Raw genomic sequence first — 277,323 nt, forward strand, 5'->3', positions numbered from 1 at the left:
TTGCTTCCACTGATAGCTTCGACCACAGACATAATTGGCTTTGCAAGAAGAATGCTCTTCAACCCATCTCATTTTTCAAGCTAGTAACCTTGCTCCCTTTAAGTTCCAGCATCTGACTGCCTGTTAAGTGATTCTGCCAGTATTTTGTTTTAATAGTGTGAGATTATGAAATGATTATGGTGAGAGTGACCTGTTTGTCGTTGTACAGGAAACACTAAGATAGCATGTAAGTGTAGCAAGTAATTAGAGCGTTAAATGGAAATATAGGAGGGGCTGGAGTACAGAAGTGGGGAGTTCTTGCTGCAACTGTACAGGATGGTGGTAAGACCACACCTGGAGCTCTACAGAGTTTAGATCTCTATTTAAGGAGGGATATATTTACATTGCAGGCACTGGTTTGCTAGATAGATTAAATTGATACGTTGATTCCTGGGACGGCGCTTCCTGTATCACAGCATTCCCCCGCATCGGACTGGAGGATCAGGCTGGTTTTTTTTAAGCACGAGTCTCTGGACATCTTCAGATTTCCCACAGAGCCACAGCTGGTACCAGTACTGGGCTACTTTTTTGCACATCTGTTCCAAGCATAGTAAGACATATGCTGGCCCAGCATGACCAATATTTGTTCAGTTATGATGGACTTCCCAGCTCTCCCTTTGCACTCCATGTGCAGTACTCTATGCACTCATTTGTGGCGAGAGATATCACTGTATGGACCAATTGGAACTGTCTGTTTTTTCCCCCCAGTTTAAGTAATTGTTTGCAGGTTACAGTTTGCCTCAAGAGAAAGAGAGAGAAAAAACTTGCTATTGAGTTTAAATACTCGCAGCATGCCGTCATCATTTGTTCTTTGAAAACCCAATTTGATTGATAGGCGTGTTATGAAATTAGAAGTGCAGCCCCGATGAGCGCAGTTGAAGTTTTATAGCCAGTGCCCGAATCCTGGATGAGACTGGCTCCCTGAGTACACTGTTGACACCTGTTTGTGGGACAGGGAACGGCAACATCTGCACCCACCCACCCACCTCTCCTTTCCCTCTCTCTCTCTTACCCCCCAGCCACATCTGCCAAGCCCGCTTCTACTGCGGTGGTGATCAACGCGGAGGCGGTGCTTACACTGAAATCAACTGGGCTCGGTCTCTTTTAGTGAGAGGGGGCGGATAAGCCGTCTCTCCCCGGGAGCCCGCAGGATAGCTGCATGGGCTGTTCTATAAGCCTCGATTGTTGCGGGACGGAGCTTTGCGGAACCCCAGATGAACCTACGAAGAAGAAAGAAGAGAAAATGAGGCTCACGAAGGTACTTCAAACCATCCTCCGGCCGTGTGTATGTGCGCGCACATTGAAAGAGTTTGGGGGCTGCCGTGTATATCGTGTGACATGGCTATTGTAAGCGGTGGGCCAGTCCAGATACATAGCGTGCTGGACACAACAGTGAGCTTTTTTGATTCTGTTGACTATGTCAGACTTGTTTTTGTTTCAGTTCTTACCGAGAATGTTCACATTTTTTTCCTGCTTTTACTCCATGCAAAGAGTGTGGGGCCAAAGTTCAAGTAACTGAAATTGTTTTTTTTCTCTGAAAAGCACATGAGTTGCTCATGTTTTATTTCTGAGAATTTGCAACGCACAATTTAAAGAAAATACATCGTGGAACAGAAAGTGACAGGAAAAGAATTAGAGCCAGTTTGGGAGTAGTCTGGGACAGTTTTAAAAGGGGCATTACTCTGGTTAAACAAATCAAAAATGTCCTGCCGTTTATTTGGATGAAGCTGGGTGTGTTGCAATCATTGTCACATGCAAGCGACGGCGGACGTCCAGTGTCATTGTGTTCAGAGCTTGGCAAAACTTTGTGTTTTGGCTTGCGGATGGGCGAGCCAGGGGAGGCGCCCATTTGTAAAGGACCAGCAGAACGGTTCGACTTGGGACAGTTCAGCATGGCTGTGAAGTAGAATGACAGGAGCGGAGGGAGCTCTCAGTTCTATAATACCAACCCAAGGAAATATTGCACCTAAAAAAAATACCTTCTGCTTTCTTGCCGCCTGTGCAACTGAGGGAGCACAAAAGCACCAACGTCTGTGTGTGTCATTCGCAGACTGAGATCTGATTATATGCAAAGAAGCTTTTCCAGTTGCGGTTACTGAGCTCCTCAAATCTTCCTGGAATGCGCTGCCTCCGATGTCAGGGAAGAGGCCGCATACTTGGAAAGTGCCCTGCCTACTAATGTACTGCCCAATCGGCCCATCGTTCAGGGAGCTGCTGGCTTTAGGCACACGGTGGAGGACGGGCCCGATGCAGCTCCAGTCCTGTTGGGGTTGGAGAGCGGTCGCGACCCTGGAGAGGCGCAGCTGAACGGCCATTCGACCTTCACCTGGGAAGATGCCAACCCGCACAAACAATGTCGCTGGCGCCGTTTTCCTTCAGTGCAGTCTTTTGGGGAGATCTTTAGCTCTTCCCGGACGTTCCAACCCTCTCACTGCAAGTGAAGTCCTTTTCGCAGCGTAGTTAACTGTTGCCATGTGGGAAACAAGACAGCCAATTTTCGCACAGCAAAATCCCACATATAGCACTGGGATCATTCTATTCAGTGACACTGATTGAGGGAAGAATATGGGTCAGGATTCCCCAGAGAACCCCCCACCCCGCCCTTTTTCAAAACAGTGGAGTGGATTTTTTTTACCACCATGGAAGAGGGCAGACTGGTTCACGATTTAATGTGAAATAAAAACTAATGCTGGAGATACTCAGCAGGTCAGGCAGCATCTGTGGAGAGAGGAACAGAGTTAACGTTTCATTAGAACTTGACTTAATGTCTTTGGACATCACATCTGACAGTGTGGCACCCCCCAGTCAGCCTAGATTTTTGCACTGGGGTTGCTGGCGTGGGACTTGAACCCACAACCTTCTGACTGGAAGGCAGCGATCTGCAGAGCTGCTTAAAAATTCAGGGACCATAAAATATGTTGCTGGCTGCTGCTTTGCCTCTTGTCTTTGGTGTGGCTGCTTCAGGCCTTGGGGATGATGCCTCTGCCTCCTCAGATCATTGGCATACCACTGCCCCCAATGGGGTGTCACTGGGCAGCCACTCAGTGTGATGGACTTGGGAGCGCTTGTGCATGAATCGCAAAAGGTTGGTTTGCAGGTGCAACAGGTTATCAAGAAGGCAAATGGAATGTTGTCCGTCATTGCTGGAGGGATTGAATTTAAGAGCAGGGAGGTTATGCTGCAACTGTACAAGGCACTGGTGAGGCCGCACCTGGAGTACTGCGTGCAGTTCTGGTCTCCGTACTTGAGAAAAGATATACTGGCTTTGGAGGTGGTGCAGAGGAGGTTCACCAGGTTGATTCCGGAGATGAGGGGGTTAGCCTTTGAGGAGAGATTGAGTTGCCTGGGACTATACTCGCTGGAACTCAGAAGAATGAGAGGGGATCTTATAGAAACATATAAAATTATGAAAGGGATAGATAAGATAGAGGCAGGAAAGTTTTTTTCCACTGGTAGGTGAGACTAGAACTAGGGGATGTAGCCTCAAGATTCGGGGGAGTAGATTTAGGACGGAGATGAGGAGGAACTGCTTTTCCCAGAGAGTAGTGAATCTGTGGAATTCTCTGCCCAGGGAAGCAGTGGAGACTACCTCATTAAGTATATTTAAGACACAGATAGATTTTTGCATAGTCGGGGAATTAAGGGTTGTGGGGAAAAGGCAGGTAGGTGGATCTGATTCCACGGCCAGATCAGCCATGATCTTATTGAATGGCGGAGCAGGCTGTGTGTGCATGTCTGTACTTGTGCCACAAGGTGTAATCGGTGCAAGTAGGAACATTCTGTGGTCAAGCTTTGGCTAATCTTTGCCTATCTGCAGATTAGGGGCTCTCTAGAGATAAAATCCTCCTGGAAATCAGAATACTAAAAAGTATTGGAAATCCTCGGCATGTCGGGCAGCATCTGTGCAGAGAGAAAGACAAGGCTAATGTTTCAGGCTGATGACCTTTCCTCGGAAGTGGTGAAAGAAACAAACTCTGATGGAAGATCATCAATCTGAAATGTTAACCCTGTCCTCCTCTCCCTCCCTCTCAAGGAGCTGCCTGACTTATTGAGGATTTGCACCAGCATCCCTCAATCAGTATTACTAAAACCAAATTATTTGGTCATTGTCACACTGCATTTTGATCTTGCTGTGCCCATATTGGCTGCCACACTTTCTATATGACAACTGCATTTCATCGACTATAAAGAGCTTTTATGTATTTTGAAAGCGACGTGAAAAATGCTATAGAAATGCAAGTCTGTCCAGCTTTTTCCTTTCTCTTTATATAACCCCTGCTCTGTGTTGGCAGATGCCAGCAGGAAATGACTGGTTTCCCTCTTTTTAAAAACTTTTTTTAACCATATTGCCAAACTTTGCTGATGTAATGCCTGAAGCTGGGATAGACATCCTGTATTCCAGCCTGTCTGCCATGGCAGAATGCCAAGTGTAGAACTCCAGGTGGACCAGGGCCACAGATGTAATTCAATCTGTCTTAAGTTCAACTGTGCTTTTTTTCTGTATTTCCATTCTAAACCTCTGTTCTCATTTATGATGGGGACACTCCATCTAAATTTATCACATCACAGTGGCACCCCTTTTCCACCAGTGGCACTGCAGCTCCTCCTCTGGCAGAAGGGTTTCATTACAGTGTGACAGACTTGTACAGCCAGTTTCTATAAGTACATTCATCAGTTGTAATGAACAATCCTGATGGAAAGTGCATAAAACTTTTGTATATTGCTATAAAGCAGCAGTTCCCAACCTGGCAGATGCCAAAGATCACAAGGGGGCTGTGGGTTTAATATTATTGAGGTAATTTAGTTAGAAAGTTCACGACAAGTAAAAATAAATAAAAATGTACCACTGTATGTTCTTGGGTCCCCAAGAATCCCCGGGACAGCCCCAACTCCTTAATAGGAAAGGCCCATGACGTTATCAGGCACTTATGGGGGTGGGGAGGGGGTGCATAATATTTTAATGAGTGTGAACAAGTGGGCCTTTCATTCAGAAAGGTTGGGAGCTACTGCTGTAGAGTGCGAGCAATCATTTTACTTGGAACAGATAGTGTGTGTTTATTTGCTGTTATCCCAAGCTGATTTCACACTTTTACAAGGGCATAGTTTATTTGAAACGGTTGTCACTAGCCATGCTAATCATTAGTATTGATTCCTTGTGTTGACCTGATTCAAGCTTTGCTCCCACTATGCCTGATGGGAATTCTGCAGACTATACAAAATCTTTTCCCAACCTCTTGCACTTCCAGGGAGTGGAAGAGGTTGGGAAAACCTCCAGGGAGTCTGCACTACTCGTAAGATTGTAGAATGACTGGACTGCCCCTGAAAAAGGGAGGTTGTTTCCAAATGACACTCTGAAGGGAGGGTTTATGTGGCTTCTGTCCAACCTCATCCAGACACGGGGATACAGATACAGTTTGGGAAGCAGCGTGAGGTTGAGAGTGTGGTCTGCGCCATACAGGGAGTGTTAATGACCAGCATTGGTGTACACCCGTGTTACAATCCAGCTTTTCCTTTTATGGTCGAGTGGAACTTGGTGATAAAGCATTGGGCAGAACTGCACACAGACGATTAGCTGCTAACCTGTATTTTGAGACTTTAAGTACCGTGTGCACTGTGCAAACATACTGAGTTATCCAGTACCACACACAGCAAATCAATGCGGGTTCCCAAGGCTTTATCAAATATGTGCACAATCAACTTTCCACATCAGCCATATAAATGTATTACTGACTTTGGGGGCGTGCACCTATAGTTCGTCACAGGTCTGGGACTTGCAAGGCTGCACTCACAGCACCTCCCAAACCCGTGACCTCTACCAGCAATGAGAGGGGCTTCAGGTGCATGGGAGCATCACCCTTAGATGTTCCCCTCCAAGTCTCTCACTATCCTGACTTATCACCGTTTCTTCATCGTCTCTGGGTCCAAGTTCTGAAACTTCCTCCCCCAACAGCACTGTGGCAACACCTTTACCAGAAGGACTGTAGCAGTTCAAGGAGGCAGCTCAACACCTTTCCAAGGGCAATAAATGGTGGGCTTGCCAGCGACGCACAGATTCTGTGAATTAATTGGTAAGTAATACTCTGGCTGAAAACCTTGGCAGTTCCAGGATTCTAGCTGTTATTTTGACTGGTGTCTCTGCTGTTTTAATCACGGCAGGTAAAAGGACGGTTAGCCAGCTCTGTGGCCCTCTCACAATCATTTCCTATTTGGTGTAATCATTTAAATGGGAACATAGGCCCCCATGGTAAATGTCCTATTCATTATGGAGTGAACCCCTTCTCTCTCCAGGATTCTCTCTGGGACAGGTATTGGTCATCCTTTGTGTGCGTCCAATTAGTGTCAGCAAGCTATTTGCAGCGAGTGGGTCTTTTCACTCAGTCCAGTCTTGACTCCTCCTAAGTTTGCACGTATATGCTTAACAAGTAAATGCAGAAACCCAAGCTGTGATCCACTCCCTGCCTCACCCCGCCACCTTCCCTAACTGTGGTGGGTGCTGAGCCCCATTGTAGTTCTTCGCCCACCACCCCCCCAGTGACATCAGCCCCCTTTGGGTGGACCAGGCCAAAAGGCTAGGGTTCTCCACTTGCACTGTGGGTGCTGGCTTTATGTAGTGAGGGGCCTGGACTGGTACAGTTAGGCTAGCCCTCTGGGGACAGTAGAACTCGCTTCACTCAACGTCCAATCCATGGCACAAAAGAACATGAGAAACCGGAGCAGGGAATTCAGCCCCTCTGGCATTCAGTCGGATCATGGCTGTTCTTTTACCTCAGTGCCGTTTTCCCGTGAGAGCCCCAACTCCCTTCCATCAGTCTCTCTCTTGGATATACTCAGTGACTGAGACTCCGCAGCCCTCTTGGGTTAAGAATTCCAAAGATTCGCCACTCTCTGGGTGAAGAAATTTCTTCTCATCCCAGCCCTAAATAGCCGACCCTTCACCCTGAGACTCTGCTCCCTGGCTCCAGACTGTCCTGTCTGAGGAAATAGCCTCTCGGCATTTTTCCAGCTGATCCCTCTCTGAACCTTTATGTCTCATTGAGGTCGCCTCTCACTGCTGAGCTCCAGTGAGTGCAGGCCAGGCTTCAACCACTTTTTTCATGGAATATGAAGAGATCAATTTTCTGAATCTATCCCACACCACCTTCCAAGGCTGGCTGGTGTATAGGGAGACTGAGAGTGCATATTGCTTTATGCTAAAATGGAAGTGCAGCCCTAATGAACCTTTCCATTGAAACTATTGTTAAGTAAAAACAATGGCTAGCAAACCATTTTTTAGTATAGCGTTGTAGAATGATTCCCACACAGATGGGGGCCATAGATAGGATAGATAGTCAGAATCTTGTTTCCCAGGGCAGGGGAGTCTAGAACTAGAGGGCACAGGTTTATGGTGAAAGGGGATCTGAGGGGTAAGTTGTTCCACAGAGGGTGGTGGCTATATGGAACAAGCTGCCAGAGGAAGTGGTGGAAATGGATACAAATACAATGTTTAAAAGGCATTTGGACAGGTTCTTGGATAGGAAAGGAGTGAAGAGATACAGGCCTAATGCAGGCAAATGGCATCAGCGTAGATAGGCATCACGGGTTGGGTCAAAGGACCAGTTTCAGTGCTGTACAGCTCTATGACTCTATTTGATAGAGCGATCCAGTTAGCCCCACTTCATCTGCTCTTTCCCCATTGCTCTGCAAAGCTTTCACCTTCTGAGTGTTGATCCAATTCCCCTTTTGGAAGTTCCGATTGAATCTTTTTCTGCTGCCCTTTTAGGCAGCATGATGAGGATCTTTGCAACTCGTCCTCCCTACCGACGTGTCAGTAAATCTCCGATCAAAGTACTGCGTGAGATCAATTCTATGATACCAGCAGATCAAATAGTTTGGCCAGCACCTTTTGTTTTCAAGAACTCTGGTGGCTTTTCAAATTGCTCTGTTGTAAAAATCAAACTTTTCCAAATAAATCTCTTTAATTCCCTTCACCGCAGCGTGCTGTCCAGCTCTTCCGTGTGGGAGCCAGGCTAGATTTTTTTATATACAAAAAGCCTGCAGAAAATCTGCTCCACACTTGAGAGAAGAGTTCATGCTAATAGAGACCTGAACATGTGTGACCTAATGTCCTGTCAAAAGGCCGACACACTCTCCTTCCTAACGAGTCACATATGGACCACACGTGTTCAATAAAATCAAAATTTAACAGAGCTCTTGAGCTTTCGTAAAAGTGTATCTGTAAAGTAATGCCTCCTGGGCAACAGGGCTTAACGGTTTTAATTGTCAGAAGAATTACTGTATGCTCCTCTGCCAAGGTGAAAGTGGAGCTAAAATTTCCAATGGAAATTTGAAAAAAAATGTAAATCAGAAAGGATTAAAATTAACTTGATTTTGAGGACTTAAACCATGCCTGCTTGGTGACTGGAAATCCTCATTAGCTGCTTGTTGCTGTCTCAAAGCAATAGACAGGATAGAAGTTGCTCCTGATAATTTCCATCTTGTCCCATAGGGCTGGGACCTGGATTGTTTTGAAACTTTGAATGATATTTGCTGAGCTGCCCCTCCAAGGGAGAGGTCAGCCTTTATGTTCCAAGTTATCTATTTCCCAGTTTACTGCAGGCCGGATGTGGTGCTCCAGGGGTCAGCTGAGACTGTGGTAATCTGGTAACCAGGCCCACTTCAGCACTTAACTCTGCATGGTCATTTTAAGTGGTGTTTCCAGAAAGGCCAATGTACCCAAGCAAAGCTCAACTTTAGAACTGCTTGAAAGATTAATATTTTTGCTCACAACTGATGTTGGTCACCAGAATGAGGCTAAATCCTTTTTTAAACATATGAAGTACTCGGCTAAAACATCCAGGGATGGAAGGCATGCTTGGGGAGTGCTGTGGGAGTGCTGTATTGGGGTTGATGCTGTGTTACCTCGGAAGGTTATTGGGCAGCTCAGATGAATGTGAAGCATCGCATGGTACTTTTTTCTGTAGGAGGGCAGAGTGTTTGCTTCAAGTTCTGATCAATGTTCCTTCCCAAATCTATACTGGGGTTGAAATTCACACTCTGCTGAGTGTGCTAAGGGTAACATATGCTGAACTCTGCCATTTGGGAGTTGAGTTCAATGTGTACATGTATGAACAGGGGACACCTTTCACTGGGGAATTGAGATTAAGGGGTCAGGTAGAAAATCAGCCATGATTTTATTGAAAGGCAGAGCAGGCATGAGGGACTAAAGTGCAAGGGGGAGCTAGATAAACACATAAGGGAGGTTCGAACAGAGGGATAATGGGGATGAAGAGAGGTGGAGGGGGGTTCATGTGCAACTTAACAACAAAAGCAGCTTGTATTTACATAGCACCTTTTGAGTGAAAAACATAGCCATGAGTAATAATCAAACCAAATCTGACACTGATGAGGGGATATTGGGGTGGGTGACCAGAGTGATGGAGGTTTTAAGGAGCGGAGAGATGTGGAGAAGAGTAGGAAGGGGATTTCGGAGCTTGGGCCCATGGCTGTCAGTGGCATGGTGGCAGTTCGTTGAGTTGCTGCTTCACACCTCCAGTGACCTGGGTTCAATTCCGGCCTCTGGCGCTGTCTGTGTGGAGTTTGCACGTTCTCCCTGTGACCGTGTGGGTTTCCCCCGGGTGCTCCAGTTTTCGGCCACATCCCAAAGACGTGCGGGTTGGTGGGTTAATTGGCTGCTGTAAATTGTCCCTGGTATGCAAGTGTGGGGTAGAATCTGAGGGGAGTTTATGAGAATGTGGGGAGAATAAAATGGGATTAACGTAGGATTGGTGTAAATGGGTGGTTGATGGCTGGCAGAGACTCGGTGGGCCGAAGGGCCTGTTTCTATGCTGTCAGGAAGTTGTGATGTAGCAGTGTGGGCGGTACCCCTGATGTGATGGGTATGTGAAATGGGAGCTGGTCCTCTCGCCCAGCTCTGTGTTAATGGAAAAGGACGTCACCTCCACTCGAAAATATTTCCTCCAAAGGCCTCCTGTCGGTAATGGGACTTGAAGGCCAGTGTTCTCCTAATGCTTATTGGACTTCAGCTTGGAGGTGACGTGAAGCATCTGGTAACAGACCCCGCTGTTCTGGAACAGAAGAGGACTTCTGCCCAGTTTGGGTCAGCAGTTCGAGCCAAAGGAGTTTAACGCCCAGCCCAGTGAGCTCATGCGCTTTGTGTGGACTCCCCAGTGTAACTTCTAACCTGCCAGCAGTTGGCACACAGGCAGAGCCTTTTGCAGCTCTGCTGGCGTCAACCCACTGGCTCAAGGATGTGCTGTGCCCCAAGAGTGCAGTGTCCTCTGCCCAATGAGCTGTTGGGAGTGCTTTTGACAGATGCAACAATCGCCATTCTCACCTTGATCCACGTCAGATAAAGCAGTTGTTATTGAAAGCTCCAAGAGGCACCAGTCCAATTGCTGTTCCAACTCCAGGAAAGACACTCAACCCTCTCTGAATGGTTCTGTTCTTTTTTAAAAAAAGGGAAAAAACTATAAACATGAGTTTGACAGAAGAGAACTTCTATTTGCATAGCACCTTCAACATTGTAAAACATGCTTCTCAGGAGCAAATATAATCTGACACCAAGTCACATGGGGAAATAGTGAGGCAAGTGAATAAAAGTCATCCAAATTAGGAGTAGGTGGTAGACCACTCAGCCTCGGGAGCTGCCACTTAATAAGATCTGATTGTACCCCAACACTACCTAGTAAGCTTTCAGCTTCTGTGACCCTTTGAGGAAGTGAGTTCCAAAGACTCACAACCCTCAAAGAAAAAAAATTACCTCATCTCTGTTTTAAGTAGGTGGTGCCTTACTTGTAGATTCTCCCACAAAAAGAAACGTCCTCTCTGCAGCCACCTGTCAAGATGCCCGAGGCTATTTTATGTTTCAATCAAGTGGTTAGATTCAGGGATTCCCAAGAGGTTGGAATTGGGGGGAGTGCAGAGATGGCTGAGAGTTGTGGGGCTGGAGGGTGAAAGTTTTAACACTGAGATGTTACTTGACGAGGAGCCAGTGTTGATTAGTCAGCTCAGTGGATGACGACTGTACAGGACTTGGTGCCAGTTTGGACACGGGGCAGCAGAGTTTTGGATGAGCTGGAGTTCAGAGGGTGGAACGTGGAGTTCAGAGGCTGGCCAGGAGATTGTTGGAATTGTCATGCCCAGAGGTCACAAAGGCATCAGCTACTCAGATGTAACTGAATCATGTAATTGTCTCTGTTAGCCCTAGCCGTACTGTAAATTAGTGGATTTGTTTGGCACTCAGGTTTGTTTTACTGATTGAAATGGGCTATAACAACTGAGGTGTAACTGGGTCTTCAAACCCGACTAGCCTGGAAGAGATTAAAATGGTTTGCCTGTCAAACGGGGCAGAGGTTGCCTCTCACCAGGCTTCAAACATGTGCTGAACAGGCAACTTAAATTTCTGAGATGAAAAATCTGTTTTATTTATGTGAGGCAACTGATTGTGGTTCCCAGAGCATTTGAGGTCTGTCAGGGCTGCTGATGAATTGGAATGAGAGATTAGCCTTCAGTGTTATTGGAACAGCAGGATGCTTGTCTGCATCTGTTACATTTGAAGAACAGTGTCTGACTTGAATTGAATATGCTGGTGTAATGGCGATAGGGAGCAGACTACAGAGTGAGAAGACAGTCTGGTCTTGCCAAACTGCTAACTCTACTGCTGACAGCATCACTACAGCAGTTCATTCAAACGATCTGGTAATCTGTTGGGTTGATGGTTGGTGAAGTCCCAAATTGGGAACAGATTTCTGTAGCACCTTTCACAAGCATGGGAGGTCCAAGGTGTCTCGTAGCCAATTGAGTAGTTGTTGTAACGAAGGGGAGAAGGCAGCGACATAACACACAGCAAAAAAGATACAGGTGCTGGAAACCTGAAATAAAAACAGAAAATGCTGGAAACACTCAGCAGGTTAGGCAGCATCTATGGAAGGAGAAACAAGAGACCATAAATACCGTACCGGCAGCACGGTAGCGTAGCGGTTAGCGCGATGCTATTACAGCGCCAGCGATCGGGGTTCGATTCCCGTCGCTGTCTGTAAGGAGTTTGTACGTTCTCCCTGTGTCTGCGTGGGTTTCCTCCGGGTGCTCCGGTTTCCTCCCACATTGCAAAGACGTACAGGTAGGTTAATTGGGTTTAAAATGGGCGGCGCGGACTTGTTGGGCCAGAAGGGCCTGTTACCACGCTGTAACTAAAATTTAAAAAAACATTTAAAATATAGGAGCAGAATTAGGCCATTCGGCCCAGAAAGTCTGCTCCACCATTCAATCATGGCTGACTTTTTAACCCCATTCTCCCTGTAACCCTTAACCCCTTTACCAATCAAGAACCTATCAACCTCTGCCTCAAGAATCTATCAATCTCTGACTTGGCCTCCACAGCCGTATGTAGTAACAAATTCCACAGATTCACCACCCTTTGGCTAAAGAAATTCCTCCTCATCTCAGTTCCAGAAGGTCGTCCCTTTTATTCTGAGGCTGTGCCCTTTAATCCTACACTCTTCTATTAATGGAAACATCTTCTCCACAACAGTTAATGTTTCAGGTCAAAGTTGTTCTGTTTCACCTTCCACAATTTCGGTTATGTGCTTGTGATGTCATTCATTACAATACTGTGGTATTTTGTATTTTCTGACTTATGACAAAACCGACTTGTGGACATGAGTAAAAACAGAACCTATTCGTTACCCAGGGATGGCCTGTATGTGGGAAGTGAAGTGCTCCAATGGAGCAAACAGGGCTCATTACTGATGAGAATGTTGCTGGGAGCAGCTTGGCAGGTCCTGATGAAGCCAGCTACTCCAGCATCAGATATATGGGAGCTCACGCCTTCTGGTAAAGTCAGAATCTCTGATGCGCAGGCATGTCATGTGATGGGAGTCTGAACCAAAGACTTTTTTTAATCACAGAAGGTGAGATGCTAAAACTCGAAGAAAACAACTTTCAAGGTTAATGCCACAAGAACAAAACCTTTGTTTTGCTTGGAATTTCCACCTGAGTAGATTGGTAGGGTCCAACGACAAGTTGGCCTTGTGTTCCCAGAAGAGGTGGGTGGAGTTGATGGGAATGTTGGGAGAATAAAATGGGATTAGTGGAAATGGGTACTTGTTGGTTGGTGCGGACTTGATGAGCTAAAGGGCCTGGTTCCCTGCTGTATGTCTCTGTGACTCTGAGGAGGCACAGTAGCACAGCCAGTAGAGCTGCTGCCTCACTTCCAACAACCCAGATTTGATCCTGACCTCCGGTGCCAACTAAATAACCCCTAGTGTGTAGCGACAGGCGAGGTTGACGTTAGTCTCCAGTGAAGTCTGAGCTCTCCAGCAGTTGGGAGTGATCAGGGTCTGCAGATGAGGGTGCTCACTGTGAGGTCTCCCCACTGGAACATTGGCATACAGGTGGGGGATTTGATGTGTTGAAACACAGCTGGATTCTTGTGCAGAAATAACCTGCGTGGGGGGGGGGGGGGGTGTGGAATTGGAGATGTGAAAAAACCAAGGTAAAGCAACAGTCTAAGGTTCTTCTCCACACCATTGTTGAGGCTTGGTTTAAAAGGGTAGTGAGCCATTGGCAAACCTGCTTTATATAAAGTGTATTGTGTTAAAAATTATGTTATTTTCAAAATGGTTTATTTATTCACAGAATGTGGACGTTGCTGGCAATGCTGGCACTTATTGCCCATCCCTAATTGGTCCTGAATTAAGGCAGTTAAGGGAACCACATTGATAGGTCACATACAGGTCTGACTGGTTAAGGACAACAGATTTCCTTCCCTGAAGAGCATTAATGTACCAGATGGCTTTTAACAACAATGGTTGCCATTACTGAGGCTAGCTTTTTATTCCAGATTTATTTAATTGCGTTTAACTTCCAACATCACCATAATGGAAATTCCAACACACATCTCTGGATCAGAGGTCCAGAAATCTGGCTGCCAGTCCAGTAACTTATCCATTGAGCTCATTGTCTCAAATTTGGATTATCCCAACCACAGAATCCAATGGGAGTGTGTGTGGACTTTGGAACCTACTCGCCACGTGTCCATGACCTTGTTGTATTTCCTATTCTGAGCTTCTGTCAGATCAGAGTGCTTCCATTGTCAGAGGGCATGTTGCTTATTGTGCAGAGTGTGGGAGCACTCAAAGCCTGCCATAGTAATTCTTCAATGCACAAAACTGATCGCTCAAATGACACTGACCATGTCAGGGCCAACGTCAACAAGTGGAATGAAGCCACTGGTCTTAGGAAGAGCTCCAAGTTTGGCCGAAGGAGGTTCCTAAAAGACCATCTGTGATGAGGTGCACGAGCCAGACTGAAACAGATGCGTTCAGTATAGGGAAGTGGACAAACTGAAGCATATATTGTGAGGTTGTCCTAAACGTTGCTGGGACCAGGGGAAAATAGTGGCATGGAGCTTCTGAAGGTGAAAGTCCCAGATCTCCATGGGACAAGAATTGTGTTACATTGGCAGGACAGATTTGATAGAAATGGGCGGGGACTGCTCAGGCTGACCTCCACCAACGGCACTCACGGGAACTACTCCATCCCCTTGACACAAGCATTTCCTTCTCAAGAAACTAGGGCACATAGAATGAAGGTGATTGGCAAAAGAACAAAGGGTGACACAAGGAAAAACATTTCTCTCACAGCTAGTGTTTGTGGTCTGGAGTGCACTGCCAGGGAAGTAATGGAGACAGATTCAATTGTAGTGTTCACAAGGGAGCTGGACGAGTAGCTAAAATGAAATTTGGTGCATGGTAGCTCTGGTCAAAATTGCAACCAGCGAAGGGAGCTGTGACTGGTCTGACCTAGAAGTCACTCCAGTTCCAGTTGGTTCTTTGTGCCCTCTATAGTGGGTCAGCAACTTGCTGTCACCATGGAAGGTCCATTGGTCAGGGCCTTGAGAGTGTTGTTGCATCTTAAGAACGTGTTTAGAAAAATAGCTATAATCCACAAAATGAGGCTGGTAAGCTCGAGCTTCACTGCATCAATGTAATTCTGTGATTAAATTTGCTGCTTAAATTAGGTTAACTTAATGTTCCTCATGCTGGATTGAGATTGGTGTGTAATCAGCTCAAAGTGGTATTGTCGAACATAACACTCTTTGATGTTGTTTATCTGGATTTGGGATGTTGAAATAAATATCATTTCTTGGATTTATTAAATCTGATTTTAGTCACTTTTCATCCCAAAAATCCTTTAATAATTCTAAATTCCAGCTGGCAATTCTCTGACTTCTGTGTAGTATGCATCCTGATTTAACTTTACACAATTCTGAAAACAAATTGTGAACTTTCATCAAACCCTGGTTTAATTTTCTTCAAAGGTTTATTTAATAATGTCATCTGGAGGAATGGGTGCTTTTGAATCACCCCTATCCTTTTGTTCTTTGGATGTGGCATGTTGTCAGCATTTATTGTCCATCCCTAATTGCTCCAGAATTGAGGCAGTTAAGAACCAATCACATATAGGTAAGGAAGGCAGATTTTCTTCCCCAAAAGACATTAATGAACCAGGTGGGGTTTAATGTCAATCTGGTAATTTTATTACTGAGATTAGCTTTCTTTTTTTTAAAGAAAAATCAGATTAATTTAAGTTCCTCAGTTGCCATGGTGGGATTTGAACTTCTCTCTGGATCAATGAGGCTCAGGCTAGATTAGTAACTTAACCACTACACCGCCACACCAATGTGAGTTGAAGACGTTGACTGAAGCTCCTAAATATGTCAAAATTCCTCTGCTGCACGTATGTTGACCGAAGCATCTAAGAACCAAAGTCTTCACTACTACAATTGGAGACTCATTCTCTTACCTCGCTCCCAGGACCTGCACTCTCCACCCCCCTCACTGCACTCCTCTTCCAAAAAAAAATGTTCATGTAGACTTGCCATCCCCTCTCCTTCATCTTGTAGCCCATTAGCTGAGCTCCACAATGAATTTTTTTTCTACCTCGTGCAGGGCCATGGGTATGGTTCCCACAGGTACCAGTCACCACCACCTCTTCCCCAGCACCTGGATGCTGATTCAACCACAGCAGGCATTGCAGCTGTGCTCACTCCTCCCCTTGCCTGAGCCCCATGCATACCACCACCTTCATCTGGATGATGCTCATGAGCAGGAACCTCTGCTCAGTAGGTCAGGGAGGTTCAAGTCCCACTCAAGAGACTTGAATGTGAAAAGCCGGGCTGATATTTCAATGCAGTACCAAGAGAGTGCTACACTGTTGGAGGAGTATCTTTGGAGAGCTGTTCATCCTAGGTCCTAGTCCACTTGGTTGACTTGCTCCAAATAAGCACATCTCACATCCTGGGTACAATTTTAAGGGCTGTTCTTCCCCTGTAGATTATCAGTTGCTTGTAAATTCCTGACTCTTCTCCAAATCAGCAAATGGCAGCTCGGTGATGTATCCAGCTGGTATTAGGTTGAGCTTTGATGTAGATTGCCAATGAATAGTCCACCTGACATCTAACACAAAGTCTAAACATTGACAATTCATTGGTCTTGCTTTCCAGCAACACAGTAATCATTACTGTATTCACAAGCTAGAAAGACCTAAGGGCAGGACAATATGTCTCTGCTGCGCAGGCTCCTTTAACCCAAAGTGTGGCCTCTGACATTGAGGCTGGCAGGCTAGTGTGCTGCTCGCTCAGGCTTTGTCTAAACCCCTAGAGTGTGCAAATTTGCTTTTAAGTTGTGTTGTACCCTCTGCAAAGTGCAAGCTGCAAGTCATGAGCTTGGATTGTATCTACTGTGTAATTCTGCGGTGTTGGGACTGGACAGGCACAAATTTTGTCTGGCTAAAGCCAGGGCCTTGTATCCCTGTCACTGACTCTGACTGCTGGGCACTGACTCCACCTGTCTCCCTGATGATCACCTGAAACCAAACCAAATTGTTTCGCAGCCTAGGTGTCATCTTTGTGACTTTCCAACCTGCTATCCACGCCACCTCTAAGATCAACTATTCCTGACTGTCACTGCCTCGGTTTATCGGCTGCTGAATCCCTCATCCAGCCCTTTGTCACCACCAGACTTGGTCTTTGTAAACTTGGGATCACCCAAAACACTAGTGCCTATGATCGGACCAGCACACACTCCTAGTTGCCCATCACCCCCTGAGCTTGCTGACCCACATCAGCTCCTGGTTAAGCAACCTCTTGATTGTAATTATATATTTTTTTAAAGTTCTCATCCTTCTTTTCAAGTCCCTCCTGGTCTCTTGTGCCCTCATTCAGCCCCGCAACCGTCTGCTCTCCTCCAACTCTGACCTTTAGATCATTCTGGATTTTGATCTCTCCATCAAGCCTGTGCCTCCAGCTGGGAAGGGGAGCTACAAGCCCAATGAAACAAGCACCAGTGTACAATTTACCTTGCCACATAAATACGATGATCACTAATTAATCCAATAGGGAATTGGGGAGAAATCTGCTACCCAGAGAGTGGAGAGGATGTGTGACTATTTCCCACAGGGAGATGGACAGCCTGGATAGGTTCCAAAGGGAAGATGGAAAAACACGGGAGGGAGGAACGAGTAGAAGGAATGAGATTAGTTGAAGAGGAGTGGGAGGAGGCTGGTGTGGATGACTTTGGTTAAATGGCTATAAGTACTTTTCATTGCTGGATTGCAATGTAGGAGTCACTTCGATCTCAACCAGCAACATTGCAAAAGATGGTGCAACTGAAGGGAAATGAGTTCCCGATCGGTACAGCAAGGAGGGAAAACTGACCGTCCTGTGGGTCATCAAATTTTGTACAGGATGTGGGCAGCTTGCCCTAAGGTTCTCTTGCGCAATGCTGTGTCCAGTTTCACACGAGCCCTTCTGCATGGATAGCTTTTATTAAAACTGTTTGTCCATTGAAGTTGCTGGCAGGGGCTCAAGCTCGATATTTGAGAACCTGAGAGGATTAACTCGCAACTCAAGCATTTAATCTGTCCACTAATTAATGTCGATTTGAAGCGGTTCCAAGAATGTAGGAGTGCATTACAAGCAAGCAGCAGAGCAGCTAAACAGCTCCCCACTGTTCACTGTCATGACCATATACAGTGCTCTCTGCATACTATCTCAAGGCAAGTGAGAAGCTCGTCCTCAATGTTCAAAGGTTGCTTGGCCCCACATACGTATATCAGTGAAAGGTATTAGGTGGGCAGGTCGCTTCTGAGGGTCAGGTGTGAGGGGTGCTAGTGGTAGTACTTGGTGCTACACCACAGCGCCTCATCCCGGTGTCTCTCCTCCATCTGGATACCCAATCGACAAGTTAATAAGGGTGGAGCACCCAAACCTAATCTTCACATGTACTGTTTGCAGTAAGAGTCACTGCAACTCATCTCCTTCCTACTTAACCCAGTTGTACTGAGGCCAGTCGGGGGTTGGAGGAGGCTTACTCTGCCTGTAAAGTCATTTTAAGTGTTGGACTTGCTGAAAGTGTAGTGTTGAAATTCATCACAGGAGGGCAGTCCTATGCAGTGTCTGCCTGTAAATTGATTGAAGTGCAAGGGTCTTTAAAAGTGCTAGCCAGCTGCCGAATCCTTTTGAGCAATGGAGGCAATTTAGCCACATACTCAACAAATATTCCAATATTAATCAGTGCACAACAATCAGTGTTTGTTTGGTGAAACTGACAGCACCTTAAGGAATTCTCTGTTATGTGGTTTAGTCTGGACATTGGTGTCAGTGATTCAGCCCCTTGCATTCTGTAGCCTTCTCCACTACAATTAAGAGAAATTAGTTGAATTGATGTGAATTTTGAGCATTTAACTAAACCCACTGTAAAATACTCTGAAAATCTTGCACTTTTTTTACTCAAGGTCTAAGTGAGTTTTTAAATGGAAAATTAAGCCATAATTACAGTTTAGCCTAAAAATTTGTTTGTTAGTTCTGATTCCTCACATAACTATGTCTAAATATAAAGGACATTTAAAATATTATTTAATTTTTTAAAATATATTGTATATTTATATTTCAGCTTCTACTTTAACAATATATGTAGGATGCAATCTTTATTTAGTGGCCTGTAGATTATTTTAAAAGTTAATTAAAAGCTCTGTTGTCCGACTGTGAGAAACCTTTAATTTGATTGGCTGTTCAGCCAACTTTGTGTCAGGGATCCTTTGAACTGATGCCTGACAGCAGCAGGTATTGATGGACTTCAGTAAGGGATTTGATGAGGTCCTGCATAGTAGGCTGGTTCAGAAGGTTAGGGCATATGGCATCCAAGGCGAGCTGTTCAATTGGATCCAAAACTGGCTTGGCGATAAGAGGCAGAGGATAGTGGTGAAGGAAGCTTTTCTGATTGGAAGTCTGTGATCAGTGGTGGACCGCAGGGATTGGTGTTGGGACCCTGTTTGTGATAAATATTAAAGACTTGGATGTGAAAGTAGGAGGAACAATTAATAAATTTGCAGATTACGCGAAAGTTGGTGGTATTGTGGATAGCGAGGAAGGTTGTCTAAGGATACAGATCTGTTGCAAAGTTGGGCAGAGCATTGGCAGATAGAATTTAATCCTGACAAGTACAAGGTGATGCACTCTGGGAAGTAAGATAGGGTTAGGACATGTACAGTAAGTGGTGGGGCGCTAAGGAATCTTGATGAACAGAGAGACCTAGGGGTCCAAGTCCACAGTTCCCTGAAAGTGGCAACACAAGTCAGTAGGGTGGTGAAGAAGGCATGTGGCATGAGCCTTCATAGGTCAGGACATAGAATATAAAATTTGGGATGTTATGTTGCAAGTTTACAAACCACTGGTTAGACCGCACTGTGTGCAGTTCTGGTCCCCACACTATGGGAAGGATGTGGCTGTGCTGGAGAGAGTGTAGTGGAGATTCACAGGGATGGTGCCTGAATTGGAGGACTTTAGTTATGGGGACAGATTGGACAGGCTGAGTTTGTTCTTCCTGGAGTGAAAGAGGCTGAGGGGGTGACCTGATAGAGGTATATAAAATTATGTGGCATAGATAGCATAGGTGGTCAGAATCTTTTGTTTTCCCATGGTAGGAGTATCAAAAACAAGAGGGCATAGGTTTAAGGTGAGAGGAAGCAGTTTTAAAGGGGATCTGAGGGGAAATTTTTTTACATGGAGAGTGGGTGATATCTGGAACTCACTGCCAGAGGAGGTGGTGGAGTCAGATACAATCGCTACATTTAAGGGACATTTATACAGGCACTCAAATAGGCACGGCATAGGAAGATAAGTACTAACGCAGATAAATGCGATTAGTGGATATAGAAAAGAGATTGGCATGTATATGGTGGGCTGAAGGGCCTGCTTCAATGCTGTACAACTCCATGACTTCACTGTAACACCAATGACATGTGAATGATATTCACAGTGAACTAATTATAATGTCCAGCTGCAGATGACTCCACAGCACATGGGCATTTATTGAAATAGTGAATTATTTATTTTGATGCATGTGGTGTATGTGCATTTGTTGATTTGGTTTAATAAGTGTGTGTGTGTGTTTAACATAGCCCTCCAAAAGCAGTCAGTATTAAATTCCTGTGCATTCCACTGGCATCATCTTAAACACAGCACCTTCAACAGTGCAGCACTCCCTCCGCTACGCTGGAGTGCTGGCCCAGGTTTTGTGTTCGAGTGTCTAAATTGAGACTTGAACCCAAAATCTTCTGATCCGAAGGCAAAAATGCTATCCACTGAGCTAATGACAAACCATGTTTCAAAAATATAGTAACACTGTCTTCTACAGTTTGCTGTGATGAACCAGCCAGGAATTGAATCCAAAACTTACTGCATTCAACCGACTTACAGATCCTGTATCATTTCATAGGCCAAGTATTGTATCCAATCTAATTTTCTTAATTATCTGCAGTACTGTGTGCCGTTAATTTATTCTGTGTGATTATTTTCCAGCGATGAAGGAAAACCCACGAGCCTGGAAAACAGAGGATCCAGATTTTTAATCAATTGCAAGTTTAATCAGAAATTCTTTCTGCACTAGATGTTCTGGCATTTCCACTAGGTTTTTAAACAGTTTAAATCTGGGTTTTATGTAGTACAGATGAAGGGTCTTGACTCGAACCGTTGACTGTCCATTTTCCTCCATAGATGCTGCCTGACCCACTCAGTTCCTCCAGCATTTGGTGTTTTTCTCCATATTCCAGCATTTGCAATCTCTTGTGTCTCCGTCTGGGTTTTACGTATGTTGATTGTGACACATCCTGTGAAATATAGCAGCATTTGGCAAGTAAAAGGGGCAAGTTTTAAACTTTGAACTTTGATCAACTCCGGCTGAAGGCTGCATGATTCCATAAATCATTGCTTTAACTATTTTCCAAGCCTTTTCCTGTCAGGGAAAATAAATTAAAGTCTCTCTTTTTTTGAAAAAAAAATCTGCTTCTATTTTTATTTTTGCCTTGTTAGTTTAAGGCAGCAATTGACATGGTTTATATGTTTGGCAGTTTTATCCAATATTGCGAACATAATTCCTATTACTTAGATTTAACATTGTTGTCCTTGTAAGGGTAAGTGGGTCATGCTTAGCAGAGCGACAACCTCCAGCCTATTTTGTAATTGCCATTTCTGGGTTTCAAAGATATGGAGCATTTTTATAAAAATCGAAACAATGAGCTATTTTGTACAACTATCTCAACTGATATTTACAGTGAGGTGAATGAATATCTTGCTTTCTGGAGTATGAATCTACTAGTGTAAGGTCTGCAGAACTAATGTTGCAGTTCAATGGAAAGTGTGAAACAGTGGTCATCAACTGCAGAATGAGGAGATTTTGCTTCTCAATCCTCTGTGTGGCCAAGAGGTGGCGTTCGAGTCTGGCAAACCCTTGCCTTTCTCAAAGTCCACCACGCAATGTTTCTGTCTCCAGAGGAAAGCCTTGGGCCCAGATATTTGCGATGTTAACAATGGCTGAAGTATGGTTGTTGTTCTCTGTGAAACTAACAGCAACTTTGGACAGCACAGTGGCGCAGCTGGTGGAGCTGTTGCCTCACAGCTCCAGTGATCCAGGTTCAATTCTGAGCTTGGGTGCTGTCTTTGTGAATTTGCATGTTCTCCCTGTGATTACTTGGGCTTCCTCCAGGTGCTCTGCTTTCCTCCAACATCCCAAAGACGTGTGGTTTGGTAGATTAGTAGATATAAAGGGAAGCCTGATGTCGAGGTGAGTATGGTTAGGCACAGGGACCAAGTTGGGGAAAGATTTCCAAGCATAGACCAGATGGGTCCAATGGCCTGTTTCTCTGCTTTAGACTAGCTGTAAATTACCATATTGTCCAACTAACAGATAAAAGTACATACAAGGAATGGGCAGCAGCCATGCCAAAAATAGATCTAAACCAAATGGATCCTGGGCCTTGCCAAATCTGGCTGGCTTTCCAGCCAAATCATTAATGGATGATTTACTTTCTTTCATTCTCTCCTGCAGGGTTGACCTTGCTAGAGTGGGGAGAGGGGTGGTGGAGGAGGGCGCAAACCCAAGGGTGGCGGTCAACTGCCATACCTTGCCCGGAGGAGCTCTTATCACTTGCGACTGTCTCCTGTCAGGTATCATCAAGAAAGCTGAAACTGGCATTGTTCGTCTTGTACTGGATCTGGCACTTGGTTGTGGAGGTGGGGGTAGAGTTGGCAAGGTGAGGGTGGGTGTGGGGAAGCAAGGCAACTTGACACACTGGGTGAAATTAATTGAGGCCCCAGCCAGCTGTTCTCAGTTTGCACTCCCCCAACCTGCCAGATCGTGCCGGAGGTTAACAGATCTTCTGAGGTTGCAGAAGGTCAAAGGAAGACTGAACTGGACACTTTACTCCTTCCTTGCTGGATGAAGAGATGGACAAACTTTCTGGCCAACGATAGTCCAATTTGGCTCCTTACCTTGGAAGGAAATGTTTTACTTGGATCAAGATCTGGACAGGTTTGTAAAATGAAATGAGCAAAATACAATTGTTGACTCGAGGCCCAGTGAATCATATGAGAGGCATTTGATTTTAAAACTGTGCTGCTATCTATGGGAGGAATTACCCTATGGATCTGACTGTGTGATGTACTGAGCAGTAAATACTGGATAGTTAGAACACTTTGTGCTTGGATTGGGATTCTAATCTCTGCTGTGTTATCCTTGGAATTTTACACAGTGCCAGTGAAAGGGGAAGTGATTTGAAGATGAGAGAATATGGACTGGTTTGGTACAATTTGACCTTGATTGGGGTTCTTTGTGGTGGGTATGATATGAAATGGCTGAAGTGCCACTGACAGTGAATGTGAAGAGTTTTGGAGCATTTGACACCATATATGATACAAGAGAACACAAGGGCTTTGGTAGAATGAACCCATTTGACTCAAGACAGGTCTGTCCAGAACCCATTCTGCTGCCCTCTGACCCCTCAAACGGAGCAAATGATTTAGCTTTGGACATCATTTTTGTGGTTGGGTATTACATGTTAACTTGTGTGCAAACAATTCTTTATCATCTCCATTTTTACTTGTCCTGGTACAGAAATTTGTAGCGTGGAAGGCCATTCAGCCTATTGTGACGGTGCTGGTTCTTTGAGAGACCTGTGGTCATTAGCCCCACTTTTTTTCTGTAATCCTGAAGCCCCTTGTCTTCCATTACCCATCCAACATTTTAAAATTGGGAAGTTTTCATTACTTTTTCAGGGAGAGCATTTCCGGTCCTGACAGATCTTCTGAGTGCAAAGATTTTCCTCACCTCTCACCAGCTGCTAATCTTACATTTGTTTCTGTGTGAAATAGGAAAGGTCCCAAGGCAAATCTCTGTCCATCTGCACAGTCATTTCCTTGAGGAACTTGATTCAATTAGTCAAACCTGACCTGCCCTTTACAGTTCCATGCTGAATACTCCTGATTAATTAGTCGCTACGTTTCTACACAGCCACTACTTTATTTATTTCCTCCTTGGTGTTGCTGGTGAGACCAATATCTCCTAACCACCTTCTTGAACCACAGCAGTCCTTCTGGTGAAGGTGCTCCCACAGTGTTGTTGGGGTGGGAGTTCCAGAATTTAGACCCAGTGACGATGAAGGATCAAGATGGTGTGCTATGCGATTTGGAGGAAAATCTGCAAGTGGTGGGATTCCAATGTGCTTGAAGCCCTTGTACTTTTTGGTGGTAGTTGTTTTGGGAGGTTCTGTCAGAGTAGCCTAAGTGAATAACTGCAGTGTACTTTGTGGGTGGTACACATTACAGCCACTGTGCGCCAGTGGTGAAGGAATGACTGTTTAGGGTGGTGGATGGGGTACGATCGAATGAGCTGATTTACTCTTAATGGTTTCAAGCTTCAAGAATGCTGTTGGAGTTGCACTCATCGAGGCAAGTGGAGAATATTCCTTCGTATTCCTGATTTGTGCCTTGTAGATTGTGGAAATGCTTTGAGAAATCAGGAGGTGAGTTGTTTGCTGCAGAATATTCATTATTCCTTACTATAGTCTTCAGTGGATTCCCTTCTAGTGATGTAAGGCTAATTTGCCCAGACCTTCCCAGCTGATCTCTTCTCATTTTTTTTAAACATGGATCCTCTTTACCAGTTCCTTCCATGTAATTCTCATTTGTGCAAACAGTTTGGAAAATTATGGCTAGTATTGCCCTACCTTTGGTATTCTGGAGTGCAGGCTTTCTAGACCTGAGAATGGGAAGAGGTTTCTGAAATTCCAGCGTTTCAGCTCTGAGTTTAGACAGGAGACGCCTGGATTATTCTCCTAAGGGGCAGAGAAGGTTGAGAGAGATTTGATAAAGGTGGATGAGACCATGATGGGTTTGAAGTAAACAGAAGGAAATTATTTCCATCAGCAGAAAGTTCATAGACTAGGGGACATGGATTAGGGCAGGCACGGTAGTGTAGTGGTTAGCATAACGCTATTACAGCGCCAGCGACCCTGGTTCCATTCCGGCCACTGTCTGTAAGGAGTTTGTACATTCTCCCCGTGTCTGCGTGGGTTTCCTCCGGGTGCTCCGGTTTCCTCCCACATTCCAAAGACATACGGGTTAGGAAGTTGTGGGCATGCTATGTAGGTGCTGAAGTGTGGCGACACTTGCAGACTGCCCCCAGAACACTCTACGCAAAAGATGCATTTCACTGTGTGTTTCGATGTACATGTGACTAATAAAGGTATCTTATCTTATGGAATTAAAATGATCGGCTAAAAGCAGAAGATGCACGGGGCAATGGGCTGTCTGAGGAAAATCTATTTTATGCAGAGAGTGGGAATGATCTGGAATTCACTGCTTGCCAGAGTGATGGAAATGATGTCAATCTGGGCTCCGGACAAGCATGAGGGAAAATAATTTGCAGAGCTGTAGAGAAAGAGTAGGAGAATGGGACTGAAGAGATTGCTCTGTAAGGAGCTGATGTGGACTCAATGGGCTAAATGCCTGCTTCTGTGCCATTATTTTTTCATATATATTTTAATTTGATAACTGGGTCAGAAGCATTTTTATCTGGAATCAGTTGTATGGCAAATGTCATAAAGTTCTGAATGTTCCAAACCAAAATGACTTTCAATAAGAACTTAACACAAAATTAGGAAAAGGGTGGGCCTCAGTTGCACTGAACAATTTGGATTTCCTCCAGCAGATAGCGACTTCCGACAATATATCTGAAGGTTTTGAGGGCAGTGGTTCTCTTCCAAGGCAAGAAACTACAATATTGTGGATTTCAAGTGTCTTTAGTTTCTGAAATTAAAGGAGAAGGCAAATGCAGACTCTGCTCAAAAAGTGCTCTCCATGCCACAGTAGGTAGCACTCTTGCCTCTTCTGTAGAGGGTTGTAGGTTCAAGTCCAATTCAGAGACTGGAGTTGCAAAAATTTAGGTTGCTTCAATGTATTGCTGAGGGAGTGTCTCCAACAGTGCAGCACTCTGTTCTTTCAGTTGGATGTAAAAGATTCTATGGCCCTATTTTGAAAAGGGGCATTAGAGTTCTCCCTGCTGTCCAGAACAATATTACTTAAACAAGTGACTTAAACAGATAATCCAGTTGTCATCGCATTTGCCATTTATGGGAGCTTACTGTGCACGAATCGGCTGCTACTTTTCATGCGTTACAGAAGTCACCACTCTTTAATTGGCTGTAAAGCTTCCCAGAAATGCCATTTTTTTTTAAGAGGAGGTAAACCTGTCATGTTTCATCTCAAATACCCAAGATCCTGGCTGGAATTTGGGTGCTGGTCTCATTGCTGCTTGAGCATTGTACTCATTTCTACTGAGCCTGCCTATTCGTGGAAAATGAGGATGAACTTGGTGATGTAGCAGGCTCGAGGGGCCAAATGCCTTTCTCCTGATCCTATTTCTTATGCTCTTAAGAAGCATGTTGAATGATCTCAGTGCTGAACAGATGGTGATATGAAGGTGTTTCTGACCTGGGCCATCCCTTCTGTGTAATAGTGCATGGATTAACTGGTGGGCTGTGACTGATTAATTCCGCTGGTTATATAAAGACAGATTATTCCCCTTTGGTCCTGAACTGTGGCATTATCTGTGAACTTAGACCTCTCTTTCTGCATAGTCTTGACGACTTTGGTATTAATTCCTTTTTAAAAGTAATGGGATGTCTTGCTACAATTGTACAATGCTTTGCTGAGACCACAGCTTGAGTATTGTGTGCAGTTTTGGTCTCCTTGTCTGAGGAAGGATGCTCTTGCTATGGGAGGAGTTCAGCAAGTGTTGACCAGAATGATTCCTGGGTTGGCAGAACTGGTGTATGGAGAGAGATTGGGAAGATTAGGCTAATATTCACTAGAGTCTAGAAGAATGAGGATTTTGGAGAATGCTACAAAATTTTAATGGAACTGGACAGATTAGATGAAGGAAGGATGGCTAGAGAGTTGTGAACCAAAGGTCACAGTCTGAGGATTAGGAGATGAGATGAGAAGAAATTTCTTCTCCCAGTGTGGTGAACCTGTGGAAGTCTCTACCACAGAAAGCAGTTGAAGACAAATCATTAAATATACTCAATGAGTTAGATATGGTTCTTGGGGCTAGAGGAATCAAGGGATACGGGGAGAAAGCTTGAACAAGGTTATAAAGGATAATCAGCCATGATCACGTTGAATGTTGGAGCAGTCTCAAAGGGCTGTATGGTAGGCAAACCCTCTGGAATATCTAAGCTTTATCCTATCATCTTCCTTTTTAATCGTTCCACTACTGGCAACTATGTCTCTAAGCTCTGGAACTCCCTCACCGAACCTTTCTGCTTCCCTCTCCTTCTTTAAGACGCTCTTCGAAAGTTGTCTCCCTAACTGGACGTTTTTGCCCTGGTATATTCTTGTGTGGCACAGGATCAATTTTTCTTGGAAGCACCTGAGGATGTTTTACTATGTTAAATGTGCTGGAAGAATGAAAGCTGCTGTTGTTATATTCTTCCCACTCAGGAGAGGAAAGTTCAGAGCTGTTCCAATCATATTGACAGAAGTGTTTCTGATCTGATCATTTTTTTCCAAAAGGTAAAGTAATTCAAGTGGGCAGATCCTGATGCTGGGTTTGGTGACATTGAGGAAAATACTTTGCAGGGCACCCGGGCATCTTCCAGCCTTGGGTTGCCACTCATCCTGGCATCTTCCAGCTGTGAGCATTCCCTGGGTGTCGAAAATACTTGTGGAAGTAGGGTGAATACCGTTTGGATGTCATTTTTACACCCCCTGGTGTATAAAGTGCAGCCCAGTGGTTTTAATAAAAAAGTTAGATTTTCAGAGACATCATGACCATCGGTGGCTCCCGTGTACTTTGGCCCAGACATTTATTATTGGTGATTAGTGTAAAAATTACACCCAATAACATTTGCAGAGATTGATGGATTTTTATAGTCATGTGGTTAGTGCAGGGAAAATAGCGCTAAGGTAAGAAGAGAAAATCAGCCCCGATCTTTAATAGCAGAGCAAGTTTGAGGGGTTGAATGGCATACACCTGCTTCTCTTTCATGTCCTGATGTAGTATAGTACACGCTTAGCACTCAGGATGCACTTTCCAGGAATGAGAGCACTCGTGGGATCAACTAAAACAAGTCATTTTATAGATGCGTTACTGACGGTACCGGTGAGCTGGGAACCGGGCGTGAACGTCTGCTCTCGCTGGTACTCCCGCAGCAATGAAACGGTGATCTGATTACCATGTGGCTGCACTGAGCTGTGGGGCTCAGGACTGCACCCTGAGTGCGGCCAGTGCTGGCGACCGGCAGCACCTGCTCTGGGTGTTGACAGACCGCCTGGATCTTCCAGTCTCCCTCATCACCTCCTGTTGGATGTAATAGAAGCTGCTGACTCGCCCTGTCTTTGGCCCAGACATTTCAAGCCGGCAGCAGGGAGGACGATGGTTTGCTCCAGGTTGTCGGCACAGCCCGAGCGGGTGTCTGCTCTGAGGGCACGTACCTGTGAGCCTTGGACTCCAGGACCAAGAGCGCTAAAACGACTCAGCACCAAGCAGGGCACGGGTGTACATTTAGTATGTCACCATTTGCAGCACGATTCCATTTACTCACAAGATTTACACCGCATTAACATGACGTCATTCCCGCTTCTAAATCCACGCGCGGGCGTTAACCAGGCGCGCTTTACGACGTCGCACACGGACAGACGCGGCGGGTTGGCGCCTTTCCAGCTTGTCCTCCGCCGTTGGATCAGAGCCTTGCTGTGCGCGCCGGAGGAGCCTGAGGGGAAGAACAAACGCTCTTCAGTCAAACGCATACGTTTTTATTCCAACCCCGCACGCACTTTGCCTGACATGTGTCGGGGAATTTGTTTTTATGTGCAGAATTTTCAGTCACACTTGCTGAAATGTTATGCTTGCAGAACAGCAACGGGTCTGAGTGAAAAAGACCGGCATTGTGCACGCAGCAGAGGCAGCTGGATAAACAACCAACGAAAAACTGCGAAGAATGTACGAAAACATCGATCCACAGTGACTGGACATTCACCATTTGCTGACGGCAAAGGAAAAGCACATTGATGATATCGCTCCAGAACTATGTGCTGAAAACCCTTTTTGCTGCCGTCTTTATTTCTCACGAAGGTGAGGAGCTTAATGCTGGAAACACTGTTAGTTTTAAACAAAAGGACAAAACTTTCCAAGCAAGTCTTTCCACTGTGTTACAACCAAACATTTTAATCTGAAGCCTGATACTCCGATCGGCTTGAGTTCAAGGTAGCAGATCATAGCCCCCTCACACCAGTGTGTTCCTATGGGGGTCTCTATTATCTTTAGAACATCCTGAAATGCCAATGAAGTATTTTCCATGTTGTAATGGAGGAAACACAGTGTGCACAGCAAGCTCCCTCAAATAGCAATGTGATAACGACCAAATAATCTATTTTATGTTGAGTGAGGGGCAAATATTTCCCAGGACACACCTTCTCTTATAGGATCATTACAATATAGGGCACAGAGAGTAGCTATTCAGCTCATTGCCATAGCTGTTTCACTTCCCGGCTCTTGTCCTGCAGTCTAGTAGGTTATGACTCTTCAAATGCTCATCCAGGCTGCTTTGAAATCTGGGAAGGATTTTGCAACCTTTCCAGACCCCCAACACTTGTTGAGTGAAAACATTTCTTCTCAACTCCCCTCTAAACCTTTCAATTAACATAAATCTATGCCACTGGCCCCTGACTTCCCTGCTAAGTTAATTAGATACTTTACCCTGTCAAGCCCTCTCAGAGTTTTATTTAGATATCGATTTACCTATTTATTAGTCACGTACATCAAAACACAGTGAAATGCGTCTTTTTGCGTTACTGAGAATGTGCTGGGGGCAGCTCATTTATGCATCTCAATTAAATCTCCCTGCAATCTCTTTGTTCCAAAGAAAACCTCAGCCTGGACAATCTCTCCTTGTAACTATAATTCTCCAGCCTTGGCAACATCCTCGTAACTCTCCTCTGCACCCTCTCTAGTGCAGTCACATTGTTGAAAATAGTGATGCCTGCGTGGATTGCAGTATAGCAATCTCATCTGAAAGGCAGCACCACCACCAACCACCTCCCCCCCCCCCCCCCTACCGCCCCAACCCTCCAACAGTGTAGCACTAAGTATTGCTATGAGGCATCAGCCTGGATTTCTATGCTATAGTCTCAGGAGTGGGACCTGAACCCACAACTTTCTGGGTTGAGAACCAACTGTCAGTGGTGAGAGTGCCACCCACTCAGTCATTTTTCCCTCACTTGATGCTTGGCCCGCTCTGGGAAGTTGAGGGATGACTTGCAGCAACACCCATCCTGTTAGCCGGGGAGCCTTGGCATTATTGAAAACTATTTCCCACCATCATCATTGGCAAATCTGATATTCCAGTTGTTCAGTTGAATTTGCTCCCACCCCTCTCCACCCTTCTGAATCTCCCTGCCCACTGATGGGGATTTACAGCTGGACAGGGTGTTTCTTGAAGATTTTGCTCCTCAAAACACATTCATGATATAATTTCATCATTTAAAGCATGGAGTTTCCAGTGCTTTGTGAGGTAACTTTGGAGAACATGTACATCAAGGGTTGTTTTTACATGTGTTATCATCATCCTGTGAACCAGAGACATGGGTTAAAGCTTCCAATAACATTCTGATTCTTTTTTTGGCATCTATTTGATTGTAAAGTGTGATTTGTTTTTGGCTGCCCAAGTGAGGAGGTCTTGAATCAATTGCAAAAAAATGCATTTTTGAGCGATTTACATAACATGGTTCCCAGAGGATTAGTCGATTCCCTTCCAAATCTTCCACAATATTTGAAAATACTCCATCGCTGAGGTAAGTATCTGAACAGAAACAGCTGTACACAAATTATTACAACAAAACCTTGGACTTATAAGCTTCTATACCCTTGTCACTCACCATCATCCAGGACAAAGCAGCCCACATGATTGACACCCCCTCCACCTCCCTAAACATTTATTCCCTCCACCACTGGTAAACAGTGGCTACAGGGTGTTCCATCTACAAAATGCATTGCAGCTACTCCGATAGCCCCTTTCAAGCCATGAACTCTACCACTGGGGACAAGGGCAGTAGGTGCAGGGGAATACCACCACCTGCAGATTTCCCTCTGTTGCCCACCAACTTGACTTGGAAATGCATCTCTGGTCCTTCATCTCCTTCATCAGCACTGGGTCTAAATCATAGAGCTCCCTCCCCAGCAGCACTTCACCAGAAGGATAGCTGTGGTTCAAGAAGGCGGCTCACCACAAACCTCTCAGGGATAGTGAGGGATGGGCAATAAATGCTGGTCTAGCCAGTGACACTCAGATCCTATAAATGAATAAAACAAAATACGCTTTTCTCTCAGAACTAAAATCTTTACTTTTAATTCTCCCTAGGCCTACCAATACAAGAATACTTTTCTTTGTTTTAACCTTTTGCTTTGCACATCTTATTAAAGAGGTAGACATAGTTTAGAATGAAATGTAGCAGTAACTGATTTTGAGTAACTGGTAGACATAATTCAGGTTATTTTAATCAGATTACTTTGGATTCCGTGCCAAGTTTAGTTCTTATCTGTTCCCCTACTCATCCATTACTCTTTACCCAGTTCTTGCCCTGTCATTTCCCTTCTCCTCTTGCCTCAAAGGTGCTTGTTAGTGTGAGGTTCTGATTGCCCACATGCTGGGTGGATTTTGCCCAGTTGGCCTTGCTTTGTGTGTGAGCTTACACCATGATATAAAGTCAATTTGCTCACAAAACGGAATCTGCTTGAAAAGCAAAGGAAGCAGAAACTATACCCAAAACAGGGTTATTTCTCCAGCAAGATCCAGTGAGTGGAGGACAATCACATATAAATTATGCACATAAAATTAATCAGTCACTTACATCATTGTTATAACTAAGCTTGATTGACAGGGGATTTACCCAATCATTTCCACTCTGGCAATAGTGATATCATAATAAAGTTGGTAAGTGAAGAGGAAGTAAACATATTAATGATGTGGCCTGAAACCAGTATCTATCTGAGGATAGGATGCCTTCCACCTGTGAACGTAGGGGAAGGGGCGGTGTTGAACCAAGCTGAGTCACAAAGCTTTCTCCCCATCTGCTCACTTTCTAACATGGATCATAGGAGTACAATTACTGATCAGGAGGTGACCGCCCCAATACCAACATTGCTGCCAGGAAGCCAGTGCTACACAAGCCATCTGTAACACTGGCTTTAGATCTAGGTGGTTCAATGCTGTGCCAATCTTAATCCACCAAGCCAAGAGAAAAGCCACCCATCCACTATTCTTTATGCTGTGATAACTCAGTTGGAGTCATTCTATGTGTTAATGAAGGCTGTCTTATAAAGCCTTATGTATTTACTTGAAAGGAGCCTGAAAATACCATATAAACAGGCATTTCTGTACTAAATAATTTCTCAATCTACACTGAAACCCTATAAGGAAACCCTAGACTTGTACCTCTGAAGAATTTGAGACATCGTACATCAATAGAAATACCACTTGAAAAGGCCCACTATTTCTTAAAAAGCCATTTAGTGTGGCCCACAGGAATTGTGTGGCTTATGTTGGATTTGTAACTCTAGTCCGAAACTTTGAATGTAACCGCCTAATAGAATTCAGGATCTTATTCATGTGTGTTTTTAACTCTTCATCTCATACATCAATTATGTTACATTGCATGTGCCTGCTCATTTCCAGTATGCTTGCATGCGTGAGTATCTGTGCATAAGTTAAGACAACTACTTAGAATTTTATAGTGGTCATGAAGACAGTTGTTGAAAAAGACTGGGATTCATATTGGCATTCTACCAGAGTGCTGGCTGGCCACCAGGAGGAATATTCTGTGTATACATCGCCACATAATTATTGCTGCTCCACACAATAAATGGCAGTGATCTAACCATAAAGAATATATTGAAAAGATTTAGGATTAGTTATGCGAACAACACAAGCAGAAAACACCTCTATAAATGGCAGGTAAACCACTCCGTGGTCACTTTGGGTCTCTAGGTAAGTGCAGTGTGATATGTAAAACATCAATATTTAGCTCACCATTCTTTACATGGCATTTAGCCTGGTGTGACTGTGTAAACTTTTATACTCTGAGGCTGTGTACAGTGGGTTGTTTTGTGTGTACAATGATCTGTAGGTCTTGTCCGGTGGGTCTGTGTTCTGTGTGCTGGATACATTGGGTATAGTGAACTGTGGGTCTGCATACAGTGAGCTTGTGTATTGTATACAATGACCTGCAGGTCTGTGTACATTGAGCTGTATACAGTGACTGGGATTGTGTATAGTAAGCTATGTACAGTAAGGCACAAGTGTACAGTGAGCTGTGGGTTTGTATATTGAATTCTGTATGGCAGGTACAGTGATCTGTGGGTCCGTGTACAATGGCCTGTGTAGAGTGATCTATGGATCTTTGCACATTGAACTGCATCCAGTTAGGCATAGGTCTGTACAAAGAGCTGTGTACAGTGACCTGTGGGTCTGTATAATAAGCTGTGTACAGAGCATGCAGTGAAGTATGGGTCCCTGTACACCCAGTCATGTACAATGATTGCAGGTCTATGTAAAGTGAGCTGTGTACAGTGAAGTGCTGGTCTGTGTGCAGTGAACACTGGCGGGTGGGAGAGCAACGTAGATCTTTTTCCCACTCTTCCCTTCAATTCTGTGCCTCTTCTTCCAGAGCTGATGATTGCTGGTACATCAACCTGAGTGAGTTGACAGTGCCAGTCCTTCCCCACTTCTTCCCCTTTGCCTTTCTTATTGCTCACTCCTTCACTGTGACGCTGCAGAGCCTGGGAAGCTGTCTGCACTCCTTACTAATGATGTGAAGACAAATTTAACAAATTAGAATAGCTTTTTGTTGACTTTTCACCAATCATAGTTTACCCATTTGGAATGTAAAGAAATCATCCAAGCTATGCTAGCCATAGGAACAGCAGGAGTTTGTTCAGCCAATCTCTCGCACTCCATTCTATCAGAAGGTTGTGGGTTTAAGTCCTACCCCAGATATTGGAGCACAGAAATCAGGGTAATGTTCTATTTTGGTGCTGGGGTAGTGCTGCACTGTCAGAAATGCTGTATTTTGGAGGAGTTGTTAAACATAATTGCCTGCGTTCTCAGTTTAAAGATGCCACTGCCTTATTTTGATGAGAAGAAGTGGAGTTCTCCCTGATGTCTTGGAACAATATTTATCCCTCAATCAACAAAACAGATGATCTGGTTGTTATCTCTGCTGTTTGTGGGAAGTTGCTACATTTAAATTGGCTGCTGGATTTTCTATATTACAGCATTAAGTGCATGTATCAGTTGTTTATTTTGGGGGTTACGGTGGGTTGAGATGGGAGAAGGAGGAAATATTTTCATGGATCCTCATTAATCAGGATTCATTCATGTACTGCACATCATGAGCTTTTAAACTGGGTCTCTGACTCTTAGGAGGTCTGTGGGAGTCTTAAATTAAGACGGCAGTAAATTGCATTTGAAAAGATGAGGAATGAGTGAATCAGGAAAAGGGCTGGAGAAATTGGCTGTGCTGTTGATACACTGCATGTTAACAGGCAGAGCAAAATACCATCCCACTCTCTGTGAGTGTCCCGGGACTCAGCTTGTGCTGTGATACAAGTGCTGGCTGGCAGCGGGTTCAGAGTGTTCCTCCCTAATAGTTGCTTGTAAGGACACGGCCACAGTGGATCTGCTCTGGTGATACGGAACCGAGACTAATGAGGTAAGTTTAGCTGGGTCAGGGCTGTTGCCACATTTGATTTCAAAAGCTGAAAGTGTTAGATGTTTTCCCAGTGACCATGTTGGCTCCTCAATCCATATTGCTTTTCAATTCCACCCCTGATGTGGCTGGATGTTGTCAGTTTGGTGTGGGCCTGGGCTTCCTGGGGGTTGGCCATTCAAAGCTTTTCATTTGGTGTTTGTCATCTGTACAAAATACTTGCCGTCAGTCGATTGGGGGAGTTACTTGGGAGAGGAAATAGTTGCCGGGAACTGGAAAAGAAAAAGTCACAAGTGAGTTTAATTCTGTCCAGAGCCTGTCACAGATTCAACTCCAATTCCTGGAGCACAGGCTACTTCAGTTGTCATGGAACCTTGTTACCATTAGGTCACTGTAAGAAGGTTTAGGCCGACTTGAACATTCTTCACACTAGTAATTGATCTTATTGTGGTAATTACTCCACCCAAAGCTTGAGCCAAAACCATTCCCATCTGTTATTCATTGCATTCCAACTTTTACCCATAAATATCTTGAGGCCAATTATTTGTCATAGGTGGTCCCTTGGGATTGAGAGAGAGAGAGAGAGAGAGACACACACACACACACACACACACACACACACACACACACACACACACACAGTTCCCCCTTCCTCAGTCTCTTTATGGTCTCCTAACTGCCTCCCTCAGTCACACCCTCTTCCGATTCCTTTCCCTTCCTTCCCTCTTAGCCCCTTGCCGCCGCCTCCTGATTGCATTGTTGTTCTCTGCATGTTATGTGTTTTTTTTTGCAGCTTTATTCTAGGAACTCATGACTGAAGTCAGCCAGTACAAGAGTTAATGTTTCTCCCCCCTCCCCACCCCCACTTCACAAAACTCCAATCACGGTATGCCCATTAGAAAAATAACTTCAAGAAAACAACTTCACTTAACAAGAACACATTCCTGTTGGTTATTCAACTGCAAGTGATGTGGAATTGCTTCAAAGTAATTGGAGAAATTCCACTTTCACTGATAAGGGGATTGTGTTTAACCTCCCTGCCAAATCCCAAATGATGCTCCTTTCCCCCATGTGGAAGTGTCTGAATAGACGCAAGGGGTAAGGGAGCATTTTGTGAGGCTTCTTCTCCAGAGCTGAGTCCTGCTGGTAGATAAGGCTAACCACTGTCTGTGGCTTCTCAAGGTGCACTTGGTACTGGTGATGCTCTGGTTCAAAAATGGAATCTGGCATAATGAAGCCTACTGTCCCCTCATGGAAATTTCAATCAAAAGGGAACAAGTATGGTGGTGGTTAGTTTATGGGACAAGTAATCCAGAGACCCGAGTTCAAAGTATGGAAGTTAAATTCAGGCAATAGTCTGGAATTTAAAAAAAACAAGTCAGTAATAATGATGACAACAAAACTACTGTATTGTAAAAATTCATTTGATTCGCTAGTGCCACTAAGAAATCTGCTGTCCTTAGTTGGTCTGGCACATGTATCTCTAGTTCCACCAATGTGCTTTAATTAAGGGCAACTATGAGGGCATGAAAGCAGACCTTGTTAAAGTGAACTGGCAAATTAGATTAAAGGATCAGTCAACTGAAATGCAATGGCAGACATTTAAGGGGATCTTTCAAAACAGACACAATCCAACAAGAAAGAAAAATTCCAAGGAGAGCACTCATCGTCTGTTGACTGTTAACTGAAAAGAATTAAAGGTAGCATCAAGCATAAAAAAACATATAATAGCACGAAGACAGGTCAGAAGATTGGACAGCATATAAAGAAGAGCATAAAACAACTAAAATTGTAATACTGAAGGGGAAAAAATAGAGTGTGAGATAAAATGAGTCAGAAATGTAAAAGCAGATAGTAAGAATTTTAGGGAAGATTCTGTTAAATTGGAAAATATCAAATGTAGCTTCTTTATTCAAAAAGGAGGCAGACAGAAAGTAGGAAACTACAGGCGAGTTAGCTTAACATATGTCAATGGGAAAATGTTAGGAAGTATTATTAAAGATATTCTAACGAGGCACTTTTATTACATAGGATCTGAGTGAGTGTTCACTGGTGTACCAAGCCATAGATACCGCTGAGCAAACTCCTTAAGAAAACACATTTTGTGTATGTTAATCACTGTTCTATAATTTTTATTTATTTGTGATATTTCAGCTTCTCTTTAAATTACATGTCCCAATCTTTATTTAGTGTCATGTGTGATGGTAAGAAGTTAACTTAAAAAATGCTTTCTTGTTAGCTGTCTGAAAATTCTTTGATTATAACATTTGTTGGGTGCCAGAGACCCCATTTGAACTGACCCCTGACGGTCATGGGTGTCAGAAAAGGGTCACCCCAGAGATTGCAAGATCTTTGCAGGGAGCTTTGGTTTAGATCAGCACTGAGTATCCGAGACTGATACAGGACAGAAGGAGGCCACTCTACCTATCGTACCTATGCCAGCTCTTTGAAGAAGCTTTAATCCCACCCTTCAGCTCCTTCCCCACAGTCCTGCTAATCTTTCCTCTTCAAGTATCAGGATGCTGGCACATTCATTCAGATACTGCTACCAATGGTCCCACTGATCAAGCACTCCATCGTGGACGTGGGTCTGGCTATTTGCTGTTGAAAGCAATGCTGTTGAATCTGATCACATGCTAGGCCGAAACTGTCATTTCTCGCAAAGGCCCTCTGGCCAGGAGCTCGACGTGCTTTGCTGCAGAGCGCAATGCTTCAAGGCAGCCAAGTGTTAGAGCAAAATTAATTAACGTTATGTTTGTCTGTGCAGTTGAAAGAGCAGTGGAGGATCACACTTCAGCTGAGGCTTTGCAACAGCCAAACAAAGTAAATTTGAGCCTTATCAAAGTCATGGAATTTTTCTTCAAGGAATTTTTGTTTAAGGAATTTTTGCCTTGTCCATACCATTGGGAGTGCTTGTGGGGAACTTGGGCACACTTCCTAACTGCTCGGGTACCAGGGAGCTGGGAGTTGGTTAATGGCGCACTTGTTTCAGTGTAATTTGTTGTTGGCTCGAAGGTTTAAAGAAATAGGCTTCGAGTCTCACGGCATAAGGCAAGTTTTGAAAGGAAACATGTTGATGATTGACCACAACGTGAGTGAACCTGTTTCATCCTGTGTTTTCAGGGAGCTGTCTAAACATTTTCAACCAGTAAATGTTTTGCTGTGTATGACAGGGATAACATTCTTGCTGCATATTATCATACATCGTTTATTCAGTGAGAAAGAAGTTCACGTACACCACGGGGAGGCTGGCTTAACCTTCTTAGTGGAACAGCAGTCTTCAATTGCCAACAGCATGAAACTGTAGCCACGATCAGCCCAAATTTATCCGGATGCAAATTTACCTGCTGAGGTGCTGGCTATGTGGTGGCGAAGACCTTGAGAGCAGGCAAGGATTTCTTTTTCAAATAGATCCCACCCACTGTCCACACGTGCAGGAGAGCCGCCATTAGCCGTGGGCAGGAAGCCCAAAACATACAAGCAGATCAATGTGTTGTAAATCTGCAGCATGCTGGTACAGTGTACTTGTGGACTATCAAGCTGACAGTCTTCACGCTATGGTAAGTGTGATAGAGGCGCTTAACATCATGAATAGTTCTGGAAAATTCAACAAGCTGTTTACCCAATCTATTGCAGTAGGTGGTGATTTTTGTTTTTGACTTTTGATGTATTTATCTGCTGCTAACCATGTGTCAGGGGGAGAACGGAACTGATTTGCATTTCTACAGAGCCTCTCACAACCTCAGGACATCCCAAAGTCTCTTACAGCCAATGAGGACATTGAAGTAATGTAGGAAATGCATCAGTCAGTCTGTACATAGCAAGATCCCACATGGTTACAGAGGGTGTTAAAGGTACCATGGCACTATTGGAAGAGGATGGGAGATTCTTGGTGTGCTGGTCAACATTCTTCTCTCTTGTCTACGTGTTAGGCACTTCCCAGTCAATCCCTGTCAGACTCTGTCTCGATGTGATGGTCCGCTCATTCTTCTGAACTCCAGTGAACGTTGGCTGGTCTTCCTCGGTCTCTCCTGATAACACACTCTCCCTCAGCCCAGCAGCAGTCATTCAGGCCATTATAGATTTGAACCCTCTGGGGAAAATAGGATTAATAGGAATGCCCCTGAGCAGTGAAGCTGGATCAATTGTCTCCATCAATCAACTTCACCCAATCAGATAAGATCTCCTAACGAACAATATCAATCAAGAAAAAGATTAATTATTAAACTACATTAATAAACCTTTGCACTACAGAGCATATTTATCTTTACAGGGCTTTCCTTGTGGAGAGATTTTAATGGACAGACGGCTCACATGTTACGGGGGGGGGGAAGAGGGGTGGTGGTGGGGGTTTTTAATGAGAATCCAAGAGTTTTATGGTTACTGCCAAAGAGCTAGCATTTTTTTTTGTATTTCTGGATTTTTTTTATTATTTAATTACTTGAATTTAAATTCCCTCATCTGTCACATTGGGGTTTTGAACTCGTGTCCCTGGATCAAAGGACCAAACCTCTTGCTGCCAGTTAAGTAACTTACCCACTCTGCCATCGTATCCATCTGTAGGCTCCACCCCACTGCTCCCACGAGCAGCTCAGTCTCTCCTCCCCCCGTAATCCATTGGGAGTCAAACACTTCAGAAAGAAGTCCGTCTTTCTTGCTCTGAATGGTGTCACCAACAGGCCCCTGGGCCTGTACTGGACTTTCATGACAGGACAGAACGAAACTCATGGGCTGGGACATCAGGAGCTGATCTGGGTGGTGCAGAAATTGAACAGATGTGCTTGGAAATTGTAGACTTCCATTTTGGGCTGTTGGCAATAGAGACACAATGGAAGCAGCAGAGGCTGTGCTCTCTTTAAAAAGGGAATTCCTGTTTAATAAACTTCATTTATGAGCTCCAGCGATTCCTTTGTGTATCAGTGCAGATACATTGAATGCAGCCTCTGTGCCCCAACACCCTGCCCACAACAAGCATCCCAGTGGCTCCTGGTCTCTCTGTGTTCTCTCACCATGCAGCCTTCTTGCTGAGCTGAACAGGCCATTGTCCAAACACTGTAGCCTTTGCAAAACATCACACGCATTAGCTGTTTATACTTGGGGTAAGTCAGGTCCTCCTTGGGCCAAGGCCCTTCAGCTTGAATGCATCCCAGATTAACTGCTTGCATTGAGCAGACATCTGGGCACAAGATCTCTTCTAATGTCTGAGAGTCTCACAGCTGAGCCTCAGTAAGAGGCAGAATTTAAAATTCAAAATTTGAAAGGCTGCCCTTTTTCCTTTGTGATTTTAAAGCAATAAATATGAAACCTCAGAAATTCAATAATGTAAATCGTTTTGAACGTGTTACATTATTGAAAATTGATTTTCTTTTTTGCACCCCCCCCCGGAATAAAACATGAGAATCACTCATTCTGGGGTCATTCCCAAAATTCAACCAGGAATATTGTGGAGTGGGTTGCACTTGAGGTGATTTCTGTAGCAATCACACACAGAGTGATGCTGTTCCCTGTGCATGCTCCTTTTAAAGCACTGTGGGACAAATGGGAGCAAGTTGCCCTGGGAGCGAGTGTCACTGGGTATGCCCAGTAAAAACATATTTAATTAACAACACTGGATTGGGCCTTCTGCAAGGGAGCCCCAGACTTATTGTTTATCCTTTTGGGTCCCCTGCATGGTTTCCCCAACCCTGGCCTTTATCTCACTCTTGATATCCTGACCACGCTACCCACACCAACCCTGTGATTCCCCAGTGTTAAAGGCCACTGTTCCTCCCCTCCTCCCCCCCCCCCCCACCCCCCAATGATCCCAAGGCCCAGGCCACAACTCTGTTCTACCAACCATTCTTCCTCTCACTCAGCCATCTGATCTAGCTGACCCCTGACCCAGTAATCTCCCCCAAGCTAGCTATCCCTCCAGTCTTTGACCCAGTGATCTCAAAAGCTCTGCAACCCAACTTCACTACTTTAAAGCAAAACAGGTTTGTTAATATATTGAGCCAATCTACTGGTGGCAGAACTATTGCTTGCAAATCACTATTGAGAGCTAACATTGGCTGTAGTGCTTGCACTGGGTTAGGAGAGTGTTAGGGTCAGTTGCTGCAAAATCCAGCAGCATGTTTCCCAGCAAACAAAGGTGAGTCCTGTTAATTGGTCGCAACTTTGAGAGGAGGGCAGTGTAGGGGTGCTGACACAGCCGTCCTGTATTTTTAAAAAGCAAATTGGTGGCTCTCTATCCAAGGGAATGCCAATCAAATGTGTTTCCTGGAGGGGAAGATCCTGGCTGACCCATCCCAAGCAAATATTGGCAGAGGACAGCAGAACCAAAGCTCCAGAGTCATCCAAAAGTCTTTCTATGATGGGGCAGGGCAGATTCAATCTCTCCAGAAAAATGAGAGCAATGGACTGAATGGCCTTCCTCATCTTTCCTATGCTATGGCCTGTGAGAGCAAAGGTGTCTGCCAACATGCCTGCTCCCAAAATGATCCCAATTTAAACTTTGAAAGGATGAATATTAAAGAAAAACCAAAGAGCGCCAATGAAGAACAACCTTTGGATAATTCCCCTTTTAACTGGATGCAAAATTTATTCTCCTGCCTGTGTTTTTTGTAACAAACTGTATGGATTGCCAGACAACAAGTTCCTTTTATATTGCATCTTCACTGCAGCAAAAACGTCCCAATGGAATCACATGAGAGATACTAGGGCAGGTGATCCAAAGCTCAGTTAAAGGGGTAGTCTCAAGGAGAATTTTAAAGAGGAGAGAGGGAAGGAGGTTTAGGAAGGGAATTCTAGAGCTCAAGCCCCAGGCAGCTGAAGGCACAGCCGCCAGTGGGAGAGCAATTAAATGTGTGGATAGCGAAGGGACCAGAATTGGTGGAGATCTTGGAGGGCTGCACACCTAGAGGAGGATTGAGACTGTGGAGGGATTTGAAAACAAGGATGAGAATTTAAAAATCAAAGTAATTGCTTCAATATATATTTAGTTTTCCAAGTAAAGTACTGTACTTTCAACAGCAAATGAAAGGTTGACTCATTATAAAGGATTATTATATTATTGTGGTTAACCAGACCCTACAGCTTGGATTGGGAAATAGGCACTCTGAATCGGAACGTGACGCAAACTGTAATTCCTGTGACTCTTTTCTAAATAAAACTGGAATTACCAGGAATTTGCAGCAAAAACTCCTGCAGTTAAATAGTGTGGGTGTAGACAGGAAACGGGTCGGAGTTTTGAAATGTCTGTTTTGGTTGAAAGATTAATCTGCCAAGTGTTTGCGTCAGTGGAGCTGTCCGTTTCACACAGGGCTGTCAGTCTGCAACACCCTACTCCGGTGGAAGGGGGTGGGGGGGGTGTTGGGAGAAAGCAGGGGGATGCGGGACGCTCTCAGGGAAGCAGGGATGTGTCTCAGGAAGCCGTCGATCATCCCTTCTCATTCTCTTGTTGCTTTTGTGCTGTGATCCTCCTTATTGTTCCCTCTTCCTTATCCTGCTGCTTGTCTGGAGTGCTTTAGTCAGGATGAAGCCTAAAAGTGCTACAGAGTGCCGTGGAAATGCTGGGCGAAGCAGGGTGAGTCGCTCAGCTTTCTATGTGTTTTCTGCTGTCATGCGCACTTGATTCTTATACTCCAAGAGGCAGCCTTCGGTAAATGAGGCAATAAATGACTTGGATTATTTAGAGTTCTGCTGGGTCCTCTCCACCCACTGCAGGCACTGACTACTCACTGGGGTTTCAGGGGCTCTGCTTGCCTTACAGTCCTTCATCCAGCAATTGACGTTTGGTGTGTTTTTTGGCTGGATGGGGCATCACGCTTAATCCCAAGGTCCTGTTCCCTATCTGCCACTCCCACAGGTGTACCTTCCAGCAGATGCGACTGGGAACCCAGGCTGTTTGAGGCTGCCACCTCAGAACAGCACAGATGGAGTACTGCATCAGCAGAGCTGCTGACTTGCAGATGTTAAACCAGGGACCTGTCAGTCTGTGCAAGTGGCTCTGGAAAAATTTGAAGGAGAGCAAGGAATTATTCTGGTGTCTTGACAAATATTTCTTCCTCAACTGATAGATTCATCTCGTTCACGGTTTGTAGGATCTTCCTGTTTGCTCGTTGGCTACCAGGTTTACCTACAAGCCAACGTAAACTACACCAATGAAGCAATTCAATGGCTGTCAAGCATTTCGAGTGTCCTCAGGTTGTGAAAGGTTTTGCTGAAAGATAAGGGCGTTTTTTTAAATTCTTCTCCACAACCCAGGGGTAGTGAGGCAAATTGCAGCTGTCCTGACTCAGGACAGCTGGGGATTCAGGCTGCCACCTCCTGGTGGCTACAGCACACTTCATCATTCAACCTGGATGGTGACTGAGGACTGGGGCTATTTCCTACTGGGCGTGCAGGTACTAAAGTCAGGCACAACAGAAAACCCAAGAGTTGTGCATGATTCCTTCAAGCCTGTTTAAAAGGTGATCATTCACTCGGGCCCTGGTAACAAGTCTGTCTTTGTCTCAGTTAATGTGATGGAGTCTCCTCTCCCACTGTAGGAGAGGTGGTTCTGTGTGACTGGAAGCTTGAAGCCAGCATGAACAGGACGACTCTTCTATTCCAATGGCTTAGCAATAACTAATCAGCTGACACAGAGTGGCAGATGGTCAGTACACTTCTGTTTGGTTATATTTAAGATTACATGGACCTAGACTGAAAATGACTTTGCTTCCCATTGGCTCATTGGACAGCACTCTTGCCTCTGATTCAGAAGGTTGTGATTTGAGCCCCCCTCCAGAAATCCAGGCTGCTGGCACTCAGTGTGGTGCTGTTAGAGTCGTGTTCTTTTTAGATGGGATGTTAAAATAAGGCCTTGCTTGCTCCCTCAGATAGATGTAAAGAATGGCACAGTCCCTATCACGTTGTTAGTGGGATCTTGTGTGCAGCATGACTGCTGTGGGGCTACATTAATTCAGAAAGCACATTTGCAAAAAGTACCCCATTAGCTTCAGAATGTATTGGGATTGTTTGAGGTTGTAAAAAGCCCCAAGGAGCGTCTTCTCTTTTCAGCCATCTTCTGCCCCTTACTGTGTCAAATTTTACCCCCACAGATCCTGGCTCTCTGGCTGTGGGTATTTGTGTGATCAAGTTCACACCACCTGTTCCCTTGTGTTTGCTTTGACATTGAACGGAAGCAGAAATAGCCCCATTAAGAACAGGCTAAATATTGCTCTGAATGCAGTGCACTTCCTGCCATCTGGTAGCACAAAGCCACATAGGACAATTAAAGGGCAACAGGCAGCTTTTCCAGCATCGCTCTGAATTGTTTTAAGCTCAGTTTGAGAATAGCCTTTGTTTCTCGGAGGAGTCCGGTTACAACTTTGCTCCCAAACTTTGAGCCAGCTTTCTGCTTCGTGGGCCCTTCACGGGCTGTGATGAGGTGTGGTGCTGTGCAACAGAGCACAAGGCAGATCTGGAGCCCAATCCACTTGTCCTTGAACATCAGAGACAAAGTTCAAGGTGAGAGCTTTTCTGTGAGGGTGACCATGCCTGTCCAGAATAGAAAATAAAGGAACACGGTGTGAGCAAGCGTGCAGAATATACGTCGATGTGCGCCTGTGTGTGAGAGTGTGTGTTTGTAAGTCTGTGAGCCCTTGAACATCAGTGTGAGCAGGAGCCAAGTGTGCTTGCATGAGCACATGTGATCATGAGCACGAGATGAGTGAGCCAGTGAGTGTGAACATGAGTCTGCCTGCTAAGGTGAGCATGAAGTGAGTGTCAGCACACAAGTGTGAACATGAGGTGGATATCAGCATGCATGTGAGTGTAAGCATTTTGGGAAGACTATACACACAATGAATGACAGGATCCAAGGAAGTATTGAGGAACAGAGGGACCTTGGCATACAAGTCCAAGGATCTCTGAAGGTGGCAGCGCAGGTTGATAAAGTGGTGAAGAGGGTGTATAAGATACTTGCCTTCAGTAACCAGAGCAGGGAAGTTATGGTGCAATGTTATAAAACATTGGTTTGGCCACAGCTGGAGTATGTGTGCAGTTCTGGTCGCCACACTATAGGAAGGACGTGAAAATTTTAAAAATCTGCAGATCCTGGAAATCTGAAACAAAAACAGAAAATGTTGGAAACAGTCAGAAGATCAGGTAGTATCTGTAAAAACAAACATAGAGTTAACATTTCAGGTCCAAGATGCTTCATCAGAAAAGGAAGGATGTGATTGCACTGGAGAAGGTGCAGGATTTTAAATCTTAATGGATTTAAAATTATGAGGGACATGGATAGGATAGATAGTAAGACACTTTTTTCCCATTGCAGACATGTCTAAAACTAGAGGACATTGGTTTAGGGGACAGGAAATTTAAAGGGGGTCTGAGGAAGAATTTTTACCCCCAGAGGGTGGTTGGAATCTGGAACACACTTCCTGAGGGGGTGGTGGAGGCAGAGACTCATACCACATTTAAGAAACATCTGGAGAAGCACTTGAATCGCCAAGGGATAGAAGGCTACAGATCAAATGCTAGTAAATGGGATTAGTATAGATGGGTACTTGATGTTAAGCATAGACATGGTGGGCCAAAGGACCCAATTCTGTGCTGTATGACTCAATGACTGTAAGCATGTATGTGTGAGTGTGAGGCATGTGACAGCACACAGATATGAATGTAAGTGCCCCTAAGTGTGAGCATGTGGTAAGCATGAGGGCAAGATGGTCCTGAATGTGAGGCAGGTGTGAGTGTGCAGGAGGTGAGTATGAGCATGAGGTAAGTGTGAGTGCAGGCATGTGTAAGCATGTGACAAATGTGAGCATGAAGGAAATGTGAGTGCATATGAGGTAAGCATGAGTATGAGGTGATTGTGAGCGCTCACATGTGAGGATGAGGTGGGTGTGAGTGCATGCAAGTGTGAGCGTGTTCTTACCAACCCCCATTTTTTTATTGTTCGTTTATGAAGATGCTGGGACCAATTTTGCACTGGAGTTTTCCCAATGCAGGGAAGGAGTCAAACATTTCCTGCTGGAGTGACTGCAGGTCTTTGGCTGAACCCACCCAAAATTGGGCCGGTTTGTTATAATACCATTCAAATGATACGTGCAATACTGGACATTTCTTATTGGTTGTGCCAGTGTGACACTGCCCTTTGGGGCTATGTTACGTTAGTGTGTGTCATTTGGGGTTGCAGGGGTCAATTTGGGGAGGGAATGCCAAGCCTTGGGTCCTAGACAGTTGAAGGGAGACAGTGGCAGACAGATTAAAATCTGGGGTGGTCAGGAGGCCAGAATCTATCAGTCTGAATACAAATTAACAATTGAGCCAGCATCAATTGTCATTTGTGGTAGGGAGTTTCAAATATCTCCCCTTGTGCATGCCACAATCAGCAGTTAGAAGTGTTTCCTAAATTCTCTCCTGGCTCTCATTTTCAGATTCTGCTCTCTTGTTGCAGACTCCCTGAGCAGTGGAAATAGTTATTGGAAAGCAAAACAATGCAGATGTTGGAATCTGAAATATAAAAAAAAACTGCTGGAAAAACTCAGCAGGTCGGGCAGCATCTGTGGACAGAAAAACAGGGGTACCATTTTAGGTTAATAACCTTTCATGAGAGCTCAGAAAAGTTAGAAAGCCTAGTTCTGATGAAAGCTCATTGGCCTGGAACAGTAACTATTTCTCTCTCCACCAATGCTGTCTGAGCTGCTGAGTGTTTCCAATATTTTCTGTTTTATTTCAGTAAAATCAGTTTTCTTCCATCAATCTATTAAATCCCCCTTCAGACTTTGCAAACAGAATCAACTTTTCACCCCTCTTCCATGGAATACAATCCTTGTTTGTGTAGAATCGAAACTTTGGAGTTCAGATATCATTCTGGGAAACATGCATTTCTCTTCCTCCAAGGCTTTGGTGAGAATGTCTAGCCCTGAGGAAGTGGAAAGCTGAGATTCTGCTGACAAGTGGCACAAGTTACAAGCTGGGAAATTACTTCCCCCAAGTGGCTCATGCTCCTTATTCAGTGAGCAGTATGACTACTCCTGCTCCTGTATTTTTACAGGTTACTCCTTGCTCTGGCCTTCAATGGGGCAGCCATATAGTCAGGCTCCATGCTGCTGTGTTAGGAATAAGGATGTCAGACTCGTGTTTGCTGTGCCTGAATATTGAGTTTTGACAGCTGCAATGCCCTCGGAGTCGAATAGTTCAACTGGCAACATCATTGATTTCCACTAGACGTTTCTGCAGGAACCTGAGCTAGAGAAACCCCAGAGAACTGCTAAACAGAGATAGGAAGGTGTTTGGGGCTGTGGGGAGTGGTGTAGGTGCCGGTGAGGGTTACAGGGAAGGGTGTAGGAATTTGAGAAGGTTACAGAGGTAGGGAAGTCTGGAGGGGATGACAGAACAGGGAGAGGTGAAGGGACTGGAGGAGATATGGAACAGTGAAGGAGCTGGAGAGGGTTACAGAGATAGGGAGGCGTAAAGGAGCTGGAGGGGGTCACAGAGACGGGGAGCGGTGTAGGGGCCGGAGGATCTTTCGGATGGGGAGGTGTATAGTGGCTGGAGGGATTTACAGGGCTAGAGAAAATGAGCGGACTGGAGAAACGGAGACATTATGAAGGGATTTGATACCAGAGATGAGGATTTTAATGTTGGATGTGTTGTTGAAGTGGGTGTCGGTGAAAGGAACGTAGGATGGTGCGGATTTGGACATGGGCAGCAGGTCAGAATAAGGTTAGGCTTATGGGTGTTGGAACAAGAAATAGAATCATTTTGGAGCTGGGAGGGCGGGTCCATTTTCGCCTACCACCTTTGAGCTGCGCTCTGTTCTTTTTTAAAATCTCGCTTTACCATCATCTGCAGTGTTTGTGTGGAAAGTCTTGTGTTTTTGCTGTGAGTTGCTGTAGTTGCCAGCCAGCGCAGTAGGTGGTGCCATTTCCCCTTACGGCCGGCCATCGTCCTGTTCCCGGGCCGCCTCCTCACCCGCAGCCATCCTCATCTGGCGGTTTTCTCGTTCGCGCATTTCCTCGGAAAAATGGAGCGTGTGCGATCAGGTTGTGGGAAATCATCCCAGCTTTTAATGGCTTGTGGGGATTCGTGTTAATGAGAAATGCACGTGGTGTTCGGCGTGAATCGGGAAACCTCTGCTGGCAGTTCTTGTCTCAAGAAGTGAGGTGGTCACACCACCAACACCTTGCATTTACGTGGCACTTTTAAAGTTGCAAAACATGCTAAGACCCTTCACATTCTTCGATCACATAATAGCATTGGTGCCAATTTTGATCGGAGAATGCGAAGGGGTACCCAATAGCTTGGTTTGGACAGGTCATTTTTAAGGAGCGGCTTAAAGGAGGCGAGAGAATTGGAGGGCTTCGGGGAGCACAGGGTGATGGGGCCTTCACCAGGAGCCCAAGCTTCGATGCAGGGACCTTGAGGGAGTGTATGGGGCAGAAACGGCAAGGCGAGGTCAGAGGGACGGGGGCCTGTAGTTGTAAGATTTAGAATTATGACACATTCGTTGGTTGCTGTAAGAAGAAATCAACAACAACCTTTACCATGACAACATGTCTTACGACGTCTCACGGGAGTGTTACAAAAAGACATGCTGATTATCATGGAGTGCTAACTGCCCATTACTCAAAGCAGTCACAGAATCATAGATATTTACAGCACAGAAGGAGGCCCTTCAACCCATTGTGTCTGTGCAGGTCAGAGCTACCCATCTTAATCCCAGTTCTCAGTGGTAACCCAACAGGTTACAATGCTTCAAGTAGTCATCCAGGTTACTTTTTAAATTGCTGAGACTTGCTGCCTTCACCCGCTTTCGTGAAGTGAGTTGTAGACCCTAGCACTTGTAGAGTTAAACATTTTTTCAACCTCGTCTCACCACCCCACTTTCCTTCTACTCAATTACCTTTAATCTATGCCTCCAGTTACTGATCTCTCTGCTAAGGGAAATTGGTCCTTTCTGTTTACCCAGTTGAGGCCTCCCATAATTTTATACACCTCAGTTAAATCTCCCCTCACCCTCCTCTGTTCCAATGAAAACAAACCCAACCTGGCCAAACTCCTCATCCAATATTTTGGAGACATTCATCTGTTTATTTTTAATATGGTAACCAATTATTTCAAAGTTAGTCATTGTTAGTACTGTTGTGTGGTATAAAAATAGCATTACAGCCTCACAGCAGGTGCCCATGTGCTGACGACTTGGTATCACTTATCAATTTGGTTAGAGCCAGCGTTTGATTTATTTCTTGCATCCTAGAAGGGAAGAGATCATCCTTTTCAAGTTCCTCATGCAGGATAACTAGCTGTTTTCACTCAGTCTGTTCACTAATATATTGCTTACATGTTACTTTAATGACTGTGCATTCGAATTGCCCATGTGGATATTTCAAAATATAAGCAAATTTAAGATTAAAAAAAATGTTAATGAAATTTCAGCTTTGTGTATGTTTGGGTCTTTATTTAGTGCTCTCATAGTATTTAAAAAGTGAATTTGAAAGCTCTGCTTTTTGCTCTCTGGTTTGCTGGCTGTGAGAATGTTTTAATGTGATTGGCTGTTCAATCAGCTTGATGGGTGCCAGGAATCCCATTGAACTGACATGCAACAGCAGGAAGTGTGGGAACAAGGAAGTTTTGGCCATAGAGGAAGCAAGATCATTACAGGGAATTTTATTTGAGGTCGGCATTGGGGGTTGTTGCTTCACTTTTGACCACAAGTTCTGGGCTGGTAACTTTCTAATCTGTTTTCTGTCAGGCAAAAGTGCAACACAGCCCCTAATGGCTATCAGAAGGAGAATATAGCATGATTGTGATGAATCCCAAGCCTAAAGCTCAGATTAGACCATCCTTGGACAAGGTAGCAATCGTCCAGCAAACAAACTGGGGTCACTCCTTGCAGTGAGTTAAAAGTCCGTGGGAAGTTATTGATAGAGCTGGGCCACACAGCATATCACTGACAAGCTCAACATTTATTGCCAATCCTTAATTGCCCTCCAGACAGAGTGGGTTGCTAAACCATATCAGAGTCGACCACTTTAGTGTGTCTGGAGTCACATATTGGCCAGACCAGGTTAGGCATTAATGAACTGGATGGGTTTTATGATGAGTCAGCACTAAGACAGGCTTTTTTAAAAATTCCAGATTATTTAATTTCCACAACTGCTCTGGTGGGATTTGAACTTGGGTCTGTAGATTGTTGGTCTAGGTCTCTGGATTACTCATCCAGTAATTTAGCCATTGTGCCACCACTGTAACCAAGTTGAGTGCCTGCACTGAGTTTAGTTCAGTGGGTGCCAGCAAGTCTCCCAGGATACCTGTGGAAAAGATTTAGTCCTAAAACATCAGACACCTGGAAGTAATGCAACTCTAAATGAGGAACCGGCAGCTAGGGAATGCAGGCTAACAGAGCAAAGCACAAATAAACCTTCCAGAGGCAATAGCTTTTCTCAAATAGCCTAAAAGAGGAAAAGAAAAATAAGGAGCCACGTCACATACAAGTATTGAGGCTTAATGAACCTTGTTCTAGAAATCCTAACAGTGGCGCCTTTGACCGATTTAGCCCCATATGGCATCCTTTCACTCTACCCAATTTCATCCCAACATTCTTGAAGGTGAAACACTGCACACAAGGCCTGCCAGTGATGGCTTGGCCTGTTGTTTTTGGCTCCACAATCTTCTGCTGCTGCTTGGCCCCGGCCCTATTGCCGATGAATGCTCTTTCTGTTTCCTCTCGGTCTGGGTGTGGCTGCGTCTTTTCCCGTAGTGAGCAATGTGCAGCAGGGATACAAGGCCACTTTGTTGCCCTGTGGGTGGAGGTGCGCCTGCAGAGAGGCTAGGCCCAGGCTATAAAAAGGTGCTTGTTTGTATGTTTGTACAGGCTCTGCTGCGCTTGTGAACCGTAAAAGAGACTGAGGGAAGGAGGGCTGCAGAGGGACAAACTGTTAACATTTTGGTTTTGGAACATTCCAGTTTCCTGTGCGCAATACAGCCATAGATTCCAACCATAGAGTCCGCTGCTCAATTTGGGAAATTAACAGCAGAAGCTTTAACCAGAGAGACCCTTAGCCCACAGACATGAGTGCTGCTGCTTCAAAGATCTTGTCTGCGCACATTACAAAGCAGATCCCTGCAGATAATGTAGTTGTCATCAGTACCAGAGAGCCCTTCTGCTACCAGGAAGTCTGGCTGACTGCCACTGAAATAATATTCAGCGGGTGACCTCAGTTCTCAGAAAGCATGGCCTGTTTCTGGCTCTTGCAGGATTATCAGAGCTTTTGTGAGCTGGCTGCTGGGCCAGGTGAAGGCTGTTTAATCAGGCGGCAAAGCACTACTGGCTCCAGACGACTTGTAATGGGGCACAGGGCAGACGAGTGAGACATGGCTTGATAGTCTCTGTGTCCGTCATTCAGGCTGTTACAGCCCCACAAATGTTCCTGTTCAGAGAGGAAGACTACAGTGACCTTCTAGAAAAAGGGACCCTTCTGTAGTACAGCCCCAGCCTTCTACCTGCACCCCGCATCTTTCCCCTGCCATGAGGAACTTTGTGCCAAAAGCCCCTCCAGTACAAATTAACCTAATGACAAAGGGATCCTGTAATACAAATCATTTCAAAAAAATGAATGGCCCCATTTACAATAAAGTGTGCCATCTAACAGGAACTGTATTATAATCATCACCAATCTCAAACTTCAAATTAACAATCAACCCAGCATCAATTGCTGTTTGCAGAAGAGAATTCCCAATTTCCCCCTCTGTTATGTATAAGTGCTTCCCAACTTCACTCCTGAATGAATTGGCTCCGATTTTTAGACTCTGCCCCTCTAACCACACAAAACATGAAGGACCCAGGCTTGATCCTCATCATGTGCTGAGTTAGCTTGTTTAGATGACAATAAGGTGACAACAACAGAGCCTCTGTGCTCTCAGGATTAATGAGGGAAGATTGTGGGTAGTCTCCTGCTAGAACTTCCATAAAATAACTCCACCAACTTGAGCGACTCAACCATGCCTTTATTGTCTGGGCCCCAAGGTTCGGAATCTCCTCTTTAACCCTCTCTGCCTTCCTTTTCCCTTCTTAAATCCCATCTTCTTGTGCTGGTCCAAATACCTATGTATATGGCTCAACATTGCTTTTTGTGTTTGATGATCAGTCCTGTGAAGTTTGCAGGGACATTTTTGTTACATTAAAGGAATTTCCTAAATACAAGCTATTACTGGTGTAAAAATTGATTCCTCAGCTGTGAAAATGCAACAAGAACATGTATGAGCCTTTGCATTACATCTGCAGCATTTTACCATTCTGCTTGGGACTTTGCAGCAGGGAAGTCCAGCTTCTTTTAGACAATCTCCTATTTCTTATTTCCTTAAACAAAAGCAATTTTAACTCTAAAACTCCAGCTGTCCCCGGGGAATCCCGGGCTCCTAAACTCCTTCCTCAGGTTAATCGGAGACCTCGAGGTTAATGCAGAGCGGGTTCTAAGCTTCTGCATCACAAGCTGCGTGCATTTTACAGCCTGTCAGTGCCACATCAGTGCAATTATTACCCACTTAAAATTTCTTTGGCTTTTTATTCATTTCTAGGATTTGGACATTGCTGGCAAGGCCGGTGTTTATTGCCCATCTCTAATTGCTCTCTTGAACTCCTGCAGTCTTTCTGGCAAAGATGCCCCTGCAGACCTGTTGGACAGGGAGTTCCAGGATTTAGATCCAGCAATAATGAAGCAATGGTGATATATTTCTGAGTCAGGGTGGTGTATGACTTGAAGGGGATCCTGCAAGGAGTGGTGTTCCCTTGCGCCTGCTGCCCTTTTCACTCTAAGTGACAGAGGCCATGCGTTTGCGAGGTGCTGTTGAAGAAGCCTCGGCAAGTAGCTACAGTGCATTTCATAGATGGTACATACTGCAGTCACTGTGTGCTCGTCGTGGAGGGAATGAATGCCCTACTGACCTGCACATCTTTGGGATGTGGGAGGAAACTAGAGCACCTGGGAGAAACCCACAGGTCACAGGGAGAACGTGCAAATTCTGATTGTTATAAGCCAGTGGTAGTCTTTAGCAGGGCTCCTGAGCTGAGAAGACTGCTGAAATGGGAAAGGGGCCAAATAGGGATGGATGTAGAATGAATGTTTGGCCAGTTATTCCAGGCATTCACTCACCCCTGCTGTGGCATTTGGGCTATTCAATAAGCAGCTTGGAAGTACCCGGTAGGCCTGGCATACGGCAATCCACTTAATGACTCGGCCTCCAAACCCGTGCCCAATGATCAGTCAAGCCAGTCAATGCCCAGCACCTCTGCTGTGGTCTGCCTTGCAGAGGAAACCAGATATTGGTGTCAAGTTGGCCGAGCACACAATTCCCATCGGTAACGGGACAATTCCCATAAAATGTTAGACATTCTTCTATGACGTGTCCTTCAGTGCAAGCAGCATTTCCAGCAAGCTGTGCTGAAAGGGAACGACCATTGAAGCCAGTTGTGATTAACACTTTTTGATCAGTACTTTTATGAAAGGAAATCCAAATCTTTAATTTCAAACACTTGTCCAAAGGGCATGAGGCGTCTGGAGCTTTCCATAAGATTTCACTCTCCTTGTGTTATCCTGGTATGAATTGGTTTGGAAATGGTGAAGAGGCTTCAGGGCCTTGGTGGTGGGGGGGCTGCCACTGGGTTAACTACCAGCCCAAAGCATCTTAGTTATTGAGGTTAGGTTGCCAGAGTCCGGACACTGCTCTTTAAGGGATTTGATCGAGGTTAGCAAGATGCTGATTGTGATCAAGGAGGGCTGGAGTGTCACAGTACTGAGTTGTAGAAAGCCAGTTGAGGTTCAGTGTTGAGAGTTGGTGCTTTTCCTAGAGCAATGATCTTGGGAATGGCCTCCCTCTCCAACATTTTTTAAGTGAAATCAGTTTGAGGCTGGTCTGGACATCACCTTGCACCAGGGATGCTACTGGAAAATAGCAGAATCTTTCAAAGCAACCTTCAGCTCGATTGAAGTCAAACCATAGGTTATGACCATGGTTTGTGAAAAGGCCATTCAGTCCCTCATCTAGCACAGAAACTGAAGCCACCCTGCCCTGTTGTGAAGTGTCACTACCTTCCAGTTGAGGCGAGAAAATGGGTTGGATGTAAAGTCATGGCACACTTTAGAAAGAACAGCAGGGGAGTTCTCCCCAGTGCTGTAGGACCATTATATATTGCTCAACCAACATCACAAGAACAGGCCATCAGGTCACGATCACATTGCTGTGTGGGATCTTGCTGTGCACAAACTGGCTGTTGCATTTCCTAAAGTAAAACAGTTACCACACTTCAAACAGTATTTCATTGGCTGTAAAGTGTTATGGGACATCCTGAAAGGATGCTAAAGGCACTATAGAAATGGAAAATGCTGGAGACAATCGGCAAGTCTGTGGCAGGAGAAACAGATTTAATGTTTCACATCAGTGACCTTTCTTTAAAACAAATGATAGTCATTGACCTGTGCCATTAACCCTGTTTATCTCTCCACAGATGCTGCTGAGTGTTTCTAGCTCATTTTTTTAATTTCAGATTTCCAACATCTGCAATGTTTCATTTCTGGATCTTTCTTTTAAATGTTCAGCTCGTTGCTTTGCTACCTGGTGCCTGCTGTCATGGGGAATGCATTGCAATGACACACATGGCTTAAGGTGACCCTTGGCAGTGGTGTTGTTTTGCTTCAGCCTGGCACAATGCCCAGTCAGCACAGGCAATGAATCTGCGTAGGGTTAGCTCAAATGAGCTCAAACTCAGTGAGCTGCGTTTCCAAGGAAGCAGGAGGCATTGACCTTGGATTGTTTGAGTTCATGGAAAAGTCCTTTCTCACCTCACACTTCTGTGGGTTGTAAACTGTTGAGTCAAAAGAGGAAGAATTTGAGACTTAATTGGAGCAGTGTTAAGATGCCAAAAATGACTGCGGGCAGGTGCTAACAATCATCTTGCTCTTGTGTGGCTGGGTAAACTAGCAGAGCTGTCACTGGGTACTAAGATGCCTGTAGTAATTTTGACCAGGAGTCAGTCATGGGCTTAGGCTGTGGGGCCATTTTCTTCTCCAGACTTTCAATGTCTTGGGGGTGCTGTTTGCTTCTCTGCCTTTTAACTTGTGGGGATGGGAAAGGTAGATGAACTGATCAGAATAAACCCACATTTCCATTTCCTCAGGAGCAATTCACCCCCTCATCTCATCAGCTTGTCTGGACTACAACATTCATTCCTCCTGCATGCAGGTGAAGGTTAATTTTGTATAAACTTTGATAACATTGACCTCCTTGTATTCTTTACCATGCTCTGAAAAACCTTAAAAAGCATAGCCCCCATTGAATGTATCTACTCAAAATCTAATTCCCTGAGTTTTTTGTGCTGAGAAGGGTGCAGTACATGACAAGGTATCTGAAATGAACATTTGAATGAGTATTTTTATCCATACTTAGTGCAGAGATAGTTTCTGGAGCGCAAAGAGTTGCCGTTGAGCGCCAACCTCTGGTTTAAGTTACTCAAAGCTATTTAAATTGTCTTGATTTCCAGCTGTGCACTCTCCTGGGCATGCCTCCCAGAATTAGAAATAAGAGTTGGCCATTTGTCCTTTCAGCCTCATTCACCATTCAATATGATCACGGCTGATTGTCTGCCTCGTCCACTTCTCACACATCTTCCCCCCCCCCCCCCACCCCTCCCTACCCTCACATCAACAGCAAATCTCCTGTTTTCCTTTGTTTCCAAAAATGCGTCAGTCTCAGCCTCTCAGTCCATAGCCCTCTGGAGTAAAGAATTCGAAGGAGTGTAAAGAAATTTCTCTATCCCTCTTCCTGACCTCTGGTATCTAGAATACCACAGCAGGAGAAACATCCTTTCGGTTTCTGTTCTGTCAAGCTTCTGAAGAATTTTACATGTTTCAAGAAGATCACATCTTGTACTTGTAAAGTCCAGGCAATGTAGACCTAGTCTACTTGATCTCTTCTCATAGTTCTAAACCCCTATCCCAGAAATCTGTCCAGAGAACCTTTGTGCACTCACTTGAAGGCAAGTGTATCTGCCCTCAGGCAAAAGGGCAAACAAACTGAGCACATTCCACAGACATGGTCAAACTAAGGCCCTACATAACTGCAATAAAGCTTCTTTAGCCTTCTGCTTGTGATGAGGGGGATGATGCTCTTCCTCATGGAGTCTGACATATTGCCAGCCAGGAGTTTTGTGAAATACAGTTTTTCTTTTCATTAATCAACATTGGTTCTGCCCAATAATGTGATATGCTAAGTGCTCTCTTATCTTATCCCCAGAAGAGATTCCAGCATTTTTTCAAGTACTGATGTCAGGCCAGTTGGCCGGTTTTCCCTGTTTGCTCTTGCTCCAGTTGTGAGCTATGAGGAGTATATACCAGTTTATGTTCTTTCCATGCCAATGTTTTCTACTTTTAAGTCTTTCTGTGTTAAAACTGATTTGGAAAGAGGTAGAAGTGAAGAGAGGCAGTTTAATGAAAAAAAAATAGAATAAGAGGTGATCTGATTGAAACATTTATAATTCTGAGGGGGTTTCACAGTTTAGATACAGAGAGGACGTCTCCCCTCATGGCGAATCTTGAACTATGGTACACAATCCCAGGATAAGAGTGTGCCTGGATGAGGAGGAATTTCTTCTCTCGGAGGGCATGAATCTTTGGAATCCTGTCCCCCAGAGGCTGGTAAGAGATTGTTCTTGTGGGTCAATGTGGTCAAAAACACAAAGTTAAGATAATTATACAGAGAATGAAAGGGTTGATTAAATACTATACACAGGGCTGGTGAGGAATGTCAATGCTCTTTCCCTGCACCATCGCTGAAACTGAGCAAGCAGGGAAGTGGAATTAGAAGAGACAACTTGTGGAGAACAAAACAGTCATGATGGGTTACATGTTTCAGTGCTAGAATGATGTTTGGTTGCAAATTCTTGGGGACAAGGGGGTGGGGAGGAAGGTTTACAGTGCACACATCCAGACCTGCCACTTGTGAACTTGTCAGTTGCAGTGGATTCTGAGAGGGCTTTCCCACATCCCAGGAATCCTTCATGATGTGCAGCAGGAGTACTTGAACTTCAGAGCAGGGTTGGGACCGGTAGGTTTGCAATGTTGACACCCTTGAACCCTGACCTAAAGATTCCCATCGGGCCAGATTGGTCACCAAACACAACCAGTGCTCAGAACCTGCACAGCAAGGAGGAGCATTAACTTTTAAAGTTGTACGTAGTTAAAATTTCACAGCAACACACACACCGATGGTCTGGGTTGTTGTTTAATATCTCGAGACGTCTCTTGCTAGGGATGATGGGTGTTTCATTTATGTAACCAAATCAATGCAGAGCAATTTCCTTGGCATTTTGTCCACACCAAGAAGCTGATTGCCATTCTTGCAAGTTGTCACGTGCGCAGCTTATAGTTTGTTTGCTTGGCAGTGCCGCTGAATGTGGTTGATGAGTCACCTCTATAATGAGTGATAAGGAAATACTCCTTGTATTTTTTTTTGGTTCCAGTTTCAGTCTGGGTGCAGGAGCCTTCTGGTTATTGCAACTTGCTGGTTGTGAAGTCCATTCAACCTCTTGAGTCTCCTCTGCCATTCAATGTCAGGGCTGATCCTCAAGATCAAGTCCATTCCTCATTCCTTGATTCCCTTAGTTTCCAAAAATCTATTGATCTCAGCGTTGGATATATGCAACAACGGAGCATCCTCTGTGGTAGAGAATTCCAAAGAAGCATCTCCTCATTTCAGTCATGGATGGCTATCCCCTTATGCTGAGACCATGACCCCAATTCTAAACACTCCCACTGGGGGAAATATCCTCTCGTCATCCAGTCTTTGAAGCTCCCCCTGTTTTAAAGAGCTCACCTCTCATTCTGCTGAACTATGGCAAGTATAGGTCAGCTTTTCTCAGTCTCTCCTCATATGACAACCCAGGAATAAAAACAGAAAATTCTGCATATACTCAGCAGGTCAGGCAGCATCTGTAGAGAGAGAAACAGAGTTAGGCATTCACGGATCTGAGCCATTAACACTATTTCTCTCTCCACAGACACTGCCTGATGTGAGTGTTTCCAGCATTTTCTATTTTTATTTCAGATTTCTGGTGTCTGCAGTTTTTTTGCTTTTCCTCATTCCAGGAATCTTATCAAATGAAGCTACATCTCCCCTCCCTTCTCTTCCCTCTTCCTTCGCTTCCATCACATTGGTGGCACAGTGGTGCAGCTGGAGCTGCTGCCACAATTCCAGTGAGCCGAGTTCAATCCTGACCTCCAGTGCTGTCTGTGTGGAGTTTGCATGTTCTCCCTGTGACTATGTGGGTTTCCCCTCAGTGCTCCAGTCTCCTCCCACATGCCAAAGGTGAGTGGTAGAATGTTGGGGGAGTTGATGGGAGTATAGGGAGAATAAAATGGGTGAGGACAGCATTAGTGTAAAAATGGGTGCTTGATGGTCGGCACAGACTCTGTGGACTGAATGGTCTGTTTTCCTGTTGTATCTGTGACTCTATGCTACACTGACTATAGACAGTCAATTCCTCCTTCGGGTACAGAGGGCAAGACTGCACTCAAAATGCCAGGTATAGTCCTACCAAAGTGCTCTACAATCACAGCAAGATCTTCCTACAGTTGTACTCCAAGTGATTAAGTCTCTCCCTCTGTAACCTCTTTTCCAGTCTTACGACCTTCTGGGATCTCTGAGCTGCTCCATTTCTGGTCTCTGACTTTAATTGCTCAGCTGCATGGCCTCCCTGAGCTCTAAGGTTCCCTCTCTAAACACTTAACACCAGTTTTCTCCTTTAAGACACTGCTTATGTGGCTTGGCATCATCTCGTTAAAATGAGGGTGCTACTCAACACCAGAGATGGTAGATCTTCCATCCACACTGTGTGGGCAAGATTCATAGATGTACTTGGTCCTTCACCTGCTCCAACAGCCCCGAACCTGACAGTCATCAAGCTGTGTTGCTGTTCCGTTGTGACAGCAGGCTCCCTCTGACAGCCTCCTTGCTAAAAAATACAAGCCTTTCTGTTCTGCGGTCGTGCCCGTTGATGGATGCAGGCTGACCATGTTTGTGTATCTGTGCAGCCAACAGGGAGCAGTGACTTTTAACTCTTTAGTTTGCCTTGGATTTGAACCCAGGTCACAGAGGTGAAAGGGCAGTGTCCTAATCTATTGCCCTTGCCTTTCCCAACATTCTCTTCATTTTTGGTCTTGGCTAATGACCCTCATCCAAATCTGGTAAGTTAGGGGATATAATGCAGTGCAGAAAGTTATCCCAAACCAAGGGGGAAAGTAATGATCTAACATGTACCCTTTTTCTATTCTGCAGATAATGTGTCAGGTGCAAAGATACCCTGTGTAAATGGGCATCACAAGAGACTTTAAACAAAACTTTACAAAGTAAAATTGATTCTTTAAAAATACAATACTCATTGTAAAAGTTATAAAGCCACCTTGTGTCAACTTTTAACTTTGCAATTTAACCAGGACCTCAGAATTATGGAACATCCACTTCTGTTTCTGTCTCCCCTTCCAGCTCCCTCCCTCCCTCTTCCTTACCCTCCCAGCTGCCTCCTCTCTTCCTTCATTTCCAACACAGTGATGGTACAGTGGTGCAATCAGTAGAGCTGCTGCCTCACATCTCCAGAGACCTGGGTTCAATCCTGATGGGTGCTTTCTGTGTGCAGTTTGCACGTTCTCCCTGTGACCCCATGGATTTCTCCTGGGCGCTTCAGTTTCCTGCCACATCCCAAAGATGTGGGAATTGGTAGGTTAATTGGCCACTGTAAATTACACATAGTGTGTAGGTGAGTGGCCGAATCTGGAGGGAGGTCGATGGGAATGTGTGGAGATTAGTATAATATTAGTGTAAATGGTTGCTTGATGGTCATTGTGGATTTAGTGGACCGAAGAGCCTCTTTCTGGCTGTATGACTCTGTGACACCTCCCCTTCCATGTCCCCTCCTTCTTTCGTTCCTTCCATTCCTCATCCAATCCTTATGGCTTAATTCCCAAGTCTGGTGCAGCCCTTGTGATTTTGCTCACCGTCTGCTCTGCTCTTCTCAACCTCGGTGCTGGAATACGTAATTGGACTTCACTTACAAATCACAATCAAGAGAGCAGTTACAGTGATTGAAAGTTGACTGGTTATTCATGGAATAAAGTACAGGTCAGGGGAGAGGTGCAGGGTTGAGGGTGGCATTGAGCAATTGGAATCACCTGGAGAATGTCAGATATGAAATGGCCTTTACACAACAGCATGTGTCTTGGAATATAACTGTGAGTGAGATGAGAAGCACTATGTTCCATGACCTGACTGCAGTATTTGGATGCTTACTTTGAGCAGTGTTGCAAAACCAATTCATTTTTACATTTAACTTCCGAGTATTTTAACGCAACTATTAGTTGAACAATGCACGAGAAATGGAGAGCAAGCAGCTTTGAAGCAGAGCCCAGGTAGACAGAGAGGAAAGTTGAAAAGAATCCTTGCTCTTTCAGTGTGGACTGGTTTGGTGACGTTCTGCAATACTTCTGCTAAAAATATTTCATATCCATAAACACATGGCACTGGCTTCACTCAGTGCGTTGGCAGCTGCTGCTTCTGACAGGAGCTTGTGTAAACTGTGTGCTGGTTATTAACTCAAGACATTCTGCAGAGACATGTCAGACGAGTGGTTTTAATGGTCAACAGGCCACAAGGGAAGTACTTGCTCAGTGATGGATGCTGCTTCCTTCCCTCTGGTTCGCTGTCCGCCGATGGACCTGCTCCCAATCCTCTGCCAACATCTGGCCAATCAGAATGTTTCTCCAACTGAGTCGCTGTTCTGCTGCAACTAATATTTTCAGCACACCAAGGGTCGCCGGATGGTCAGTGCTGCCCGCCTTCGGGCTATCCAAGACCAACTGCTTTCTCGGTAAACGCAATCCCATTCCAGTTCAGTCTCCAGCTCCTTTCCTCTCTATTGCTCACCTCAGCATCCGTTTAAGTACAGTTACTGAACAAAAGCCAGCGCTCCAACATTTGTACACTCATCCATGACTAAAACCATACAAGCACCAACTATAGTTATTCCTCAATTTACGAAAGGGCTGTTTTCCAGGAAAACGTTTTGCTAAGTGAAATTTTGTAAATCAAAAAGGCTGGGCTAAGTATTCCGATGGGCAGAGGATGACTCACTCACCATTATAGGAAAATTTAAATCCGTAAATCAAAGTCACAAACCACAAAGAATTAATGACATCATAGCAAAAATTCATAAATCAGACTTCTGTAAATTGAAGAATCCCATGTGCCTGGTCCCCATCTCCCTGTGCCAGTCCCATTGCTCCAACTGGTGGAAGTGCAGAGGAGGAGGCTGCAGGTGGCCTTGGAAGATGAGTGCGAGGAGCCGTGGGCTCAGGAAGTCTAGGCTTCAGATTCTTTTTCCGGACTGAAGAGCAGACTGGCGCAGGTGGAGTTGTGGATCACAAATGCCATCATTCTGGGGTGGGGGTGGGTGGGGGGTGGGTGGGCGGGTGTGGTAGGTTTATGATCCATGGATCTACTGGCACTTCCAGCAGCAATGCCCAGCTAGTCCCTGAGCTGCAGTGGATGTTAAAAATGATGAGGGACAGTCTGCCTGGGTCAAAATTAAACTTGCTGACGACATTGAATCATGAGTGGGGAGGTGATTGGCTATTTTGAAGAAAGATGCGACAGATTTCATTGGTGGGCTGACTGACTGGGTAGACTTTCAATTGGGTTACTCTTAGGGGAACATACTTAAGGGCTTACAGTAAATTTATTGCAGGTGTGACTAACAGTTGACAGAGGCCAGAAAGGAAAGTGACCATTAATGGGAGTGACCATTAATCCTGATCTGACAGCATCGGGCCGATGTGCAGGAGTTATTAATAACTACTCAGTAGGGGCCTGAGGATTTGATTAGAGCAGTTGTCCAGAAGTCAGAAGGTGAGGTTCTGGTGATCAGCAGTGACCCCAGCTCTGGACTGTCAGAAGCCCCTGTGTGTATTCATTATGGAGACAACATTGGCTCATTGGACAGGGCTGTCAAAAGAGAGACCAGGATGATCATAGTCCTTGGTGTATGTTACATAAATGAGTCCAGTGGGTGGGATGCCCTATCACTGAGGGGTTGAGGGTGGGGGCAAGGTGGTGGGGGTGTGTTGTGGCAGGAGGAGGATGTAGATCTTTAAAGAAGGTGGCACCAATAAAGTTGAAATAAAAAGCTTCCATCCAAAATGTCAGTGTGTCATAAGAGTCATTCAGCGCAGAAACAGGTTCTTTGGCCCCCAAGGCCATGCTGACCTCAAGGACCCATCTATACCAATATCATTTGCCAGCACTTGGTTTGTAGCCTTGTAGTTGGCAGCCTGACATGCCAGCTGCCCAAAGCTAGCATCACCCAGAGTGAACCATGTTCAGGATCAGTCAGTGCCAGTGGAACACTGATGGAGTGTCGGGGAGTCTGGCAGGTCTAGGGGGTGTAACGGGAAACATGAATGTACTTTTATCACAATCTCCGCCTGGCAAAGCCCACCCCTCAACAAATTTGTAAGGCCTTTTCTGGGGGCAATTCCATAATTTGGGATCACCCACTTTCCAGTAAAGTAGAGGGACAGCGCATACCACGTGCTTGTGGTGATGGTACTCCTTCAGTGGCACAATGTTGAGAATTCCACTGTACTGCCCCGTGATGAAGAAATGACAGCTTGTACCCATCGGGATGATGCCTGTCTTGGGGGCAACCATGTTGCAATGACATCACTGCCCTTGCCCTTCTTGGGATGGTTCACAAATGATGTCAAAGTAACCGTGAGGACCCATGCACCCAGGAGATGGTTCCTGCTGCCGGAGGGTGTAGGCATGAAGTCATGTGAATGATGTACTTTGCCCTCAGTTTTACAGGTGAGCAGGGAGAATGTCACAAGAGCCTAACTTGAAGCTTGTGGTTGGAGGAGATGGACACTGCCTCGCCCAGTGTCCAGCATCTGACCTGCTCTTGAAACCACAAGGGGGTGATAGGTCAATGTGAGAACTCTCAGGATTTGATCCTGAGTCCCAGTAACATATGAAAATCTACTGGGGGAGGCGACAGTGACGTGCAGGCGAGGTCTGGGTTCGGGCTCGTCCTGTTACCTGCCATTTCCCTTCAACAACATTTCTGTGGCTGGTAAACAAACCACTACTGGCCAGGCACCTTTTACTAAAGAGCCTAAATACCTGGGCAGGAGAAGTGGAGGAGATCTCCCTCGTCTTGCTCCCAGGCATTCAATAAATAGAGAAGAATGTACATTTTAGTGTCTGTGTAACAGTACATGCATTTTCCTTCAAAGTCTCAGCTAAATATTTAAATTTAACTTATAGATGTTCCACCTATGTTAATAATAGATGTATATGGACTGACTCCACTATTGTTTTCGTGATGGAAATTTAATCTAGTAATTAGGGTGAAGATATGATTAGAGTGTCCGACTAATATGTTGCTGGCATAACTATTGAATTATTAATTCAACTCCACAAAAAGTAAGAATTATTTCTGGAGCATGCATTCATTAGTTTTTTTTTAATTTCTGGATTTCTCTTGTTGTCATGCCTTGAGAAGGGGCACCTTATCAGCTAATTTCCTCAGCTTCCTTATGTGCCAGGGTAATGGTTGTGTGGACAGAAGTGTTTTCTTGGCAGGGTGCAAGCACCGAAGCAGAGAGGCCAAGCCTGCCACTACTCTCCAGTGCTGGAGCAGCACAGCCGCCTTACAAACGCACTTTGTGCTGTTCCACAGACAGACCTTCAGTGTTCCACTTTGCTTCTTGGTGGGGTGTGAGGAGGAAGGGAAAGAGGGAGGAAAAAAAATCCACCGAGCCTTGCAGACTGTAGAATGTCGTCCCTGCAGCAAGTCCCAGGAACAGAGGTTGTGCCTCAGGTAAATGGTCTGTGGGAGGCGTGGGGGTGGGTGGGGGGTTGGGGTGGGGTTGTTATTTTTAATCCAAAAAAAATAAACCCAGGGCTCTGCTGCTGTGAGCTCGCGTCAGGAGATTGAGGAATTCTTGAAAGCTCTGTGACTTGTAAATGTGGCCCAAGAGAGCGAGTGCTTGGGAGTGTTTAACTCTTTTGGACTGTTTTGTGAAGGGGAGCAAGGTTTATGTACTGACATGCTCACATTCTGGAAGTGCAGGCTTGCTGTTAATAGCAGTGCCTGACAGGATGCTTTGGAAGTACTTCTGCATGGCAAAAGCAGTGTCCTGGTGAAACCGACTCTCATGGTAATTGCACAGATTTAAGGTCGACTCTGTTGCATTTGAGCTGTTTGTTTGTAAAATTGCTGCTTTCTCTGCTCGATAGGAAATCTCAGTGAGTTTGGTGAGTTGGGTCTGTGAAGAGGGACAGCAGCCTTAAGGGCTACAAGGGATTAATTATTAAACTTAGGTGAGAGAGGTAGGTGTGTTTGTTTGTTTTATTGTGCTTTCAGCCAGCATGCCAGTGGCAGATAGAACATAAGGCACGTAGGAATTTACATCAGATTTCCACGTGGCCTGCTGAGGACATGTCCCTCTGACTCGAGAGTTACCAACCAAACATGGGTTGACCTGACAGAAGTAGGGTCCTTGTGTAGAAGCAAGTGCAAATGTGTGCAAGTGAAAAGTTTTTCAGCAAGCTGTGGGCAAGAGGACAAAAGAGGTTTCCTTTTCTGGGGGTGGCAGCATTGGGGACATGAGAATGCTTCCAACATGTAAATGTCACCTTCCTTGCCAGAGTGCCAGCAGGAAACTACGTGGTGAAATTTGTTGCGCCAATGTGTATTGCTGAAGATGCCAACATGGTGGCACATGTCTTCCGTGGGCACTACTGGCCCTCTGCCAACATGCCACTGTTTGTATGTCTATACTGAGATGATGGAACAGTATATTGACTTCCCAGGCAGCCAAAACAGCCACGGAGCCCTTGGTGAGGAGCCATGAGAGCAGGGGGTGGGGTTGGCTACTAGCAGTGATTTTGGCCCCCTCTGGATTAAAAATGATTGTCCCTGGTCTGATGAAATCCATTTGAAACCCTCCTGGCTATTATAGTTTTTTTTTGTTGAGGGGCAGTACTGTTGTCTTAGTTATAAAAGGGCCTCTCTCACTCTGAATGGGCGAGGTCCCCTTTAAGCCACTACAGTGCCTTCATTATATCACTGGGATGGAAACTGTTACTGTAGCCTTGACATGAGACCTCTGTTACACAATGTGGGCATTTTTTTCCTGAAATTCCCTCTGATTTATTGCCGCAGGGCACCTTTGTAAAGAATGGGCGGATTTTTTAGTACATTAGATGCATTAGTCATAAATGTATGACATACTGCCAAAAATCACGTAATAGGCTCTATTGAAATTTAAGCTTGGATGATTTCTTCTTCTTTCATGGAAAAAGAAATCCTTCTCATTAACCCCTTCCTTGGCACAGACTTCTGTTGAATGGGCTGATGCTCCATGCACTTCCCAGATGGCAGTCGAGACCAGTGAAGGCCCAGGTTCCATCTCTCGAGGCTGTGATGGGTCCAGCGATTTCTTTCTCGGGATAGCTTGGATAAAGTTCTGACCCAGCTGAGTACTCGGGAAGAGAGGAGGCCAGTGGGGTGTGTGTGTTTGATTGCCCTTTGCAAAAAGCTTGTTCGGAGGTGGGAGCACAAAGCACTGGGTTGTGGCTGACAGTTTCCCTTTGTCACGCCTCAAGGTTTCTAGATGTAGCCCATGCACTCTCCCTGTTCCCTGTATTTCACTGTATCAAGACCAGTTGTGCTATCTGCCAAGTGCTTTTTTGTTAGGTTTATTGAGATATCTGCAAAGGAAGGGAACAAAGATGTTATATTGAACCCTTATAAAACACTAGTTCAACCACTGGAGTATTGTCTCCAGTTCTGGGCACTACAGTTTGGGAAAGATGTTAAGGCTTTGGAGGGGGTACAGAAGAGATGATTTTAGTTATGTGGATAGATTGGAGAAGCTGGGGTTGTTCTGTTTAGAACAGAAGAAGTTGCAAGGAGATCTGATGGCGATATTTAAAATTATGAAGGGTATAGTAAGACTGAGACAAACAGTTCTCATTGGTAGAAGGGTCAAAAATCAGGGGACAGAGAATGCAGGTGATTGGCAAAAGAACCAAAAGTGACATGAGGAAAAATTTTTGTTTTCATGTAGTGAGTGCTTATGCTCTGGAACGGTCTGATGGGGTGGTAGTGGAGGCCAATTCAATCGTGATGTTCAAAAGAGAGCTGCAAAATGGAAAAAAAAACTTGCAGGGCAATGGGGAGAGGGCAGAGGAATGGGACTGGCCGGTTCTTGCACAGAGTGGCATCGACTCTTTGGGCTGAATGGCCACCTTGCGTTCTGTAACCATTCGGTGATTGTGTACCACTGGCTCTCCTTGTGCAGGCAGCAATCCCTGGGCAGTTGGGTTGGATTTCGGCCATTCCTGGAATGAACTGCAGCCTCTCCAGTGAACAACACCAAGTGGTCTGTTGATTAGTGGGAGAGGCAAGGTTTGGGCGGTCTTATTTGTGCTAAAGTTACACAAGTGAAAGCAGGAACCCCCATTTCTATAGCAGCTTGTGTGATTAGGGAGGTTCCAAAGTATTCTGCAGTGTGAGGTTGTTGGGATGTCCTCCTGGAGTTCTGAAACAATGCTTCTCGCCTGCCTTCAATATTTCCAGACTTCTTTATGACATAGGAGGAGACCATTTGGCCTATCAAGTCCATGCCAGCTCACAGAGCAATATCATTCCCCACTAATTTTCCCTGCAATCGATTCTCCCCTCATTCCCAGCGACTCCCACCAGATTCTTCCATTCACCTACACACTAGAGTTGATTTACTGCAGACAATTAACCTAACAACCCGTATGTCTTTGGAATGTGGGAGGAAACTGGAGCACCCAGGGGAAACCCACATGGTCACAGGGAGAACGTGCAAACTCCTCACAGACAGCACTGTAGGTCAGGATCGAACCTGGGTTGCTGGTGCTGTGAGGCAGCGGCTCTACTAGCTGACCCACTGTGCTGAGGGTTGTGACAGCTTACTATCCCCTGGGTTAATGAGAGAGAGAGAGACTGGTAAAAGGGGAGGCTCAGCATGATAGTTTTACACTGGCACTTTCAAAGTGTAATGAGTCTTGATGCGAGTCAGGGACAGGGAGAGTGTGTTGCCAGAGCAAGAACTAATGCAAGACTTCATACTGATGCAGCAGGCACTTTGGATGCATTACTGGCGGAAGGAATGAGGCAGATTTAGTCTGCATCTGGTCTCTGTTTTAGCCGAGGGGACAGTCTCTTTCTCAGGTTATGCTCAAATTACCAAAGCAGCTTAAAGTTGCCTGCTGTTGTCTATCTATTGCGGACTAGGACCCCTGTCGGTTAAAGATGTTCTGCACCAGTCTCTACTTGCCCCAAAGTGACAGCAATTTTGGAGGGGTGAACTTGGCAGGAAAGAGGCCTTCTGGGCCAACGATTGGCCTCAATGACTTGTGCCAGAGCTGCCCCTCTTCTACTGCTGTGCATGGAGGGACAGGCGATGAGTGTGTTAATGCAGCTTCAGCATCTGCCAGTAACATCTGGCTGCTAAAACCCCATGGGTGATCTGAAATAACGGCCACTGACAGCATTCTCTCTGATAGGTCAAAGGAGGACCAGGTGGTTGAGGCCCTTTGCACCAGAGGAAGCCTTAAAGGGAAAGGAAAAGTGTAGGAACTGAGCTCTTCCCACATAAATTTGGACTTGGAAACAAAAGCAGTCACAATATCGAAGTGAGTGCATTTTATAACATTAAGGCTGGGCTGCTGAGTGCACCTTGTGATTTGATGCTGCCTTATGAGTAGGATGTTGCCAGTGGCACTTGCTCTTGAGACCCAAATAGCTTTTATTTAACTTGCGATTGATCCATGTTTCTAATTGTTTCATGCCTTTAATGGGTGAAGGGATGTTCAGATCAGAGCCAGGTGTGACACAGATTGCAAACACAGTGCACTGTGGCTGTCTCTCCAGACGGTTTGAAAATGGAGAGTGATTTTCAGCCCCCCCCCCCCCCCCCCCTTAACACTGTGCAGTCCTGTTTCCTCTATTGACTGTGAACGGTGGAAGGGCTCCAGAGCAGAGAAGCCACGTACTGTTCTGAATTTGAAATGTGAATTGATATTGTGTAGAACATTGAGGCAAATTTCTACTGAGCACAACATAACAGCTGGAATGGAAGGGATGCCCTGCTCAAAGGTCTAGAGTGAGGCTCTGCTTGTGCTCAGGGTATTACATTTCGTTATATGTTACATGATGCCCACTCTCCATTATGTGCCAGGGTTTTCTAAGTTAACAGTTTTTGAACAGGAATTTTGTGGTGAGGAGCATGAGGGGGGGGGGGGGGGGGGGGGGCTCTTCTAGAGAGACTGAATTCTTTCCCAATCGCTTGGCCGCATTATGTTCTTACATCTCAGTGATGGCATAGCCCACTTGCAGAGTGAAGTCCCCAGTGTGCACCACCCCCAGCTGCACAAGCCAGGCACTTCCAATCCCTAAACTAGTCTCTTAAAGAGGACTCCTGATTGGCATCTCAGTGCCAAGGTGATCTCAGGAAGCTGAGCCATGAGGTGGGAAAATATGAGTTGGCGGTATTCATCATTTGCCAGTATCTCTGGTCTCTCACACACCAACGTCCATCTTGTGTTAGTGCTCTTTCTTTGCCATATGTCAGTGCCCAGTGTCCTGGTGTGCCCATCGTGCTATTGTGTCAGTGCCCAATGCCCAAAGTGCTGGTGTCACAGTTTATCAATATCCTGGTATGCCAGTATCCCATCTCCTTGTGTACTTGTGTTTTGTGTCTCAGTGTACCAGTGCCCAGTGTTTGTGTTTTCCAGTGTCTTGTTGTGCCAATGGCTGCCATCCTCAGTGAGCTGACCAAATCCTGGCAATATGTCTGGAGGGGTCCCCTGACAGTTTCTACTCAGGAACTGAAGGGAAAGTGGAGCCAGCAGGTTTCTAGTGGGAAAACAAAAGTTTCACAACTAATCTCCTAAACACAAGGCATGTTTCATCTACAGTTTTTTTGGCTTGAAGGATGGGTTATAGAATCTGACTCAGGGAGCTGAAGGCTCTTTGCCAGGGTGCTGGCTCTTGTTTCCGTGGGCTGGCTAAGGTAGCGCAGTTTCCCAGAGAATCCAGTCCTCACGCCCCGAAGGCTCGCACTCACCTTGTTCAAGTGAGCTTGATTGGGGGTGGGAGAAGTGTATTGGAAGGTCGCTGGAACACTGGGGGTGACATGACGAGATTAGTCTGACCCTGTTCATTCCTGGCCTTCACAAGCTTACATGTTCCAGCAGATCGAATTCAAGAGCAGCAGCCATGTTTTTGTTTGCTCCCCTCACTCCTTTGCCCAGAGACCCACTAACTCTCACTTGATGCAGAGCGATAATTTACCCTGGCTCTCTGCTGTTCTGTGCATCCTGTACTGCAGAAGGACTGCACTGGTTCAAGTTTGCAACTTACCACCGCCTTCTCAAGGGGAGTTGGGGTTGGGCAATAAATGCTGGCTTTGTCAGTTGTGAACACGTCCTGAAAAATGAATAAATAAAAAACGGTCTCCGAAGAATAGCATTGAAACAACAGCATAAAACCCACTTTTCACACAATGTCAAGCCTTCAATCTGAAAAACTCACTCTTTAAATGATTTTAAGACAGGCATTCTGGAACCAAAGTGGCAGTGGCAGACTGGCCTTTGGCAGCCTGCCTGTCATTTTCCAGTGTGGGCGAGGATCTTGCCACCAATCTGTGCTTGCCAAGTTTAGGCTGGGACATGTTCAAGTAATTTCACAAAATGTTAGTCCTCAAGTCTGTACAATAACAGACAGGCAAGCAGACCCTTTCCTGTTGTACATCTGCTTTCTGTCCATTTAGTCATGATCTGCAAGCAACTTCCTATTCAGGAGGTGCTCAGCAAACCAAATTAACTGACTGCTCCCAAGAGGTAATATCCTATCTTGGACATCACAGCATCAATGTGCTAAACAGTGCTTTCTAAGGCAACATCTATCCTGAACATCCCAGTATCATTGCGCTAAACAGTGTCTTCCATGGTGGCATCTCTCCTGTACATCACCACATCAGTGCACTAAACAGTGTCTTCCAAAACTTTGCTAAAACATTGTGCAGCATCTATAAACCTGTTGAATTATTAAGTGTTAAAAGTGAAATAGGATTAGTATATATTAATCTGGAGCAAGGCTCCATTATTAGTATCTGCTGCAATGCCGACTGGTTTTCCTGAAGTTCCCTTCCTGTTTATTCTGGACATAACTATGAGGCTGGGCTGTACAGGAAAATGACAGTAAATGAGAATTGTTGACAAAATCTTCCTGTTTGGCAATAATTATTATGTTTCTCAACTTAATGAACCAAGAATTCAATCAGACCAGTTTTGTTCTGTGAGCAATAACTTGTTTTCCTGTTTCTCATCAGTGTTTTCTGCAGCTTGTGCTGGATGTATCCAGGGTTAGATTATGGGCACTCCGTCTCTAGGCAGTAATTGAATGAAGAGCCTCTGGGGTCATGGGCTGTGAACAGGATGCAAAAAGTGATCTGTGCTGTCAAGATCTGCAAATTGCATTGCTGCCTATTATCTGCCACCATTTTCAATCATTACTAGCTTTCAAACCATATCCACACTTACAAGTCTGTAGAATGTTATCTTCCTAATTTATTTTTTCCCTCTGAAAAGCTTCATGACTTGTTAAGTGCTAGAAGGTTAAAGCACATATGCTTCAGGATGTTCTTTTAACCCTGACCCTGTTCCATTGTGGATTAAACTGAATGGGCAGCACACTCGTGGACTGACCTACGAATCAGCCATGCATGCTGTAGGATGGAACAACCAGCATAGCAAAACATTTGAAGGGACAACTTGGAAATGGGGAACAAGAACTTGTCTAAGTTTTGCCATAGTATCTTGTATTCCAATGTATAATTATGCAAGTCAGCATTTCACATGCCTTTCACAACCTCAGATGTCCCAAAATGCCACCAAAGTACTTTTGAAGGGTATAGCAAACTCCAAGAAACAGCAATGCAAAAGTGACCAGGTAATCTGTTTTTATTGTGATGTTGGTTGAGGGTTAGATATTGGACAGGAGCCCAGGGTGAACTCCCCAGTTCGGAATGATTACCATAGGACTTTTTTCACATCGATCAGATAGGCCTTGGTTTAACATTTCATCTGAAAGGCAACATTCTTTTGCAAGATCCCATCAACAACTCTACATCTGGTCAATTTTCCTTAACGATGTTGGTTGAGGGAAGAATGTTGCCTGGGATACCTAGCGAATGACCCTGCCTCCAAGATCAGTATCTCCTCCTGAAGGTGTGTGGTGCTCACAGTTCTCCCTGTGTGATGTAGCCAGGCCTTTTTTTTCATCTGTAATTGTACAACAAAGCAGAGCCCAGTCACATGATGCCACCTTATACATCTTATACACCTTATAGTTCTGTCACGTTACAAGCAGACATGATGGTGACCACGCTCTGCATTTAAGGGAGGGGTTCCCAACAGCCAAGAGAGTGTAAATATGGAAACACAAATCGACCTCCTTGTGACTCCGAGCTGTTTTAATGTAGGAAACAGGGATGGTTAAAACATGATAGTCAATAGTGCAATCTTTAAAACATTGCGCTGAGGCATTAGAATTGGTATTAGGCCTGTGGAATCCCGAAGGGAATTCAGGACCAAAGGAATTCCTGGACTTGTTTTGATTGCCAATATGGGTCAAAGAGGAATTTCTCAAGATTTTTTTTCCGCCTACCCAAATTGGTCTGGGCTTTTTACCTAGATTTGTCTCTCCCAGGAGGTTGCATGATCTGACCTGCTGAGTTTCCAGCATTTTCTGTATTATGCCTAATAAATGACCTTTGAATTGGCCATGTTGGAGCAGATTAGATTGTCTTTAAGTAACAATGTGGTAGTTTTAAGGTCACTGTTATTGATTTTTATTCCAGGTTTATTTAATTACTTAGCAGGATTTGAACTTGTGTTTGCAAGGTCACTAGGCCAGGCCTCTGGATGCTTACCCAGTAATCTAATCACTGTGCTCCCATACCCAGCTAAAAGAGACCTTTGGTATATTAACAGATGAATGCATTTGTCTGACCTCCCACCCAGCTGTATTTTAACTGAGGCTTTGAACTGTTTCATTTTATTTTACTTGTCTCTTACTCACTCACTCGTGGGGGTTGTGTGGAGAGATCTTTTCCCAAGCATGATGGTGCCAAATCAACAGTTGTGAGCCAGCAATCCATGACATCTCTCTCCCCAACTCCAGTACCCTTGAGTAATGGATGAATCGGTGCCAGCATTAGCCCCAGTACTTTTACTCCTTAGGTTGAAAGGCTGTCAAATTGAAACTCTGTTTCTCTCTCTCTCTCTCCTTTAAGGAGAGAGATACTTAACCTGGAGGCAGTTCAGAGAAGGTTCGCTCAGTTGATTGCTGGGATGAAGGAGTTATGTTATGATGGACAATTGAGCAGGTTGGATCAATACTCATTGAGGTTAGAAGAATGAGACTTGATATGGATCATGTGCAGGGAGAAGAGATTTTGTTTAATTTGGCATTGTGTTCAGCACAGCCATTGTGGGCCGAAAGGCCTGTTCCTGTTCTATGTAATGAGAGTTGATCTTATTGAGGGGGATTCACAGGGTGGATACTGAGAAACTTTTTCCCTAGTGGGGGTATCTAGAACTAGGGGGACATCGTTTCTGGAATAGGAGTTGTCCATTTAAGACAGATGAGGAGGAATTTCTTCTCTCAGATCATGAATCTTTGGAACTCTCTACCCTGAGAGACACGAGAGATTCTGCAGATGCTGGAATCTGGAGCAACACACACAAGATGCTGGAGGAACTCAGCAGGTCAGGCAACATCTATGGAGGGAAATAAACACTCGACATTTCAGGTTGAGACCCTTCGTTAGGACTGTCGTCCTGTCATCTTACATCCAGTCCTGATGAAGGGTCTCAACCCGAAACGTCGACTGTTTATTTCCGTCTGTAGATGCTGCCTAACCTGTTAAGTTCCTCCAGCATCTTGTGTGTGTTACCCCTGAGAGCTGTGGGGGGTAGAGTCATTGAATGCTTTCATGGGAGATTTTTGGACTAAAAGGGGTGCCCAGGGTTATGGGCATACAGGCAGAATAGTGAAGCTGAGGCCAAAATCAGACAAGCTGTGATCTATCGAATGGTAGAGCAGGCTCGAGGGGAGGTATAGTCAACCCCCACTCTTGTTATGTTCTCTGAATTGCTGAGTATTTCCAACATTTTCCGTTTTAATTTCAGATTGCCAGTGTCTATATTATTTTGCTTTAGTATTAGCTGTGCGTAGAGGTAATACAGAGCAGCAGGCAGTATTGCTGTCATTGCTGTATTTATCTGTTGCTCAGTGAGTCACAATCTTTCCCACACCTGGAGTTGAACACAGAAACTCAAGCCAATCTAACCAGAGTTTAACGTTCACCCTCTTGTACTCCAGTTGTGTTTCTTGTGCTCTCTTTGTACCTGTCCCTTGCTGTCTTTCTGTACATGTCTTAGGAGCATTCTACTCGTTTGTCAGGGGACCACTGTGCTTTTTTGGATTTTAGGGTAAGGGATTGCTTGGTGCATGGGAGGTGGGAAGGGGAAAGAAAAGTAGAACAAGCAATAAACTCGTGTGTTGATGCCTTGAGGGAGATGTTAGTTGTGGGAGGCCAAGTGAGCTGGGACTCGCATGAGCTGAGTTCTGATGCTGCAGTGATTATTGTGAAATACAGAAATAGGCACAAGATATCTTAGTTTATCCAATAAAATGAGTGAAAGTATGTTTTTAATGTCAAGAGATGCTCTACTGTTCAATGACTGTTGACCTCATGCCAATAACATTCATTGAATAAGAGGCTGGTGCTAATGCATGTCTCTTTTCTGTTGTACAGCCTGGTAAGGTCGATCCCCCAACTACTCACAGCTTCAAGGAGAAGACATTTAAGAAGAAGAAGCACTGTGTGGTATGCAAGCAGCCAATCACGTCACAGGGGATCTTATGTCGCAGTAAGTGAAGTCCTGGCAACACAGCGCAGAGTTCCTGCCAAATCGTGAAACTTCAAACTGTTTTTCCGAGGGGAAAGAGTCAGTCAGTGTCAGACTCTGGATCAGTTTTCTCACCGGCATCAGTTGTCTTTTGGGTGAGACATTAAACTGAGGCCCCATCTGTCCTCTCAGGTGGATGTGATGCTATCTTAAAAAAGAGCAGGGGAGTTCTCCTGGTTGTCCTGAGACTAGTGTTTATCCCTTAGCCAACATCATTATGAGTTTGTTTCTGTTTGCGGGAGCTTGATGTGCACAAATTGGCACCTGTGTATCCTACATTGCAGCAGTGACCTGATTTCATTTGCGGTAAAGAGCTTTGAGGCATTCTGAAAAGGGAGGTGAAAGGCCCTCTGGAAAAGAGAGTGTTAAAAATATGACACCCCTTCCCCTATTCTGTAATTGCCCTTCCTCCTTCCCTCCTGGCCAGGCATCAACTATGATAGATGTGGACCATGGGTCACGTGCCTTCCTGTTGGGCCTGTGCTGGCTCAGAGGTGAACAATTCTTGAAGTGATTTGCTTTTTGAACTTTGTTCACTTTTGGCCCTGGACTTGCCAGCGACAGCCTGGCTGGGGTTATGAAAATCGTAAGGCAGTGAAGGATAGGAATAAAGCTTGGAACCATCACTTACTGCCATCTTGGGGAAGCTAGAACAAGAAGGCATAGTTTCAGAATATGGAGTCACCCATTTAAAGCAGAGATGAGAAGGGATTTTCTTCTCTGAGGACTGTGACTCTTTAATTCCCTACCCCAGAGAGTTGTGAAGGCAGATTTATTGAGTATATTGAAGGGTGAGACTGCACCTGGCGTATTGCGTACACTTTTGGTCTCCATGTTTAAGGAAGGATACACTTGCACTGGAGGTGGTGCAGGTTCATTGGGTTGATTCCCAGGATGAAGGATTGATGTCTGAAGTGAGGTTGAGCAGGCTTGGTCTATACTCATTGCAGTTTAGGAGAATGAGGGAGTATCTCATTAAACCATATAAGATTTTGAGGGGGGTTGACAGGGTGGATGCTGTGAGGATGTTTCCCTGGTGGGGGTATCTAGATCCAGGGAACAGAGTTTCAGAATAAGGGGTTGCCCATTTCAGACACAGATGAGGAGGAATTCCTCTCTCAGAGGGAGGTGCAGCTGAAGGCATGGCTGCCAATGGTGGAGTGATTAAATTTGGAGATGGTCAAGAACAACTTCTTGTTGGAGGAGCGCGAAGGTTTGTGGGGCTGTAGGAGGGTTGAGACCATGGAGGGATTTAAAAACAAAGATGTGAATTTGATAATGGCACTATGCCACCATTAAACTCCACCCTCCCTTAGTTACACGCCCCTTCAAATCCAGGGTCAATTGTCTTTGGCTGACACTAAGTTTCAATAGGCAGAAACAGACAACATTTTTTCATCCTGATTTGTTAATTTTGGAAAGTAATTGCTAGGAGGCACATAAATCATTAAACAAGATAACTATTAGGTCTCAAAACAGAAAATGTTGGAAACACTCAGTAGGCAGGGTCTGTAGGCACTCAGTTAGGCAGCGTCTGTGGAAAGAGAAACAGAGTTAATATTTCAGGTCAAAGAGACTTCATCAGACCTGGCAAAGAGAGTAAACAAATTAGTTTTAAATTGCAGAGAAGATGGAGGGAAGCATGGATAGGATAAGGGGAATATCTGTGATAGGGTGAGTCCAGGGTTATTGAGGCCATCCAGTCAAAGGTTAATGGGGACAGTGGTGAGTGAGAATACAGACAAAGGAACGTGAAAAGGTGAGAAATACCAGGGCTGTGGGACATGCCTAGCAGGTCAGGCTGTAATAATGAGAGAAAAACTGAGCCAATACACAGATGGATGACTGACAGCAGAAATCGGCCAGTTCTGATACAGATAGAGAAAGCAAGTTACCTGAAGTTGGAGAATTCAGTATTGAATCTGGAAGGCTGCAGCATGCCCACACAGAAGATGAGATGACGTTCCTCAAGCTTGCTTTGGGCTTCATAATAACAGTGCGGGAGGCCACTGGTAGACAGCTGAGAGAGGGAGTGGGACAGAGAATTAAACTGGCAGGTAACAGGAAGTTCAGGGTCACCCCGTGTGGACTGAACACAGGTGCTCTGCAAGCGGTCATTCAATCTGAGTTTGGCTTCTCCAGTGTAGAAGAGACCAAATTGTGAGCACTAAATGCAGTAGGCATAAGACGCTAGTTGACCTCCTTCCCATCATTCTGTGGTCTACTGTCCTCTCCTATCACAGTCCATCTTGTTCAGCCCTTAGCCTCTTCCACCTACCACCTCCCATCTTCTCACATCATTCTCACTTTCCCCCCCTCACCTGGATTCACCTGTCACCTGCCAGCTTGTGCTCCTCCCACTCCCCCCACCCTTTTATTCTGGCTTCTGCCCTCTTCCTTTCCAGTCCAGATGAAGGGTCTCGGCCCAAAACATTGACGGTTCATTTCCTTCCATAGATGCTACCTGACCTGCTGAGTTCCTCCAGCATTTTGTGTGTTGCATTAAATGCAGTACACGAGACTGGAAGACATGCAAGTGAATTGTTGCCTTACTTGGATGGATTGTTGGGACCCTGGATGGTGGAAGGGAAGAGGTGGAAGGGAAAAAGTGAAAGGGCAGGTGTTACAACTCCCGTGGTTGCATTGGGAATATCCCATAATAGGGGAGTGGTTAATGGGGACAGAAGAGTGGACTGGAGAGTCACAAAAGGAATGGTCTCTTTGAAATTGTGAAAGGAGAGGGGAGGAGAAGCTGTGTTTAGTATAGTTGTGTTGGAGCTCCCTCATACACACAAGCCTTCAGTACCTTCTCTCAGCCAGCACAACTACCACTTGTGTTACTCACTCTCCTGGTCTCAACCCTGTCACAGATAACCCCCTGTTCTCTCCACCTCTCCTTCTAGCACCCCCACCCCTCCTCCCCCACCACCCCTGCACCCCACCCAAAATTAAAGTCTTTAACTTTAAACTTGTTTCATTTCTAACTTTTCTTAGCTCTGATGAAATGTTAACCGTGTTTCCAGCTTCACAGATTCTGCGTAACCTCCTGAGTATTTACAGCATTCTCTATTTGTATATCAGAGAGCACTACACTAGTTCCAGCAAAACTAACATCTGATAACGCTTGCTTACAATGGAAAACACCTGAGGTTTATTGAATAGCTGTCATGGGTGTGAAAACAGACAAAGAGAGTTTCACAGAAAGTACCATACAAGATGGACTTGATACCACTGGGGAGATCACGCCAGCAGGAGTCTGAAGCCAACTCAAAATAATACATTTTTTAACTGATTCCCCCCTCTCCCTCTCCTTCCCCCTCTCCCCCCACCCCACCCCCTTTCCCTCCCTCTCTCTTTCTCTCTGAAGGTGACTGGTGCACTGTGCATTATCTGTTTACATCTCATGTTTGCAACAGACAATGTTTTCTCCAATTTCTGGGCTGCTAAATGGGCCCTGGATCCTGTCAAAATGGAATTAATCAAAGTGGATGGTCATTAACTGGGCTGTTTTTTCAAAGACAGGAAAGTCCCTGGCTGGAACTTGCTGAGTGAAATATCCTGCCTTCCAGTAAATACTCTTTGCTCCCACCCTTGAGTTGTGATAATCAGTCATGTAGCGAATGGAGGTTGAAGTTGGCAGCAAGCTCTCAGTGGAAGCAGGCACAGGATTGATTTCCAGTGTGCCTAATATTGTCTCTCTCAAGCCCCACTGGCATGGTCTTTTCAGTGCTATGGTCCCTGCAGCATCACTGCAGCTCATCCAGTGTGTGGCCTGCTTGCCATGGAAATAGTGACATAACCAAGGGAGTCTTTTAAATCTTAGATGTCTACTGAACTGGATGGTTTAGTGGGCCATTTCTGTGCAGTTGAGTCAACCACATGGATGTGGGTTTAGGTCACTTGTAGACCAAGACTGGGTAAGGACAGCAGAATTCTGTCCCTGAAAGACATTTGTGAACTGGATGGGTTTTTATGGCAATTCAATGGTTTTATGGTCACTCTTCCTAATATAAGCTTTATATTCCAGAATCACTTCATTAGTTGAATTTAAATTCACCAACTACAGGATACAAATCCATGTCTCTCAATCAGCAGTCCTGGTCTTTAGATACCAGGCCACTATGGTACAATATTCTTGATTATTTAAGTTCTCAGTACTTCTGTAAGCTGTTGGAAGAGCTTGGATGGTGGAGGTGGGGGATTAAACCCTTAGTTTTCCTCTTTGTTTACACTTGTTACAAGGCTTTGAGAAGTCAGTAGTGTTGCTCAACAAACGGAGAAAGCAAGTTACCTTAAAAACAAATGTCCCAGCTTTGATGTGAAAGAGATGATCATAGAAGCTGACATTGACCACTTGCTTAGCTGGTTCACAGATTGGGGCTTTATATCAATAGGTTGAATGTGGAGAAACTGTTTCTATTTCTGGTTGAGTCCAGAAAAAAGAGGCTTCAATCTGAAAAAACTACTAGCACATCATTTTGAGACTTTAGAAGGAATTTTTTGATACAGTGTTCAGATTACAGACCTGGATGTTTTGTAGAGTGGTTGGAGCTGGGAGTGTTGATAAATAGAAAAGGCTTTTTCTATCCAGTCTTCCATGATTTCTGGACTAACCAAAGTACTTGGTAACCAATGAAAAACTTTTGAATATTCAGCGAATCAGTCAGCATCACTGGAGAGACATTATTAACCTTTTGGGCCAATGACCTTTCATAGAACTGGAGAAATTAGAAATCAATTGTGTTTTAAATTGCAGAAAATGGCTGGAGGGTCAGAGAGAATGAAATGGAAGATTTGTGATAGGATTCTGGGTTAACAGAGATAATTTAAATTCAATTAATGAAATAAATCTGGAATAAAAATTTTATATCAGTAATGGGGACCACAAAATCATTGAATTATTGTAAAAACCACAGATGATTTGGAGAAGCTTGATTGACACAAGTGGAAGCTCAGAAGGGAAGAGGAACGAGAGACAGACCAACTGGAGGTTGAAGGGAGAGGAAAGGAAGAGCTACTGGAGACTGCCAATTTCACTGGCCCATCGTCAGCAACTTCCATTTCAATAGCACCTTTAATGTAGTAAAATGTCCCCAGGTACTCTCCGGGAGTGTCTATCAAACAAAATCTGATGCCACACCACATGAGAAGGTGTTGGGGTGGGTGACCAGAAACTCGATCAGTGAGGGAGATTTTAAGGAGGAGGAGAGAAAGGTGGAGAAATTTTAGGAGGGGATTCCAGAGCTGCCAATGGAGGAGCAATTAAAATCAGGGATTAATGTGGCCTTCTTAAGATAAGATATCTTTATTAGTCACATGTACATCGAAACACACAGTGAAATACATCTTCTGGGGCAGCCTGCAAATGTCGCCACGTTTCTGGCGCCAACATAGCATGCCCACAACTTCCTAACCCGTACGTCTTTTGGAATGTGGGAGGAAACCAGAGCACCAGGAGGAAACCCACGCAGACACAGGAGAACGTACAAACTCCTTACAGACAGCGGCGGGAATTGAACCTGGGTCGCTGGCGCTGTAAAGCGTTACGCTAACCGCTACACTACCGTGCCTTCTTGGAGGCTTAATGCGATCTTGGAGGCTTGTAAGAATGATTAGAAAGAGAGAGGGAGAGAAGAGACACGAGGGATTTGAAAGCTAGGATTAGAGTTTTTTAAATGGAGAATTTGCTTAATCAGGAGCTGGGGTGGGGTGTGAGATCAGTGTGAGCTGCAGCACACACAGCGAGGTTCTGGATGTGCTCAGGAGGAAAGTGGGAAGGTGGTCAGGGGTGCCTTGGGTGAAATGAATCGGAGGATAGTTGTGGAAGAGGATTTCAGCAGCGGAGGCAAGGAGGAGCGGAGTCATGCTACTCTACAGAGGTAAGAATGGTTGGTCTTAGTGATGGCGTGGATAGGCAGCCCTGTGCCTCACTAGGTTTGCCAATACTCTGGTTCAGCCTCAGACAGTGGCCTGGGAGAGATAAGGAGGCACTCGCAGGGATTTTGCTGTGAGGAGCTGAAGAACTTCCAGCTCACATGCCAGAGGCTGAAGGAAGGCCTGGCACACACACAGCAGAGCAGAATTCTAATTAACAACACAAAGAAAGGAAATGACATATAATGACCTTTAATAGAGTATGAACTCACTCACCACATTTACAGAGTGCTAGCTGAGGGGGAATGTCAGAAATAATCAGCAGCTCCTCCCACTGACAATTTATGGTCTGCCACAGAACAAATGACTAATCCAGACCACATTTCCATACTGCAAATGGTGCATAGAGTCTACTCTAGCTGGGTTTTGAAGGCCAGTTTTACTTGGATTGAATCTGACCAGATACTGCTGTTTGCCAGAATGAAAACAGTCCCCATCTTGTACTGCCACTATGAAAACAACAGTTCCGAGGTCCCTGCCACTGCCTCTTCAGAATCCAAATGGGTTTTGCACTCTTGGCCTTTTTAGAGAGGCTTTGGGGGTGTCAACACGGTGAGTGTGTCTATTCCCTCCCATTGCTGTTGTTCCCCCACAGCCGAATGTCACTCTGATGTAGCTGAGCTTGGGAGCTCAGAAGATTTGAATCCGCTCCTCTTATTTTGCAAGGCAGCTCTTCTGGGCTTTAGGGCTGGCATGTTCTCAGGCCACTGAACCTTGTCTCCATCTTTCTTGGCTTGACTGTGATGTCTCCACAGAGCCCCCTGAGCCTGCTCACTTGCACACAAGGTACGGCCCACCAGAGAGCTTTGAGTACATTTGGTTTGTCAGTTCTGATGGTCTTGGATCAAATAACCATGAGTATGGTCATGAGTCATTCTCCTTATGGCCGTCTAGGTACTGCTTCAGTCTGTTGGTAAACCACAGGTGTTGAATTGCCTGGGCTCCTCCCACTTTCTCTGTCTCCCTCTCTGTCTCTCTCCCGCCCCCCACTCTGTCTCTCTCCCCCCCGTCTCTCTCCCGCCCCCCCACTCTGTCTCTCTCCCCCCGTCTCTCTCCCGCCCCCCCACTCTGTCTCTCTCCCCCCCGTCTCTCTCCCGCCCCCCACTCTCTCTCTCCCCCCCGTCTCTCTCCCGCCCCCCCACTCTGTCTCTCTCCCCCCCGTCTCTCTCCCGCCCCCCACTCTGTCTCTCTCCCCCCGTCTCTCTCCCGCCCCCCTACTCTGTCTCTCTCCCCCCCGTCTCTCTCCCGCCCCCCCACTCTGTCTCTCTCCCCCCGTCTCTCTCCCGCCCCCCCACTCTGTCTCTCTCCCCCCCGTCTCTCTCCCGCCCCCCCATTCTGTCTCTCTCCCCCCGTCTCTCTCCCGCCCCCCACTCTGTCTCTCTCCCCCCCGTCTCTCCCCCGCCCCCCCACTCTGTCTCTCTCCCCCCCTCTGTCTCTCCCCCCCGTCTCTCTCCCCCCCTCTGTCTCTCTCTCCCCGTCTCTCTCTCCCCCCTCTCTGTCTCTCCCCCCTCTCTGTCTCTCTCCCCCCATCTCTCTCCCGCCCCCCCACTCTGTCTCTCTCCCCCCCGTCTCTCTCCCGCCCCCCCACTCTGTCTCTCTCCCCCCATCTCTCTCCCGCCCCCCACTCTCTCTCTCCCCCCGTCTCTCTCCCGCCCCCCCACTCTGTCTCTCTCCCCCCCGTCTCTCTCCCGCCCCCCACTCTGTCTCTCTCCCCCCGTCTCTCTCCCGCACCCCAATCTGTCTCTCTCCCCCCCGTCTCTCTCCCGCCCCCCCACTCTGTCTCTCTCCCCCCCGTCTCTCTCCCGCCCCCCCACTCTGTCTCTCTCCCCCCGTCTCTCTCCCGCCCCCCACTCTGTCTCTCTCCCCCTGTCTCTCTCCCGCCCCCCCCACTCTGTCTCTCTCCCCCCGTCTCTCTCCCGCCCCCCCACTCTGTCTCTCTCCCCCCCTCTGTCTCTCCCCCCCCGTCTCTCTCCCCCCTCTGTCTCTCTCTCCCCGTCTCTCTCTCCCCCTCTCTGTCTCTCCCCCCTCTCTGTCTCTCTCCCCCCATCTCTCTCCCCCCCGTCTCTCTCCCCCACCCCTCTCCCCCACCCCCCTCTCTCCTCCCCCTCTCTCCTCCCCCTCCCCTCCCCCACCCCCCTCTCTCCCACCCACTCACATTCATCTCTCACATCTCTCCCTCTTTGGCAGTAAGCTCTGGACCACGACTGTTTGTTTTGCCATGACCTATTTCACTCTTTGTGGCCCTCTGCATCATGTAATTCACAAGCTTGCGAGTGGCTCATCCCCGGTACTCTCCCCAATCTTTTATACTGTTAATCACAAAATAGAAACTGTGTTATTAATTGTTTCAATAGAAATATATCAACAGCAGAAGACCACTGAGATAACACCAACTATTATAGGATATCCGAGAAATTCTGTCAAGTTTTGCTAATCTCTCCCCAGTCCCCAGAAAATCTAAAGCTCAGCCACACTCTGCTGATGGGTCACTAATGTGGTGCAGGATTCAATTTTTGCATCCAAACTGGTGGGAATTGTGATTGCTCCTGTCTGCCAGAGACTTGCTGGTCTTCCACTGTGAGGACATGTTCCCCATAGAATGCTGCCGACTGGCACATTCCAGAGTGCAGGAGTATGTGCCGAGGGACGCACTGAAGCTTGGTGCAGCCCCTGAAAAGTCTAGGGTCCTGCTGCCGCTGCACACTGAAAGGCTAGGTCCTGTGTAACTGCCTCTTAAACACTTTATGGGTACACTGTTTAAAGAGGAAACATGAGTGGCATTAATGCATTAAATTGATGGTATGATGAACGGGTTCCAATTGTATTTACTATGTATATTATGAATAAATTACATTTTTGAAATAAAATAAATGTAATGTCAGGACATCAGAAACGATTGAGAAAGTGGCCAAAGATTACAGTATCTACAATCTTAATGAGAACCTCACTGGATTTCCTCAACAATTGACTTTATTTTTTTTCTTTCTCCTCCAGTCTGCAAGTTAGCAAGTCACAAGAAATGTGAAACCAAGGTAAGATGATGCTTTATTTAATATGCTCACCTGGTTGGCTGTTTGAATGGGTGAATTGTCTGAAGTTTGCCTTTGTTGATTTAATTCAGTAAACTCCTGTCTTCCTCTTCCATGAATCCTGAAAAATGGTCACAGATGCTTGTATCTGACATCTGCCCTCTGACATCCACAAGCAAAAATATTGAGATAAGAATGAAATACTAGAAACATTCAGCAGGTCAGGCAGCATCTGTAGAGAGAGAAACAGGATTAATGTTTCTGATTGATGACCTTTCATCAGAACATTCATCTGATGAAATGTCTTTGACATGAAACATTGCCTCTGTTTTTCCTTCCACAGATGCTGCCAGAACTGCCGAGCATTTCCAGAATTCCTTGTTTTCATTACCCTCAGATATTCTCACTCCCTGTTTTCTCCTTAATCATGTTTCAGTCCACTACTTACTCGGCAGCTGTTGTGACCATGTGCTTGCAATGCACCAGGTTAGGGAGGGATTTTCATTGTGTGTAGAGATTGATGGGTGGCGTTAATCTGGAGTGGCTTCTTCAGGCCTGTGATGAGTCTCCCGTCTGTCCAAGTCATCAGCTCTGGCAATGGCATGGGGAAGCAAGGGTGTTTCTGTGCTTGTAGTCCTCGCGACAACATAGCAAGCCAGATGCTCAGTGCCATGGGGCAAACACCAGTCAGCAAGCAGGTGACTTTGCTTAAGCATTTTAGGCGTTCATGTCCAACTGGCAAATAATGTGGTGTTTGCCTTGTTGGCCTGGATTTTCTCTCTAACAGCCATTGAATTCAAACTGGAACACAGCACTAGACTGAAATGCATTACTCCTGTGGGCCAAAAGTGATAGTTGAGCTCTGCTTGCAGATCGGTTGCTTACAGTAAGAGCCGAAGTTTGGTGTGTGTTGGAACAAAGGGTCATGGGAAGGACGACAGGGCCACCAAACTGCATGGACAACTATGAGCCCAGCTGCACAGACTCGGCCGTAGCTGGTGATCCGCAGAGGGGCAGGAAGGGCAGCAGCAAGTTCATCACCAGGAAACTTTCTTTTGCACCGTGTCTCAGGCTGGGCAACATCAAAGATGGCCAAATGTTCCCACATTAATTGTTTATAACACAACTGATTTTCTTTTTGATTTGTTCAAGGCAGTTTAAATGTTTTAAGAAGTGCATCAGGAAATCCAGCTTGTCTGAAGAGTTTTCTGCAGTGAGTTTTATTTGCTGATTCTATCTCTTGTTTCTTTATTATATACCCCTTTCCAGATTACCAGATTGCCTGTGAATCCCTACCAGCAGATGTTCTACATTTTAACCCCTAACTGCCAGTCCTATCATCTTCCACCTCTTCCAAGGTTTAAATACTTGACTCTCTTCCTGTTCCTATTTCTGACCTCCAATTTCCCTTTTGAACCCCTCCCTCTGAATATGGGAGTGGGTTTTATTATTTTAGGTGCAGTTGATTTCAAGTTTGTGTGGGGTGGTGGAATTAGATTTGTAAAACCAAAATATAGCCAGAAGGATCCCAGTCTGTGTAATCACTGCACCACAGCTAAAGCAAGCCCCAGCCCCAGAAATTGCACTGTCCCACTATGCACTCATCATTGACTACAGTAACATAGAAGTTAAATTACTGGGCTTACTTCCAGAGTTCTTGACTATTGAGCCAAATGTTTGAGTTTGAATCACACCACAGTAGCTGGGGGAATTAATATTCAAGTAATTAAACAAATCTGGTTTAAAGAAAAACTAGCGACAGTAATCAAATGAATTATTGTAAAAGCTCATCTGATTCACTTTCGGGAATAAATTCTGTCTTTACCTGGTCTGGCCTGTATGTGACTCCAGCCAACAGCAAACAGTTCATTGTTAGCTCCCCTTTGAAAATGACTCACCAATCCACTCACTTCAGAGGCAATTAGGGATGGCTAATAAATGCAGGGCCCCGCCAATGACATCCACGCCCCGTGATGGATGAATTAAAAGAGCTGAGGAAACAGGACACAGTGGAATGTGAGGGTGCAGGGCTGTTTGTCTGCCCCACCCCCATGAAAGATCCTTTGTTCTGAAGGGGAGCATCAGCTCCTCGCCACATTTATACTGCACTTTCCACTTGGTAAAAATGTTTCCTGGAAGTGTTGTCAAACAAAAACTGACGCTGGGCCAACAAAAAAATGTTAGGGTGGATGTTAGATTTAAAATAAGGGCCCTAAATACATATATTTAGTACTTAAAGCATTCAGAGTCAGCTGCTGCACATTCTGGGATCTGCAGAGTGTCACTGAGGGGCTTGCAGTAACTTTGGCCCCTGCCACCATGTGAAAATTCCATGTTTTCAAAGCTGTACAGGACACGCTGTTCTCTGGAGTTTAAATTTAATCTCCAATCACCAGCAAGTTGGAAACCTGAATTATTCCCTCCTCCAAAATCCCATCAGGCATGCCCGTTCCCAGGCTGGCCATGGCCAAGACTGCCTGCCAATTAGCTGAGCAGTTTAATTGCTGCAGCCTCCCTGTTTGAGGCCCTTGGAGGATTTGCCACAGACAGTGGTCAGCAATGCAGAGAAGGACGGGGGAGGGGTGGAGGGAACTAATTGTCTATAAAAACAGAGTTGAGCAACAAGTGGGATGAAGTATCTGCCGATTTGACATAGTTGAATGTCTTGGAGAATTCATTAACAAAAAAAACCAGAAGTTTGTTCTGCAGAGTCTTGCTATCCTGAGCAGCTGGTTGTACCTTTGAACGTGCTGTCTTCCTGGGGGTTTCCTCGTGATCAACACTGGGCTGATCGCTTTACCCCTTTCACTTTTCTGACACTTTGTCACTCATTTCCCTAATTTGACTTCTTTCTTCCATCACTTGTGGTAAAGTGAGCTATTGGTCAACTGCTAATGCTGCTGTTGGTAGGTTGACGAGGCTGATTTCCACAGCACCTTCCCCCGCACAACCCACACTGGCCCCACAAGCCCCTATTTCCCCCCCTTTCCCTCTGGTGCTCCACGTGGTATCTACTTAGGAACCCATAAAACAACAACTGGGATTTATAAGACAGAAAGGGTTGTGGGTTCAAGTCCCACTCCAAAGACTGGGGTACAAAAATCAAGGCCGACCACTCCAGTGTGGTGCTGGGGGAGTGCTGTGCTGTTATGTGAGGCCCTGTCTGTCCTCTTGGATATTATTTTGAAGAACAGCAGTGGGGGGAGTTTCCTGTGGGGTCTTGGTCAATATTTATCCTCTCATTGCCATCATTAAAGAAAATTTCTTAGTCATTATCACATTATTAATTGTGGGAGAATAGTAAGGTACTCCATTGATCTTGAGATGGTTTGTGACATCATGAGGTTATAGAAATGTAAGCCTTTCTTGCTTTGAACTAATAGCTCTGATGAGGATTCTCTTAGATACATATTTCTTTTTGCTTAAAGGAATAAAGTTTTAAGTTTACTGTATAATTTTGGTCAAAGAGCAAAATGGAAGCAGCTGTCAAAGGGGAAATGAATAAAACCTTCAAGAGGAAAACTTTGCAGGGCTTTGGGGAGTGGAACTAATTGGATTGCTTGTTCAAAGAGACAATACAGGTGGGCGAAATGGTCTCCTCCTGTGCTGCGTCGTTCTATGATTCTGAATGTTATACAGTCCAGTTTAGTGTTCTTTCCTCCCCTCTACATTCCCAGCCTGTTTGCAGCAATGCTCTGGAGACTTATCCCAGCCATTCCCATCCATTGACCATGCTGATCCTGCTGGCCTCTAGACCCAAGGAGCAATGGAGGCTATTGAAGGCACTGCTGAGTTACCCCCAAGTTAAAGCAGTGTAGCAGTTAGCATAACGCTATTACAGCGCCAGTGACCCAGGTTCAATTCCAGCCACTAAGGAGTTTGTACGTTCTCCCCGTGTCTGCGTGGGTTTCCTCCGGGTGCTCTGGTTTCCTCCCACATTCCAAAGACGTACGGGTTAGGAAGCTGTGGGCATGCTATGTTGGCACCGGAAGTGTTGCAACACTTGCGGACTGCCCCCAGAACACTGAACGCAAAAGGTGCATTTCACTGTGTGTTTCGATGTACATGTGACTAATAAAGATATCTTATCTTATCTTACATATGTGTTGTGGGGAGGTCTTGTGTTTTCCTTCAGTGGCACTCTCGCCTTCTGAGTTAGAAGGTTGTGGATTCAAGTCCCACTTCAGAGACTCAAACACAGAAGTCCAGGCAGTACTGAGAGAATGCAGTACTGAGAGAATGCTGTGCTGTTAGACAAGCTGACTTTCAGACGAAATGTTACACCGAGCCCTATGTCCGCTCCCTAAGATTGCGATAATGAACCTCTTCACGCTGTTTTGAAGGATTAAGGAAAATGCCCTTTTACGTTGCTGAATTTTGCTTGCAGTTTACATATGATAATTTGGAATTTACCAAACAGCATCTCTGATGAGCATGTAATGCAATTAATGATCATTGCTAGATTTCACACAATGAATTTGGTGGTAATGTGCAACATACCCTAGACAGATCCGTAATGTAGACTGACTTCTTGCAAGGCAACTGTGCTGCTTTTTAATGGATTCTTTAATCCATTGAATCTATTGCCTGCTGCAGTTTGAATGGTGGCTATCTGATTTCAATGTCTAGTTCGCTGTGATGTTTGAGGAGATGGTATTAAATAAGCTGTAGAATATTGGCAATGGGTTTTCAAAAAGGTCTCCCAGAGAGCTCATGATGTTCACTCAGCCTTGGAACTGTGCATGATTTAATCATCAGGAAATGTATCTCAGTGAAATCTTATATCTGTACTTTTGCTCATGTTAGCAAAGGAACACCGATTCAAGCCCAGGGGCGGCTCAGTCCCTGGAAGCAATCTTGAAGTGTCAGAGGTGCAGTTCAATAAGAGGTCTTGGATTTTTCAGCCTTCTCCTGCAACTTCCTTGCTCTTAATCTTCTTTGCGGTTTGCTCCTTCACCAACTGCCACCCTCCCAACCAACTCACTGTTTAATGTCCCAGGGCCTAGGCAGCAAACAGCTCTGGTCCAGTCCAGGGAGCATCTGTCCAATTAAGCCCTCTCAGAATTTCACAAGATAGGAATCTGGAGTGAGGTCCTTGCCTACAAATGCCACCAAGTCTGCTTTGGCGAGCCATATCTGCAGAGCCTGCTAGCTTGCATCTTGGTTGATTAATGGTGTTTGGCTGAGGAAAGCTCCCACTGAGGAAAAAGAAAACTGCGCAAAATGAGCGAAGGAGATTAAAACGTCCAGGAGATGACTGAAGTATCATGGATGGTAATCAAAACCAAACTGCTGCACTCCAAGTTTCGACACACAGCCAAATCTAGCCAAGTAGCCATCAATCAAATGTCCGAATGTGTTTTGCATTCCTGATATCATCCCTGAGTCCTAATTGGTTACTTATTCTAATTGGAACATGATTATCAGTTCCAGATGTTGGAGTTTGCTGATATGTAGTTCAAAAGGGCACAACATATGAATGACTGAGAATGTATAACCCGTCTGAACTGTTTCCAGTTTCACTCAAAAGCAACATTCTGGAGAGTAAAGAATGGGTGGTTTAACCATTACTGCATCTTCAAGCAAAGGCTTAATCTTCTTGTTCATTCCTCAGCCTTGCAAATCACATTTTGCAAAGGATGGCAGCATCGTTGCACTGAGATCCCCCTGCTAATTCATTCAATGCACTGGCTCAGATTTGGCAATAAGAATCCCGGTAAGGCTATCACTGTTCTCTGTTACTATGGAGTAAATCCAGCAGCAGGTTCTGAGCGACTGCGTGGTTGTGGTTAAGCCAGGAAATCCAGAGGTTGCTCCCCAAGGAGCCCAGCTCCTCCAGAAGTGGTACCAGAAACAGCAAGCAGACCAGAGGCTGGGCTTTCAGATCATCGCAGGGCATAAACTTGTGATGTTCTCCCACCAAGGAAGGTTGGGGCTTGTTTAATCAAGTGCAGGAGAATTTTTAATGGCAGAGTAAATTGTAATTGGAGCCAAACAACTTCTCTGGTGGGGTGGAGAAATGCACCCTTCTGTTTTGTCCCCATCAGTGTCTCTGGGATGAAGTTCAGTTGGACTCTACTGAGCTTAGTGCCCTGGTCTGTAAAACGCATGATCTGGGTCATATTGCTGCATGTGGATCCTGCTATGTGCAAACTGGCTGCCATGTTGTCATGATTATAACTGGAATTACACTTGCAAAGTACTCCAATGGGTGTCAACCACATTAGGGCATCCTTAACTGGATGTGACAGGTGGTATAGTGATGCAGATCTCACGCACACACACCCCTCCCTCCCTCCCAGCTGGGCTCCTTATAGCTGCAGGAATGGCCTGCAGTCATAAGGCACCCAGGCCTGCCAACCATTTTTGGGGGGCGGGGGAGAGGAAACTGATGTTTACACTGATAATTCTGTGCACATTATAGCTGCTGCCTTGAGGGAAGGTTGATGACCCATCCCTTGGAACTCTCCCCACTTTCCCACTGATCCAGTCATGGCCCTGGTTCAAGAATCTTGCTCTGCCCCTGGGAATTCTGGAAATGTCAAGCTGTGCGTGTCCAAAGTGAATAAGCCCAGCTGCTGATGGAGAAGAAAGAGCCAGGTTGCAGAATACCGAGGAGAGAGGAGATCATTTGGTTTCCAGGCCCAGCCTATTCCTTCAGGCACCTCCAGCTGTGGTATGGTGAAAGCAAACCACATTTTCAAAGAATGTTGTTTTTTAAGTATTACCTGTTTCTCACAGGCTTTCTCAGAGGTTATAATTCATTTTGGAAGATTAGATTACATCTTATATATCCAAACATACCAAACTGAGAACCTGAGGCAGCATTGTCAGGAGTGCTGATCTCTTGGCCGATCCGCTTGCTTTGTGCTGTCCCATTGAAACTGAACACCCCATCGTACCAATAGAGAAGCAGGAAAAAGCCATGCCCTCCCCCCTGTGCCGAGAGGCTGTTTTCCTAGGCTCGGGAGTCCCTATCTTGTTGAATTGTGAAGCAGGCTCAAGGGGCTGAATGGCCTCCTCCAGCTCCTATTTCTTATGTTCTTGTATCTTGGACAACAGTTATCCCTCATTAACCACCACGGCTATTTTTAAATCAAAATGAGTTAGCTAGCCACCTTCTTGCCACCCGTGGGATCTTGCTGTGCAGAACACAACGATCAGACTGACCTCTTGAGTTACAACCACAGATCACGATAGTCCTGGCATTCATCTGGAATTCCTCTCTGTTCTGTTCTTACCCATGTATTCCAAATAAGTTAATAATGCCAGTAAATTAGCAAAGAGAGGAATTTAAAATACATTTAGTATCGTGGCTTTTCAGAGCCTTTACATTTCAGCATAATTATTGATGCTAGCTTTTTAATTCCAAATTTATTTAAATAAATGAATTTAAATTCCTCAGCTGCTTTGTTGGAATTTGAACTCAAGTCTCCAGATTGCTGAATACTAGTCCAATAACAGAACTACTATGGTATTATACAGTAGCATAGTGTAAGGGACACAGAACAGATCGTTACTGTGAACTCTTAGAATGCATAAGTCGTGGAATCATAGAAACTCTATGACACAGGAGGCCATTTGGCTTGTTGTGTCTGTGTCAGTTGCAAATTCATCAAGTAAATCAAAATCAAAAACATTGTCGATGCTGGAAAACCTAAGATAAAAACAGAAAATGTTGGAAGAGCTCAGCAGGTCAGGCCACATCTGTGGCAAGAGAAAGAGTCAACATTTCAGGTTGAAGATCCTCTGTCAGAACTGGGAAAGGGACAAAAGAAGCTTGTTAAATTGCAGCGAGGGTGGGTGATATCTCTGATAGGGTAAAATCGGGGCATCCATTCGGATAAACTGTAAACAAAGTTATCTGTTCATTGAGTGAATGGGAGCAGTTAGAGAGTGAGAACATAGACAAAAAGTGTAAGCAAAAGAATGTAGGAGTTGTGAAATGCAGAGCAGAAAGACATGACTTGCACCTTTTGGGAGAAACCAGAAATCTCTGCAGCTGAAGGTGAGGCCAAACAGAAAAGGAAAGAATTAAGCAGTTTCCAGTTTAAAAAGTAAGGGTAAATCAAAACCCTGCAGATGCTGGAAGTCTGGAGTGAAAACAGAAAATGAAGGGTCTTTGACCTGAAACTTTAACTCTGTTTCGCTCTCCACAGATGCTGCCTGACCTGCTGAGTGTTTCCAGCACCTTTTGGTTTTATTCTAGTTTAAAAATGTTGCCCACTGAGTTAAAATTTCTTATATTTTGGGGTCCTGTTGGAAAATTTCTTTCTCAGTTGAACATATGAACATAAAAAATAGAGGCAGGAGTAGGCTATTTCAGTGAGATCACTTCTCATTCTTCTAAACTATAAAGAGTATAGACCCAGTCTGCTAAATCTCTCTCCAGTCATCCCAGCTACTGATCTGGCAAGTACATTGTGTTCCCCTGTGCCGTGTGATTAGGGCAGTGTAGACAACACGTTGACCAATGCTATCAGGTCCTGCAAATAAACAACGTTTTGCCATTCGAAACGTCACAATCGTACAGCACAGAAGTAGGCCTTTTATCCCACCAAGTTCACACTATCAAGTACCTATTTACACTAATCCTACTCGAATCCCATTTTATTCTCCCCACATCCCCATCAACTCACCCCCACCCCCCCAAATCTACCAGTCACTTATACACTAGGGGCAATTTACAGCAGCCAATTAACCTACCAACCCACACCGTGCATACTCCACACAGACAGGACCAGAGGTCACATTGAACATGGGTCATTGGAGTTGAGACAGCAGCTCTACCTGCTGCAGCACTGTGCTGTCCCAAAATGATCAGCTCATCCTTCAAACTGGCTTCCCAGGTTTTTAATTTGGGATCTTGGCATTGTTTTATTGCCTATCAAGAAGGTGGTGATAACAACTGAGAGGCCTGCTAGGCCATTTCAAGAGTCGTTGGTGGATCTGGAGTGGCATATCTGATTGATTGGAGAACTGTTGTCCTTCAGCCCTGCCCTTACAGCCACTTCATTATGCATTGAGGTCAGCTGGACAAGAAAAGCCAAGATAAAGGTTGGATGAAACAAAGCCAAAAGCTGCCACTCTCAAAAAGTTAGTGACCTTTTATGTTTTAAAAAAAACGTAAGTCTAATTTTGCTCATTATGAGGTACTGAGCTCAGTGCTTCTCTGAGGAGCACGGTACCTATTGCTTTCGCAGAGGCACAAGTCCTCCTGAAGTTGCAGTCATCTTGAATCTGCCATCTTGTGGTCAGAGCCGGGATCATTGGCTGAGGTGCTGCAAAGATCTGTGGTGTTTTGGGGAAACTGACTGCTGCAGTACATTCCCACTTTGTAAATTCCATGTAATTCCAGCTCCTCACCACTGTCCGCTGACTCCTGCTGAAAGCTGGGCAAGTGAAAATTAGGACAAGGATCAGATGAGATCTCAGCTGTAGTACTATGGGTATCCTTTTAAGGCAGTCCCTCGCAATCAAGGATAACTTTGGCCAGTTCTGAGGTAGCTGATGAATGTGGGACCCATAGTCCCTACAACAGACAGGGCAGGAGGCACTTGATGAGGCGGGCAGGTGGTTTGGGAGTTGATGCGCTCCTTCCGCTGCTTGCACTGGGCTTCACTGTGCTCCTGTGAATGGGTTTGAAGTTCTCTTCTATCCAGTATACCCTTCTCCATTTTGAGTGTTTATGGGCCGGGGATTCCCATGAGTTGATGAGGATGTTAATTTTTTTCCCCCAAGGAGGCTTTGACAATATCCTTGACACATTTTCTACATCCTCTGGGTATAGTCTTGCTGTGGAGTAGCAGGTAACACTCAAAGCTGTGGGCTTTTGAACCTTCAAATGTTAGCAACGTGCTACAGAACAATAGCCTATAAGTGTAGTTTGTCGACAGAAGTGACTCTTCTGCTGTCAAGTTTGACCCTGTGTTTGATGACGTTAGTGGTGAGGCCAAGGAGGGAATACTTCATGGCATTCACATTTGAGTCCTTGAACCGCATGCTAGGAAGTGCTGTCCGTCCTGTTCCATCGTTACTGGGTCCTGTGCAGATGTGGCACCCTGCCCATCTGCAGCAGTGAGCAACCTGCCTTTGTCCATCTCCTGTGTGAGACAGTGGTTGGTTGTCAAAGAGCTGAAGGATTCTTGTTACAGGTGCATCCTGTTCTGCTGATATATTTCCCCCATTCCTGTGTCAATGACTTTGGACAACACACCCTCAGATTATAAAATTAATAATTACTCTTTAAAATGGCCCTGCCTTGATAACTCAGCTAAAAAGGCAAAAGAATGGCTCCTTATGGGCATTGCATTTTTCTGAGAAAATGCAGCAAATGTTGCTGGAGTTTCAAAGAATACTTGATGCTGGAGGTCAATGGATTTGGTAGCAAGCAGTGTGTTGGGAACAGAGAGCTTGCTGGTGATGGGAATCAGGATGACTGTTGACTCTGTTTTACTGGGTGTTGTTGGAGAGGAGTGCCCTTAGGACCCTTGCTTTTACTCACAAACAGTTCAATGCATTGAAAATGCCCCATTTGTGCGCATTGTTCCAAAAATCTTCCTCCTCCTCCTCATGGTTGGATGTGATAAATGCCACTTTCTGTTCAGTTAACAGGACACTCTGAGACCGTAGGATGGGAACATAATGTTGCCCCAAAGGGCTAATTTCCCCTTTACCAGTAGTGTGTTAATCTTTGGATCCTAGGGCTGACTTGCAAGGAGGGAGTATACAAGCTCAACTGCTAGACATTCAGAGGGTTAACCTTTTGTCTTAATGCTCGACAGATGTTTGCTTTCATGGCAGAGTTGGATTGGGAGGCTGCCACAAAGTGTAGCTAACTTGCTTAGTACCTGTCCTATTTCAGAATCTCTCTGCCAATTGTAATTGGCTTTGCACTGAGCTTGACTTGGGAAGATAGTTTGGGGGGAATAGAGGGTGATGGGGGTGAGAAGATGTCACAATGACCCCAGCAACTTCATGACAACACCTTTGAGAAGACCAGAAATGGAGCTTGTGATCTGATTTTTAAAGGGAACACTAGCCCACCTCAAGAAGCTGACCTCCCACTGCATCCACACTGTGGTATGCAAGCCAGATAAAAAAAATGTGTTCCATTGTAGAAGATAAGCTCAGTCCTTTCATGCTGTTCACTCAAATGTTCCTGAGGATCTACAGTACAGCAGCCTTGCTATTTTAATCCATTTACTGGGTGTCGGCATTTATTGTCCATTCCTGATTGCCCCCTGAATCAATTTTGTAGTGCAGTTCAGAGTCAACCACATTTGTGGGTACGGAGTCACATATAGGCCAGCACTTTTATAGTGACCTAGTTCTTTAATTTCAGAAGTTAGTTAACTAAGTTTAAATTCTCCAGCTGTTGTTGAACCCATATCTCTGGATCATCTGTCCTGATCTTTGGATTACTCGTCCAGTGATGTAACCACTGTGCTCTGCACCCTGGTCTTGTGAATGAATTACTGTAGTCACCATGAAACTGGGAAGCAATAAATTCAAGAGTGACTATTGCACCTCACAAACAAGCTACCACTTTGTATCACACTTCTCTTTCTCCTGCTCCATTTGTTGTGTTCTTACTGCTTTTGTATTTTACAGGGTAGAATCAGGGTTGTGTGCAAACTATGCCAAAGGATGGGGCTTTCCAGAGCTCAACTTGGCATTGGGCATTGTGCATGGCATGTAAAGCAGCATCAGTAGAAGAGACATCTTAAGGAATTAATATTATTTCATAGGGCATAAGATTGTTGTGCAAAATAGATGGGGTTAATTCTTATCCCTGTGCACAGCCTGTCATGGTGGATTCTCTATCTGTCCTAGCATCTGCTCAATATTTATTCAAAGAGAATAAATTGAATAAATAAATAAAGAAAATAAACAGCTGGGTAACCTGCTCTACTAACTTTCTACCCAGGTGAAAATGATGATCTACCTGGCCCAGTGTGGGTTTCTACATGTATAGCAGGTCAGGCAGCATTTTATGAAGAGAGAAACAAAATTAATGTTTTAGGTTAATAACCTTCCATCAGAACCCATTTGTCCAATTCCACCATGTTACTTTCTCCAGAGATGCTGCCTGTTTTGCTGAGTATTCCTGGCACCCTCACTTTTTATTGCAGATTTCCAGCATCTGCACTTTTTTGCTTTTTGTGGGTTTCTACATCCTGACTTTGTGGCTGATTTATCTTGTTGCGTCTCCTCCTGTTTTCAGCTTTTGGTTCTCTTGGATCTTTGCAGTCCTTCTCGTTATAGTCAAGTGGCTGAGAATATTGTTTATGTGATGGCTGAGTGATTATATACTGGAATGGTAACCCAGAAACTCGAGTTCGAATACCACCATGGCAGCTGGGGTATTCATTTCTATTAATTAAACTGTCATAAAAATCCATCTGGTTTTTTTGTATTTGTTCACAGGATGTGGACGTTACTGGCAATGTCAGCATTTATTATTCATTCCTAATTGCCCCTGAGCTGAGGCAATTAAGGGTCAACTACATTAGTCAGTTTGGGGTCACGTATAGACCAGACCAGGACAGATTTCCTACATGAAAGAACATTAGTAAACCAGATGAATTCTTAAAATAATCCAGTAGTTTCATGCTTACCAGCTACCACAGTGGGACTCAAACTCATATCCCTAGAGCAGCAGCCCAGAACTGGCTGCCAATTCCGTAAACTAAACACTACACCATTGTGTTAACCTAATTTCCTGGGAGGCTGTGAGCCCAAAAATCCAGGATGGCACTGCAGTGCAAAACTAAAAACTGTAATATCAGACATGATGCCCCTTTTGGATGAGACAATAAACTGAGGCCCTAGTTGCTCTCTAAGGCTGATGTGAAAGAACCATGGCCACTATCCTGGAAAGCCGCTGCAAATATTTATCACCCAAAGCAGATTACCTAGTCATTATCACATTGGTGTTTGTGGGATCTTGCTGTACACAAATTGCCTGCTACATTTCCCACAGTGGTTGACTGCTCTAAAAGTACTTCATTGACTTCATGTGCTCTGGGACGTCCTGAAACACACTTATGCCGAGTTATTGTAAACTATTGAAGTAAGAGCCCTAATTCACTGCAGGCCTTTGGTCCTACAGGAGATCACTTGAAAGCCTTGCTTCAGATTTCTTCACTTCCCTACTGAGTTCCAGTCAGTTCTTGAATAATTCTGGACAAACCTCATTATCAAACGATTTCTTTAAGGAATTGGAGAACTGCACGGGAGAGAGCTAAATCGGCTCCAGTGCTGAAACCCTATCTCCATATTGTGCTGCAAGGGCAGGGTTGCATTTTATGGTGTCCTTCGCGTCGTAAAGCATTCTTCAATCAGTGCAGTGTTATTGAAATGCTGTTGTACTGTAGGCAACACGGCAGACAAAGTGACACAGTAAGATCGCACAAGGAGAAATGTGATCATTTTTAATTGGGGGAAGATATTGACCAAGACACTGGGGGAGAACTTCCCTGACCTCTCTTCAACCTAATACCGTGGAATCATTTGCATCCAACTGAGAGAGCAGCATACTGTGGGCAAGTTGGCTGTCGCCTTTCCCCACGTCACAGCAGAAACGATATCGGGTATTTAGCCGGGACATTCCGAAAGGGGCCCTTTAGGAATGCAGGTCTGCTTTTTTGAAGATACTATTTCGAGGCAAGGCATTGCTGCTGGGTTTTACTCCGGTACAACACAAAATGCTGGAGGAACTCAGCGGGTCAGGCCATATCTATGTAGGTAAATGGTCAGTCAAGTGGTCCAGATGAAGGGTCTTGACCCAAAACGCCGACTGTCCATTTCCTTCCACAGATGCTGCCTGACCCGCTGAGTTCCTCTAGCGTCTCTTGTGTCGCTCCAGGTTCCAGCTTCTGCAATCTGTTGTGTCTTCATTTTACACCGTACAAACTGTCTTCAAGGCTGGAAAGGCACTGCAGGTCCGAGCGCTCAGCGATTGCGACGGTACCGGACCTTTCACTCAGCAGGGCTCGCCAGCACTTTGACAACCAGCGCAGATAAGGAAGGGAGCTGTGTGAATTTTCCCACGGTCTGCACCTGCATTCGCTCTGCCATTGGTGGATCGACAGGGCAGAAGTGTCAAGCGTGAGGGCATCAACTCCATGCGCGAGAGCGCCGTCACCTGTCTGCCCGGCGAGCCCATCGCTGTGGTCGATTAGCAGCTCCTCCCCACCGCCCACCACCCCCCCCCCCCCCCCCCACACACACACACTCTCTAAATGAGTCAAAACCAGAGACAAGGCTCAACCCACACTGCCGCCCCTCGGTTTCCCCTCGTTAGCTGGTCGAGCGACTGGCTAACGGGGAATGGCAGCCCATCCGGAGGACAGGAGTGAATGGCGCTTGGGAGCAGCTTCCGAACCAGCGACAGTGGGTGCACGTAGCTGTGATCAGGGCAGAGTAAATGTCAACTTTAAAAGGTGCTTTTGAAAAATTTTGCATCTATGTTTGCACCACAAGTTGTAAAGGAAGAAATGGAACAAGATGCAAAGGATCATTCACAGTTTGCTTTGGTTCTCAAGGTTTTGAGACACTTTGCAACGTTACTTCAGTTTAAGTTGGTGGGATAATTGTCCACTATAAATTGTCCCTAGTGTGTAGTTGAGTGGTAGAATCTGGGGGGAGCTGATGGGAATGTGGGGAGAGTAAAATGGGTTAGGGTAGGATCAGTGTCAAAAGGGGGGGCTTGGTGGTTGGTGTGGACTCAGTGGGCCAAAGGGCCTGTTTCCAAGCTGTATCTCTCTATGACTCTATAAGTATTTCATAGGCTAAATGCTGAATGCACTGCTAGCCAATGAATCATCTGAAGTGATGGCCCAAGAGGAGGCCATTCAGCCTATTGTGCTCCATTACTTGGCAAACCAAGGAACCCATCCCTGCAGAGCATCAGTCTGCTTGTTGGATGTGGAGTATGTACACTAACAGGATCCTTGGGTGATCTGGCCAGGGGTTAGAAATGCCAGGCGTGGGCAGGGGTTCCTGTTTGAGCTTAAGCAGGTATTTTGCATCAATGTAGCACCTCTAATATAGCAAACCACCTGAGGTGCTTTCCAAGTGTGATTATTGAACAAAAATTGACACTGAGCCACATGAGGCAATATTGGAGCAGTGACCAAAAGCTTGGTCAGTGAGGGAAGTTTTAAGCAGTGTCTTAAAGGAGGATGGAGGGAGATGGAGATGTTTAGAGGGAATTCCAGAGCTATAGCTGCAGTGGTTGAATGATTAAGATCAGGGATGACCAGGAGACCAGAAATGGAGGAGTGTGGAGATCTTGGAGGGATAGAAGGCTGGAGGAAATTAAAGACAGAGAGGGGCAAGAATATGCAAGGATTTGAAACATGGGTGAGAATTTTAAACCTGAGGTATTGTTTAACTGGGAGCCAGAGTGAATCAGCGAGCACGGGTGAGCGATGATGAGTGTGAGTTAGGCCACAACAGCAGAGTTGGGATCCAGTTTGTATGCTGTTCATTGTAGGCATTATTTACTTACATTGGTCTGCTTTCTGGGGCTCAGATAAGAGCCAGTAGCTCTCCTACCGCATATTGGTTGGATTTGAAAGGATCAATAGGCAATATTGATCATGATTTGGTGCATCCTGCTTTCCAATTTTCCAAAATAAGTAATTCAGGTTTGCACTATCAGTGGCACAGCATTGCTTTGGGACTATTATATACTAGTTAGTAGGAAGACCAGTGAAGGGCCAGCTATCTTATTCCAGAGGACAGGAGAAACAGCACAGTAAATCCAATAGTGAAGGGATTATACTTGGTCCAGACTTTCAGAACTGAGTAGCTTTCAGTGAGGACTGAGGGAAGTGAGAAACTTAATAGTTTCGAGTTTTTGGGAAGGAACTGGATGCATCAATCTAGCCAATATCCCTTGCACACCTCTTCTAGTCACCCCATTAATCTATTTTTCCCTTCCTTTTTCTTTCACCTGCTTAACGAATTTCCCCTTAAATGCGTCTGTGCTGGTCACTCAACTTTGGGAGGACAGTAGCATCACTTACTTTCTGAAGTGCAGCTAGTCCACCAACACCGAGATTCAGAAAAATTATTACATTAAAATAAAATCCATATGGTTCACTAATATCCTTCCGGGAGGGAAATCTGCTCTCCTTATCCAGTCTGGCCTGTATGTGACTCCTCTGTAATGGCCCAGTTGAATTACAGAAATTTTATTGGTTATTGGTAACAGGCTTGCCATTGATGAGCTCCACATTCTCACCACTCTCTGGGGAAAGGGCAAGGATGCTCAGAGGAAGAAGAGAGTTTGATATCAGCACAAAGTATTGCAGTGAAGGAACAGGGTTAGATCTGACAGCCAAAAGAAGGCATTGAAAGCTGGAAGTGTGGTCTTTCAGGAACTTCAGGAAGTGCCAAAGTTGCAGTACAGAGTGAATGGTGTGGTGGTATTGCCTTGCAGCACCAAGGAGGGTCAGAGTCCTCACTGCAACAGCTTGTAGTTTGAGATGTGATCTGAAAACACAACTCAGGATGAGATAGTTGCTCTGCATTCTCACCAAGGGAATCCTCATCAATGTAATATGATGTTGTGACAGGTATTTGTAGCATGTTAGTTCTGTAATAAACTTCAAGTTGACCTGCATTATGGATATCATCAGCATAAGTGCATTGGGACTGGTACCGATAGCATAAAAACATTCTTTTGTGAAATGAGCATTTCAGCTGTGACAAATACCTCTTTGCAATCTATGTAAAAAGATGATTGGATGTTTGCTTGGAGACGATAAATTATTTACTTTATGGATTATAGAGTATCAGAGTTGAAGTAAGTTTATAGCCCTAATCAATTTCAGGTTTCTGATGAGTTTTGCTGTCGCAGTTGCAATGCTCCTTGATTAAGTTGGAATGCATAGCCTGAAGCGAAGCTTCTCTTCATGATTTGAAAGTTCAAGGCATGGTTTAAATCTGAACTACTGACTTTGATTCTTAAATGTTACCTCCTTCCCCTGAGTAGGATCCTGTTTATGTCAGAAGCAGAGTTCAGGACTTGGCAGAAGAATCCTTTAATTGAAAAATGTTCACAGAATTAATTTAAATGCAAATTTTTGGAGGGGGTTTTAAGTTTCAGAAAAGTATGTTTAGAGCAGTGCAAAGGACAGAATTAACCAGGGAGATCTAGGGACTATAAAAGAGAGGGTGGACAAAATATTGAACTCCAATCCAGTCCCAAAAGCTAGCAAATGATGCTTTAGATTTCTAGTTTCAGGGGAGTGCATTAAGACAACCCTGACTCCAATCATAGCGCCCTCAGAGAAAGATCCATTTCAGGGTGGATTTCCAAAGGTCCATTGTAACTCCCATTTTCTGTGGCCAGTTGTTCCCTGCTTGATATATAAGTGCACAACCTGCTTCTGAGATTGGTCCAGATAGTTTACTTTTTTGTTAAATTTAGATGTACATCGAAACACACAGTGAAACACACTTCCCCCTATAATTCCAGAGAACTGAGCTCTCCAGTCCTTTCATTAACAGCTACAGAATTCAATACCAACAACAACAACAACCTTCATTACATGGCACCTTTAAGTTAGTGAAACATCCCAAGGCACTTCCCAGGAGACTTAGCAAAGAAGAAAATGATACTGAGGCACAGAGGGAGATATCAGGATGGGTGACCAAATGCTCAATTACAGGGATAGGTTTTAAGCAGGAGAGAGCTGGAGAGGTTTAGGGAGGGAATTTCAGGGTTCAGGTAGGGCCCAGGCAGATGAAGACATGGCCACCAGTGGTGGAGTGATTAAAACTGGGGATGTTAAAGAAACCCAAATTAGAAAAGCCCAGAGATGTAAGGCAGTTTGGACCGGAGGTGGTCACAGAGATATGAGGAGTAAGGCCCTGGAGAGATTTGACAATCAAGATATGAAAATTTTATATTTGAGGTGTGACTTTAATCAGGAGCCAGTGTGGGTCAGCAAGTCACAAGGCAAGGGAGCAGAAGTAGGCCAGTTGGACACAGAGTTTCAGCTGAATGAATGTTTAGGAAAGGTGGGAAGTCAGCCAGGAGTGTGTTAGGAATGGTCTGTTTTAGAGGTAACAGAGGCTAACTGGAGAACACCCAGAGAGGAGGTTTAAAGGGCCTTGTCTCAGTGATTGTGTGAAGTGAAGCCAAGCCAGGTGGAGAGAGTCAGACATTACATATTGGAACTGAAAGGGCGCTCTGTCTGGATTTGCTTTCCATCTTATTAATGTTCTGTAGATGGATGTACGGGCTTCTATAAACAGAGGCCAGAGTTTATTCTGTCAAGTATCTCAACAGCTATTGAATTAAAATCAACGGCCGAACAGCCAAATACGAGAAAAATATTTGAGGTACAGCAAGCTTGGGTCACTGGTTTTGGAGCAAACTCACAGTGAAGCTGATTGTTGGCCTGCCTGCTTCCACTCTTAATGGAAACAAATTTTTCTCACACAGTAGGTAAGTCCATTATTGTTCCAGCTCTGAATCCTGAGCTACCTGTGGATCTGAAGCAACAAAGTTCTCACTCTGTTGACTCTAAGGGGCCTAATGGAAAGAAGTTGGGGTAGTGCCAATTTCTAACAGCATACAAAGCTGCCCAGGGTTTACAAAATCATTCACTTCACTCACAGGGCACAACTGGGAAACAATGAGGGTGATGCTCTTGAGGAAGGCAGAGTCTTGCCCCAGATTCAAGTTCAGGCATGTTGTGGGAGGAAGGCGGAGGGAGATTTATTCCGCACCTGGCCCACTTAGCATGAAATTGAAAGAGGAAAACACTGGATATTGATGGTGTTGCCATTGTTCCTGGGCTCTGGTGTCACTCTACATGGGTTCAGATGTGATGCTTTATTCTGGCTGTCAACATCTGCTGATGGGTCAGGTTCCCAAATTCAGCATCCACAGCTGCTCGCTCTCGCTGCTTCCTCAGTGTGTTGGCTCCTGTGATCCTCAAAGTTGTGGAGCTCATCTTCATCTCCAACTTTCCTGCTGCTACATACACCTTTTGAAACACCAAGCATGGTGTCACTGAATTACTATTTGATTCAACCTTGCCTAGACCTGAGGCCAGGTTTGCATGGTGAGTGAATGTTCTTGGCCTGGGTCTGTGCCCTGGGCCTGGCCTTGGGCTGCATTCTGGGCCTGGGAATGTGGTTCGTGAGGCGGGCCTATGCCCATGGCCTTTCACCTTGGTTTCTCAACTTGAAAACTGCACAAAGCTCTGCCTTCAAAGCCTCCAGTTTGCATTTGGAGAGGACAGCTGTGAATGGGGGCAAGTCTCACAAGTGGTGAGGGACAGCAGCATAGAGGTTGAGTTGTGGGACTGTCAGTATAAAATGTGCAGAACAAATTCATTGCCCAGCTGGTTCTCATCCTGCATTTGTTTCCAAGTGACCTGAACCTTTGATCTTTATTGTGTTTTGCAGGTAATGACCATCTGCGTGCCTCCAGCCCCTCGCAGCCTGGAACTTGTAAGTACCCTGGCAGACTGGGCCACCAAGAATCACCCAGTGCATGGCCTGCTTAGCTGAGCCAATGCTTATTGCCAAACTTTATCAAATTTAATGTCCCAATGAAGGGTCTCAGCCCGAAACGTCGACTGTTCATTTCCCTCTATAGATGCTGCCTGACTCGCTGAGTTTCTCCAGGATTCTGTGTGTGTTGCTCCAGATTTCCAGCATCTGCAGTCTCTCTTCTGCCCCCACTGATTTAATTTTGTGTGAGCCTATAGGGCCTCAGAACATCAATGTCAATGCTTGTCCCCCATTACCTGCCTCTTGGCCCTCTTGCCCATCTGTCTTGGAAACGTGAAATTTTCCATCTGCCTGAGGCATTGCCTCAAAGTATTTATATAAAACACCTGGGCATATAACTTAGATGGCAGTGACAGCCAAAAGACACTGAAGTCTGCAAGACGCTGACACTAACCGGAGCTTTGCTATGGGACCATCAGCACAATCTGTCCAATATCTGGCCATAGTCACGATACTCCAAAAGAAAGAGCAACTCTGTTGCAGGTACAAGGTTGAGAAATGAATCTTTATGGCCTCCCTCATTCAATAGGACGCAAAAGCCAATCACTTAAGTACTGGTAAAGCAAGCAGCCTTAAGTCTCTGTTGATTTTGTTATTGTGATTTCCTATAATTTTACTGCTGAGAATAGAGCACCCTGCCCTGTCAGTACTTGTGGCGAATTCAATTGGCAGCAGTTTGATCCCACATCAGGAGTGTGGCAAAGGCCTCATACTGGTATCAAATTGAAGGTCATCTTTTCAGGAAACAAACCAGATTGTGCACATAAGTTTATTTGGTCAGGCAAATGCTATTTACATTGCAAACAGTGGCGAACCATCAGCAGGGTTTAACCGTTTATTCATAAAGCAATTAAAGGCAGGCACCTGTATCCTTTTGCTTATTTACAAGCAGCAGCCCATTCTGTGTACATCACCATTATCTGTAATCAAAAGCTGCTGGTTTTAAATGCAACAGTAATGAAAAAGGGCACAGCCTGGCTTCTCCCTCATGATGATGTGTGAGTAAACACTGTAAAATGAGCCCTTCTGCTGTGTCAGCCTCCTGTCTCTCTGCATTGACTAGTTTACGTGGTGCTTTCAGCTCAAAAGCTGTGGGGCAGGTTTCAATCCAGGTTGTGTGGCCCAGTTAACATTCCCCTCACCTGAACCTGTCGGTTGGAATTTTAACCTGCTCCTTTTGAGCAGGTGATTGCTGGTGGACTGCAAGGCACTTTTTAGCATGGTCTATAATCATTTCATTCAGCCCCAACCACGGTTTTAACCCAGAGAAGCAATTTTGGGTTCTCAACCTGGGCCCAGAAAGGTAAGCTATTTTTAATTCTACTTTTGTTTACTTGTGAGCCAGGAAGAGACCTTGGGCCTTCCCCCTCCCCCCACCCCGGCAATGCCCTCCTGAAACTGCTCCATCCTTCCATCTCTAACTCCAAACCACTTAGCTGACTGTCTAGTATTGCTCCTCTGGGTCCCCTGGTTACTTATTCCCACAGCCAGCCAGGAGCTTGTGCTACTCTTTGGTCTGCGGCCTTGAATAGATGAAGGGCAGGACTTAAAGGCTCTTGAGTTCAAGTTGTGCTACAAGTCTCATGATCTCCTTGAGGCCTCCCCATAACACCTGCCACCAGGAGTTAAAGGCAGGATTTGCAGAACTGAAACTGGCACTCAATGCAAGCTAGAAAACTAGGCCTCCAATCTCTGGACTTCAGCAGAATGAGAGATAATTTCATTGAAGCTTACTACAGGCTGGATGCTGGGATGATGTTTCCCCTGGGTGAGGAGTCTAGAACCAGGAGTTAAAAGTCTCAGAATAAAGGGTAGGCAATTTATGACTGAAATGAAGAAAATTTTTTTTACTCAGAAGGTGAATCTTTGGGTTTCTCGAAGACTGTGGAGGTTCACTCATTGAGTATGTTCAATACAGAGGTTGATGGATTTTTGGATTTTAAGGAATGAAGGGATATGGGGATAGGGCAGAAAAATGGTGAGTTAGAAAATCAGCCATGATCTTGTTGAGTGGTGGAGCAGCTCAGGGGGCAGAGTGGCCTACTCCTGCTCCTATTTCTAACTGTCTACACATTGGGGATAATTATTCTGAGAATATTAAAGCATAAATATATAGAAAAATAGAACACTGTTCTCCTGTTATTCCCTTTCTTTGTCCTTCTTGCCACTCTTACATTTCGCCCCGAGACATGTCTTTTTTTTGGGCCTTTTCTCCCTGAAAGCTTCCATTATCAGTCATATCAATTCTCCTTCCACTTTTGCTGCTCTGCTCCCAATGGCCATTTTGGAGGCTGGATCACATATTGCAGAATCGGTTTAATGGCTGGTTTGCCAGCCTGTGATAAACTGAGGTGTGGAAGATTGACAAGGTGGCCAGCCAATCCTTGAGTTGAGCATTGCACAAGCTACTAGTTACTAGTTACTAGTTACATTCAGTTACTAGGTAATATGGCAACAAGCTCCTCGGAGCAGAGGAGGCTCAGCAGAGATTTGATAGTGTTCAAAGTCATTAAGAATAAATTAGAGGAAGTATTTCCAGTGGCAGGAGGGCCAGTAATCAAAACACCAAAGGTTTAAGATAGTTGGCAAAACCAGAGGGGCAATGAGGAGGGTTTCTGTTTACAAGTGAGTTAATGGGATCATAGAATAATAACGGCACAGAAGGACGCCATTTGGCCCATTGAGTCTATGCCAGCTCCATGGAGAGCAATCCACTCAGTCCCATTCCCTTGCTCTTTCCCCAGAAATCCTTCTTTCTCCAGCACCTTTACAATTAGTGTCATAGAGTGATACAGCACACAAATAGGCCCTTCAGCTCACCGACTCTGCCCTGACCATCAACCACCCATTCACACCAATCCTACATTCATCCCATTTTATTCTCCTCACATTCCCATCAACTCCTCCTAGATTCTACCACTCACCTATATACTCGGGACAATTTACAGCAGCCAATTAACCTACCAACCAGCATGTCTTTGGGATGTGGGAGGAAACCAAGCACCCAGAGAAAGACCACATAGTCACAGAGAGAACTCCACACAGGCAGTACCCAAGGTCAGGATCAAACCTGTGATGCAATAGCTCTACTAGCTGCGCCACAGTCCTGTCCCTTTTGAAACTCCAAATTAATGTTTCCAGCACCTGTAAGTGAATTCCAGATAATCATCGCTCTCTGCGTAAAATAGCTTTCCCCTCATTCCCCCTTTCCCCCTTGGCCAAAATTTCACCACTGTGTCCCCTAGTCCTTCAGTTCTGTGTGATCGGGAACACCATCTGAAAGGCAGGCGGAAGCAAATTCAATAGAAACTTTCCACAGGAGATTGGATAATTATGGGAAGGGTGATGAAGGTAAAGTTACTGGGTTTACAGGGAAGTGGGACCGATGGGCAACCTCTTCTGATGAGCTGGCACAGCTATGATGACCCCCATTGGCCTCTGTGCTGTATTATTCTCTGATATATAACAGTTGCCCCAATGAATAACCTGTTGCCAGTTCCAGCAAGCCAGCAGACTCTGGACAAAGGCACCCAGAGGGTTAACTCAGCCTCCTCATCTACCAGTGTTGGTGCATTGAATGTTGAACAAGCAGTGGGCTGCTACTCTAATCTTGGATCAAGCTGATAACTTCAGTAGCTGTGGGTGGGCTCCCCAGGCCTGTTTTGTGAGGCAGAAGCACTCCATGCATCCCTGGTTTTGATTTTAGTTGCCATACACAGCCTTGAGAGTCCAAAGTAGGAAGGAAAGCATGAGTTGGGGAGGCTCCATCCACCTTCCCTCAGCTGAGAATTTCGGCGGCTTTGTCAGTGCTGCTCACCAAAGGCCTGCCCTTGAGTTAGCCCCATGTGGCAAGACATTTATACAAATGGTCATTCTAAGAATATAAAGAGGTAGAATCAAGAAGAGGCCATTTAGCCCCTCAAGCCTACTTTGCCATTCAGTAAGATCCTTTCCCTTGTCCACTTTCCCATCCAATCCCCAGATCTGAGGCTTCTGCACTCTTTCCAGGGAATTTCCAGTTAAAGTGAACTATAAATCCATAGGGCATGTGGAAAGTTTCAGAGTGACCTGTGCAATCCTACACATCCACTGAGTGCACAGCTTCACTGACACCTATTCCTCAACCAAACAGTGTCCCAACTAATCTCCTTAACTAAAAACCACCTGGGACCCTTAATATGTTCTGTCAATACAGTGTGTGGGCACAAGCATCTTAAACTTGTTTGCTTCGTGGAGCAGTTTTTTAGTTTAGCAGAGCATAGTGGTTATGTTATTGCACTTGAATCCAAGGGCCTGGACTATTAATCTGAGGACCCGAGGTTCGAATCCCAGCACTGCAGTTATTTAATTAACTGAATTTAAATCTAAAATTAAAAAACTGTTCTTTGTAATGGTAACTGTGGAACAACTGAATTGTTGTCACATCTGGTTCCCCCTGCTGTGCTCTTGCAAGCCACTCAGTTCATGGGTCAGTTAGTGATGGATGGGTCTTGCCAGTGACTCCCACTTCCTGTGAAGGAGTAAGTGAAATGAAAACAGAATATTCTAGGGCAACATTCTTGTATCCTATGTTTTTCTTTTGAAAAACATATTCAATCATGGGATATTAGTGTTGCTGACATTTATTGTCCATCCCTAATTGCCCCTGAACTGATGGTTGTGTCATGTACATTTGGTGGGTCTGGAGTCGCACAGAGTCCAAAGCAGGTGAGTCCTCTGAAGGACATTAGTGAACCAGATGGGTTTTTTGATCATTCAGTTCCCAAGATAAACTTTTAATTACTTTTTTTGTAAGGTTAACTAGAATTTAAGCTCCACAACTCCACAGCTGCTATGGGTGGATTTGAACCTTTATCTTTAGATCACTGCTGGTTACTAGTCCAGTAACTTAGCAACTACACTACATAACCTACCATTAGAGCAGCTGTGCTTTCCGGCAAGAGGATGGTTCACCGACGTCACTGCAACATCTTCGTTCCATTGCGTTGGCCCAGAGCTCCCCAGTTGGACCCCCAGCATCAGCTTCAACTTGAGAGTCTTTCATTGGAGAACACTGCGAGATTGATAAATATTTGGCCTCTTTAAATGTTTAAATTTACCACTGGGTCACATTCAGCACTAGAACTTTGCAGAAAAGTTTGTTTTTAGACGTAAGTAGTAATAAAAATCCCTGTGATGCACAATATAATTCTCCCAGGCAAAAGGCAGGAGGGTCCTACAAGATGTTTTTTTTCCTCTCTCTATAAATCTTCTGGGGTCTGTTTTCTGACTCTCGTGCTGTGTCACTTCTGAAAATTACAGGACACTCCTGACTTCTCTTCCCTTTAGAAGAGAGTAAGAGAGTGAGGTGGTGGGGATGTTTGGGAGTGGTGGTGGGGGGAGGTGGGTTGGTGCAGAGTGGGTCAGGGAAATAAGCAGACAACATTTCTGTCATGTTATCGGGCCTGGATGGATGCCCAGAATCAACTCAATGTGGATTCCTGTAGGATAAGGGCTAGTTTTGTTGATGCGTCAGTTAATAGTTTTCCTGTTTCCGATTTCCCATAGCCAAGAAAGGGTACTGGAACAGTGAAGAACATAGAGCATTTGGTGAGTAAAATAAAGTGAGTGTGTGTGTGTGTGAGTGTGTCTATCTTTGTGTGTGTCTGCGTGTATAAAAGACTGTGGCAATGACATGTGCCCACATGCTTATGTGACGTATCAAGTGCTGGAGGCTGTTATCTTTACAAGTAAATAAGATTCTTTCACAGAGTAAGTGCCCCAGGTTTCTTCACATTCTCCTTAAATATGTTTTTAACTATATTTATGTAACAAGGATGGTGCAGCAAAAACTATAGGCAGACTTCAAAGGGTTTTAGTTGTTCTCCAAATTGTATGTTCTCTTTTTTTTATCCCTTTTTTTCTCCTTTCTGTTAATGTTTTGTTTCAGTGTTGTCTCTGCTGCTATATAATGTTTATTCTTTCCTGGTGTTTTTGTCCATTCCATTTCCACAGTTTAGGTAACAATGAGTAATGTTTTTTTGATGAGAAGTGACAGGCATCAGTTTTTTAAGATGTGCTTTGGCAAGGATCATCTTTCCTGCCTGTGGCACTTTCAGTGCGCAGCTGACCCTGTGTAAAACCCAGGGCTGTGCGGAAGGATCTTCCATCCTTCCGAAACATGTAAGATTTCTGGGGTGTTGGTCCAGAGGAGGGGTACAAGCCTATGCCAGTGTCAGTGTCTCTGTCATGCAGAAAATTGAATAAATGATTCATTTTCTAGCTTGGAAAGCTCTACATGTAAATCTGCCCTCTCCAGTGGAAGCTAAAGATCCCATGACACTATTTTGAAGCGTTCTCCCTTGTGTCCTGGCTAATATTTACTTCCCAGTCAACATCCCTAAAACATGGAGAGTGTGAGGAATAACTTTTGTATGTGGAGAGTGGTTATAGTCTGGAACTCACTGCCTGGAGGGTGCTGGGAACAGAATGAATTGGGGAATTCAGAAGCAAATTGGATAGGCACTGGAGGGAAAATAATCTGCAGGGCCACAGAGAAAGAATGGAGGAGTGGGATCAAAGAGATTGCTAGACAAGGAGGCCACCTTAGACTTGATAGGCCGAATGGCCTTCTCTTGTGTCAGAGCAATTCCACGGTTCTCTGCAGAGACCATTATTATCTCGTTGTTTCAGTGAGCTAGCTGAGCACAAATTGGCCAGCACAAGAGTGGCTGGACTTCGAAAAGAACTCTGTTGCCTGTAATGCACCTTGGGATGTGCTGAAGTCATAATAGGTCTGTCTTTTCAGGAGGAACAGGATAGAAATTCTGTAAACATGTGGCCATGAGTCTGTATGTCCCTCTCTTGGTCTTTGGTTCCTTGATTCGCTGGTAGGTTAATTGGCCACTGTAAGTTGCCCCAAGTCTGTAGGTGAGCTGTAGAATATGAGGAGAATAAAGATGGGATTAATGTAGGGCAAGTTTCTGTGCTGTATCTCTCCATGATTCAATGAAAGTTATAGCTGTACAACACCGGGGGGTGGCAGGGAGGTGGGGGGGGGGGGGGGTGGTGAGCTGCTGCCATTGCTTTTACACTTCCAGCCCCTCAACCTTCTTGCATCTCCCTGCCCAAATCTCTATCCATCAACGCTGCTTTCTTCTGATGAACTCACATAACAAGTATTTGATTTGTTATGAGCTTTCCCTGGTTTAGCTGGAGACAGGCCCAAATCTGAAATATGATACTCCCTTCACAAGAATGACTTTGCCAGCTCCCAGCCCACACAGTTGTGATAAACAATATTAAACATGAAGAGATCAGAAAAATGTTTTCAGTTATCGCAATGGCCTCATACAGTAGATGTTTTTCCACATTCACTGGTTGAAATAAAGTTCTTTTTTTCTATGTAGGGGTCAACAAAATCTTTGAAAAGTGCCAGTCAAAGGAACACTCTGCCGAGGTAAATAAGTCAATTTGTTGAAGCATTCATTTGAAAAATAGATAATTGAAGGAATGAAGGAACTTATGAAGTTTTCAGAAGGCATTGGGTGGTGCATGATCTGGAACACAGCTTGCTCCCTCTTCAGGGATGCCAAGAACTCAAGGCCTCAGGGTTACAAAGAGAATTAATACTCATCGACAGGAGCCAACATTGAAAGACTCTTTATGAAAGCCAGGGTGATAATAATAGACATTGCCATCGTGTTTTTCTGTGCCTGGGAGGTTTGTAATGCATGCTTAATTGAATTAGAAATCTCTACCTCTTAAGTGTTTGGAATGTTCAAAATTCAAAAGGAAGATGATTGGATTTGCTTTAAGATGGGGAGAGTATCAGTTGTAGCTCAGTGGGTAGTGCTCTTGCCTCTGTAGCCCCAATATTATTTTATTTCAAGAATAGACTTTATTCAAAATAAAAAAGTATATACAAAAGAAGAAACAGTGCAAAAGTTTTACATTCATCTGTAGCTCCAATATTGTAGGTTCAAGTCCCAATCCAGAGACCTGAGCGTTTAAATCTTAACAGGACAGCACTGAGGGCTTGTTGTCTTTTGGTTGACATACTAACCTGAGGTCTGCCCTCTCGGGAAGATGTGAAAGATCCCATGGCACAATTTTGAAGAAGAGCAGGAGTCCAGTGTCCAGTGTCCTGGCCAAAATTCATGATTCAATTAATATTGACAGTTTTAGCAATCTGGTCATTATCATATTTGTTCTCTGTGGGACCTTGCCAATTGGATGCCATGTTTCTGACATTACAATGGTGCCTGCACTTCCGTAGAACTTCATTTGCAGTAAGGTGTTTTGGAGGATCCTTAAAGGCATGTGTAAAGTGCTATAGAAATGCAACGATCTTTAAGATGGTTGGGGGGTAGGGGGAACAGGAAGGAACAGGGAGATGTGGGTGGTTTGAAGGGAGGAGCTGCTTTTTGAGCTATTGCCCATGTATGAGACCATTGTGTGTGAGACTGGAGTCACGTGTAGCCAAACCAGACAGGATCTCTTCCCAGAACGATATCAATAATCCTGTTGGGGTGGGGATTTGAACTCATGACCTCTGGGTTCCTGATCTGGTGCAAAAGCCACCATTCACTCTGATGTTTCTCACCCATTGCAAGTTTAGCGCCTGCTGCTGCTGAGATTGTGACCCTGGCTTGCTGTTTTATTTTAATCAGGAGTTTTAGCGTGGACCACGTCATGGAGAGGAACTACGATTTTGACTTGACATACATTACAGAGCGAATTATTTCAGTCTTCTTCCCATCGGTACTCGAGGAACAGCGATACCGCAGCAACCTGAAGGAGGTTGCCCACATGTTGAAGTCTAAACACGGAGACAATTACTTGGTATGTGTGGCTATTCCAGTATGCACCCCTCTTGCAAACTGCAGTGGACTCCAGACACCAGGGTCACTCTGATCACACACAAGAGTTACACTTTGGATTCAGTGATGCAAAGTAGGATTTAAAAGAAAAAAGCTCATTTAATTTCTTGAGAGTGGCGTGTTACTATTTCCTGACAGTGCTTTATTGCTCTTTCAGACTTTTCCTCCTACATAAGAATATAAGGAATTGGAGCAGGAGTAGGCCATAGATGTCCAGAAATGTATCAACCTCTGTTTTGAATAAACACAATGACCAAGCCTCCACAGCTTTCCCCCCCACCCCCCAGGGGTAAAGAATTCCAGAGGTTCATCATCCTCTGAGTGAAGGGATTTCTCCTTATCTCTGTGCTAAACAACCCACTGCTTATTCTCAAACTGTTTCTAGACTTCTCAGTGAGGGGAAACATCCTCCCTGCATTGAGTCTCTGAAGAGGAAGAGTATTAGAGTTCGAGTTCTTCTTTCTCAAAGGGTGGTGGAAGCAGAGTCTTTGAATATTTTTAGAGGTAGATAGATTCTTGATAAGCAAGGGGTGAAAGGTTGCTGGAATAAGCATGAAAACGGAGTTGAGCGTACAATCAGATCAGTCGTGATTTTATTAAGTGGCTGAAGAGGCTTGAGGGGCCACATGGCCTACTCCTGCTATGTTCTTGTCCAGCTGACTTCAAAGCATGGTTAAGTAGTTATAGGGGTGGGATTGAAGACAATGAAGTGTAAAGAAAAGGCTTCTGAAATCCCTTGTTTGTTTGGAGTCTAGGGGAGGTTTGGCCTTGTTGTTTGATAAAGCAGAATTGTGACCACCAGCTTCCTCTTCTTTCACAAGATCACAAGACAAGGGAGCAGAAGTAGGCCATTCGGCCCATCGAGTCTGCTCCAAAGAAAAGAAAGGGAAAAAGAAATGAGAAATGGGGGAATGTCCATGCGAAGAAGAAGAAAAACTATTCCTTTCTAGCCCCAATTTCCGGCCTTATCCCCATATCCCTTGATACCTTGACTAATTAGATAACTATCTATCTCCCCCTTAAGTGCCTCCAATGATCTGGCCTCCACTGCTGTATGTGGCAAAGAATTCCATAAATTCACTACCCTCTGGCTAAAGAAATTTCTCCTCAACTCTGTTTTAAACCTGTACCTGCTAATTCTAAGATTGTGCCCTCTGGTCCTGGACTCACCCACCAAGGGAAACAGCTTGGCTACATCTACTCTGTCCAGTCCTTTCAACATTCTAAGTGTTTCTATGAGGTCCCCTCTCATTCTTCTGTACCCCAGTGAGTACAGTCCAAGAGCCGACAAACGCTCATCATATGTAAGCCCTTTCATTCCAGGAATCATCCTCGTAAATCTCCTCTGAAGCCTCTCCAACATTAGCACATCCTTCCTAAGGTATGGGGCCCAAAACTGCATACAGTATTCCAAATGAGGCCTCACTAGTGCCCCGTAGAGCATCATCAACACCTCCCTACTTTTATACACTATACCTCTCGAAATGAATGCCAACATAGCATTCGTTTTCCTTACTGCCGATCTGACCTGGTGGTTAACCTTTAGGGTACCCTGCACGAGTACCCCCAAGTCCCTTTGTACTTCTGTACTTTGAATTTTCTCCCCTTCTAGATAATAATCTGCCCGTTTATTTCTGTTTCCAAAGTGTACAACGGCACATTTCTCAACATTGAATCTCATCTGCCATTTCCTTGCCCATTCTCCTAAACTATCTAGGTCTCTCTGTAATCTTCCTGTCTCCTCAATGCACCCTACTCCTCCACCTATCTTGGTGTCGTCTGCAAACTTAGCCACAAAACCATTTACTCCATCATCCAAATCGTTAACGTACAAAGTAAAAAGAAGCGGCCCCAACACCCACCCTTACGGAACACCACTGGTAACCGGTAGCCAACTAGAACAGGATCCTTTTATTCCCACCCTTTGCTTTCTGCCAACCAGCCAATGCTCCACCCATTCCAATGTCCCACCTGTAATTCCATGAGCTCCCATCTTATTAATCAGCCTCTTGTGCGGCACCTTGTCGAAGGACTTTTGAAAGTCTAACTACACAACATCTACTGCCTCTCCCTTATCCACCCTACCTGAGATTTCCTCAATAAACTTCAATAGGTTGGTCAGGCAGGATCTTCCCTTCACGAAACCATGCTGGCTTGGACCTATCTTGCCTAGCACCTCTAGGTATTCCATAACCTCATCCTTGAGGATCGATTCTAATAACTTGCCCACCACCGATGTCAGACTAATAGGTCTGTAATTTCCTTTATGCTGCCTCCCACCTTTCTTATACAGCGGAACTACATTTGCGACCCTCCAGTCCTCCGGAACCATGCTGGAGTCTATCGATTCCTGGAAAATTATCACCGGTGCTCTCGTAATCTCTAAAGCCACCTCCTTCAGAACCCGGGGATGCACCTCATCCGGTCCGGGAGACTTATCTGTCTTTAGTCCATTTAGCTTTCCTAGCACCTTCTCTCTAGTAATCTTAACTGAATTCAGTTCCATTCCTTGAGATCCCTGACTATCCGGTACATTGCTGATGTCCTCCACAGTGAAGACTGATGCAAAATACTCATTTAGTTCCTCTGCCATCTCTCTGTCATCCATTATAATCTCTCCCGCACCGTTATCGATTGGTCCTATATCAACCCGTGTCTCTCTTTTGCTCTTCATATATTTAAAAAAACTCCTAGTATCCTTTCGAATGTTATCTGCCAACTTCCTTTCATAATTCATCTTTTCTTTCCTAATGACCTTCTTAGTTTCTTCATTCTCGTTGATGATTGAGGCGATTTTTTTTCATTTGAAGATGACATGCCATTGGCTTCACCTTAACTGAAAGATGAAACGTGCGATAGAACTGGATTATCAGAGGTCAACACATACAGCAGCACAGTCATTATCCCCAGGCTGTCGCAGTGCTGATTTTAATTTAGTTCCCTCACTGCTGCCCTATTGATGTGGATGCCAGTGTGTGAAGCAAAATATCACACCAGAAAACACCCTTTGGAAAGAAGGGAAGAAAAGTGTTGGAAGTCATCAAAATTGAAGGTTTTTTTTCAAACGGCCTCCTTTCCAAAAACCTGCTTTGCCATGTTAGAGCCAGTTATGAAGTACAGTAGCAAAGTGGTTATGTTACTGGATTAGTATCCATAGGCCTATAATAATGATCTGGAGACACAAGTTCAAGTCCCACCATTGCAGCTGGGGAATGTAGAGTTATTGTGTAATACAACATGGAAACAGGCCCTTTGGCCCACCAAATTCATGTCGAACACCAAATGCCCATTTACTCTAATCCCATTGTATTCTCCTCATCAACTCTCTCCAGATTCTACCATTCACCAGGGTACCATTACCATTGTACCAGGGACAATTTATAGTGGACAATTAACCTACCAACCTCCACGTCTTTGGGATGTGAGAGGAAACCAGAGCACCTGGAGGAAACCCATGCAGTCACAGAGAGAACACGCAAACTGAACACAGACAGCGCCCGAAGACAGGATTGAACCCGGGATGCTGGTGCTGTGAGGAGTTAATTTATTAAACTGTAGAATAAAAAATATCAGTAACTGTGACCATAAAACTATTGGATTGTTGTAAAAATCCATCTGGTTCACTAATGTCTTTATGAGAAAGGAAGTCTGCTGTCTTACCCTGTCTGGCCTATATATGACTTAAGGCCTGCAGCAATGTAACTGATTAAAGCCACCTACTTCAAGAGGCAATTAGAGATGGGCAATAAATGTCGGCCCTACCAGCAATGCCCACATCCTGAATTCAAAAAAAAGAGGTTGCGTTATTTTGGGTTTATGTTGCAGTGAAGTTTATCATAGCACTGTCTGAATCTTAATTTGTCTCTGTCACTATGGTAAGACTCTAAATATCACCCAGACATTGTTCAGCCAAGTTGAGTTGGCAGTTGGACACTGTTTGTAAATGGATCAGTTTGTCTGAAACTCCTCTTAAAGGATGGAGACCTATTTAAAATAAACAGGGAACTCCTTTGTGTCAATATTAGGTGAAGAATTTTATTGAAGCACACTGCAATATTATCCCACGGTGCCCAATCTACAGCTATAACAGCACGTGCCATGAATTCATTCAGAAAGTTGTGGTCATTTTTGTTTTCCCAGTCATTGCGAAGCAATCCACAATCGCAGAATTACTGAGAAGAAATGAGTATGGGAGGAAATATAATGGGTGGAGGAGTTTGGGGGGGGCAGGTGAAGAAGGCTGTAGCTCACAAGGAGTTTAACATGATGGACAAACGTTCTGTTTCTGCACTTGTGAATCTGTGATTTTCCTTCTGTTAAGAAATTCTTGGTTCAATGAATGCAGGGGCAAGGGCAGAAACTCCTCTTTGGATGCACAATAATGGTTTAAAATTGCTTCAAAACCCACGTACGTCTTTGCTGAAGGCTACACAAGAGCGTGCCCTCCTTATCTGGCACTGGTGGCTAATACAAGAGATGTTTGATTCTTAGGAGACCTTAAACAGTCACTGTCAGGAACTCCTGATCTAACCTCTCGAACCGCTAGGTGTTAGCATACAAATCCATGCTTCACCTGTTTAAAACAGCTACATTTCTTTTATAGCTTTTTAATCTGTCGGAAAAGAGGCAAGACATCAGTAGACTCAACCCCAAGGTACGTTGGACTGAATTATCGTTTCTCTTCAAGCCGTTTGAGTCATTTTAGAATGGCTTCAGCACTGAAGGAGGCCATTCAACTAGCTGAGACTGTACTGGCTTTGTGAAACAGCAATTCAGCTCACCCTTCTCCCTGTAGGCTTGCAAATTCTTTCCTTTCAGATACTTGTTTGTTTTGAAGTCCTTTCAATGTGACTAATGTAGGGTTAAACTGTTGGTAAATGGCCCATAGTTCTGTGTGTTGTCCTGCTCGCTGATGTGGGGATGTCCAACCAAAGCTGTGGGAGCAGGTTGGGAATGGGTGGTGCTGTATGTTTAAAATTCACCACCTGCAGAGGCTTTCGGGATCAACTGTGCAGTGGAGGGGGAGCGTTGAGTTGTGCCAACCAGGAAGTGGCCGTTCTTCCACATGCATCCAGCACAAAATCTGCCCGACACCACCTTTCATAAAGCAGCTATTTCCAATGTCAGTAAGTGCAGATTGAAGTCACAGTGTGACTTTAGTAGTTAACTTACAGACGTGATTCAGAGGCATGACCATAGCACTGTGAAAGTTAAATCCAGTGAACTCCAGAATAAAAAAAAAGCTGGTGTCAGTAAAGAATGCAGTGAAACCACCAGTTTGTTGTTAAAAATCCATCTAGTTCACTAATGTTTATCAGGAAAGGAAATCTGCTGCCTTTACCTGGTCTGGCCCATGTGAGACTCCAGATCTATCAATGTGGTTGATTCTTAATAGCCCTTTGAAGTGACCCAACAATCATTTCAGCTTGGGAGGTGCAATTGGGGATGGGCAGTAAATGCCAGCCTTGCCAGTAATGCTGCCATTGGGAAATGTATAAACAAATAAATAACAACCGTGATATGCTTTGGATTATCAGGTTCAGGACTTTGGCTGGCCTGACCTTCATGCTCCTCCCCTGGACAAGATTTGTGCCATCTGCAAAGCCATGGAGATGTGGCTGAACTCTGACCCCCATCACGTTGTCGTCCTGCACTGTAAGGTGAGCAAGCAGGGGGTGCAGGCAATTCAATCGGGACAGTGAAACCTTCCCGTATTTCCATTGTGCTGCTGAAGATTCCATGTCCCTTTGCATGCTTTGGCCATAGAATGCAGCCTCCCAGCATACACAGGAGGCTCTAGATAAAACATATGAGGGAAATTTAACTATTATGTTGCCAAGCTCCAGGTTTATTCCTAGCAGGCTCGGTTTTATGTGTTCAGTAGGCCTGATGGAAAATGGCCTCAGTTATATAATCCCTACGTTGTTGAAAAGAGGAGGTATATTTCTTTAAGGATGCAGATAAATCTTCACTTGGGGATAGTTTTCGGAAGTAGGATCTGGGTCCTGTTCTGACACTCCAGCTCACTAAAGCCTAGTTCTGGAAGACTTGCTTCAGGACTCCACGTCCTGCCGTTTTGAGTTCTTGCTGCCTGTGGTATAACACAAGTGGCTGTAATATTGTTTCTTCGCCACTGATATAGGCACTTCCATGCTCTCACCTACCCACAGACTTTGTCTGCAGGATAATGCAGGTTTCATTAGTCACTATTTAGGGTTTTCTAAATGATTTCCTATTTAGCATTTGCTGTATAACTGGAGTCTGAAAGGGGGTTTGACTACTTTATTTGTCACCTCACCTAGGCTCTACTGTGCAGATTCCATGACCAGTGCTTGAGTGGTGGACAAATATTCAATTTATCACCACCCGCTTCCCCAACCTTTTATTTTCTCCCCATTTCCCCTGAAGCCATGAACTCTTATTGAAGCAAGCCATCAGCTGCCCTTCCAAATCAAACTCACCCAGGAAGTTATCTTGCACAGCTATTCAACCACATGCTGCGTCATACAATCTGGGTACACCTGCCTCACAATTACACATCACGGACTGGCAATCAGGGGTACTAAATCTGTCTTCTCCTCTCACCTTGGGCCTTTGAATTTAATTAGAGGCTGACTTTTGCTAACCCGAAGTACAGGTGCTGCTTCATCAGTGAGTGAGTGAGTGGCTCACTGGGCAGTGCTTTGCCCTTGAGCATTGGCTCAAGCAGCAGTGAAGTGGTGTGCAGTATGACTTACCAATGGCAGAAGTGCTGGTCTGTCACACCAAATGGCAATGATGGTGGGCCAGGGTGCCACACACTGGTCTAGTGAATATCAGCCCTTCTCACGTTCGTGTCTCAACAGGGCAACAAAGGTCGAACGGGAGTCATCATTGCAGCGTACATGCACTACAGCAAGATCTCTGCGGGGTAAGAGCTACAAGCTTCAACTAAGACCAGACATAGTTAGGGGAGCAGACAGGAGATTCTGTGGACGTGAAAGAGGCTCCTGGATGGTATGTTGCCTTCCGGGTGCCAAGGTCAGGGACATCTCAGATAGGGTCCACAGCATTCTGAAGGGAGAGGGTGAACAGCCAGAAGTCGTGGTACACATTGGTACCAACGACGTAGGTAGAAAAAGGGATGAGGTCCTGAAAAGTGAATATGGGGAACTAGGTAGGAAGCTGAAAAGCTGGACCTCAAGGGTAGTAATCTCTGGATTGCTGCCTGTGCCATGCGCCATTGAGGGTAAGAATAGGTTGATTTGGCAGATGAATGTGTGGCTGAGAAATTGGTGCAGGGGGCAGGGTTTCAGATTTGTGGATCATTGGGATATCTTCTGGGGAAGGTCCAACCTGTACAAAAGGGACGGGTTACACCTGAACTGGAGGGGACTAATATCCTTGCAGGCAAGTTTGCTGGAGCTGTTGGGGAGGGTTTAAACTCATTTGGCAGGTGGATGGGAACCCAAGTGATAGGTCAGAGGAGGGGGCAGTTGGTGTACAAGTTGATGCAGCGTGTAGAGAGGCTGTGAGGAAGGGTAGGCAGTTGAAAGGGCGAAATTGCAGTCAGTTGGATGGGCTGAAGTGTGTCTATTTTAATGCAAGAAGTATCAGGAACAAAGGTGTTGAACTTAGAGCATGTGTCAGTACATGGAACTACGATGTTGTGGCCATTACAGAGACTTGGCTGCCAGAAGGGCAGGAATGGCTGCTGGATGTTCCGGGGTTTAGGTGTTTCAAAAGGGACAGGAATGGAGGTTAAAGAGGTGGGGGAGTGGCTTTGCTAATCAGGGATAATATCACAGCTGCAGAAAGGGAAGACGTCCTGGAGGGATTGTCTACCGACTCAGTGTGGGTGAAGGTCAGAAACAGGAAGGGAGTGATCACTCTATTGGGAGTATTCTACAGACTCCCCAGTAGCAACAGAGACACTGAGGAACAGATTGGGAGGCAGATCTTGGAAAGGTGCAAAGATAACAGGGTTGTGGTCATGGGTGATTTCTACTTCCCTACTATTGGTTGGCACCTCCTTAGTGCAAAAGGTTTGGATGGGGCGGAATTTGTTAGGTGTGTCCAGGAAGGATTCCTGACACAATAAGTAGACAGGACGGCTAAAGGAGAGGCCATTCTGGGTCTGGTACTAGGCAATGAATCTGGTCAGGTGTCAGATCTCTCGGTGGGTGAGCATTTCGGAGACAGTGACCACAGCTCCCTGACCTTTACCCTTGCCTTGGAGAGGGATAGGAGCAGACGATATGGGAACGTATTTAATTGGGGGAGGGGGAATTATGATGCTATTAGGCAGGAATTTAGGAGTGTAAATTGGGAGCAGATGTATTCAGGGAAATACACAATGGAAATGTGGAGGTTGTCTAGAGATCACCTGCATGGGGTTCTGGATAGGTTTGTCCCACCCATTGACGCAGGTAAAGGATGGTAGGGTGAAAGAACCATGGTTGTCAAGAGATGTGGAATATCTAGTGAAGAGGAAGAAAGAAGCTTACTTAAGGTTTAGGAAACAAGGATCAGACAGGGCTGTAGTGAGTTACAAGGTAGCCAGGAAGGAGCTTAGCTAAAAGGGGGGATGAGAGGGCCTTGGGCGAGTATGATTAAAGAAAACCCCAAGGCATTCTACTCATACGTGAAGAACAGGAGGATGACTACAGTGAAGGTAGGACCGATTAGGGATAGAGGAAGAAACATGGGCCTGGAGTCAGAGGAGGTAGGGGAGGTCCTTAATGAATACGTTGCTTCAGTATTCACCTGTGAGAGAGACCTTGACATTTGTGAGGACAGCGTAAGGCAGGCTGATACGCTGGAACATGTCAATGTTAAGAAGGGGGATGTGCTGGAACCTTTGAAAAATATTAGGATAGATAAGTTCCCGGGGCCAGATGGGATATAAGTTAGAGAAGAGATTTCTGAGCCCTTGGTTGATGATCTTTGTGTCCTCACTGGCCACAGGAGTAGTGCCAGATGATTGAAGGATGGCAAATGTTATTCTTTTGTTCAAAAAAGGGAGTAGGGATGACACTGGGAATTTTAGACCAGTGAGTCTTATTTCGGTGGTGGGCAAATTATTGGAAAAGATTCTTAAGGACGGGATTTATGAGCATCTGGAGAAGCATAGTCTGACTCAGGATGGTCAGCATGGCTTTGTGAGGGGCAGGTCATGCCTCACGAGTCTGATTGAATTCTTTGAGGATGTGACAAAACAGATTGATGAGGGTAGAGCAATGGATGTGGTGTGTGATATCAGAGGTAAGTATTTTACACAGAGAGTGGTGGGTGCATGGAACGCACTGCCAGGGGTGCTGGTAGAGGCAGATACAATAGGGACATTTAAGAGACTCTTAGATAGGCACATGGATGATAGAGAAATGGAGGGCTATGTGGGAGGAAAGGGTTAGATAGATCTTAGAATAGGTTAAAAGGTCGACATAACACCGTGGGCCGAAGGGCCTGTATTGTGCTGTAATGATCTATGTTTAGACTCTGGCTTTGCACTGACCTCCTCAGCAATTGCTCCCCTTGCAACCCAGCAGAAAACCACACACAGTTTTGGAATGTGAGAGTCTGGGCAATTCTCAATCTGACAGCATTGAGAGGTTTCTTTGCTGTTATTCAGGCCAGTTAGTGAGGAGTGGGGAGTCCCATTTGCGAGCTCTCATGCAGGAATGCCTCTGTACTGCACTCAATCTGATTATCTGATTATCTGCTCAAGTTTCTGGAGTGGTGCTGAAACCCACATTTGGTTTCGAAGGATTACTTTGTAAAGTATTGCTGAACACATCTTCTTTTTAAAATACAGGGCTGACCAGGCACTCAGTACACTAGCCATGAGGAAGTTCTGCGAGGACAAAGTGGCTCCGGCGATACAACCTTCTCAAACCAGGTGAGGGCTCCACTTTGCACTGAGATAGACCTGCATTTCTAAATGGGGGTGAGGATTTTATGATTTTATAACTTCCCTGGTGCATACATCAGGGCAACTGCAAAACTGCCTAGGTCAGGGGTGTCAATCCGGCACATGTAGACAGCAAATCAGAACCTCTTCAAGCAAGTTCTGCCTCTGATAAAAATAAGGCCATTCTCTTCTATCTTCTGCTGGTGCCACCATTCTTATTACATTTAATGCATTAAGAATTAGCAAACATCTTTTCACTAGCACAGGCATTTCAAGTTCATCCTACAGCGCCCTGCTGTATATGCGTACTGTTGGTGTTCTTTTAAAGAAATGTCAGTGTCAATTTTTGTGACCTATCAGTGACAAACATCTTGAAGGAGTTCTGATTTGTTCTCTACGGGCTCTGGAATGAGAATCCTGACCTGGGTAATTTTGCACTTCCCACAATGCACAAACCAGAGAGGCTTTTAAATATAAAGTTTGTCATCCTTCTCATCTGATAGTGTCGCCTCTCACTGCTTCTCTGTAACCCTCTGAGATCTCAGCACTCCTCCAATTCTGGCTTCTCGATCACCACCAGCTTCTATGGCTTCACCTTTGGCAGCCGTGTCTGGGCCCTGAGTGCTGGAATCCCTTCCCTAAACATCCCCATCTTGCTCTCCTCCATTAAGACCACCCCACAAAACCGCCTTCTCTGATTGAACTTTTAGTCATCTGTTCCAATACCTCTCTATGTGATTTGGTGTCAGATTTTGTCAGATAAAGCTCCTGTGAAGCCCCTTGAGATGTTTATTCTGTTGAAGGTGTCATATAAATCCATGTGTTGTTCCAAGTTCACAAGGGAGGTATAGCTGGCTCTTGGCAAAATTGGCTTGGTTGGGAAGGACATAAGGATCAGCCAGAGGCTCTGACCCCATCACCAGCAGAACAACCACCACCCCTCCTGCCCGCCCCCAATTCTGGAATGTGCATTTGTGAACTGCGGCGAGGACTAGGTTTTAACATATTTGTTATGACCCAGAAGGAGGCCATTCAGCCCACTGAGTCCACGCTAACTCCCAGCAGAGCAATCCCATCAATCCCATTCCCTCTCATCGTACACCCCTGTAGACCTACAACTTATTCTCTCTCAGATGCCCACCAACTCCTCTTTGATTCTTTTGCCAGTAACCCACACTAAGGGATACTTCACAGTAGCCAATAAACCTACCAGCACATCTTTGGGATGAGAGGAAACAGGAGCATCTGGGCAAAGCCCATGTGGTCATGGGGAGAACATGTAAGTTCCACACAGATTGTGCTTGGCTCTGATGCCTCCGCAGTCAAATAACCCATTGTCTCTCCCCCACCCAGGCTCTGCACAGGCATTTTGATGAGCTGCATTCCTCTCGGAGCCATTATGAGAGGAGAGGGAAAAGGAAGATCCTGGCAAGCCCGATTCTGGGGACAGTTTGGAACATATTGACCTTTTGAACCAAAGAGAGGTCAAATAACAGGAGATGGGAATTAAGCCAGAGAGCAAAAATTTTACTGCAAGAGCAGTGGCCAGAGTCAACGTAAGCAGCGCAGAAGCCTGCTGTACTGAAAAGATTTGGGGTAGTAAGGTTCTCAATACACAAAAAGAGTTAAGAGTTTTAGAGCTACGGGAGACAAACATTGCTGCAGGTGGAGCAAACTCTTCAGGCTAGGCTCTCTCAGTGCAGCTTTAAGAGGAGAATGGGAACAATGATAGATGTTTCTGGCTGTTAAGTCCTGCTGTCTTGTTGCTGCAGTCTCTTGCCTTCCCCCGGAATGGCTGTCAATCCAAACTTGGAATCCAGGCTACTCGCTGCATATCTCAGCAGCTGTTGGTGGCCAACTAGTTCTTGGCACCCCCCCTCCCTTTGGTGCATGGTCATTGCCAACCAATCAGAACAGAAGGGGTCCAGTTTGCTTCCATTCACGTCCTGTCCTTCTCAGGATTCTATGCCAACAACAACATCCAACATTTATGTGCCGCCTTAAAAATAGTAAAACATCCCAAGATACTTCCCAGGAAACATTATCAAATGTCTTATTTAAAAATATGACACTAAGCCACACAGGGAGATATCAGGAAGGATGACCGAATGCCTGCTTACAGCATCTTGAGGGAGGAGATAGAGGTGGAAAGATTTAAGGAGGGCATTTCATAGATCCAGGCAGCTGAAGGCATGATAACCATTGGTTGAACAATTAAATTTGGAGTTGGTCAGCAGGCGAGAACTGGAGGAGTGGAGAGATCTCGGAGGGTTATAGGGCAGAGACAGGGAGGGGTGAGACCATGGCAGGATTTGAAGATAAAGATGAGTATTTTAAAACCAAGGCATTATTTAACCAGGAGCCAGTACAGGTCAATGAGCAAGGAGTGATGGCCGAATGGGCTTCAGCCCAAGGGCAGCAGTGTTTTGGGTGACTTCTACGTTATGCAGAGTAAAATGTGGGAGGCTAGAGTGGGAGGTGAGGGTTTTGGCAGCTGATGAGGTAGGGTAGGGGGTGGAGTCGGGCAGTATTAGTTATTGATGGACTATGCTTGAATAAAATGGGGGAAGCCTGGACCATGCTGTTACTGACATGAGCAGTTTGCATGATCTCCCATTGTCCTTTCTTTTAACGCCAGCCCTGACTCACTTATGTGAAGTGGGTTAGGACTGCCGCTGAAATAGTGCACAGAGGCATGTGAATGGCTTATGTGACCCTCTTTCACCGCCACAAAATGGTGTCCAGGCTGAGGTTACAGTGAGTTTTCAGAGCTCTGACTTCACTGTTTTTTCCTCCTGCAGATATATCTATTACTTCAGTGGTCTGCTATCTGGAGCGATAAAAATGAACAGCATGCCTCTGTTCCTGCACCATGTCGTCATCCCTGCTATACCCAGCTTTGAGCCCCATGGAGGTAACTGTTCAGGTAGCATGCATGCAGATCCATTTCTACCCACTTCCATTATCTGCAGAACATACTGTGTACAAGATCTTTTTAATTCTCCCCAGTCAATATCTCTTAACTGCCTTTTGAAATGGCCACTCAGTTCAGGGACCATTAAGGATGGCAATAAATAGCAGGACTTGCCAACCTGCCCACATCCAGGGAACAGATGAATAAAAAAAGCAAAGAATGGGCCATCTATTACTATGTTAAAAACTGTCAAGAAGACTACCAAAGTGTATTGAAGCTCCTCTTGTGATAGCCACCTCAAAGAAAATTATCCAGCTGCATTTAAACTAGTGAAAACAAAGTGTTAATTCAGTTACTGCTGGGAATGCAGACGGTTATGAAGGTGTCCTCATCTCGTCTGAGCCTTCCTTCTAACTGCCACAGAACTCCACTGTCGCCTGGCTTTGAGCTTGTGTCTGGGATTCTGCAGCAGTGGGGCGAGGGGGTGGGAATGGGTTCTGAGGCCAGGAGTGGCAGTGAGCATCTGGCAGGAGTTCAGAGCCTGGGCTGCAATGTGGGTCCCTTTTTGTTAATTTATGAAGATTTATTTATCTTCAGGATGTATGCATCACTGGCATCGCCAACGTTTGATGTCTATTCCTAATTATCCTTGAGAAGGAGGTAGTGAGCCACCTTCTAGAACCACAGCAGTCCTTCTGGTGAAGGTACTCCCTCAATTTGGTAGGATTTAGATCCAACAACAGTAAGTGAATGGAAATGTATTTCCAAGTCAGGATAATGTGTGACTGGGAGCTGATGGTACACCCCTTGCCTCTGTTTCTGGCTGACACTCCCAGTGCAGTACTAATGGCAGGCTGCACTGTTGGTGCTGCTGTTGTTCGAATAAGTTGATAAACTGAGGCCCCATCTGTTCTCTCAGTTGGATACTAAAGATGCTACAGCCCAGTCTCTCAGGAGAGTGCCATCCAGCCTCTGGATGATTCTTAACCCCCAAATGAGCCTTTCTAAAAACATTATATTGTCCAGACTATATTGCAACTTGTGGGATCTCGTTGTGCACAAATTTGCTGTCATGGTTTCTACAGTAGAACAGTGAACACACTTCAAACTGTCCTTTGCTGGGTGTAAAGCACCTTGAAATGTCCTGAAAGGGATGTGAAAGGTGCTATAGATGTGAAAGCCAGGTAAATACATGGCGCAGCACAGAGAAAACAAATGTTGGCAGGACTGTCCTCGGGCCTTGCTAAAGCCACCCACAGTCTGAAAATAGTTAGAACAAAAGCACTCATGAAGCAATCTACTTCCTGCCCTGGATGGCAGAGTTAGTGAGGGTGATTGGACAATTGGATGGCAGAGCAGTTAGATGGATGACCTGTTAGATGGATAACCTGTTGGTTCCACATGTTTATGTTTTGTTTTGCTCTACCACTGTATATTCTGCTTGCATCCTTTTGTCCATTTTGGATGTGGAAGCAAGCTTTCTAAAACAAAATGTTACGTGTTTGTTCCCACTCAAAATTGGCTTCAACCGATGTGGCCAGGTTGGTCTTTAATGTGAAAATACCACCTGTAAAGTGATTGCTCACCCAGGGCTCTCTCATCTTGGCACCGGCCAAGCATCTTGCACCCACTTTGCATTTTCTGGGCAGTCTCGTCAACCACAGAACTAGCAGTGCCAAGAATTGCATGAGGTAAGACGAGATTGTCGCCAGGCTGAGGCTTCCTCACTCACTGCCCTCAATAACGCATGACCCACCCACACAGCAGCTTCAAGACCCATCGTTAGTGTTGTTGTTTGTACCAGCAAAGCACTGAAAGCCAGATAAATACACAGCGCAGCACAGAGAAAACAAGTGTTGGCAGGACTGTCCTCGGGCTTTGCTAAAGCCACCCACAGTCTGAAAATAGTTAGAACAAAAGCACTCATGAAGCAATCTACGTCTTGCCCTGGCTGGCAGAGTTAGTGAGGGTGATTGGACAGTGCAGGTGCTCAGCCCCTCTATACCATTTTGTGTTGGGAACAGGGATGGCAGTGGGTTCTCTCCTGCCTGCCTGCTTTGCAGGTCACCTTGTTGCCACCGCAAGGAAAAGCCTTGAGCAACTCCATGCATGTGGTGTTGCTGCCTGTACTTGAGTCCCTGAGACAGGGAGCAGGTCATTCCCTTGTATGGATCAAGCTGGAAAAGACTGAAGACCTCTCGTGGGTGAGCTAGGAAAGAATCACAATTCACTCCAGCTTCTCAGGCTGGCTCTCCAGCATGAGTGTCACAAGGACAGGCTGGACCTCCGCTTCCACAGATTTCCCCAAAGGGCCAAGCAGAATGCAGAATGTCCCATCAGGACAGAGCAGGGCTTTAGGGGAGGGCCACCACCTGGCAAAGGGTTATTATGGGCATTGGCATCAAACTGGAAGAGGACCAAGCACTCAGCCCCCAAAAGGCAGATGTCAAGCCAATTAAATGGCAGAGCTATTATAGCCAATCAGATTGTAGAGCTGTGAATTCCCATTTCATGGCAGAGATCTCTTAGCCAATCAGAGGGCAAGAATATCAAGGCCAGTTACATTATAAAGGTACTAGGGCCAATTGGATAGCAGAGCAGTTAGATGGATGACTTATTTGCCAGAAGTGAAATAGGAAAAGTGTGTTACGTCTCATTGAGTTAATTGTGGATGCCATGCAATTAGTGGAAATGTCTTCAGAAACATCCCAACCTTTACAGTGCTGCAAGAATACTCCTAATATGGCAACAACCAAGACATCTCAGGCTCCAATAGCTGATCATTCAGTAATATCAGACACTTACAGTAATGTCATATGGAGTTCAACAGAATCCTTGACAACTATTAGCTGCTCCTTGAGTACATCACACAGCGCCACAATCACCCAGCTCCCCATATCTTGACAAGGAATTTAAACAGCTTTCACAGATTAGCATTGATTGGTGACCACTTGTACAGTGCCACTCTCGTTTACTTGGGAATATAGGAAGTTGCTCAACCTCTAGACCTTCTGCAGCACTGAATCTTCCAGACGCTTGCACTATGTTTACTCAGCTCACAAGAACTGCTTAAAATCTCATAACCTCCTGAACCCTGGAAAATTCTTTTTTATTTTCCATTCACAGGCAGAGAAGCACACAGTGGGGTCAAGCTTGCTGTTCTCTGAAACAAAGCCTCCATTTTTCTGTTGATTCCACTCTACCCTCACTCATTTCCATCTTTCTTTCCTTCTGTACTATGGCTGAATCCAACTACTCTGCCAGGCAGCAGGACTTCAGGGGAGGTGGGAAGTAGGCCTGGGGTAAATAGTGAACAATGCATTGTTAATCATTTTCCAATTCCCGAGTTGGTTTCCTTGTGTCTCTCACAAGGTCAATTAACAGCCTCGCTTCTCACTTCTGACGGCTCCACCCATAGACCTCATCAGTGGCCACTCTTGTTTTGAAATGGATGAGGATATGGAACCGCACAACAGCAGGATCAGTTTTGGGTTGTTTCAGCAATGAACCAGCAAAGATAGGTTGAACAGCTTCCTTCTATCCTATTAGCTTCTATGCTTTTACAATCACTTTTGCTTTTGCACAAAGCCCACACTTCATTGCTAAATCTGCCTCCAAGTTCCTGCTTTTCTCTCTCACACCAAACACTCCTTTTCTCTCCCCAATAAATTAACTCTTCAGCACGCTCAGATCATCACATCCAGCTCACATATTTGTTGAAGTTTTTCCAAAGCTTGGTTGCTTGGTGTTACTCTCAGCTCTCCTTTCCTATCTCTCTGATATTCCAAATATGCTATCCCACATATCACATCTCAACAACAGCAACTTGGATTTGCACAATACATTTAACAGAGTACAATGTCCCAAGGTGCTTCACAGCACAATCAAACAAAAATTGATACTGAGCCACAGAAGAAGTTATTGGGGAGGTGATCAGAAGTTTGGCCAAAGAGGTAGAGAGAGGAGGAGAGGTTCAGGGAGGGAATTCCAGGGCTTAGGGCCCAGATAGCCAAAGGCACAGCTGCCAGTGGTGGGATGATCAAAAGATATTTGACTTACGTCTGCACATTTGAACCTTGTGGCCTTGTTACTATGGATTTAAACGTTACAAAGCAATTCCTATTCCAAGTCCTCCAATTGTAAGTGCAGGACTCCTCCCCTCCCTCAGAGTTCTTTCGATTTGCCTTTTTCTGCCTCTTGCTCCTATTGTTGGAGCTTCCCTCAGGACTCTCAGCTTAAGTTAAAGGAGAAACTCTGCTCACTTCCAGTGAGACCCCTGATGCCTGAACTGAACACAATGCCCACTGTTTACAAGAAATTCAGTACCCACTTCACAGGAAGGATGCAGTTGCACTGGAGCAGATGCAGAGGGAATTTATGAGGATGTTGCCAGGATTGGAAAGTTTTAACTATGAGGAAAGATTGTGTTAATTAGGACTGAGGAAAACCTTTATTGAGGAATATAACATTATTAGGGAACAAAATAGAGTAAATACAGGGAACTTTTAAAATCTAAGGAGCATAGATTTAAAATAATAGGAAGGTTAGAGGGGAGGTGAGGAAAATTTTCTGTGTTTGAACTCACTGCCTGCAAGAGTGGGAGAGGCAGAAACCCCTGCTACATTTAAGCAGTGCTGGGATGTGCACTTGAGGTGCTAACCTGTGTGGTGGAATTAGGTTGGGTGGCTCTTTTTTCAACCGTCATGGATATGATGGGCCAAATGGCCTCCTGTGCTGTAACCTTCCTACGGTTTGCGGTCCCCACACAGACTTTAAAACTTTGCATTGCTATGTGGAAACACGGCATAGGCCAAGAGTGGAACAGCATGGAGTTAAGCAGGAGTCTTTGCATCGGCCTGTTTTACAGTGCCAAACTCACAAGCCAGAGTTAGAGCAATTAGGACAGGAAATGGGCGAACTCTTCACACTGATCTAACAACAGAGTGACTAATTCTGGAAGTACAGCTGAATCCTAAACAAGCTCAAGCATTCACATCAGGCCCTGTTGACAACATTGTGTAATGGTTGTCCTTTGGAGTCATTGACCCTTCGGGGGAGTTAGCAGGCTGCAAAATATGTAATTAGATTTTTTTGTGTAAACATGTGGTAAATTTGAACTCAAATCTAAGGAATGTGGAAGAGAAGATGCGTTGCCATGGCGATCTCTAATTCAGGTCAGTTACTCATTTCCATTAATAGCAAAGAAAGATTTATGCAGGGCTTTTCACAACCTTAGGACATCCCAAAGTGCTTCACAGCCATTGAAATAGTTTTGAAGTGTAGTCACTGTTGTAATGTAGGAATCATAGCAGCTAATTTGCACACAGCAAGCTCCCACAAACAGCAATGACTATATCATTGATTTCAGTGATGTTGAGTGTGGGGAAAAACATAGCCCCAGGACATGAGGAAGACTCCCATGCTCTTCTTTGAAACAGCATTGTGGGATCTTTTACACCCACCCAGAAGTGCAGATGGGATGTGCAAAGAGTCCTTCAGAAGGGCTTTGAATTTCCACCTCTGTGGAGAGGCTTGAAGGTCTTCAGTTCCTCTTCTGTATGGATAATGGAAATGAATGAATAATCCTCACAGAGTGCAGAGAGCTTGAGTATTCAAAGGGATAAAGCAGTCACCAGCAAGAGCAAGTTTGGTAATCAGGATAGCCAGGGCACAGTAAAGGGAGGGAAAGGAATACTCATTTAAACTGCATTCATTTCAATGCACGAGGTTTAACAGGTAAGGCAGACAATCTCAGAGTGTGGATTGGCTCTGGGGACTGGGCTGTTATAGCCATAACATAAACATGGCTGAGAGAAGGATGGGACTGACAGCTCAAGATTCCAGGATACAGATGCTTCAGGCGTGACAGAGGTACAGGTAAGCGAGGAGGGGATGTTGCCTTTTTGATAAGGGAGGATGTAACAGCAGTACTCAGAGATGGCATTCAAGGGAGATCATCCAGTGAGGCCATATGGGTAGAACTTAGAAACAAGAAGGGGAGGGTCACTCTAGTGAGGCTGTATTATAGACCACCCCCCCCCCCCCCCCCAAGTAGTCAGCGGGAACTTGAGGAGCAGGTGTGTAGAGAAATTGCTCATTGTTGTAAGAGTAATAGGGTTGTATTAGTGGGAGATTTTAATTTCCCCGGTATTGACTGACCTACCCAGAGTGTTAAGAGCCTGGACAGGGGGGAATTTGTGAAATGTGTCCAGGAAAGTTTCCTGAGTCAGTATATAGAGGGTCCTACTCAGGAGGGTGCAGTACTGTATCTTTTCTTAGGGAAAGAGGCAGGGCAAGTAACTGAAGTGGTAATCAGGGAACTCTTTGGCTCTAGTGACCACTTTATTCTTTTAGTTTTAAGATAGTGATGGAAAAGGATAGGACAGGTCCATAGGTTAGGGTCCTAAGCTGGAGCAGGGCTAATCTGATTAGGAGGAGTCAGCATGGCTTTGTGCGTGGAAAGTCGTGCTTGACGAACCTTTTAGAGTTTTTTCAAAGAGGTAACCAAAAAAGTAGATGAGTGTAGGGCAGTGGATGTCGTATATTTGGACTTTAGAAAGACCTCCGACAAGGTCCCGCGTGGTAGGCTGGTCTGGAAGGTTAGGTCCCATGGAATCCAGGGAGAGCTAGTTAGGTGGATTCAAAATTGGCTCAGAGGTAGGAAGCAGAGGGTGGTGATTGAAGGTGGTTTCTCGGAATGGAGGCCACTGGGATTGGTGTGGGGACCCTTGTTATTCATTATTTATATAAATGATTTGGATGCGAATGCACAAGGCTTGATCAGTAAGTTTGCGGTGGAGGTGTTGATAGTGAAGAAGATTATCGTAGGTTACAGGGGGATGTTGATCAGTTAGGGAAGTGGGCCGAGGAGTGGCAGGTGGATTTCAATACAGTTAAGTGTGAGGTGATGCGTTTTGGAAAGTCAACTCAGCGTAGGACTTATACTATGAATGGTAGGGCACTAGGGAGTGTAATGGAACAGAGGGACCTAGGAGTACAAGTGCATAGTTCGTTGAAAGCGGCGCCACAGGTAGACAGGGTGGTGAAAAAAGCATTTAGCATGCTGGCCTTCATCAGTCAGGGCACTGAGGATAGGAGTTGGGACATTATGTTGCAGTTGTATAAGTTGTTGGTAAAGCCGCACTTGGAGTACTGTGTACGGTTTTGGTCACCTTGTTGTAGGAAAGACGTGGTTAAACTGGAAGGAGTGCAGAAAGGATTCGCAAGGATGTTGCCAGGACTAGAGGGCCTGAGTTATAGGGAGAGGTTGGCCAAGCTGGGTCTTTATTCCTTGGAACGTAGGAGAATGAGGGGGCAACCTTATAGAAGTGTTTAAAACTATGAGAGGCATAGATGAGGTGGATGGTAACAGTCTTTTTCCCAGGGTAGGGGAGTCCAAAAGTAGGGCGCATAGGTTTAGGGTGAGAGGGGAAAGATTTAAAAGGGACCTGAGGGGCACCCAGAGGGTGGTGAGTATATGGAACGAGCTGCCAGAGGAAGTGGTTGAGGCAGGTACAATAGTATCATTTAAGAAGTGCTTGAATAGGTACATAGAGGGATATGAGCCAAATGCAGGAAATTGGGACCAGCTAGGTGGGCACCGTGGTCAGCATGGACTCGTTGGACCAAAGGGCCTGTATCCGTGTTGTATTGCTCTACGACTTTGTGAGAGTGGAGGAAGCCAAGATTTATGGCACTCCTGTTTCTTTTCATGTCCATTTTTGAATTATTCTTCAACTGGAATGTTCAAAAGAAAGGCCAGTTAGAAGGTGGGGAGCCAAATGAAAGCCCCTATGCTGTTTGTTCTTTTTTAATTTACGAGCCAGCATTTTTTGCACTTCCCTAATCAGTCCCTTGAATGGAGCAGCTTGCTAGTTTTGAGGTGAAAGCACCAGGCTTGTGAATGCTTACTTTTCACTGGAGCGATCAGAATGTGGGACTCGCTCCCACTGCAGTTGGTGGAGAAGAGCAGCCCAGGTGCATTTAAGGTGAAGCTTGATAGTATACGAGAGAGAAAGGACTATGCTAATGGGCTGATCGGGGGATTTGGGTGTGGCTCATATTTGGGAGCATCAACGCTGGCATTGACCCATTGGGCTGATTGGCCAGTTTCTGAGATGAACATTCTGCCTACCAGTTGGCAGGAGGGCAGGCAAAAATATGCCGTCGGCAATTTCAGGGTGAAGCTCTTGAGGAGTTCCTGCTTCGGTCCAAAGGGTAGTTAAGGTGCAGGAGACCTACCCCGAACCACTACAAACTTAACCGATCCACAAAGTCCACTGTCCCCTCACGTTTACCTCCCTCAACAAAATCTAAAGCTCCCATTTAATGGACTGAGATGCATCTGCATGTACGAAGCAGGGATGCAGCTTGCTGGCATAGGCTTAAATACGACAAAACATGGGCATTGACAGAAAAGGCCCTACAAATTTCCTGTACAACATTCCCACCCAGCATTGTACTGACTTTCCCTGCAGACCATTCATTCAGCTTTGGCTGTGGGCCTGAGCCTGCGCTGGTTCAAGCAGCGACCACTCCATCTGTTGGATATCAGGTGGCTTTTGCTGATTTTGCCCCTGGTGTAGTCAGGCTCCTTCATGCCTGCAGGGAATTGCAGTCCAAGCAGCACAGCCAGTCCAAAAACAACACAAGGGTTTTCTGTTTACTCAACCTATGTCCGGAACAGTTTGTTCCCCTTGTGTTTTTTCAGGTTTAACCTGCCTGTTTTCAGACTTTGAACTCCCCACTCCCACCATCCTGCAGCCCCAGCTTCAAACCTTCTCCCCTGACCCCTCTGCTAGAGCAACTATTTCTGTGCACATTGTGATTGAATTTTGTCAAAAATCTTAGTGTGCCAGTAACACATTTCCAGATTTCTGTTCTGGGTGTGTAACTTCTGGAAGCATCACTTGTGTAAATTTCTTCCCCATAGAGACTAGTGAGCAGCACAACCCTTGAATATCAGGACAGGCCTTAACTGAAAGGTTGGTCATACCTCTCCGGTGCCTTAAGATGCCTGTGGTAGGTAGTCTAGCTCTCAAAGGAATAGGCCATGCTAAGATGAAACGAGGTACCAGGCCTTCATTACTATTGGCCGATGCTCCCTTTGGTTGCCTCCATCTCTGCAGAGCACAATGCTCGGTTGGGTTTTGTGAGTAAGAGAGTAAAGAATTGGAAGAGCCGTCAAGTCATTTTGAAGTCAGCCATTTTGTACATAGCACAATCTGGCGAGGAATCATCAGGGAAGGACCACACTTTAATGGCATTGACAGAGGGAGTGATGTTGATCTACAAAGGAACTTCTTCAGTTAGTGCTGTGGAACCTTTCACATTCACCAGAACAATTGTACTGGGGCAACACAAGAGACTGCAGATGCTGTAATCTGGAGCAAAAAACAAACTTGGAGGAACTCGGCAGGTCAGGCAGCATCTGTGGAGGCAGAGGGATGGTCAATGCTTTGGGTTGAGACCTATACCAAGGCCTTGGTTAATAGGAAACAGCAGTATTGACCATGCAGGTCTCTTAGTGCTGCAGTGAGGAGCCTGCCTTAACTTGTAGGAAGTTTTGGAGTTTGCCACAGTGATCCCCACGAAACTGTGTGATGACATCTGTCGGCAAAGACAGAGCAAGCTGGGATTCTTACTCATCAAAAAGACTAAAGACTGACCCAATAGAAGTCTTTAAGATTATGGAAGGGTTTGATAGGGCAGACCTTGAGAAACTCTTCCACTCCAGACAGAACGAGGACTATTGATATAAGTGGTTACTGAAGAATTCAGGAAAAACTCTTTTACCCAGACAGGAATGTGCGACTTGCTGCCACAGAGAGTGGCTGAGACAAATGACATGGACAATTTTGGGAGAAGCTGGAGAGACACAAGAGGGTGTAAGGTATAAAACAATCTGGTCATGGGTGAGATGAAGGAGCTAGTATAAATTTGTTGGGCTGATTGGCCTCTCTGTGCTGCAGATATTTTGTAACAAAGAAGTGGCCAGCCAGACTTCTAATGTTCCAGGTTTATTAGTGTTTGGCGAGGGAACATCACTCTCATTGCAACTTCTCCTACCTGGGAGCAGGGAAGGATCCACAAGTAAATCAGATTGCTGGTGACGCTTGGCTACTGGACATGCAGTTTGGGCGTCAGTTGATTGAACAGAGTTGTCTGTTTCCTTCTCCCGAGAGGGTGACCCCGTCTCCAACCTCTCCCCCATTCTTTTTGCTTGTTGTGCTTATCTTTAGATTAAAATGTAGACTATGTCGGACCATGAGAGGCTGGAGATCAACGCATTTCTGTTTAATTACAGGATACCACCCATTCCTGAAGATTTATCAGTCAATGCAACTCGTCTACACTTCAGGCATCTAGTAAGTGACTTATTGCTGAGTGTTTATGTAGACTGCAGACAGGAAATGCTCAAAGAAATGTTTCACAGGGAATGAGAAGACATTCCCTCAACCTCCTTTTAATACAAAAACTATGTACAGTTGCTTTATGTGGATTTGGTTTTAATAGTATCTTAACTCTATCACAACAATTCCTCATCCAGAATAGACACTGCAACTGATCGCCTTGTTCCATCAAAATGTTTTATGGCATTAAGGTGCTTTCTGTCTTAATCTCAGGCTCAAATATATGTAATATCACATCAGCTGTTGAGCTTGGTGGCACTGTGTCTTCAGGCGTCAAGCGCTGGTGCCAAGTTGCGTGCGTGTGTGTGTGAGAGAGAGAGAGAGATTGTCAGTCAAATGGAGCTTTACAAATCCATGTGTCGCATTCTGTTTCCCACAGCAGTGTCCAAGCACCTGGTTGTAAAAAACTGTGCATCTCTGTCGAACCTGCCTTACTGCTGAAGGGAGACATTATGGTGAGTTTGGAACACTCCATTCATTGTTATTAAACACGCTGCTTTCGTTGTTAATATACACTGTTCATTAATCATTGTTTTAATGCCTCTTTTGGTTGATCTTATACTCCATTAATCATTGTTATACACCACTAATTGCTGCGTTAGGGACTTTATCAGTTGCTTTTATACTCCATTAATTATTATTATACACACTCCATTTATCGTTATTATGAAATCCACTGATCATTTTAAACATCGTGCTGTAATCATAACTAAACACACTCCTTTAAACATTATTGTACACTTCATTAATTGTTATTGTACAGGCACCATTAATATTTATTGCACAGGCTATTAATCCTGATTATACAGATGCCCTTAATTATCATTTAATCATTATAATTGTCTCCTTTATTTGCAATACTTGACTCCCACATTAGTTGTTTAATACTGATGTTGTTAATCATTCTGGCAAACATCTTTAAAACTTTTTGAAATGTGTTTGAGGCAAACAGTGCCCCTGGATTGCAAACCTTGATACATCAGGCTCACTGCAAATTTTCCCTTGAGCCTGAGCTTAATGTAAGTCTGCTGAGCTTCGGACGCTAATCCGTTTTGCCAATGTCCTTTGCTGGTTGGGACTCTGGGAAAATGGTTTGGCAGTGTTTGCCTGGCAATGGTACTGGTTATTGATGGAGGTGGAAAAGAGAGTGGCAAACACTGCTGTCTGCATGGTAGGCATGAGCTGTGTTGCAAATACATGATGTTGCTGTGCATCCACGGCTTAGTGGGTACCACGCTCCTTCTGAGTCATAGGTTGTGGATTTGTGTCCTGCTCCAGAGCTTTGAGTAGTGAAATCTCGATTGTGTGGCACTGAGCAAGCACCACACTGTCTGTGTCGGTGGTTTTTGGAACAGTCGTTACCCCAAGGTCCCATCTGCCCTAGAGGGTAGATGTAAAAAATCCCATGGCCATGATTGTGAAGAGTTCTCCCCACTACCCTGTGCAAACATGTATCCCTCAACAACCATCGCTAAAGTAGCTCCTCTGGTCATTATCACAATGCTGTTTGAGAGAGCTAGCTGTGCACAAATTGGCTGCTGCTTTACTTACTCCGCGACCGCATCTAGATTTCAAAAATACTTAATTCTTGGTAAAACATTCTAGGACATCCTGAAAGATGATATAAAATTGCAAGTCTGTTCTTTTAGGTTTAAGAGAAGAATTTTAAAGACAGCAGCAGAACTGGAAGGACAGAGCAAGACATGCACGGCAGGAACTTTCAGTCACATTTGGTGACCAGTACATTTTCATGATACATTAATCACTGGTGTGTGTCTCCTCCTCTACTCCCTCCTCCAAACTAACTTTTTGCCAGCTCCTTTGCCCTCCAAGGTGCAGAGCAGGGAAGGAAGCTATTGTTTTACCCTTCCCTAGCTGGCAGAGCCTTCCCTGAAATGTGCCCAGTTTGTTTGAGTCCACTGCACCTCTGCCCCACAGCCTAATGCCTTCTTGTGGGGGTGCTGGAGGTTGGGTCAGTCTCCTAGACCACGGGTGCCCTGGCCTCATTTGCATATTCTGCCTTCTCAAATCTGAGTTTGCAACCCAGGCTGAGGCTCCACTTGTACCCCTATAACATGGGCACCTGGGCTGCTCAGTGGGCATCTCTAAGAGGGTGTGATGATTTCAGTTGGTGTCTAAAGGAATGGAGGATTTCTTTTTGCATTCACACCTTGTTGCATTTTTTCACGCATTGTCTGTTTTGCCAAACAGACTGATGTTTTCGCCTTCTTGTGCCTTTTTCCCCCAACGATGGTCTCCTTCATTACACTTGGTTTCTCCTGTCATTAATGATGCCTTGCATGACATGGAGAGGATGAGTATTCTTTCAGGGGGGTAGCTGATTATACGGCTGCACATGGAAACGGGAGTGGGTGGCAATAAAAGTAGGTGCAACACCCAAGGCATTCTTTCTAACCCACCGCAACCCCAAGGCTTGGCTCCACATCTGCATGGACGCGTGGAGGTCAGTCCTTCATCACATATGGTTCACCCAACACAGTGCCACAGGGTCGTGCCTTCTGGCAAAGCCCCAAACAACGTCGGAAGCACACATTGTACAAGTAGAAGTTACCACCACTGGTGGGAGCTTGCAAGCTAGTCAAGGGCCACCAGCATCTTGAGGTGGTCTGCAGTGTGAACATGGAAGGGGTGGGGCGGGGAAGGTGCCAAAGGCAGAACGTTAACGTCACCAGAAGAGGCCTCGGCTGGACAAGGGACAGAGTTATCACAAGGATGCCCAGGATTACCTGAAGTGGCACCCATAGAGACAACAGGACTCTGCACGCCAATCCTAGAATGGCGAAGGTTTGTACAATTAAACAATAAGGTGATATTGGCTGACATGGCAGCTGGGCAGAGCTTTCACCTCTGAGTCCGAAGGTCGTGGATTCAAGTCCCACTCCAGAGATTTGAGCACAAAAGTTCAGGCTGATAGTCTGGTTCAGAACTGAGCCCTGTCAGAGGCTCCATAGAACATAGAACACTATAGCACAGTACAGGCCCTGCAGCCCACAAGGTTGTGCCGACATTTTATCCTGCTCTAAGATCTATCTAACCCTTCCCTCCCACATAGCCCCCTATTTTTCTATCATTCATATGTCTATCTAAGAGTCTCTTAAATGTCCCTAATGTATCTGCCTCCACTATCTCTGCCGGCAGTGCGTTCCACGTACCCACCACTCTCTGTGTAGGAAAACTTACCCCTGACATCCCCCTTATACCTTCCTCCAATCACCTTAAAATTATGTTCCCTCGTGTTAGCCATTGTCACCCCGAGAAAAAGTCTCTGACTGTCCACTCGATCTATGCCTCTTATCATCTTGTACACCTCTATCAAGTCCCCTCTCATCCTCCTTCTCATCAAAGAGAAAAGCCCTAGCTCGCTCAACCTATCCTCATAAGACATGCTGTCCAATCCGGGCAACATCCTAGTAAATCTCCACTGCATCCTCTCTAAAGCTTCCACATCCTTTCTATAATGAGGCGACCAGAACTGAACACAACACTCCAAGGGTGGTCTGACCAGAGTTCTCTAGAGCTGCAACATCACCTCGCGGCTCTTGAACTCAATACCCTGACTAATGAAGACCAACACTCCATATGCCTTCTTAGCAACTCTATCGACCTGCATGGCAACCTTGAGGGATCTATGGATGTGGACCCCAAGATCCCTCTGTTCCTCCACACTGCTAAGAGCCCTGCCGTTAACCTTGTATTCTGCCTTCGAATTCCATCTCCTGAAGTGTATCACTTTACACTTATCGGGGTTGAACTCCATCTGCCACTTCTCAGCCCAGCTTGGCATCCTATCAATATCCTGTTGTAATCTACAGCAACCTTCTACACTATCCACAACACCACCAACCTTTGTATCATCAGCAAACTTGCGAACCCACCCTTCCACATCCTCATCCAAGTCATTTATAAAAATCACAAAGAGCAGGTGTCCCAGAACAGATCCCTGCGGAACACCACTGGTCACCGACCTCCAGGCAGAATATGCTCCATCTACCACCACCCTCTGTCTTCTATGGGCGAGCCAATTCTGAATCCACACAGCCAAGTTTCCTTGGATCCCATGCCTCCTGACTTTCTGAATGAGCCTTCCATGAGGAACCTTATCAAACGCCTTACTAACATCCATGTACAGCACGTCCACTGCTCGACCTTCTTCAATGTGCTTTGTCACATCCTCAAAGAATTCAATCAGGCTCGTGAGGCACGACCTGCCCCTCACAAAGCCATGCTGACTGTCCCTAATCAGCCTGTGCTTCTCTAAATGCCCATAAATCCTGTCTCTAAAAATCTTCTCCAGTAATTTGCCCACCACTGAAATAAGACTCACTGGTCTGTAATTCCCAGGGTTATCCCTACTTCCTTTCTTGAACAAAGGAACAACATTTGCCACCATCCAATCATCCGGCACTACTCCTGTGGCCAGTGAGGACGCAAAGATTGTCGCCAAAGGCACAGCAATCTCTTCCCTCGCTTCCTGTAATAACCTTGGATGTATCCTGTCCGGTCCTGGTGACTTATCTATCCTGATGTTTTTCAACAGTTCCAGCACATCCTCTTTCCTCACGTCGACATGCCCTAGCGTATCAGCCTGTTGTACGCCATCCTCACAAACGTCAAGGTCTCTCTCTCTCTGGTAAATACCAAAACAAAGTATTCATTAAGGACCTCCCCTACCTCTTCCGACTCCAGGCACATGTTTCCTCTTTTATCCCTGGTCGGTCCTACCCTCGCTCTAGTCATCCTCTTATTCTTCACATACGTGTAGAATGCCTTGGGGTTTTCCTTGATCCTACTCACCAAGGACTTTTCATGCCCCATTCTAGCTCTCCTAAGTCCATTCTTAAGCTCCCTCCTGGCTGCCTTGTAACTCTCCAGAGCCCTGTCTGATCCATGCTTTCTAAACCTTAGGTAAGCTCCTTTCATCCTCTTGACAAGATATTCTACATCTCGTGTCAACCACGGTTCCTTCACTCTACCATCCCTACCCTGCCTCAGTGGGACAAACTTATCCAGAGCCCCATGCAACTATTCCCTAAACAACCTCCACATTTCCGTTGTGCACTTCCCCAAGAACATCTGTTCCCAATTTATGCTCCCAAGTTCCTGCCTAATAGCATCATAATTTCCCCTCCCCCAATTAAATACTTTCCCATATCGTCTGATCCTATCCCTCTCCAAGGCTATGGTAAAGGTCAAGGAGTTATGGTCACTATCTCCAAAATGCTCTCCCATCGAGAGATCTGAAACCTGATCAGGCTCATTGCCTAGTACCAGGTGAAGTATGGCCTCTCCTCTGGTCAGCCTGTCCACATACTGTGTCAGGAACCCTTCCTGTACACACCTAACAAACTCTGCCCCATCTATCCCCTTTACACTAAGGAGGTGCCAAGCAATATTAGGGAAGTTGAAATCACCCGTGATAACAACCCTGTTATTTTTGCACCTCTCCAAAATCTGCCTCCCGATCTGCTCCTCAGCATCTCTGCTGCTATTGGGGGGTCTGTATAATACTCCCAATAGAGTGATCGCTCCCTTTCTGTTTCTGACTTCCACCCACATTGACTCAGTGGACGATCCCTCCAGGACATCCTCCCTTTCTACAGCTGTGACACTGTCCCTGATCAGCAAAGCCACTCCCCCACCTCTTTTACCTCCGCCCCTGTCCCTTGTGAAACACCTAAACCCTGGAATATCCAGCAGCCATTCCTGCCCTTGCGACAGCCAAGTCTCTGTAATGGCCACCACGTCATAGTTCCACGTACTTACCCACGCTCTAAGTTCATCAGCCTTGTTCCTGATACTTCTCGCATTAAAGCAGACACACTTCAGCCCATCCAACTGACTGCAGTTTTGCCCTTTCAACTGCCCATCCTTCCTCACAGTCTTTCTACACTCTGCATTTACTTGTACAGTGAATGAACCAAGCTCTGACCTATCACTCTGATTCCCATCCCCCTGCCAAACTAGTTTAAACCCTCCCCAACAGTTCTAGCAAACCTGCCCACAAGAATATTGGTCCTCCTCCAGTTCAGGTGTAACCTGTCCCTTTTGTACAGGTCATACCTTCCCCAGAAGAGATCCCAATGATCAATAAATCTGAAACCCTGCCCCTTGCACCAATTTCTCAGCTACGCATTCATCTGCCAAATCATCCCATTCTTACTGTCACTGGCATGTGGCACAGGCAGCAATCCAGAGATCGTCTTTCAGATGAGATGACAAACCAAGGCTCCATCTGCTCTGTGAGGGCACTCTTTCGAAGTAGAGCTGAGGAGTTCTTCCTGGTGCCTTGGCCAATATTTATCAGTGAATCAGGTCGTCAGTCATTATCACATTTCTGTTTGTGGGAGCTTGCTGCATGTAGATTAGCTACAGCATTTCCTACATCACAGCAGTGACCGTGTTTCTGAGGCGCTTCACTGGGCGTGAGGCACTCTGGAACATCGCAAGACTTTGAAAGGTGCTGAAGGAACACAAGTGTGTTTTTCTGCATTACAGTGGAGCTGTCACTTATGGAAGAGGTACCCATTGCTTGGCAGTCCTGATGTTTGCGTTTTTGGAAGTGGAATCAACCCTGGCAGATGCCTCTCAGGAGACCCTGGATTCCAGAGCCTCCTTCATAAGACACCCAAACTGCAGAGGAGATTCTGGGGTGTTCAGTATTCCTCTACCCCCAGCACAGAAAACAAGTCTTCCGTGCAACTCAAATATAATTGGCGAAAGAACAACAGACATGTGCGATGCTTGGTCTGTCACCACTCAGAGGGCACATTTATTTCCGAGTTAGTTTATCTTATGTTCGATTAGCCTCATGAGGTGTCCTTTAACAATGATTGCCACTCTCACTTCACCTTCCCCTCATTAACAGCGACTTCCAAACAGAAAGAATCCAAATGACTGCATCGATTTGGTTGGGTGACCTTTTGGGTGAAGACGCCAACTCCACCTGCCCTATATCCTCTTAGCACCTCACATCCCACAGTATCAAAGGGAGGGATATTGCCCTCGTGTTTCTGTTGTGCCATTGTGAATCAATTGCTTTCCATTCTGTAACCTCTGAAACCTCTCTGTTAGCAGAGCACTGCGGATCTAGAAGGGCTGCTGCAATACTGGAAGGGCTGCTGCAATACTGGATTGGTACACTTCCTAGCTAAGTAAGGTCCCAGCTGAACAGTCTGGATGTACTTTTCATGGGCCAGCACTTATTCAACTTGGAGCTCCTCACACAGTACAATCTGGCCATAGAGCTTGCCAGGAGAGACAGGCTGGAAGCGTGAGCCAACATGCAGCCCTTTCCTGTCAGCCGTAAATCTGGAGCATGTATAATCCACCCCAGCACAAACACAGTCAGTTGAATTTACTAAATTCAGTTGCGCTCGTTTTCTGGGCTGAGATTTGTTTCTTTTTCCTCCTTTGATATCTTGATCCCTACGGTTCTGGCTCTCAAACCTTTCTGCATGAAGTCCATCTGTAAGTACCGACTGCCCCCATCCCACACAACCATGCTTACTAATTGCTGTGAAGAGTAGTCTAGACAATGCTTATTCATATGGTTTGCAACAAGAGGAACAAATACTGGCATTTTAAGAAACAGAGAATATGATGCTCAGGACCCAGAACAGCTGGGCACCTGCCACCCCTTGGTTCATTGTTTACAATTTGCACCCTAGTGCTCAGATAGATAGCAGCGTGACACCTTGGTACAGCCTGAAAAGTCTGGTAACACCAAACACTTATTTTCTCCTCAGTGGAGAAAGTCATCTTTGCTTTGGCTTTCCTCTTGTCTCTGGCACAGAAGATTTCAACTGAGGAGTATTAATGGGAATTAAAAAAATAGCAGGATGAATACTCGGCTCTGACATATGTGTTGCCCACTTGGCATGGAACATCAATAGATGGCAGCGCAGGCTTGGGGAATTGTGGGCATCACCTTGGATTGGAGGATTATGAACGTCACCAGGGATTGGAGGACCATGGACGTCACCAGGGATTGGAGGACCATGGACCACACCAGGGATTGGAGGACCATGGACATCACCAGGGATTGGAGGACCATGGACCACACCAGGGATTGGAGGAGCGTGGACATCACCAGGGATTGGAAGGTTGTGACCATCACCAATGATTAGAAAATTGTGTGAGTGCCACCAGGGATTGGACAGTTGTGTGAGCATCATTACAGATTGGAGGATTGTGACCATCACTAATGATTAGAGGACTGTGTGAGCATCACCAGGGATTGGAGCATTGTGAGCATCACCAGAGATTACAAGCACTGCAAATCTCCTGTGCTAACTTTTGCATCTAATGCCCCTTCCGCCATGAGGCCCCCACAGAGTGCCCAGTGCTTTGCTGAGAACAAGGTCTTGAACTACATTTTTGGTGCTGAAGTGTGAATGGAACCCTCCAAACGCTTGTGAGGTTTGATCCCAGTAAACCTGCAGTTCAGAAGTCAGCAGAAGTGGCAGCTGAGGCCCCCCACTCCCCCACCCTGGCCATTTTGCAATTGTAAATATTGGTGATGTCCAGTGAGTGGCTCGGTCTTAGACATGTTCTTCCATCTTGCCTTTACAGGTGAAGTGTTACCATAAGCAATACAAAAACCCGGAACGGGACGTTGTTTTTCGAGTACAGTTCCATACTTGCGCCATCCATGGCACCCAGCTCTGGTTTGGAAAGGATGAACTGGATGATGCTTACGGAGGTCAGTGGGAATTTTCGGGAACAGCAGTATCCCTGTCTGCATTGATCATGCAGCAAACGTGAAATGCTCTCTGTTCAACACTCCCATATGTAGTCCACACCCACTAAAGACCAAATATGTTTTAGGTGGTGGGGTGGGTGGGGGAAATAAATAAAAGCAAGGTTAGGATATTTGCTTTCCCCTTTATGAATATTGTTCCCATTTTCCCATCCTCCTGCTGCATTCCCCAGCCCAAAGAGATCACAGAGCCTTGCTCCCAGGAAATAGTCTTTCAGAGCAATGAACAAGCCTCTTCCAGACCCAATGCTGGGAGATGATTTTGCAGACTTGTCCATCACCCCAGGCAAAACAACCTGTATTGGTTATCTTTTATGGTAAATAGAAGGAAAGACCAGGGAGTACAGATTCATAGTGATGAACAGAGAGATGTGAGCAGTTTTTTTAAAATAGAGAATGATGAGTATCTGGAACTGGCTGCCTGTGAAAGTGGGGTGGAGGGGTGTTGAGAGTAGAGTCACTCAGTGCTTTCAAAAGGGAATTTGATAGGCACCTGTGAGAGAAAATTTGCAGGGCTGTGGGAAAAGAGCAGAGCGCTAGGTCTGAATAGATTGTTCTACAGGAGGCCTGCAGATGGGCCAAATGTCCACCTTTTGTGCTGTATTGATTCTGCGATTCTCTGGTGAGCAAGTCCCTTGGTTCCAGGAGCTGCACTATTCTAAACAGGGTCCAACTAGCTCTCCCACTAATAGCTGTTGTATTTACTAACAATACAATGGGCACTGCTGTTTAAAGTAGTTCCTTGCACATGAAGCAGTTTGACACACTGCAGTTGCTTTAAAACTGCAGGCTGTCATGGCAAGTGTTTACAAGGGAAGTGCTGTATTGTCAGAGGTGCCACTCGGAGTATCAGGTACTTAAACAAGCTTTTGACTATCTCTTCTCTCAGGGGCCGATTAATATCCAAGGCTTTTATTCAAACAAGAGTGAGGCATTCTCCTGGTGTCATGGCCAACACTCCTCTCCCAACCCACAGCAACAAAAAAAATTAACTGTTCATCTACCTCATTGCTATGGGGTTCTTGCCGTGCGCAGAATGGCCGCTGCATTTGCCTGCGTAATAACTGCTACTGCATTTCAAGTAACTCAGTACATAAGGCGCTAAATGTTGTGATGCTGCGCTATATAAATGCAAGCTATCTCAAAGTGGTATCTTTACTCTCTAGCGATAGCGATTGAGGCCCTGACCATGAGTCTCGGTGTCATCCTTGCACGAGTCTGGTAATGTTTCAGCACAGCTGCTTCAGAAAGGGAGTGGGCCAGGGTGGCGCAATTAAAATGGTGGAGGATTCCCCTGCTGGACTGGAATAGCATAAAGAAAGTGACCCTGTAGAGATGATTATCAAAATGAACATCAGCTGCAGCAACTTACATATCATAAGTTAGAGAGTGTGGATCACATCTGATTTTAAACTCACAAATATCACAACTGTATTTTGTAAAATAATGTCTCCAGTGACTGGGCAGTGTGTGGTACTCCTGCAGATCTCTAAATTCTTTTTCTGAATGTCTTAAAAACTTAAGTGTTGGATCACCACATGTTAGAAATTTGTCTTGGGGCATGGTTTTAAAAAAGGATGGCGTCATTTCAGTTCCCCCGATGTACAAAATGCCCAATGTTTAATGCTTTAGAGGGAATTAAGTATGAGCTCATGTGTATCACTGGGGAGAGGGCACCTGAGGCAAATTTTTACCTTACTAGGGTTTACTGACCTGAATTTAATATAATGGGGACCTGACTACTGCAGAATGTAGCCCATTGGGCCTTGGAACAAAAATTCGACTTTGTTAGCTGGCGTTAACCACCACCATGCAAGGGTTATAGCTGCCCACATTCAGCTTACAACACAACTGGTTTCTTTGAAGTTAGCAGATTCAAATATGCAGAGGCGACTACAACCCACAGCTGAGGCTCTCGTGAACGGTTAGCACCAGTTACCCAAGTCGAATTTCTCCCCCTTACAGTCTGAACCTCTGAGCACCGGATCTGCAAATTAAATATTTGGTGAGAAGCATTTGCCATGTTTTGACAGTCAAGAAAGCACAAGGTGCAACGAAAAGCAGGAGTCTATCAGGATTGGTTGATAGTGAGAGCCCTGAGCACTAGAAGCACATGGAAGCTTCACTGGCTGAAGGATGCCATGATTCACAACTGGTGCTGACTGTTGATATGCTCTCTTCCTAGATGACAGGTTCCCACGAGATGCCATGGTGGAGTTCATTTTCTCTTCCGGTCCGGAAAAAATCAAAGGTAAGAAATTGAGTAACATTGAGAGATTTGAGGTGAGATGAAGATTTTGCAAATAAAAAGTTAAAAATCTGTGCACACTGGAAAAGTAACTGAAAGCAATTGCACTGAAGGTCTGTCAGCATCCAGGCAGAGAAAAACAGATTAATGCATCAGACAGAAACCTTGGCCAGAGTTCGGTTAGATGCTGGGTCACTGACAGATCTTTTCAGTGAGCTGTATGTTTCTCAGTTAACAGCGAAACTGTGTGAGTAGTTGGATCTAATTGTGTGCATGTTGACCTCAGAGTACAACTTACTCAACAGAGACCTATTGTACAAAGTAAGATTTAATTATTAACAGAGCTTTGCTGCACACAATAAGGTCTGACTGTTAATAGAAATCTATTTGCACACAATTAGATCTGACTATTCTGATGAAAGATTGTTGACCTGAAGCGTTAATTCAATTCCTCTCACCACAGATGCTGCCTGACCTGCAGCATTTTCCGTTTTTATTTCAGAGCTCTGTTAGTATTTGGATCTTATTGTGTGAAATAGATCTGTTAACCATTAGATCCTACTGTGCATAAATAGATTCTTCTTGCAGTTAGAGCTTATTGTGTGCAATTAGATCTCTGCTAATGCATATTATGTTCAAGGTCTCTGTAGTTAGATCCGATTCTGGGTGAGGAGATATCTGTCAGCTAGCAGAGTTTACAAGGAAATAATAATACCAGTTCTCAATTCTTCTCTTTCCAACTGCAGAGGGAGAACACTTAAAGAATGACTCAACAGTGACTGTGGATTACAACACCTCTGATCCAACAGTTAGATGGGATTCCTACGAGAACTTCAACCTTCACCATGAGGATGGCTTGGAAGGTATTGGAATGGAATTCGGAACTCTGTTTTGCTCATTTATGGTGTTGCTGGTGAGGCAAGCATTTATGGTCCATCCCTAATTGCCCCTCAGATGACACTGAGCCATCTTCTTGCAGTCCAGATTATTTTATCTTTATCATGTTGCTGTTTGTGGGTGTTTGCTGTACTCAAGTTTCCTAGTTCACAATAGTGGCTGCATTTCAAACGTACTTCATTCACTCTAAAGTGCTTTGGGATATTCTGAAAGAGACACAAAAGGCACTTTATAAATTCAACTCTTTCCTTTCTTTAAGAAGATTGAGCAGTGGTCTAATTGAAACATAAAAAATTTCATTTGGGGCTTGATAGAGTAGATGCTTGCCCCAGGCGGAACATCTAGAACTAGAAGGCGCAGTCTCAGGAATCCTAACATGTTGGCTATTTTGGACAGGGATGAGGAGGAATTCTCTCAGGGATTCACAAATATTTGGAATTCTCCCCCAGTGAGCTGTGGAGACTGAGCCATTGAGAATACTCAAGAGGAAGATCAATAGATTTTTCGACAGTGGGGGAATCAAGGGATGTGGGGATCAGGCAGGGAAGTGGATTTGAACCACATCAGCAGTGATCTTCTTCAATGTAGAGCAGGCTTGCGGGCTGAATAAGAACATAAAAACAGAACAGGAGGAGGCCATTTGATCCATCAAACCTGTTCCACCAATGAATACAGTCGGAGTTAATCCTGTGCCTCAAGACCACTGTCCCACCTGAGTCTCATATCCTTCAGTTTTCAAAAATCTGTGAATTGGAGCCTTGAATATTTCCAAGCACTGAACACCCACATCCATCTGCGGAGACAATTCCAGTCCTCTAAATGAAGAAATTTCACATTATCTGAGTTGTAAATGGCTGACTCCTTATCCCGAGACTGTGCCCCTTATTCTAGACTCTCTAGCCTGGAGGAAAGCAACCTCTCACCCACTCCATTGTCAGTCCCTCTCTGAATCTTGTCTATAACAATGAGTTCAACTCTCAGACTCTAGTGAATATCTCCTAATAAGACTGCCATCTCAACCCAGGGTGTGAAGTAATTCCAGGGCATACACATCCTACTTCTGTTCTTTATGTAAGAAAAAAGGATTTGCATTTATATTGCCTCTTTTGTGGCCTCGGGTTATTCCAGTGAGGTACTTCTGAAGCTTCTGAGAGGGCAGGCAGACTCTGTCTTTAACATTTCACCTTTCAACAGTGCAGCATTCCCTCAGTTCTGCACTAGAACATCAGCCTAGATTTTATACTGCAGTGTCTGGAGTGGGAATTGAACCCAGAACTTCCTGACTCGATGCAAGACTGCTGCTCAATGAGTCACAGGATGATGAGGGAATACATCGAATTTTGTAAAGTTAGCAGCAGGTACAAGGGCTGTCCATGTGTCCCTGTTGCTAAGGGTCTTCAGCTGGGAAGTGGGAACTGAATTTTAATTAGCCAGTTTCCCTAATTATTGGAATAATATAGCAGGCAGTCTTAATGCAAATCCTAGATGTTCCCCTCAACCATTAAAGTAACAGCATAAAATGAATATTTTAAAAGAAATGACAAGTCTTATAGACATCAGAACCCTGTGGAGTCTGTCAGCTGATGCAATCTCCCTAAAGCTCAGTTTGTATAAATGGCATCATGCAAATGATTCCAGTGTCTCACACCAGCTTTTTGGGATGTTCTCCCTCCACCAACACCGCCCCCAACACACTCACGCTCACGCTCACACTCACGCTCACACACCCACAGACACACACCTGCTTTCGTCCCCCCTTTTCCTGGACTCGATTATGGCTTTGTGTCGTAATCTGATTGGCACAAGGACCAAATGGGAGGAACAGTGTACAAACAAATGCTGCTACTGCAAAGAATGGCATTGTAGCATGGGTCTAGTCTTATAATCCCTGCACTTCCGAGAGTTCAGTAAGACCACGCATTATCTCAGTGCCTGAGAACAGGCTAATGTTGGAGAGCCAAGGCACCTCTGTAAAAGCTGGTTCATACTCCAAACAATGCAAACAGCTATTTCTATTCTAGGCTACTGATCCATGAAGCTAATAAATCTCAACTATAGGAGTCTAACGCATCCCTCTGCAGGCCATTTAAAGAGGTAGTCTCTCTGCATTAGATGGAGTTGGATATCATTATTTTTTTAATTCACTGACAAGGCCCAACATTTACTGACCATCTCAAATTGCCCTTGAGGAGTTGGTGGTGAGCTACTTCTTGAAACTTTGCTGTCTGTATGGTGAAGGTACTTCCACAGTTGAGGCACACGAAGAGATGCCTGCTAGTATAACCTGTTTTTGAAGTTCACTCTGTCTGAATCCCAAAATGGTATTCAAAAACAAAGGTGTGTGCTCTTCCAGAAGATGATTGGTGTAGTGGAAGTTGCTATTCCCAGAAGGAGCTGGGACAACAAACATAGTAACCTCACTGCAATGCGGCAGTGCCTGGCTAAACGTAGCACTGGGTCCTATTCGGTGGTCCTGCCTGATAAAAAGGCACCATAAGGTGATCTGTAGCTACCATGATCCATCCCTGCCACAGTGCCACCAACCATTTCTGAGGGTCACAGCATATAGTCAGGCAGCCACTGCAGACAGCTGTTTTCACACAGTGTGGGCCATCGATGTCATTGGCAGCCACCATGTGGTACTGACTGGCACAGCCAGCGATGGGAGGCATCAGGTGACTAAATATGGCAGGAAAGGCTTCGAGGGTACTTGATGATCAGCTGGACATGGTAGGCCAAAAGATCTGTTGCTGTGCTCTATGACTGCATGAGGTGCACCCCTCACCCTGAGCAGTTCTTCTTCAGAAACAAACAAATGGGAGTCAGGCACTCATCTGCTACAGTCTGCATCTGCAGACTCATGCCTACAACAGCCACTTGCATTGATATAGCACCTTTAAAGAAGCAAAGCAGCCCAGAGGACCAATAACAAACGAATTTTGACACTGAGCCTCAGGGAGATAGTAGGGATTTATAGAGTTATACAGAGCGGAAACGGGCCTTTCGGCCCAACTCGTCTATTCTGATCAAGATGCCTATCTACGCTGATCCTATTTGCCTACATTTGGCCCATGTCCCTCTAAACCTTTCCTATCCATGTACCTGACCAAGTGTCTTTTAAACATTATAGTTGTACCCACCTCTACCTCTACCACTTCCTCTGACAGCTCGTTCCATATGCCCACTGTGTGAAAAACTTGCCCCTTGGGTCCCCTTTAAATCTTTCCCCTCTCAACTTAAACCTATGCCCTCTAATTTTAGACTCCCCTACCCTGGGGAAAAGACTGTGACCATCTACCCTACCTATGCTCCTCATGATTTCATAAATCTCTATAAGGTCAGCCTCCCTCCCTGCAGGGAGAATAGTCCCAGCCTATCCAATCTCTCCTTATAACTCAAGCCCTCGAGTCCTGGCAACATCCTTGTGAATCTTTTCTGCACCCTCTCTAGCTTTAGATGTTTACAGACTGTGGTGAGAGGGCACAGGATGAGCTGGATTGTTCCTGCACAGAACTGGCAACAACTTGATGGGTCGGCCTTCCTGCGAATTCCACCGAATTGAAGCAAACTTTTTTCTCCAACCATCAGGTCCTCAACATGAGGTCGTATGAAACAGAAGAAAAGTGCCCTCTCAAGCCTGCTCTGCCATTCAGTACCTCAGCTCCACTTTCCTGCCTGTTCCCTGTAAACTTTCACTCTCCCAAAGACCAACAGGCCTTGAATATACTCAATAGCTTGGCCTCCACTGTCCTCTGGAGTACAGAATTCCAAAGACAGTCTGAGAGAAGGTCAATTCCTTGGACCCATCACCATCCCTGAGTCATGCAAACCCTAGGGCCCTTGAACTCTAATATCGCTTGGGAAGCTGAACAGAGGTCATAGGAAGACTCAAACAAAAATCTTGTGATCATCACAACAGAATGACTTTACACAAAGCTTCAGACTGTATCCATACAAACCATGGGAGCTGCGAAGATGGTGCGAAAATGCAAGATTAAAAGCTTGCCAGTGTGTGACTGTGGTCAAAGAGAACAGATCTCAAATGCATATATCTCACTGCTGGCTCTACAGATGCAAAGGAGGCACCACAATGTGTTCCGATATCCCAGACACAGCTTCCCAGCTCAACCACCTCAAAGCAGCACTACAGTAGCTCTTCCACATTTTACATTATTAATGACAGGAGGACTGGTTAAAGGACAGTTAAAGAAATGGGTCTTTATCAGGTTGTTGGGTTGGTTACTAGTGGGATATCACAGGGATCAGTGCTGAGCTCGCAATTACTTAAAATTTATGTTTGTGACTTCGATGAGAACATAGGGCAGCACAGTGGTGTGGCTCGTAGAGCTGCTGGCTCACAGTGCCAGTGACCCAGGTTCAATCCTGACCTCCAGTGCTGCCTGTGGGCCCATACGGACGGTGAGAAAAAGTTTGGTCACGGAGGTCAGTTGTAAGGAATTTCTTAAAGAAGGAGAGGAGGTTTAGAGAGGGAATTTCAGAGCTCAGTGGCCAGGAGGCTGAAGGCGCAGCTGTCAATGGCAGATTAAAATCCAAAGTGAACAAACTTAAGGCTTTCATTGTTGCCACTCTTTGGCTTTGGCTTGATGAGCCTCTCATGTCTTTCCAAAAGTTTGCAGACTTTAAATTTCACTTGCATCTGATTTTTTTGGTTCCCACAATCAGTGTTGACCTCCACAATTGGACCCGTGAGTGGTTGCTTGAAAGAGTTTATCCAAGAAGTGGGACTGTGGTTACCATGCCACCATCATAGCCACAGTACTGAGAACTGCATCAGGTCTTAATCATTCCAGACAGGCACACAAAATCAAGTGCAAATCAGCCCCTTCACTTCAAAGCTTGGTAGAGTCACAAGGTGACTGCACACCTTTAAAGGCGTGTTCACATTTATATTCACTTACCACAAACAGTTGGCTGTCAAAAGATTTGATTAGTCCTTCTCATGGATCCTTATAACTAGGGAGGGATCTCTGAGTGCACATCCACAGATGCCTGAAATTCACAGGACAGCTGATGAAGTAGTTTAAGAAGGCAAGTGGGATACATTTACTTCATTGGTGAGGCACAGAATACAGGACAGAGAGGACATGTTAGAACTGTAGAAGACAACCTGTCTTTGAAGTCTTCTCTGTCTGAATTCCACAGCTAGGGTATTGTGTACAGTTCTGGTCACCACATCATAGGAAGGATGCCATGGCACATAGAGGGGATGCGGAAGAGATTTACCAGGGTGTTGCCAAGGCTGGAGAATTATAGTTCTGAGGAAAGAGTGTCCAGGCCGAGGTTGTTTTCTTTTGAACAAAGGAGACTTGAAGAGAGATTTGATTGAGGTGCATAAAATGGAGAGGCCTTGACAGGGTAAGCAACTATTTCCCTCAACAGAGAGGTCAGTTGCTAGAGGGCCTAGATCTAAGGCGATTCGTAGATGGATTAGATGGCTGATGAGGAAAAGGTCTTTCACTCAATGAGTGGTGGCTGTCTGAGAGGGAATGAAGGCATAAACCCATTTTTAAAAAATCTGAATGAGCACAAAGAGCCATAACCAGCAAAGCCATGGACCGAGAACTGGGTAGTGAGAGTGACCTAAAGTCCATTTCAGGGTAGCACAGAAATGAGCAAAATTACCTCCTTCTGTGCTGTAAATTTCTATCATTTTGACTATCGTTCTTTTTGGTTCTTTTTGTGCTCATCCAGTTGCGGCGTGAATGCTTCCCATTTTGAGTGTATCAAGCGCCGCCAACACCTTTCACATCAGAGTAAAACTCACACTGCTTCATCCCACTTTCAGAATAGCACACTGACTTCCAGGATGTAGTGTAGTGGCTCACACACCAAGCCACCTGTCTGGGTGAGATTGGAGACAGGTTCTTTTTTCCCAAAGGGCCTGTGCTGACTATAGGGCTGATTGAGCTATCCAGATACGGAGACTTTTGATCATGTTGGTTTGGGCTGGATTCAGATTCAAGTGAAAGGAGTATGTCCAACCCACAGCATCAGCAGGTCCTCGATCATGTTATTACAGACCACTTCAAGCAAACATTTTCCTTCCTCCCAGCAGTAGCTTCATTGTGAGTCAAACCACTGATTAAAGGAAAATATATCTACATTCCTGGTGCCTACACATCTGTGTTAACAAGGACTGAATATAACAGCAGCCAAGAATCACATCCAGAAGTTACAGTCGACATCTACACACATACTGATTGAAATCCAGTCCTTAAATCCACTTGTCAATGCATCAAATCCAAACTAGTAGCCCAAATTGGATTGATGTCACCCATGGCTCAGTGGGCAGCATTCTCATCTCTTGATGATGGGTTCAAGTCCCACTCCAGAGACTTGAGCACAGGAATGCAGGCTGACACTTAGTGCGGTACTGAGCAGGGTGGTGTTCTGGAGGTGCTACGGTTTGGATGCAGAGGTGGGGAGAAAGGGACACCATCCCCCTGTTTTCTAAAAGAATGACATGTATGTGTCAGCACACTTTTGCTCCTTAGCACTGAGGAAATTCTCATGCATCCCCCCAAAAGCCACTCCATTAAATGCCCCTGTTTGAATAAGATGTTAGCCCGAGACTCTGTCAGCCTGTCAGGTTGAGGTAAAAGATCTAGTGGTGAAATTTTGAAGAAGATTGAGGATCTTTTTCCTCAGAATTCTGAGGTCGATACTTACCCTCAGACGTCACTAAAATTCGTGATCCAGTCATTATCCCATTGATTTTTGTGCACAGTTTGGCTGGCGTGCCCCCTACATTACCACCATGACTGCTCTTTGAAAATATTTCACTGGTGTTTTGCGATGTCCTGATAAAAGGTGTTGTAGGAACACGGGTTCAACCTTTATTTGCTTGACAACTGTAGAGTTTTCAAAGTAAGGTCCAAAATTTCAGTTTTTCTATCAAAACAGGAAATGTGCTTTTGTGACCACAGGGGATGGAGGAATGCATCGGAATATCTTACTGAGTTCCTGAGAGCTAATGAGTTTAGCGGGGGAACAGCTGATGCAGGCTAACAAAATGCCAGAGGTATTTGTTACTGAAGCAGTTGATACATCTCGGAGTGGTATTTTATTTGGTTAGCTTTTAATCCCTCCTCTTTTACTTCATGCTTGGATACTGTTTGATGGCTGCTGACAGCCCTCTGTCCCTGCCCCTCAAGGTGGAACCTTGGCAACGAGTGCCAGCTAATTGATGTCAGAATGAATTTCTCAATTTCACAATATCAGAATGGGAACCCTGGCACCACCCTTTTCCAGACCCTTTATAATATCTTGACAACTGCCCTCCCTTAGATTAGGTTATTCAGGGAGCAAATCTGAAGCCCGGTCCAGATTTACAACCTAATATAGAATAACTGGTGGCAACTCAGAAGTGTAGAGGTATATCGGGATCTTGCAGTGCAAGTCCACAGATCTCTGCAGGTAGCAGTGCAGATAGACAAGAAGGCATACAGTATGCTTGTCTTTATTGGCGGAGACATAGACTAGAGGAGCAGGGAGGGCGTGCTAATAGTTTACAAAACACCGGTTAGACCACAGCTGGAGCAGTGTGTGCGATTCTAGTCACACTACAGGAAGGATGCAATTGCACTAGAGAGGGTGCAGAGGAGCTTTATGAGGATGTTGACAGGGCCAGAGAATTATAGTTATGAGGAGAGGCTGGAGGTTCTTTTAATAAAAACAAAGGAGACTGAGGGGAGATTTAATTGAGGTGTATGTACTTTGACAGGGTAAACTATTTCCCTCAGCAGAGAGAATGATAATGGGGGTGGAGGGGTGGTGGTGGTGGGAGGGAGGGAGGAATGGATTTAAAGTGATATGTGGAAGCATTAAAGAGAGTTGAGGGAATTGTTGTCATCTAAGGTGTGGAGGGAGTCTGGAACTCACTGCTGGAAAAGGTGATGGGGCAGAAACCTTGCCACGTTTGAAAAGTACCTGAATGAGCACTTTATTTGCTGTAATAAGGTGAGTTGGCAACTGGGATCAGGCTGGATAGCTCCTTTTTATTTGGCAAGGACGCAATAGGCTGAATAACTTCACCCGATGCCATAAATGACTATGGCTACACAATTCATTTGGGGAAATCACTGCATTTTTATTGAAATATGTAAATTTTCATATTTAAATTTTGGAAATCAAATAAACTTAAATCATTGTTTAGAGTTTGAGAAGATCAGATTTAGCAAACCGTGAGGAATGGGGCAAGGTGTTCCTCAAGGTGATCCTCTCAGTCAGAATTCTCCAAATTCCTTCCTGCCTGCACTGCCCGTTTATGGCCAGTCCTATTTCAGGCAGCATGCTAATGATTTTAACAACCATATATATTTTAAATAAATGTAGTATTTGTACATTTGGATTATAAATGCTGCCACAGATCTAACATTAAAGCTTTCTTTTTGTAAGAAGTACCTCACACACGAGGGCCACTAGATGGAAGCCTGTACGCTAAAGTGAAGAAGAGGAGTCCGAGCACTGGTACAGCCAACGGAAGTCCGTTAAGTGTCACGTCTGTTCACTGTGGCCACACCTTGTCTGTCAGCACAGATTCTGGCCACTCCACTGCTTCAGTTAAGACAGAGGACCACAGTGTTAGCATGAAGCAAGCTCCCTCGCAAGTAGAGAAGGAGCAGCTAGATCGCCTGCTCAGTGGGTTTGGCGTGGGCGCAGTGAAGAATGTGCACAATGCGATGTCCCAACCAGGGGTGGCTTCACAGAGCCGCTCCAATGGCCGATCTGGCTCCAATGAAAGGGAGACGGACATACTGGATGATGAAGACATGTGTGAGATGAATAGGTTCGCCACTTTGCCGAGAAACATGCATCATGGTGCCCATCCTTATAATTTCAAGGTTAGCCATCACTCGCCAGAGCACAGAATACCTGGTTATGGCCATAGTCCTGAAGGAATACGAACTGATGTCTACTGCAGGCCTGATGGGACACTGGAAAGAAGACGACCCACGTTTGAGAGAAGTGCGGGGCCAATGAGCGACGTTGGGGTGGAGGGCAGGCTGCATGATTCTTACGAGCATGTGAAAGGCATAGACCCCATTCAGCACCAGGCAGCAATGTTGGAGAGGGTGAACTACCAACGGCCGCGCAATGATGTACTCCAAGTCTACCCACCCATGTTTCATCAGTATACCTGCTCAGAGAGAATGCCTCCTGGTCTAATCCATCGAATGAGACACAGGGACGATGCCCAGAGAGATCACGACATAAAGGCAAATAGGAACCGGCTAATTGATTATCACCAGTTAGAAGGCATTTTGGATGGACAGCATGTACAGTTTCTTGAGCGTGATCCTCCAGAAATTATGTCTCACAATTGTGGCTGTCGTAACTGTTCCTTAAAGATGTCAGAGGAAGAGGTGGAGAGGTCTGCAGCGGCGTTTAATGCCATTAAGTTGGACCACGACTCTTTGTACCAGCACCCTTGTCCTCCTGACCTAGACATGTGGCAGCATGAAAACCTGAAGCCACATCTGCTAAGCCACCCTATCAGAAATGGACAGGCACCCCAACCAGTTCCTCTACTGATGCCTGCACACTCATACAGCCAGTACCCAAGAGGACATGGATGCACCTCATTTGGTTATAACCATGCCCATGCAAATATGCCGATGCCAACCCCAATGGCACACACATACTCCACTCCGATTTCACCAGTTCCTCATGGGCAACTTCAGAGAAGCATGGAAGGGTCTCCTGAATCACATGTTCCTTATGGCAGGTACCCAGAGCTGAAGTACAGCCCAGATTACCAACAACATTCACACTGCAGTTGTCCATATGACCATTACCAAGAACAGCACTGTGCCAACAGAAGCTGTGAAGTCTACCCAGACAGTCCACTCATGTCATCCTCAGTGCTGGGGCCGTGTGCTCAGAGCCCACAAGGGCCTCCTTCTGTGTCGCCAGTGAGCCCGAGTGTATCCCGGGTTTTGTCCAGGAACCCAAGTGCTTGTGATCGAGTAGCAAGACTGACCGATGAAGGTCCACAAAGCCCAGAAGCTGCTCTCTCACCCCAACTGCCTGGTAAGTCAAGCTCAGTGTAAGTTGTGTCCTTTTCCTTACTGTCATGGGTCATTGTGTAATTAGAGGTGCTTTTTTCAGGCTTCTCAAGAACCCCTGACTAACAAACAGACTCTAAATCAATCAGGAATTTCTCACAATTAATGCTTAAGATTGTTTATGGACACTTGAATGTTTGTGGACCTCTTTTCATTGTAATTGACTGGCAGGGTGCAAATATAATTGTGAGGGTCACCAAGTATGTTCCACTTAACATGAGAGCAATCTCAACCTCAACCTAACAACCTCACCTCAGCTCCTGCCCTTGACAGATCCCTCAATCCTTCTACCTCCAGAAAGACATCCAGGTGCCTCTTGAGTCTATTTATATTTTACTCCAGTGGGCCTCCCTGTTAACTTTCTCTTCTAATCTGTTACCCTCTCCATTTGTCCTCCTGACTTCTGCTTTTTGGAAAGAACCTTTAAAAAGTTGAACAGGCATTGATGAAAAATAAACTTGAGATGTCCTCATTGCTAACTGATGTCCACTGGTATTTAAATGCTTCACCAAGACTAAACTATATGTTCAATTAACTTTTATGAGTCTCTCTCATGATCTTAAAAAATCAAGTCATCTTGTCGCAAAGAGGGAAGCCTTTCCTTAATCTAACCTTCTAGGTCAGATTCCAGATACTTCAGTTAATTAGTCCTGTCTCCATTATTGAGATCCATGGAAATTTCCCCTTTGGCTACTGCATGTTTCAATGGGGACATTGCAACTCCTTGCTATGGTGGTGGAATTGACGACAACAATTTAACAAAGTAATGTCAGAAGCCATGGGACAATTACATTATTCTCCTTTCCCTGACCGTTGAAGTCTACCTTGCTGAATAAATGGAAAAAGCAAGAGAAATTATTGCAACCTGTTTGATTTAAGCCACTCTTACTTAAGGACCTTACCCAAGCACAGTCAAGGTTTATGGACTTAAACTTTAACAAGCCTTATCTATATCTTGTAAAAATATTGGCTGGGGCGGGGGGCACATTTCCTATTTCCAAACCACGTTTCCTTCTCTCATTGATTTTGCATCAATGTTCGTGTTTTGCTTTGTCAACAGTCCTCATTTATTTTTGCTAAGCTGTGGATTCTGCCCACTAGGTGTCTCCATTGAGCAACTTTCCCAAATGGTGTGCATACCATGGGCAACATTACTGGCAGTACTCTCAGTGACCATCATACTTCCGTAGCACAAAGGTTGCTCCCAATCATTGAGATTCTTCTGGATACAATTGTTGGGGGCATGGGAACGGGAGTAGGCCATTCAGCCCCTCAAGCCTATTCTACTATTCTCAGAGATCAAGGCGATCTGTGACCCAACTCCATATGGTACCTGTGCCCCATTTCTCTTGCTACCATTGTGTGGCAAAAGTCTATTTATTTTAAAATTAACAACTGATTCAGCACTAATTATTTTTTGCAGAGCAGAGTTCCAAATACCTCCAACCTTCTGCATGTAGGAGTGTTTCCTGACTTCACTCTTGAAACCCTGGCTTTAATTTTTGATTCTGCCCCCTGGTTCCAGACTCCCTGACCACTGGAAATTGTTTCTCGCAAATTACCCTGAATATATTTAAAGCTTCAATCAAACTACTCCATAAACTTTTAAATTCCAGAGAATACAAACCTAGTTTGTGGGATCTTATCTTGTAATTTAACCCTTGGAATACAGTTATTATCCTGATAAATCTACACTGGATTCCCTCCAAGGCCAATATGTCGCACCCAAAATGTGTTTTACCCTCTGCATCTGTACGTGAGTTGTAGTCAGTGACTGAGATGTGTAGTCAAAAAGGTGAGATTAGCTGAAAGCAGTTAATTACCATTCCCCTGGATACCATATTACTACTGCCATGGACTAGCTTTAACTACACCACTTGTTTTTAAGGAGTTGTTACCTTGATGAACCTCTAAGCCATTTCTTTGGAAGTGTCACCATCCTCAGGGCAGGCTGGTAGAGGGAAAAGAAAAAGAATTCACTAGCCCATCTCAAACAGTTCAACAGAACAGGCAATGTCTTAAAGGTTATAGTGAAGTTATGGAGAAAATCTTAGAGTTAACCAGGAATAGAGGGGGTAAAGCAGAATAGCATGACAAAGGGAAAGCACTAAGCACATGTTCCCTTCACTCCTCTGTTAGAAGTCCAATTCCATGCTGATCCAGTAGCCCAGGGAAAAGAAACGTTGGTATATGGCATTCCTGGAGAACTTAGAAACCCCGAGATTCCAAGGCGTCACCACTGTGAAGGAATGGTGATCTGTAGCTCTCCATCCAACATGACCGAAGCATCGACTCCTGGATCCTCAGGCAGCCCTGGACCTAATACTGAAAGGTATGTTCCTTTCTGGCGACATATTTGGAAACCTGATTGAATGTATGGGAGGGCAGAGCGACATTAATCAGCTAGCAGGAAAGACCCAATACCAATAGCCTGCTTTTTCTGTCCTCGCAATGTCAAAATGAAGAGTCGTTTGCCTAGAAATTCATCCCAGCTTAGTAGTGCTAACCGCACTATGTGGCTGCATTGTTGTGTTGCACTCTGCTTCTGAAGTCATTCCATTGACTGTACTGAGCAGGGATGAAATTCTAGACTCACATCTATCATCTACCGCAACCCACTATTTTTCAGAAGATCAAGGATGTGGGGCTCCTCTGTCCTTGCATATGTGAGTAGGATAACGCATAACCACAATCTTATTACACTTCTCCTACTCTTTTCAACTTTGGCAGTGTCCCTTCTTTGCAGTCTTCAGCCTTAACCTAGACCTATCCTTTGAAACGGTGTCAGTGGAGATGGGTTCCCTGATTGGCATCATGGATGCCAATCTGTCAAAGTGCCAGCTCATTTGATGCCAATTATTTTGAATGTGAGCAATACCAGAGATCCAAAGATTGTAGTTAATTGTGAAACCTTTACATTGTAGACGAGATATAGCAAGTTGCACAGCAAATCAGAAGATAGAAAAGAAAAGCTTGCATAGATTTGGTGCAGTGGCACTCAATACCCAGCCCGCATCAGTGAGTGGTGAGCTTCCAATGCTTGCCGCTCCCCTACCTGTGCTCACCTGAAGCAAGTTCCCAAAGGGGACTCCTGATCAAAGAAGTCTAATGCAGCATAAGGTCTTACCTTTGTAAATGACTGGGCAACCCCGCCCCAGAAATGCTTTGATAGGCATTTAAACCAGGTGTATTGACTGTCAGAACTATTGAAAAAATCTGAATGCCTATAAATGTCTCTAGCGTTCACAAATATTGAAAAATATTTTTTAAAAACTATTAAAAATTTATCATGCTATTAAATTTTTCATCTATTAAAGATATTACTATATTTTTAAAAAATCAAAAGCAGACTTAAAATACTAGAAAAAAACTTGAAAACAATTAAATGCATTTAAATTAAATCACTTAATTCAAAAACTTGTAAATTGTGTATCTCCCTTGCAACTGTCCCTCTCTATTGAAATGAAAGGAGTTGCTGAATCTGCATCAAGTGTAACCTTGGCAGGTTTGAGTGGGCAGATTTCCCAGTATTACGGCTGTTGGCACTCCATAGTTTTACTCTAAGAGGAGTCCAACTACAGAATGATGGTGGCAAGGACTTCTGGTCCTCTCTGCAAAAAGATAATTGTGCTCCACTGATAATGTGCCTTTTACTACCTCAGGGTACCCAGGAAAGCAAATGAAATATAGTCACTGTTGAATATAGCATCACTTAACGAATTGGAATAAATAAACCTCAGATTTAATATTGGGAGGATGTGTTTGTGGCAAATGCCTTCCAAACAAGACATTCTTTTCATGTAGAAACAAGTATATACATTGCTTTCTCATTTCAAATAGAGAGGTAACAAAATGGGCAAAATGCCCCAAAGATACCAAATTACATCAGACAACACCTTCACATCACTTTGACTTCCTAGAAAGTTAAGGTTTATAAAGTGATGCCTTGGAGAGAGTAAGAGGTTCCAGGTGGAAAGTATTAAATAACCCAAACACAAGGGTATAAAACATCTGTCACTGATTTTGCTTCACACTTATAATAAGTATATATCCTGTTCAAGGAAGGGTGTGATAGTTCTGGGAATGACAGGCTGATAATTCTGTCTCTGTGATACTGAGAAATGGACAGGAACTGAGGGATAGCGGAGTGCGCATCCACAGATTCCTGAAGATAGCAGGGCAGGTAGGTAAGATGAGTAAGAAGGTGTACTGTATGTGTATATTAGGTTAAATCAGCACACTGGATGAGCACTTGAACTGTCATAACCTACAGAGCTACTGACCAAGAGCCAGAAAGTGGGAGAAACCAAATTAGTTTTTTTGTTGGTCAGCATAGACACGATAGGGTGAATGGCCTCCTTCTGTGCCATAAATTTCTATGATCCCACTGCATGCCAACAGTTCATCTTGGCACTCTAGCTGGCCTCTTGGTCAGAAGACTGTGGGTTCAACCCCCAATTTAGACACTCAAGAACAGAAATCTAGGCTGACACTCCAATGGGGTACTGAGGGAGTACTTCACTGTTGGAGGCCTTGCCTGTCCTATTAGGTGGGTGTAAAATATCCAGGGCTGCTATTTTGAAAAAAAATGGGCAAATTTTCCCCAATGTCCTGGGGCTGATATTTATTGCTCAATCAACATTACTTAAAAGTTCAGGTCATTATTGCATTTCTGTTTGTGGGAGTTTGCTGTGCAGGAATTGGCTGCTGGGATTCCTAGCATCCAGTTCCAGGAAGCAGGAGGTTATCCCAAGACCTTGAGTTGGACACCCTTTGACCGTCCTTGTATGTTCTGATAGCCTAGCAACTGCGGGTGATGGTAGGTAACCCAGAACTTTAATGTACTTTTGTGATAACCCTTTGCCATTCCTTTGTCACCTTTGAAATTGACTACATGTAATTTCCAGATGGACAATAACAATAAGTCCTCAAGGCAACACCCTTAATTTTTTATTAAGGGAGATGTGGCTCAAGTCACAAGACTTGGCACAATTAATTTGATAGAAAATGCTGGCTCCCTCTTATCCCACAGCTGCTTCTGTTCAGCTGAGGATGGATCACACATGTGGCAGATGGGATTGCTCTCCAGGGATAACTATAACAACACAGGTTTTGGCACTCACGCAGACATTTGAGAGACTGACTCTGAACATTTATAGGGCTGTTCGTCTCTTGATCGTATATCAACTCCACTGTCCTAAATACTTCAACTGTGTAATTAAATGAATAATAGCATGGGACTCTGAGAATTCTTCTCATTTTACATGACTGCATGTTCTCCCCCATCCCAACCCAGAACATTTTATTATCTTCAAGTTATGTTGGATTCTCTTGGGTCTCCAACTTCCTATTGAGACATGGTATTGGCCCTACACGCAGTCTGCTCAAGGAACAAATAAGTCCTTGGTACAGGTTGAATTGAAAATATCAAGGACAACAAACAGTTGACAGAGAAGTTGTCTCCTTAATTACTGCATTTATCTAGCATCTCCAGCAGAGTAAAATGTCCCAAGGTGCTTCCCTGGAGCAATTACAAAAACAAAATTTGACACTAAGCCACATAAGGAGAGATTAGGCCCAATGGCCAAAATCTTGGACAAGGAGGAGAGAGAGTTAGAGAGCTTTCAGATTGGGATTCCAGAGCTCGGGCCCCAGGCAGCTGAAGGCACTGCCCCCAACTGTGGAGTGATTAAAACTGAAAATGGTAAAAAGTTGGGAATTGGAGGAGCGCAGAGATCTCAGGGGTTGTGGAGTTGGAGGATGTTACAGGATTCCCTGGAGGGATTCACAAATTTCACAACATATGCCAGTGACAATAAACCTGATTCTGATTCTGAAAAGAAGTATGTTCTCTTTTGTAGGTTACTTTTAACAATAGATCCCAGGGTCTTAAAGATAAACACAAAAGGCTTTCAATTTTCTCTCCATATCCCAGCATGTCACAGAAGGAGTGAGTGGATAGTTCCAGCCACCCTTCAGTGTCTCCATGAACTTGCTGCTTTCCATCAGTCTACCCAGACAGTGAGTTGTCAGCAGGCTCTATGACTGGAGAGGAATCAACCCTGGTGATGCCAAACCTTCTCGCCATGGTTAAGTGAATGCAAGTTCCTTCTTTTACTGTCACCCTTTACCTTTAATGAGCATAAAGCACACACCTGCCTCCCACTCCCTCCTCCCGACCAAAAATTTGAAGGCAGGTAAAGAGAGGAAAAAGTGAGGATAGAATGACTCCACATGTCTGAAACCAGCTTCATTTTAGCTCTGTCTGTAAGAACAAGCTCTCCTGCTGACCTGTGGTTGGTGGGCTAAGGAGTTGTGCTTGTCCAGTCAGAAGGCTCAGTACATGGACTGAAGCTCAGCAAGAATTGCAGTGACCTTATCAGTGAAATAAACTGAATGAAAAGCAGAATTATTTATTTTTTCCGTAAGTACAGGACCGTTATTGGAAGTAAAACGTGTGGGATCCAGGTCCGAGGGAGATATTGCCTTTTATCAGTCAAGGCAACACAAAGCTGAACTCTGTGTCCTGTCTGCCAAGTTGGCCTGGGCAATGGATTGAAGCGATTCTGTGGCTTCCTCCTTTTCTTTCATCTGCATTTCATTGGCACAGTGATGGTTCCCAGGAAGCAGAGCAGCTGGAGCAAGCATTAGAGTTTGGGTGGCTGCTTCTGGAGTGCCTGCAGCGGAATCATTTAATCCCACCACTGCCATTCACAGAGCCCATTGATATTCACTGTATTGATCCTGATCCACACGCAATCCCCAGATGTTTGAGCAGGGAGGCTGTTTACTTGCCTCCATCCCTGCTCAAATCTGGTTGCTTGATCAGTGGTAAATTTTTTAGGCAACATGAACCCACAACTTCTCATTGAGTCCTCTGTGAGAATTGTCAGCAGAGGGCCCAAATGGATGAGGAGGTTATCACAGGAAAGCCTCCACAGGCAAGAGTCATAGAGAGATACAGCACTGAAACAGACCCTTCAACCCATCAAGTCCACACTGACCATCAAACACCCATTTACACTAATCCTGCACTAATCCATATTATTCTCCACACATTCCCATTAACTCCCCCCAGATTCTACCCCTGATCTACACACCTGAGGCAATTTACGATGGCTAATTAACCTACCAACCTGCACATCTTTGGGATGTGGGAGGAAACTTGAGCAACCAGAAGAAACCCACACGGTCACAGTAGGAAGATGCAAACTCCACACAAACAGCACCGGAGGTCACTATTGAACCTGGGTTGCTGGAGCTGTGAGGGAGCAGCTCTACCAGCTGCGCCACTGTACTGCCCTGTGGTGCCATGTTCACAAACCTCTCTCTCTCCCTCTCTGTCCTCTTCTTATCTCCTCTTCCCCCTTGTCATTTGTTGTACCCCTCCGCTGACTCTATTAAGGCTGTTCACTGCACAGAGACTAGAAGTTACCCCTGTGTGGAGCTCAGTACCACGCCATGCATTCTTTACTCCATCACCCATTGCATTTTCTATTGTACCGATGGTCCACAAATGAACCAGGAGACCCAATTAAACTGAATCTCTCCTGAAGCATTCACCTACCAATCAGGCAGTTTGCCCTGCCCACAGCAACCATCGCTCCTGGAGAAATGGCAGAATTTTGTTTTATTTCAAAATTATGCTTTATTTAGAATTTATATACATTAAATATAATCATTGTACCATTAATCCAACATATTGACACTCATGTTTCCTCTTTAAACAATGTACCCGTGAAGTGTCTGAGAGGCTGTTACACAGGAACTAGCCCCTCAGTGTCCAGTGACAGCAGAACCCCAGACTGTGGTCCTTCCCCACAGAGCCTTTGCAGGGGCTGCACCGAGCTTCAGTGCGTCCCTCAGCATGTACTCCTGCACCTTGCTTGCGGACATCTCCTTTTTCTGGAAGCTTGAAGAAATGGTGGATGTCTGCCTGCCATGGATTGGCCTTCTCACCCACATCCAGAGGCACTCAGACTCCCAGTGAAAGTACCACACATCATTGCCACAGTGGACACCCCGACCTATCATTAAAGATCACTTGTCTGTAGTCATCTTGTCTTTAAATGTAAAATTTCATGGCAATAAACTGCCTTTTCCTGAAACATACAATAATAACATCACAATGGTTGATATGTAGGTTACGCCATAAATCTGGGCTCTGACCCCCAACCCAGATTGGGCTCCGAAGGAGCCAGAGCCTATTTTTCACAACCTTGCCCTCGAATCCTCTGAACTTCAGGCTGGCCACCATCCAGGCCATGCCATCTTCTTGCAGCTACCATCAGGCAGGAGGTACAGAAGCCTGAAGTCCCACACCACCAGGTTCAGGAACAGCTACTTCCCTTCAACCATTTGCTTCTTGAACCAACCTGCACAACCCTAATCACTACCTCAGTATAGCAACACTACGAGAAACAAAGGACTGCAGATGCTGGAATCTAGATGAAAAACGCTATGATGCCGGAGGGACTCAGCAGGCCAGGCAGCATCTGCGGAGGAAAGCAGGCGGTCAACGTTTCGGGTCAGGACCCTTCTTCAGGACTGAAGATAGGAAAAGAGGAAGCCCAATATATAGGAGGGAAAAGCAGAGCAGTGATAGGTGGACAAAAGAGGGGAGGTGGGGTGGGCACAGGGTGGTGATAGGTAGATGCAGGTAAGAGATAGTGATAGGCAGGTGTGGGGGAGGAGGGGAGAGCAGATCCACCGGGGGATGGGTCAAAGGTAAGGAGAGAGAGGGGAAAAAAGGTAGAAAAAAGGGAGAGAGGCTAGGAAAGGGAAGGAGAGAAGAAGCCTGGTGGGTGGGGCGGTGGTGTTGAGGGGAAGGGGGTGGGGATTACTTAAAATGGGAGAATTCAATGTTCAACACCATAACCACTTTGCACTACAGTAGACTTTGTTTTTTTTCTGTTCTAATTGCGTTCTTTATTGTAAAAATTGTGTATAATTTATATTTAATTTATGTTTTTTTCTTGTGAATGCTGCTTATCTGATGCTCTGTGCCTGTGATGCTGCTGTAAGTAAGTTTTTCATCGCACCTGTGCACACATGGACTTGTGCAGATGGCAATAAACTCGACTTTGACTTTGGTCAGGACCACCTCAGGGACATTTTTGTAACGTCACCCTCACTTGTGCTCTGGTTATGGCTGTACATTATGCTCCCTTCCAAAATTTGGTTCCATTGGAGTCAATGGATTTTATCATTGAGCCCAACACACAGCAACTATTGTGTTGGGCACTTAGCACCTGCAATGTGACAAATATCTGGGATTTCATAACTTTATTCTTTATGTTAGATAAATGCAGATGCCATAACTTTTGTTTTCACTTTTATGTTACTATCAGCAGTATGGCGACAGCAGAGGGCAGCCCCACATCACCTGTACAGTCCCCTCTGGCTACAGGCCAAAAGCAGACAGCCCCACCCGGGCCAGAGGTGAGCCTGTGCCCCACCGCTGCCTCTCCTGAGCCAAGAAACAGGAGCCCCGGCAGCCCAGCCAATCAGCAGTCCAGTGCCCATCAGGTAAATGGCATTGAGACCCATACGGTGCCTGGTGATCCGGGAAGTACCCATCAGTCGTTGGCCAATGATACACAGCGAAGTCCAAACCAAAGCAAAGATGATTCCACTCGGTCGCCGCCACCATGCAGCCCAGTCGCCAAGGGGTGTCTACCGGAGACTGCCTCGGACCACTTAACTTCGACTACACCACCGAGCTCAGCCATCGTCAGCCATCCACCGAACGGCAGCATGAGCGACCCTTGCTTTATCAGCATGCAGCACCAGCCGCTGAGCCTGGACGCAGTAGCCTTGCAGTCCTGCCAAAGAAGTCCGGATTCCCAGGCACCTCCCACCCCTGCCTTCCCAGTTGCGACCCCCTACAGTGCTCCTACCCCTCGTTCCGAAGTGTTCACTTACCAGTCAGGTGGCTCGATGTACCCACAGCAACCACCTTTACCAGAGAAACGGCGGATGTCTGCCAGCCATGGACCAGCCAATGGAAGGCCCTTCTCGCCCACACACAGAGGTGCACAAACTCCCAGCGAGGGTACCACACATCACGTGACCTTCTCCCCAACCACTTTGGACTTCCCAATGCATTCATTAACAGGTAAGCAACCACCTTTGGGTTCCTTTTTGTTCACAAATCCCTTAATCTAAGAGGATACAGGTCAGAAGCTTAGACTGAAATCATTTTGATATGGATGGAATTATAATGGAAACAGGAGCAGGGGGAGGCCATTCGGCCCCTTGTTCCTGTTCCATTGTTTAATATGATCATGACTGACCTTCTACCTCAGCACCACTTTCCTGCACTAACCCTACGTCTCTTGAATCCCAGAAGATCCAAAAATCTATTGATCTGTGTCTTGAGTAAATTAGAGATTGAACCTCCACAGCCCTCTTGGGTAGAGAATTCCATTGATTCACCACCCTCTGGCTGACCCCTTACTTTGAGACCGTGGCCCCTTGTTTTAGACATGCCAGCCAGGGTTTGGGAACTGACCCTGAGACCTTCCACAGACCTGCCAGGCCCCTGACCCCAGTCAGAACTTTGGGCTTGAGGCCATGGAGGTGCACAGGTCTCATGACCCAAAACATCAGCAAGGTCCTCGGTGATTTTATCAGGACGAAGGGTCAAACCTGGAATTCCAAGGAACCATGAACCTTGGTCCTGGCAACTGCCCAAGAGTCTGGCCAAGCGAGGATTAATCATGCCAGCCCTGCCCTGTGTAGTCCAGGCTCCATCAGCTGCTGCCTAATCCCACCCCTGTGCCTTTTCACGTGCATCAACAGTTTTGGTTTTTATATCTCCTTACTGCACAGAAGGAGGCTAATTCCATTCCCTGATGTTTCTCTCTGTAACCAATTCTTTCTTACATTCCCATCACCTCCCCCAGATTCTACCTCTCACCCACGCACTAGGGGCAACATACAGTAGCCAATTAACCCACCAACCCTCACATCTTTGGGATGTGGGAGGAAACCAGAGCACCCGGGGGAAACCCACACAGTCACAGGGAGAACGTGCAAACTCCACACAGACAGCGCCCGAGGTCAGGATTGAACCTAGGTTGCCGGAGACGTGAAGCAGCATCACTATCTGCTGCACCCTGATGGCATCCAGACAATAGGCAACCTAAAAATAGGGGTAGATTTTATCCGGACCAGCTTGCATCAGCCTTGCTTGTCTTTGCCAGAATGTATGAGCAACTGCAAAGTTTTCCATTCCCCCTCCTCCTGACCCTGAGTATCTTTGTTTGGGAGGTCCAGACGTTGCCACACAGTAAGGCACAGCCCCAGAGGAGACCCAGCCAGCCAAACTATGTAAATGCTAAGCACCCACCCTCGACCCCGTGACCTCAGGCAGGTTGGGAAGCAGAGGTCAGGGGGTGAGCGCTGGTTGCCCCTCAGCGTGCTGGGCTGAAATGTTTCTTCAGCTTGTCTTTTTGTCCCTTCCTCTCTGCTGGGCTCTGAACACAAGGCAGTAAACGAGGGGGCTACTCTGTTTCAAGATGTTGAACCTTTGCCATTTTTGTTCCCTGCAGATGGACATCAGGAAAGCCATATCAGTGCCAAGTTTGTCCAGGACACATCTAAGTTTTGGTACAAGCCAAACATCTCCAGGGACCAAGGTGAATTTTGATGGCGGATCCCCCGTTCTATAGTATATATTTGGCAATATGATTGAAAGGGACTCAGACATTCCCACCCAATCCTGTTGTTTGTAATTTCTTACCCGATGGTGCTAGGGGTGGTGAGAGAAAGGTTGGAATTCCATGTTCCTGTGGTAGTCCTGGTCCTTGGAGACAGAGGTTGAAGGGATGGAGCCATTTAACCGATGGGGTATGGTTGCATAGTGGTTAGGAATTACTGGCTTAGTAATACATCCACCTAAACCAAAAATCTGGAAGTATGGGTTCAAGTCCCACCTTGGTAGCTGGGGACTTTAAATGTAATTAAATAAACTAAATGAAATGTAGTCTGAGTAACTGTCATCATGAAACTGACTGTATTAATGTAAAACAAAACATCTGGTTCACTAATATTCTTCAGGAAAGATAATCTCATCCTTACTCAGTCTAGCCTATATGTGACTCCACATCACCAATGTGGTTGATTGTAAGCCTTCTGTTTGAAAAATCACTCAGTTCAGGGGTATAATTGGAAGAGCAATAAATGCTAGGAATTATAGACTGGTATCCTGTTGTGTTTTCAGCCAACAGTGTATGACATAGAGCCACCTCCTTATGCTGCACCATAGAGTCATAGAATCACACAGGATGGAAACAGGCCTTTTGGCCCATTGAGTCTGTGCCAAGCATCAATCACCTATTTACACTAATCCCATTTTATTCTCCCCACATTCCCATCAGCTCCCCCTAAATTGTACCCGTCACCCACACACTAGGGGCAATTTACAGCAGCCAACTAACCCACCGACCTGCACGTCTTTGGATTTGGGAGGAAACCCATGCAGTCACAGGGAGAACATGCAAACTCCACACAGACAGCACTGGAGGTCGGGATCAAATCCAACACTCTGGAGCTGTGAGGCAGCGGCTCTACTAGCTGTGGTTGATTCTTTTTATAGTGCGCAGACTCCAAAGGGAACCTTGTGCAGGAATCACACTTAAATCAAGTGCTAAGTGTTAGCATGGGACGAGGACCTGCACCGCGCACCTTCTGCCAGTCATGGGTGCTTTGTGTGGGTGACCTCCTCTGTTAAGCGTGCATTTTGGGACATTGCCTTTGTCTGTAAATAACGACTTAACCAAGCTCAGCAACCTGAAGTAGTTTCTTCATTACATTCCAAGCAGAGATTGGCAGCAACTTCCTGTTGTTCTGACACCGAGGTCTTTTCTTTCAAAAATAGCCTGGTGGGAACGGACTATTTAGTTTGTGTCGTCATGGAGATGGGAACAAACCATTCTGGACACAGTGCCATAGATAACAACGAAAGTCCTGTCGATATTTTTAACCTATTCTAAACCAGCCTGTCGACAGGTTGCAAAGGGAGGAGTTGAGAGGAGGAGGTGGGATGGTTCATGATCTGCATAAACTTCACTGAGAGGCACTTAGCAATCTCTAGCATCTTTTTCCAGCACAGCCCTTCTCTCCCTCAATTTTATCAAGGCTAGTGACACTTAGAAAAGAGCCAGGTAAAATGGCAGGGGTGGTGAACCACTCAGGCACCAGGTGGCCTGGAGGCAAACATGCCTGGTTCTTGTTCCATTAACTTCAGTGGAACTGGAAAAGAGGCAGGTTCTTGAGCAGTCCACTCCAGCCCTCTGTGCTCCGATCCAGTGTGCTGCCTTCTGTTCTCCTCTGATTCAGTCCTCTCTATATTCACTCTAAGCCCCTCCTGCCTTATCTAATCCTTTCCTATCCCCTCCATCCACTCTCATCCAGTCCCCTCCCATTTGTCTGTTTCACTCTCACCGCGAGGGAGCGGTGAGCAGGATGTGACCCAGGGCGGCACACAGCTTTGTGACTGAACAGATCACTCACTGTAGACCGACCACAGCTGATGATGGTAATGGAAAAATCTAACTCACTTTGTATAAAATGGGCACGGACGTCTACTTATTCAGGCTCTTCTAATTGCAGCCATTGCCCTTCTGAAAGACCGGGAGCCTGGCTCGTTCCTGATTCGGGACAGCAATTCATTCCAGGGGGCCTATGGCCTTGCCCTCAAAGTGGTGACGCCTCCAGCGAACTTCAGCTCTCACAGCGGTAAAGGTAGGTTGTACAAAGCCATCAGGGTCTCGATTTGGGCACTGATGTTTTGGATGTGTTTAGTGCGCAGTGAGTGCCACAGGTCCAGTCTGAAGCCAAGAGCTGGATTACTGCTGCTGGGGTTTCTTCAAACAACCAGGATTTCCAGGTTGAATGCATCACGTTTGTGAGCTTACACGTGCTCATTCATCCACAATTTTTAATTCATTTTTTGGGATGTGGGCATCACTGGCAAGTCCAGCACTTACAGCCCATCTGTAATTGACCTTGAGAAGGTCATGGTGAGCTGACTTCTTGAACCGCTACAGTCCTTCTGGTGAAGATACCCTTGCAGTGCTATTTGGGGAGGGAGTTCTGGGATTCAGATACAATGATGCTGAAGGCTCAGCAATGTATTTCCAAGTCAGGATGGTGTGTGACTTGGAGGGGAACCTGCAGCTGGTGGTGTCCCCTGCACCTACTGCCCTTGTCTCTCTCAGTGGTAGAGGTCATGGATTTGGGAGGCGTTCTCAGAGCAGCCTGGGTGAGTAACTGCAGTGTATTTTGTAGATGGTGCACACTGCAGCCACTGTGTGCCGGTGGTGGAGGGAGGGAGTGTTTAGGGTGGTGAATGGGTGCTGATCAATAGGCTGCTTTGTCCTGAATGGTGTTAAGCTTCTTGAGAGTTGTTGGGGCTGCATCATCCGGGCAATTGGAGAATATTCCATCACACTCCTGATCTGCACTTTATACATGATGGAAAGACTTTGGGAGTCAGGTGGTGAGTCACTTGCCACACTCCGACTGGCTCTTGTGCCCACAGAGCTGTGCTTCCTAGTGGATCGACCATTTGGTGGGGCCCTGATGAGCAACTGCACAAACCATACACTTAAATGAGTTAAGCGGGAATTCAAGTTACCGCTCCCTTCAGAGAGGAATTTAACATCTCACTTGAGCTCCACTCCTTAACTGCTACTGCTGGCATCATGCAGTTTGGCACCTGTGAGTGAGACCAGTGTTTTTCAGCTCTGACCGGATCCCAGCCACAGGTTGGGGATGTCTCATTCTGACTGTAGGCCAAATCCCCCCCAAGTCCCTATTCTCACACAAACCAACTCCAAAGTTCAGTCAAATTGATTCTGAAGCCGAAACACCGAGTGAAAGAGCCCCATTGATGACTTTAAGAGCTGAAGCTGGGACTAAAACCTATTCTATGGCTAACATGGAGAGAACATTGTGCTTCCCAGACCTCCTCTGAGCCAGCTACATTCCGTGTTTGGATGTGAAACGTGGAATATTTTGGTTTTGAGAATCACAAGCTCTCCAGGTAAGGATGAACTAGAAGGAGTGAATGGCTTCCCTCAGCTGTATTGACCTTTGTGTCCTGACTCTCTGCATTGTTACCACAGGCGACCCAAATGAACTGCTCGTCAGGCATTTCCTTATCGAAACAGGCTCAAAGGGAGTGAAGATCAAGGGCTGTCAGAATGAACCGCACTTTGGTATGTTTATTGAAATGGCAGGTTATAAGCTCACACCAAAAGCCAAAAGCCCCAAACCTATTCACTGTCTGCAGATTGACCAGGAGCGTGACCAGCACAATCTGTTCAGTCCTATCACACAATGACTCCTTGCCTTGGCATGAAAGTAACAAATGGATCATTTAATTAAAGAAAACCTGAACATTTCACTGGGCAATCACCTCAAGCTGGAGCAAACCAGCCCAGCCAAAATGTTCCTGAGCACGAGCAGCTAGGATTTCAACCCTCTGGGATCTCTGGCCTCTTCCAATTCTGCCTCTTGATCATTCCCGATTTCCATCGCTTCATCTGGTCATCTGCCCCAATATCCTCTCATGAGCCTCAGTATCAGATTCTGTTTGATAATCACTCCAAGCAAACTCATTAAGACATTGTAGCTCTGTTACAAGTGCAAGTTGTTGATCAATGCCCCTGCTACAAATCATCCATATGTGGGTATCAGGCAGGGATACCGTCAGACGTGGTGTTCTTATTCACCCTCAATCAGGGGGATGTTGAATGAGGGGTAAATATTGGCCTGGGCACTGGGCAGAACTCCCCTGCTCTACTTGGAAACTGTGGCGATGGGATCTTTTCTACCCACCTGAGATGGCAGATGTGGCCTTTGTTTATCATCACATCTAAAAGATGGTGCCGCCAACATAGTGTGGGAACATTGCCCATCCAACAGTGCAGCATTCTTTCAATGCTGCCCACTAACAGTCTGAGGATCCCTCAGCACTCTCACTCCAACGGTTCAATACTCCCTCTGTACCACCCCTCCTATACTGCAACACCCCTCCCACAGTGTGACAGTCCCTCAGCACTGCCCCTCTGACACTGCAGCACTCCCTCAGCACTGTGTCTCCAACAGGGTACCGCTCTCTCAGGACTTGCCCTCCAGCAGGGCAGCATTGCCCCTCTGACAGTGCAGCAGTACCTCAGGGCTTGCCATCCAACAGGGCAGCATTGCTCCTCTGACAGTGCGATGCTCCCTCAGCACTGCCTCTCTGACAGTGCAGGACTCCCTCAATGCTGTCCCATCCCACAGTATGTCACTCCCTCGATGCTGTGCCTTCAACTGTCCATGCCAGTACTTAACCTCTAATTGACCCTCTTCCTACACCCCTTCCTCTTTCCTCATCCCCATATAATCCTATTCCTTCTCCTTTGTGTTTATTCAGCTCTTTCTTAAATGCCTCTACATTATTTGCCTCAGCCACACCCTGTGCAATCAAGTCCCAGCTCTCGGCACTCTCTTGGTGAAGGATTCCTTGAATTCCCTACTGGATCTATCAGTGAATGTGTTGTGCTGGAGGCCCCAGTGCTGTTTTGGTGATGTAATGAGCTGCTATGAGAAAGCTGTTTATTTTAAATGAGCCTTCAGATACTTGGGTTTGAGAACTAACTGGCCTTTGTGTTTGGATCTCCCACAGGAAGTCTGTCGGCTCTGGTGTATCAGCACTCTATCACACCCATCTCCCTGCCCTACAAGCTGAAGATTCCGGATAAAGGTACCAACCCTGAAATCCTTTCTGTGTGGCCAAAAGCCAGAAGTGCTTCCAAGTCATGAAGTCACCCTGACACACATCACTGCAGGTTCTGGGCGTGTGTGTGGAAGGGACTGGCAAATGAAAACTGGCCAAAGGCCTAAAGACCGGGATTGGGGGAGGTGGAGGGGGGAGGGGGGAAGATGCGAGGTGGTGCCTCCTATCTCTTGTTCACATTTCAATCTGGTTCTGAGGTGTTCCACAATTGGTGGCCCAGCTGAGGGGACTGGAGAAGGGCTACTGTGGGAGTTGCTCCCTGTAAGGGCTTTTCCTCTGACCCTGACGTTAGTTGTGGAGGGCTCAACAATGGCGCAGGAGTTTCCATCTGGGAATGAGGGGGTTGTCCCGTGAGGCAAGCTTGAGGATGTTCTCTGCGGTTGAGAGGTGATCTCATTGAGACACTGCGATTCCAAGTGAGATTAACTGGAAGGATAGTGGCCAAATTTATCCTGGTCCAAGCATTAAATATTCCAGTCCATCGTTCTCAAGCCAGGGTAGTGCAGGAATTGGGACCCAATCCTTACAAGCTCAATACATGGAAAACCAGTCCTGGTTGGCTGGAAAAGATTAGCGATGGGAATTCTGTCCCTAGAACACCATTCCATATCAAGGCTGATCCTGTGCCGTCTAGTTTCCTACCTAATCCCCAAATCCCTTGATTTCCTTAGTGTCCAAAAATTACTCACTCTCAGCCTTGAAGACATTCAATAACTGAGCAACACAGTCCTCTGAGGAGAAATCCCCAGACATTCACAGCCCTCTGAATGTTGACATTTTTCCTGATCTGTCTGAAATGTCCAATCCCTTATCCTGGTTCTCTGGCCCAGATTCCACTGTCCAGCCTGGGAGAACAGGCTCCACTATCCACTCCACTATCCTTCCCCTCCCCTCCCCTCCACTATCCTTCCCCTCCCCTCCCCTCCACTATCCTTCCCCTCCCCTCCCCTCCACTATCCTTCCCCTCCCCTCCCCTCCCCTCCACTATCCTTCCCCTCCCCTCCCCTCCCCTCCACTATCCTTCCCCTCCCCTCCCCTCCCCTCCACTATCCTTCCCCTCCCCTCCCCTCCCCTCCACTATCCTTCCCCTCCCCTCCCCTCCACTATCCTTCCCCTCCCCTCCCCTCCCCTCCACTATCCTTCCCCTCCCCTCCCCTCCACTATCCTTCCCCTCCCCTCCCCTCCCCTCCACTATCCTTCCCCTCCCCTCCCCTCCCCTCCACTATCCTTCCCCTCCCCTCCCCTCCACTATCCTTCCCCTCCCCTCCCCTCCCCTCCACTATCCTTCCCCGCCCCTCCCCTCCACTATCCTTCCCCTCCCCTCCCCTCCACTATCCTTCCCCTCCCCTCCCCTCCACTATCCTTCCTCCCTCCCCTCCCCTCCCCTCCACTATCCTTCCCCTCCCCTCCCCTCCACTATCCTTCCCCTCCCCTCCCCTCCACTATCCTTCCCCGCCCCTCCCCTCCACTATCCTTCCCCTCCCCTCCCCTCCCCTCCACTATCCTTCCCCTCCCCTCCCCTCCACTATCCTTCCCCTCCCCTCCACTATCCTTCCCCTCCCCTCCCCTCCACTATCCTTCCCCTCCCCTCCCCTCCCCTCCACTATCCTTCCCCTCCCCTCCCCTCCACTATCCTTCCCCTCCCCTCCCCTCCCCTCCACTATCCTTCCCCTCCCCTCCCCTCCCCTCCACTATCCTTCCCCTCCCCGCCCCTCCCCTCCACTATCCTTCCCCTCCCCTCCCCTCCCCTCCACTATCCTTCCCCTCCCCTCCCCTCCACTATCCTTCCCCTCCCCTCCCCTCCACTATCCTTCCCCTCCCCGCCCCTCCCCTCCACTATCCTTCCCCTCCCCTCCCCTCCACTATCCTTCCCCTCCCCTCCCCTCCACTATCCTTCCCCTCCCCTCCCCTCCCCTCCACTATCCTTCCCCTCCCCTCCCCTCCACTATCCTTCCCCTCCCCTCCCCTCCACTATCCTTCCCCTCCCCTCCCCTCCACTATCCTTCCCCTCCCCTCCCCTCCACTATCCTTCCCCTCCCCTCCCCTCCACTATCCTTCCCCTCCCCTCCCCTCCCCTCCACTATCCTTCCCCTCCCCTCCCCTCCACTATCCTTCCCCTCCCCTCCCCTCCCCTCCACTATCCTTCCCCTCCCCTCCCCTCCCCTCCACTCTCCTTCCCCTCCCCGCCCCTCCCCTCCACTATCCTTCCCCTCCCCTCCCCTCCCCTCCACTCTCCTTCCCCTCCCCGCCCCTCCCCTCCACTATCCTTCCCTCCCCTCCCCTCCACTATCCTTCCCCTCCCCTCCCTCCACTATCCTTCCCCTCCCCTCCCCTCCACTATCCTTCCCCTCCCCTCACCTCCACTATCCTTCCCGTCCCCTCCCCTCCCTCCACTATCCTTCCCCTCCCCTCCCCTCCACTATCCTTCCCCTCCCCTCCCCTCCACTATCCTTCCCCTCCCCTCCCCTCCACTATCCTTCCCCTCCCCTCCCCTCCACTAGCCTTCCCCTCCCCTCCCCTCCCCTCCACTATCCTTCCCCTCCCCTCCCCTCCCCTCCACTTTCCTTCCCCTCCCCTCCCCTCCCCGCCACTATCCTTCCCCTCCCCTCCCCTCCCCTATCCTTCCCCTCCCCTCCCCTCCACTATCCTTCCCCCCCTCCCCTCCCCGCCACTATCCTTCCCCTCCCCTCCCTTCCCCTCACTTCCTTCCCTCCCTCCCCTCCACTATCCTTCCCCTCGCCCTCCCTCCCCTCCACTATCCTTCCCTCCCCTCCCCTCCCTCCACTATCCTTCCCCTCCCCTCCCTCCCTCCACTATCCTTCCCCTCCCCGCCCCTCCCCTCCACTATCCTTCCCCTCCCCTCCCCTCCACTATCCTTCCTCCCCTCCTCCATATCCGACCCTCCCCTTCCCCGCCCATCCCCCCTCCCTCCCCTCCACTATCCTTCCCTCACCTCCCCTCCACTATCCTTCCCCTCCCCTCCCCTCCACTATCCTTCCTCCCCTCCCCTCCCCTCCACTATCCTTCCCCTCCCCTCCCCTCCACTATCCTTCCCCTCCCCTCCCCTCCACTATCCTTCCCCTCCCCTCCCCTCCACGATCTTCCCTCCCCTCCCCTCCACTATCCTTCCCCTCCCCTCGCCCTCCACTTATCCTTCCCCTCCCCTCCCCTCCACTATCCTTCCCCTCCCTCCCCTCCACTATCCTTCCCCTCCCCTCCCCTCCACTATCCTTCCCCTCCCTCCCCTCCCCTCCACTATCCTTCCCCTCCCCTCCCCTCCCCTCCACTATCCTTCCCCTCCCCTCCCCTCCACTATCCTTCCCCTCCCCTCCCCTCCACTATCCTTCCCCTCCCCTCCCTCCACTATCCTTCCCCTCCCCTCCCCTCCACTATCCTTCCCCTCCCCACCCCCCTCCACTATCCTTCCCCTCCCCCCCCTCCACTATCCTTCCCTCCCCGCCCCTCCCCTCCACTATCCTTCCCCTCCCCTCCCTCCCCTCCACTATCCTTCCCCTCCCCTCCCCTCCACTATCGTTCCCTCCCCTCCCCTCCACTATCCTTCCCCTCCCCTCCCCTCCACTATCCTTCCCCTCCCCTCCCCTCCCCTCCACTATCCTTCCCCTCCCTCCCCTCCCCTCCCCTCCACTATCCTTCCCCTCCCCGCCCCTCCCCTCCACTATCCTTCCCCTCCCCTCCCCTCCACTATCCTTCCCCTCCCCTCCCCTCCACTATCCTTCCCCTCCCCTCCCCTCCACTATCCTTCCCCTCCCTCCCCTCCACTATCCTTCCCTCCCTCCCCTCCCCTCCACTATCCTTCCCTCCCCTCCCCTCCCCTCCACTATCCTTCCCCTCCCTCCCCTCCCCTCACTATCCTTCCCCTCCCCTCCCCTCCCCTCCACTATCCTTCCCCTCCCTCCCCTCCCTCCCTATCCTTCCCTCCCCTCCCCTCCACTCTCCTTCCCCTCCCCGCCCCTCCCCTCCACTATCCTTCCCCTCCCCTCCCTCCACTATCCTTCCCCTCCCTCCCCTCCACTATCCTTCCCTCTCCCCTCCCCTCCACTATCCTTCCCTCCCCTCCCCTCCACTATCCTTCCCCTCCCCTCCCCTCCCCTCCACTATCCTTCCCCTCCCGCCCCTCCCCTCCACTATCCTTCCCCTCCCCTCCCCTCCCTCCACTATCCTTCCCCTCCCCTCCCCTCCCCTCCACTATCCTTCCCCTCCCCTCCCTCCCCTCCACTATCCTTCCCCTCCCCCCTCCCCTCCACTATCCTTCCCCTCCCCTCCCCTCCACTATCCTTCCCCTCCCCTCCCCTCCACTATCCTTCCCCTCCCCTCCCCTCCACTATCCTTCCCCTCCCCTCCCCTCCACTATCCTTCCCCTCCCCTCCCCTCCACTATCCTTCCCTCCCCTCCCCTCCCCTCCACTATCCTTCCCCTCCCCGCCCCTCCCCTCCACTATCCTTCCCCTCCCCCTCCCCTCCACTATCCTTCCCCTCCCCTCCCCTCCACTATCCTTCCCCTCCCCTCCCCTCCACTATCCTTCCCCTCCCCTCCCCTCCCCTCCACTATCCTTCCCCTCCCCTCCCCTCCCCTCCACTATCCTTCCCCTCCCCGCCCCTCCCCTCCACTATCCTTCCCCTCCCCTCCCCTCCACTATCCTTCCCCTCCCTCCCCTCCACTATCCTTTCCCCTCCCCTCCCCCTCCACTATCCTTCCCCTCCCCTCCCCTCCCCTCCACTATCCTTCCCCTCCCCTCCCCTCCCCTCCACTATCCTTCCCCTCCCCGCCCCTCCACTATCCTTCCCCTCCCCTCCCCTCCACTATCCTTCCCCTCCCCTCCCCTCCACTATCCTTCCCCTCCCCGCCCCTCCACTATCCTTCCCCTCCCCTCCCCTCCACTATCCTTCCCCTCCCCTCCCCTCCCCTCCACTATCCTTCCCCTCCCCTCCACTATCCTTCCCCTCCCCTCCCCTCCCCTCCACTATCCTTCCCCTCCCCTCCCCTCCCCTCCACTATCCTTCCCCTCCCCTCCCCTCCCCTCCACTATCCTTCCCCTCCCCTCCCCTCCCCTCCACTCTCCTTCCCCTCCCCGCCCCTCCCCTCCACTATCCTTCCCCTCCCCTCCCCTCCACTATCCTTCCCCTCCCCTCCCCTCCCCTCCACTATCCTTCCCCTCCCCCTCCCCTCCACTATCCTCCCCCTCCCCCTCCCCTCCCCTCCACTATTCTTCCCCTCCCCTCCCCTCCCCTCCACTATCCTCCCCCTCCCCTCCCCTCCACTATCTTTCCCCTCCCCCTCCCCTCCCCTCCACTATCCTTCCCCTCCCCTCCCCTCCACTATCCTTCCCCTCCCCTCCCCTCCCCTCCACTATCCTTCCCCTCCCCTCCCCTCCACTATCCTCCCCCTCCCCTCCCCTCCCCTCCACTATCCTCCCCCTCCCCTCCCCTCCACTATCCTTCCCCTCCCCTCCCCTCCCCTCCACTATCCTTCCCCTCCCCTCCCCTCCCCTCCACTATCCTTCCCCTCCCCTCCCCTCCCCTCCACTCTCCTTCCTCTCTCCCTCCCCTCCCCTCCACTATCCTTCCCCTCCCCTCCCCTCCACTATCCTTCCCCTCCCCTCCCCTCCCCTCCACTATCCTTCCCCTCCCCTCCCCTCCCCTCCACTCTCCTTCCTCTCCCCTCCCCTCCCCTCCACTCTCCTTCCTCTCTCCCGTTCCCTTTGCTCTTCCTCCCCTTCATCCCCCTCCCTCCCATCCCACTCCCACCCTCCCCTCCAATCCTCTCTCCCACCCCTCTCCCACAGACTACCGCAGCTCTCGCTGACAGCCTATCTGATACATTCTGCCTTTCTCCTGCAGATCCCATGGATGAAACCCTGGACAGCGTTGTCCCTGGCAACACCAGTACTGCTGCTGAATTGCTTAAACAGGGAGCAGGTGAGGGCTGCAGCTCTAGGCCTCCGTGCCTGAGGTTCACACCAGCTCACCGCTGCTCGGCTGACGGAACGTTGCATTCTATCCCAACCCGAGGTCTGGCCAGGAGCCGAGTTCTTGGAATGTGGGGTGGTGGCATCCACGCTGACACTGATCTGCAGGGCAGGATGAGATTTTTTATTGCAACATGTTGTGGTCTGCAATGTGCCACCTGAGGTTAATAGTGAAAGCAGATTCAACGGGAACTTCCAAAAATGAACCAGGCTTCTTACTTATACACCCAACATTGTCATCGTTGGCAGCGCCAGCATTTACCTTCCATCCCTAATTGCCCCTGAACTGAGAAGGCAATTAAGAGTCAACTTCATTGGTAGGTCTGGAGTCACCTACAGACCAGACTAGGTAAAGGTAGTGGGTCTCCTTCCCAGCAGGATGCTGGTGAATCAAATGGGTTCAGTCTAATGGTTTCATTGAGAGCAGAGGAGTGAGACTAACTGGGTAGGACTTCCAAAAAAAAAACGGTGCATGGGTTAAGCAGCCTCCATCCATGTTGAATGATTGATTGTTGACAGATAGACATCCTCTTACATTCATTGTGGAAGGACTTTGTTTCATTAATAGGCTGATGATTAAATTGTGGTGATTGTATTAGCATGGGGGACAGTCATTAATGCCTCATCAGAGCACTGATTGGACATGCTTGCTTGCAACAGTTTTTAATTTCTTTACTCTTAGGAATTCTCCAGGATGTTTTGCATTGGAGTTTGAGCTGTGCAGTATCAATCTTTGTTTCCTCTTTTCAGCTTGCAACGTGCTGTATATCAACTCAGTGGAGACAGAGTCGCTCACTGGCCCACAGGCAGTCGCCAAAGCAACCATGCAGACCTTTGCGATGAAGCCTCGGCCTACCGCCACCATGGTCCACTTCAAAGTCTCAGTGCAGGGCATCACCCTAACCGACAGCCAACGAAAGTAAGGCCAAAACAGTATTACCAGAAACATAGGCTATTCTAATGTCCTGCTGCAAAATTGTAGTGGCCCAGGCCCCTTTAATTTATTAATTTGGAAATGCTGGGATGCGGTCAGCAACATCTTCCATTTTCTGTAATAAGGTGTCTCAAGGCATTCCCCAGAAACCGGCTTAACATAGCTTTCAAATTTACCATTTGATGTTATATTGCAAGTGAGGCCTTAAACTGAGGCCCTGTCTGCTCTCTCAGGTGGGTGTAAAAGATACAAAGGCACTATTTTGAAGAAGAGCAGCTGAGTTCTCCCCAGTGTGCAGGGCAATATCTATCCCTCAACATCACCAATAATCATCAACATGGCCAGAATCAAACTGTTGTGTTTGGGAGCTTCCTGTGCACAAATTGACTGCTGTTTTTCCTGCATTACAACAGCAAACACACTTCACTGCTGCTTCATTGCCTGTAAAGCACTTTGGGGGCGTTCTGATCTTGTGAAAGTTGCAATTAAAATGCAATTCTTTCTTTAAGATATGGGACTGAAAAATAAACGATGATCCGCATTCAGTTTACTCGTGTCCTTCAATTCCCTGCTGGTAACTTCTTGAGGAGAAGCCATCATTCAGACAACACCGGACACTGGTGTTGCCGGCTCCCAACCAGATCTTTAGGGATTCACATTAACCAGCGAGATTCAGGCAAATTTGTCAAATTGGCAAAATCTGTCCGTTTCCAAAGCAATTTCAGTTTAAAAAGTGATGGTGAATAATGTTAAAATCTCGGAATACATCTAGTAGAAAGCTATTCGAAGCAAAATCTGTAGTGGAGATGGTGGTGGCTTTGCTCAGTGTGCTCTGCTTGTATAAAGACTGGACTTCACAGCAGAGTTTGAAACAAAAGTGCATAAACCCCCAAACTCTCCACTTTTCTAAACATGTCCTTTTCTTTCGTGATCAACAGGATTTTTTTCAGACGTCATTACCCAGTCAACACTGTAACGTTCTGCAACCTGGGCCCCCAGGACAGAAGGTAACTTCACCCTTAGCCAGTGTTATCTTTACTCTACCTCAGAGACTTTGGACATAAACTTGAGTAACTTAGGCAGCAAGCAGGTAAGCGTCAGAATCTGTCCTGCGACTGTCACACCGTATCTCTGTAAAAGTTTGCACTCAGTGTAGATCCAGTGATGGCACCCATTGAGAATCTCGTCAGACAAAGGATAGGGACGTACCCTGACCAACCCCCACCCCAAGCCCCCATACCCCTTGTATCAAGGGTTAATTGACAACTTTTCAAGCAGTCCATAATATTCAAGAGGTTTTCTTGTTTCCAGTTCAGCTCATGCTACACTGAAGCTATGGGTCTCACATTGCCATACGCAATGTGAACAGAATTTGGGGATGTACTTAACCCATTGGGCAGGTGTTAATCCATACTCTTAATTCACTCCACATTGCATCCACTTGTCATGTTTGTGCTTATATCGCCTCCCACTCCAACAATGACTTGGTTTTAAAATCCCCATCCTTTCCAAATCTCTCCATGGACTCGCCACCCACCCACTACTATCTCTGTAATTTCTTCCAGCTCCTGGAAGCCTTCTAGATTGCTGCACTCCTCCAACTCTGGTCTCTTGCAGCCATGCCTCCAGCTGCCTGGGCCCTAACTCTGGAATTCCCTCCCTAAACCTCCCAGTCTCTTTCCTCTAAGATGTTCCCGAAAACCGATCTCTTTAACCAAGCCTTTGGCGATCTGTCCTGATAACTTTCCCTGTAGCTCAGCTTTTGAGGTGTTACTTGATAAATCTCAAGGAACTTCACACCAGATGTTTTGTACACGAGAGGGCAAATTGTTGGCAGTTATTTTAGCAGCCTGGCCTTGCACAGACTACTGTTTCAGAATTATTCCCTCAGTTCTGAATCTTGCCTTCAATAAATTAGTGCCTGTCCGCTGGGTCCTGGGGTTTCTCACACCTGATTCTACAATCCAGGAACGTTTATTTTAACAATTTTGTGGAGAAATGGCTGATGATTTTAGTTTTTGTATGGCAAAATGGGAAAACACAAGATTTCAACCCACTTTGGAAAACACTCTTTCTGTTTATCAAGTGAATGCCAGTCCTCTAGTGCCAGGTCTGTGGCTGTGTTTTCACTCACTCACTCACACCCACATTGAGTTTCCTCCTTTGTTTTCAGGTGGACTAACCCAGACGGCACAACATCAAAGTAAGTGATTTTGGGGAGTTGTGGGGAGAATGGTGGGGTTTTCCATTCATTCATGGGATGTGGTCAGCATTAATTGCCCATCCCTAGTTTTTCTCTCTCAAAATGATAGTTTTTCATGAATTTTGCAGTATATAACATATATTCATACTTGCAAGACAGCAGCTTCCTTTCATGTACAAGATTCATGCTGTATTGCATGACACTGAATTTCTTTTTCATAATTTCCCTGTGAGGGGTTTTCCCACAGCTGCCAGCACAAAAGGAGCCCCATCCTGTCCAAGCCCAGCAGGGGTTTTAAACTGTGGACTTTCCCCACTGTCCACTGAGCCATTTTTGAGGGCAGTTAAGGTTTACAACAGTAATGCGGTAGTTTTATGGTCATCCTTCCTGGTGCTAACTTTTTATTCCAGATTTATTTAATTAACTGAACTTAAATTTTACCCAGATAAGCTGCAACATACTAGGCTAAGAACCAAGAAATGGAACATTGGATCTATGTAAAAAGCTCCATTTTCAGCTGGCACGAACAGGATGGACTCCTTTTGTGCTGTGAATTTTAATTTGTGCCTCTGGAATGTGAATGCAGTCCTCTGGACCATATGTCTGTGACTGCGCCACTGTGCTATATATCCTGCACTTGACAGCTGTGTGTCTCTGCTTGTCAAGCTCGTGACCTGAGCCATGTAGTCAGTATTGGCTGGGGTGAGGTGGGCAGGAGAGGGTAATAGGACAGCGAGGGAAAAGGGCCACTTCCCCAGTGCCAGTTTTCCTACACACCCAGCCTAGGGTGTGCCGCTGAAGAAGACTGAGGCCCAGAGATGTGGCAGGAATCTGTTAAAGCTGCAGCTTCTTGCCTCACTGGCAAACCTGAGGGTTTGCTCACCTGCAAGTTGAACCCCAAGTGGAGTCAGCATTGGGTCCTCGATCGTTCCAGGAGGCCTGATGTCCTGGATGAAACGTACCCCTGGAAACCCTGTCCCTTGTCCAACAGCAAGTTGATCATTTTGGCCAGTGAGTCCCCTGCAGCCGTTGAAATGGGCCCCATCCACCCACAACCTTTTCCAGACTCCAGCATGTGTGAACTCCCGGCCACTGAGCCACACTGGGGCCCAAACATTCAGGGGTTTTCAAAACTGCTGTGTAATATTCAAAGCATTCTTTAAGATAATTTTCAGGTGTGACCTTGGGGTTCTGGTTACCTCTCACTTTAATTCTCCACCAAAACCTCTTGGTCTTTGGCTCCTGCACTATTTCAGTGAAGCTCAATGTAAACTTGAGGAACAGCACCACATCTTCCTACTGGAGTCAATACCATTTCAACCCTTTCCAACAATAATTCTGGTTCCCAATTGCACCTGCTCTGGACCCATCTTTCGTGTCTTCACCCGTCTCTTACTTGTCCCCTTTGCCTTGCACCACCACCACTTGTGTCTCTCCCATTCCCCACCCTATCACAGACATTCCCTGTGTTCTCTCCACCGCTCCCCCTTCTCTTAACAATAAAACCAATTTCATCTCCATCGTTTCCCAGTTCTGATGAAAGTACATCAGCCTGAAACATTAACTCTCTCCACAGATACTGCCTGACCTGCTGAGTATTTCCCATTTTTAGCTCAGATTTTCAGTCCATGCAGGATTTTGCTTTAGTATTAAGAGTATCATTTGCTGCCTTCTCTGCTGGCATCCTGAGGGGGAGGCTGCAGACTCCCAGCACCTCAGCCGGCTGGCCAGAGTTTCTGAGACCTGACACTGAGTAGTGTCTGGTGGCAGTGGGGAAGATGCTGGGGGAGAGGGAGGCATCCAGAGTGGGTGCTGATTTCCGCTGTTCCCTCTGCACAGTTGACACTTTAGCACGCATGCAAAGATGCTGCAGTTTTGCAAAGTTAAGGCAGCTCCACCATCTCCTCAGCTCTTGAAGGGAATTCTCCCTGCGTGATCCACAGAGACCTCCTCTGCCAATGAAAGTGGCTCAGAATTTTCACTCAGATCTAGAGTCATAGGGCAATATTATCATAGAGAGGTACAACAAAGAAACAGGCCCTTCGGCCCACTGAGTCATGCCAACCATCGACCACCCGTTTAGATTAATCCTGCATTAATCCCACTCTCCCCACATTCCCATTGACTCCCCCCATATTCTACCACTCACCCACACACTCGGGGCAATTACAGCAGCCAATTAACCTACCAACCTGCACGTCTTTGGGATGTGGGAGGAAACCAGAGCACCAGGAGTCACACGCAGTCACAGGGAGAATGTGCAAACTCCACACAGACAGCACCAGAGGTCGGGATTGAACCCGGGTCTCTGGTGCTGTGAGACAAAGGAATGTCTTACAGTGATCTTCAAAGTAATGGTGTGTAAGTGTTGAGCATGGTATTTCAAGCTCCTTTTGTTTCTCTTTCCCTCTCTTGCAGAATGTTTGGTTTTGTGGCAAAGAAGCAGGGAAGCACGTCCGACAACGTCTGCCATCTTTTTGCCGAACTCGACCCAGAGCAACCGGCATCCGCCATAGTGAACTTCATCACCAAAGTCATGCTCGGGCCACAGAAGAGATGAGTCCAGGAATTGCTGCATTCAAAGACAAACCAAAGGGGTCAACTGGCCAGGCAAGAAGGATAGCTAGCTCCTCCTATGTCACCCAAAGGAACAAGCTTCTTTAGAAACATCAGTGTTCCCCTTAGAAACAATTCTTTCTCTCTGTTTAAGATCAACTTGTTCTAGCCTCGATGTAGATATTAAGATTGCATGAGATTCCTTTTAATCTCAACTCGGGTTTGATGGCTCCACTTTGTGAAGTGACAGTGTTAAGTAGGGCCTCGCTCCCTCACAGCCTAGTCCTCCCAAGAGGGTGAATTCAATCGTGGTGAGTTAGGTTGATCGTTCTGCACACTGCCTGCATTGCGCTTTGCTGAGGATTCTCATTGTAACTGCCCATGTAAAAGGGAGCCCTGCAGACTTGATCATTGAGTGACATCGCATGTGAATAATACAAAGAGTACGTGCAAAATGTGTAGGTGGGGGACTAAGCAAGGAGGAAAGGGGCTGTGGGATGATTAAAGGGTGGTGGGTGAATATTGAGACGAATTGGGACCAATGTTAGATCTAGGTTTGTGAAAGCAAGAACTCACGTGTGAAGTTTTCAGAGTATCTGGTACTGCTGGAGTCTAAAGGCACCACCATCCTCTATAGTAGAATGTCATACTGCACTGGTCTTTGATCATAAGGCTACCCAGTTCAGAGCAGGTCTAACTGTAGTATCAGTCTGACAACGAAAGTGTAATGTTGGTCTGACATTTATCAAGGCTTTCAATGAAAGCTGTCGGGAGAATAAAGCTGGTGATAACTCAGTTGGATGTACCTGAAGATGAAGTGCGATGGATTTGGGATTCCTTACCAGCAACTATAGTGCAGCTTAACTCGCCAAAGCTTCATTTTATTGAATGATAGAATGAACAGTCTGATACCAGAACAGGTCAGGCTGGTCACAAGCCAGTTCTCGTATCAGAGTGAATTGGACCTGGGCTAGGGTGTGTGTCCAGACTCACAGCCAGCACGTTTGAAACAGCAGACAAACTCAGTTTGCTCAGAAAATAGGCTAATTAAAGAGTGGAGGAAGCTGAAACGACAGCAAGCTCTACAGCATTTTCTGTTTCAGAATCAGGTTTATTATCACTGTCGTATGTCAGATTCAAGGCATCTTCAGTGTTTCCTTCTGGATCACTCCCAAATGTTGGCCAGTGGTCCCCCAGGATCTCACTGCATTCGTCCTGAATTCCCTTGCACTGCCTCTGCCCTGCTGCATCTTCAGGGTCATCTTTGAGCCCCTGCCCATGGCCTGCTTGGTTTTTATATCAATACACCCAAACAGTCGGCTCAGTCTGACCCTGCCACAAGCTCTGTGTGACATTCTGTCAGGCTGATGGTCCCTGAGAAAGTTAGGTGTGCGTTAGTAAGTGCAGCAGTGTGGTAAGCCGTTCTTCATTCAGTAACATCTACCCTCACCCCAATTACCACTGGGGTGACGGCTTTCCATCTCTCCCAGCAACCGTCCTGAATGCATCATTGGGTGATGGACAGTTTTTGTGCTGTGGCTTCCCGAGCTGATTTCACCTTGGGACCCTTAGAACATAGCTCCTGCCCCACCCTATCCTCTTAACCCCATCATCTGACTGTAGAAGGGGAACAAAATGGAATTTGGCACCTCACGTACCCTGCAGCCCTTCTGCATATCAGGCTCTCATCTCTGAACTCTTGTGCTCTGTGAATCAGCCTTGACTAACATTGCATTGAGTTGTTTGGATCTAATGAGCTGGCCTAGAGAAGCACTCATTTGCCTTTGTAATGCTAGTATAAATGGCCTGGGTCTCTACTATAATGTAAGCAGGAACCATGGAGCTAGTAGTGAACAGTGACAGCTCAGCACCAGGCTCCTGGATATATAATATATAGTGTGTGTATGTAATATATTGTGTTGTGTATATGAATGTGTTGGTGACAAAGATTGGCTATTATGTGATCTCAGAGTAGAGTCACAACACCTGACAAATGGTGAATTAATGTGATCGTTTCTGCTGTGCTTATTAAATATGCCAATGTATCTTATTGGGGCACGTAACCGAGAGAGCCTTGGAAACGGATTAGTGTTGAAATGTTATTTCCGTCAAGTGGCTGGATTATGAGTTTCTGGCTGAACATGTGGCTATCCCTCCAGACTTTTGGAAAATTTGGACAAGTGCAAAATCTTGGCCAACACCAGTAAAATCAATGACCTGGTCATTATTGCACTGCAGATTGTAGGATCTTGCTGTGTGCAAATTAAGTGGCACATTTCACTTCAGAAGATGTTTCATGCATTGTAAAATGCTTTAGGACATCTTGAGGTTGTGGAAGGTGCTGTAGGAATGCAATTTTTTTCCACTACAGCTTACAACAGGGCTAGTGAAAGGTTGCCACAAACATAAGTCAACCCTCCAATACCAGACATCAATGGCTTGTCACTGAGCACATATGTAATAGGTCTTTTAAGGAAACCAAGGGGGCTAAGGGACCAACAATGGATGGTCGAAGGGAAGGGTTTTCAGCTGCTTTTGATGGTGAGTGTGGATGTAGCTCAGAGAGCCCTTGCCCAAAACTAAAGCACTCTACACAGCCATTTTTTACACAAGTCCTCATGCCTGTAGTGTGGAGATTTGTCTTTCAAACTAATGTGTTTGTGAATGGCCTTCTGGTTACGTGCTCAAATGAAAGGAGGAATCACAAGCATTCATTTCGGTGAAGAAAAGTATATTTTTTATGTTGTTTTTCAGATATAGACACGTCAAAACTATTAATCCAAGAGATTTCAATATTATGATGATAAACAGTCACAAAATGTCAATGAGTCACTGCTAAATGTGTTGTAACCTTTATGTTTAACAATATATTCAAACAAGTTTGGCTTCACAGATTATTCAAGATTGGAGCTCCATCTAAGAACTACCAGGGCCTTGCTGGCAATGTCGCTTTTCCTTGTTTCTGCCTGGGGAGGAGGAAGGTTGAGGTGGCTGGTGGAATCGGAAATGGTGAGAGGGGATATTTGTAGCACATCCCCCGGCAATGTAATTCTGGGTTCCGAACAGTCTCGGATTGGCAGCCCGACTGAGGGCCAGCCAGTTGTTGGGCACAGTGGATGTGGGTCCTGACCGTGCACATGGTCTCACCACACCATTGGAAATGGAGTCCCTTGGCCTGCCTCTTGCAAGGAGCTAGACACATAGAATGAGGCCACATGAGATGAGCAAGGCAAAGGTTGAGATATTTGGGCTACAGTAGCATGTGATTAAATACCCAGAGGCCTGAACCATTGATTCAGAGACACAAGTTCAAATCCCACCATGGCAGTAGGGGAATTCAAGTTCAGGTACACTAACTAAATCTAGAATAAAAAGCTAGCGTACAATGGCCTGGTTATAATGTGTTCTAGAAATGACCAGATTCTCTCAAAATCCTACTGATGTGCTACTGTGCTTAAGAGAAGGAAATCTGCCATCCTTGCCGTATATTTGACTCTAGACCCACCAATGTAGTTGACTTTTAACTGCTCTCTCAGAGCCACTTGGCTCGGGGGTCAGGGAGGGATGGGCAGTGAACACCACAAAACAAAATTGGAATTATTGCAAGTCACCTGGCTATACCCAGCTAAACAGGTGGTGAGGAAGTGAGAGAGAGTTGGGGATGGCTCTTTGGGACCTCCCCTCACCTTCTGCACATGTGTTCTATTTTGCGTAAAGCTAGACAGCAGCCTTTCTAGTTCCTGGTCTGATTTCTCCCATCGCAAAAAGATACTATCCCTTCTGAACGATTACTGAACCTACACGAGAGGTGGGGAGGGAAGGTGATGGTTGTCCAGCAACGCCTGTAACCCACTGTACCTGTGGGGTGGTGGCTATTACTTTGCAAATCTGTGAGGCTGAGGTACCCATTGGACAGAGTGGCAAAAAGGTATATATTTGAAGAGCTTTCAACATACTGTATATTACATATTTTAATCAAAGTCTATAGTTTTATTTGTATAGCTCAGACATTTATTTTGCCTGATAATGGAGAATTTATGGAAGAAGCTTTAGTCAAGAATGTATAATATATTATACTTATGCCGTTATTTTCTTTTGCGTATGTGGTGTGGTATCAAACACCAGCTGAACGAGTTCTGTGTATTCCTTTGTGGGTGTGCCATGTGTAAGTGTCTGCTTTCCAAGTACACAGCATTGCAAAATATATGGATCACCCCTTGTTTTCTCTTGTTGAATTTAGCTCCAAGGATCTTCCCCTGCCCTTTTCCCCAAAGCTTTTTATGAAGTCATCTGGTGCAGGTGGGACTGGCCAGGATCTTGTGCTGAACTCAATCAGAACATACAGAGAGGCACCTCCTTGGCTAATCAGCTATCCGGTGGGAAGCGTGTGCATGTTGGATGAGTGTTCAAATCTCCATTGGTTATGCTGCCTTCCCTGGTTGATTCGCCTGCCAATGTGAGTTGGAGCACCAGTTTCCCATCAGAATTTAACATGAATTGGATCCTTCAGGGAAGTTCAAGAGGAAGTTGGGTGGAGTGAGGGGAAATGAAGTGATCCTTTTCATCAGCTATTCATGTGAGATGGCAGAGTCCAATCCTTGTGATATTCAGCTGACTTTAGAAAGTCCAGGTCACTTATCGCCCCAGCCCACGCTACCTCCTCATGAAGCAATGCCACAACCTTAAAATTCTCTTCATTTTCAAATCCTTCCATCAACTCAACCCCACCCCCTCCCATCCCTTTAATCTCCTCCCACTCTATAACCCTCCAGTCCTAGTGCATGATCCTTTCCAGATACTAACGTGGCCCCAAAGCCCGGACCTGTTCTGTAGTTGCCACCACAGTAAGAAGGCCTTTTCCCACCATTGGCAGCTGCCTTTAGCTCTGGAAAAACCTCCCAAACCCACCCTTCGTCACTTAAGCCCATCCTCAAAACCTTCTGACTAAGTTTTTGGTTATCCGTCCTTATGTGGCTTGATGCCAGTTTTTGTTTGATGATTGCTCCCATGAAGCACCTTGGGATATTTTACTGCATTAAAGGTGCTATAAAAACGCAAGATGTTGTTGCTATACTTCCTTTCAGTGTACGATTTTATATGGACCAGTTAAAATAGTTCCTAATTATCGTATTTCCCCTTCAAAAAATAATTTCTTCATGGATATGTGCATTGTTGTGGGTGCTTTCTAGTTGGGAAAAGACTGTGATTGCTGAATAGGTTTCATCTCACACAAGGGGTCAAAGTAGGGCTTGGACCCTCTGAACCGCCTCATTCGCTCTCCATGGCCATAGATTGAATTAGACAGAAGCATTCCATGTCCAGATTTCAGTCAAGAACGGCAACTGAGCAAGCTCAAGGTTAACAGCCAGAGGTGAAGGTATTCACATCTGTGGCAGAAAAGATGCTAAAAATTGGCAGGAACTAACAGTTCAACAAGGAGAATAATTCACAGAGGTTTACAGAGGAAAAAAATCTGGCTTTAGAAAGTTGCTGATATAATTGGCAAAGAAGCAGGTTAGGTTTTTTGTGCTTAAACCTGCAAAGCTGCTGAAGAACAGGGTGAGAAAGTGGTGACTGCCACTGGAGAGTTCACGGAGCCCTTACTATTTGTCAGCTGTAACACTAATTATAGGATGAGAGGTGGGACGGCTCTCTCCCATAGTTCATCAGAGTAACTTGGACCTTGGCTTCCTTTGTTAAACCTTTAACTACTGTCTCTTTGTCATTTTTATCAAAGAAAACAGGAAAATCCCACTTTGTTTAGGTTCTACCTGGGCACAGCTTTTGTTGCTGGAGAAGTCTTTTCACTTCTCCTCCCTCCACCCTCCACCCTCCACCCTCCACCTGAGGCACTTTCCTGACTCGAATGACCAATATTTGTTCACTCGCCTTGACCCAGCGTGGCAGCAAGCTATTTGACAATGGGCGTAACCACAACTATAACTCTGCCTTAGTTTCCTTGTCCACACAAGCACATTTCCAGCAAGGGTTTTCAGTGAACACCTGGGAATCCTGGATTACATCCAAGGCACCAAGGCAGTATCACGTCTGCGCCGCTGACCCTTAACCCGGTTGAGCTCAGCCAGATTATGTACTTAACCCTGGCTCAATTGGGGGGCATTATAAATGCACTCCAGTTGCGGGCAAGTTTTGATGCCAACACCAGCACTAACTGACATGTTTTCACCTCTTTTCCCCCAGATTACAATACCATGTAATGAATAGTGAGTGGTTGAAGCAGTTGAGAGAATTTTTTGCTTTCTTGTCCCAGCAGTGGGAAGAATGCTACAGCAGTGCCACCTGCTGGAGGATGTGAGATGCTGTTGGAATTTGTTTAAATGTTTCCCGTGCCAAGTCAGAGTTTATGGGACTCCTGTGCTGCAATGTATAACAGAATTTAATTTGTTAATAAAACAGCAGTCGCTAGAAATTATTTCTAAAGACGTTGATTTGCATTTACATCAAATATTTTTTTTAGAAATTAGTTTCAATAGTAATGACCATGGATTGTCATTAAAACCCCAATTTGTCGTTCAAACGAGGAAAGCTCTCTTGACTAATCTGGCCTATATGTGACTCCAGACCCACAGCAATGTGGTCGGCTCTTACATGCCTTTACTGAAATGGCTTCCTAAATTCAAGGGCAATTGAGGACGGACAACGGAGCCTTGCTTTGCCATCGGCTCCCATATTTCGTGAGAGGACACATTGTAAAAAAGCGTTTTGCTGTGCCACATCAATGAGAAGGCACAACAAAAGACAAACCAGCGCCAGACTCCAAACAGAATGTTCAGCTGTTGAGACTGGGGCAGATAGACCGTTGGACAATAAGGAAATGGAAGAATCAGGTGGGCTTGAGGCACGGGATCAGCCATGATATTGAATGGCGGAGCAGGTGTGAGGGGCCGGAGGTCACATTTCCTTTGACTTTAAAGGAAGCTCAAGATACTTTACACTGAAACGATAAAAGAAGTCCCGAGCCCAGGAGGACTAAGAACACAGTGATCTGCAGGGGACGGATCTGTCGTAACCGAGCGACAGCGTCATTGAACCAGCTCCACCATCCGGGTCCCCCCCCCCCCCCCCCCGACATGCGGGTTGGTGGGTTAATTGGCCACTGTGAATTGCCCCTGGTGTGTAGGGGAGTGACAGAATCTGGGGGAGTTGATGGGAATGTGGGGACAATCAGTGAGAGTAATGGAGGATTGGTATAAATGGGATGGACTCGGTGGGCCTCAGGGTCTGTTTCCCTGCTAGATGCAGGGTTTATTCTCCATCCCTAACATTTTCCGCAGGTAGTCCAGTAACTTGACCACTGCACCACCACCGTCCCCTGTATAGGGCCCGAAGACTCCTTCTCATGAAAGTCTTGAATCCTATTGGCACAAGGTAGTTGTGGGGAAACCTGCAAAGTTGCGTTGTTTCAGAGTTTTACCCCAGTTGGCCAACTGGAAACAAACAGCAGGTGTAAAAGTGAAAGATGGGCGCACATTCTGAAGTGGCTATTTTGCCATTTCCCGCAGCTGGTAAAAGTCAGAATAATGAGGAATGAATCCAATTCTGGCAGCATTTGAAAGAGCGCAAAGGTTGTTACGTCCAAGCCCAATCCTGTCCTCATCCACTTCCACTCAGACCAGCAGGCTCCATCTGGGACCTGGCATCCGAATTCATGTGCGAAACGTGATCGGTATCTGCAGAATCGTACGCGGTAAAACTCCGAGAGATATAAATTCCACAGCAGCCGAGAATGCACGTTAATGCAGAGCTGCGCGGGGGACCTACCAGTGAAATGTTATGGTGTACTAGGTAACAGATTGCAGGTAATGCCGTCGGTGGGTGGTGTAGCGGGACAGTTTGGGCCGGAGGGTAATGGGGATTGGAAATGTGACCTGGGATTTTGGACTCATGATTGGAGGTGAAGGCACAATGGGGATGGGATGGGAATGAAGAGGACGGGAGAAAACCTCCAGGCGTGCACCCGTGGAGGGTCTGTGTGGGTGCAGCTTCTGAGCCGTTGCTCGGGAACTGTCGCCGTGAAAACCAGTGATCGTTCTCCAGTATAGTCTGGACCGCCCCGGACAACCGTGTCCACGCTGACGGAATAAATCCAGTGCGGCACTCGCTTCAGCGGAGAGTAAAACAGGGCTGGGTGTGAACCCAGAGTTGGATCCAAAGGTGGCAAATTCTGCAGGAAAAATAAAGTGGTTTCCCCCGTGCTCAGGCCAATTTCAAAATGCTCCTGTTAAGCTGTGCGCACCGATCCTAAAATGGTCACGGGGAGGTTGAAATCGAGGAGAAGTTTAACATGAAGATGTTGCTGGGCCAGGAGTGAGTTAGAACACGGACAGTAAGGTTTCGGGGCGGCCTCAAGTTGACCGTGGGAGGAGTGTGGGAAGCTGGCCATTGGAAGAGTCGACTCTCGAGATAAAAAAAAGTTCAGAGTCATGACAATAACAGATCCAGGATAGTATTGGACGGGACACCCTGTTCTCCCAGTTCAACCTGATGTCTCACCTTGTAAGTTCCACGGTAGTTTACAGGAAAATAACACAGTAAGCATATAATAAGAGCTACAACTATTTGAAATGTCACGAATTGAGAGCACAGCACACCTTTGAAACTGGTTGTTTTACATTCTGTGTTTCAATGGGCAAAAATGTTTTTTTAAAAAGTTAATGCCCGTGGATCATTGTGTTAGGTTCACCTTTGTTCCAGTAAAGAGCGGTTTCGCGTCGTTGCTGGATGCATGTGATCCCTGCACAGGAATCCACGAACGCCGAGCTCCGATCAGCGGTCCGCCAACTTCAGGGGAGACACGAAACTTATGGTGAACAATGATTCAGCCCAGGACAGTTTTGGAGGAACAGGATTCCTTGCTAAGGTGACCCCGGCAAAACAAAAAATGGGAGGTGACTGGTTAATTCCTATGCCTAAAATGCAATAAACACACTTCAAAAACAAAAATCTAGTATTTCCACCATGCAAATTTGTCATTTGGCCCCACTAACACATGCCGGTGTTCATGTTGCACACAAACCTCTTCCCACCTCATCATAGTTCATTCCACTCCCTTCAACGCAGCGACCACTCCGCCTCCTGCCCCTCTCCGGGTCACGAAGTTTGATCGGACGAACCTCATTCCCAGAGTGTTTTGATTTGTTCAGGTACTGTATCTCACTGAAACGTGTGAGATTAGGAGAGACATTGACAAGGGAGAGGCTGGAGGCTCGGGAATTCCACTGGTGATAGGTCAAATGGCCTTCTCCTGTGCCCTAAATCTCTTCTTTCAGAGGGTTGGGAGTGTTTGGGATTCTCTGCCCTGGAAAGCAGCGAGTCCCCGAGATTTTTTGACAGTAGGAAATAGAAGGCTAATAAAAACAGAAAATGCTGGATGTAGCGTCTGTGGAGAGAGAAATAGTGAGCTATTCAGGTACAAAGCCTTTCCTCAGAATTGGGGAAGAGAGAATACAATTTCGCTTTCTGTAGCAGAGAAGGCGGGGGAGGGATGGATGGAACAGAGGGAATGTCCGTGGTAGGGTGAGACCAGATGGGTTAATGTAGCAGGAAAGGCAGGTAATGAGGAATCCAGAGACCAGGCAGGAAAGTGGGATTGAAGTGAATCAGCCATTTTATTGAATGGTGGAACAGGGGCGAGGCCCCAAATGGTTCATTTCTGTGTACTTAAATGTGAATGTTATTGGAACGTACATCACCATTTACCTGCTGCTTGCACCTTATTGCCTGCCTGCACTGCACTTTCTCTGTAACTGTAACACTATATCCTGCATTCTGTCATTGTTTTGCCTTGTACTACCTCAATGTACTGATGTGATGAAATGGTCTGTATGGATGGCATGTAAAACGAAGCTTTTTCACTGTACCTAGGTACTCGGTACTGTATCAGGACGTTGCCTGGACTCGGGGGCCTGAGTTACAAGGAGAGGTTATGTAGACCAGGACTTTATTCCCTGGAACATAGGAGATTGAGGGTGACCTAATAGAGGTGTATAACGTCATGAGGGGCATAGACAGGGTGAAAACACACAATCTTTTTTCCCAGGGAGGGGGTGCTAAAAGCGAGAGGGCATAGGTTTAAGATCAGAGGGGAGAGATTTAAAAGGGACATCAAGGCCAGCTTCTTCACGCAAAGGGTGGTGCGTATTTGGAATGAGCTGCCAGAAATAGTGGTTGAGGCGGGTACACTAGCAACGTTTAAAAGCCATCTAGATAAGTGCATGGATGGGAGAGGTTTAGAGGGCTGTGGGCCAAACGTGGGCAGATGGGACCAGCTCGCTGGGCAACACAGTCGGCATGGACGAGTTGGGCTGTTTCCCTGCTGTGAGACTCCATGACTCGAGGAAACAATAATAAACCAATTACCAACAATAAACCAATTTCCAATTACAATGGAACACGGTGCATCACCGCCATAAATCCCTGAACCCCAAAAGGGCAAGTCAGTCTGTTTCTATGCCCATGAAACATTCTGCTGGAGGTCCAGTAGGAAGAGCCAGGGCAATTAAACTACAGCAGGAAGTGCTTTGTACCATATACTTTGTGTGACTTGTACTGTAGCAACACCTGATACCAGGTTGTTTGTATTAACCTGTATTGATTAAAAAGAGGGTGGGGTGGAGGGGTGTGATAGTTTCATTTTAACTGGCCAGTTTCCCCAGAGAAATCAGGAACAATGAAACTGGAGCACAAGGGGCCTCTAAACTTTGGACATCCCAAATTACACCACCGGAAATTCTGACCCCCTAATCTGAAACCCATGCCCAGCCGGAACAAATGTCCTCGGCTGCAGTATGTGGGTCATTGCCAGGGGTTCAGGGCCTGAGCAAGGCAGTAGTGCCACCTTGTGCTGCATGTGCTTTCTTCCAGTGGAGTTACCATTGTACTGTAGGAAATGGGGCAACCAATTTTTAAGATATCTTTATTAGACACGTGTACATTGAAACACACAGTGAAATGCATCTTTCGCGTAGAGTGTTCTGGGGGGCAGCCCGCAAGTGTCGCCACGCTTCTGGCGCCAACATAGCGTGCCCACAACTTCCTAACCCGTACGTCTTTTGGAATGTGGGAGGAAACCGGAGCACCCGGAGGAAACCCACGCAGACACGGGGAGAACGTACAAACTCCTTACAGTCAGCGGCGGGAATTGAACCCGGGTCGCTGGCACTGTAAAGCGTTACGCTAACCGCTACACTACCGTGCATAGCTCCCACGAACAGTACCATGTTAATAACCACATCAGGTTTTTGAGATCTTGACTGAGGGATAAATCGTTGTTCTGGGCACTGGGAAGAAATTGCTTGCTCTTTGAAATAGGGCCTGGGGATCTTTGACATCCACCCAAGAGTAGGCGGGGTTTGGCTTAATCCCTCATCCGAAAGATGGCACTGCTGACAGAGTTGCTTCCCTTCCACACTGGAGTGTCAGCTCTGATTTTGTCTGTGAGTCTGCGCAGTGCAGCTTAAGCCCATAACTCAGGGACAAGTGTAGCATGGACTGAACATCTCCTGTGTTGCCACATTTGCAACACTCCCGCCCGGGTACAGGCAGTCCCCAGGTTAGGCAGGGTCCTGTTCCTGAGAAACGTCCACAACGCAAACTGTGCGGGAGAGGGTCACAGAAACAGCAGTGACGGGCGAGCGAGCAGCCGCCAGCCAACACCCGTCAGTCAGTCAGTGTGCTCAGTGCTCCCAGCTCTGCTCAGCTCCACCCAGCCCCCGACTATTGGGGCTTGGGGGGGGGGGGGGTGGTGAGGAGAGAAGGTACGCAGATATGCCCCATTCCCACCCAGCAGAAGATGCCTGCAGCCCTAGAGCAATGGACACTGGGCTGATCCCATTGTATGCAGGTGATCCCACCAAGGGCCAGCATGCCTTGAGGTCGAGGTAATGGGCATGGGAAGGAAGAGACATCATTGGTGGCAATGCTCTGGACGTGACCAGGCAGAGGAGGGGAAGCGAGGGCACCGAGCCGCAGGGGAAAGCACAGGAGGAGATTGGCCTGTTCTTATGCTGTTTCTGTCTCCCCCAGCACAGAACACAATCCCACCTTCTTAATATCCTGTAACGTGCTCTTGTTTGTGTTGTCCTCTGTTAGGGCTGGCCAGGGTGAAGGCAGTAGGTCTGCAGAAATGGAGAATTATGTTACAAAGTGGAGAACTAACCGGGTGTCAGGTATTACGCGATGACCACATTCCTCTAGTTTGACCAGATGTCTTAGAGGGCCCCGTCATCAGTGCTGAGACAGCACAAGCTGGGATCCTGGGGTCAGTGAACACCAACGCCATTTCTCAGGCCCAAGAGCGATGGACAGGGTGCCTGTTAAACATCATGGGCAACCCAGAGCTGTCCATAAGATGATTAAACCACTCCCTTATGGCTGGGTATGCATATTATCAATTGTTAGTATTATTGGTCTGGAGCCAGCTAGCCCTGGACTGAAGAGATATGTAATAAAACTAGAGAAACAAAGGACCGGATGCTGGAATGAAAAACACAATGATGCTGGAGGAACTCAGCAGGCCAGGCAGCATCCGTGGAGAAAAGCAGGCGGTCAATGTTTCAGGTCAGGACCCTTCTTCAGGACTGAAGATAGGAAAAGGGGAAGCCCAATATATAGGAGGGAAAAGCAGAGCAGTGATAGGTGGACAAAAGAGGGGAGGTGGGGTGGGCACAGGGTGGTGATAGGTAGATGCAGGTAAGAGACAGTGATGGGCAGATGTGGGGGAGGAGGGGAGAGCAGATCCACCGGGGGATGGGTCAAAGGTAAGGAGGAAAAAAGGGGGGTAGAAAAAAGAGGCTGGGGGTGGGGGTGGGGATTACCTAAAATGGGAGAATTCAATGTTCATGCCGTTCGGCTGCAAGGTTCCAAGACGGAAAATGAGCTGCTGTTCCTCCAGTTTGCGCTTGGAATTCTCCTGGCAGTGGAGGAGGCCGAGGACTGACATATCTGAGATGGAGTGGGAGGGGGAGATGCAGATTGCGGTTACGGTCAGAGTGCAGGTCTGTGCAGAAGCTGTATGGGATACTCAGCAGCCTTCTCTGTGCTGGCATAATCATAAGCCTTTGAAGCTTAATACGGACCTGCGTCTTATGTAAGTCATTCGACTTCCCCTAACGTCCTCTATGTGACCCACCCTGCCTGGAACATCACATGGCAGGGTAGCCAGATTTCACAAAGAGGACATAGAAGTTGTCAGCAAAGTAGCTGGAATACAAAACTGTAGTCTGTGTGCACACTGCTGGCTGGGCACGCACAAAACTGCGAACCAACGGTGCTGACAGTTACTGAGGATGTAATGTCACAGTTCTGACACACAACCAGACACTGTGTATAAATACACACTGAGGCTCAAAAGTAGCCAACACTGGGCATATGGTCGACACATCGAGCCTGATGCACTTAATTGGAACTTTGCCCAGATTTTTTCCTTTGTCTTTCCCTGTGCCCCTTGTTCTGTCGCATCAGGATTCCAGCACTACGTTATTGAGGAGGACACAGACAGAAGGTTGTGTCTTATTTGCAGTGAAAGGGGCCAGATTTCTGGTGTAACTTGTGTCCATGAAGGATGGGGAGTGGGTAAGCCACAACTAATAGTTTGTCTGGAAGTTGATCCTGTCTGTTGTGGAGTTTATTCTTTATTTTGGTCCTGTCTCGGCATGCATTCATTGCTGGCAGGGCCATGATTTGCTGCCCATCCTTAATTGCCCCAGAGAAGGTGGGGGTGAGCTGCCGTGTTGAACCAGTGCAGTCCTTCTGGTGAAGGTGCTCCCACAGTGCCGTTGGGGAGGGAGTTCCAGGACTTAGACCCAGAGACGTAAGAAATAGGAGCAGGGGTAGGCCTCTTGATCCTGCTCTGCCACTCAACGAGTTCATGACTGATCTTCTACCTCAGCACCATTTCCTGTCCTATCCTCATACCCTTGATTCCTTCAGTACCCAGAAATCCATCAATCTGTGTTTTGAAGGCAGTCAATGACCAAACCACTGAAGATTCCCCGCCCCGAGTGAAGAAATTTCCCCTCATTTCAGTTGTAAATGACCTACTCCTGATTCACAGACTGTGACCACTGGTTCTAGACTCCTCACCCGAGGAAACACCTCCACAGTATCCAGCCTGTCAAGACAATTAAGGATTTTGTGTATTTCAATGAGGTCATCTCTCATTTCTCAAAACTTTAAAGAATAACCCAGCCCACTCACTCTGTCCTCATTGAACAACCCACCATTCCAGGAATGAGTTTGGTGAACCATTGTTGCACTCCCTGTATAGCAAGTAGATCCTTTTAAAGGTAAGACCAAAGTTCCAGGTGCAGTCTCACTAAGGTCCCATATAATTGGAGTGAGATATACTTACTCCTGTACTCAAATTCTCTTGCAATAAAGGCCAGTATTATATTTGACTTCCTCATTGCCTAAGTGGGATTATGAATGGGGAGGAGGATTTATGAGGGTTCAAGGGGATATGGACAAGCTGAGCGGGTGGGTGAGTACATGGCAGGTGGGACATAATGTGGAAGAATGTGAGGTCATCCACTTTGGTGCACAAAGCAGAAAAGCAGAGTATTTTTTAAATGGTGAGAGACTGGGTAAAGTTCACACTTGGTGTGATCACACCTGGGGTACTGTGTACAGTTTTGGTCTCCTTACCTAAAAAGGGGTATGTACTCATTATAGGAGTGCAGTGAAGATTCATTAAACTTATGGTGGGTTTGCTGTATGAAGAGAAATTGAGTAAACTGGGCCTGTTTTCTCTGGAGTCTAGAGGAATGAGAGGAGATCTCATTGAAACTTACCACGTTCATAAAGGGCCTGACAGGTTTGATGCAGGGAGGACGTTTTTCCCCTGGCTCAGGAGTCGAGGGCCAGGGGTCACAGAATCAGAACAAGGGGTCAGCTGTTCAGAACAGAGGAGAAATGTCTTCACTCAGAGGGCTGTGGAGGTTCAGTCATTGAATTCATCCAAAAAGGAGATGACTAGATCTCTGGATATTAATGGAATCCAGGGATATGTGGATAGAGCAGGAAAATGGTGCTGAGGTAGAAGATCAGTCATGATCTTGATGAATGGCGGAGTAGGCTCTTGCTCCTAACTCATCGCTTTCCCTGCCACACCACGTCTCCCCCACAGACCGACCTCAGCCTTCCTTTCCACAGGACCTGCTCTCCCTGCACCACCAACCCCCCACCCCCCCAACCCCGGCCGGCGCACATCCCGCCCACTCCTGCCAAGCTGCGGCAACAGCGGATGCGCCTGCGCGGCCCGGCTCGGAGGCGGAGCGGCTGTCTTGCGCCGCCGATGGAAACGTTTGCAAGTTCCTTATCGCTCGGTTTGAAAAAAAATGAAGACAAAAAAAATTGGCAGGGAACCCCCTTTTTTTCAGTAAGGAAGCCCCCCCCCCCCGAACTTCTTGCCTTCCACAACTGGAAGACTGCCCCACAGGCCGTCTTACGTTCAACACTCGCCGCGTTCCTCCGCGTGGCTCCCTCATTCCCGCCCCACCCGCTCGCCAACTTTCCCCGCCCTATCCCAGCCTGCGCATCTTCCATTGGCTGACCTCTCCTACCCACCCCCCCCGTCTGCTCTCATTTGCCAACTGTCTGACAAGAACCTCCGCTCTGCCGCTGTTGATTGGCTGGCAGGGGCTACGAGGGCCACTGTGACAGGACAATGCAGGAATGCACTTGTTAAAGTGACGCGGGCGCCGGCGGATTGGTTCTTGGTCACTGTCAATCATGTCTGTTGTTTCCTGCCGCAGTTTGTGGCTGGAACTCTGGAAGCAACTTCAGGGGATTCAGCAGCTGGTGCTATGGAGGGTGTGTTGCATAAATGGACCAACTATCTGAGTGGTGAGTAGCATGGTACTCGTTGAGCCAATTCTGTTTGGCAGTGCTGGAAGTCAGTTAACCTGCTACTGACATGGAACCTTTGGTAGAGTTTATGTGCAACTTGAAGAGCCAATGTACTCGCACAATGAAGGGTTGGGGCTTCTTGCAATTGACAGCCGTTTCTTTATTATCTGTGACCCTCTTAAAAGCTTTGTTGGGGCCAAAGCCTTGTCGGCTTAGTGTTTGCTATGCAGCGATGAAGAGTGGGAACTTTAGAATTCCTCCAGCCCCCTACAGCACGAAGATGCCGAGTCTAATTGTCCCCTACCACATGATATCTGCGCAATTCGACTCCGAGACCTTCTGGTTTGTTTGACGTGGTACCGTAAAAGGTGATGTATTCCCAAACTGCGTTACGAATGGAACCTAGCATTCCTGGTTATCTCCTTGTATCTAGGCACGGTTGTATTGGAAACCAATTAACAGTCGTGTTAGTGTGCAGAAGTAAGAATCCCTCACGTACGTCTCCCAAAAAAATCACTTCAGATTCTTTCCTAATAAAAGACTTTGTAGGATAGACACAAAGTTTTACTTGTAGGGAATCCAAAGTTGTAGGTATAAATATGTTAATGCATTAACAAGACCTTCAGTTAAGAAAATACTACGTGGGGAGTGGTTCGAACGTGAAGCCCGCTATCGCAAGATAAATAACATTAATGTTGTTAAGGAGAAACATGCCCGTTTTTATACTGGTCGTTATGTCAAGGTGCGAGGAAGTTTGCATAGAGCATAAACACTAGCGTGGGTTTACTGGGCTGAATGCCCTGTTTTCTGTACTCTACTGTTAATCCTAACGTGAGTGTGAGGGAAAAATCCAATCTGTGGAAATAATTTACTATTGCAACGATCACACAGCATCTTTAAGATGGAACGTTATCAAACAAAATGGCACAATGTGCCACGTTAGGAGAGAACAGGCCAGATGACCAAAGGCTTGGTGAGAAAGATGTTAAGCAGTGTTTTTTTTTAAAAATGGGGGGAATGGAGGTAGATAAGTGTGCTGGAATAGTAAAATGTAGACGGAAGTTTTACGAAGTTGTTCTCAACATTGTTTTGAAGGGAGTGCCTTCAGTCTGAAGTATGCCAAGAAATAAGGTAGTGTTGCTTCAGAAGGAAATAATAAAAAAGAAAATGCTGGAAACATTCAGCTAGTTGAGCAGCATCTATGGAAAGAGAAACAGTTAACACTTTGGGTCTAGGACCCTTCATCTAATTATTTCAGATTTTTAGTATCTGCAGGTTTTTTTGACTTTCCTTTGCTTTAGGAGCAGCCTTCAGTCCTTGTTTGAATACAATTGGTTGGTGATATGATTTTTGGCTTGTAGGGTATTTCTATCCTTAATAGTACTGGATAATGCAGTGAAGCAAAATGATGCTACCAGTGCACCTGTGATCACACTGGTTAAAGAGCTTGTGGAATTTGAGTGGTTATTGGTCTGTGCCTGGGACGCCCATCACAGATCAGTTCATCAGCCAGATTACATCAAATACAATGAAAATGTCAAGGATCTGATGTCCAACCTGCATCTTTTCTAAATGTCGTCTAGTTCTGCCTGTTCTCCTTCCCTGCCACAAAGCCAATTCTGTACTATGAAGGTGGAGCTACATACTCCCAGGTGGTTTGTACCAAGCTTCAATGCATACTGTGGTGCAATGCCTACCTATACTGGTTTCTGGGTGGTGTACTTTCAGTTTTGTGTAACTTGAGCCAAAATATTTGTTCCAATGCAAACAAGAAATGCTGGAAAGACTCAACAGGCCAGACAGCATTTGGTCTATGATGTATGATGAGGGTCTAAAACCTCTCACCAGATTCTGCCTGACCTGATTGTTTCCAGCATTTTTCTGTGGCTTTTATTTTCAGATTTCCAGCATCTACAGGTTTATTTGATCTCATTTACTTGCCTACTTCTGCAGGTCTTTTTTTAAAAAAGAGAATCTCCACTTCAGAATTTTGTATGTTTTTAAACTTTCAGAATGAATAGACTTGGTGGGGACAAGTTGACAGATTTGGGATTGAAAGGTATCTTGTATTCAGAAACAAAGCTGAGGCAGGAATGGGTGAAGCTGTGGCATCAGTTACCTGAATATATAGCTAAATGGCTAGTAGAAGCAATGACTAGTTTGCATTTCCAATATGTCCTTTAGGGCCAGGTATTGGGGGAGTATCGTTGTCTTTGGAATGGGTGTAGTGTTTGAAGAAGGAAAGTGTATTGAAAATGTTTGCCTAATTGGTGCCTGGAATCTCCTAAAAGTGAGTTGGTGTGCGTGTTTAAAATTGGCACTACCATGGCCAAAGGTCACATAGTTGACATAATACTGAGTTGGCAATAAGATTTGTTTTTTTATAGATAAAATAAAAAGCCATATCCATTCACCAGGTGGGATGAAGGGAATTTTCATGTATACAACTTTTTTGAGTATCGAAGTGTAGTCAATCACTTGTCTAGTGTGTTTTTTTAATGTGGGGCTGTATGGTAAATGCAAAACCTATTCAATGCATCTGGGTGTAAGAAGCAAGTAAGTTGTGAAGAGGATGCAAGGTTACAAAGGGATGTGGACAGGTTAAGTGAGAGGGCAAAGATCTGGTAAATAGAATACAAGGTAGGGAAAATGTGAAATCCATCACTTTAGTGAAGGGGGATAAAAGAAAGCATATTATCTAAAAGGCCAGAGATAAGAGCTCTGAGATGCAGAAGGGTGTGGGTACCCCAAGGCACTTCTCAAAAGGCTATATCCAGGTACAGCAAGTAACTAAGTAAGCTAATAATGTTAGCATTTATTGTTGGGGGAATTGAATACAAAGTTGAGATGTTATGCTTCAGTTATGTAGGGTGCTGGTGAGACCACATCTGAAGTACTGTTAACGGTATTGATCTCCTGAATTTTTAGGAATATTAATGTTGGAAGCAGTTCAGATTTGCCAGACTAATACCTGGATTTTGTAGGTTGACTTGTGAGGAAAGGTTGAACAAGTTAGGCTTGTATCCACGAGTTCAGAAGAGTAAGAGGGGAACTTGATTGAAGTGTACAAGATCCTGAGGGGTCTCAAGGTGGATGTTTCTTCAGGAGAATCTAGACAAAGGCTTGTCCATTGAAGACTATTCCTTCTCTGAAGGTTGTGAATCTTTGGAACTTCAAGGGGTGTGGAAGCAGAGTCTTTAAATATTTTTAAGGCAGATGTAGGTAGATTCTTGATGAGCAGGGAATTGGAAAGTTAGCAGAGCTAGACTGGATCGCTGAGTTGGTTTCAATCAGATTATCAGTGATCTTTGAATGGCGGAGCAGTTACAGGAGGCAAGTAACCTAGTCATGCTCGTCAGTACATAATCCCGCGAGTGTGACTTCCAGTCCCACTGTGGTAGTTTGGAAACTTGAATGGGAGCTTTTCTGGAAATCACTGCTCTTGTTTTTTTTAAAAAAAAAGTTCATAATTTTAGGATTTAAAAGCAATTTGGGCCTTTGTGTGACTTGATCCACATCACTGTCAGTTAGTAGTTCTGCAAAGTGGCCCAGTGAGCTACTCTGTTGTATCGGAGAGCTAAAAGGAAAGGGGTAGGGGAATGGAATCGACCTGCTGGCATGGGCGCGATGGGCAGAATACCCCCCTCCTGTGGTGCATTGTTCTATGGAGACATGTTTTGTAGCATAAGGCTGCAGCTGGTAACTACCTCCCTGATGATGGATGACAAATGCTGGCTGGGCCGGTGACACCCAGTCACTGCTTTGCCTGCCTATTGGCCCTGGATGGTCGCGATTGTGTGGAGCAGCTTTTGGGATTTTGTGCTTGTGTGTCTGCTGTATTATTGAAGGTATATGCTGCAGGTAATGGCTAAATCTTTCATTTAAATCTCTCCAGTCAAGTTTTTGATCCATTCAGCTGAAGTCCTGAAATGGATTCAATGTTGTGATTACTCTATCCACGTCCCACAACTGTAGTGGTGCACCCTGAAATATTTTTTTTAAATCCTCTCGATATTCAAATACATGCACAATTGAAAATAACTTTCTGCCGGAGTTGGCCGTGGTACTGATATATTGGATGGTTGGGCACAATGCCAATTTGATGCCTGGATAAGATGCAATTACACACACATTTGTGCATCCCAACACCAAATGTATTCCATTTTTCATATACTCAGAATTACTTGCAACTGAAGTCCCAAGAGAAGCATTTGATTTTGTGTAAATGTATTCCTGTGCAAACATAATATTCTAAAAATCTTGCTGTTGATACACCTGTGCAGCACAGTTGGTAAAATGTGGTCATCCTTCAGATGAACACCAACTCTTTCCAGACTGGATCACAGACCATGAAGTGATCAGGTCTTGGCTGCTGTTGGTTTCAACAGTCTCCATACTATCCAGCCTCCAGCTAAGATTTTGCCTAGCTAGCTTCTCCTTAAAGACTCATCTCTTTACTCACAAGGGGGGGCATAGGGACGAACATTGCTTTGGATTTAACTGCCTTGCACAGAGGGCAGTGAGTGTGTGGAACAGACAGCTAGGAGATGAACTTGGTGAGGTGAAGAGCAAATTCAGATGGCATAGATACTGGCAGTGTGTGTGATTTTTTTTAGCAGCAGTTAATCCATTATTTGTTAGAAGTCAGGAAACCTAAATGAAGCAAAGAAATCTGGTGACCCTGTGTGCAACTTCAGACAGAGCAATGTGATGAGCCACTTAGTTGCATCAAAACTAGCACTGGGGGTTACTGTCATTACAACAGTTCAAGGAAGTGTCTTCCTGCCACTTGTTAGCAGTTAGACATCAACAATAAATGCTGGCCTTGGTGTTTGTATAGGAAGGAATTTGGGGGGGTGTGAGGGAGGAGGGAGGCAGTGGTGGTATGGAGTTATTCCAGGAAAGTAACAAACTAGCCATGATCTTATTCAGTGGTGGAACAGGGGAAAGGGCTAAGTGGCAGACTTCTATTTCTGTTCTTGTCCTTTTAGTCTCCCAAACTGCCCAAAAACCTGCCAATTTGATCACGTCCACATGATGGGATTATTTGAAGCTGATCAGCTGGCAGAAGTATTTGCGGACGTATTTAACCTCTCCCTGCTTCGAGCTCAGGTTTCTACCTGTTTTAAGAAGACCACCATCATCCCGGTACCAAAGAAAAGCAAGGTTACGTGCCTCAATGACTACTGACCAGTGGCTCTGACATCCACCATCATGAAGTGCTTTGAGAGGTTGGTCATGGCTCACATCAACTCCAGCCTCCCAGACAACCTGGACCCACTGCAATTCGCCTATCACCGAAACAGCTCTACAGCGGATGCCATCTCCCTGGCCCTACACTCAGCTCTGGAGCATCTGGACAGTAAAGACACATACGTTAGTCTATTCTTTATTGACTACAGCTCTGCCTTCAATACAATAACTCCAAGCAAGCTTGTCACCAAACTCCGAGACCTAGGACTCAGTACCCCCCTCTGTAACTGGATCCTTGACTTTGTAACAAACAGACCGCAATCAGTGAGGATAGGCAGCAGTACCTCCGGCACGATTATTCTCAACACTGGTGCCCCACAAGGCTGCGTCCTCAGCCCTCTACTCCCTATACGACTGTGTGGCCAGATTCTGCTCTAACTCCATCTACAAGTTTGCAGATGATACCACCGTTGTAGGCTGTATCTCAAACAGCAATGAGTCAGAGTACAGGAAGGAGAGAGAGAGCTTAGTGGAATGGTGTCATGACAACAATCTTTCCCTCAATGTCAACACGACAAAAGAGCTGGTCATTCCCTTTAGGAAAGGGGGTGGTGTACATGCACCTGTCTACATCAACGGTGCTGAGGTTGAGAGGGTTGAGAGCTTCAAGTTCCTGGGAGTGAACATCAACAGCCTGTCCTGGTCAAATCACATTGATGCCACAGCCAAGAAAGCTCACCAGCACCTCTACTTCCTCAGGAGGCTAAAGAAATTTGGTTTGTCCCCTTTGACTCTCTCCAACTTTTATCGATGCACCATAGAAAGCATCCTATCTGGATGTATCACGGCTTGGTACGGCAACTGCTCTGCCCAGGACCGCAAGAAACTGCAGAGTTGTGGACACAGCCCAGTGCATTACAGACACCAGCCTTCCCTCCTTGGACTCTGTCTTTACCTCTCACTGTCTTGGTGAAGCAGCCAGCATAATCAAAGACCCCACCCACCCAGGACATTCTCTCTTCTCTCCTCTTCCATCTGGTAGAAGATGCAGGAGCCTGAGGGCACGTACCACCAGACTTAAGGACAGCTTCTACCCCACTGTGATAAGACTACTGAACAGTTCCCTTATACAATGAGATGAACTATGACCTCATGATCTACCTTGTTGTGACCTTGCACCTTATTGCACTGCACTTTCTCTGTAGCTGTGACACTCTACTGTTATTGTTTTTACCTGTACTACATCAATGCACTCTGTACTAACCCAATGTAACTGCACTTTGTAATGAATTGACCTGTACGATCGGTTTGTAAGACAAGCTTTTCACTGTACCTCGGTACAAGTGACAATAACAAACCAATACCAAAGAGTAGAGAACTGTGTTCTGGCCAGACAAGACAAGATATCTTTATTAGTCACATGTACATCAAAACAGTGAAATGCATCTTTCTTTCTTTCTTCAATCTTTTTATTAGTTTTCAAATTAATACAGATTGATATATAGCATCAATATTTATACATGTAATACAAAGAGATCAGGATAACAATAACATATATAATAAAAAAAACAAAATATAAACAAAAACTGTAGATCCAACGATCTCTTAGTAAATGAATATAATATAAAAGAAAGGAAAGAGAAAGATTTATTAGTGAAATGCATCTTTTGCGTAAAAGTGTTCTGGGGGCAGCCCGCAAGTATTTAGCATGCCCGCAGCTTGCTAACCTGTATGTCTTTAGAATGTGGGAGGAAACCGCACTAAAAGCAAGCCTTTCCCTTTGTGTGTGGGTTGGGAATTGGTGGGGATCTTGTTCTGCATGGCTGTGAGGTGTTCTGAAATGGCCCTATCATTTTGTCTGGACTTAAATTTAAATGTGAGCTTGCTCTTTTCAAGCAGATAATCTCAGATTTCCAGGTGAACTGTTCATGTCATTTGGGGAGTCCCGGTCACGGAACCATAGCCAAATCCTTCAGGATTGTGATTGCAAAAATGCTTCACCCCATAAAGGGTGGTAGAAATTTGGGTAACTCTTCAAATGGCAATTGATACCAGATTTTAAATTTCTGTTGCAAATCTTGCTGACCCCTTTTTTTTAAACTAAAGTTAGTAGCTGGAGCCAAATCCCATGATCTCATTGAATGGATAAACAGACTGAGGGAGCTTAAATGATCCCATCCTGTTCTTGTGTTGTGTTGTTTTGCCTATTACAGTTGTCCTGTCTTTTTTTTACTTTTGCCCATTTTCCAACACCCTCCTCCTCTCCCCTCCCCCACTCTTCCCCAAATCTTCCCCCCACAACCTATTCATTACTTGTCCTTTATCTTGTGGTGACTTTGTAATCTGTCATTGGTAGGTTGGCAACCACGGTACTTTGTGTTGGATGGCAGCGTGTTCTCCTACTACGACTCGCAGGAAGATGTTGGCAAAGGCAGTAAAGGAAGCATCAAAATGGCCGTGTGCGAAATAAAAGGTAGAAAAACGATGGGTTTTTGAGTTTGGATCCCCTGGCCATTCACCCACATTGAATGGCTTGACTGAGGCTTGTGCTTAAACTTCCTCAGAATTTGTCAATGTCAGGAATAAGGTCGACCCTCGGTGTTTTTATCCACTTAGCCTTTGCGAAGGGGGGTGGGGGGGGGAAAAGGGAGGAGATGAAGCTTGGAAAAATGTTTCAAATTGTGTGTGTGCATTTGGGAATGGGGGAGGGGGATGAGAATGGGTAGGAGCTTTAGAAACATTGGACTTGCAACTGAAGTCTGAGTTAGTTTTGTTGAGCCAGTGAAGGTGCAGTTCAGGTGTACTGAGCTTCCTGAAAGGTCCTTGATGCTGGCTTTCAGACTGGAGACGGTGCAACGCACAAAATGCTGGAGGAACTCGGCAGGTCAGGCAGCATCTATTGGAGGGAAATAAACAGTCGACGTTTCGGGTCGAGACGCTTCAGGACTGGAAAGGAAGAGGGCGGAAGCCAGAATAAGGAGGTTGGGGGAGGAGCACAGGCTGGCAGAGGATAGGGGGAAGGTGGGAGGGGGATGTAAGGGAGTAATGGGTAGAAGAGGCAAAGGGTTGAAGGAATCTGGTAGGAGAGGGCCGTGGACCATGGAATGAAAGGAAGGAGGTGGGGAATAGATGGACAGGTCGTGGGGGAGGGGAAAGAGAAGGGGTGAGGGGGCCACATGAATGAGGGAAAACAAAAGGGGGGGGGGAAACAGGAAGAAAAAGTAGGGGGGAGGGGTCACCAGAAGTTAGAGACATTGATGTTGAGGCCGTCAGGTTGGAGACTACCAAGGAGGAATATGAGGGGTTGTTCCTCCAACCTGCGTCTGCCCTCAACGTGGCAGTAGAGGAGGCCTTGGATAGACGTGTCGGTATGGGAGTAGGGGGCTGTGGAACTGAAGTGGGTGGCCACCCAGAAACCCTTGCTTTTGCGGCAGACTGAGCAAAGGTGCTCGACAAAGCGGTCACCCAATCTGTCAGGTCTCACCGATGTAGAGGAGGCCACACCAGATGCAATAAGTGATGCCCTCGGATTCACAGGTGAAGCACTGCCTCACCTGGAAGGACTGTCTGGGACCCTGAATGGTGGTGAGGGAGGAGGTGTAGGGGCAGGTGTAGCACTTTGTGCCGGGAGGGATGAGTGGACGAGGGAGTCGCGGAGAGGGGTTAGGAGGGGAAGAGGTGCCTGGTGGTGGGATTTCAGGTAAGGGGGGATTGTAGTTGGGTGGGGGAGGGTTCCAGGTGAGGGGGGAGGGGCTTGGTAGTACAATGTTAACTTCATGAAGTTGTGTCGAGAAATCTATGCTGGGTTAGACCTGCAATTCTCTCCCATTCAGTGGAGAGGAATGGCTGTAGGAAGGTGGTGTTAGTGGAAGACCTTCAGATTTTGCATCTGTTTTGAAGTAAGTTGATTGAAGTCTTCATTTTAAGTTTAACATTTTGTGTGTCAGATATGTGAACATGTCAAACGTGTTCACAAGCAATCCAGCACTTGAGTAGTTTTGACAGTTGCCGAGCCTAGGGATGTGGCTTAACTGGCTGCCGAAGCACTTCTAGGGGTGGAGATTGCTGTCAATGGTGGACATTCCTTGTGCTGCACTGGGTCTGGCTAATTAGATGCTGACTTTGGGAATGTGCTCCAGGCTAGCATGGGTAGGACAGCAGCAGGGCAGATAAAGAACACTTGGCCCACAGGATCTGTGTTGCTGATTTATCAAGGTTATTCACTGAGTGAAGAAAGGAACACTTGGGAAATCAAAAGTTGTCAGCATATAGGTCTATTGACATATGAAAATGACTTGATACACTTTTCCTTTTTCCTTTTTTGCATGAATAATTAATGGGCATTATTGCAAAGGGTTGGAGTTTAGAAATGGGGATGTTTGGTTACAGTTGTACGGGAAGTTGGTAAGGCCTCATTTGGAGTACTGCACAGTTTTGGTCCCCTTCATATTTTTTAAAAGAAAGGATAGTTGCGTTGAGGCAGTCCGCAAGAGATTCCCCAGGCTAATTCCTGGGATGAGAGGGTCGTCCTATCAAGAGGGTCGTCCTTTCAAGAGCCTAAACAGTTTGGGTTTGTATTCTTTGGAGTTTAGAAGAATGAGGGGTGACCTTATTGAGACATTTAAGATTCTGAAGAGGTTTGACTTGATGGTTGTTGAGATGTTTCCACAAATAGTCTTTAACAAGGGACATAATTACAAGAGCTTGTCATTTAAAATGGGTGCTTGGAATTTTTTTTCTTTCTGAAGTTGATGGATCTCTGGAATTCTCTACCCCACAGGCCCATGGTGACTAGATCATTAGAAGTACTTAATGAGGAGGTGGATCAATTTTTGAAAGACTGGAGAACTGGCACCGGAGTTGAGGCCAGCTTAGATCAGCCATGATCTCTCTGAATGGTGGAGCAGGCTTGAAGGGCCTGGTGGCCTACTATTTTGTGTTTGCACGTGTCAGTACCAACTGCTGCCAATGCAAAACTTCAGTCTTAAAGTCCCTGACTTTTTTTGGATTGGAAGTTGGTATCAATGCTGAAAAGACCTCAGTTACTGGGATTCTGCATGCATTCTGTCTGACACAAGGATGGGAATGATCAGAGGCATGGGGCAGCTCTGGCACCACCTTGTCACAAAAACACAAATTGGATATCTCTTGTGTTAAACCTTGGTTCCAGGCCACGGACTTGCTGGTGACTTCTGGGCTGAAGCTACTGAGTTTCTAGAATGGATAAGTCTGATCTTAACCCAGAACTTGGCCATTCAGGAGAACAGGTGGGGGAACACTTATTTGCACTAGTGGGGGCACTCTTTCCCACAAAGCAGTAGATACTAACTTGGGTAAACACAAGATCATGGCTTTTGCTAGCTGAGGTTATTTGGGGACAATGGAATCATGGGCAGAGGGACTGGATCTAGATTCTGTCTGGTGTTTAGTGGTTTCCCATTGTATCCATGGCCATCATTACTTGTACTGAGGTAGTGGTTGCTGTTCCCATGATGTCATGGCAATCCTAACTTGCACTTACTGCTCTGAGGACATGCCAAGACCTGTGACTCTTCTGTTCTGGCCATTGGGTTTTGCTGAAAGATTTGTGACTAGGCAAGGTCCTAAAACACCACTCCTCCACTCCTCACCCCCCACTTGAAGTAATGCATTTCTCTTGCTAGTGCATGTAACGGATAACACAAGGATGGACCTGATTATCCCAGGAGAGCAATACTTCTACCTCAAGGCTGTGAATGCAGCAGAAAGACAGAAATGGTTGGTGGCACTTGGTAGTGCCAAAGCCTGCCTGGCAGACAGCAAGACCAAGAAGGAGCGAGGTACTGATTTAATAATAAATCTTTCATGGGCAATTGCCATTTTCAATGCTTTTTGTTCATCCATGCTCTCGGCACTATTGCATAACACAATGAATGTTATCTTTCAGGTAGCTAACTTTTGATCTCATCTGAGAAGATCATTGATCTAAAACATTATTTATCTCTTCGCAGCTGCTGCCTGACATGCTGCGTGTTTCCAGCGTTGTTTTTTTTCGTATTTTGGACACCCACTATCTACAATTTTTTTTTCATTATTCCCCTACCAAATTAGCTTTGTTTTTCATTGACTACCTGAAGATCATGTTCCTTTGGGTAGAGTGGAGGGCTGGTGTGTATATTGTGACCCACACGGTATTACAATTTGGAGGGAAAGGCAAGTGAAGCTAAAGTCTCTTTACCAGCCCATCTTATGATTTAACTTATCCCACGGTTTAATCTTGAACTGCCTGCTGTTTCTGACATGACGTCAGTAACAGCACTTCAAAAAGCTCTTTGTAGCTAATGAATACTTGATAATACCCTGAGGTTCTAAAAGGCACTATATTAATGCAGGTCTTCCAGTCTTCTGGAGTATTCTTGGAACACAGTACAGCACAGGAACAGGCCCTTTGGCCCATGATGTCTGTGCCAACCATGGTGCCAATCTAAACTAATCCCATCTTCCTGCACATAGTCTGTATCCCTCCATCCCCTGCCTGTTAAATGTTGCTGCTGTGTCTATTTCTACGACCTCCTAAGCAGTACATTCCTGGCACCTTTTTTTTTAAAAAGGAAAAAAAACCTTGTCTCATCTCATCTTTCAGACTCTTTTTCCACCCCCCCCCTCCCCCAAAGCTATGCCCCCTAGTATTTGATATTTCCACCCTAGGGAACAAGACTCTGACTGCCTTCCTGTCCATGCCTCATAATTTTATACATTTCTGTCAGGTTGCCCCTCAGACTCCAACATTCAAGAAAACAATCCAAGTTTGTTCAACCTCTCCTTGTAGCTAATAAACTTCAATCCAGGCAACATCCTGGCGAAATGGAGCCTGGAGACAGATGCTGGAATCTGGAGCAACACACAAACTGCTGGAGGAACTCAGTGGGTCAAGCAGCATCTGAGAAGGCAAAGGGATGGTTGATGTTTTGGATTGAGACCCCTGCATCAGGACTGAAACATCAACCATCCCTTTGCCTTCCTAGATGCTGCTTGACCCACTGAGTTCTTCCAGCAGTTTATTTTTAACATTTCTGGTGAACCTCTTCTGTACCCTTTCCAAAGCCTCCACATCTTTCCTATAGTGTAGCAACCAGAAGTTTGCACAGTACTCCAAATGTGGCCTAACCAATGTTTTGTACAGCTGCAGAATGACTGTAGATGGTCAGTTTCGCACAGTTAAGTCCTCCAATGAAATCTTTGCTCGGTTAATCTATTTTTGTTGTTCAGAGCTCCACTGCATCTCTCCAACTTTTACTGTGAGGTCTTTTATGTCCACCGGAACAGAATTGACTCGATTTAACAATTTCTAAATTGCAGCATCTTGAACAAAGTAGTGCTGCTTCAACACTACATTTGGGGAAACAATCACATAATTGAATTCCTTGAGGAAAAAGAAAACTGTCAGTGGGGTGGAAATTAAAAAGAGAACTTTCTTCAGATTGAACAAAAGGGAAAACTGAACAGCCAGCAATGAGACGTGATGACAATGGCACAAATTAAATCCACTCCAATTGTTGCCAGTAAATAAAAGGGTACGTTTGTGGGATCTTGTTCTGTGCGCAAATTAGCTTCTGCATTTTTGTTCATTATAACAGATTCTGCTTCCATTGGTTGCAAAGCACTGGAATGTTCTGAAGTCAGGAGTCATACAGCACAGAAACAGGCCCTTGTGGCCCACTGAGCATCGTGCATCCATTTATGCCAATCCTACACTAATCTCACTTTATTCTCCCCAGATTCTACCATTCATCTCCACACTAGGTAATTCACAGCAGCCAGTTAACATACCAATTGCCATGACTTTGGGATGTGGGAAGAAACCCATGTGGTCACAAGGAGAATGTGCAAATTCCACACAGGCACTGCTGGAGATCAGGGTTGATCTCTGGAGCTGTGAGGCATCAGAGCCATGGAAGATGCTCCAAGTGATGGAGGAACAGGCTGTATGAATCGTGGAATTGTCCAAGCACAGGAGGCCAATCGGTCCATTGTGCCTGTACTGACTCAGAGCCACCAGTCTTTCCAAAGAAATTAGTTGATTCCTTAAAGATCTCAATTGTTTAAGAAGCATATTTAAGGGCATTTCATTCTTTTTAATTGTTGGAGGAAATGTAACCTTTAAATATTGTAAATCCTTGTAGAAATCAGTGAAAATGAGGATTCTTTGAAATTCAAAATGTCTGAACTTCGACTGTACTGTGATCTACTGATGCAGCAGGTCCATAAGATCCAGGAATCTGCACAGCCAGTCCAGACTGGATCCACTCCAGACCTTGAGGTATTGTACAAGGGTTCTTTTCATAAGTCTTCCATGATCATGTAGCTACAGTGACTTTGATTTGGAAGTATTGTTACTCATGTTGAGACCTGTGGAATTTATCACACAATTTTTGTCTGCCAACATCTAATCCTCCCACTGATGGCCCAGTAAATAACGATTGGGGGGGGGGGGGGGTGGAGAATAACAATGTAACCCTTGAATGCAAGTGTTGTTAAAACTTTAAATTAGCACAATCTCTCCATTAATGTCACCTGTGATGCAGACATTACTGAATCTCAATAAATTATTTTGGAAATGAGGCACGGTGAAATGCTCACCATGTGGTTTGGCCAGTGTTAGTGTAAATTGTAAATATGAACACTACTCAAACTCTATGATGAGGACAGACAATGCAGTGATCCCAAAGCTGTTCTGATTCTGTCCTTTGTCTTTTTAGGTCTACTACATTGCAGTTAAGGAAAACCACTAGAAATGTTAATTTTTCTATACTTTTGCTATAATATGTCCTGAGAATTTTGGGTTTTGTTGCAAAAGTTCATGTTTTTGAATTAAGCCATATTGCAGCTTGGCAATCATCTGACCCTAAAACTAATTTAACATATTCCCTGCTGTAAATACTTCAAAATAAGTGATTTTAAAATGTTCTGACACTTTGGCTTCTATTTCAATCATACATGTTCCAATCATAAGTAATGTTTTAAAAGTTAGTTTAAAAAAATACCTTCTGGTTTTCTGCCCATGTTCTTGTGATTGTCTGCTGAGCCAGCTTGATGACCTTGCAGTTACAGGGTACGCAACATCCTGTTGAACTGATGCCCAACAACAGCAGAAGTGGACAAAAGAGAAGTTCTTCCCTTTTTTGTGAGGAGCTTTCTTTTGTGGGAAAGCATGGCGCTTGCCAATAACCTTAAATTCCACATTATTATGTGAGAGGGGAGCAATATTTCCAGCACTTTTCAAAAGTCAGGGGGAAGTTTTAATGTGATTCAGTTTTGGGGTGACATATCTGAATTAAAGACTGAGCTCCGGGAGGTGGTTTAACTTTGAGGGCATCACACTTGATCTTTTTACATCAAGAGCAACCTGACATGGGTACTTCATAGAAGGTATTGGAGAGTGATCAAAAGCCCTAACTCTGAACTGCCAATGTGGATGTTCTCCCCAAAAGGCCACTTCAATTCATTGTGTAGGTTGAAGCTAGATAGTCTGTGTTTCATTTTTCCAGTACTTTGCAACAATACAATGGCATGGGTTTGAAAAGACACCTTTTTATTATGATACAAGGAGGCCAAACAGCCCATAAGATCCCCACCAGCTTCCAGCAGAGCAGTCCCATTCCCATCTACTTATTTCCCTGTTGTCCTGCAACTCATTCTCTCTCCTCTTTGATACCCTGGCCACTTGCCAACACAAGGTTTAATTTAGTGGCTAATTAACCTACCAGCATGTCTTTGGGATCTGGGAGCACCTGGGAGGAAGCCCACCTGTTCATGGGGAGAATGTGCAAACTCCAGACAGTGCTGGAAGTCAGGATTGAAACAGTAACTGCTGTCACCATATTTTGTGTATATAAATTGGAGCTGTTTAATTTTAAATTCCCCATCTGCTGCAGTGAGATCAGGGCTCCTGTCTAGCCCTGATCAGGTAATTATAATAGGCATTTTTTAAAAAAAAAGTAGGTGAACTAATTGGAATTTTGCAGCAAATTTCTGTAGTCACCTTCACAGATGCCTGCATTGTATTTTAGGCGACTTGCATTTCTTTTGAAAATCAATTTTTGGATTCTCAATTAAACTTCAATTTCTGGGATATTTATCTTGTCCTCCCCTACCCCACTCAACTAATAATGTGACCACAACTCTGGTGTAGACTGATCACACACTTCCGACCTTCTGACTGCTCCCACACCCCTCTTCTCTTTCCAATGCCCCCCCCCCCTCCCCACCAAAGCAGTCCCGAAATACTGAAGCTCCATTTCCTGTTCTTGTCTTTGTTTTATCATGAGCTGTTGACCATGGGTTGCTGGGATTGGGTTGACCCTGGAGACTCAACAGATAATGTTCATATAGCCTCCATCTCTGGACTTTCTAAAGTGCCACTGGATCAGGAGGTCTTGCCTGACACCCCAGTGAGATTCTGCATCCAGAGGTACCATATTTCAGATCTTTGAATCTCTTGGGTGGACCTAAAAGAATTCTTGGTGCTACTTGAAAGAGCAGAGATTTCTCCTCAGTACTCTGCCCAATGTTTCTCTCAATCAACAAACAGATTGTCTGTCTGGTTATCACATTACTGTTTGTGGGAGCTTGCTTTGCAATTTGGCTGCAATGTTTCCAACAATAGTGGCTACCCTTAAAGCACCACATTGGCTGAAGTTTTATGTACTGAGGTTGTAAAAAGTGCTGTAGAAATGCAACTCTGATGTGACTTGTGGATAGATGCAGGACTGTGAAGTTCCTCTGCTGCCACTTGGTGTCCAGTATGTATTACTGATCATATGTACATTACACATTTAGCATAATTTCATGGGAAAGTGCATTTTCCTAAAACAGTTGCAGAAACTCTGTATTGCTCAAGTTATTCAAAGTTGATTACAAAGTACTGCTTGAAGTCTTGTGTGTTTGCATCTGTTTTGTCCTGGGAATTAAGTTATGCAGTTAATGTTCTTTTATTTGCATAGCTTGGCATAAATTTGCCTCTAAATCTCTGTACCGTAGTTAAACTGACTTTTGTGCAAAGGAAAACAAGCTCACTCTTGTCATTCCAAGCTCATTGTAGTTTATAACATCTCAAATCTCTACACCTGCCTCTGCAATGCCCCCCTCTGCCCACCCCCCCCCCCCCCCCCCAAAACAGTCTTTCTCTGTTCTAAAGCAAAGAATCCCAGCCCAGTCAATCATGTACTGTATATGCTCCTGAGGATTTCTAGTCTACTGAAGTACAGAGTAATACATGGGAAATAGAGCTCTAATATATCGGGTTTGTTCAAAGTTCTTAGACTGCACACAATACCTCTACAAACAAAATGTTATACTGTGATGTCACACTTGATGTATATGAGTGTCTTTCCCTTCTGGAAGAGTTGGACTAATTTAATATTTTTAATTGCATTTAAATTCTCCAACTTTTTAACTACTTGGGTTGATCCTGGAGACTCAACAGATGATGTATTGATGTAGCCTCTGTCTCTGGACTTGACTTGAAGTACCATTTCTTTACTCTGTAGTCATGTTCTGTGTCCACTCCTGAAGCAAGTTCTACAATTGAAGAGCTTATTCAAATCTCCAATCTTCCTCACTATCCTCTTGAGTATCTTACAGTGAGATCAAATAATTTGTATGAACCTTTTCTGAATCTTTTTGCAAGTTAATTCTTGGAATTATTTCTCCAACATTTTTTTCACCTCCTGACCTATCCGGTGGCTGTTACATGAACCTTGTAATCTGAATCTCTTTGCATCATCTGTTGTGATGTTTGCTTTATTACAACTGCCTGCCTCCAAGGTACAGCTGAACCAGATTTGGACTTCCATTTTTGTACATTGCATTTCTGCGGGAATCTATCCTACCACTGAGTGTAATATTAATCTGTAGCTCAGAAGAGAATCTGAGCGTTCTTGCTTTGGAGCAAGGCCTGATCTACCTTGCATGACTTGCTGCTTTAGTGTCTCCTTCACCATAAGTACTGATCTCTCAACTTTTTTTGTTTGAGGCTGGATGGTAAAGAGATATGAAGTGATATTTGATCCCATTACATTTCACAAACTGTTCAAATTGAAATGATTGAAATTGCAGGCCATTACCTAATGCAACCTCCTTGGGAAGACTATGTCATGAAAGTGCTTTTGAGTTTTATAGTGCATTCAGTGGAGCACATGGCTCTGTGCCTTGCCTCAATCCATTCTGTACGGCTGTCCACCAACACTAAGAAGTTGTCCATGCCATTCTCGCAGTAGTCTGTGGACACAGTAGAAATGGCCTCGTGCACTGCTTCCACATTTTAAATGGTGCTCTTGGTAGTTGATCTACAGTTTGGGCAGATTTTGCATTTGCTGGCTAGCTCCTCCAGATCCTTACCTCTGGGCTAATGCACAAAACAACAAACTACTGCTTTTGTGTTGACGATGCCCACATTTTCTAAGTGAAGTTCCTCCATTATTTTCTCTTGTAGCAGTACCCAAAGAGCTACTACTGTGGCAGTCTGATCTGTGGACAACTTGAGTTTGTGATTATAAAGGCTATTGCCCAAACGTGGTTGAATCAGTCCAACCACTTGAGTGTACCTGTTTTAATACTAGGTCCTTCTGCATTAATTTTTAGTAGTGGACCAGTGGAGATTTGCATCCAAATTGTTGCTCCCAGCACTGATTCCTGCAGTACAGCACTAGTCAGTCTTGCAATCAGGAAAAGTGCTAAGAGGCCTTGCCTGTGCCTGACAAAAAGATGCAAAATCAAAACTCCAAGGCCTCAGCAATCTGCTTGTTTCCAATAGCATTCTTGGATAGATCTCATGTCGCCCTGGGTATTTATCCACCATTGTGTTCCAAGACGTCTAACACTTAATACTGACAAGCTCAAGACTCAATGTATCTCTGCTGAATTCCCTATACTCGATATCCTTCTTGGTGAATACTTGTGAGAAATATTCATTTGGGCCCTTGCCCACATTCCCTGGCTCCACACATAGTCCCTTTGGTCCCAAAGAGGACCCACTCTTTCCCTAGCTACCCTCTCGTTCCTATATAGAATGTCCGGGATTCTCCTTAATCTCGCCTGCCAAGAATATTTCATAGCTTCTTTTTGCCCTCCTAATTTTAAGTTCTCTCCTACACCCTCTATATTCCTCAAGCGATCTCTCTTGAATGTTCTTGGTGACTGAGCCACTGTGGGTAATGAATTCCAAAGATTCCCTACCACCTGGGTGAAAAGACTCCTGTTGCAAATGGCCAGGTGGTTCTAGACACCCTAAACAGGGACATCATCAACTCCACATCTACTCTGAAACGTACAAAATTCTTCTGGTGCTTGACAATGAAATTTCCTTTCTCCCTTCTAAACTCTACAGCCCTAAGCTGCTTGCTTCCTGTATTTCCTTGTGATCTAAGAGGCCATTCAGTCCATTGCTTTGACAGCTGGCATGAACCCTATCTTCCCTTTCTCTCCTCTTCTTTCACTCACCCCCCCCCCCCCCCCCCACCCCGGTACTCTTTCACATGTGTGTCAGCCTTGGCCCCAAAACCCCAATTCACCCCTGGAGGGTGTGTATACTTTAGCATGAATCTAAAAGCTTGCAATATATCAGGATTGGGTCTGACCTGCCATTTTGCACTGTTCCTGCTTTAACAATTAGAAGGCCTTTTTTTTTCAATAAACTATTCATAAAATAGTTTAGTATAGGATATTGCATTGTCTTCATTGTTATAAGCACATCATATTTGCTCAATATTCATTTATGTCAACATGGCATTAATTTTTATTCCCAGACATTGCGTTCATTTTGTCAGGTTATTACACAAGGCCAGTCCCTCTGTCCTGTGTTGGAAAGTCCCTAAAATGTGGCATTTCCCCATGTTTGGTCACTACACACTACCCTTTTCCTGCTTTAGTCTGAACTTGTCTCCAAGCCAGCACATTTGAAGTTACTATGACTAATCACTAGTTTTTGGATTCTCCCCACTGTCCATGAGTATAGGCTATTTAACTTTGTTACGTGGAATTCTTTTCGTTGTTGTTAGCGGTGCAGCAGTTATTGCTTTTGCTCCAGCAACCTGGGTTCAGTATTTGCCTTGGGTGCTGTCTGATGGGTATTTGCACATTTTGCCAGGTGTTCCTGTTTCCTCCTGCATCCCAAAGACATTTTGGTAGGTTAATTGGCTACTGTAAATTGCTGTTAGTCAATGTAGGAGGAGAATTGGGAGCTGATGGGTATATGAAAGTGTAGGTTTCGGGGGTGTAAGTGGGGGAATGGGACTGGCTGGCATAAACTCGATGGGCCAAATGTTAGACTCCCATGTCATTAGAAACTGTATGTCCCCAGTTTGTATTGAAGTAACATGCAGCGTAATACCCAGGGAAAAACTGAACTAGAGAGTCTGGTTTATTTGAGGTTCTTCTCAGACTGTGCACGCAGACGTAATACACGTATGATCAAATGTCAGTGACTTCTTATTTGCATGTACTACAGCAACTGAACATCTCCAGCCTCAAAAACCCTCCAAAGCTCCCTTGAACAGTGTCCAGTGCTATGACATCACTTATGCAATATAGTGACCAGAAGTGTACACTGTGCTTTAGATGTGGCCTAATTAAGGTTTCATACATTTCTGGCATGATTTTCGTGCTCTTGGATTCTTTACCTCGATTAATAAAAGTAAGTATCACATGTGCCTCCTTGACTAACTTGTCTACCTTTCCCACAACCTCTGGGATCTGTGGACATGTACTCAAAGATCCCTTTATTCTGTATCCTACCATTGATTCTATATGCCTTTACATTATTTGTCTTTTCTGTTCCAACCTAATCAGCCCATCGATTCTTTCCTGCAGCGTAGTTTCCTTGCTATAACCACACTGGTATTATTTGCAAACTTTTCGATTGTGCCTCTGACACTTGTCTAAATCATTTATACGTAACACAAGGGGGTGGTAGTGAGGCGTGTGGAAATTCAGAGTAGACGGCCCTCATTCAGTAAAATTCCTGTCAACCTTTGCTCTCTCACTGAGCCAACTTTTAATGAAACTTTTCACTTGCATCCTTGTGTTTAATTTTTCCTGATCAGCCTACCATGTGAATCCTTTTTAAACATATGTATACTGCATCAAATATTCTGCCATTATAGCTTTTTATCTCAATAAATTCAGTCAAGTTCATCGTGAACATCCTTCAACAAATCCATGCTGGCTGTTTATATACATCAGTGCCCTTTGGAAGTTTTTCCAATGATTTGTCCATCGTCGATATTGCGTAACTGCCCCATACTTCATCTTATTCCTTTCTCCCTTTAAACAATAGTACCACATCAGTAACCTTGCAGTCCTCTGGCATTATGCCTAACATATGTCTTCAGTTTGCGGGAAAAAGCACTTTGGTCAACTTCAATTACATTTTCACTGTCTCTGATTATTCATGATGGATGAAAAAACACGGGTACTTTGTGTTCTGTGTGCAACTCTATTAGTTCTTGCACAAATTTATAGTTAAGTGTTTCTTTCTTTCAGAAAATGAACGAGGCTTCTTCTTTGCTTAAAGCCACATGCAATACCTTTATAAGTACCCTAGAGGACTGTATGAAAATAGCAAGTGTGAGGATATCCCCAGAGTTACTTTCACCCCCTGAATCCCCTGCTGCTCATGTCACTTCCACACCTCCTCGCAGGGTAAGTGGACTTGAAAGTATTTTCATGTTTATAATAAAAAAAATTTCATCCCTTGCAGCAGACTTCCTGATTGAAGGAAGAATACATTTTGTACTGCTGTGTGATGTGATGGGCTTTCTTTATTCCCTACCTTTCCCTCCCTGGGCAACTACTTAGCACCTCTGGGACATTTCCTTTTTGATACAACTTAGAACTTGCTGATGGGTGTGAGCCCACAGCTATTGTTTTGTGGTGTGTGGACCTGATGCACTAATGTACTGTGTCGAGATTGAAGTTTGATCATTTTCTTACTGAGCTCTGGTAATCTACTTGGGAGAAGGGTAGAGGAAGAGGTCAGGACAACTTTCTAATTGTGACATTGGTCCCAGAGGTTATATTTTAGTCAACTGAGGCTATTGGTTTTGTTTTACATGAGGGTGTAACAGATGCTGAATTGAGTAAAAGTAAAGTTCTCTCTCACCTGTGTAATCGGCCCAGTTTTACTGCTTGTGTTTAAAAATAAACCAGCTGCAATACCACGTGAGCTGTAAGTGGGTGGATTCAGCTACAGAATTTTGCACTGGATTCTTTCAGTGTGGTGGAAAGAGTCACGTGTTCAGGACTAGAGAAGTTAACTTGTGTTCATTTTTCCCTTTGTTTTAAAACTACAGGTTAAACGTTCGGTAAGCCACAGTGGTGTTGTTGCACCTGACAGGTAGGTGTCCTGTCTGCTTGTGTTCCATTTCAAATGTGTTGTTAACCTCCTGTGCTAAATGGTTCATGCATCAAATATCCCATGGCAGTATTGGGAGAAGAGCAGGTTTGTTTTCATTCACCTCCTATCCCCCCACACAAAATGTTCCAGGCCAATATTCCTCCCTAAACCAACACCACCACCACCACATTAACTAGTGATTAATCAACTTGCTGTTTAGTGTGTGTTAGCTGAGCGCAAATTAGCTGCTGCATTTGCTAATTCTTTGAAGTAAATATTTGTTCTGAAGGCACATGGAGATATTTCTGAGCAATCTAATAAGGCGCAATATGCAAATGCCTGATTCACGGCAGTTGTACTGAATGTTGGCATTGATGTGATGATGCTGATGCCAGTCTTGCCTGGATTAGTGGCTGCAGTAACAATCAAAAACTGATTTATCCAGGACTGAGCAGACCACTTAATTGTATCTCATCCACCACCCTAAACACTTATTCTCTTCACCACTGGCACACCATGGCCATGTATAAAATGCACTGCAGTTATTTGCCTGGGCTTCTTCAACAACACCCTCAAACCTGCAACCTCTAATGGCCCACCCTGCAGGTACCCATTCAAGTCTCTCACCATACCGACTTGGAAATCTATTGCTGTTCCTTCATCATTGCTGGGTTTAACTCCTGGAACTCCCTCTACAACAGCACTATATAAGATACCTTCACTGGAAGGATGGCAAAGGTTCAAGGTGGCAGCTCGCCACAGTCTTCTCAATAAATGCTGACCTTGCCAGCAATGCCCATGTTCTATTTCACAAAAGTAACATTGAATTAAAACAATGGGTAATTTCCAAATCTTCTTGTATTATGGCCAACTGCAAGCTGTGCAGAGATATCCATCTCAAACCATACTGAAGTCCTCTTATAGACAAACAAAACAATTGTAGATCACTCGTGCCCAGTGCTGCTACAAGCTGGTATTGCAGCCTGGGATATATAGTTCTGTGTCTGCCTTGTTGATTCTTAATTGTTTGGCTGCAGGAGTGCAGAAATGAACAGCCCAGCACAACCTCAGAAGGGTTCCATTACAGTAATGAGAAATCTGGAGGAAATGGCTGCATATCGTGCCAGTAGGTGGACGAGACACCCTGTGGAGGTCAAGAGCCCAGATAATAGTTACACTGCGCAGCCAGCAAGTAAGAACTCTTTCGCACTATATGTATCTTCAGCCAGCAAGACTCTGCTTGCTGCAAAAAAGACAGCTATGGATTGTTTTATCTTTGGTTCAGTGACAGAAGCAGGAGATGGTCTTCAAGAATCATTTAACAAACCTTAGACTTCATTACACTTGTGCCTGCTCTGCCATTCTATATCACGGCTGATCTATCTCAAATCTGGTCTCCTGCTGGATTTCATCTCAGAATTCCCTTAGTGCCAAAATTGTTTCCTTCTCTGTCTTGAATATACTGAATGGCCCACAGCCCCTTTAGGGGAAGAGAATCCCAAAGATTCACTGCCCTTTGAGTGAAGCAATTACTCCTCCTCCATCCCAAATGGCTGACCCCTTATCCTGAGACTGCCCTGTTCTAGACTCTCCAACCTGAGGAAACTGACTCTCTTGTATCTTGGGTGAGACCACTTCTCATTTTTAAAAGGTCCAATGAGGTTTATTCTCCTCAATCTCTCCTTAAAAAGACACCCCCCCCCCCCCCCCCATTTCAGGAATCGATCTAGAGAATCTACAATGCACTACCTCCAAGGCAAATATATACTCTAGTTATAGAGACTAAAACTATATATCGTGCTGCAAGTGAAATGAAGCCCCAAAACAAAATGCCCTCCAGCTGTACCTTGACAAAACTGAGATGTTGCCAACTAGGTACAATTTGCAATGCTTTATGTCCTGTTCATATAAAGGATACATTTTTTCCTGCAAATCCCTTGCTTTGCTCCTGGCAGGTGCAAATTTTGAGTGGCATTTGATCTGTGATGAGCAACATCACATGTAAATGGGTTTGTGAGCAGTATGTCCAAATGCTCTCGAGAATGTTGAACTGGAGAATGGGTAAACATTTTCTATTTACCAGTATTTTGCTTTTCCCATGTTTCTCTCCTGCCGCACGTCTGCAATTTGCTATTGTTATAAAATGTCTTCATGATGTTGCTTAAAAGGAAACCCTAACGCCTCGCTCTCTTGCTCTTGGCACCTCATCCAGGGTACTGGTCCAATTGCAAAAAAAATATGGTGGTGGCACAATGATTAACAATTAGTAACCCAGAGGCCTGGACTAACAATTCAGAGACTAGAGTTCAAATCCCACCACAGTAGGTGTGGAATATAAATTCAGATTCATAATCTGGAATTTGGGGATTGGGTGGAAGGAGGGGAGTAACTAACTTTGGTAATGATGACACAAAAATGGGCGGCATGGTAGTGTAGCAGTTAGCATAACACTATCACAGTGCCAGTGACCCAGGTTCAAGTCCCACTGCTGTCTGTAAGGAGTTTATGTTCTTCCAGTGTGTCTGTGTGGGTTTCCTCCGGTGAGGAAGCTGTGGGCATGCTGTGTTGGTGCTGGAAGAGTGGCAACACTTGCGGGCTGTCCCCAGCACATTCTCAGTAATGCAAAAAGACGCACTTCACTGTGTGTTTTGATGTACATGTGACTAATAAATATCTTAAAAATCCAATCTTGTACAATAATGTCCTTTTCAGGGGAGGAAATCTGCAAACATTACCTGGTCTGGCCAATATATAGAGGGGCCTACTCAGGAGGGTGCAATACTGGACCTTCTCTTGGGGAATAAGGCAGACCGAGTAACTGAAGTGGCAGTCAGGGAGCATTTTGGCTCTAGTGACCATAATTCTTAGTTTTAAGATAGTGATGGAAAAGGATAGGACGGGTCCACGGGTTAGGGCCCTAAACTGGAGCAGGGGGAATTAGGCAGGATCAAACAGATGTCAATTGGGTGAGCCTGTTTGAAAGGAAAGGAAGAAATGGCAAGTAGGAGGCTTTTAAGAGCGTGATATCGAGTCCAGGGGCAGCATGTTCCTGTTAGGGTGAAGGGTAAACCTGGCAAGTTTAGGGAACCTTAGCTGATGAGAGAGATTGAGGCTTTGGTCAAGAAAAAGGAAGCATACATTGTGTTTAGGAGGTTGGGGGTGAGTGAATCCTCTGACTATAAAAAGACTAAGAACACTCTTAAGAGGGAAATCAGGAGGGCAAATAAAGAGTATGAGATGGATCTGGCAGGTAAGGATAAGGAAAATTCCAGGAGGTTCCATAGCTCTATTAAGGGTAAAAGGGTGGCTAGGGAGAGAGTCGTTCCCCTTCGAGATCAGCAGGGCCGCCTATGTCTTGAACCACAGGAGATGGGTGGGATTTTTCACAAACATTTCTCCCCTGTGTTTACTGAGGAGAAAATCATGGTTGCTCAAGAGATAAGGGGACTAATGGAGATGTTTTGGGCAATGTTCATATTACCAGAGAGGAGGTATTTGCAGCCTTACAGCACATTCAGGTGGATAAAACCCCACAGCCTGACTGAGTCCATCCTTGGACTTTGTGGGATGCCAGGGGAGAAATTGTGGAGGCCCTTGTGAAGATATTTGCTTCATTAGCCACTGGTGAAGTTCCCAAAGGTGGCTAATGTGGTTCCATTGTTTCCGAAGGGTAGCAAGGACAATCCTAGAAATTACAGGCCAGTCAGCCTGATGTCAGTAGTGGGAAAGTTACTGGAGGTAATTCTGAGGGACAAGATCTACCAGCATTTGGATAGATAGCATGGCTTTGTGTGTGGAAAGTTGTGCTTGACAAACCTTCTTAGAGTTTTTTTTTGAAGAGATACCAAAAAGTTAGATGAGGGTAGAGTAGTGGATGTTGTCTATTTGGACTTTATCTAGGCCTTCGACTAGGTCCTGCGTGGTAGGCTGGTCTGGAGTGTTAGGTCCCATGGAATCCAGGGAGAATGAGTTAGTTGGATTCAAAGTTGGCTCGGAAGTAGGAAGCAGAGGGTGTGGTTGAGGGTTGTTTCTAGGAATGGAAGCCGGTGACTAGTGGTGTGAGGTGATGCAGTTTGGAAAGTCAAATCAGGACTTATACTATGAATGGTAGGGCACTAGGGAGTGCAATGGAACAGAGGTACCTAGGAGTACATAGTTTGTCGGAAACAGCCTCACAGGTAGACGGTGGTGAAAAAGGCATTTAGCACAGTGGCCCTAGGTCAGGGCACTGAGTATAGGAGTTGGGATATTATGTTGCAGTTGTATAAGTCATTGATGAGGGTTCACTTGGAGTACTGTGTACAGTTTTGGTCACCTTGTTATTAGAAAGACATGGTTAAACTGGAAGGAGTGCAGAAAAGATTTACGAGGATGTTGCCAGGACTAGAGGGCCTGAGTTATAGGGAGAGGTTGGCCAGGTTAGATCTTTATTCCTTGGAATGTAGGAGAATGAGGTGTAATGGTACAGTTTATAAAATCATGAAGGGCATAGGTAAGGTGGATGGTAGCAGTCTTTTCCCTAGGGTAGGGGAGATCAAAACTAGGGGGCATAGATTTAGGGTGAGAGGGGAAAGATTCAAAAAGGACCCAAGGGGCAACTTTTTCACCCAGAGGGTGGTGAGTATATGGAATGAGCTGCCAGAGGAAGTGGTTGAGGCAGGTACAACAGTATCATTTAAGAAGCACTTGGATAGGTACATGCAGGGACGGGGCTTAGAGGGATATGGGCCAAACACAGGAAATTGGGACTAGATGGGTGGGTACCATGGTTGGCATGGACTCGATGGGCCAAAGGGCCTGTACCTTACTGTATTGCTCTATGACTCTATATGCCTCAAGACATAATCCATGTGGTTGACTCTAAATGTACTGTGAAGCAGCCCAGCAAGCCAATCAGATGTGGCATTACCAACAGAATAAAACCAGACAGACCACCCAGTTAAGACTCTAGCACTGAATTTGGATGTGGCAAAGATTGCTCCTGGCCCAGTCAACCTTGCTAAGTCCTCCTCTCAAACATCTTGGGACAGGTGCTCGGACTGGGAGTGTTGTTCCACAGACCAGTCGAGCAAAAGTTGAACAGTCGTACGCACAGAATCATACCTTTAGACGATGTTTGTACGTTCTCCCCGTGACTGCGTGGGTTTCCTCCCACATTCCAAACGTACAGGTAGGTTAACATGGGTTTAAATGGGTGGTGCGGACTCATTGGGCCAGAAGGGCCTGTTACTGTGCTGTATAAATAAAGTTTACAATGTGCTAGATTGCTCCATCACAATCCCTGGTTATGTTCTGTCCCACCAGTAGGACAGACCCATCAGCAGTACAGTGATATACTGGTGGGAAGGAGCAGTCCTCAACATCAACTCCAGACTGCAAGGAGTTTCATGGCATCAGGTCAAACATGAGCAAGAAAATCACCTACTATTCTCCCTTGGCTGATGAATCAGTGCTCCTGTGTTGAACAACACTTGGAAGATGCATTGAAAGTAGCAAAGGCACAGAACGTACTCTGGATGGGGACTTTACTATCCACCATCAAGAGTAGCTTGGTTGTACCAGCACTAATCAAGCTGGGCAAGTCCTGAAGGATATAGCTGCTAGACTAGGTCTGTGGCAGGTAGTAGTTAAACAAATGTGAAGGCTAAACTTGTCTTCACACCAAGGACCCCCTCCACCATGTTGTGTGGCATGACAAATGAGCTAACTGGAATGGACTCAGGACTGATGTGGTGGCTCAAAACTGGGCATCCATGAGACACGAAGGACTATCAGCAGCAGCTGAAATGTACACCAGTGCATTCTGTAGCTTTGTGGCTTAGCATATCCTGATCTTCAATAGTGGCAGGGCACAACATGTGCCACTTTTTAGCTCTTACCAATAATCTGCTCACCAATGCTCAATTTGGGTTTTTCCAGGGCCACTTCAGTCCAGACTTCATAGCCTTGATCTAAATGTGGACCAGAGCTAAATTTCAGAGGCACAGTTACCAACGGCTCTTGATGTCAAGGAAGTAGTTGATCAAGTATGGCATCAAGGAGCACTGGTAAAACTGATGTCAATAGTTGGAGCCACACCTCGCACAAAGGAAGATGTTTGTGGTGGTTGGAAATCAATCATCTCAACCTCAGGATATTACTACAGGAGATCCTCAGGGCAGTCTCCCAGGCCTAACCATCTTCAGCTGCTTCATCAATGACCTTCCTTCTATCATGAGGTCAGAAGTGGGGATGTCCACTGATGATTGCACAATGTTCAGTTCCGATTCAAGCCCTCACCAAATGAAGCAGTCCATGCCTGCGTGCAGAAAGATTGTACAATATTCAGGTATAGGCTGATAAGTGGCAATCAACATTCATGTCACAAGTGCCAGGCAACGACAATCTCCAATGAGAGGGTGTCTAACCATCTATCCTTGACATTCAATAGTATTACCATTGCTGCGTTCCCTATCATGACATCCGGAGGTTGGGGTGGGGTCACCATTGATTAGAAACTTAATTGGATCAGCTACATAAATACCGTGGCTACAAGAGCAGAGCAGAGGCTTGGTATCTGGTGATGAGTGACTCACTTCCTGACACCCCAAAGCCATTCCACAGCAACAAGGCGCAAGTCAGGAGTGTGATGGAATACTCTCCACTTGTCTGGATGAACACAGCTTCAACAACTCAAAGCTCGACACCATCCATTGTCTTTTTAATTGTCTTTTCATTCCATATACCATTGGTGTACAGTGGATGCGGTGCACACCATCTACAAATTGCAGTGCAGTCACTTGCCTGGGCTCCTCTGATGGCACTCCCAAAAACATGACCCCTTCCAGCAGGAAAGGCAAGGGCAATAGGTGCATGGGACCACCGCCACCTGTATTACCTCCTAGATGTACATTAGTGATCTGACTTGTTTCAGTGCATTGGGGAGAGAAGCTATTGCTTGTGTAATTAAAATTGAATTTTGGAAATACTCTGCAGGTCAGGTGGCATCCATATATGTATCATCAGATTTGTTAACTAATCTGGTTTCTAACTTCACAGATTTACTGCAGCCTTCCCAAAATGCCCAGGATGAATCTACAAGTAGTGCCAATGGTGAATAATGTTGAGGAAACGCTTATTTCTCCACCACCCCACAATCTGTCGAGCGATACAGAAGGAGCCATTTGTGACATGGGCTTAACCTAAACATGGAAATGGAGGAAACAAAGGTCCTTCAACTTGGTCACTGGGGGGTGGGGGCGTGGGGAATAAGTCAGAACCTGAGATCAACTCCTGGAATATCAAGAATGGAATACTGCGCACACCACTGGTAACTTCGTAATATTAGTGTTGAGGTTTCAAAGGACACATTTGTTCAAAATGATATATAACAAATGTTCTCAAACTTCCATATCTACTAGTAGTTGCCTATGTACCCTGCCAGTATACACATTAATATTTTAATTCTTTTGATGCCCAAGCATTGTACAGATGTAAATGTATGAAACCTAAATACTGGCTTAATAGACAGTTATGTGACCAAGGTTTCCTATTCAAGGGTAGGCACGTACTGAATGTGTGTGTTCATTACCATCAATTATTATATTGTGATTTGCCATCTTTTTTATTTAATTCCAGGCTTTATTAATTCCAGTTTTTTTTCTCTAATGTATGGGCAGGGCAGAAATAGTAGGGAAGCTACTGCATTTTATTCCCCCTACCCACTTTCCCCACCTCTTGTGCAAGAAGCAAAACTACTTTCATAAGTATTATGATACTTCCAGTAAATGTTCAGTAGGGGTACCCACAGTTGCCTCATTTGCCATTAAAGGTAGACTTGTTCAAAGAAAAACACTGCTGATTTGTGTTTACAATGGGCACTGCTCTTAAATCTAAATTGCCTGAATTACTCAGTTCAGAGCTAGTATCACATCATGTCACCAAAAAAAGGCAGTCTGTGATTACATGGTTCTTTTGAGACAACCTCCACCAAATAGCCCTGCTGCTTATGTGCCATGAGTCATCTGCACCTCTGCTCCAAAATCAGAGCCTGTATCAGATGTACTCTCTTTCTAAAAGGCAAATTTAACTTTTTAAAGAAAAAATAATTTTGATACAGTAAATGGTGGTTTAAAAAGTAGTTTCAAATCAATCCTGATTGAGGCATATTATCTAATTTGTTTCCAAGTTTACTTTTTGTCCAGTTAAAGGCAGAGAATTGTTTAATCCCCCAGAGGTGAGTCTAGTCATTGTTTTAGGATCCTTGTTTACTCCACTTGAAACCAGGTTCTGTGTAACTTGAAGCTGCTCCCCTAATAATAATTATTATTACTGTTCCCTTACATTGTTTTTAGTTGGAAATAGAGTACTAGTAAGTTGAGAAATGTCAATAAATTGTCCACAGTATTTATATTTATGAAAACCTGTATATAAAAGTATTCCAATATGGAATCCATATTGCCCAGTGTAGATTTTAAAAACAAGATTAAGGGCCAGTTATTGTCATTTTATTTAGCTTTTATCAGGAAAACACCAGTGTTGCATTCACTTAACTGTATCCAGGACTGCAAGTTCCATTGATATTTGGGGTGCATCTGTCCACATCCAATGGGGTTACTTTTGCTGGGGTAAGAATGTCACTTTCATTGTTGTCCCTGAACTATCGGTACTTTAACCTTTATTCAACAAGTCAATTAAACTGCTCAAGTTCTCCATGAGGTACAAAAGTATGAATATCAGGGTTTTTTTTTGTTATTGTTGATCTGCCTTTGTTATTATGGGAATATTTATTGAATATGGACTTGAGATTGCAAGTTCATTTAAGAGTAATGTACACAGTAATGGTGACCGAACTATAATTAAAACCAAACAAATCAAAATGGTTTAGGCTGAAGTATCCAGCGTGTTCTTGTGTTGTATTTAGAAAATGCTGCATGCTTTTCCTGCATTTTTAAATATGAATATATGTGCATATTTGTACCTTGTCAAGTCTGAATGTGCTTTGTATTCCTACTGTTCAGACTGAGCAATTGAAGATTGAGGAAGTAGAGTGAAGCAAAATATGGAGATGAGATTCAGGAAAATTAACAACTGGAATTGCAATTATTAACTCTCAGCCATTTAAAAACCAATATTGTGGGACATTTCTGTGGCACAATATTGAAAGAAGTTTCTTGAAGGAAAAAGTGGCCAATAATAAAAACAAAACTATTAAATCGTGTCTTGGCCTTCTCTGCTCCAGTGGAAGTAGTTCCAGTATCTTGAGTGTAAAATATCTGTTTATCTTAACAGTTCTATGTATGGGCTGGTCAAGCACAAATAGAGTTAGCTATCATCATGATGTAGCCTCTTATGCAAAAGATCAATTTATCCTTGTGGAGATTCTTTTTATTTAAAAGTACGACAATCTTCAGAGTTGCAGTATCCCTTTTTTGATCTTGAAGCATATGAGATTGGCATTTAATTAAACAGATGGGGTGTAGAGGAGAATAAAAGTGCATCTGGGAACTCTGCTGTACTATTTAATCTGTTGCTCTTTTCCAAATCTGTTAAAATGCAATGAGCCAAATAGATTCCCCATTGATACGAAGGGTTTTATCACCGATGTGTTATCACCTTGTAGTTTTAAGCTGAATCCTATGTGTGATCTTAAGAACAACAATCAAAATAGGAGCAGTGGACCTTGTGGTCGTTCAAAGCTGGTCCAAAATTCCATAAGATCATGGCTGATCATGTAGATGAACTTAATTTTTCTATTGAACTATACCAGTATTATCAACACCACATCCTTTCTAAATTATCTTCAAGTACCAGAAGGATAAAACTACTCCAAAATTAGCTTTAAAAATGAATCAAATGCTGGCTGAAGATTTGGCTTTGTTCCAATTGTGTCAACAGAATGCACTTTCATTTCCAAACCTATTTAGATGCATTGGAAAGTCTTTGTCCCAAGCTAACACTGAAGGTTTAATGCATCCTCAGGAGTCTGACAAATATAATTAGAATTGCACAAAAATAGGAGAGAGATGATGCTCTCAAATATGTCTATTTATCACTTCACATGCTCAAAAAAGCAAATGTATAATTAATTGACAATAGTGAGATTTGACTTTGTGAAACTGTTGTTCAAATCCCCTCAGTAAAAAAGATGAGTCATTTTTTTTCTTTAAAAAAAACATATATGGCAAAGATTTAATTGATGTGTATAAAATTGAGAACCAGATAGGTTAATAAATGGGGGCATAAAATTAAGGTAATTGATTGTATAAGGATAAAGGGATATTGAGGAATTGTTTTACAGCCAGTGACTAGTGAGGGGCTGGAACTCACTGCTAAGAAGGGTAATAGTCTGAATGACTGTTATGCTATGAACCATGAAGCAACAAACCAAGAGATGGGAAGTGGGATAAGGCTGAATAGCTCTTTTCTGTCTAGGCTGGATATAATGGGACAAATGGCTGTTTTCTGTGCGGTAACTTGCTGTATGGTTCCACTGTGTCACGTTCCTTATGATACTTTTTGTGAGGAAAGGAATATGGTGACGTAGACGGGTACAAATTAGTGTTTTTTTAAAACAAAAAAAGATTTTTGAAGGGAAGTGAATGAAGTGGCAAGGCAAAGAGTTGGGGAAAGTTGAAGGGGTTATTAGTCAAGAGTTTTGAACATAATTTTAAATTGATGGGCAGTTCAGATTAAGAAGTATCACTCGCAACCAACTGTGCTCCAGGATTCCACAAAAAAAAAACAGATATTGTGTCTTTTAAGAAGTCTGTCACGCTCCCTGGGTTAAGAAGAGGTTTTTGTTGGAATCTATTTGGTTTTTTGTGTGCCTAGACTAGTTTCTTTCTGTTGACTTTTTTAGAAATTGCACAGCACTGCCTAGCTTTAGTTAAATGAAGGTAACTATAGTTGAATGAAAATGTAGTTGCACTTTTTGTGATATTGAAAAGCCATACTCAAGTGATTGAGAACACACAAAAATACGGTTCCTCCATTCTCTGTGGTGATATTACAATGTTATATTAAGCTGTGATAACTTTTTTTTATATATTGCTCTGTTCTAATGAGTCAAAATAGGTTAAGTTGTAATGCTTTACTTTTGCCAATTGGGCCTAATTTTATCTTTTTGAAAGTAGTTATTACTAAAAATATCTTTTGTACAGTTTTTGTTTGAATTAGGCTGTTGGTGCTGGCAGAGAGAACACTTTCTATTTTGACAGCCAGTATCCATCTCGAGCACTGCCAAGGCAGGCATAGCATGATTAAAACTAGAGCAAAGTTCCCTTTTACTCTGCTCTAAATAAATGTGCCTCAGCTGCAACCTGTAATAAACATCCCCGATTGAATAAGTGTGAAATTTTCCACACTAGCCAATTTTTGAGTGAGATCCCCAGTTCTTACAGAAATTGGGTAACTGTTTTATCTATCTTGAGATTCTGGATTGTGATAGACCAATTTACTATAGGAGCCTTTGCAACTGACAATGAGAGAAATTTTCTGCCCATTGGTTTGGACAGATTGGAACACTGAAAGCTCAGTGTCACTTATGAACACTGACTTAATACAAAATGCTGGGATAGAGAATTTATTTTTCTTCAGTTACACTGCATTAAGACTGCTATTTCTATAGCACATTTTTATATTCCTTTCAGGTGGTCCTGAAAGAGAAATATTGTCAAATGTAACAAAACAATCTATAAAATGGCACAACCTAAAACTGTGCAGTATTTTGTAGAAAGTTTTCTTAAAGCCAATGATTGTAGTATTTTGCCACAGACAAAAGCAAAATTGTACATAAAATCCATTTGAACATACCTCAGCTTTTCAAATGAACTGTTGTATTCTTTTGTATGTACAGTACATACTTGCTTTTGTGTAGTCCTGTAAATATAATAAATGTTTTGAATCAGTATTTTTCTACGTTTGGTATCCTATTTTTAAAATCTGTGGTTTATTTTATGGCCATTTGAAGTCATTTTGGTCTGGATATCGCAAAAGTGAATCTGCTGGAAGGCACTGGCTGCTTTTAAATTCTAACTGAAGATCCAATTGTGGAAATGGGGCTTTTCTGCCTGAATACTTTACCCTGTCATTGACTTGGCAAGATTAAATCTTTCAGTGATCCTGGACCTCTGCTAGCTTTTTTTGTTCATTTCCCTCCATGCTCTAGACATTTAAGTAAGGGGCTGCCTCTCAAACCACCCTCTGCACCTATGGACACTCAACCTGTACCAATTTCCCATGAGCCATAACAAATACTCAAGTACTGTAGAGATAAGCCCTGCACCTCAACCCATCCCCTCCCCTCCAAATTCCAGGCACAACTGGTGGAAGATGTGCAAAGTAATTGTACAGTTTTAAAAAGCTCTCTAATATATTCTATCCTCTCTCACCTACAAAGTAAGTAGATTTGAGATAGTGGGTGGAGGCTACTCAGCTTTGCTACACAGAAACTTGTGATTGTGGTGAATCACAGTATGCATAGACTAGTTCAGATCTGACTTTAAAGTCTTAACGTGCTATGAGGGTGTTCAGGGACAACAGATCAGACGATATTAGGGCTCACACTAGTTTAAACATAGTTCTTGTATTTAGATTGTATTCCTCTTTTGCAGCAAACCCCCCCCCCCCCCCCCCCCCCCCCACCTGACCTCATCACCAACCATTCCCGTGTCTTTGTAAACAGCAAGAACAGTAGTAAATGCAATTTGTGGCTGTTATCTTAATAGTGGCTTGTTTTCATGTTGTAATTTGACATTTCGGAATACATTAATGCTAGGAAGTTGTTCTTGGAAGAGCATCCCAAGAAAGAACTCTGGAGAAATAAGATATTTTTATTAGTCACGTGTACATCAAAATACACAGTGAAATGCATCCTTTTGCGCAGAATGTTCTGGGGGCAGCCTGCAAGTGTCGCCACGATTCCGGCACCAACGTAGCATGCCTACAACTTCCTAACCTGTACGGCTTTGGAATGTTTTCATTTTCCCACTTTTTCTGTAACAGCCCACTTCAACTATTCTGCAGTACTTTTGGCATGTTTACTATCAAGACTATGCTTCAAAACTTTTGACAGGGCGCTTGTTTTGTTTGATTTTATCCCATTTTGCACTGTAAATTTAAACGGTGGCAGGAGGATGGTTTTTGTTTTGGTTTGCAATTTTAAGTGGAGAAGTAAGTAACCAAAAATCTAATGGGGAAACCAAGAAAAGCTAATTTACAGAAAAAGAGGCAGAAAGCATGGATACCTTTAAGGGGAAGGCGGACGAAGGAGTGAGGGAATAGGGAGGTATTGGTATCGGCTTATTACTGTCACTTGTACCGAGATACAGTGAAAAACTTGTCTTGCGTACCGAGGCGGTGTGGGTGGAGCATCAAGTCAATATGGGAATGACAACTCATTTCCAAAAAAAAGTTTTAAAATGCAAACTTTGAAAACAGCAACTTGGTTTAGCATACTTCGTTTGGGACAGATGTGCCTGTCCCTCATGACGCTGCAAACCTTGCCAGCTCTCTGCCTGACGGTCTTCGCGCTCTTTTCTTCTCCGTCGTCTGACCCTGAACCGGAAGTGACGCCGGCGGCCCGGTGCGCGCTTGCGCAGTGGCATCCGCGCCAGCGCTTATGCGGGACCGTGGAGGAATCGGCGTCGCTGCCGCTGTCGTCGTTTGAGCCACGATCGCCGGCAGTGTTGTCTGGGATGACGGAGGATCGGGCCGCTCCTGCAGCGAAGAAGAATTCCAGCTGTCCCAGGTACGGAGGAGCAGCACATTCAATAGGACCCCGTACGAGAAGGTCTTTGTTCATTGCTGCTGAGTAGAAGCTGGCCAGATTAAAGGAGACCTCTTCGTCGCCCCGGGACATCCCTGTCGTAGGAAACGCGGGGGCCAATCTGTGCACAGCAAGCTCCCACAAACATCAGTGTGATAACGAGCGTGTGATATGCTTTTGCGATTTTAGTTGACGTATGAATGTTTGCCCCCAGACAACAGTTATGTTCTCCCAAAAAGCTCATGCGATCTTCTGCATCCCCCAGAGAAGGCAGATAGAGCCCTTGGTCCAGCATCTCCTCAACACCGTCCAGTTTAGCAACACAAGCGAAGACTTTTGTGCACATTTCGTTACAACAATTGAGACCATCTGGTTAACTGACTTGCTTGGAAAAAGTAAAAAAAACACTATGTGCAGGAAATTAATGCCACGTACCTCCTTTCCCCTTGCTAAGTTAAATTTAAAAGGTATTTTGGACCGTCCCAAAACTTGTCCTGATCCCAAAATTTTCCTGATCCCAAACTTGCATTATTTCACCCATTTATTAAACCTTTTCACCCACCCCATTATGTTCTTTCTAAGCTCAATTTAGCCCCAAGATTCACCTTTTTTATAATGATTTTCCTGGAGGTAGTCATCACTGGCAAGGCCAGCATTTATTGCCCTCGAGTTGGTGGTGGTGAGCTGTCACCTTAAATATTGAAGTCTTTCTGGTGAAGGTGCTCCAATGTTGTTGGGGAGGGATTTCCAGGATTTAGATCCAGCAATGATGAAGGAAATCGGGACAGTGTGCAACTTAGAGGGGAACCTGCCGGTGGTGGTTTTCCCTCACCGTCCTTGCTGCTGCCCTCATCCTTCTTTGTCACAGGTCAGGAGGTGCTGTCACAGTAGTCAAGGCAAGTAACTGCAGTGCATCTTGTAGGAGGTGTACGCGGCAGCCACTGGGCCATCATATGTCAAGTGCACTACTGCCATGTTGCCCAAGTGGGTGTGTGTGTGTAGTGGTGGGGTGTAGGTAAGTGTTTAGGGTGCTAATCAATGGTGGACTTTGTACTGGATGTTGCTGAGCTGCTTGAGTGTTGTGGGAGGTGCACTCATCCAAGCAAATGTGTAATATTTTATCACGCCCCTAGCTTGTGCTGTATAGAGATAATGGAAAGGTTGTGGGTGTCAGAAGATGAGTCACTCACGATAGGATACCACCGCTAAACTGGTGATCAGTCATTTTCCCTTCCTGCCCCTATGCTAGCTGATGTTAACACTTTTGTAATCCCAGGTTCTGTTTTCCTCCTACAAATCTGTTGCTGTCAGCTTGCTATTTTCTTCTTTTAAAAAAAATACTGCAGCCTTTGATCTCTCTGTCCATGCAAACCACTACCTCATCTCTAACCTCTCTGCCCAAGTCCTACAAATTTACATGTTTTATGTTTTTATTATACAGTATTGAGCAAATGCTGGCCTCAAACCCTGGGAAGACACCTATTAGTTTACTACAGGAGTATGGAACAAGGATTGGAAAGACACCGGTGTATGACCTGCTGAAAGCTGAGGGCCAAGCCCACCAACCCAATTTCACTTTCCGAGTTACAGTCGGAGATATTAACTGCACAGGTTTGTGTCTCGAATTCTTCAGCTGACAATTCCTTCAAGGGGATGAGGGAGTTTGAGATGCTTTATACAGAGAATCAAGTTGTACACTTTGAAAGTAGCAATGAATTTTTTAATGTTCAGTGCTCATTTTTGTCAGAATTGTTGTGAAGGGATGCCAGTGTTAAAGGGAAAAGTGGTTTCTGTTTGTATAAAATTCTTATGCCAAAATTGGCATTGACTGTGTTGGCAAGATTTCACTGATTACATTGCCAGACGTCTTCATGTTTGTGGGTATTTAAGATATTATTTTTCCCCTGGAAATCTTTTAGACCTGGAAGAAGGTGTTTCACTGTGTTCTGAAATTTTATCTTTTTTATTAATTGTTTTTCCACTGCCCACACCCCTGCCACCATGCAGATTTTTCTTTTAATGCGTTCTTGCGTTGCTCCAATTCCCTGTAAGCAGAATGGGCAGTTAGGTCAAATTCTGTTATTTCATTGCATCCTTGCCTATGCTTGGGTATTCTTCATTTATATGTTGACGGCTGTTTTACAAACCCATGGCCTTTCCCATGTTCCTGCGGATTTTCTTGCTGTCTCTGCAGTATGACACCCCACTGCTTGGACCAAATGATGCTACCCACTTTAGTAAAGACTTTAAGGTCTCCAACCTATCGCACACATCCCTACATTGTTCTCTCCACCCCTCCCCTTTCTCAGCAACTTAAAACGTATTTGATTTGTAACTCTTCCCAGTTCTGGTGACACTTTGTCGACCTGAAATGTTAACTTTGTTTCTTTTTCCACAGATGCGTGCCAAGTGCTTCTAGCATTTAATATTTTTCAGCTAGGCACACGGTACTGTTCATAATATGGAGTAATTAAGATTATTATGTTGCATTTGAAGCCGCCTGATTAAGCAATCTGACTTAACTCTCCAGCTTCACGGATGTGCAGGACGAGGAGTGATGTTCACCGTGTTTGTATCAGTTCTGAAATGGCGAGTACAGGATGTTCTGATGGGATCATTGCACTGACATCAATATGATGACTGGGAAGAATGCCATTCTTGGTCAGTGTAATGGCTGCCAATCCAAAGCAGACTCATGTGAAGCACTGTACAACTGATTCACTTTTCAGGCAGGAAACCTGCAATGAATGGTCTCCAGCAGGATGTGTTCTGACGATCTGAAACCAGAATCTTTACATCAGAGTTGGAGCACAGAAATAAGACGTTCAATCCACCTGTTCTGTGCCAGCATTTCTCTTCCACATGGCTCTGTTTCAGCTCGTCCTATCGACTTAACTATTTATTCTTCTCTCCTGTATTTATTTATGTAACTGATCCTGAAAGAACAGTTACATAAGTAAATGTACACATGTAGCTGCCTCAACTATTTCATGCAGTGCTGTGTTCCACATTCTTGCCATTTTCTGAGTAAAACTGTTTCTTAATTTGTTGGATCAACTTTGACAAAAACTTTTAATTAATGGGATTTTCTACCCTTAAAGCCAGATTGCTTCTTTTCAAATGAGATTACAGCACATAGAATCATTTGTTTATTGAAGGTGGATCTGGTGTGCCAGATGTGACCTGTTTTCCCATGCATAAACCATTTGACAACTGTAAACCAAAAAGAAAAGCATCTTGTATGGATTCCTTTGAAATGCTGTGACTCTTTTATGCAGTAACTATTCACAGCGCCTGTTTTCTGTATGCTAATATCCCACAAACAGCATTGAGCATTTTGTTGGTTGAGGAAGAAATTTTTTATCAGGCCATCAGATTTTCTTCCAGTACCGTGGGATAATTTACCACCTTCAACTGGACTTTGAGCCTTCAATGCAGTGACCCCTCTGTTCTGTACTGGAATATCAATCTATGTTATATGTTTATACTGGTGGAGCTTGATGGCACTATTCTGATTCAATTGAGTGTGCTGGCAACAAAGGCAGACTTGACGCATTTGGAAAACATTCCTCTTTTTAAAAAGGATCTAAACCGATCTGATTTGAGACCAGCTATTTAAATTTGGCTAATGATCTAATCAGTTCAGCGATGAGGTTTCAGGGCTGAAGTGCCCATTGAAACTAGTTGTTCTGTGTTTTGCACCTGTTTCATGACTTTTATTTAAATCTTACTTTGTGTTTTAATTGATGTTTTTCCCCCCCTCAGGTCAGGGGCCTAGCAAAAAGGCAGCAAAGCACAAGGCAGCAGAAGCTGCCCTGAAATTACTAAAGGGAGGAAACATGTTGGAGCCTATGTTGGATGGAGTCAAGTACGTGAATAGCTACCTGCACCTAGAAAGATCTTTCTATTCCATCTTGTAACGGTGACGTTCAATCCTTTAACTGCCCTTCTTCCGTGCCCATCTCTCCTAAAGGCAGTGACATATGCAGGGAAACCATTCCATAGGTGCTGTCAACTTCCTCGTAACTGCCCAGCCATTTTTTAGAGTGAGCCTTGGCAGCAAGTGTTGATCTGTTTAACCATGTTGGATGTTGCAGCTGTACTCCGTGGTGTCAATTACCTTGCACCCCTATTGCTCACGCACCTGCACTTTCACCAGAGGACACTGGCTGGTGATCATGAGCAGGGATATTGTAACAGTTATCTTCCCTCCTCCCAGCTCCCCCCAACCCATTGTAGTGCCCCTCTTTGTTGCCCAAGTTAAAATTCTCTGCTGATCTGAAGGAGTACTGCATTCAGAGGTGCTGTTCTGATGTGATGGCGAACCACGATCCTATCTGCGTGTTCCAATTGATTGAGGTAGATGTGAAAAATTGTTTGGCATGAGCACTTTTTTTTCAAAAAAAAATTAATAGCATGGAGTTCACCCATGTTCTACGGCCAAAATTTCTCCCTGAATTAATAAGCCCAAAATTTGATTGACTGGTCACTCCTCTCATTGCTGGTTGCAGGATATTGCTATGCGCAAAATGGCTGCTGCATTTGCCTACATAAGTCACTGCATTTCAAAGCAAGTTACTGTATGTGAACATTATGGAATGTTTCTGAAAGATGTGATGGCGCTATGTGAATGCAAATTCCTTTTCTTCCAAGAGATAACTCAGTCCAGGCCAGGGACTTCAAGCCACCTTCACTCGATATGAAGAACATCTAATGTCATTTTGCATATTGTCTCAATAAATATTGTACATAGTTGGACTTTATTGAAATAGACCTGGGAATCATATGTTTTCAAACAACGGTGATGGGTTTGACATTCTGAATATGTCTGAAATTTGTTATTGGTCTGTCCACTATTTTTCCATTACATCTTGTATCTTGAACACAAACATTTCAGTGGGGCAGTCTGTTAGGAGCAGAACTGACAAGGTAAATTTGACTTATTTAAAATGAACATTTTACTTTGTGGTGACGTTACAGTATTTTTGTCCGCATAATAAACTCGTGCTAGTGTTAGCTATGGGTAGAAATAAAATGCAGTAATCCACAATGCTCTTAAAAGCATTAATCTATATATTCTGACTGCTATGCCATTGAATGTGCTACTCTTGGGATTATGATCACTCTCCATGAGATGCTTGGAATTGCCATTTTTAAGTTTAAAATATGTGGGGATTATAAAAGTCGCTGAGTACTATATGAAAGCAAGTAGGGAATTTTTCCATTCTCCTAGCCAGCACCACCAAAGATGCTTATTTCATTGCTGTTTATTGGATTTTGCGGTGCGCAAAATAGCTGCTGCGTTTGTCTGCACAACAGTCGCTAAACTCCATAATAGGTCATGTGTGAAGCGCTTAAGAAACATTTCCAACGGAAGTGGATAAGGTGGTATGCAAATACAGTTTTTAATTTCAAAGATGATCCCTTTCCATTTAACTCCAAAGTGTTCAATAATGCAGTTACTCCATATCTTACCTTGAGCAGAATATTTATTTTCACATACTGAATCTAGTCGTGGAGAGGCAGGAGGCTGGAACTACTCTAGGCTGGAAAAGAGGAGGGGAATCAGCCACTGTGTTGCCCTTGTGAAGTTAGATGTGCAGTGTAAATGTGGAATGGATCTAACCTTGTCTATGTTAGAGCACTTGCATCACAAAACGGGAACAAATCAGTCTTCCTTACACAAAAAAATGTTCATAGAACGTGGCTAATCTTAGCAAGATTATACTTGTTGGCTCTACCTTGTTAACTAGTGGACACTAAAAATTAATCATATAGTGTAGGATTAGCACAGGAGCAGGTCCAGACACTGTAACAAAACTGAAGCAATTTGTGGTCTTTTGTCTTCTGATTCAAGTGCACAAATTACTGGATTTATTGAATTCAGTTTCAGAACTTGGCGTGGTGGGATATGAACTTGCAATCTCCTGCATTCCTAGTCCAGCACCATAACCTCTAAGTTATCATGCTTTAATTTACTGAAGACTGAGTTGTCAATTTCAGCCAAGTCGCTATGGAGGCTAGGTATGAAAGGATGTCCTCTCTGTGCTGTCCTTAAGTACTTTCTAGTGTTCTGATGGGCAGCGGTGCACTGAGCCACACAATGGCACTGAGTTCAATCTGACTAATGGAGTCTTGAGAGTTCTGGCAAGCCTATTTTTCTTCTGGATCTTGTGAGTCACTATTCAATTAATTGTCTTGTATCATCTATCTCCATCGTCCCCCAAATCCCGTGCTGTGCCGCTATGGGGCACTTGGTGCATGGCTGAAAAGTACATTGCGTACATTAGCCCAAAGCGTGGCACCAGGTAACAAATATAAATTGCAGAGATCACTGTGGCATCACTCCTCAAAACCTGGTACCAATGAATCAGTGAGGTAATGGGTTAATGGACTGGGATTACACAGAGGTTGAAGGGTGTGTCGCTAGACTTCATTTCCTCAGCTCACTTGGGGGAGGAGTAACTGTCTAAAGAGTCATGCTCAGAACAAATTAAAAATATTTATGAATTGGTATTTCTCATTGTTCTATTGTTCTGTGTTTCTCTCTTCCAGGATCTCTGGTAACGAATCTAAAAGCTCCAGCTCCGCCCAGCTGGCAGAATGTAACCCTGTGGGAGCCCTACAGGTACGTGATCTTATTTCTTTCCCCAAACCTCAGATTATATTTTTGAGTTCCTTAAATTTACAGAGAATTTGCTGTACTGAAGCAGACCATTCAGCCCAACAGGTCCGTACCAGTGTTTAAGCCTCACACGAGTGCCTCTTCTCACTTTACTTCATCCCCTTATCCCATTTCTTCTTCCTTTGTGTTTATCTAACTCTCCCCTTGCCTTTTATCCCATTCCCTTTTAACCATGCCTTGTGATGACAGGTTCCATATTTTAACCACTCTGAGGAATCAAGTTTCTGCGGAATTTCCTGTAGAGTTCATTAGAGATTCTGTAACATTTATGGGCCCTAGTTTTGATGACTTTTTCTCCCTCCTCCCCTATAAAAGCTCTTCAAAATTTTAGATCTTGATTCGACAATCCCTCACCCCTCTGTTTCAGAGAAAAAGCTCCAACCTGAAGTTTTTCCTGACAGTTATACCTTCAGCTCTGGTGTCATTCCAATAAATTTTGCATCTTCCTCAGTCTCTCTATATCCTTTTATTAATATGGAGACCAGAACTCTGCACAGTGCCCCAAATATGTTGGGCAAGGTGTGTTGAAGTAATTGTGCCTTTTTGGTTTGGGGCAAGGGGAGATGTAAGACTCCAGTCACTTCAAAAGTCACTTGCCACATAAGAGATTTTCAACTGTTTTTTTTCTGTTCTGAATGTTCATGTTCACTGGATACTGATATGGTCAGGGTGAAGCAGTCTTTAAAGCTACACTTAACCCCAATTTTTTTTTCTCTCTGTCAATGACGCTGTACGTGAGAGCAGGGTTGTGCAGTGGCTGTCGTGACGGTGCTGGAGGGATCAATGAGTTTGATTGGCAAAGGGGTGTTGTGAAGGTTTATGGTTGGGAGTGGGCCCAATTTGCGTCCTGAGACAATTGTGGGTTAATATCCGGACAGATAGAAGAAACTTTTTTTTGGTAATCTTCCACTTAGTGTGTGCTCTTTCTTTCCAGGAGCTAGTGGTTCAGAAAGGATGGCGACTCCCAGAATATACAGTCACTCAGGAATCGGGTCCTGCCCACAGGAAAGAGTTCACCATGACCTGCAGAGTGGAGAGATTCTTAGAGATAGGTATAAATCCACCGCACCTTCTGAAGTATTTCAGTGTTTATTGTGCCTGCCTCTATAACAGTTATGTGGTGAATGTTTTGTGCTGCCTCTGGTCACTATTTTGCCCAAGAGTCACATTATTTGTAATGGATGACATATGAACCAAGCCGGTGTCAAATTCCCCTTTGAGCTCACCAAAGGACAGCTGTGTGTGTCACTTACAATGACACACTGACATAGGAACAGGGGTAAGTCCATGCAGCTTTTCCTGGCATTCAGTAAGGTCGTGACTAACTCCATATATCCATCTTTTCACCATATTCCTTTTCACCATTGATTAATAATCATCCGTCAATCTCAGATATCAAATTAACATAGAACACTACAGCACAGTACAGGCCCTTCGGCCCACAATGTTGTACTGACATTTTATCCTGCTCTAAGATCTATCTAACCCTTCCCTCCCACATAGCCCCCTATTTTTCTATCATTCATATATCTATCTAAGAGTCTCTTAAATGTCCCTAATGTATCTGTCCCCACAACCTCTGCCGGCAGTGCGTTCCACGCACCCACCACTCTCTGTGTAAAAAAAAAATTTACCTCTTACATCCCCCTTATACCTTCCTCCAATCACCTTAAAGTTATGTCCGCTTGTGTTAGCCATTGTCACCCTGGGAAAAGTGTCTGACTGTCCACTCGATCTATGCCTCTTATCATCTTGTACACCTCTATCAAGTCACCTTTCATCCTCCTCCTCTCCAAAGAGAAAAGCCCTAGCTCACTCAACCTATCCTCATAAGACATGCTCTCTGATCCAGGCAGCATCCTGGTAAATCTCCCCTGCACCCTCTCTAAAGCTTCCACATCCTTTCCATAATGAGGCGACCGGAACTGAATGCAATACTCCAAGTGTGGTCTAACCAGAGGTCTATAGAGCTGCAACATCACCTAGCGGCTCTTGAACGCAATACCCCGACTAATGGAGGCCAACACACCATTAGTCTTCTTAACAACCCTATCGACCTGCGCGGCAACCTTGAGAGATCTATGGACGTGGACCCAAAATCCCTCTGTTCCTCCACACTGCCATTATTCTGCCTTCAAATTCGATCTCCTGAAGTGTATCACTTCACACTTATCGGGGTTGAACTCCATCTGCCACTTCTCAGCCCAGGTCTGCATTCTATCGATATCCTGTTGTAATCTGCAGCAACCTTCTACCCTATCCACAACACCACCAACCTTTGTATCATCAGCAAACTTACTAACCCACCCTTCCACATCCCCATCCAAGTCATTTATAAAAATCACAAAGAGCAGGGGTCCCAAAGCAGATCCCTGCGGAACACCACTGGTCACCGACCTCCAAGCAGAATATGCTCCATCTACCATCATTCTCTGTCTTCTGTGAGCGAGCCAATTCTGAATTGTCTTGGCCTCAACTGTGGTTTGTGAAAGTGTTTCCAAATTTCCACCAGCCTGTGCTCTGAAAGTGATTGCTGGAAAGCATTCAAGATACTGTGGAACTGAGCAAAGAGATTTAAGCACCTTGTACGATGATGTATCCTGAAGCAGCACATTTTTCTTTTACGTCTTGCATATCACATTCATATTTAAAGATTTTTTTAAAATTGGGAAAAGGCAGGTGCATTAAGGTTTCTGGCACTTCTTGGTTGGTTTTAGAAATGGTGAGAGCGTAAATGGCAGAAGAGGCACACCTCCCAAACTATCTGTCTGCCTGCCAGGAGTCCGCGGGTCCCACACTGACCTCATTGGTCACCTGGAACCCACAGAACTGGAATCATCCTTGATCCTGAGGGACTGGCTGAAGAAAAGAAAGGAGAGGTTGGAAAGGTTCGGTCTGTTTTCCATTGGCCAAATAAGAGGTTTTCAAGAAAAATAGTGGTTTTAACAGAACAGAGGGAGAAGCTATTTCCTTTGGGAAGTGGGTCGAAGCTGTGGTCACAGGTTTAAAATTATTTGCACCAATGCTAAAGAAGAGAGAAAACTTTTTTTCACCCGGCGAGTTGTTGAGATCTGGAATGTTTTCCCTGAAACATGGCTAATTCTGTAAATAATTTTGAAAAGGAGTTGGACATGTCCTTTGGCAAGAACATAGAGACGATACCCGCGTCACCGGAGAGTTGTGTTCCTAGAAAACGGGCCGTATTGCAATTTTCTGTAACGCAACGCCGCGTCATTTATGCATGCTTCAAGAAATACAAGTTGAAAAAAAAATTTTATGTTGATTTATTTACTTTTTTTCACAAATTCCGTGAGAGCGAATTTTATTCTGCATCTCAAATTTTTGGGTGGTAATTTGGGGAATGGGATGGGATTTCTCTTTGGATCGTGTTAGCCAATTTTACAAAAGTGGAATGTCACATGACTGGTCGTGGAGTCATACAACATGGAGACAGGCCATTCGGCCCACCATGTCCATGCTGACCAGTGGGCACCCATCTGTTCTTATCTCATCTTCCAGCACTTGGCCCGTAACCTTCAAAGCCCAGGTGATTCAAGTGCTCATCGGGACACCTCTTAAGTGTTGTTAGCAACTGGTTCTTCCACACTATCCATAGTCATCTTCCAAACAGGTGAATTTTAGTTTTAGATTTGAAGATGTAAACTTGATATATTAGAAGGTCAGTGTCTTTTTTTTTGTCCAACCATCTCCTTGGATTGAGAGTGGTGCAGTGAATAGAGCCGCTGCCCCATAGCTTCAGAGACCTGGGTTTGATCCTGACCTTGAGTGCTGTCTGTGTGGAGATCGCATGTTCTCTCTGTGACAGCTTGGGTTTCCTCGGGGTCCTCTGAATTCCTCCCACATTCCTAAGACAATTTGGTTGGTAGGTTACTTGACCACTAAATTGCCCCTAGTGTGTAGGGATGTGGTAGAATTTGGAGGGAGTTGATGAAAATGTGGGGGAAATTAAAAAAAACGTGATTAACGTAGAATTAGTGTAAATGGATATTTGATGATTGGCGCGGACTCAGTGGGCTGAAGGGCCTGTTTCCGTGCTTTATCTCTGTAAGACTATGATTGAACTCAGTGATCTTCTCTCCAGCAAAAATACAGTGCTGTTATGGGCAAGTGTGTCCAGCATTATGGTTATGTCATTGAGAAGAGACAGATTGGGGGATGGTATTGGAATGTGTGTCACACCTCTCATTCCACTTGAGGAAATATTTTCAGCAATTATTCTGAATAATTAATGAATCACACCAGCTGTGAAGTTATGATCGTTTTGTCCATTGGGGTATCTTAAGAACGAGTATTGTATTGCTTTTCCATAGTTGAGAAGGCTATGTAAAATGGGTCAATTGTGTGATCATTCCATTAATTTGCACTGTCATATTTTCTTAGGAAGTGGGACGTCAAAAAAGCTGGCAAAACGCAATGCTGCTGCCAAGATGTTGGCAAGGATCCATGATGTTCCAGTGGATCAGAGGGATGGGAATGAAGTAGAATTGGAAGATGACCAGTTTTCCATAGTAAGTGCATGAATGTTACTGATAGAGCACCAGTTTGTCTAATGAAGTGGACCAGCCAATTTGATGGTGGTGATGGAACTCTGCTGCCACCTTCTCAGTAAAAGTTCAAACCATGGGTACAGAGCCGAGATTGGAGATTGACCCTATTGTAGGAAGTGACATTGAAGGCTGTATTGGTAAAATGTGGTGGGTGGGGAGAAAAACTTCATACTGCATCTCCTTAAAGAGCTTGACAGTATTTGGATTTTGAAGGGTATTTTGTGCAGTGGCAGTTCATGTTGCACTTTGGGGTCTTTTGCCAATGTTGGAAGGAATTTTCCATTTCCTTTATCTACTTATTCTCAGAGAGTAGGGGTCACTGACAATGCCCATCCTCCGTTGTCTTAGTTTGATGCAACAAAATAGCTTGCTAGGCCAGTTCAAATCCAATGAACTACTACACACGTGGTATATCACAGGGTTAAAATACCAGTCTGGCATTCTAATCGAGCATTTCAATTCAACTTGTTGGGTTCTTGCAGCCCTCCTCTTGCTGTGTCATTGACTTTTACCGATTTCAGAAATTTCACTTCCAACTGAACTCAAAATCCCAACTGTCGTAGTGCTTTCAGTGGATTAGTCGTCCAGGCACCTGGGTTATGAGTCCAGTAATCTTCAGCTAAATGTCACACGGGTTCCTATTGTGTTTTACTTGGGGTTGGTAGGTTAATTGACCACTGTAAATTACCCCTGGTATGCAGGTGAGTGGTCGAATCTGGGGGAGTTGATGGGAATGTGGAGAGCAGAAATGGGATTAGTATAAATGGGTGGCTGATGGTCACTGGGCTGAAGGGCCTCTTTCTGTGCTGTATGGTTCGATGACTAGGTGAAAGGAAAATTGAAGATGACCAGAGGGACCCTGGATTACAAAGGCAGCCTTTACTTGGATGGGGGAGCACATAGCCTCTTAACTGGAATGCTAGACTGATATCTTAATCCTGTGTCATTAATGTCAGCCCTGCACAGTCGCATCGGGCTGGATCTTGCTGGACCCAGCCCATTGCCTGGAGTGGCCACCCACTGTCCCTGTACTCCTGCTCCTCCTCTCTCTGGGGTCTGGTGGTGAGCAATCAGTATCAATCGGTCCTTGGGCTGTGCAGTGAAAAGGGCCCAGGCCTGGAATACGCCCGACAGGCTTTGATAGAAGGTAGGGCGAGGGTCTGACCCATCGCTGGCTCAGAGAGGTTTCTTAAATTTATTTCTCTCTCTTTCCCCACCCTCTCCCAGCATAATGCTAGGGGATTTGCAGCAATACTGGGCCTTGTTGTTGGACTTCATTTGGAATCCAGCGGTAGAGCTTCATGACAGATTAGGTGCCAGATGTCACATAGTGAGTCTTGTGCTTCTGCATTTGGCAGCATGTGCCTAGAAGTCCAAGACTTGAAGTTTTCAATAGCTGCAAACTGGTGATTCTGACCAGGGCTGCCAAGTCCAGATTCACCCATTCAAGGGAAGCAATCAGGCACGATCTTATTGAATGGCAGAGCAGGACATAAAGGGGCAAGTCTGTAAGGAGTTTGTACGTTCTCCCCGTGTCTGCGTGGGTTTCCTCCCACATTCCAAAGACGTACAGGTTAGGAAGTCGTGGGCATGCTATGTTGGCGCCGGAAGCGTGGCAGCACTTGCGGGCTGCCCCCCCAGAACACTCAATGCAGAAGATGCATTTCACTGTGTGTTTCGATGTACATGTGACTAATGAAGGTATCTTATCTCTTCTCTTAGTTCTTAAATTCTTAATAATTATTTTATTTCTTGGCAACTTTTTTGTTTGTGAAGCCAATTTGATTCTCTGCCAGCCAGTGCTTGTTGGTGCGGAGGAGTTTTCCTAACTTGCATTGAGTTTGCAAAGCAAACAGCCCATTCAGCCCAACCAGTCAATGTCACATTTTGTGCTCATCAGTGTATCCATCTCTTCCTTTTTCCCTAGTGTGCCAACTGGGACGGTGGGTGGAGGGGGAGGTTGTAAAAGTCTAAACAAATGCAAGATTAACTACCACCACTTGTGCTCACCTTCACTTATTTCGGTGTTTCTCAATGTCAATCTCCACCTCACTACCCTTCTTGCTCCACCTCTTTACCTGCAGATGGTTAGTAGCAAACTAGATTGCCCAAGGGGCAAGAACACAGGTTGCACATGGGATTCACTCCGGAATTCTGCTGGAGAAAGGATTATGCACCTCAAGAGCCATCCACTTGGTGTTGTCAACTCCAACTTTTGCCAGATGTTGAGGGAGTTGGCAGAAGAGCAGCGGTTCGATGTCAGTTACTTGGACATTGGTAAGTCACCTTCGGCTGAACGCCACAGTGAATGGAGTCTGTTCCATCTGGAATGGATTAATCCAAGTTTAGTAGTACCGGTAAGATAATGTATGGCTTTGTGAATAAGGCACACCCATTGTATTTTTGAGACTGCAGATAGATCAGTCGCTTGAAAGTACTACTTGGACCACCAAGAATAAATGACTAAACCTCTTATCAGTTTAGGAATCGGTTAATTTGGAGAACTATAAAGTGAAAAAGAATATTTGCTCTTTACATTCTTGGAACATCTCAAAATGCTTTGATTGAAATGTAACATTGACATAGTTAGATGCTGCAGCTAATTTGCATCCAACACAGTAACTGAGAAGAATGATCCGTTAATTTGACTTCACTGGCATTTGAGGGAACTTCTTGCTCTTATCTGAAACATGGTACTAACAGCAATGCAGCAATCCTGTGCTTGACCACTGGATTGCAAACTCAAATTCTGGAGTAGTTGAACATTCAAATTTGACTGATCTGTCTATTATTTACTCTACAATTCTTTGTTATTTCCACTGCTTTATTGTTCCAGTTCATCATTTGTTGGGTTGTACACGCTTTTGAATCTCATCTCTCCCATTCCTCTCCAAGATGGTTAATTTTCCACTTAGAGGTCACACCCTTAATGTTTAATTAGCAGCTTTTGGTGAATGGTGTGACCAGTTAATCTAGTTTAAGAGAAAGGCTATTGGGAGAAGACGGATTCACCGATAAGCAGCTTGATGCAAATGTATGTTCTGGCTGGTCCTGTTTTTCAAGATGCCTAATAAGCAGAGTGTCTTTTGTGGTGTTTTCTTTTCCCAGAAGAGTTGAGTCTGAGTGGCTTGTACCAATGTCTAGTGGAGCTATCCACCCAGCCCACCACCGTCTGCCACGGCTCTGCCTCAACGAGGGATTGTGCCCGTGCCAATGCAGCTCACAATGCACTGCAGTATCTAAAAATAATGGCTGGAGGAAAATGAGTCTAATGCTGAATGATGTCGCTCTTCATCTGACCAGCACGATTTTCTTTTGCTCCCAAACTGAAGTATTTTTTTAAATCAACAACTTGAATTTCACAAGACGTGCACTTGACTGAAAGTTCCTTGCTGCTCAGTCTGCCTACCAGGTGCCTTTTTAAATTTTAGGATATAGAAATGCGGTGCAGTCTGGGAGAACGAAGGGATCTGAAGGTTTATCTTAAGGAAATGTATGATTATGAAGTGTTCTCCCACAAAGACCACCCACAGGTCTTTAGTTCATTGTTTGGCCAACTTGCTGTTGTCAATGGGAAACACATTTTACTTCATGAGTTTCCCAAAACTGGTACTAAGAAGCCCAGTGTGGTTGGAAGTAGCACCCTGGCTCTACTTACTGTAGTTCTAGTAGAATTGTTTCAGTACTGTTGGCATCTACTGTGATTCTTTTCATCCAATTTTCCCTGAAAACATAAAGTGTTTTAATGGACCAAACTTAGGGCATTCACCTATTATGTTTGTCAAGATCTGTAATCAGCCCAATATTGTGTCAACGTGGTGTTATTGATTCCTACACTGCAGAAACAGGCTGTTTGACCCACCATGTCCATGCTGACCATCAAGTACCCATCTATACTAATCCCATTAACCAGCACTTAGTCCGTATGCCCATGTGTCCCATCGCTTTGTGGCATCGTGTGCCTGTGGATTTCTCGGTGCGCCAAGGCCTAATCTTGACCAGGTTGCCTGAGCAGTGGGAAGCTGCTGATTGCTCCTTTCAAAGAAAGGCTCTGGCCGATCTCTATGAGAGGTTCTTGTCTGCTGGTGTTCCTTTGGCACAATGCAGCATTTTCAGCATCCCTGCAAATAGTTCTTCAGCTTCACGTTGGTGGGAGGTTAGGATAAGCTACAGCGATTAAATATGACTTTTTTTTAATTCTGTTAAGTATTATGAAGCTTATTTGAAATGTTATTTATCATTTTTGGAACTTTCGAGATCCAGGGATCAGCTTAAAGGATGTGCACTACTAAGTGACCATATGTCACACCGTACTTCAGTAAAAGTAATTGCTCTATACTACACAAAAGGCAGCTTTCTGTTTAACCAATGTATACTTGTGTTCTACAGCAGGACCTTGTAAATAACACACTTGATGATCCCACAATATTTATGTTGATAGGGAATCTCTATTAGAAATGCACCCTTAACAAGGGCCCAACATCATTAGACTTTGCAGCTGTCTACAGTGAATATAGACCTTTAATTTAAATATAGAAGAGGCTCTTACAGTAAAGCAAAGGACAAAAGAATTGAAAATTCTATAGCACTTTCCTGACTTCAGGACTTCACTTCATTGGCTTTATACCCAATATGGTACTTTTAAAGTGCAGTCACTGTTACAACATAGAAAATGGGCTATGGCTAATGAAACACTGGCCATTGTGATACTAGACCAGGTATACAGAGAGTCTCGAGGCTGATGCCACAAACAGTGAGTTAACTGACCTCCTTTTGCTATTGAGTGACCCTTTGTAGAAAATGTGAATATCAGGCAAGGATAGGATCTGTTGCCCAGTGCCCATGCAGAGCTTATTGGTACTTACTGTCTGAGCACCTATGGAGTGATTTGTCACTTGAGTAAGTCTCTGTGTTTCAGTTAGTACCTTTGAGGGGGGATGGGATGAGAGGTGGAGAGAGGCAATTGGGGGGAAAAAAAGAGGTTTAGAAGGGAGACATAATCCACACAATAAGTTAACTTCTGCAGTTTCACACCCAAGGTCCAGATTCAGATTTCTCATAACTGATGAGGTTAGAGTTCCAGTTACTTGCTGTGAGGGTAGTAAATGACTCGCAACGTTCTCAACCGATGTGAGTCCATGGCACAGAACAATTTAACTCATTTAAGGCTGTTATACCAACTGGTTTAAAAATTGGAGTGAAAACCAAAGTGGGGCTGTTGAGTGCTCCTGAAAGTTTTGTTTGAAGGCACATTGAGTAGAGAATTCTTTGATCAGTTGCCTATTGTAAATGCATTCTAAAAAAAATTCATGTTGATGCAGTTGCTGTGTGGAGCAATTCTGCTCCCTTGTGTTGGGATTGGGCAGAGGAAGAGCCTCCCTGGTGCTGGCTGAACCACACCTTCCCCCATTTGAAATCAATTGTCCCAGACCACACAATGAGTGCACAATTCACCCAGCAAATGTGATTCTAGGCAAAGTTATGCAAATGCTTTGTACTGAGTTAGTTTTTTTTAATGGTAAAAGAAATTGTGTTTTCATTGAAATTGCTGTGTTGATTTTAATGTTTTTAAGTATATATAATCTCTTAACTGGTGGTTCTGCAAACAGAAGTAATGTGATTTTTTTTCCCCCATAAATTGTATTCTTTGTACTCTTTAATATTTTGGGAAGGTTTTGTTTATTTATCCCAGGAAAGTTGGTGTGTTTGGGAAATCCACAAAGAAACTGTGTTTGGGGAAAGCGCACAAAATGTTTGGGACACCCAGCTGCTTTATCGACATCCATGGAGGAAAGAAAAAATTATCTTTGCTTGAGTGTAACCCTTTTGATTTCCAGTATTTTCAGTTTCTTTTCCCCTTCATCTAACAGGCAAAGACATTTGGTAGATAAGCACTTATTATGATGTCTCTCTGCCCACCGGTCCAGTGTCAATGCAGTTCACATTGAATGGGTTAACTCATTGGTGGGAATGCCACATGCACACACTTAAAGACAATGTCCACAATTATCACCCATCACATCTTCAACCAGCAGTGGACTCATTGGCTTGTTGAGTTTACTCACTGAGCAGTTAGCTTATTCAGATCAGAAATGTGGCTGACCTCGGCCAAGGTGTTGCCAGTAACATTTCAGTTGACCTCCATACTTCAGCTCCTGATTGATATCTAGTCTGGTGAAATTGAAAGCCTGATGTAGATAGTACCAAGCAGCGCTAGAACGTCCTGCGGACACCATTGAGGCTTGCACGCAAAGAAAGAGCACATGGGTAAGGCACCAGAGTCTTTGGAAGTGTGTTTACCAAGAGGTGAAAGCCTTCAGAAGGGGAGAAAATTGGCAAGTGGAAAAAAAAATGCACTTCAACCCCCTCTGCATGTCTTCAGATCCTGCCTAACAGAACACTATAGTGTGGTATTGACACCAAAACTTGCTACATACATACAACTCCAAGTCCACCTTGGGAGCCAAGTGAGTCACTGGACCTGGGAAAGGAAAGGAAAGCTCTCCAGTTAACAGCCCAGCATCGTTTGTGAGATGTTTGGGACCAGACAGGAGGGGTGATGATCAAGTCCTCCATCTTTTGTTAATGGGCATGTTTACACGGTTTAAGTTATCAAATATTTGGATGAGTTGTTCTGAGATGAGGTTGGTGGGGGAACATGTGCATTGAAGCTACTTGGATTGAAATTCCTCCAGACCACTGGAATGAGCGCCCTCTGCTGATTACACTCTGAACAAGGTTGAGGGACCCTTAACTCTTGCCTCCTCATGCTTAGCCCAGAACCTAAAAGCCTGCTTGATTGAAGCATAAGCTGGGTCTTGGCAGAGTGGATGTGCAGAGGATGTTCCTGCTTGTTGGAGGAGCTGTCTAAACATCAGGGGTCACCCATTTAAGACAACGATAAGGTAAAGTTGTTTCTCTCAGAGGGTTGTGAGTCTTTGGAACTCTTTTCCTCAAAGGGTAGTAGAAGCACAGACTTTGAATGCTTTTAAAGGGGTGAAAGGTTTCTGCAGGGAAACGGGAATGTGATGTTGAAGTGCAGTCTGATCAGCCATAATCCTGTTGAGTGATGGGGCAGGCTTGAGTGGCCTATTCCTGGTCCTAATTCATATATTCATAATTTCCCTCAAGAGATGCCCGGTGTGGTCAATTGGAAAGTTTCAACCCAAAAGAAGAGAGGATATCTTCTGAGTAGAGCTTGAGGTGCATTAATGACACAGTGCAGGGGGGAGCTTCATTGTAATCCCTACTACCCCTGCTCAGTGTGTCTAATGGGTCATTGTCGAAGGACCTTTACTCTGTATCTGGCCTGTACTATTTCCTGTAACTAACCTGTTTTTCCCCCCATTTTACTTGGTCTTTAAACCCAGTTACCCCTTTTTTGTGATTTTTGGTTTTAGTTCTAAATAACTTCAAATAAAGTAACAAAAAAAACCTCGAAAGCTCAACCTAAAATATCCTCTGTCCAGGATGCAATCCAGCTCCTCAGGTGCCCACTGGTCACAGAAGGTGAATGTTGCATTCTCCTTCTACAGGGGCACCTGGGTACCAATGACCTCAGAAGAGAGGCAAGCAAGCAAAACACCCCACCCCTAGCCCCAGCATACACTGCTGCCAGAATCTGTGGACCTGGCCAAGAGAGCTATTTACGAGCAGATCAATGAGTTTGCCCTTTCTCTATTGCATCTGGTGCCCAAAAATTAGGAACGCAGCCAGAACCTGAGGAGCAGCCCCATAAAATGGCCAGGGAAGGGTTGCAACCTTGCGCGTTGCATAGATAGATAGATAGATATGGAACGCTGACTCATCCGGGCTACCTGAGAGTCTCTGAACATGCTTTGAAGTCTGTCGCATGGGACTGATCCTGTGCAACACTGTCCACCCCAGGTCACCAATGGAAACGGAGGATTCCTGCACAGAGAGACCTTTGAGGACCCTAACACTCCACTTGCTGCCAGTTAGCAGAACAGACTGCTAGGGTACCTCCATATGGCTGACAAGGATGAGGAGATGGAGAGTGTACGTGAGCAGCAGTTACAAGAAACTTCAATGTGCAGAGTGGAATGGCACACAGCGTTTCCAAGAGGTGGCTCAAATTTTGTGGGACCGGCTCCCGAGAAGGGTTCCGGGGCCTGGTCCAATGAGCAATTCCAGCCGAGTAGAGAGTCGGTTGGGATCACCTCACACTCTTGAGCCTCCTCGATTCCAACGATGATGGGGCTCCCAGAGGCTTCTGCTATGAGACTCGCTACCTTGTGGCTCACTCCTCTGCTGTCTGGTCTGTTCCCATTCCCTCCACGAGAAAAGGAGCACCATAACAGGAGGAGACCATGTCCCAGACTCTGGAAAGATCCCTTTAAAAGATAGGCATCTCCCTCAGAAAGGTGCGGCTAATACTCGCCAATGGAAGCTTTGTGTCTTGAAGGCAGTGGCCCTGGTGGAAAAACACATCTCCAATGCAGACTATCTGCTATCTCTACCTTGGTACAGGCACGTACCGGCAAATGGCCACTCTCCTCAATCGGGAGAGTCAGACCCACAGCAGAACCTCTATGTTTCCTCTTGCCCCAAAAGAGATCAACAAGCTTATTGGAATTGGTTTATTATCGTCACTTGTACCAAGGTACAGTGAAAAATTTGTCTTGCATACTGATCGTACAGATCAATTCATTACACAGTGCAGTTACATTGAGTTAGTACAGAGTGCATTGATGTAGTACAGGTAAAAACAATAACATTACAGAATAAAGTCACAGCTACAGAGTGCAGTGCAATAAGGTGCAAGGTAACAACAAGGTAGATCGTGAGGTCAGAGTCCATCTCATCGTTTTCTGGATCTTGGTGGCTAAAGAAGGGATGGGGTCAAAGTGATCAAATGTACCACAGCGTGGAGGCCACCAACAGGTTTATGACTGACCCTCGGCCGCAGTAGGAAAGCACTCAGAGCAGTCCAGTGTCTTATCCAAGTGGTGAAATTTACGTCCAATGCCTACTAGTTTGTTGGCCAGGCTTCCTCAGCAGTGATTAGGGAAACACACAAATATAGCTGCACAAGCTGGGAGTGACCACCGTGCTCAGCCTGTGCAGAGCCAAACCTGTCAATTGTTTCTGAATTTGAGACTGGAATGGCTCCTGACAACTGGCTGGACGTGGGGCATTCCTGATGTACTCATCTTCCAAAGTTTAGGGCCATTATCGAGGGCCCATTAAGTTTAATCGGTCATTTAAAAAAAAATGTTTATTTACATGTTTACACTATACATCACTTCCATCAGAATATAAACACAATTAAAACATGACCAGTCTTGTCCAGGATGCACACAGGACGTGGTGGCCAGTGGTCCTGGGAAGCATCCAGAGAGACGGTGAACACCAGGGACACTCGGGCATGGACATACCCTTGGCAGAGGGGCAGCAGTCATTTTGGGTGGAACCCTCTGGCCTGCCGCCTGGACCTATGAATGGCCACCTTGGCCAGAGGCAGGAGCAGACTGACGAGGAGGTCCCCTGACCAGCTTGCATTCCTTCTGTACTGGGTGGCCAAAGATAAGGAGAGTGGCGCCGAAGTGCGACCAGATCCTGAACAGCAGCCCCTTCAAATACTCAAATGAGGCTGCGACTTCACGTTTAATCTATACATGGACTCCTCCAGGTCGCTTGGATTGATGAACCAACGTAACCTGCTGCAATGGGCTCTGTGCAACACTCCACCCCAGGTCCCCAATGTAAAGCGGGAGAACTCCCGTATAGAGACACCTCCACTGGGGAGCCCTCTCTTGCTGCCGGATGGTAGAATAGACCGCCACGCCATGTCTAGACGGCAGATGAGAGCAAGGAAGTGGAGAGTATTCAGGAGCAGCCCATACAGGAAGTGCCCTCGTGTGACGTGGAACAGCACGGAGGGCATTCCCGAGAGACGGCTCGTACTTTGGGACCAGCTTCTGAGGAGGGTTCCAGGGTCTGAATGCAATGAGCAGTTCCGGCCAAGTGGGGGTCAGCCCCCTCAATGCCCATGGCGACAGGATGGACAAAGGCTTCCATAATGAGCCCCAGTGGCGAGCAGCTTGTTCTTGCACCGTCCGGTCCGTCCCTTCATCCAGCTGCCCTCGTAACCAACACGCCTCCCTCTGCTAGAGGAGGAGTGCTCTGACTGGAGGTCACCATGTCCCAGAATCTTAAAGACCCCAGTAAAAGACAGGCAACACCCCTGAGCAGTGTGGCTGATGTTTGTCACTGGGAGCTGTGTGCCATCCTGAAGGTAGAAAAAGTACGTTGCCAGTGCATGCCATCTGGGAGGATGCTCAATGTACAGGTATCTCTGCAGGGTCTGAAGACAGAGAGTTGGCACCTGGGTACAGATGCACACCAGCAACTGACCACCCTCGATCAGGAGACTCAGAACCACAGCAGCTTATCCTCTTGCCCCAGAAGAAATCAGCCAGCTTCTTCTGGATCTTGGCAGCAAAGACAGGGGGCGGAGCCTATGTTAACCAGACACTGTGGCAGAGTACAGAAATCTGAATGTGTACAGTGTCAAAAAAAATATTCACAATCCACCCTGCTGAATGCCTTCTTAGTGAGGGAGAGAAAGACGACCGATGGAGCAGCCCTCTTAGGATGGTGGATCAGCCGCTGGACCAGATGGATATTCTTCTGAATGGATAGACCAATCTAGAATGGTATAGGATTGGTCAGGATGAATTACAAGGGCCAGCACAGTGCCTAAGCAAGTAGACTTGGCTCAGGTAGCAATCTAAAAACCTGTGCTGAGGAGGAAAACTGAGCACCAGTTTCTTAAAAGGCAGGCATCACCTCACTTAGGTGACAGAGCAATGACTGCCTGATTGCCAGCTTTACCCCTAGTGTCTGTGCTTAGCTTCCCCCTCCCCACCCCCCTCTCTGCCCAAGAGCTTTCCAAAAATCCCTGAGGTCAGGCATTCCAGCCCATGGCACTTGCCCCTCGAGAGCTGGTGGAGGGCACCAATCAGTTCCACCAATCAATTAGTACCTTCCACACTGATCTTCAGCAGATTCTCACACAAAACTCTGCACACATCTTTACTGGAGGGAGCAGAGCCCTGTAATAGGTGAGGACCAAGCTGCCTTTACCTTCTAGATCCGTGAAGGAGGAACCAACGTAAAACTGCTTATGGACCCCCAACATCTTTCCAGCAAGTAGGAGGGTGTAGCACAATCCAAATCTTGCAGGATCTGGATCCACAGCCTCCTTTGTGTGCCTCAGGTCCCTCAATGCACCCTTCTTCTCAATGTACATCTGCCACAGAGCCTGGTCCTCAATGGCTCAACCTAGATGGGACTCCAAGCCAACCACCTTCCGCTAAAAGTTCTCGATCTCAGACCTCTGCCTCTCGGTTGAGCCATTTGTGTACTCCTGACAGAAAGGATGGTTGCAAGACTCGCCCACATACAGCATAGCTTCAAGGAGGGGAAGCCCCCATCTGTTTCCTTCACCAGTTGGCCCAGAGCTGACAAAATGAATATTGTCCTCTATCGACCGGTCGTTGAAGTACCAATTCCTTGAGCTGACTTGTGTGTGTAGTGGAATGAGCTTCACCCACTCCAGGTTCAAGCACGGCACCAGCTGCATGGATGCTGCCAAGACTAAGCAACGTACACCCATGAAACATAGATATGGTCGGTTCAGGATGCATCTAGATAAAGGCACTAAAGTCTGTGTGGAGGTTTTATCAGACACTTACCAAGTCAAGGGAGCTAACCAGTTCTCCAACCGACGCTTGGCCATGTTGGGAACCAGAGAAAGTCTCCCCCTGAGGGTGCTGCACTCACGCTATCAGTGGACCCCAAGAGACCAAACACTTCTTTAAAGCACTGTGCTGGTCCTGAAGACATACACATTGACATCACCTAGCTGAACAGTGCGATGTAACAAGTAGCCTAGCACAAGCCCTTTGACCCCCAAGATCTCCAGCTGAAAAATAGGGGCTAATGCTACTGCGGTTGAGGCTGGCTTTGGTTATCTTCATGTCAAAAGTACATTAAATCCCTTCACCAACACCCTCCACTCCCTCAGCATCCCAGTGAGAGGCGCCTTGAACTCATGTCTTTCAACTGTGGATACATCAGCACCCTTCCCCATTATTCTGTGGGTAGAGCCCAACAAGTTTCACCGGTCGATGGGCAGCTGGATTTCCTTGCCAAGACCAGGGGTTGTTGCAATAAAGTCCTGAAGCTCCCCAGTGGGGACGAGCAGAGATTGCGTATGGGGCGCGAGGATGTCCACCACCTCATCAGTGATGGATTCCAATACCCGACCCCGTGGGTCATGACCAACGCACCCACACTCCACTCTTGAGGTGAGTGCATCAGTTGTGCCAACTGGCCCACCTTCGTCAGAATTCCACCCTTGGGATTGTTGGCGGATTCTTCCTCCAGGGATCTGGGCCCATAGGTGGCATCAGGCTGGGGTCCTTCTCTGCCCCAGCTGTAGGCAAGAGAGCGACCTTACTGTTCCCGGCTCTGAACATCCAGCTGGATCCAGGTCCTGAGGCAGAGACAGATGGTTCTACCCCCCTCCACTGTTGCCCACAGGCCCACAACGATTTATAATATCAACAGTACTTCCCAACAGGTCAGGCTGCTGCCTTGACAGTGTTGGGCTCAGGTTGGAGGGGCTCGATCTTTGCCCTATCGGACACCCGGCTGGCCCGTCCCAGCAGCAGAGGGTGAACTGGCACCAGGGAGGAAGAGAATCAGAATCAGGTTTATTATCACTGCTTTACATGACGTGAAATTTGTTTTGCGGCAGCAGTACAGTGCAAAGACATAAAAATCTATAAATTGCCAAAATAAGTGCAAAAAAGGAATAACGAGGTAGTGTTCATGGACTGTTCAGAAATCTGATGGCGGAGGGGAAGAAGCTGTTCTTGAATCATTGAGTGTGGGCCTTCAGGCTCCTGTGCCTCCTCCCCAATGGTAATAACGTGAGGAGGGCTCGTCCCAGCTGGTGAGGGTCCTTAATGATGGATGCCGGGATCTTGAAGATGTCCTCGATGGTGGGGAGGGTTGTGCCCGTGATGGAGCTGGCTGAGTCTACAACCCTCTGCAGCCTCTTGTGATCCCGCATATTGGAGCCTCCATACCAGGCGGTGATGAGTAGAGTAGAGCAGTGGGCTAAGCACGCATCCTTGAGGTGCACCTCTGTTGATCGTCAGTGAGGAGGTGGCGTTACTACTTGTGGTCTCCTGATAAGGAAGTCGAGGATCCAGTCGCAGAGGGAGGTACAGAGGCCCAGGTTTTGAAGCCTGTTGATTAGTGCTGAGGGATGATGGTGTTGAACGCCGAGCTGTAATCGATAAACAGCAGCCTGACGTATGTTTTGCTGTTGTCTAGGTGCTCCAAAGCTGAGTGAAGAGCCAGTGAGATTGCATCCGCTATAGACCTGTTGTGGCGGGAGGCAAATTGCAGCAGGTCCAGGTCCTTGCTCAAGCAGGAGTTAATTCTAGCCATGACCAACCTCTCAAAGCACTTCATCACAGTGGATGTGAGTGCTACCGGGCGATAGTCATTGAGGCAGCTCACCCTGCTCTTCTTGGGCACAGGTATGATCGATGCCCTTTTGACGCTGGTGGGAACCTCCGACTGCAGCAGTGAGAGGTTGAAGATGTCCTTGAACACTCCAGCCAGTTGGTCGGCACAGATTTTCAGTAACCTGCCAGGTACACTGTTGGGGCCTGACGCCTTGCGAGGGTTCACCCTCTTGAGGGACGTTCTGACATCGGCCTCCGAGACAGAGGTCACAGGGTCGTCGGATGCTGTGGGGATTCGCACAGGTGTAGTGTTATTCTCCCTTTCAAAGCGTGGGTAAAAGGTGTTGAGCTTGGCGAATGAAGCATCACTGCCCTTTATACTGTTAAGTTTTGCCTTATAGGAAGTAATGGCACACAAAACCTGCCAGTGCTGTGATGCGTCCAGTTGTGTCTCTAACTTCACACGGAATTGCCTTTTCGCTCTTAAGATGGCCTTCCGTAGGTCGTACCTGGACTTCTTGTAGGATCGCCGGTCTTGGACGCCACAGATTTGGCCCTCACCAGACTGCTAATCTCTTGGTTCATTCAGGGCTTCTGGTTTGGGAAAACTGGGTATGTTCTTGAAGGCACACACTCGAAGTGCAGCCATTCAGTGACAAGGGCAATAGGAGCAGCTGCCACCAGAGAGGATGGAGTGACCATTGGGTCCAAGAGCCACTCCTGGTTAAAATAATAAAAATAAGGTCCAGAAGAAGAAAGGAAAAAAAATGGATATGGGAGAGGAAGGCTGATAATGTCTGGCTCTTAATTAGCAGAGGCAATATTTCTCCGAGTGGGGGAACTGAGAACTCAGGGGCATAGTATTGGAAAATAAACAGACACCCATTTCAGATGGAGATGAGGACACTTCTTCTCCCAGAGGGTAGTGACTCGTTGGAATTCTCTGTGGAGCCAGAGTCAGTGAATGTATCCAAGGCCATGGAAAGCAGACTTTTGGGGAACAGGTAGGAAAGTGGATCCAAGGCCAGGATCATGTCAGCCGCATCCCTATTGAATGGTGGAGCAGGCTCAAGGAGCTGTACAGCCTCCTCTTGCTCCTGTTCCTTATGGGACATTCCGCCTGTGAAGATATCGGGAGCAGATTCAAAGGTAACTCAATGAGAGACTTGGGTAAATACCTGGAAATGAAAATTCTCCAGGGCTCCGAAGAAGGAGCAAGGGAATGGGAACGAACAGCATCTCTTACAAAAGAGCTGGCATGTGTATGATGGACTGAATGGCCTCGGAGCTCTGAGGGAATATTGCACTGTTTGCTCAATGTGGATTATAAACCCTCCCCAGTTTACAAACACCCGACTTGTGTACAGCCCGTACATACGAACAAGCGTTTGGGAGACTGGTGGGATGGATTTGCCGGGTGCTGCAGGGCTACAGGCATCTTCTGCCGTGTGGGAATCGGGTTCGCGGCCTCATTTCCGACATGAACTGTTCAGGTAATGAACGGTTCACAGGAACGGAACCTTGTAACCTGGGGAGGACCTGTTAAAAATTACAGTGCAGTGGTGTATTGTAACATTAAAGCCATATTGAGCAGTGTCAGGACTCTCATCACTAGAGGTCGCCAATGCACCATAAACAGCCTTGTGCGAGTTCAAGTGGAGCAAACAAACAATATTGAAGGGACTGGTAATTCCAATGCAATTTTGTTTGCAAGAGAACGACGAGTTAGGTGCATTGATATCTCACAGTAGCATTAAAGAAAATTTTCCTTGTCCCTTGAGTTTGAACAAGAATTTGAGCAGCAGACTGCCAACTAAGGACTATGAACGTGTAGTTAAGCTTCTTAAAATGTGCACACACACACACACCTCTGCATCGGAATGTCGACGAAACTTTTAATAGGAACATCAGGAGCCCAAATCAGAAGTCAAACACCGCAGCTGCTGGAAATCTGAAGAACAGAAACCGTTGGGAAAAATTCAGCAGGTCAGGTGGCATCTGTGGAGAAATAAAGAGTTAACAGTTCAGGCCTTTCATCTGAACACACGTATTCTTCAGCAATGGTAGTTCTTCATCATTTTATTCTTTTCATAGAATTATAAAATTGTACAGCACAGAAACAGGCCCCTTCAGCCCACCTCGTCCATGCCAACCGTGATGTCTGTCTGTGCTAATCCCATCAGGCTCTGTGTCCCTCTATGCCTTCCTTATCTAGGTACCCAACCAAACGCCTTTTAAATGTCATAATTGTATCTGTCTTTACCACCACCTCTAGATAACTACCACCCTGGGTGTGGAAAAACTTATGTCTCAGGTCTCCTTTAAACTTCTCCCCTCTCACCTTGAACCTGTGATCTCTAGTTCTAGGTTCCACTGCCCTGGGAAAAAGACTTTGTCTATTTATCTTACCTATGCTTCTCATAATTTTGTAAGCCTCTGTAAGGTCATGCCTTGGCCTCCGATGTCCCAGTGAGAACAATCCCAGCCTATCCAATCTCTCCTTATAACGACAGCCCTCCATTCCAGACAACATCCTGGTGAATGTCTCCTGCAATCCCTCTGTTGCGACTACACCCTTCCTGGTGTGTGGAGACCAGAACATAACTCAATGTCTGGATTAAAGTAAATGTTATTCTTACTCAACATTCCTTCATACATTTACTTCTCAGTCTTGTAGCAGGTAGAAGCTGTCCTTGAGCCTGGTGGTATGTGTCCTCAGGCTACTGTATCCTCTGCCTAATGGGAGAGAGGAGAAGAGAGAATGACCCGAGTGGGTGGGGTCTCTGATTGTGCTGGCTGCTTCACCAAGGCAGCGAGAGGTAGAGACAGAGTCCAAGGAGGGGAGGCTGGTTTCTGTGATGCGCTGGCCTGTGTCTACAACTCTCTGCAGTTTCTTGCAGTCCCGGACAGAACAGTTGCTGTACCAAGTCGTGATGCGTCCAGATAGGATGCTTTCTCTGGTGCGTCAATAAAAGTTGGCGATGGTCAAAGGGGACATGCCAAGTTTCTTTAGCCTCCTGAGGAAGTAGGGGCGCTGGTGAGCTTTCTTGGCCTTGGTGTCTACGTGGTTGGATCAGGACTGGCTATCGGTGATGTTCGCTCCTATGAACTTGAAGCTCTCAACCTTCTCGACCTCAGCACCATTGATGCAGACAGGTGCATGTACACCGTCAGTTTTGCCCCAGGTCAGACGTGACACAGGTTCAAAGACCATTCACTTTGATGAAGAGGAGCAGCTGCAAGGGAGAGGGGTAAGTTTCAGGTAATTTACATGCTTTGAATTAATTAAGTTAAATGATTTTAATTGTTAAATGTATTTAATTGTTTTAGGTGTTTTAAAGTGTTTGTGTTTTAAGTTCTTATTTTTAGTTACATTAAAAAAAATAAAAGTTTGACTTTTAAATTTTTGAGATATTTTTCAATCTTTGTAAATGTCAGAAATGTTGACAGACATTCAAATTGTTTTGACGGCCTGTCAGCCTGGAGGCATGGTTTCAGTGGTTTAAAGGAAAGGGTTTTCAGGGCTGTGGGGGAGAGGGCAGGGGAGTGAGACAGCCTAGATTGGTCTTGCATGGAGCCAGTATGGACAGTGGGCCAAATGGCCTGCTTCTGTGTTGTAACTCTTCTGTAATTCCTTGCCGGGAAAAGGAGAGTTCTTTTAGACCACACCACAGCAACTTTGGCCTGCCATGTGGAATTTGCCCCCTCCTGATTACAAGTGACCTGCCAGCTGCCCCAACACTTTACCCCATTTGATGCCCAGGAGGTTGGAGTATTAAGGAGCAGAGGGACCTTGGTATACAAGTCCAAGGATGTCTGAAGGTGGCAGCACAGATAAATAAGCTGGTGAAGAGAGCATACAAGATACTTGCTCTTGTTGGTTGGGGCATGGTTTATAAGATCAGTGAGGTTATGGTACAACTTTATGAAACAATGATTAGGCCACAGCTGGAGTACAGTGTGCAGTTCTGGATACCGTACTATAGGAAGGACACGATTGCACTGGAGAAGGTGCAGAGGAGATTCACCAGGATGTTGTCTGGAATGGAGCATTTCAGCTTTGAGAAGAGACCGGAGAGGTTAGGTTTGTTTTCCTTGCAGCGGAGGGGACTGGGGCGGGGGAGCCTGATTGAGGGAAATGGATAGGACAGATAGTAGGAAACTTTCCCCCAAGGCAGAGGTATCTAAAACCAGTGGACTTAGGCTTAGGACAGGGGACAGTAGGTCTAGAAGGGATCTGAAGAAGAACTTTTTTCACCCAGAGGGTGGTAGGGATCTGCAAAGCACTGCCTGAGGGAGTGGTGGAGGCAGAGAAGTGTCCAGACGAGCACTTGAATCACCAAGGCATAGAAGGTTATGGACCATGTACTGGGAAATGGGATTAGTTACTTGATGGTCAACATGGACGTAATGGGCCAAAGAGCTTGTTTTTGTGCTGTATGACTAATGTATCCCGCAGGGCTTCACCATAGACACCCATACCGCCATTAAAAATAACATTTGGATACTCCAACTGCAACTAGGCAAGGATGATATCACTTTGCTGGTAAAACAGCATTTATTTAGATGAACAAAATTTGTTATCACACAAAGTTAATAGACCCAATTCTTTCCTATTGAATATTCTTTTGTCAAATGCTTAATATACTTAATATTAATACATCCTGCTCTTACTATATCCTCTGTTCTGTACTTGTCCTACAGTAACCTGGTTATTGTTGTTTAACTTCTTGAGCGTCAGATGGGAGGAATCAGGAGTAGGATTCTGCCTTCCGCCTGGGTTGGATCTGGGGGCTGATCTCACTGGGATCAGCTCCTTGCATGCAACCAAGCCAAGGGGGCATCCAACAAGGTGAGGAGGCCTCGGGCAGCAAAATGCTGTAGCCTTGCCCCTGCAACACTCTGATAGGCTACGAGAGAAGGCAAGACTGAGGGACAAATTCTTACCTGTCAAGACTGAAAGAGATTTTTCCAAAAGACAGTTTTTAACTGTACAGTAAAACCCCATTCATCTGGCGCACTCAGGGCTTTGGTGCCTGACTGTCAGATTTTCCGGACTATCAAATGTTAATCTAATTAATACTCTTAACACTCTTTTAATTCATTTTTTTTAGATATCACACAATAGTATCATAAATTCTGCAGCAAACCCAGTATGTTTAAAGGGAGCATGGGATCTGGGGCCCTGGTGTGTGAAAGGGATCAGAGAATCATCACCCCGGTGAGCCAGATACCGAAACATTGTGATTTCCCAACAATCGGAGAGCAGGTTATCGAAATTTTACTGTTTTTGAAACTTAGAGATATTTAAACACCATTAAAAATGATGCAAATGATTTAAGTTGCACAATTAAAACATTGCCATGATAAGAAGTAGTTAAAAACCTTAAAATAAGTTAAAAATGTGCATTTTTCCTGTTAATCACCAGGCCAAGAATCCCCAGTTGAAATCTCGAACCTGACACTAGGTCTGACCTGCATTAGATCAGAGAGGCCAAGTCCCCAGTGGAGTGCAGTCACTGCGCTGGTAGTTCTCTCTTTACCCATCACTGTGATTTACTCTTAGCAGAGGTAAGGGCAGATTATATTGATCGTGCTTTCAATAGGATTTAGAATCTTCCGTAGGTAAGAAAGTGAAATTGTCAATTAGCTTTCAGGAGTTATGATTCTATTTTCAAAAAAGATGTGCTAGTCTTTGGAAAGCTTAGCACAAGAACCATTAATGGATGCTGATTAGAACACATCAGTCGTTATTGGTTTGATTACTGTTCCGCAGGGAGAGCTGGATGTTAATCTGTGTCCTGATGTTCTGACGCAGTCACAGACTAAAATAGACAAGTAACCCTGTTTCCGGTGAGACCATTAAGACCCTTGCAAATGTTCCCAACTTGAGCCAGTGAGGTACGTTTTGCATCTGGGTATTGTCTGGCCTTAGGAATAACATTTCTTTCACAAGCTGTAGCAAGTTCACACTGCAGCAGGTGGGGGCAAACGTCCAACGGTCATCCAAAACAAATATGAGATTTTTGATACGCGTGGTCCTGTGCACAAACCACCCCCACCCCCCCCCCCCCAGAACTTTGTTCCCAACCTTTACTGTCCCCTCAAGTTTTTCCAAATCACCCCACACTTTTATCGTCAATGTCTCTTGAGTGAATCTATTAAACAAGGACACCATGTTGTTGCAGGACTTCACTATACTTGGCAATTTTACTTTCAATTTTCTCTACCAATCTCTTCAGTTTCAAAACTTTCTTTCTTCTCAAGGTGGAGCTTGGCTTTGCCTTTTCGCTACTCTTCAGGAACGACTGTGACTGGGTATTTCCAACTAACTTCACGTGCAAGGCAATTAAGAAGCGCGAGCTTGCAAGTCAGCTTCAAAAGTGCAACCTTCAGGGCTGCTGGAACACCTGTGTGTTTCCTCTGTCATAGGGAGGTGGAATCTCGTCGAAGATCTTCAGTGCATCCAAGGCAGCTTGACCTTGTGTCTTGTGTGGCCACATGCCTCTTGTAGTTCTCTGGCTTGGTGTTCTGCAGTGATGTGGGCCATGAGATACATTTGCATCCATCCTCTTATTCAAAGAAAGCAAGATACTTAAGCTTGTGCCAGAGATGTCGATCCCTTCACTGCTCATTACTACCACTCTATGGCCTAGTCAGGCATGCTTAGCCACAATAGCAGCCAGACAGCCTGGGAGATGAGCTCAGCCATCAAGGAGCAGGACTTTATTGAAGCCATTCTGATGAAGGGTTCCAGACCTAGGAGAGGTTGCGTCGACCAGGACTTTACTCCCTGGGACGTGGGAGATTGAGGGGGTGACCTGACAGAGGGGCATCCTGACCCTGATCATGAGGGGCATCGACAGGGTGAAAGCACAGAGTCTTTTTCCCAGGGAGGGGGTGCTGAAAACAAGAGGGCATAGGTTTAAGATCAGAGGGGAGAGATTTAAAAGGGACATCAGGGCCAGCTTCTTCACGCAAAGGGTGGTGCGTATTTGGAATGAGCTGCCAGAAATAGTGGTTGAGGCGGGCACATTAGCAACATTTAGATAAGTCCATGGATAGAAGAGGTTTAGAGGGCTATAGGCCAAACACGGGCAGATGGGACTGGCTCGCTGGGCAACACAGTCGGCGTGGACGAGTTGGGCCAAAGGGCCTGTTTCCCTGCTGTATGACTCCATAGCCTGAAATGTCAACCCTGTTTCTCTTTCCACAGATGCTGCCTGACCTCCTGAGTGTTTCCAGCATTTCCTGTTTTTATTTTACACAATGGATGCCGGATTTCTGTGTGCTTGCCCCATTTCCCAGCTCATTTTCAGCCTCTTTTGCACGATTTTCTCCTTTTGCCTGTCCCTTTCACGAGCAACGTGGGAAGAGGATGGGGAAGTCTCCAAGCATCAGAATGGCCTGTAAGGCCACTTCCAAACCTGTTCTCTGATGCTTTGGTCTTTGAGTCCTTGTGTCATGGTGGTTTCAAGGACTGCCAATGCTGCCCTTTGAATGTTTGATCTAAGCACACTTCAATTTCAGGAGTCAGTGGGCGAGTGGTAGCACTCTCACTTCTGAGTTAGGAGCCTGTGGTTTCAAAACCCACTCAAGCAGTCTGATTGTATAATTGACACCGGCTGGAACTTGGACTTTTTGGATGACTCCTACATCCCACGAATGAGAAAACCTCCCCGCTTCCTCTACGCGCACAGTGCTGTCAGCTGTGCAGCAAAATTTTGAAGGAGAGCAGGAGAAATTTCTCTGCTGTTCCAACTAATGCTTATCCCTCACTGAAGCATCCTTGTGTACGTCGTTGTTGTCTGGGATCTTGCTGTATGCAAATGGGCTGCTCCCTTTTCTACCTGACAATAGCTACTTCAAAAATTCCTTCACTGGCTGGGCTGTAAAGCCCTCCATGAAGCTCTCCGGAGTCCCTCTGCATTGTCGCTCTGTACTTTTAATTAGGTATGCTAATGCCGAATTATAAATTAACGAGGCTGGCTGTTAGTATCAGAATATAGTCCCTCGCGGGCTCTTCATTTGTATTGAGCTGGTAGGTTACAGAGCTGAAGAAGCATCGCAGGGATTGATAATCAAAGTGTTCTAAGTAATGGCAGGAATTTTATGAATGTTAGGAGTGAAATGGACTTACGAAAATTTTAAAATTCAAATATGCTGAGGTTGTGAGAAGTGCTATGGAAATGCAAGTCTATCTGGAGCTTGTCTGAAATATTTGGTATCATCACAGATATTATAAATAGCAATATTAATTTATCAGGACTAGAAGGGCACTGTCTGCATTCTCTCCACCGTGGATGAATTCCTCATATTTCCTAATGACATAGAGAGAGGCGGTTCAGCTCATCGAATCGACACCAGCTCGACTCGCTGAGTTCCTCCAGCATTTTGTGTGTTGCTCCAGATTTCCAGTGTCTGCAGTCTCTTGTGCCTCCATCTCGCTGCTCCGCTGCGAAGTCTCTTCGAGGTGTGCCTACCCTGAAGAAGTTTTCCTCCTCTCTTCGACGGGAGTCCTCTGAGACCCTCTCTCACTGCCCCCCCTCTGTGATCTCTGCTGCTCTCCTGCTCTTCGACCACGTGATCACCTATCACCCGCCAACTCTTGCTCCACCCCCTCCCCCCACCTCTTGATACCGGCTATCTCCCCTCTTTCTTTTCAGTCCTGATGAAGGGTCTCGACCCGAAACGTCGACTGCCCATTTCCCTCCACGGATGCTGCCCAACCCGCTGAGTTCCTCCAGCATTTTGTGTATTGCTCCAGATTCCCAGCATCTGCAGCCTTTCTTGTGTCCCCATTCCCCACTTAGTCCCTTGTAACCCTTTCTCTCTCACATACACCATTAACTCCCCACTGATTCTTCTACCCCTCACCTACAACGGGAGCAATTTAACCCACCGGCATGTGCTTGGGATGTGGGAGGAAACCAGAGCACCCGTGGGGAAACCCTTGTGGTCTCAGGGAGAACGTACAAACTCCACACAGACAGCACCTGAGGTCAGGATTGAACCTGGGTAACTGGAGCACCTTTGACTCCTTGGTTAATGCACTGCTCAGGGTGCTTTTGGAAGTTAATGAAACAGGAAGTGAATGTGGCCTTAACTTACTCTTCAGTGTACTGTGCTGTCAGACAGTGTATTGTCTATCTTTTCTTACACTGCGAAATTTGGCCAAATGGTGCTCCAAGGTAATTGCACACCTTATCAGGTAGGTCAGAGATGATCCTCCTGCAGCAGCCTTCGTGCACCAATAATCCTGACAGACAGATTCTGTGCCAGGATCCCACTTAGATTACTGCAATAAATACATTGCAGTGTGACAATATCTCGAGAATAATGAATAATTCAACCATGCTGCGGTAGAGAGTTTTAAAGTGAATGCCTTCAAGAGCAAGCATATTTGAATTTTAAAAGTTTCATTAGTCTGTGTCACTCTCAATGTATATAAAATTCAATAATTTTCCTGCCATTACTTTGAACATTTTGATTATTAATTGCCACGATGGTTCTTCGGTATAGCCGAAACAATACAAATGGGGAGCCCATGAGGGACTGTATTCTGATGTGATCAGCTAGCCTTTTTAACTTATAATTCAGCATTAACGTGACTAATGACAAATACATAGCTATGATGCTGAGGCACCCTGGAGTGCCGTGTGAAGGGTTTTGGTCGCTGGAAACTGGACAGCTTGATGTTAAGGTTGGTGGAGCCTGAACCACTTCAGGAGAATTGGTCAATCTCTCTTCCAATGGAGAATGGGACAAAGTTTGCAACTGTGGTCACCGAGGAGGCAATGCTATCAGCAAGGCCGGCCCATCTAACCCGGGCTTTAACTTGCACGAATTTCTATGGGTGTGCCGGTGGTAGCACAGGGAATAAGTTACTGCACCAATGTGCGGAGTTCTGGGCTGTGATTCTGGAGGAAATTATTTCAAACCCCAGCGTGGAACCTGCGGTGTTTTACACCTGGTTACTTTGATCGATCTGGAATTCAGAAGCAGATGTCAGAAACGGTTCACTGATTTGGGGAAGGAATTCTGTAGTCCTTGCCTGAGATAGATATTGTGTAACTGCAGACCCACTTAGTTAAAGGGCAATTAGGGTTGGGCAAGAAACGCTGGCAGCCAGCGACTCCCACATCTCACACACACTAACATACTGTCATAAAGTCTTGGATGGCCTCAAGTTTACGGAGGGTGAGAAAGGAGGGTGGCCGGGAGTGAGTGAGAATAATTATAATGAGGTAACAAATGGCGTGCATAAAAGGTTTTCAGCAGCAGATGAGATGAGGCGGGTACATTGCCAGGTGGTGTCACAGAGGTGGGAACAAGGTACTATTGATGGAGTAGATATTGTGGTCCGATGCTCACCCTGGGTTCATGTGACACAGTGGCACAGCTCTGGATACCCAGGTTTGACTCCGACCTCTGGTGCTGTCTGCTTGGAGTTTGCACGTTCTCCCTGTGACCCGGGTGCTCCAGTTTCCTCCCACATCCCAAAGACATGCAGATTGGTGGGTTAAATGGCTGCTGTAAATTGCCTGTCGTGTGTGGGTGAGGGGTAGAATCTGGGGGAAGTCGATGGGAATGTGGGAAGAATAAGATGGGGTTAGAGTAGAAGTAGTGGAAATGGGTGGTCTGTGGTTGTCATGAACTCGAGCGTCTGAATGGCCGGTTTCTGTGCTGTATCTCTCTGTGACTTTCTACTGACAGGGACTTTCATCCTGCCAAGACTCAGCAGGAGGATATTTCTGTTTATCCAGCACTGGATGCTGGACGAGCAATCTGACTGGGTGGAGACAGTGGAGTAGTGGAAAGAGAGTGCAGTGATGTGGAGTTGGGTGTTGCCATAGTGCACTCGGAACCTGACACGTTTTAGGCCGATGTTGCCAAGGCACAGCATGTAGATGAGAAACAGGTGGCGACCAAGGAGAAGGGTTGGCAGATTTGAGGGTGAGAGTTCACCAAGGGAGCGAGAACCCCCAATGGTATCAGCAGATTGGAGGTCCAGAAGAGAAGTTGGGTGGTCGCAATTTGAGGGACCGTGGAGCAGGATGTCGGTTTCACAGAGAAGGTGACGAGTGTGAGGGAGACGAGTGAAACGAGGCAAAGGTGAGAGTGTGCAATGAGGGCTGTGGGAACTTTAGGGGGAGTGAAGGAAATGACAGGGGCATTGGACGGTCTCAGTCCTTGCAAGGAGATGGTGGAGTAGGGGAAAATAAGCCATTGCTGTGAAGAGTTTGCAAGAACCGCTTTCTGAATAAAATCTCCAATGAGTAAAGCAACTCTCTAAATATTGCCTTTATTTGACTGTTCATAAAGACAGTTACAATTATCGCAAATGAACACATTTATTTCTAGGAACACAGTACTTGGAGGTGTTGAATTGACAAGTATAGTTTAGTTTCTCAGTTGAGTTTAGCCGATGCGATAAGGACGCTCGCTGTCGTTGGGAGGCTCTGAGGTGTCTAGTTCCGTTATTTCTTCTTTCCAAAACGCTGCGGCACTGTCATGCTCCAGAACTGTGGTGGAATGATATCCCATCCCCGGGAGTGTATCCGAGCCTCAGTGCCATAGTCGGAGGTTCTTTGAGCTTCACGCCCAAACCTGAACCAAAGTCATTTGAAGACAAACAAAAATCAATTTAAGAACAAGGTAGAAGCGATCACTGTAAAAGCATCATAACCTGAGTGACACCAATGAATGGCATTAATTATCATCTCAAAAAAAGCACATATTTGCACTCATATAGCAGTGTAGATCCTTCCATTTTACTTGACCGGAATGTTGCCATAAAAAAAATGTTGAGCCACATAAGGAGATATTAAGACAAATCAGTCAAAGAGATGAACTGTAAGATGCAACCATAAAGGGATAGAGAGGGGGAGATATTTAGGGAGGGAATTCCAGAGTCTGGGGCCCCGGCAGCTGAAACCATGGGCTCCAGTGGTGGAGTGGTTAAACTCAGGGAAGGTCAAGAGGCTGGAATTGGAGGAGAGCAGAGATCTCAGAGGGTTATTGTACTACAGAGATGGGGGGGGGGGGGGGGGTGGGGGCAGAACATGCAAGGATTTGAAAACAAGGATGAGAATTTTAAGATCACTAGTTTTAGGCATTCCAGCTTCCTCCGAAAGCTCAGAGAATCACTGCAAGTGCTATGCTGCCTGTTTCAAAAGGATCAGAGCACAGTGAGCTACACTCCCTGTTGATGTCTGCACTTTGGATGTGACCATCTGCTTCTCTCTCCAGTTTTACAGTCCTATCTCTGTCTCTTTCTACACTCTTCTCCCTTTATTTCGTTCTTCTCATTACATACAAGGCTATTCAGCCCATTGAGCTGGCTCTCAGAACAACACCATCAACCCCATTCCCCACTTATTTCTCTATAACATATCAACTCCCCCCGATTCCTCTACAACCACCCAACACGAGGGGCAATTTACAATTTAACTTGCCAATGGGACATAGAAAGAAACCAAAGCACCCAGTGGAAACGCACATGGTCACAGGAAGAATGTGCTGGAGCTGTGAGGTCGCGGCTCTAACCATTGCACCACCATTCCTGATTACCTCCACATTTCATGCTTTCTTTTTCTGTCTGCCTGTACACTCTGAAGGTCTTATGCACCAGTGATTAAGCTCACTGTAGCAGATGAAAGCAGCACGTGCCTTTCCAATCAAGGCTGAATCATTCAGTAAATGTAGCTAAACCTACCTTGCGACTTGTTATCACCTTTTCCCCACTCATTCACACCGGCAGGTTTTTGACTGTATGGTTGCTTGGTTTGGGTTTGATTTTTAGCACCTCCATTCAATTTCTCTTCTGTCACTGACCATTTCCTCTATTAAGGTCCACGAGAAAGGAAGAGAATATCAAATAGTTCTCTTTGACTTCCGCGCTCTCTCTCATCTTCCTGAAGACATCGATCAGATTGGCATCTGCCCAACCGGTGGACACGGGCAGTGAACGTTGCCCGTTTCTGACGATAAGACCAGTAGACCTCAGCCTAATCTTGTCTATCTCTGATTCCCACACATTGGTACTTTCTAGCTCTCATGAATGCATAGACCTTGAAAGGTGGGAGTTGATGGTTAATTTTTCTTATCGTCTATCACAGTTGCACCCCACCCCACCCCCGCTCCCCGGAAGACAAGTTCAGAGGACAGTTAAGGGTCACATTGGTGGGTCTGGAATCACATACAGGCCAGAACAGGTTAAGATGGCAGATTTCGTTCCTTGAAGAGCACAGGGGCAGTCATTTAAAACCGAGGTGTATAGCAACTTACACAGAACAATACAGCACAGGAACAGGCCCTTCGGCCCACCATGGTACCAATTTAAACTAATCCCATCCACTTGCACGTGGTCTATATCCCTCCATTCCCTGCCTGTTCATATGTCTGTCTAAATGCCTCTTAAATTTTTGCTATCATATCTGCCTGCACCACTTCCCCCGCCGGCATGTTCCAGGCACCTATAGCTCTGTAAAAAAAAACTTACCTCAAATCCCTTTAAGCTTTCCCCGTCTCATCTTAAAGCTACGCCCCCCAGTATTTGACATTTCCACCCTGGGAAAAAGACTCCAACTATCTACCCTGTCTCTGCCTCTCATAATTTTATATGCTTCTATCAGGTTACCTCTCAGCCTCTGACACTCCAGACAAAACAATCCAAGTTTGTCCACTCTCTCCTGATAGCTAATGTCAGTCTGAACATCCTGGTGAACCTCTTCTGCACCCTCTCCAAAGCCTCCACATCCTTCCTGTAATGGGGTGACCAGAATGGAGCAGAGTCATCCAAATGTGGCCTAACCAAACTTCTTGCAGAGGGTGGTGAATCTTTGGAATTTTTTTTAACCTCCAAAGGTTTGTGGAAGCTGGATCACTGGGGTACTTAAAGTGGATATGTTTCTGGAAAATGTGGGAATTGATGGCTATGGGGAACTGCCACAGAGGAGATGAGGCTTGGGGTAGATCATCCATGATATTGGATGGTGGGGCAGGCTTGAGGGGCCGAGTGGCCTACTCCTGCTCCTGTTTCCTCATGTTCTTCATGGATTTTTACACCGTGGTCACCAGCTTTATTTGATTATTTGAATTTTCCCATTTGACATGGTCAAGAGTCCTGACCTCCAGGAATTTTTTCACTATTTATTGTACCTTAATTATTTACCTTCCCTAAGGAAACATTGTAACTCCAGCAGGCTCACATAAAGACCGTCAAAGAGCTATGTTTTGGAGGGAGGGGTGACTGAAGCCACATGTTACTTAGATAGTTTTGAAACGAACCAACACAGACAACAGTGCAAACCTACCTTTGGGGCTGGAATACAAAGGAAGGGTTTCTTCCAGTTTTTTCTGGGACATGGATTATGGAGTTCACCAGCGAGCTCAGCGTGCGATCACTGCCCTGCTTCTTTGCAGTGTACCTGCCCCCATCCTGCAGACAGTCAGACTCGAGCAATTAGTCAGCCTCTCAGAGCAGGGTAATGTACTCCTCACCTCCATTTGCACCTAGGGGTTTCAGACCTCTGGGGCTAAACGTGTGCGCTTGGCCTTTCAGTCAGCACAGGGTTGGGCTCAACAATGAAGCCCAGCCCTGTGGTCAACTTGCTAGATAATAAACACCCAGGAAGCAACCATGCTGGAAGGGGAGAGTCCATTGGAGACGGAGTCTGGGCCAATTCTCTCCGACCTCTCCCCTTTGAACAACTGGGTCTGTGGATTTCGATCTGTCAAGAGAAATGAGCTTGAAATCCTGTGGAATAGACCCCAGCACAAGTGAGCAGGGAAAAGAAACATTAAACCCATAAAATGTTGGAAGTTGCACGTAACGCAACATCTGTGGAGCAAGAAACAAGTCAGAGACTTTTCTTCAATTAATAATCGTTAGCTCCCAAATTACAAAATTACAAAAACATTGGAAGACTATTTTTAGGTTCCCGACGGGATACATTTCCATCAAACACATTGTTATCATAACCCACAGGCACCTGTAAAAACTAAAGCGAGATCCCACGGATGCTGGGAACTCTCACAAATCAAACAGAGAAACAGAGTTAACATTTTAAGGCAGAACTGATGAAATAAAAACAGAAAATGCTGCAAATACTTGACAGGCTAGATCGTGGCGGATTTTCCTCCCCACAGATACCCAGTGTTTCCAGCGTTTTCTGTTTCTAATTTCAGATTTCCAGCATCTGCAATTTATTTGCTTTTTCCAAAGTTAACTCAGTTTCTGAGTATTTACTGGGCGGATAAAAAGACTTCAGAAGAACAGTAGAGTTCTTACCGCTGCAATTTGAGCTCTTGCAGGGAGACTGACCTCACGATCTGCCAGATAGATTGACTCGAGCTCTCCCTCTTTCGTGCACGTGGCCATTCCGAGGTAGCTCACCACTGAGCAAAAGACAAGGAGGAGTAGTTTGCCGTCCATTGAGGAGGGTGGTCAGATGGTAGAAAGCAGAAAGTAGCAGCGATCCCGGGCTCCAAACGCACAAACAACTTCACCGTGCCTTTTTAAACCATTTCCTTGAATCCTGCAGGGGAAACACGTATGATTAAAAGGAGGGCGGGAGGGGGGGAGGTAATTTAAAAAGAAGCGTGTGTAACACGGCAAAGCTTCTTTAAGTATTAAGAAGAATGATTTAAAAGCCATAATGGGTTATGCCACTGCAAATTCGCTATCATTAAGTGATTACAAATAATAATTGGTGCATGGGGAGTACTGTTAGGCTTGGAGGGCACTTCTGAGTCACATTTCCGTATGGCACAGAATCCATTTCGTATGTTATTAGTAGAATAAATCTCAGAGTAGTCCCCGAGGCTGAAGGAACCGACAAGTGTCACCGATTAAAAGTAGGTAATAAAACTCTTGACAGATTTTTCTTTAAATCAGTAACTCTGAATTATTCATTGTATTAAGCCACAGAATAAGATGAATGCTTTCAGAGCTTCCAGATATTAATCTGCAAATTAGTTTGAATGCTTGGTATTCAAAAAGTACACACCCTTTTCACTGTTCTATCCAGGGGGGAAAAAGAGGAAGAACTCCTTTGCAAACTTTTCCTTTCCTTCAAGGAGACGTGGCTTTCACAGACTCGCAGTTGTTTACAGCGTAGGACACCATTCAGCCCATTCTGTTCACGTTGGTTTGAAATGGATTTTAGCTTTGCTCCCACTTCCCGGCTCTCAGACCGTAGCCCTGCAGTTCACAGCTCTTCAGGTGCTTGTCCAGGTACTTTTTAAATGTGAGGAGGGTTTCTGCTTCCATCAGGCACCGAGTTCCAGAACCCCCAATGCTCACAGAGTTAAATAATTGTTTCTCTGCCCCCTATGGTAACTGGATATCAGCCTCTCTGCTAAAGGGAAGTAGGTCCATTCTGTTTACCCACTCTCCATTAAGTATCCTCCCAGTTCCCTTTGTTCCAAAGAGCATCACTTCCAGATCTATTGTGTTCGAGATGCATTCCAGGCAGCCACACTGCATTATTGGTATTGGCATTGGTTTATTATTGTCACTTGTACCGAGGTACCGTGAAAAACTTGACTTGCATACCGATCGTACAGGTCAATTCATTA

The 277,323-nt window shown here is 45.5% G+C and overlaps 4 protein-coding genes, 2 long non-coding RNA genes and 1 pseudogene across 23 annotated transcripts; 3 read left to right on the forward strand and 4 right to left on the reverse strand.

Moving 5' to 3' along the window:
• The first annotated feature begins 1,069 nt into the window (after nt 1-1,069).
• LOC127567065 (tensin-2-like) lies at nt 1,070-191,232 on the forward strand. 14 transcript variants are annotated; one of them, XM_052009740.1, is made up of 30 exons: nt 1,070-1,297; nt 24,289-24,396; nt 73,579-73,693; nt 82,661-82,698; nt 102,133-102,177; nt 107,788-107,829; nt 109,629-109,678; nt 110,892-111,063; nt 115,705-115,755; nt 116,639-116,761; nt 117,947-118,011; nt 120,895-120,978; nt 123,792-123,916; nt 134,211-134,271; nt 134,696-134,771; nt 142,909-143,038; nt 145,281-145,346; nt 146,090-146,206; nt 154,659-156,293; nt 158,468-158,660; nt 165,679-166,445; nt 167,884-167,970; nt 169,946-170,077; nt 171,463-171,555; nt 173,010-173,087; nt 178,979-179,056; nt 179,857-180,025; nt 180,979-181,047; nt 182,214-182,243; nt 184,662-191,232. In XM_052009740.1, exons 1-30 carry the CDS (start codon nt 1,199-1,201, stop codon nt 184,801-184,803), a joined length of 5,040 nt encoding a protein of 1,679 aa, XP_051865700.1. In that variant the 5' UTR covers nt 1,070-1,198; the 3' UTR covers nt 184,804-191,232. The 14 variants fall into 14 exon arrangements, with proteins under 14 accessions (XP_051865700.1, XP_051865701.1, XP_051865703.1 ...); XM_052009741.1 differs by having other exon boundaries at nt 165,682-166,445; XM_052009743.1 differs by having other exon boundaries at nt 154,662-156,293.
• On the reverse strand, nt 20,966-28,737 carry LOC127567066 (uncharacterized). Its single transcript, XR_007955841.1, has 3 exons — nt 28,370-28,737; nt 24,601-24,708; nt 20,966-21,207 (listed from the first exon to the last, which is right to left on the reverse strand). It is a non-coding gene; the product is annotated as an uncharacterized LOC127567066 (long non-coding RNA).
• A 9,302-nt stretch (nt 191,233-200,534) lies between the features above and the next one.
• LOC127567027 (pleckstrin homology domain-containing family A member 3-like) lies at nt 200,535-234,121 on the forward strand. Of its 4 annotated transcripts, XM_052009652.1 has the most exons (8): nt 200,535-200,663; nt 208,216-208,332; nt 211,523-211,678; nt 214,022-214,158; nt 221,379-221,537; nt 222,188-222,231; nt 223,269-223,423; nt 229,270-234,119. In XM_052009652.1, exons 1-8 carry the CDS (start codon nt 200,624-200,626, stop codon nt 229,329-229,331), a joined length of 870 nt encoding a protein of 289 aa, XP_051865612.1. In that variant the 5' UTR covers nt 200,535-200,623; the 3' UTR covers nt 229,332-234,119. The 4 variants fall into 4 exon arrangements, with proteins under 4 accessions (XP_051865612.1, XP_051865614.1, XP_051865611.1 ...); XM_052009654.1 differs by lacking the exon at nt 223,269-223,423 and having other exon boundaries at nt 229,270-234,121; XM_052009651.1 differs by lacking the exon at nt 229,270-234,119 and having other exon boundaries at nt 200,562-200,663; nt 223,269-223,887.
• Nucleotides 226,630-235,750, reverse strand: LOC127567028 (uncharacterized). The gene is made up of 3 exons (XR_007955834.1): nt 235,669-235,750; nt 234,025-234,090; nt 226,630-228,529 (listed from the first exon to the last, which is right to left on the reverse strand). It is a non-coding gene; the product is annotated as an uncharacterized LOC127567028 (long non-coding RNA).
• Nucleotides 235,751-235,816: 66 nt separating this feature from the next.
• tarbp2 (TAR (HIV) RNA binding protein 2) lies at nt 235,817-253,066 on the forward strand. 2 transcript variants are annotated; one of them, XM_052009610.1, is made up of 8 exons: nt 235,817-235,960; nt 237,420-237,589; nt 239,744-239,846; nt 242,534-242,606; nt 243,598-243,715; nt 247,065-247,192; nt 249,316-249,508; nt 250,340-253,064. In XM_052009610.1, exons 1-8 carry the CDS (start codon nt 235,908-235,910, stop codon nt 250,495-250,497), a joined length of 996 nt encoding a protein of 331 aa, XP_051865570.1. In that variant the 5' UTR covers nt 235,817-235,907; the 3' UTR covers nt 250,498-253,064. The 2 variants fall into 2 exon arrangements, with proteins under 2 accessions (XP_051865570.1, XP_051865571.1); XM_052009611.1 differs by having other exon boundaries at nt 235,830-235,960; nt 250,343-253,066.
• Nucleotides 253,067-266,900: 13,834 nt separating this feature from the next.
• LOC127566905 (60S ribosomal protein L13a-like) lies at nt 266,901-268,669 on the reverse strand (annotated as a pseudogene).
• Nucleotides 268,670-272,219: 3,550 nt separating this feature from the next.
• On the reverse strand, nt 272,220-276,221 carry npffl (neuropeptide FF-amide peptide precursor like). Its single transcript, XM_052009722.1, has 3 exons — nt 276,035-276,221; nt 275,058-275,182; nt 272,220-272,349 (listed from the first exon to the last, which is right to left on the reverse strand). The coding sequence occupies exons 1-3, from the start codon at nt 276,176-276,178 to the stop codon at nt 272,220-272,222; spliced, it is 399 nt and encodes a 132-aa protein (XP_051865682.1). The 5' UTR covers nt 276,179-276,221.
• Between the last annotated feature and the right edge of the window lie 1,102 nt (nt 276,222-277,323).

Source organism: Pristis pectinata, chromosome X (assembly GCF_009764475.1).
Source record: "Pristis pectinata isolate sPriPec2 chromosome X, sPriPec2.1.pri, whole genome shotgun sequence".
NCBI classification, from domain to species: Eukaryota; Metazoa; Chordata; class Chondrichthyes; order Rhinopristiformes; family Pristidae; genus Pristis; species Pristis pectinata.

What these genes read in the sequence shown, in the direction of transcription:
- LOC127567065 (XM_052009740.1), top strand. Translation starts at nt 1,199, where the DNA reads ATGGGCTGTTCTATAAGCCTCGATTGTTGCGGGACGGAGCTTTGCGGA. An exon ending in TGAAGAACATAGAGCATTTG is followed by an intron (nt 107,830 to 109,628) that starts GTGAGTAAAATA and finishes TTTTCTATGTAG; the next exon opens with GGGTCAACAAAATCTTTGAA. An exon ending in CCATGGAGGTAACTGTTCAG is followed by an intron (nt 123,917 to 134,210) that starts GTAGCATGCATG and finishes GTTTAATTACAG; the next exon opens with GATACCACCCATTCCTGAAG.
- npffl (XM_052009722.1), bottom strand. Translation starts at nt 276,178, where the DNA reads ATGGACGGCAAACTACTCCTCCTTGTCTTTTGCTCAGTGGTGAGCTAC. An exon ending in CAAGAGCTCAAATTGCAGCG is followed by an intron (nt 275,183 to 276,034) that starts GTAAGAACTCTA and finishes GACTGTCTGCAG; the next exon opens with GATGGGGGCAGGTACACTGC. An exon ending in TTTGTATTCCAGCCCCAAAG is followed by an intron (nt 272,350 to 275,057) that starts GTAGGTTTGCAC and finishes ACTTTGGTTCAG; the next exon opens with GTTTGGGCGTGAAGCTCAAA.
- tarbp2 (XM_052009610.1), top strand. Translation starts at nt 235,908, where the DNA reads ATGACGGAGGATCGGGCCGCTCCTGCAGCGAAGAAGAATTCCAGCTGT. An exon ending in CGGAGATATTAACTGCACAG is followed by an intron (nt 237,590 to 239,743) that starts GTTTGTGTCTCG and finishes TCCCCCCCTCAG; the next exon opens with GTCAGGGGCCTAGCAAAAAG. An exon ending in GGAGAGATTCTTAGAGATAG is followed by an intron (nt 243,716 to 247,064) that starts GTATAAATCCAC and finishes ATATTTTCTTAG; the next exon opens with GAAGTGGGACGTCAAAAAAG.
- LOC127567027 (XM_052009651.1), top strand. Translation starts at nt 200,624, where the DNA reads ATGGAGGGTGTGTTGCATAAATGGACCAACTATCTGAGTG. An exon ending in GATCCACTCCAGACCTTGAG is followed by an intron (nt 214,159 to 221,378) that starts GTATTGTACAAG and finishes TCTTTCTTTCAG; the next exon opens with AAAATGAACGAGGCTTCTTC. An exon ending in GGTGTTGTTGCACCTGACAG is followed by an intron (nt 222,232 to 223,268) that starts GTAGGTGTCCTG and finishes GTTTGGCTGCAG; the next exon opens with GAGTGCAGAAATGAACAGCC.